The sequence below is a fragment of the Budorcas taxicolor genome, chromosome 16 (assembly GCF_023091745.1).
Source record: "Budorcas taxicolor isolate Tak-1 chromosome 16, Takin1.1, whole genome shotgun sequence".
NCBI classification, from domain to species: Eukaryota; Metazoa; Chordata; class Mammalia; order Artiodactyla; family Bovidae; genus Budorcas; species Budorcas taxicolor.
Genome location: NC_068925.1, coordinates 65448580 through 65666513, shown reverse-complemented (window position 1 = coordinate 65666513; position 217934 = coordinate 65448580). Strand labels below are relative to the sequence as shown.

Below are 217934 nucleotides of genomic sequence, written 5' to 3'. Positions count from 1 at the left end.
CATGGGATTTTCCAGGCAAGAGTACTGGAGTGGGTTGCCATTGCCTTCTCCCTTCCAATGTGAGACACTTCTAATAAGAAAACAGGGATTACCAAAGGACTGTTAAAACTGGTCTCAATGGTAATTCTTGCTAAACTGTAAATTAATGTGTTGGTAAAGTAAAACAAGAATCAAATGAATACTCTTACAAATGCTAAGGTCTTAAAACATAATTATTCAGGAAATATAAAAGATCCCTAACATTCACCTATTATAAACATAATAATGAACAAGTACTTTCTTCTAACTGAACCCATTAGTATTTGTTAACTATTGGAAAGTATTTTTTAAAGTAGCAGACAAAATTACTGTACTACCATACAATAATTATGGAGGAACAAGATTATTTTCTGATTATATTCCTGCCATGCTTTTGCTTACTTATCTGCTTACCCTATTTATGTTATAGATTTTTTTCAACTTAACCTATAATCCATGGTTTTATTAGAACACCTTAGAGAGCTGCTATACAGAAAAGATTTCATATATTATGTACAAAATTATAACTGCTAGGTTTAGCTATACACCCAGAGAAAAACATAATTCAGAAAGATACATGCACCCCAATGCTTACTGCAGCACTATTTACAACAGCCAGGACATGGAAGCAACCTAAATGTCCATCAACAAAGGAACAGAAAAAGAAGATGCGATACATATATATAATGGTGTATTACTTAACCATAGAAAGGAACAAAACTCTGCCATTCGCAGAGATGTGGATGGACCTAGAGATTGTCATACATAGTGAAGTAAGTCAGAAATAGAAAAACAAATGCTGTATAATATCACTTGTTTGTGAAATATAGAAAAATTACACTGATGAAGTTATTTGCTAAACAGGAAAAGAGACACAAACATAGAAAAGAAACATACAGATACCAAGGGGGAGGAGAAGCTGGAATGAATTGAGAGATTGGGACCGACATATATACACTGCTGCTGCTGCTGCTGCTAAGTCGCTTCAGTCGTATCCGACTCTGTGCGACCCCATAGAGGGCAGCCCACCAGGCTCCCCGGTCCCTGGGATTCTAAGTATAAAATGGATAACTAATGAGAATCTATTATATAGCACAGGGAACTCGATTCAATACTCTGCGGTAACCTAAATGAGAAAGAAATCCAAAAAAAAGAGGGATATATGTATACGTACAGCTGATTAACTTTGCTGTACAGCAGAATCTAACACAACATTGTAATTAACTATACTCCAATAAAAATTAATTTTAAAAATTCAGTAAAAGAAAAAAATCAATTTTAAAGTCACTTTTGTTTCTATTATTCAGTCGCTCAATCATGTCTGAGTGTAATGTCACTTTAAGTTTTTAAAAATTCAGCACTAAGGGGGCCTTAAAGAAAACTGTAGTCTGTGCTAGTCTGAATTCAAAGGAATACCTCTTCTAATGAGATAAGCCTAAAGTCTTAGCAAGGTGAGAAATTTTCACATTCTATGTCCATCACTGAACATAGAGCAGAATTTCTTGGTCTCCCATGTCTCTTGCTGGCACTTCTGACTGTAATTCAAGGTAGTAAGCACTAGATGGCACTGCTGATTCATAACCAGGCCATTGATTTTCCAGGTTTTATGCTTCCCTGGTAGCTCAGAGGTTAAAGTGTCTGCCTCCAATGTGGAAGACCTGGGTTCGATCCCTGGGTCAGGAAGATCCCCTGGAGAAGGAAATGGCTACCCACTCCAGTATTCTTGCCTGGAGAATCCGATGGACAGAGGAGCCTGGCAGGCTACAGTCCAGGAGGTCATAAAGAGTCGGACACGACTGAGCGACTTCATTTCACTTCACTTAAGAATCTTATTAACAACATTCAAGTTCTGGACTAATTAAAGAAATGTTAAATGTATCAAAGAGAAAAAAAAACCCTTTAGCCAATTTAGGATGTTCTCTACTCTAAACCTTTCCCAAATTGCTATTACTCTAAATCAAGTTCTCCAGATGAGGTTTTAAATATAAAACTTCATATAAATAACTATAAATGTAAATATTTAAATCAAATATTGGTGTACTTTCAGATGATAATTATAGTTTAAGTGCAAAGAAATAAAGCTCTCCAAAGGAAAGACTCAAGTTTTCAGCTTTGCTAAAACAACTTGCCACTAACATCCTAAGAGCAGGAGGGACAGGGAGCAAATTATGGGTTTAGCCTTTCACCTCTATGCTGTTCTCAGGATCTTTGTATGAAGGCTCTTCTGTCCACCTTGGGACTGAAGTCTCCTGGTCTTTCCACTTAAAAACCAGAAGTGTCAATATGGCCAGGGTCCCACTCCTGCAGCGTCGGTGCCTATTCTGGGCATGAAAGGGAGGGCTGATGGTGACAGTGCCAGGGCCCTTACCTCACCCCTGCAAAAGCTCCCAACTCTTTCTGTTGTTCAGATAAACAGCCAGGGCCAGGACTAGATCTTTTTATCAATATAACAAAACTTTTCAAAAATCAAGTCTTAGGAAGTAATCTTGACCTTTGAAACATCACAACTTTTCTTTTTTTAAGAAAGTGACTCTTTTACGAAGAGATACAAAGTAGCTTCTGAATTTACCAACAAAAGTAATACAAATGATACTCAAGATCTCTTAAAGGTGACATGCAGACTATACCACTTACCAGTTCATTCATGTGGGTCATAAGCCACGAAGAGTGCTCAGAGGTAATAATGTGTCAGTGCACAGAAGAGATGTGGGTCCCAATCTATACAGGCCTACTATTTAGTATAGAAACTGTCAGTAACAGGGCTTCCCTGGTGGCTCAGAGGTAAAGAGTCTGCCTGCCAATGCAGGAGATGCAGGTTAGATCCTTGGGTCAGAAGATCCCCTGGAGAAGGAAATGGCAACCCACTCCAATATTCTTGCCTGGGGAATCCCATGGACAGAGGAGCCTGGTGGGCTACAGTCCATATGGTCACAAAGAGTCAGACACGACTTAGTATCTAAACAATGTCAGTAATACAGAAAATTAAATCTGTATTTTTAATACCGCTAATATGTCAACAGAGCCTGATATCACCTTAAATCCTTTCTGGAATTAAGTCTGATATAAACCAATGAAAATTTAACTCACTGATCATGGTATCATGGCAGAAAAGAGCATGAATCTATAGAGAGTAAACAAATAATTTAAAAGAAAGCACTTTGGTCTTTGGTGCCCCAATCTGATCCACAGAAAGCAAACTACGTTTCACTGCCTAGATGGCCATGTGACAGCTACGCATACTCTTCACTTCATTTTTATGAAGAAAACCAGATACTGTGTATGCTTTATAAGAAAATAAATTGGATGATCTTCCTCAAATTATTACTCCAAAGTTCCACCTCAACTACATCTGCTTTAATAGCTTCATCTCTATGCAAGCAAAATAATATTCTAAATAAGTACTATGAATCAACAACAAAATGATAAATTATAGACAATTTTATCACATTAGAATAAAGGCTTCTGCCTTATTTTTAATTAATTTTTATTGAAGTACAGCTACTTACAATGTTGTGTTGGTTTCTGCCGTACGGTAAAGTGAATCAGTTATACATATACACATATCCACTCTTTTTTAGATTCTATTCCCATATAGGCCATTATAGAGTAGAGCACCCTGTGCTACGCAGTAAAGTTCTTATTTGTTATTTGTTTTATATATATTAGTGTATATATAAAGTTTCCATCTTAGGAAAGCTATTTTATCAAGAACCTCTGTCCAAATTTTAGCCCTAAGAGTACCCGATTCTTCAATCACCTTGACATGACAGACTGGGTTCAAGCTTCTGCTCTATACCTCACTCCCTATGTGGCCCTGTATTTCTCATCTCTCAAATGGAGATAATCCCTATGTCATGGTAATACAATATGACTAAGGGAGATAGGTATGTAAAATGCTTGCAATAGTGCCTTACACATAATGAGGGCTTTATAAACAGCAACTGGCACAGTGTCTAAATTTCAGTGAAGAATTTCGTTAATGTATTCACAGCAAGAAAAGAAACCAATGATAAGTAAGATTTTAAGAGAAAAGAGCATCGAGCTTCTGTAAAGAAGTTTAAGTCTCCTGGCCTGGTCATATTATATTCTAGGATATGGAAAAAACTTGGCACATGAGATCACTATGTCAACAGCAAGCATCTTTAAGGAATCTTAGCAAAGAGAAGAAACTAGCAGAAAGAAGGGGAGTCCCAATTTTCAAAATGACAGAGAATGCAAGTTATGCAGACACAACAGGACTCTAAACAGACTATTAAAATATGTGGTTACTTAAAGAATACCATGGGGCCACCACTAAGATTGAGTTAGTCCAAACAACACCATTTCCTTCTTTCACAGCAGACTAATACATCTAGGAAATATGACAGGTATTACATAGTAAGAAAAAGCCTTTGACAGTAGGTTTATATTGTCCTTTGGATAAGAAGAAAAAATTCAAATTGGGTGGTAATACAAACAGACTCATTATCTACTAAATGACTGCCAAATGCTATTTTTGCTGGATACATAATTTTAATACAGAAGGAAGTGTCTCGTGACTAGTCTCTAGACTGGTCAGTCCTATTCTGGTAATCCCAGTTCACTTGGATTGGGCCACAAAGCAGCCTTTAAGGTATGTCACTTCCGCAGAAGAAGGGACTTGTCAGCTGGCCCCTTGCTCTGTCCCTGGCTCCTAGAACAGGGCCTGGCACCCTGTGGGAGTTCATTAAATACTTCTGTGAATGAATTAAAAGTGTGTGACTAATATGAAGTTAAGGGGATAATAAATATTTGGAATGACTTAATCAGAAACCAAAAGGTCTTCAAGGAACAGAACAATGGCCCAAATTAGACCTAGGTAACTGCACCCAGAAGGAAAAGCATAGTCCTTGTAGGTAGGTGCACTGTGGTTCCAATCTTTGTTCTGCCACTTGTCAGAAAGGGAAAGAAGGGTAGTGGGCAGAGAATTGAGGTGCAGTTTCAATAGAAAAAAGGAGTAAGATCTTCGACATAAATCCAAAATTAATCAAGTACTTAGAGAAGATGATAGAGTGGCATGTAACTGGGGAAAATATTAATTCATACTACAAAAATAGATAGTTTAGAATAATCAGACATGAGATTCTATCTACGCCACTTTTAAGAGCAAAAGGGTCACTGTTATCTATGCACTAAGACAACAGGTGCAAATTGACTGCCCTCAGCTAACCGGGACATACAATCACACTATCAGTTCAGTTCAGTCGCTCAGTCATGTCCAACTCTTTGCGACCCCATGAATCGCAGCACGCCAGACCTCCCTGTCCATCACCATCTCCCAGAGTTCACTCAGACTCACGTCCATCAAGTCCGTGATGCCAGCCAGCCAGCTCATACTCAGTCGTCCCCTTCTCCTCCTGCCCCTAATCCCTCCCAGCATCAGAGTCTTTTCCAATGAGTCAACTCTTCGCATGAGGTGGCCAAAGTACTGGAGTTTCAGCTTTAGCATCATTCCTTCCAAAGAAATCCCAGGGCTGATCTCCTTCAGAATGGACTGGTTGGATCTCCTTGCAGTCCAAGGGACTCTCAAGAGTCTTCTCCAACACCACAGTTCAAAAGCATCAATTCTTCGGCACTCAGCCTTCTTCACAGTCCAACTCTCACATCCATACATGACCACAGGAAAAACCATAGCTTTGACTAGATGGACCTTAGTCGGCAAAGTAATGTCTCTGCTTTTGAATATACTATCTAGGTTGGTCATAACTTTTCTTCCAAGGAGTAAGCGTCTTTTCATTTCATGGCTGCAGTCACCATCTGCAGTGATCTTGGAGCCCAAAAAAATAAAGTCTGACACTGTTTCCACTGTTTCCCCATCTGTTTCCCATGAAGTGATGGGACCAGATGCCATGATCTTTGTTTTCTGAATGTTGAGCTTTAAGCCAACTTTTTCACTCTCCTCTTTCACTTTCATCAAGAGGCTTTTGAGTTCCTCTTCACTTTCTGCCATAAGGGTGGTGTCATCTGCATATCTGAGGTTATTGATATTTCTCCCGGCAATCTTGATTCCAGCTTGTGTTTCTTCCGGTCCAGCGTTTCTCATGATGTACTCTGCATAGAAGTTAAATAAGCAGGGTGACAATATACAGCCTTGACGTACTCCTTTTCCTATTTGGAACCAGTCTGTTGTTCCATGTCCAGTTCTAACTGTTCCTTCCTGACCTGCATACAGATTTCTCAAGAGGCAGGTCAGGTGGCCTGGTATTCCCATCTCTTTCAAAATTTTCCACAGTTTATTGTGATCCACACAGTCAAAGGCTTTGGCATAGTCAATAAAGCAGAAATAGATGTTTTTCTGGAACTCTCTTGCTTTTTCCATGATCCAGCAGATGTTGGCAATTTGATCTCTGATTCCTCTGCTTTTTCTAAAACCAGCTTGAACATCAGGGAGTTCACGGTTCACGTATTCCTGAAGCCTGGTTTGAAGAATTTTGAGCATTACTTTACTAGCATGTGAGATGAGTGCAATTCTGCGGTAGTTTGAGCATTCTTTGGCATTGCCTTTCTTTGGGATTGGAATGAAAACTGAACTTTTCCAGTCCTGTGGCCACTGCTGAGTTTTCCAAATTTGCTGGCATATTGAGTGCAGCACTTTCACAGCATCATCTTTCAGGATTTGAAACAGCTCAACTGGAATTTCATCACCTCCACTAGCTTTGTTCGTAGTGATGCTTTCTAAGGCCCACTTGACTTCACATTCCAGGATGTCTGGCTCTAGATTAGTGATCACATCATCATGATTATCTGGGTCATGAAGATCTTTTTTGTACAGTTCTTCTGTGTAGTCTTGCCACCTCTTCTTAATATCTTCTGCTTCTGTTAGGTCCAGACCATTTCTGTCCTTTATCGAGTCCTTTAACATTTCTTTGCATGAAATGTTCCCTTGATATCTCTAATTTTCTTAAAGAGATCTCTAGTCTTTCCCATTCTGTTGTTTTCCTCTATTTCTTTGCATTGATCGCTGAAGAAGGCTTTCTTATCTCTTCTTGCTTTTCTTTGGAACTCTGCATTCAGATGCTTATATCTTTCCTTTTCTCCTTTGCTTTTCACCTCTCTTCTTTTCACAGCTCTTTGTAAGGCCTCCCCAGAGAGCCATTTTGCTTTTTTTGCATTTCTCTTCCATGGGGATGGTCTTTATCCCTGTCTCCTGTACAATGTCACGAACCTCATTCCATAGTTCATCAGGCACTCTGTCTATCAGATCTAGGCCCTTAAATCTATTTCTCACTTCCACTGTATAATCATAAGGGATTTGATTTAGGTCATACCTGAATGGTCTAGCGGTTTTCCCTACTTTCTTCAATTTGAGTCTGAATCTAGTAATAAGGAGTTCATGATCTGAGCCACAGTCAGCTCCTGGTCTGGTTTTTGTTGACTGTACAGAGCTTCTCCATCTTTGGCTGCAAAGAATATAATCAGTCTGATTTCGGTGTTGACCATCTTGTGATGTCCATGTGTAGAGTCTTCTCTTGTGTTGTTGGAACACTATAGCACACACCAAAAGCTCTGGACATCTGAGTTGAGGAAAAGTTAAAAGATCAACAATTTGCTGTAACTGGTTTTAAAATGTTAGTTCACTAAGTGCTTACTATATGCCTGGCTTAAGTCCTTCACATATACTGACTCCTTTAAGACTCACAGAAATACTATGAAGTATCATTATCCTGCTTCATAGAATAGATAATGAGGATGCAGGTGAAGAAACTGAGTCACATATTCTTAAAATATTAATCTCACCCCCTCAAATTTCTGTGGATTGAGTGAAGAAGTGAAGTCGCTCAGTCGTGTCCGAATCTTTGCGACCCCATGGACTGTATGTAGCCTGCCAGGCTCCTCAGTCCACAGAATTTTCCAGGCAAGAGTCCTGGAGTGGGTTGCCATTTCCTTCTCTAGGGGATCTTCCCAACCCAGGGATCGAACCTGGGTCTCTCGCACTGCAGGCAGACGCTTTACCATCTGAGCCACCAGGGAAGTAAGTTCCCACAACTTTTTTATAGACAATAATCAGTTGATTCTCAAATGTATGTAGAAATTCAAAGGACCTAGAATAGCCAAAGTAAACTTGAAAAAGCAGAAAATTCAGAGAACTTCTACTTCCTGATGTTAAGGCTTACAATACACCTGCAGTGTGATACTTGGTGAATGACAGCAGCTGAATAGAGTATGAAGTGCAGAAACAGAGCCATACATATGTGGCCACCGATTTCTAACAAAGGCGCCAAGGTTCAGTGCAGGAAGGAAGGGCCTTAAGGGTGCTGGATCAACATGAATGCATATATTAAAAAAAAAAAAAACCTTGAACTTTACCTCACATCTTTTATAGGAATTTACTTGAAACACACCATAGATATAAACATAAGAGCCAAAACTGTAACATTTCTAGATGAAAACTTTATTTTCATAAAATCTCTGTGGTGTTGGGTTAGGCAACAGTTTCTTAGGTAGGAAGAAAAAGAAACTGAGTCACAGAGCGGTTAAATATCTTGCTCAAGGTTACTATTTAGCTTACCCTAAGATTTACACTGGAGAAGGCAATGGCAACCCACTCCAGTACTCTTGCCTGGAAAATCCCATGGGTGGAGGAGCCTGGTAGGCTGCAGTCCTTCGGGTCACGAAGAATCGGACACAACTGAGCGACTTCACTTTCACTTTTCACTCTCGTGTTTTGGAGAAGGAAATGGCAACCCACTCCAGTGTTCTTGCCTGGAGAATCCCAAGGACGGGGGAGGTTGGTGGGCTGCTGTCTATGGGGTCGCACAGAGTCGGACACGACTGAAGCGACTTAGCAGCAGCAGCAGCAGCAGCAAGATTTACACTAACTGAAAGGATGGACACCAAAGCCGGTGGCCTCTGGGTTTGTGCTGCACTCAGATAACCTTGGACTGCGCTGAAATGCACTGAACCAGGCAATGGATAGTCCTGCTTGCTCCTGTTTCAGTCAGAACACGTCTAAGGACATTGTTGTGATTCCAGGTGCATGTTTTTTATACAAACTAGGTATATTCGGGCATATTAAAGATGGCAAAGAGACATGGGATGATGATACACATGGATGCGTAAAAAGAAATTCTTAGCTAAGAAAGGTTTCGTAGGCCATGAGAATGGCTCAGCCATACGATGATCATAGGGAAGAAAGGTTAAACACATTCCATTTTTTTTTACACACATTCTGTTCATCAGCTTTCAAACTTTTTTAGCCATTGAGATTAGTTCAGATATGTAGTTAATTATATAATTAAAAAATTATGCAATCAAGACAAAAGTTTCATGAAAACTTTACTACTTGTGATACACTCTGACACTTTCTATTCTATTCCATTTCTTCTCCTCCTCCCCCTTCTCCTTCTCCTTCTCCTTGTTCTTCTTTCCCTGAGGGAGACAGTAAGGGAGGAAGGCAAAGGGAAGAAAGAATTAAGAGAGAGAGAGAGAGAACAGAAAGAGGGAGCAGAAAAATAAAACTAAATAGAATGTAAGTGTTTCCTAAGTAAATTAAAGAATTTTACCACCCCCCCCCCCCACCAAAAAAAAGTCTAAAACCCAACTTTCCCAATCCAAACAAACAATCTTGCACCAAGAGTGCAAGATTCCTAAATGCTTGGCATTAAGAAAAAAAGAAGAAAAAAAAAGAAAAATTACACCTGAAAATTACTCTGGACTCTATAATGAGCTCTCCTGGTTTTCTTTCAGATCATTCTGGATGATCAGATCTGAAGAGCAGAGCAGAGACTGCCTCAGGACTTGATGTATAAAATAGCTCTCAGCAGGGTTTGGTCAATCCTTTCTGACAGGTATACACACTGCAACAACCTTCAAAGGTCACTTCTGGGAGACCTTCCTAACTCCTTTTGAAGATGCTGCCAAGAGAGGAAAGAGAAAAAGTTAAGAAAAGAAATCTAAATAAGAACAAAACAATGGAAAGGAAGACACTCACGTGAACCCCAAAGGTGCAACTGGTGAAGATTAACAATTCTATTAGACTTCACTGACCATACAACCCACTATTCCATGGGGTTATTACTAGCACAGAGTGCTCTCTCATCACCAGATACTTTGTTTAAACCTTAGAGCCACATTCATAATGGAATGCTAACACCATTGGTACAGGGCTTGGGGTTGTTCTCTGAGTAAGACTGAGGTTTCCACAGGACTTCCTAAAAGAAATAAGAAAATCCAAACTGGGGTAAATGATCTATCCAATACTACCAAGAGCTCAGTGGATGCTTTTCACCAAATTCGATTTCCTCAGAAGGTCTCAGAGGAAAAGGGCGCAGGGACCACAACAGTCACAATCCAGCCACAGCTAGTTGCATTTGGTAATACAGGGATATGGCTACTTGTGAATTAAGCAAACAAAAGTAAACAAAAGGATATCCTCAACTGTAAACTCCTCTTTCTGACAAAACGAGTAATTCAGTATTTATTCTCAATTAATTCTATAGGTATGCATATTACCAACATGTAATAGAAAGTCTTTGAAATTTACACACTCAGGTTAAGTGGTTTTGAAATGAAGTACAAAGTTAGAGGCTTTCTGCTAAGCCCATCTGGGCATCCTAAAAACCCAAATCCTGAGTTGGACCCATTCCCACATTGCTGTAAACCACACTACAAACTCTCAAATCAGGGACAGAGTCCTTTGTGGAAAGACAAATCCAGGAAATAAACTGAAACCAGACTTAAATTTGACAAGTCAATGAAGACAGAGACTTGGAGACAGAAGAAAAAGAATAAAGGTTGACATAATTCAGGTAGGCTGGAATTCAAAGCACAACGGGATCTTGGCAACACAGACCAACTGGATCAAGACGAAGCCAAGACTAGGCCAGGCACAGTCTAGAGAAATGCATACACATTCCAGCAGTTTGGCTGCCAAGTAGATGCTTGCAAACCCAATGAACGATGCTCAAAGACAAAGCAAATTCACACTTGGTTCAGGCAGACCTGGTAACAGGAGAATGAATTCAAGGTTAGGGAGGGCATGACGCTGAAGAACAGACTCACAGAGCAAGACTTCTATTTCCAGCAATGTTGTGGTCTAAGTACACACACTCACACGCAAAATCCAGAACTGTTGAATAAAATATGAGTCACAGGGAAGTGAGGAAATTCTAGAAATTTCCCCAGACCCGGGAAGAACATAAATATAGATATGTTATATTGGCACTGACATTTAGGCTATCAAGAAAGTACTTGTTGATATGAATAAGTAGGAAGCTTGGGTTTTCACAGTCATATGGAAGTAGACGATGAAGCCTCTGCTTTGTTCAATATGAAAAAGTGCATCAGAGTCCCTGCTTATCTCTATAAGCCCTCAAACGGCTTCTTTCTCAGTAAAAAGAGATGACAAGGAATCTATCTCAGCATAGATGCCTAGGGCAGGGAGAGTCTCCCCAAACACAAGGGTCAACTTTATACTACCTAATTGAAAGGAAGGAACACTTCCAAACTCATTTTAGGAGGTTGGCATTACCCTGATACTAAAGCCAGGTGAAGATGCTACAAGAAAAGGAAGTTACAGGCCAAGGTCCCTGATGAACGTAGATGTGAATATTCTCAACAGAATAGTAGCAACTGAATTCAAGGACACAGTAAAAGGGTCATATATATCATGATCAAGTGGAATTTATACCTGGGATGCTAGGATGGTTCAGCATATGCAGATCAATAAATGTGCTACACCGTATTAACAGAATTAAGAGACTATTTTTTTGGTCTCCAATATCACTGCAGAGAGTGACTGCAGCCATGAAATTAAAAGACGCTTGCTCCTTGGAAGAAAAGCTGTGACAAACCTAGACAGTGTATTAAACTTTGCCAACAAAGGACCATCTAGTCAAAGCTATGGTTTTTCCAGTAGTCATGTATGGATGTAAGAGTTGGACTGTAAAGAAAGCTGAGTGCCAAAGAATTGATGCTTTTGAACTATGGTGCTGGAGAAGACTCCTGAGAGTCCCTTGGACGGCAAGAAGATCCAACCAGTCAATCCTAAAGGAAATCAGTCCTGAATATTCATTGGAAGAACTGATGCTGAAGCTGAAACTCCAATACTTTGGCCACCTGATGAGAAGAAAAGACCCACTAGAAAAGATCCTGATGTTGGGAAAGATTGAAGGCAGGAGGAGAAAGAGATACCAGAGGATGAGACGGTTGGATGGCATTACTGACTCGATGGACATGAGTTTGAGCAAGCTCCAGGAGTTGGTGATGGACAGGGAAGCCTGGTGTGCTGCAGTCCATGGGGTCACAAAGAGTCGGACATGACTGAGTGGCTGAATTGAACTGACTGAAGGATAAAAATCCTATGCTCATTTCAATAGATGCAGGAAAAGTATTTGATAAAATTCACATCCTTTCATGATAAAACTCTTAACAAATTAGTTATAAAAGGAATATACCCCAATATAATAAAAGCCATATATGACAAGCCCACAGGTAACTTCCTACTCAATGGTGAAAAGTTAAAAGCCTTTTCTCTAAGGTCAAGAAAAAATAAATAAATAAATAAAGTATGCCCACTCTCACTACTTCTTTTTCAATACACTGTCATGGCCACAATTAGACAAGAAAAACAACCAAAAGGCAACCAAATTAGAAGTTAAGAAGTAAAATTATCCCTGTTTGCAGAGGAGATGATCTTATATATTAAAAATACTAAATCCACCCAAAAAACCTGTTTCAACTAAGAAATGAAATCAACAAAGTAGCAGGATTAAAAACCAACATAGAAAAATCATTTGTGCTTCTACACATAAAAAATGAGCTATCTGAAGGAAATTTAAAAAGCAATCCCATTTACAATAACATCAAAAATAACAAAATACTTATAAATAACTTTAATCAAGGAGGCAAAACATCTGTACACTGAAAACCACAAGACACTGACGAAAGAAATTGAAAACACACATGAATACTGGAAACCCAGTGTTCTTGGATCAGAAGAATTAATATTGTTAAAATGTCTATACCATCAAAAGTGATCTACAAATTCAATGCAATCCATATCAAAATTCTACTGGCATTTTTCACAGAAATAGAAAAACTATACTAAAATTTGTATGGAATCACAAAAGACCTTGAGTAGCTGAAGCAAACTTTTGAACAAATAAAGCTGGAGACATCACACATTCTGATTTCAAACTATACTACAAAGTTACAGTAACCAAAAGAGTATGGCATTGGCACATAGTAGAAAGCCCAGAAGTAAACCAAGAACACATAACAGTAAGGGCATGAAGGGCGGCATTCTCTTCAACAAATAGTGCTAAGAAAACTGGATATTCACATGCAAAAGAATGACTGGACCCCTCTCATCTTACACCATTCATAGTTAGTGTGAAATATCAGAGACTTAAATGTAAAGCCTGAAACGATAAAACTCCTAGAAGGAAACATAGAGGCAAAGCTCCTTGACATTGATCTTTGCAATGACTTTTGGGGGGTTAAGAAACCAAGAGCACAAAAGCCAAAAATAAACAAGTTGGACTACATCAAACAAAAAAGCTTCTGAACAGCAAAAGCAACAATCAATAAATTGAAACAGCAACCTACAGAAAGACAAAAAATGTTTGCAAACCATATATCTGATAAAGGGTTAATATCTAAAAACTATAAAGATCTCACACATTTAATGACAGAAAAAAGCAAATAATACAACTAAAAATGGGTAAAGGACTGAATAGACATTTTTCCAAATGGCCAAAAGGCACATGGAAAGGTGTTCAACATCACTAGTCATTAGGGAAATGGGAATTAAAACCACAGTGAGATATCATCTCACATCTGTTATGATAGCAATTACCAGACAAAAGTTAACCAGCATTAATGAGAATGTGGAGAACAGTGAACACACTATTGGTGGTACAACCACTATCAAAACAGGGGAGTGGTTCCTCAAAAAATAAAAAATAGAACTACCATCTGATCCAACAATACTACTTCTAGGTATATAGCCAAGGGAAATGAAATCAGTGACTAGAAGAGATATATGCATCCCTGTGATCGCTGTAGCACTATTCACAACAGCCAAGATATGGAAACCACCTAAACGTCCACCAACAGATGAATGGATAAAGAAAATATGGAATATCTACACAATGGAATATTAATTCAGAGATAAAAAAGGAAATCCTGCCATCTGCAACAACATGGATGAATTTGGAAGGCATTATGCTAGATGAAATAATCTAGACAACAGAGAAAGACAAATACTGTATGGTATTACTTATAAGTGGGACCTAAACAAAACAAACCTGATTTCATAGAAACAGAATAAAATGGCAATTACTGTTAGTGAATCGCAAATCCATGTGCCTGATGCACAGTGAGGCCAATCAATACTAAAACATTAGAGTTTGGGACAGAGAGATTTATTACAGGTTCACACAAGATGGGTGGCTCATGCCCCAATAATCCCAAGTTATTGAAAGTTGTCAGCAAACCCCTTTAAAAGCAAAAGGTGAGGGAGCAAGTGTGGTTAGTTGTTGCAAACTTGTTGGCGTCAGATCCTTTGTTCTTGAGCTCAGGTCATGGTCAGGTTAACGATGTTCCTGTAAGTCTCTACCAAACGAAAGTTATTCTCTGCCTGACAAGAAAGGGCAAGGTCCCAAGGCACAGCTTCCACCCTCCAAGGTCCCAGTTCCCGGCTAAGAGGAGGCAGAGCTCAGTTGGCAGCTCCCTCAGGGCCAGGCTCCCACACGCTGCCCAGCTGTCATCCCTGAGGGAGCCAGGCATCCAGCCCGACCGGCCCTCCTTCTCCTCAGGCCGCCCAAATGGGGGAGACCAGGTCTCACAGACTGTGACAGACAGACAGCCATTGCTCTTAGGTCGCAGAGACAGACATGAGGGAGAAGTTCCCTGCTCCCTCAAGGCCTGGACCAAGGCTAATGGAGGGCGTCCGTGAGGGCTCTGGAGCCCCACAGGACGTAATCCCCAGTCTGTTCCCTGGGCCCTCCAGCTCAACCGCTGGCCCAAGGCTGGCCCTCCTCCTTCTCTTGGAGGGCCCGCAAGAGAAGTCCTAAATCTGTCTCTTACCTCACTCTCCACCTGACGACCACCACACCACTGACAGCTGGCTGAACTGCTTCTGGACTGGTCCCTCATTGATAGTTACTTGTGGGCAGGACCCGCTGCGGCGATGACCAATAGCTGAGCAGGACAACTAACGGTCGCTCATTGACAACTGGCTGTTTATGGGCAGGGACCACTGAGGCACTGACCAATGGTTGAGCAAGACCCGTTGCCTAGAAACAGGGTGCCTGACTAATGAGGCACCGCAGTGACTGACTGCTAAGAGCTGCGCTGTCCTGCTCTGTTACATTACCAAGTTAGGAGGAGAAGCAAATAAGAAGATGCAGGTCAAAGGGCCAAACTTTCAGTTATTAGATAAGTCTTGAGGATCTAATACTGTATAGCAAGGTGATTATAGTTAATAATATGCTACTGTATACTTGCATGCTTCAAAGGTGCTGAGAGCAGATCTTAAGCATTCTTACCATAAGAAATAAAGAGTTAACTCTAATACAGGAAGCAAGGGATATATTAATTAGCTTGATCTTGTGTAATTGTTCTACAGTGTATACATACATAAAATCATCACCTTTTACACTTCAAATATATACATTTGTCAGTTATTTTTCAATGAAATTAGAAAAAAAACAAAAAGAATCAAATTGGTATGCTGATATTCTTTATTAAAAATGTCTTTCTACTGTTAAAAAAAAATTATTCTACCTATGTGTTCAGGAACCCAGAGCTGAGAAATTAAAGTGATCAAGGTTGGGAAACACATGTATAATTCCTGTAAAAATGGAAGGCAAACACTGTCCAAAGCAGTGGTTCTCAACCTTGACTGTGGAGCTTTAAAAACAATGATGCCTCACATTCAGAGTATCTGCATTCACTGGACTGGAGTTCAATCTGCCATCCTAATTTTAAAGGCTCACTTGGTGATCCCAGTGAGTAGCAAAGATGGAGAACCACTGTCTGGAGAGATATAGCTTCAACATGGGCCACCCAGGATCCCCAGCAAGCATGACTGAGACAACAAAATTTGACAACACCCAAAAGAACAATCCACCAAGAACAGGCAGAAATAACAAAAAACAGAGTTAACTCCCCAAGAACTTTAAAGATAACAGAATTATTTGTTATAGACTATATAATATTAAAATAATTAAAGATGAAAAATCCAAAAATATATAATGGAATAAAATATAAGGAAAAAATAAAATTAGAAAGGATACATTCATTGATTTTAGAAACTCAATAAGGGAGTTAAACAGCAGATTAACAGACCTGTAGAGAAAAGTGGAATGCCTCCCTGGTGGCTAAGTGGGAGAGAATCTGCCTGCAGTGCAGAATCTGTGGGTTGATTCCTGGGTCAGGAAGATCTCCTGAAGAAGGAAATGGCAACCCACTCCAGTATTCTTAAACCTGGGAAAACCCATAGACAGAGGAGCGCGGTGGGCTATAGTCCGTGGGATTAAAATAAGAGTCAGCCATGACTGAGTGACTAAACAATAACAACAAAGAGAAAAGTGGAGATCTAGGTGACTGTTCTGGAGAAAATACCTAAAATGTGGCACTAGAAGATGAATAATTGGAATTACAACAGACAAACCGAATCATGCAGATAAATAAGAAGATCAACATGTTCCTAATTCATGTTCCAAAAGAAGAGACAATGGAAGACAAGAATATTTTAAAAAATAATGAATAAACCAAAATACTTCAAAAAATACAGAGAGAGACAGAGATGGAGAGAGAGAACAAAGCGATATCAAGAGCACAGTGACAAAGCAAATCATGTAAACTTTAACAATATGTGAATCTGGATAAAAGGTCTAGGAGAGTTCCTTGTTCCTATCTTTAGTTAGGCAACCTTTTTCTAAGTTTAAAACTATTTCCAAACAAAGTATGCATTAAATTTTTTATGAAATTATGGCTATTTTCCAGAATTAATGGGAAGCAAAAATTAGCAAATCTGAGTTTCAAGCAGGATAAGTAAAGCTAAATCTATACCTTAAATGCATCACACTGGAAACTATAAAATATGAAAGGCAAAGAAAGTCTTTTAAAAGTTATCAGAGAAAAGATAAATTACCTATAAAGAGCAAATCAAAGCCACAGTGAGACATTGTCTCACACCTGTTAGAATGGTTATTATTGAAAAGACAAAGAATAGCAAGTGTTGGAGAGAATATGAAGAAAAGGGAAGCCTACAGTATTGGTGGGACTATAAATTGGTGGAAAGGCCACTATGGAAAACAGTACGCAGGTCCCTCAAAGAATCAGAACTATCCTATAACTCAGCCATTCCATTCTGGGTATCTAAAGAGCACCAAAAAGTTAATTCAAAAAGGTATATGCACCCCTATGTTTAGTGCAGATTTATATACAATAGCCAGGATATGGGAACAACCTAAATATCTATCAATGAATAAACGGAGAAGAAGATGTAGCATATTAGAATATGACTCAGTCATAAAAAAGAATGAAATTCTGCCACTTGTGACAACATGAACGGACCTTGAAGGTATTATACTAAGTGAAATAAGTCAAATATGATTTCAATTCTATGTGAAACCCAAAAAACCAAAACAAATGAACAAACAAAATAAAATAAAAACAAACTTATAGATACAAGATCAGATTAGTGGTTACCAGAGGGGAAGGAGCTTGGGGGGGAGGGGTGGAAGAAATGGGTGAAAGATGTCAACTGTGAATGGTAATGGATAGTAAATGGACTTGTGATAGTGATCATTTCATAGTGTATATAGATGTCGAGTTACAGTGCTATATACCTGAAACTTATACAGCAATCAAAACAATATTATAAAGACAAAAAAAATCAATAATGAAACAACAATTAGACTCAATAGGCTTCTCAACAGCAACCACTTGGAGCATTTTCAGAGCTCACCTTTTCCTCTACTGAGTCTAAGATCATAATATTTTTTCTCAGCTGCCACATACTCTGTTCTAATTGAGGGAGAAGACTGAACTGAGCTCAGCACTATCAATGACATCATTTGGAAGAGACCGGAACAACAGCAGATGAAAGCAGTGGTAAGTATCAAATTTCTTGCTAATTATGGTGCCCTTGGAAATTCACTGGGCATTAACTATCCAAATGAAGAAACAGAAGTACTACAGAATCTTATCTGCTATTCATTCCCTTCTTGTCAAATGACAAGCTTAAAAGAGACTCATTTTTCTATGGGACTTCCCTGACAGTCCAGTGGTTAAGAATCGTCCTTGCAGTGCAGGGGACTCAGGTTCAGTCCCTGGTTGGGGAACTAAGATCCCACATGCTATGGAGCAGCTAAGCATGTGCACTGCAGCCACTGAGCCCAGGAGCTCTCGAGCTTGTGTGCCTCCACCAGAGAGCCCATGAGCCGCAATAAAAGACTCCACATGATGCAACGAATATCCTGTGTGCCACCACTAAGACCTTTTACAGCCAAATAAACAAATATTTTTTAAAAAAGAAACTTGTCTTTCTAAATTGATATGTTAAACATTTCCTTTCACTGACATTATCTAGTGTTGGCAAGCATGTGGCATAACTGGAATGCTCATATGTTGCCAGTGGGAATATCAGATAACAAACCACTCTGGAAAACAGTTTGGCATTTCTTGGAAACTTGAGATGCATTTGTCATACAACCTAGCAAGTCCACTTTTTAAGTATTTGTCCAAAAGAAGGAAGCACGTGTCCACACGAAGACTTGGACGTGAATGTTCATAGAAACTTTTTTCATAATCATCCAAAACTAGAAACAATACAAATGTTCATCAACAGATAAATGAATTATATAGTATATCTATACAATGGAATATTACTTGGTATTAAAAAGGAACAAACTACTGATATACATAATCATGAGGGTGAATCTCAAAAATATCATGCTAAGGAATAAGCAAAAGGCCCATAGTTCATACTTCATGAGTCCTTTTATGTGAAACTCTGGAAAAAACAAATCTAGTCTATAGTAATGGCAAAGAGATGATACTTCCCTAGAGCCACACGGGAGGGTGGTTGATGGGGAAGGGAGGGACACGGAGGAAATTTGGGACTGATGGAAATGTTCTCCATTTTTAGTGTAATGATGGTAACACGAGTACATACCTTTGTCAAAACTCATAAAACTGTACACTTGAGATGGGTGCATTATATGTAAATTACACCTCAATAAAGCTGATTTTTAAAATTTCTTTTCTCTCGCCAAAAACGTTTTCAGCTGTTTTCCCACACATACTTATCATTTTCTCATGACATGCTCTTCCTACACTTTCTTCTCTTTGTTGACTTTATCATTGTCTCACTTTTGAAATATGACTTTTCCCTATCTTAAGGCTAGGTCATTAAACTGAGATTATTTTCTTTTTTCTCTAAAAAGTAAGATATGATGGAGAGATTGTGGTATAAAGTAGAGAATTTTAGAGTGCTCAAATCCCAGATTTACCAATTATTAGCTATGCTATTTTAAGCATTAGTTAAACAGTCTGAAATAGATTACTAGTGGGAAGCTGCTGTATAACACAGGGAGCCCAGCCTGGCACCCATTAATAATTTAAGTGGATGGGATACGGGTGGGAAGGAGGTTCGAGAGAGAGGGGACATATATATATATATATATAATTATAACTGATTTCGAGCTGATGTATGGCAGAGACCACTGTAGCACTGTAAAGAAATTATCCTCCAGTAAATTTTTTTTTAAATTGCACTGCAAAAAAAAAAAGAAAATCTTACTATGAAAAGTCAACCAAACTCCATAATGTATTTAGTGATATAAAAATTATGAATTACATAAAAACTAATGCATTCCATTTGAGAGTATTCTCTTTATATGATAATATGGAAGCTGATCACAAACAACTGTAATGGTATACTAGGTACACTGGTTATCTAGGAAAAAAGTTCTGTAGAGAATGTCTGCACATTGAAGAAACTCAAGAGTTACCAATAGAAAAGTAACATGTTTGGGCTCAGTTTTGTAAAGATATGTATTAGACAGCCAGACTTGCCTATTTTTCTGAAATATATTTGTCAAGTTAATAATCTTAATATTTTCAAACAAGGAAGAAATACACCATATTTTCCGGTAGTAGATGACTGAAAAGTCAAAATAAACATTAGAAGCATAAAAGGACAGTTTTCACAGATTACGTTATGTTTAATAATTTAACAACTATTATCCACATAGCAGGTAATGATTTTGATATTGCTCATCTACTCAAAATGATTACCAAACACCTGACAGAACTGATAGAATGGTTAAAATTTTTATACTCCATCAAGATCCATGCACAGGAAATTCATGGAACCAGAAACCATTCGTTGAAAGATAGTTTAAATGTAACATTATTTTACAGGGCTTCCCTGGTGGCTCCGACGGTGAAGAACCTGCCTGCAATGCAGGAGACCCAGGTTTGATCCCTGGGTCAGGAAGACCTCCTGGAGGAGGAAATGGCAACCCACCCTACTGGGTTCTTGCCTGGGAAATCCCAGGGAAAGGCTACGTCCATGGGGTCATAAAGAGTCAGACATGACTGAGCAAATAACACTTTCACTTTTCACTTTTACAGGATAAATTGTTGGAACCGGCCACTAATGAAGCATTGACAATGAATTTTTAAAATATTACATCACTTGCTTTGTTTTTAAAAAGCATTAAAAATGAGTATCTTTAGAGCTTCACTGGTGGCTCAGTGGGAAAGAATCCACCTGCCAATGCAAGAGACATGGGTTTAATCCCGGTCCAGGAAGAGAGTATTCTCTCTGTCCACAAGCCACAGAGCAACTAAGCCCATGCATCAAAACTGTTGAGCCTGTGCTCTAAAGCCCAGAGGGCACAACTACTGGCCCATGTGCCACAGCTACTGAAGCCCACATACCCCAGAGCCCATGCTCCACCACAGGAGAAGCCACCACGATGAGAGGCCCACACACTGCAACTAGAGAGCTGCCCCCACTCACCCCAGCTAGAGAGGAGCCCACCCAGCAGGGAAGACCCAGCACAGCCAGAAATAAAATTAATTAATTTCTTTAAAAAATGAGTATCTTCAGGTGGTGAAACTGCTTCAAAACCTCTTCCTCTATTCCTATGAGCATACCTCTAGAAACTGGCTTTCTCTATTACGATGCTATTAAAACAAACATTAAGTTTGAGCAAGCTGTTCAACCTAGATGGGATAAAGTAACAAGCAAGAAGCAAGTTGGTCACAGTAAAAACCTTTTAAATGGATATACATAGTGGAAATAAAATGTACATGTATAGGACGTTGAATATAGAGATTCACTGCTGCTGCTGCTGCTGCTGCTAAGTCGCTTCAGTCGTGTCCAACTCTGTGCGACCCCATAGATGGCACTATATCCTTCATAAATGTTTTAATACAATTGTAGGATATAGTAATAGCAATTCTCTATATTAACCATCTATATACATTAATCACGTATACATATGCTTTCAATAAACAACATATGTAGTTTTGGTAACTCTTTTTTTCTTTTTATTCTGTGTGATGTTTGTTCTGTTTATATTTACATAGACACATAGACCAATGGAAAAGACTAGAAAGCCCAGAAACAAATCATGCAAACACAGTCAAATGATCTTGGGGGCTTCCCTGCTGGTCTAGGCGTTAAGACTTGCACTCCCAGTTCAAGGGGTACAGGTTTGATCCCTGGTCAGGGAACTAAGATTCCACATGCCACATGGCATGGCCAAAAAAAAAAAAAAGTGATCTTTGACAAGGATGCCCAAGATCATACAATGGGGAGGAGATAACCTCAACAAATAATGTTAGGAAAACTGGATATCTACAAGCAAAAGAATGAAACTGGACCCTTAAACCATACACATACACACATACCAAACCTTCAAAATAGATTATAAAGACTTAAATTTAAAGCCTGAAACTATAAAATCTCTGCAAGGAAAAGCTTTATGACATTAGTCTTGGCAATAATTTCTTGGACATGACATCAAAAGCTCAGGCAAAAATAGCAAAAAGAGACAAGTGTTCTGTTTATATTTATTAAAAAATTTTTAATTTGTATTTGTTGATCCAGTTGTATCTGTTGAACTACTTATTTTTAAAATAATCTTCTGATTTCAATGTTTTTTGTTCATTTTTAATACAATATTTTACATCAAATTTTACAAAATTATTAGTGTATGATGATTTAGTAACTTAAGTTGGACCTTCCTCACAGATAGTTTGAAACTTTTTTAGTGCCTCTGTACAGACTCTATAAATAAAGGGGCTTCCCTGATAGCTCAGCTGGTAAAGAATCCACTTGCAATGTGGGAGACCTGGGTTCAGCCTCTGGGTTGGGAAGATCCCCTGGAGAAGGGAAAGGCTACCCACTCCAGTATAATGCTTAAATTTAATCTCTAGAAGGAAAAGCTTATGACATTAGTCTTGACAATAATATCTTGGATATGACATCAAAAGCTTAGGCAAAAATAGCTTACAGATTCCAGGAGTAAAGATAGTGCTTCATCTTGCACTTCTCCTCAGTTTAAGTTTTAGGAGTGACCTTTGATTCTGAACATTTGCTGATGTTTATCTAGGATAATGGGGAAAGCAACATGGAGGAATTCTGAGAAAAAAAAGTGTGGTTTTACAAGGACCTACTGTATAGCATATGGGCTTCCCCAGTGGCTCAGCGATCGAGAATCCTCCTGCAATGCAGGGGGTGCAGATTTGATCCCTGGGTCAGGAAGACCCCTGGAGTAGGAAACGGCAACCCACTGCAGTATTCTTGCCTAGAAAATCCCATAGGCAGTGGATACAGTCCACGGGGTCGCAAAGATTTAGACACAACTAGGCCCGTGCGCACACACCCTATGCTGTACAGCTGAAACTAACACAACACTATTAATCAACTATATGCCAATATAAAATTAGAAGTTTTCAACAAGGCGGGGGCGACACGTGCACACAAAGTGCGGTTTTAGTAAAGTAACGCCGGGTCCAACAGAAAGTTTCCTGCTCTCTAGTCTGCGCTGCCACCCTGTGGCCATTCTTCTCACGACCCCAAACTAGAAGATTCATCCTTTGCTATATACATACATGTGCCAGCGTGCTAAGTCGCTTCAGCGGTGTCCAACTCTTTGCGACTTCGTAGACCACAGCTCAGTCCACCAGGTTCCTCCATCCATGGGATTCTCTGTGCAAGAGTACTGCAGTGGGTTGCTGTGACTTCCTCCAGAGGATTCTCCTGACCCAGGGACCAGACCTGTGTCTCTTCTCTCTCCTGCATTGATTGGCAGGCGGGTTCTTTACAACTAGTGCCACCTGAGAAGCCATATATATATATATTCTCTCATCCCAACTAATTCTATAGTGAACGTCATTAAATCCACTGAATATACCGCTCTTATTTATTTCAAGCTTATTCTTTTTCTTCAGTTTCTTTTTTAAGTAGTTTTAAGTAGTCTGTTACTGGTATATGAATATGGGTATTATTATTCAGTGTCAGCCAGACTGCAATGAAAGCAATGAATTAATTGGGCACAGTACATTCAAATAAAAGTAAAATATTTTAGCAATAAAATAGAGATTACTTTACTTCTTGCCATCCAAAGCTATATATATATATATATATATATATATATATATATATATATAGCTCGGTCAAGTCCAATTCTTTGTGACCCTGTGGACTACAGCCTGCAAGGCTCCTCTGTCCATGGGATTCTCCAGGCAAGAATACTGGAGTGGGTTGCCATTCCCTTCTCCAGGGTATCTTCCCAACCCAGGGACTGAACCACGGTCTCCTGCATTGCAGGTAGGTTCTTTTCCATCTGAGCCACCAGGGAAACCCATATACGTGTATGTATAAATATATACAAACATATATATGGGATATATATATATATCCCTTTCCTCTCAACCCTAACATTTCTCTCATCCCAACTAATTCTATAGTGAACGTCATTAAATCCACCAAATACACCGCTCTTATTTATTTCAAGCTTATTCTTTTTCTTCAGTTTCTTTTTTAAGTAGTTTTAAGTAGTCTGTTACTGGTATATGAATATGGGCATTATTATTCAGTGTCAGTAAAGCAATGAATTAATTGGGCACAGTACATTCAAATAAAAGTAAAATATTTTAGCAATAAAATAGAGATTACTTTACTTCTTGCCATCCAAAGAAAATGTCACCTTATAAGCAGCAGCTAGCAACACATAAGCCATCTTGGATACATCCCAAACTGGGATGCCAGAATACAGATTAGAAACAAATCTTTGTTTACAACTAAACTAAGTAAAAGTGTATTGTTACATATATCAGTGTAGAAGAATTCAGCCTTTGTAAGCGTCTTCATCATAATTTCATATTACTTTATATAGATAACATATAGCATAACTCATCTGACTGAAGATGAAACATGGCAAGTTAACAAAGACAGAAGTCTATCTGGGAATCTAGACGTTTCTACAGCCCTCCTTCCTCCCTGTAAATCTCAACTCAGCAATAATAATTGTGAGCAGAAACCCAGTGATCAAGGATTTTGTTTCTCTGTGATTAAATTCAGTTTTAAAAGTCATTCTGTGCAATCTAAATGAAGTTTTGCAAAGTCAATCTCCTTTAGAGTTTACAAAACAGGTATTTTAAAAACTATAACTTAAAAATGGTGATTCATGCAAAAGAACAAAATTGGATACTTATATCATAGTATTAACAAAAATCAACTCACAATGGATTAAAGGCTTATGTGTGAAAGCTTAGACTGTAAAACTACTAGAAGAAAACACGGAGGAAAGCTTCTTGACATTAATCTTGTCTATAATTTTCTGTCTGTGACACCAAAAGTGCAGGCATCAAAAATAAAAATAGACAAGTGGACCTGTATCAAACAACAGGTGCACAGCAAAAGAAAAAGGGTAAAAAAAACAACCTACAGGACGGCAAGAAATATTTGCAAACAACATATCTGATAAGGGATTAACGTCCAAAATGTATAAGGAACTCATACAACTTGACAGCAAAAACAAAAACAAAACATTCTGACTTAAAAAAGGAGGTGGGGGGGAAGACCTGAAGAGACATTTCTCAAAAGACATACAAATGATCAACACGTATATGAAAAGGTGCTCAAATGTTTTTCATCATCATGGAAATGCAAATCAAAACCACAGTAAGATATCACCTCACACCTGTTAGGATGGCTATTATCAAAACGGCAAAAGATATCAAGTGTTGATGAAAATGGGGAAAAGAGAAACATCATCTGTTGTTGGTGGGAATGTAATCTGATACAGCCATTTTAAGAAGGCAGTACAGTGGTTCCTCAAAAAATTAAAAATAGAACTACCATATGATCCAGGGATGGGGGAGCCTGGTGGGCTGCTGTCTATGGGGTCACACAGAGTCGGACACGACTAGAGTGACTTAGCAGCAGCATGATCCAGCAATCCCACCTCTGGATATTTATCCAAAAGTATCAGAGTCAGGATTTCAAAGCGATATCTGTACTCCCTTCTATTCATTGCAGAATTATCATCACAACAGTGATGATATGGGAATAACCTAAATGTCCCTCGGCAAATGAATGGTTAAAGAACATGGTATATACATGCAATGGAATATTATTCGGCCTTTAAAAAGGAAACCCTGCCATCTCCCACAACATGGATGAATCTGGAGGGCATTATGTTAATGAAATGAACCAAATACAGAAAGACAAACACTGCAGGATCTCTTGCACATGTGAGATGACTGATATGTTAATATGCTTTATTGTTATGATTATTTCACAATGTACAAGAACATCAAAAGATCAAGTTATATATACTAAATATACACAATTTTATTTGTCAGTTACACCTCACTAGACCTGTCTTAAAAACTGACTGCCTAATTGGGATTGCCTATTTCTCAAATTACCCTAAAATGCAATTGGTAAATAAATATAGTGGTAGATAGAGGCTCATTTTTAAGGTAATATTTTTTAATGGAATATCATTTATTGAGGTCAAATAAAAGGTAAACTTAGAGGATCAACTTTTGGTTTTATATTTACCAGTTCATTGAGTTAGGAGGTGAAAATAGAAGCAGGAAGTAGAGACAGAAAGGCAAGACCAACGGCCAATGATGTGGAAGGAATGGGATTCAATAGCGTGAACAAGCATCAACGAAAGAAAATCTCACTGAAAATTAGCTAGCTGAGGAGGTAATGAACATGCTTGAGACCCATAAAAGGCACAAAGATCAACATGAAATATTTAAGCTAAAAGGAGCCCTCAAGAGGAGGAGAAGAGGACTGTTGCTGTTGTGGAGACTGGAAGCTTGACCATGAAAAACAAATTGAGTAGTGATGCTGCTGCAGGAAGCCTTCTGGGTGCTTCCATCATCCCTGACAGTTATTTTTAGCACGGTGTATACACACATATATTTTAGCATAGTATACATGCTTTGGTCACCTCATATGAAGAACTGACTCACAGGGAAAGACTCTGATGTTGGGAAAGACTGAAGGCTGAAGAAGAAGGGAACGACTGAGGGTGAGATGGTTGGACGGCATCACTGACTCAATGGACATGAGTTTGAGCAAACTCCAGGAGTTGCTGATGGACAGGGAAGCCTGGCGTGCTACAGTCCATGGGGTCACAAATAGTCGGACATGACTGAACGACTGAACTGATACATGCTTAAGGACGTTGGGTGGCAACTAATGGAAATACGTAACAGTGATCACCACACGGTCCTTCAAGCGGGCTGAGGAAGAGGAGAGTGGGAATAATGAGGGTGAGCACAATGACTCATGACTGTCAACACGTAAAGTGTCCTAGGAGACGGTGTGGAGATGGAGGGGGTGGAGGGGAAGCAAGGAGAGGGACGAGGTGCTCTTGCAGCTGATTCAGGGGCAAAACTTGTCTTAACACTGGAGGCAACCACAAGCGTATTAATAGCAAGAGTATCCCAGGGAATGTGTAAGAGAAGGGAAACTGCTAGCACGTAGTAACCCAGGTTTGACAAAAAGTATAGAGCTCCTCCCCGCTCCAGGAGCTGCAGGGCTATTAGTAGAAAGCGCCTCCTTTTGGGGAAGTCAAGTCTCTGCTCCCTTCGCAGGGGCCTCCCTCTCACAGAAGGGAGAGCCTCCCAAGGAGGGGCTCTGGCACCACCTCAGGTAAAGAAACCAACAGATCTTGTCCACATCCCAAGCCTGGTTCCTATTTTAGATCAGAACAAAGGCTCTGAGCTCAGAATTTGATTCTCACAGCCAGAGGGAGGAAAAAAACCCAACAAGTTCACTTAAACAGTAAGATATTACGCTTTTATCCAGAATGGAATATGCATTCATGTATATTTTCATCTTCGGAACAGGTGGTTTGAAATGCAAATAAAGTAATAAGTGTCAGAGCCGTATCCTAGCAGTAGCTACTTTGCAAACGTTACCATGGCACCAATTCAACAGTGTTCTTAGACGCAGCCACACCTCGGCAAGGTCTTTCTAACTCGGGACAGCCAAGTTCAAAGAAACTAATGGACGCAAACTGCAAAAAGAGTTCTGAACCGATACAGGAGGCGAATCTTAACAACACAGTTGCCCTCTGAAACAACTGCTTGAAACAGGGCATGAGACTTGAAGGGGGAAAGAGAGGAAATGGACCGACTCCTAGAACACCTGGAATGTGATCCAAGCATGGAGACAAAATGATGGTAATTATAACTGCTAACACTTGTTTTTAGCTGCTAACAGATTGCGCACAGATTGGGAAGGGCAGACTCCATTTTCCAACTACTCCGGTGCAAACTGTGCTTTACCAGTACTCACTAAATCCTGGCTGAGTGAAGAGAAAGCAGACTGTCCTCCTGTATGGATCATTGGTGTTAAACTAAAGAAGGCGGTCCTCCCACGGCCGTAGCCCAGGGGGCCACTCACTAGGGGTGGAGACGGGGAGCTGGGTTCTGCAGCTCTCCACTTCCTACCGCCAGGAGATCTGCTCAGCTGAGGGCGGCATGCATTTATTTCTCAAGTGCGGACAAAGCAGAAGGAAGAGAACTGGGGGATAGGGACACAGGATGATGGGGAAACAAGTCTTAGCCAACTCGGCCTGTGAACCAATCAAGGTTCCTGAGGTAGTCCAGGGGCTAAACAGGGCAGGTCTCAACCTGGTTAGGGGAAAATGAAAGGCCAGATACCAAAGGTTAACACAAGACGGTCTGTCATCAGTGGCAAATTGCTGATACAGACCACAAATTCCGTAAGAGTTCAAAGCGGGTGGGAATTCTTTCCTGCTTCCCCTTCAGATAAGGGTGATTAAAGATCTTCTGAAAAAGTGAAGACGTGCCAATAGGGAGCCACAGTTGGTTGGCACTGAAAGCCATCAGCAAGAATGAGACTCCAAAACTCCCATCATTACCTACAAAAGCCACTAGTCCTCAAGATCCCCTTTAAGACAGTAATGATGCATCGTTAGTGGCTAAGATAGCCTAGCAGAGGGATACAAAGGAAGGATGCTTAGAAAAGCAATCAGGACTTTCCATACCACCTTTATCTTAAAAACCCAAAGATTTCTCCTTACCAGAAGGGTAATTCTGGGACTATTACATACGGAGATCTCCATACCCTCTTCCCCCACAAAAAAAGTAAAGGCAGAAAAGGGCCTCTTAGTACTGCTTTCATAACGTTTTAGCCAAATCAATCTGTAAATTTTCTGTGGGTGAGTTGACATTGTAATTTGAGTTATAATCTGGATATCGGGTGTACCTCCCAATGGCAGACCACACTCAGCGCACAATATTTGAAAGAAAGTGAGACTTTGGGCTTGGTTTTGGCAAGTTTTGATATTCTTAGGTCCAGTCTCATGTGTAAAGCTGAGAGAGGCACAGATCCAAGGAGAAAACAATGCTCAGGATCAAGCAGGAGACGGTGTCAGGTTCTAGGTGATCGGTCCATTGCCAAGGGTTAATCAGGGGAAGAGGCAGGATCCCAAGAAAAACCTTCGCAGGGTGTAAGAAGCCTTGGAGCAGGAAAATACAGCACTAAGGAGCCATCTGAGGCAAACACACCAATCCTGTGAACCAAGTTGATGTGTCAGAGGTCAGGAGAAATCTGGAATTTGATGCATATGTGGTGCCCAGAGTCAGTGCAGAGACATCAGCCGTTAGGCTAATGGTGACATGAGTAAAGTCACATCCCATCAACTGCTGGGCTGACGCTCCTAAAGTATTTTCTGCCCAGGAAAGAATTAGTAAAGGACCTCTGCAAGTTTCGGCCTGGAGATCAGGCTGTACCAAATACAGCAATGACTGAAGGGACCTGGGTTGAGAAGACAGAAGTTGATCAAAGTGCTTCTATAGGAGAGGCTGTAATAAATATTTTTGAAGTGGTAAATTAAATTTCAAAAAGTGAGAAATTAATTTTGTTGCAATGGTCAGTTTGTCCCTTTCAAATTTTCTGCTTTATCCATTTTGCTGCCTGGACAAAGTGGTAAATGCAAAAACCATACATAGTAGAATAAACTATGGGGAATACTTAAACTGCTCTTTGATGCATAGGTCTTTACTTAATACAATAGTAAAAAAAAAATCATAACATTAATTAGATGAAATAAAATGTAAAATTTGGTTCAATTAAAAACACCATCAGCATAATTAAAAGGCTCTATAAAGCAGGTAAAATATTAACAAGAAATATGACAGCTAATGCTCTTGATACATAAGTTACTGCAAATCCATTAGAAAAACCTCAAACAAAAAGTGATAAAGAATCATACATCTTTCACAGAAGAATAAATACTACAGATCAATAAGCATGTAAAAAGGTATTACCTTTTCACCAGGAAAGAAAAGGTACAAAATATAACCATAAAGAAATACTGATGCTCACTTCTTAAACTGACAAAGGGCATATTAATAATAAACAAAACTGGGAGAGTTTCTTTTGTACAAACACATAATAGTTATAAAATCATGTTGATGTATGGCAAAACCAATACAATACTGTAATTAGCCTCCAATTAAAATAAATAAATTTATATTTAAAAAAAACAAAATGTTTCTGTAACTATATTATAATGCCCTTGGTTGCTGCTTGAGAACAATAATACTGAAGGAATATTTTTGTAAAGGAAAAATCATTACTTAAAATTTAAACTTTGAGGGCTTAACATCCAAGACATTACTTATTTGCAATATCTTGAAGGATCATATTTGCTCTCTAGAGCAGGAAAGTTTCCAAAGTGCTCTAACAAGACCCACCTACTGGAAATAAAACTCTCAAATGTCAATGAATGAGAGTCCACAACCCATAGAATACTCAAGCATTCCTTCTCCAAGAAGTCTCTGCTACTAAATAAAATGGATCCCAAGGTCTTAGTCCCTGCCAAAGGATAACCACCTCCTACTTATTGCCAATGATTTGAAGAAATAGCTGATTTTACATGCAAGCACACTCAAAACCTCCATACAGTATATATTTATTAGTTATTTTCATAGTCAGCAAAGAAACAAAGAACAAAATGCAAAACCCTTGCTATGTCTTTGAACTCTAATAAATCAGAATCAGCTAGACAACCTGGGACATTCATACTACTACTACTACTACTGAGCTAAAATGTCAGTTCAGTTCAGTTCAGTCGCTCAGTCGTGTTTAACTCTTCACGACCCCATGGACTGCAGCACACCAGGCCTCCCTGTCCGTCACCAACTCCCGGAGTTTACCCAAACTCGTCCATTGAGTTAGTGATGCAATCCAACCATCTCACCCTCTGTCATCCCCTTCTTCTCCCACTTTCAATCTTTCCCAGCATCAGCGTCTTTTCCAATGAGTCAGCTCTTCACATCCGGTGGCCAAAGGATTGGAGTTTCAGCTTCAACATATGAACACTCAGGACTGATCTCCTTTAGGATGGACTGGTTGGATCTCCTTGCAGTCCAAGGGACTCTCAAGAGTCTTCTCCAACACCACAGTTCAAAAGCATCAATTCTTCGGCACTCAGCTTTCTTTATAGTCCAACTCTCACATCCATACATGAATCATGGAAAACCCATAGCCTTGACTAGATGGACCTTTGTTGACAAAGTAATATGCCTTTCAATATGCTGTCTATGTTGGTCATAACTTTCCTTTCAAGGAGTAAGTGTCTTTTAATTTCATGGCTGCAGTCACCATCTGCAGTGATTTTGGAGCCCAGAAAAATAAAGTCTGACACTGTTTCCACTGTTTCTCCATCTATTTCCCATGAAGTGATAGGACCGGATGCCATGATCTTCGTTTTCTGAATGTTGAGCTTTACGCCAACTTTTTCACTCTCCTCTTTCACTTTCATCAAGAGGCTCTCTAGTTCTTCTTCACTTTCTGCCATAAGGATGGTGTCATCTGCATATCTGAGGTTATTGATATTTCTCCCAGCAATCTTGATTCCAGCTTACGCTTCCTCCAGCCCAGCGTTTCTCATGATGTACTCTCATGATGTAAGTTAAATAAGCAGGTGACAATATACAGCTTTGACGTACTCTTTTCCCAATGTGGAACCAGTCTGTTGTTCCATGTCCAGTTCTAACTGTTGCTTCCTGACCTGCATACAGGTTTCTCAAGAGTCAGGTCAGGTGAGCTGGTATTCCCATCTCTTGAAGAATTTTCCACAGTTTATTGTGATCCACACAGTCAAAGGCTTTGGCATAGTCAATAAAGCAGAAATAGATGTTTTTCTGGAACGCCCTTGCTTTTCTGATGCTCCAGCGGATGTTGGCAATTTGATCTCTGGTTCCTCTGCCTTTACTAAAACCAGCTTGAACATCTGAAGTTCACAATTCACATATTGTTGAAGCCTGGCTTGGAGAATTTTGAGCATTACTTTGCTAGTATGTGAGATGAGTGCAATTGTGCAGTAGTTTGAACATTCTTTGGCATTGCCTTTCTTAGGGACTGAAATGAAAACTGATCTTTTCCAGTCCTGTGGCCACTGCTGAGTTTTCCAAACTTGCTGGCATATTGAGTGCAGCACTTTCACAGCATCATCTTTCAGGATTTGAAACAGCTCAACTGGAATTCCATCACCTCCACTAGTTTTGTTCATAGTGATGCTTCCTAAGGCTCACTTGACTCCACATTCCAGGATGTTTGGCTCTAGGTGAGTGATCACACCATTATGTTATCTGGGTCATGAAGATCTTTTTTGTACAGTTCTTCTGTGTATTCTTGCCACCTCTTCTAAATATCTTCTGCTTCTGTTAGGTCCATACAATTTCTGTCCTTTATTGAGCCCATCTTTGCAAGAAATGTTCCCTTGGTATCTCTAATTTTCTTGAAGAGATCTCTAGTATTTCCCATTCTATTGTTTTCCTCTATTTCTCTGCACTGATCACTGACAAAGGCTATCTTATCTTCCATTGCTATTCTTTGGAACTCTGCATTCAAAGGGGTATATCATTCCTTTTCTCCTTTGCTTTTGCTTCTCTTCTTCTCACAGCTATTTGTAAGGCCTCCCCAGACAGCCACTTTGCTTTTTTGCATTTCTTTTTCTTCAGAATGGTCTTGATCCTTGTCCCCTCTACAATGTCACGAACCTCTGTCCATAGTTCATTAGGCATTCTATCAAATCTGGTTCCTTAAATCTATTTCTCACTTCCAGTGTATAATCATAAGGGATTTGATTTAGGTCATACCTGAATGGTCTAGTGGTTTTCCCTGCTTTCTTCAATTTAAGTCTGAATTTAGCAATAAGGACGTCATGATCTGAGCCACAGTCAGCTCCTGGTCTTGTTTTTTCTGACTGTATAAAGCTTCTCCATCTTTGGCTGCAAAGAATACAATCAATCTGATTTCGGTGTTGACCATCTGGTGAAGTCCGTGTGTAGAGTCTTCTCTTGTGTTGTTGGAAGAGGGTGTTTGCTATGACCAGTGCGTTCTCTTGGCAAAACTCTATTAGCCTTTCTCCTGCTTCATTCTGTACTCCAAGGCCAAATTTGCCTGTTACTTCAGGTGTTTCTTGACTTCCTAACTTTTGCATTCCAGTCCCCTATAATGAAAAGGACATCTTTTTTGGGTGTTAGTTCTAAAGGTCTTGTAGGTCTTCATAGAACTGTTCAACTTCAGCTTCTTCAGCATTACTGGCAGGGGCATAGACTTGGATTACCATGCTATTGAATGGTTTGCCTTGGAAATGAACAGAAATCATTCTGTCATTTTGAGATTGCATCCAAGTACTGCATTTCAGACTCTTTTGTTGACTGTGATGGCTACTCCATTTCTTCTAAGGGATTCTTGCACACAGTAGTAGATATAATGGTCATCTGAGTTAAATTCACCCATTCCAGTCCATTTTAGTTCGCTCATTCCTAAAATGTCAATGTTCGCTCTGGCCATCTCTAGTATGTAGTGAGTCCTTAATATGTATCAGGTACATAATAAAGCATTTTTTATTTATTTCATCATTCAATCCACAAGATAATCTTGTGAGGCAGGTTCTATGCTTATGTTCATTTCACAAAAAAAGAAAAAAAAGAAGCTGTGGCTCCCAGATGTTCTATAACTTGCCAAAAGTAACAAAGCTGGTAATCGGCAGAGCCCAGATTTGAAATAAGGCAATCTGTTTCTAGAACTTGCACTGTTAACCCATTTGTTTTTCTGCCTCAGAATCTATCAAACAAACAAAGGCATTCTTATGTCCTTCCCTTCTGTCTCCTCCCCCAGCATTTGTCTAATTCTCAGGATTAGTATCTTGAACTTTCACTATGGGTACACAGTAAATCACTATCTTCTAGAGTCAAAAGATGTTACCATGGTTATTGTGCTACTTCCTCTAAAGAAAAGTATGACTCAGCAAATTAAAGCGCTGTTTCATTTTTCCTGCATTAGTTTTATATGTCATTTCTCTTCCTTGTTTAGGGTTGCAGCTAGAAGACAATAAAACTAACAATGGAGCCCTTATATGAGGAATACTTGGCCAATCATGGAACGATAGTAAAACCTTATTACTGGCTGAGTTTCTCTCTCGATTGCTCGAATTGTCCTTACCATATTCGGACGGGTGAAGAAGCAAGAGTTCCCTACACAGAATTTTATCAGATTTTTGGATTCCCTTACGGGCCAACATATCTTCCAACGAAACACCTCACGTTCTATGAGCTGAAAACTTCTTCTGGAAGCCTGGTGCAAAAGGGTCATGCTAGCAGCTGCACTGGGAATGATACCCACCCGGAATCCATGTTATTCGAGATGAACGGTTACTTTGACTCGGCCGTACACAGTAAGGACGGCATGAGGCATATTATTCTGTACTCCAGCAGCTCCCCTTGCAATGAAGCTAACCACAGCTGCATCAGCAAAATGTATACCTTCCTGGCAAAGTATCCAGACGTCACTCTTAGTATTTACTTTTCTCAGCTCTATCACACAGAGGCTGAATTTCCTGCCTCTCCGTGGAACCGCGAAGCTCTCCGGAGCCTGGCCAGTTTATGGCCACAGGTCACTTTGAGCCCAATAAGCGGTAGGATGTGGTATTCTCTCCTCAGCAACTTTGTGAGTGGTGTCCAGGGAGCAACTGTTTTCCAGCCCATTTTAACCGGGAGAGCTCTGGTGGACAGGCACAACGCACATGAAATCAATGCCATAACAGGGGTGAAACCATATTTCACCGATGTTCTTCTCCAAGCAAAAGAGAATCCAAACGTAAAAGTTCAGGCAGCTTTGGAGGGCTACCCCTTAAACAATGTCTTTCCCAAGCAGTCTTTTCAAGTGACAAGCGGACAGCTGCAATCCAATCTGACCCTCGACCCCAGGGTTCCTGTCATATTCGTGCTGGTGCCTTATAGAGACCTACCACCAATCCATGTAGGACCAAGTCCACAGAAACCCAGGAATATCATAAGGCATTTAAATATGCCTCAAATATCATTCCAGGAAACCAGCGATCTCAGAAAGTCTCCCATTGGCATGCCAGTGGAGAGAGTAGAAATCACAGGACAGTTTGCAAGTAGCAAAGAAGAGAATGAAAAGAAGAAGAAAGGGAAAAACCAAAATTTGCATTCCAACAACTGGTCAGGAGACCAAACTACTACCAGAGGACTTTGATAGGCAGCAGAAATCTGGAAACTTTCTCTCTTAGGTCTGATTCAAGACAGAGATAAACTGACACACTCAAAGCAAAACATGAATTATTTATTATCTCAACTATTACAAGGCTACACTATTTTTAACATAATCCAAGATGTTTCCATAAGCAACTTGATCTCTCTCCTTTAGTTTGAAAGCGACAGTATCAAAATGGAGCCATTAGTAACTTGCTAATATTCTGATGTGGATAAGAAAATGTCATTATTCTACACTACCCACATCATCTTTCCAATAAAAAAGCCCATGGACTAAATTGCTTCCTAAATTGGTTTTGGTATAAAAAATTTACTGCAAAATTGGAAAACAGCCTGAGTTACTGACATTAAGTGCTGCTTGCAAAAGCAAACCAGTGATTTTCCATTAATTGTTAACCATGGACAGAAGATTTTAGGCAGCTCATTTCCTTTTTTATCTAAAGTGGTTCAAAATAATTTGTGGGGAGAAAAGTTCTTTTGCTAATTGATTAGCTATAGCTACCAAAATTGATTTTTGAAACCAGTCACCTGCTCAGTTTGATCTTTCTTTCCAGAGCAGATGATAAAGGTGGGATAATACATGAGCGTCTCCAAAAGGCCTTCCATCATACACCACATAAAATCCAAGCCACTCTTACTGGCTTTCAAGGTTCCTCCTCTACCTTCCTGCCGCCCTGTCGCATCAGCAAGAGTATCAGTTCCTGCAGGTCATACACTGTCTCTCCTCTTTGGTTTTCCCTTAGGGTTTAGCACAGTATTCAGACAAAAGGTGGAGAGGAAGTCTGTGAATCTGTGAATCTCCGTTTCAGTAACTTAACCAATTACCACTCCCAAACATTCCTTTTCTATTCCAGCCAAGCGCCTGCTTAGCCATACTGCAATGAATATCTTTTTTTTTTTTTGGTTAGGATCCATTCTCCCTTTTTCTAATATAGCTTCCCAAAGCATAATTTGTTTTACTTCCCCTTTTCTGACCCCTTCTCTTAAAATCTTGTTCCAAACACACTTCTAAGAAGTGCTCCTTGACTAATCCTCTGAGCATGTACATTAAAGTGCTTTGTTTATGTTTAACTATATTTGCTGCCTCACTTCCCTCTTAGAAATGCATTACAAGAAAAATGTGCATTCATTTGTAACTTACTACTCAATATGTTCTTAATATGTGTAAAAATTAATTCTAAGCTAGTAAGACAGTTTTGCCATTGGAAGAAATAACTTAAAGCACATAATACCCCATGCAGAAGGAGGAAGGGAAAGTGGAAGTTAAGGGGAGAAAGAAAAGAAAAATGTTTAGAAAAGAAATATCTACTGAGATTAAAATAAACACAAAATTTTAAAAGGAATTTGTTCTGTCAACCTGAAATTTTTAATAGATTTATTAGAATATAATTATATTGGAGGTATATAGTAATTATTATTTAAAGAGGTACTGTTGAAGTTTATTATTAGATCATGAAATCATATGTCTACAGTTTGGGATGTAGAGTTTAAAAAAAAAAAATCCCAGCATATGAGAAATTCAAGAGCTCTGATCATTATAAAAGTAGATAGATCAGATAGGTGACTCAGCTAATAACATCAGCAAATCTGAAGGACCTGGGGACCCAGCTCTGAAACTTCCTGCCTTGTCGGCTCATCCAAAATATATATATATAAATATTCAATTAATTACTATGAAATCTGTCTCCAAAGTGGTCAAGAAGACTACAGCATCAGTCAGGATACAAAGGATCCAGTTAGAAACAGGGTGAAATCTATAACGGATTTGTATTTCAAATGTGAGCCTGGCTATCACAGTACGTAACAAAGGGGGAAATGCTGCCATAGAAAAGAAAGGAGCTCGACAGTTAAATTTTTGTACTGGTTGGATAAGACTGGGGGGTAGAAAGAATGTTACTGACAGATCAATCCAGGCCAGTAGAGTCAAGCTTTAGACAGGGAACTAAGACTGCATAAGGGACTCTTGAGAGTCCCTTGGACAGCAAGGAGATCAAACCAGTCAATCCCAAAGGAAATCAGCTGCCAAATATTCACTGGAAGGACTGGTGCTGAAGCTGAAGCTCCAATACTTTGGCCATCTGATGCAAAGAATCAATTCATTGGAAAAGACCCTGTTGCTGGGAAAGATTGAGGGCAAGAGCAGAAGAGGGTGGCTGAGGATGAGATGGTTGGATGGCATCACTGACTCAATGAACATGAGTTTGAGCAAATTCAGGGAGATGGTGAAGGACAGGAAAGCCTGGCATGGTATAGTCCGTCAGGTCACAAACAGTTGGACACAACTTAGCAACTGAACAACAACAAAGACATAAGGCCCTGGGCAAGTAGTCTCTATTTCCTCATCTGTAAAACAAGAGACGTGAGCTAGCTCATCTTTTAAAGTTCCCCATGAGCTCTTTTTGTTCTATGAGGGCACCTATCAGAGCAATAGCTCCATGCGGTGAACTTTTACAGTGTGATAATCAAGTCTTCCTGCTTACCACACAACGGAGTCTTATTTCTGGAGAGTAGATCGGAATGCTCCACCTTTCCTCAGCAAACTGGCAAAGGTGATAGCAAAGAATTATAACTGCCACCCCATCTATGGTAATCCCAATAAGAAAAACTCAAGCCAATGAATTAAAGGAGCTAGTGGTGTCATGATCTAAAAAAGGCGGGGAGTAGATTCCAAGAAACTGATTAGAGTCAGGCTGCGGGGGTGGGGCGCAGGAAGGGGAGGGGAGCACTTCCTCTGTGAATTGAACATGGTCGAGGGCTTGGGTCTCACCGTTGCAGGCTCAACCATGTACTCAGTCATTATAGAGAAAATGGATTTATAAATTAGGGGCAAACCTAGATTAACAAAAATTCCAAGATTTACAAATAAAAGCAGAAAGCTAGTTGATTTCCAGTGAGATTGACAACTGGATATGCAACCAGCCATCCAAGCTTTGCAGTCTATATAGCCTCTCCATGTATACAAGCTACATGAGAAGCCAAACTGTAATCAGAAGGTGGATTAGAGGAATTCATAATGTGATTCAAATATTTAGTGCTGTCAGACTTTGCTTACCAGGGACAGACAACTGCCACCTGGAATGAAACGATGGGATATGCACAAGGACATCTGCCCCATGGATAGACTTTAGGTGGGTCAAGGCTATGAAAGAAAACATACACCTCTATATTCTTATCAGAACTAGTATTGATGTTCTATAGATATTAATATTTCATCAGGCTACAATCTAATCCTGCTAGCCTGGGAGCAATATTACCTCTTTAAAATGCTATTAGATATCTTTTCTTGATTCATAGTGCATACAGTCCAAAAAGCTTAACTTACAGAATGGAATGTTATTTATCTTATTTCCAAAGGTTTTAAGGAAAGCCACGTGGTAACCTATACTAATTAAAAATAATATTATTACTACTTAACATTTAGTGAGAGCTGTATGTCAGGCACTTTTCTAAATACTTAAATTATTAACTCATTTAATCTTCCCAATAATCCTATGAGGTAGTTATTATAGTACCTATTTTACAGACAAGGAAAGCTTAAGTAATTGCTCCAACAGTAAAGGTTGAGCTGAAAGTCAAACCTAGAAGATCCAGCTCCAGAACCCATGTTCTTAATCACTATGCTTTAATGCCTCTCAAAATAAAAACAATGTGGATGCACCATAAAGGCTGGAAAAATCAGTATCTATTTAGTACCGGTCCTATGGTTTTCCTGTATCCTGCTCAAATTAGTGTACCAATGGGCCTCCTCTAGACTCTGGGAGCTAGGTAGGCTGGGTGGGCTAAGGTGGAGAACTTCAGTAGGTTCTAGACCCCAGAGTTTGGTATTCTCCCCACCCTCATTCCTTGTTATCCAGGACCTCTTAACAAATGTTAAGTCCTGTGATTACCTTACATTGGATGTCCTTGATTCTCAGGAATGTACCAAATCAAAGGCCTTAGGCTGTGGAACATTGCTTTATTACCCTTTTGAATTAAGTAGAACTGCTTGTGTGTGTGTGTGTGTGTGTGTGTGTGTGTGTGTGTGTGTGTGTGTACGATCTAATGATTTCAGTTCTGGGTATAAACCCAAAAGAATTAAAAACTGGGTCTCAAAAAAAATACATGATATGTATTCAAAGTACCATTATTTACATTAGTCAAAAGGTGGAAGTAGGACTTCCCTGGTGGTAAAGTGGATGAGAATCTACCTGTCAATTCAGGGCATACAGGTTGGATCCCTGGTCTAGGAAGATTCCATGTGCCTCAGAACAACTAAGCCCAGATGCCACAGTTACTGAAGCCTGTGTGCCTAGAGCCTGTGCTCTACAAGAGAAGCCACCACCACAAGAAGCCCATGCACCGCGATGAAGGGTAGCTCCTGCTTGCTGCAAAGAAAGAAAGCCTGAGCGCAGCAACGAAGACCTGGTGCAACCAAAAATAAATACATAAATATTTCTTAAAAGGTGGAAGTAACCCAAGTGTCCACCAGCAGATGAATGAATGAAGTGTGGTATATACACATAATGTAATATTATTCAGCCTTAAAAAGGAAGGCTATTCTGACACATACTACAACATAAACACATCTTGAGGACATCAAGCTAAGTGAAATAAGCCAGTCACAAAAAGAAAAATGCTGCATTATTCCAATTATGTGGCATACCTAGGGTCACCAAATTTACCACCTTAAAAAGTAAGAGGATGGTTGCCAGGGGCTAGAGAAAGGGTGGAATGAAGAAATATTGTTTAGAAGAGTCTCAGTTTTGCAAGATAATGGATAGTAGTGATGGTTATATAGCAGTAGGAATGTACTTAATACTACTTTACGGTATACTTGAAAATGGTTAATATGGTAAATTGTATGCTATATGTATTTCACCACAATTTTTAAAAAATTAAGTGGAATTACTAATTGACACGTACTGCTCTCTCCATATACAAAAAAAAAATCATCTTTTGTACTTGCACAGACTAAATATAAGATAATAGTCTCTATGCCTAGTCTCAAAATACTGAGATAAGCTACTGAAGGCTCACAGGAATATCTGAAAACCAAATATCTTTCGAAAAATTCATAATAATAACAGGTTTTTAAAGTTCACAATTTGTAGTAGTTAATTTCAAGCTACTGTGTGGGTTTATTTAGACTCTTGACACTTAACTATATCCTTATTTTTAGCACAAAGGTAAGTAGTAGCATTGAGAATTAAGACTTACTGAAAGTAGATAATTCCCATATCTATCTGCCACTTGCTAGCTGAGCATATAGAGAAGGAAATGGCAACCCACTCCAGTGTTCTTGCCTGGAGAATCCCAGAGACTGAGGAACCTGGTGGGCCGCTGTCTATGGGGTTGCACAGAGTCAGACTGAGCATAACTGGCTGAGTTACAAAACCTCTCTGAGCCTTAAGTTTCCTCATCTATAATATGGGAACACTAACTCCTGGCCCTAGATTAAATAATATAAGTAAAAAGCTTATTGACCAGGTGTCTAAAACACAGTAAACACTCATTAAGTCATTGTTGTTGTTCATAAAATATTAACACAGTAAGAACAGACAGTAGAAAGGGATAGAAATTGTAGAATCTTTCAAATTGTATCAGCCCTCCAAGTGTGAGATAGCGACTTTCTATACAAAGTAAAGATATGTTACTAGAATTTGTGACAATCAGGTTTCAGAAGAAACTAAAACTATGTTGATTGATTTTAATATTTTGCTTAAATAGTTAATAGTAGCAATGAGAAAAGCAGTATGTCTGTGGTCATGGAAGACATTAAAATAATTGTATGAAAATATTTCGTGGAACTTCTTGCCAATAAATTGCCAGTCTAGATGAAATGCATGATTTACTAAGAAAATAAAAACCAAACAAGTCAGTAACCACAGAACATAAAACTGAGCAAGCCCAAATAATTTTGTAAGCACATTCTATAACTTTCAAAGAAAAAAAACAGTATGGTAGTTTTCTATTATTCAAACTATTCCAGAGCATAGAAAAAATGGTGAAATCTTCTCAAATCACCTTACAAAGCTAGACTAATCCTAATAGCAAAAGTGGATAAAGGTAACACAAAGAAATAAAACTGTGGACCAATCTTATACATAGAGACTCTGAAATCATGTTAATTATATATATATATAAACAAACCAAATCTAACAAGTAATTAAAACAGTAATGAAATAGTTTATTCTTGAAATATATTAAGTTGGTGCAAACATAATGGCAGTTTCAGACCATGAATTTTAAATCATTATAACTAGGCTCAAACATATCTTTATCAATAATAGGAACCATTACAATCAATACATTTTTGCCAATGAGAAATAAGTTTGCTTATTCCTGTAGCATAAAATCTGTGCTTTGGGATTTGACGAACTCTTGAAAAGCATTTTCTGCCTCCTGCTGATTGGGGAAGCACTTTCCCTGCAAAGTTGTCAAGATGCTTGAAGAAGTGGTAATCTGTTGGCAAGAGGTCAGGTGACTACGGCGGGTGAGGCAAAACTTCGCAGCCCAACTTTTGAAGCACTGGTTGTGCAACATGCGTTCCGGCATTGTCACACAGAAGAACTGGGCCCTTTCTGTTGACCAGTGCCAGCTGCAGGCACTGCAGTTTTCGGTGCAACTCATCAATTTGCTGAGCATACTTTTCAAATGTAATGGTTTTGCCAGGATTCAGAAAGCTTTGGTGGATCAGACCAGCAGCAGACCACCAAGTAGTGACCATTACATTTTTTGGCTGCAACTTTGGCTCTGGGAAGTGCTTTGGAGCTTCTTCTCAGTCCAACCACTGAGTCATTGCTGATTATCATATAAAATCCACTTTTTGTCGCATGTCACAGTCTGATCAAGAAATGGTTTGCTGTTGTTGCATACAATAAGAGAAGACAACACTTCGAAACGATTTTTTTTTACTTTTTCGGTCAGCTCATGAGGCACCTACTATCAAGCTTTTCCACCTTTCCAATTTGCTTCTAATGCCAAATGACTGTAGAATGATCAAGGTTCAGTTCTTTGGCAGCTTCTCAAGTAGTAGAAAGAGGATCAGCTTCGATATACTCTCAGTTGGTTGCTGTCAACTTCTGATGGCCAGCCACTATGCTCATCTTCAAGGCTCTCATCTCCTTTGCCAAACTTCTTGAACCACCACTGCACTGTGCGTTCATAGCAGTTCATGGGCCAAACGCATTGTTGATGTTGCAAGTTGTCTCTGTTGCTTTACAACCCATTTTGAACTCAAATAAGAAAATGGCTCAAATTTGCTTTTTGTCTAACATCATTTTCATAGTCTAAAATAAATATAAAATAAACAGCAAATAATAAGTCACTAGCAAAAAAACAGAGAGAAATGCACATTAAAATGATGTATAACATAATCACATTTATTTAGAATGTATTCTAATATCAAATGGCAAATTTCAACAATGCAAAAACTGCAATTACTTTTGCACCAACCTAATAGGAATGATTTAGCACAGAAAAAATATAAATACAATTAATCATATTCATAAATTAAAAGAACAAAACCTATAAGATTTTATCATTAGATCCCTTGAAAAAACATTTGATAATTTCAGCTGTGATTCCTAAAAATCATAAAGAAATGGAAAATAAAAACTGGTAAAATACCAAAGATATTTCTATTAAAAATAGAAACAAGCCTACTATTCAGTTTTTCAACACTGATTTTTGAGAGTCTAGCTAGTATAATAAGATAAGAAAAATCAAAGTAATATAAATATTGGAAAATAGGTAAATTATGATTACTTCAAATACTACGATTTATATTTTGACAATAAGTGTAGACTTAAAACAATAGTTAGCACTAATAAGAGACCCCAGTAATGGGAAGGAATATAGAAGAAGTAAATTTTTAAACCCGTGTGCATGCTCAGTCACTTCAGTTGTATCTGATTCTTTGCAACTCCACGGACTGTAGCCTGCCAGGCTCCTCTGTCCATGAGATTCCCCAGGCAAAAAACTGATAGCTTTCCTTTATATTATCATGAAGAGGTAAAAAAAAAAAAAAAGAAAAGTTAACAGAAAGAGTCCCATTCACAAGGATGTTTAACAAACAAGGTTTAATCTTTGATTTAGCACTAAACTTTTTGCCTGAGACAAGAGTACAGATTTTAAAATGTTTTTAATCTTTGAAGAATAAAAATCCTATCATAAAATAGTTCACCCTATCTACTCTACCTCAGTGTGTAAACATAAGGTTATGTAAAGCTAAAATTAATCACAAAAACCTGAAGATTTGAAGGTTGGTATTTCAACACTGAACCAGCTCATTTGGATATTAAGCACAAGTGTTAAAACATAACATAATCTATGGATAACATGCTAAAAATCTTTTTACATTGTAATAATTATGCTGCAGTGGTATTAAACTATCATTACCAGAACTGAAAATTATTTGGTTTCTATTTATAATACTTTCAACATATTTGATTAACTTTGACTTCCCTTCCACTTCAAATAAAAAAATAGTGTACAGGATTCAATGTTTTAGTTTGTAAATTAATAAATATTGACAAATCTGGGGGGAAGAAGCACACAGTAGGCAAAGTACTTGGTTTAAAATATCTGAAAAGAGAGATCTGTTACTACATAGTTTTATCAAAATCCTTTCTAACTGCAAGGAGATCCAACCAGTCCATTCTAAAGATCAGTCCTGGGTGTTCTTTGGAAGGAATGATGCTAAAGCTGAAACTCCAGTACTTTGGCCACCTCATGCGGAGAGCTGACTCATTGGAAAAGACTCTGATGCTGGGAGGGATTGGGGGCAGGAGGAAAAGGGGACGACAGAGGATGAGATGGCTGGATGGCATCACTGACTCGATGGACATGAGTTTCAGTGAACTCCGGGAGTTGGTTATGGACAGGGAGGCCTGGCGTACTGCAATTCATGGGGTCGCAAAGAGTTGGACATGACTGAGCGACTGAACTGAACTGAACTAAACTAAAAACATCCTTCGTCACAGAAAATCAGAAAGAGGTATATACTACCATTGCAGCATTAATCTTGGGGACATTCAGATTCAGTATTACTTTAGCATTGATCCAAACCAGGCTATGTGCACAATATATAAAATGTCTTAAAACCATATGGATCCTTTATTTCAGGAATAAGCACTCACTTGAAAAGTTAAAGTAGGAAAAATAGTATTACTTAAAATAAATTAAATGCCACAATCAACAATAAAAATTTGGAATTTGCAAGAAAGTAGAAGAATATATTTTCCAATTAAAAGATTATGAAGGATTGGTTTCTTCACATACACTCATATACACACAAAGAAATTTCTCTAAAGCTTTATATAGAGTTAACTATTAGCGAATGAAGGTGGGAAGATAATTAAAAATCTCAACCTCTAAATATGATTCCAAAATTAACTTGTCAGATTAATTCATTGGATAGAAAGGTGTTGAGCACCCACTGTGGACTAGGTATTTATTATTGTGAGACAAAAAATATGCACTGGAAAAGGACATTTTAAACATAATTATATCTGAAATGTAATATGCATTATGTGACTGAGAACTAATTAATTATATTTAACACATTTAACACACCGAGCATAATTCAAAACAATTATACCCTTGAACAACTTGAGTTTTAAAATTCCCCTCACTATTCCCTTAAGTTGATTTCCACTCTGGTATTCTTTCCCAGTTCTAAAAACAGAGAATAAAGAAATTTCTTAAATAAGCCCTACTTATTTAGAATAGAAATGGAAGAGAAGGGATGTATTAGTTCTTGAATTCTTGTTTCCATTTACTCTCAAATGTGCTTCTAATGTTCAATTTTCTCTTCAGAGAAAATTGTGATTTACAAAAACAAAAAGTACAACCATCTTTAGCATTTAAACAAACATATTATTCAGTTCTTACTAAAGTCACCAAAGATTGAAACTCAGAAAAAACATTTAAAAAAATCTTTATTCTAGGTTATGTAATGCCATTCACCATAGTAATGATCTGATACTTTGGTATAAGACTTTTTAAAATATATATTGCCAACAGGTAGAAAATTGTCCTTGGCTGTCTTAAGACAGCCCTTGAGGGAGTTTTTAGCAGTGTATTGGCTCATAACTTGAGTGGTGATTTAAATAAATGTCACTTCTATCACTTAATGATAATCTTATTGAGGGTAATTTAACTGGGAAAAGAAAATGCCATGTTGCTTCTTCCTCCCAAGAAAAAGGGGTGCATTTCATTCTGGAAGTATCTACCTACCATCTAACTGTCTACCTATCTATCTCTACATACATATGTATATAGATACAAATTGATACAGATACAGCTATATATACACATATGTATATATGTCCAACAAAGGTTTGACTTTGAGATCTCTCTTCCTCTTCTAATTCATTATTCTGTGTGACCCTCAAACTGTACTGCCTTTCATTTATTCATTCATCAATGAATAATTGAGTGTCTGAATGTACTGAGTACCCTCTGCATGCTCAGTTTTATGTCAGACGTAAAGGAAGATGCAATATGTATGTGCTACTGAATCACTTTGCTGTACACCAGAAACTAACACAACACTAAATCAACTGTACTTCAATTCAAAAAGAAAAGAAAAGAAATAAGACAGTCTCTGCCCTCCAGAATTTTTCTCTCTCTTCCAGGGGCAATATATCACACAATATATCATTAAGCAATTTATAAGACTAGTGCCAAAATCAATGGTACAGATAACATGCAATTTGCATTGAGGCAGACTTCTAGAGTTTCAAACAATTTCTTGCGTTTAACCCTCAGAACAATATTGTTAAGTACACATTATTAGACCCATTTTAGCAATGAGGAACTTGACATTCAGAATTTTAAGTGGCCTGCCTCAATCAGTAGGTTATGACTGGAAGGAAGAATCAAGACTCAAGCCAAGGTTTTCTGATTCTAAGCCTAGTGCTATTTTCAATTACAGTACAGGAAACCAAGGATTGAGGCATTTAACAGGGCAGCAAGCAGCCTTCCGGTAAAGGTGGAATTAAACTAAACCTGATAAATATCCAAATTAATTTCACTTTGCAAATATTTGTGCTTCAGTGTTAGACACAGCACCCAACTACCATTTCCTCAAATTTAGTGCTTTAGTGCTCTTACCTGCTCAGGGAGAGCTTTGCTCGCAGAAACGGGGGTGTCAAATACAATAAAACGCTGGCCTAGGAGGATCATATAAATCTTAAGCCATAAAAATAAATCTTAAAGATCTGGTTTCAACTAATCCTCACACATTTTGTTTCGCCTCAGAGTCAGAGTGTAACTCGCCCCTACCCTTTTCTAGCATTCTTACTCCAAATAACCACTTATTTTAAGATGTCAATGGCTGACCCTACCCCAAATTCCACAGGTTCATCCCAGTCCTGCCACCGGACCCTAAGCCCCTGCCCAGACACCTCCCGCTTCTCCCCAATTTATGATACCTAGGTTCGAGTTCTGCAGGTGCAGTCGCTTGCCATTACACAGCACTGACAGATAAGATGTGACCTTTCGACTCCGTCCTTGGGGACCTCAAGCTGGCCGCGCAGCGTAGTTCCACAGCCGAGGAAGGGGCTTCCCGGCTCGGGAACGAAGCCACGGGGAGTACACGGTCCGAAGCGAGGTCTCTGACAACTCGAACGATGCTGAGCGACTGGGCGTGCATCACTCCGCCCCATACTCCTGCCAACTGCAGGAGACTTGGTCCGGCAACCAATCCATCCCAGCTCACGGGTAAGTCCGTGCCAGCCGGACCTTAAGCGGGACCCCGATGACAGGCTGTTGACGGCGGCGGCGGCAGCAAAGCCAAGGCCACCTGCCCACAGCGCCCATCGCCGCCAACCCAAGACCCCCCCCTAGACTGGACCGCAGAGAAGCGTTTCTATGGAAACCCCCTAGGGATCACGTGACGGACCCGGAGGCCCAATCGCCTCTTACCTCTACCGGCGGCACCGCTTTGGGCCCTCCCTCCTGCCCCGCCCCCTCCCGCCCCCGCCTCTGTCGCCCCGCCCCTCCCCTTTCCTGCAGAGAGTCCGCACATGCGCGCTGCATCCAGCGCGCTACCGCCCCAGCGCGCCCCGCTGTGGGGCGCCTGGGGGCGGCGTAGGAGGGTCGAGGAAGGCGCGAGCCTGAGAAGGAAGGAGCGCGGCCAGCGCGCAGGCCCAGAACCACCCGAGACGCGGCTGCCGGCTACGCCTCTGAGCGGAAGAGGGAAGTGGAGGCGCCAGTCTGCGGCTTCCAGCTGGGGCTGGGCTTGCTAAGGTCGAGGCAGCGTCTAGAGGAGGCCTCGGCCGCCGGTCCGGAGCGAGGATGTCGAAGAACACGGTGTCGTCGGCCCGGTTCCGGAAGGTGGACGTGGATGAGTACGACGAGAACAAGTTCGTGGATGAGGAAGACGGGGGCGACGGGCAGGCCGGGCCCGACGAGGGCGAGGTGGACTCCTGCCTGCGGCAATATCCTTCAGCTCGCTGGCCTTCGCGCCCCACCCGACCCCACCCGAACCGGCCCCTCTTCCGGGACCCAGCTGCGGGCATGGCGTGAGGGCGGGGACCCCCGCTTCCGTGGGCTCCCTGTCGTGAGTGGGCAGGAGGGCTCTTCTATTTCTCCCGAGACCCCCGGGTCCCGCCCTCGGAAACTTACCTTCCCAGCGCGCCGTCCACGCCCCCGATTCCTCAGGTTGCGCCGGGAGGTCTCGCCTCCCGGGGACCGGCGGGGACGGCCGCGCCCTCGCGGCTCTGGTGCTTGTCAGTCGGGGAGCTGCAGGGAGCTTAAGTGGTCCTCTCAGATCTATTTATCGGGTTTTCATTAGAACCCACGTCCGATCGGGAGGAGCGGGCATTTTTCTTCAGTGATTTTCTTTTTATTGTGGTGGTGGTTTTGTTGTGGCAGCGTTATTTCACGCCGGGAGACATGGGGCGGCTTGCAGAATTGAGGCCCTTCTGTCTGTCTTTTTAAGCTTGTGGACGCCTTTTTTTTTTTTTAAGAGGAAGGGATTAGACAAAATACAGGTTGCACAGAGTTGGTTAACCAGGGGAAAGGGAATGAGTACAAAACTGCTCAGAAAGAAGCTGGAAGCGTTTTACCTGCTAGACGGAAAATGCATGTAGAGAATCCCTGGAAATATTTTAAATAAACGCCAAAGAATAACATAGGAAAAAGTGAATCATTTGTACAAAACCGAATCATTTTGTAATGCTGGAATCGTTTCCGTTAAGTTAAAATGTGGCTGTCAGTTCCTGGTTTGGGTTTTGCATATTTGAATATTCATAACTTTGAGGGAGTATTTGCATCAGATCTTTTTTCGGAAAAATGTAAATGTTGCAATAACCAAGGCTGTCGTTTTAGAGATTGTCAATTACTGAATTCACTCATTTCTAATTATTCTTGGGTGTATTCATAAGATTAGGAAGGCTCTTTAGACTTTCCTCATCAGTGGCCTATTAAATTAAATGGGGAAATACATGAGTGAAAATATTTGGTAGCAGCCACAGCTGGTCTTACAGGCACCTAAAATACAGCATTAAACATTTATCAACATACAGATGTTTCTTTGATTTCCGTTACTCACAATCAGCTGTTCCTGTTTTGCATTATTTAACATACTTAAGTGTTTGGGGTGGAGGGGAGCAGCCTCATAAGTGAGCCAATCTGCAAACGGCACGCTTCTCTAGAAGTCCATTAAGCCTTGAAAATCACAGCCTGCCACCAACCATAGTTTTTTTAGTAGGACCTTTTTCTTTAGAACATAAGTGGTGAAGATTATTCTGTGTAAAAACATTCTTCGTGATGCATAAATGATGTTTAGTGAGACTAACTTTTTTTAGGTGACGTGATGACTCTTCAATGGTACTGCTGTATCCCTATAGTGGATCTGCTTTTAAATCAATTCATCTTGAAATACAAAGATACTGTCTCTTCTTGTTTCAACAAGAAGAGACAAGCCCTGATCAGGCACTACAGATGGAGGAACAAGTGAACTCTGTGAGGTTTTCCTTTTAGGGCAATGACTGTACATTCTGACAGTGTGATTGGCCTTCTGTTCCTCATTCTTGCTAACTCACTGGTGCTTTCAAAGCAAGACTAAATTTAATAGGTGTGGCCTAAAGCAGTTTGAATGACCTTTATGAAATATGAGAGAAAATATTAAAAAACAGAAAAATTAAGCTGCCACCTACAGGTCATTATTTTATCTTCTGTAATGCCTCTTAACAATATTGAGAGATTGCTAATGTATATCATTCAGATAGCTAGAGTAATCTGCCAGCACTTTTCTACTAGCATTTCAATTAATATAGAATATAATTCTAATCAAAGGATAGGCAGACAGTCTGTTTCATTTGGGGACCTAAATAATTCTGATATATATTTTAGAATTTTTTTAAATGTCACTCTGGATAATGTTTGCACATGTGTTTTACTGGAAAATGAAAGGTTATTAAGGTGCTCAGTTAATAATTAGAGCCAAGGGTAAAACAGTTTTTGCCTTATTTTTTAAAAATTTAATGCTCTCTGTCATTTTCAGTATTTTATCTTTGATTGACATCCTTGAAACGAACATGTTGAATTTTCCAGTATTGAACGTAGCAACCATAGTAATTTTTCTTTCTATGCATAACACCAAATCTTAAGAACCAGTGGTTCCTGGGAGTTCCAGTGCTTTCCTGAGGGCTGCCCTTTGCTGCTATCCCCTTAACCTCCATCACAGGAAACATGACAGCTGCCCTACAGGCAGCTCTGAAAAACCCCCCCATCAACACCAAGAGTCAGGCAGTGAAGGTGAGTCACAGACAACACGCGATCTGTGCTGGCGTCTCAGCCTTCTTACCAGAACCCTCCAAAGTGTCACACAGTCAACAAATGTCTTAACTGTTTGCCATCTTTGACATAGAAGAGCTTACAATGTAGTTTGATAGGTGGAAAACCTATATAAAAAATTAGTGCTCCAACACTGAGTTGTGATAATGCTGCGTGGTAGGTAGACTTAAGTTCTAATGACCGAGACATCTGTGTGTTTTCAGAGGAGGCCACTCAGGTCGAATTTGAGCAAAGGCTTGAAGAACAAGTGAAACTTTCACAAAATAAACACATGCTACTTGCTTTTGAAAGATTTTTTTAAAATTCTACCATTCTCATAGAATTAAATTCTAATATTTAATTCTGTTAAATATTATTGAAAACTCAGAAATGTGGGGGAATAAAAATAATTATAATCCCATACCGGTAGATAATCATTACTTTTTGTTGTTGCTATATGCTTATAGAGTTTTTCTATGAGTTTTTCTTTTAATTAAAATGGATAAACTTCTTTTCATCTGTATAGCAGCATACATGAACAGCTTTACTTGGTAATAAGTTTATTTCTATAATATCTTTTTTAACATCTGTATTTTGATAATCCTGCAGTTTAGTTATATATAAACTTTCATCATATATTTATTGACTTTTTTTCCTGTCATAAATAGTATTGAAATGAACAATTCTTGGTAAAGTCTGAATTGTTTCCTTTGAATAAATTTCTGGAAGTGAATGGCTGGATTTTAGACTGCACGTTTTTTTAAGGCTACATATGGTATTGCCATACTACCCTTCAGAAAAGTTATAAAATTACATTGCCTCTTAACCATCTTTCAGTAATTCTTAAGAACCTATTTACTTAATTGTTTAAAGCCCAGATTAAATTTTTTTTTCTTTTTTTTTTTTTCAGATTAAATTGTAATGTTTAGTTCTGTTAAGTATTGTAGAAAACTCAAAAATATGGGGGAATAAAAATGTAATCGTCCATAACCCCACACCCAGAGCATTGACCCCCCCCCCCCGCCCCCCCCCCCCCCGTCCATAGCCATTCACACATCCTAGGAGCCCCAAGTATCTCCTTAGTTAAATACTAGTAAATAATAACTTAGGTAAATGCATTATTATCTAGGCAACATAATCTTTTATAAGAGGAAATGCTTCTTTGGTTTTTAAAAGTGAGTAACGTCATTGAAATTTCGTTTTACCACCTTCTGCTTTTTTGTGGGTGTTTTTTTTTAATCAGAGCGTGTGGGTGGGAGGTTATAGCTCTCCATACAAGGATATTTTTCTAAACGGGTAATTGCATAGTCTTTAAACTGAAGACAACAACAGGTGGTAGAAGCATACTGTAAGATCATGACCGGCAGGAATGCAGAAGGTATCACTTTGTGTTGAATAGAAAGAGAAACATTGTTGAGAGGGGAAATTAAGTGTTCTGTGTACTTGGCTTGCTAGGTGAAAAGCAACTGCTGTTGGAGCAGTCATTCATCAAAGAAAAAGATCATTATAAATGAAGACCACTCTAATACCTATAGTCACTTGACTATAGATATGAAATGAAAAATAAGTTTTAGAAACTTAAATTTTTATTAACATTTCTGAAGGATGCTTCAGGGTAGAACTATAATTCAGTTTCCTTCTTTTGGTCTATTTTTTTTTAAATCAAGAAGTGAAATGTATTGATTTAATACATTGATAATTTGTTACATCTATCTGTAAGTAAACCCTTTCAGCTCTACCTTCAAATATGTCGAGACTCTGTCTGCTTCTGGCTGCCTCTGCTGCTGCCATGCCAGCCAAAACCAGCCTGTCTTGGTGCAGGAACTTCCAAGCTGGCCTCCAGGCTTCTGTCTCCTGCTCCCCCCACCCTCCTGCTGCCCCGGGCTTATTTTCAATATGACAGCCAGCTGGTCCTGTTAAAATGTAAGTCAGATGACATCACTCTTCTTAGAAAGAAAGAAAGTGAAAGTGAAGTCGCTCAGTACCATAGCCTACCAGGCTCCTCCCTCCATGGGATTCTCCAGGCAAGAGTACTGGAGTGGGTTGCCATTTCCTTCTCCAGGGGATCTTCCTGACCCAGGGATCCAACCCAGGTCTCCCGCATTCCAGGAAGACACTTTAACCTCTGAGCCACCAGGGAAGCCCAACAGCTTCTCATTTCTGTGACTGGAGGCCAGAGTTCTCATAAGGGCCTGCAGGGTTTACGCATTCTGTCTTCCTACTGCCTCTCTGACTTCCTGCCCTGCACTCCACTCCAGCCCCCTTCATCTTCTTGCTGTCCCTTGAGCACACTGAACACACGCTAGCAGCAGTTACTCTTCTCTCTCTGAAATGTTTGCCTCAGATACACCCAAGGTGTCCTCTTCCTTTCTGCAGGTCTCTACCCAAATGTCACATTCGCAGTGCAGCCTTTCTAAAAACTGGAACTCCCCAACACAAAAATGAGACTGAACGATCTGTTGTTTATTTACCCTCAGGATCGCGCAGGCAGCATTGTCTTGAAGGTGCTCATCTCTTTTAAAGCTAACGATATTGAAAAGGCAGTTCAATCCCTGGACAAGAATGGTGTGGATCTCCTAATGAAGTATATTTATAAAGGCTTTGAGAGCCCCTCTGACAATAGCAGTGCTGTGTTATTGCAGTGGCATGAAAAGGTAAGTCATGAATTATACAATCTGTATGACTGGTTCCTTTGTAATGGAAAAAACATTGACAACCTCTAGCCTAAATACCTGTTTTGACTCTTTGGTTATACATTGGTTGTTACTACAAATAAATGCATGAAAATGAAAGTTTAGATTTATGCTTGCTAGCCTTGGTCTTGAGATGCTGATTTGAATTCTTTAACAATTGCCAAAAGGTGGAAAACCCACGCATCCATGAACAGATGAACGTGCATGCATGCGTGTGCAGTCGCTCTGTTCGTTCATGTCCAACTTCGCAACCCCATGAACTGTAGCCCACCAGGCTCCTCTCCATCAGATCTTTCAGGCAAGAATACTGGAGTGGGTTGCCATTTTCTCCTCCAGGGCATTAGCCCACATCTCCTGCATTGCAAGTGGATTCTTTACCACTGAGCCATCAGGGATGCCCAAACAGATGAACAGAATCTGACACAGACATACAAGGGAATATTACTTGACCAGAAAATGTTTATCTACATGGTACAGCGTGAATGAACCTTGAAAACATTATGCAAAGTGAAATAAACCAGATACAAAAAGACACAAAATACTGTGATTCCACTGGTGGCTCAGATGGTAAGAGCGTTTGCCTACAATGCAGGAAACCTGGGTTCGATCCCTGGGTTGGGAAGATCCCCTGGAGAAGGAAACGGCAACCCACTCCAGTATTCTTGCCTGGAAAATTCCATGGACAGAGGAGCCTGGTAGGCTACAGTCCATGGGGTCGCAAAGAGTCGGACATGACTAAGCGACTTCACTTTACTTCCACTTGCATGAAATATCTAGAATAGGCAGATTCATAGAGACAGAAAATGGATTAGAAATTACCAGTGCCTGGGGAGAAGGGAGACTGGAGAGTTATTGCTTGATGGGTACAGAGTTTCTGTTTGGAGAGATGGGAAAGTATTGTAAATAGATAGTGGTGATGGCTATACAATATTTGGAATGTAATTAATGCCACTGAATTTTATATTTAAAGATGGCTAATGTGGCAAATTTTATGTTACATATTTTATCACAGTTCTAAAAAATGAAATCAGGAGTAGGATCAAGAATTCTTAATTTTTTTTTTTTTCTGTTTTCATGCATTTTGCTTTGCAGTATTAGCAGATGCTGGTACACTATCCATCCCCCCAGCCCCTCCTCTCCCAAAAAAAAGGCTATGGAGGATTTTTAGCTTTAGGTGAAAAATTGGTAAGGTAATTTTTAATGCCCAGCTCTTACATTATATTGATAATATTTGAATAAAACCAACCACAGATAAGTGTATATTCTCTAACATGTTACAGTTACCAAAAACTCAGTTTTTCAGAATCTATTGTCTGGATATCTGAGTGAAAACACACTTACAATGTATGAACAGGTAGCAGAACTTACTGTTTAACCTGGATCAAGTCACTTCATTCTTCATACATTGTCAAATAAAAAGAGCTAACTTTTGTGGATAGGATTATTATAACTCTCACTTTTCCCAAGACAGCCCAAGTTTATGCCTGTTCCAACATAATTATGAATAGTTCCCTTTTACTCTACGGTGTATCAATTTGGAGAGTAATTCATATAGTCATCCTGTTCATGGAGTACTTCCTATTCATCAGCCGCTATATCCTTTTTTTAATTGAGGTCTAATTGCTTTGTACAGCCACTACACTTTTAGTTTCTGTTTCATGTGATCCTTACAGCAACCCTGTGAGATATAGAAACATCTTTATTGTCCTCAGTTTACAGATGAAAGAGCCAGCTTTGAAACCTATCATCCTAGTTTCAGTATAGTTTCAGGATCATACCAAACATTGACTGAGTACTTCTTGTATTCCAAGCACTTCATAAATGTTAACTCAATTAACTAATCCTCATAAAATACTATGGAGGAATGCTAATTACTTCCCTTTTTCACATGGGGAACTGAAGCATGTGTTAAGCCTTCCCTTCTTCCTAACAGTCACCAGTTTTTCCCAGCCTTATCTCCTAAATACTTCTTAGATCTTCCACTCAACCATCTCTAATGCAGCTGTTCTCAGCCTCTCTCACAGTTTATTGCCAGGGTTTCCTAAAATGGTCTCTTGGCTATCAGTTTTTCCTCCCTCAAATCTGTTCTCCACCCAGTTGCCAGAATGACCTCTCTAGTGTCCAGATCTACCCTTGTAAGTCCCCTGCAGAACTGAGTCCAAATTCCCGGGTCCAGCCTCATCTTCCATGTTGTTCTTCCCCACATGCTGTAGCAGTAAGCATAGTAATGTGTTATGGTAGCTGGACATACCATAATATTCCACACCTCTATAGCTTTGCTTATGATTTTCACTCTGCCCCTGAGCCTCCTTATCCTTTTATGTCAGTCTGTCACCTACTTATCCACTTAATGTGTCATTTTCTCGAGGAAGCTGTAAGCTCACCATTCCACTTTCCTCTGCACCCTCAGGGTGTGTATACGCCCCTCCTCTGTGCTTTCCTAGCACCCACAGCATAGCTCTAAATAGCCTATGGATATGTCTGTCTCTTCCCTGTCTCGATGTATTTGTTCACTTCTGTACCCCCAGCCTCTAGCGCAGTACCCAATACACACAGGTATTTCAGTAAGTGTTTTTGAGCACAAGCAAACCAGAGCTTCAGATTCCTAATAATCACAACTTCCAGTTTTTCCAGGTAATGTCAAAGTTCCTAAGTTCTTAGCTATTAAGCAGTATTTTCTTAGCTTGAGAAAAGGAAAATCTGACAAACTCCGAGTGCTTTAAACTGGAGCTTAGTACGGTCGAACCCAGTTGGACTTTCTTCCTGGCACTGCTGAGAATAAGAGCAGCATGAAATATCCTAAATTTAAATTCATGGTGAGAGTTAAATTTATGGGCTTCCCTGGTGGCTCAGAGGTTAAAGCATTTGCCTGCAATGCAGGAGACCTGGGTTTGATCCCTGGGTCGGGAAGATCCCCTGGAAAAGGAAATGGCAACCCACTCCAGTACTCTTGCCTGGAGAATCCCATGGACGGAGGAGCCTGGTGGGCTACAGTCCACAGGGTCGCAAAGAGTCGGACACGACTGAGCGACTTCACTTTCACTTTCACTTTCTATATTTAAATTTATACCTAACCCCAGCCCTAACCTGTTTTTGGCAAGAACATCATGCTGCAGATCTCTAAGAACATACTGTTATTTGAGAACAACACACTAGAATGTCAACTAGCATCTCAGTAGAAGGTGAGTGCCTGAGAGCAGGCACTCAAAAGGATTTTTGGTTGTTGCTGTTTCTGTGTCCCCAGTGCCATGAACAGTGCCTGGCCCATAATAGGTGCTCGAGAAATACTTGTTAAAAAAATTAGCGAATCCAAAATCAGTTGCTGCGCATGCCCTTCCTTGAAGAAAAATGTTTTACTTGGTGTGAGAACTGAGCCTTTACGATTCTGTCCATACTGACATTTTGGTTTGTGTTTAGGCGCTTGCTGCTGGAGGAGTGGGGTCCATCGTTCGAGTCTTGACTGCAAGGAAAACCGTGTAGTCCGGCGGGAACTGGATTTCTCCCATGGGGTGGGAGTTGCTGGCACCAAGACCAAAACAACCAAATGCCACCGCTGCCCCGCGGGTAGCATCTGTTCCTCTCAGCTTTGCCTTCTTGCTTCCTTTTCCTATCTATACAGAAGAAAATTACATACATATCAGTTTTCCCTAAATGAAAATTGGGATACGATAAAAGAAATATTTCAACAAGCGTGTGTCATGATCTCAGAATGATTTCAGTGACGTGGATTCCAGTCTGTACATAGCATAATTTACACTCAACTTTAATTGTGCAATTGTTCCCGTATTGGCTGGGTTTTCCTTTGTTTGTTGTTTGTCTTTTGGGAGGGGTTTTTTGGCTTTGACTAATAGTGAGAAATTTGATCAGAATTGGAGGCCAGTTTCTTAACTCATTGCTAGCCAGGAAATGATCTCTATATATTTAAAAAAATGTTTGAGAGACTGTCAGCTATTAACATTGCAAAACTGGACCAAACTTCCCTTATTTAAACGAACTGTGTCTCTGGAACAGGCGGTGGCTGAACGCCATGGCCAAGTCCAGCTCTGTCTCTGCTTCCCTCCAGATGATGTGCATTCAGGTCTGCTTTCTCCTCTCCGCATCCCGGAATCGTGGCCTCTGAGCTTCTGTGTGGCCACCCAGGGTACAGAGCAGCGAATCTTGTTCTACACAAATGCATCTGTAAAATGCCAGAGCCTGTTTGGCACGAGCATAAACTTTGTTTTCCAATAATATGACCCTATTTGGGGAAACTACTCCAAATCAGAAAAGATGTGGAAACTATGATGTAGTTCAAACTCTGGGCAGCCTCTGAATGAAGAGATGTTTTTAGACTTCTAGTAGCTGCCTTCGACATCATGAGGTATATAACTAGTATTTAATATGTCCTATCAATGTCTTCTTCAGTGTTCTTCAGGGTAATTGGGACCGCAAAGGATTTGGTTTGGATCCAAATACATACACATTCTGTATTTTAGGTCAGTGTTTTTTTAAAAAAAGAAAATACCACACATCGAAAAGTGTTTACTTTGTTGGACAAACCAAATGTATTCTCAGAAAATGACCGGTGCTTATGAAAAATTATAATTATTCAGTAGCTCTAAAGCAAACCACCTGAATGCTTATGACCGAGCGGGAAATCAGAGTGTATCTAGTATTTACATCTGACACCAGTTTCATAATCACTGACCTGTGTGAAAACTGGTGCAGAAATTCTGTAAACTCTTTGCTGTTTTTGATACCTGCTTTTTGTTCTGTTTTGTAAAAATGATAATCTTCAGAAAATAAATTGTCAGTGTTGAATAATTTATTTTTGTCTTGCTTTAATACTTATGAAGGCATAGTTAATGAAGAGGAAAGATTTCCTTTTTTACCACCAGGTTATTATACTCTTTGACAAGAACTAATTTTGCATAAAAGGTTTATATGACTACTTTATTCAAATATAAGATAGTAGAGAAGAGGAAAGAGTCATTAAATGTTAATAATGAAGTGATTATTAAAATCACTCACTCTGGAGTGATTCCATAGCTCTTTAGAAGCCTGGTGAACACCACTCCCAGCTCCCAAGCTCTTTGTTACACCTCTCATCTACTATCCTTATCTACTCAAGGCATTCTCTCTTTTACCGCTACACCTGACAAGATTCCTATGTCAAAGCTTTAGAAATTTACAAGCAGTTCAGAGGGCTATGCGTAAGAGACACTAAACTATAGATAATACAGGTGGTCGAATAGGTATAACAACCACATACAAACTTTAAGTGAAAACAAGTGATATTGCAACAGTGGTGGTTTAGTTACTAAGTCGTGTCCGACTTGTGATCCCGTGGACTTGGAACCTGCCAGGCTCCTCTGTCCATGGGATTCTCCAGGCAAGAATACTGGAGCGGGTTGCCATTTCCTTCTCTAGGGGATCTTCCCAATCTAGGAATCGAACCTAGTTCTTCTGCCTTGCAGGCAGATTCTTTACCGACTGAGCTACGAGGGAAGCCCAAATGGCAATACTTTTTCATAAAATCCTTCTTAATACCTCTTCCATGACTATAGCGTTGGAGGAAATTCCAGAATTCTATATTTTATAGTCATAAGAATGATTGTACTCAAAATTTGCCAACAGCTTTTCTCAGGAGAAACTATATAACAAATAGAACAGCATCAGTATGGAGTCAGAGTGCATGCCAGCTGAAAACAAGTGGCTCGAGTGATGCGTCTCAGCTAAGCATCAGCCCAAGTGATGCTGACCGTGACAGAGCACCATCCTGAAAAGAGTGAGAAGAAGCATGAATTGTGGGAAAAAGATAAATGCTAAGGGGCCCTCTGAGCGCCTATGCCCTTCTACTTCAATCCCGGTGGTTTTATTTGTTTTTAACTATTTTTGTGTGTTTTGTCTTTGCCACTTTTAAGGGGGGGAAATGGCACACAGACCCTTTGTTGGGGCTTCCCTGGTGGCTCAGTGGTAGAGAAGCAGCCTGCCAGTGCAGGAGACACAGGTTCAATCTGTGGGTCGGCAAGACGCCCTGAAGAAGGAAATGGCAACCTACTGCCATATTCTTGCCTGGAAAACTCCATGGACAGAGGAGCCTGGTGGGCTTCAGTCCATGGGGTCACAAGAGAGTCAGACGCAACTTAGTGACTAAACAACAACAAGCCTTTGTTAGTTGTTCAGTAACAGCACTGTTTAGGTAACAGTCACTTGATCGTAAGTATGATGAGGTGTTAGAGAAATCCAGCAACACAAAGGTGAAATCCATCTGGAGATGGGACAAATTAACTGAGTCTTTTTAAAGCATGTACCGTGTTCCCCAGGATCACTAAGTACATAGTGGAAGAGTAACGTCTGGATCTTGCTCACAAGTTGCTTTCAGCCTCATTGGGAAGTAAGATTTAAGCATTCTAAAGTTAATGTCATATAATGTAGTATTATGCCCCTTAACTGTTGATCCCGAGAAGGGCCGGCACCTGTCTTCCTGGGAGAACTAGCTGGGAAAACTGGCTGTCCCACCCCAAACAAAGACAAGACACCAAAGCAGAATGGTCCTTGGGGCCCCTTCCCTCCAGCTCCAGGGGGTTTCCCTGATAGCTCAGTTGGTAAAGAATCCACCTACAATGCAGGAGACCCTGGTTCGACTCCTGGGTTGGGAAGATCCCCTGGAGAAGGGATAGGCTACCCACTCCAGTATTCTTGGGCTTCCCTTGTGGCTCAGCTGGTAGAAAATCAGCCTTCAATGCAGGAGACCTGGGTTTGATTCCTGGGTTGGGAAGATTCCCTGGAGAAGGGAAAGGCTACCCACTGCAGTATTCTGGCCTGGAGAATTCCATGGACTGTACAGTCCATGGGGTCACAAAGGGTCGGACTCTACTGAGCGACTTTCACTTCACTCCCTCCAGCAGGAGATGCTGTTCCCAACTTGTCATCCTTCTATTACTTAATGTCTGAACAAACTCTTTTGGGCCTGCTTCTTCCTCTATAAGTAGGAAGTGTGCTCCTAGGCCAAAGCTTCCCAAAGAGGTGTCTGTTCATCCCTAGGGGTTCTGCAAATGAGTTCTTGGGCACTTGCCAATTCTGAAGATGATTTTACAATGTGTCCCCAGGGACTTCCAGTTGTCCAGTGGCTAAGACAGCATGCTGCCAATGTGGGGGGGCTTGGTTCGATCCCTGGTCAGAAGCTATATCCCACATGACATGACTGAGTTTGCTTGCCCCAACTACAAAGATCCCACATGCAGCACCTACAAGATCCTGTATGCTGCAATGACGACCTAAGACATGGCACAGCCAAATAAAATTTTTTTAAATTTAGACAATTTTTTAAAAATTAGAAACTTTAATTAAAATTAAAAATGTGTCCTCATTTCTTGGTGCTCCAGTTTTCTCACCTTTTAGAAAATGGGGCAATAATAATAGTGTTGTAGGAATTACAGAATGCATTTAGTGGCTCTCACATGTTTGGTTGAACCATATGAAACTGCTGTCTTTGTAAGACAAGACGATGGAATAGTGGCAATTTCATAATTTTCAAGCCAATACTGAGTGTTCAATAAGTGTTACTTTTAAAAATTTATTTAATTTGAATGTATTATTTGGTAATTTTTGTTTTGCTTTTAAATCTATGACAGGGGCTTTAAAGGAGCTTCATCCTAATTTTCTATCTGTGTATATGTGAGTAGCAGTATAATTATTATAACAAGGATTAATTGGTTGACAGTGCGGGTAGGAGAGGTTCTGTCTGTGAGCCTTTTTCTCTTTAAAGGGGAAAGCATTTTTCAAATTTGAGAGATCCTACCCTAGACCTTTCCCAGTCTGCCTCATTTAATTCACCTGCCCTGTGTTTTCATCCTCACATCAGGATGCTGATCTTAGTTTGGAGTCAGAAAATCTGACAAGCAAGCTGGGCTTTTGATTTCTCCTGATAGAACATGACACTGGGAAGACCTTTCACACCTTTGCAGACTGGAGAGCAGACAGTTCTGAACCAGCGTCTTGATCCAAGTGAGTACCCAGGTAGCTTGCTTGCTCACTAGGGGCTGATGGTGAGAATTTTATTGGCCAGCAGGCATATGCCAAGTATGGCTCCAAGCGCTTTATGGGTATTATCTCCTTTAGTCCTCTAAGAGCCCTATGCCATAGGCGGTGTGATTTCCCCCATGTTGCAGATGAGGAAACTGAGGTACAGAGAGGTTAAGAAACCTGCCCATGGTCAATCAGCTATCAGGAATTCTAACCTGGGCTGGCTCCAGAACCTGTGCCCTTGGCGACTGCACCCCAGTCTGTCCAGGCATTATCCGTTTGTCCTCGAAATGATCCTAGGTGATAGGTAGAGGGGCTGGGGTCTTCCTGGCTCTGGAGCAGGCTCCTAACCCTCCTCACCCCACCTGCTCTGCTGCCCAGTGCCCAGTCAGCCCTGTGTGCTGTGTCCACGTGGCTCCCTGTAGACTGGCCTCCTTTCCAGCCCCAGTGCCTCGGCCCCTCCTTGGGGTGACATTGTTCCTCTGACCTTTCTTAAAATAGTTAAAAAGCGTATGTGAATTCTCCTGACTTGAATTGCCCCTTTGCCCTAGGGGTGAGCTAGCATTCTTTCCCCATTGAGTGCTCCTTGGAGAGCTGCCCACAGGCAGTGCTGGAGGACCAACAGAGAAGGATGGAGTTACTTGTTAGTTGATGGTTTTCTTCCGCTCTAATACCACTTGCCCAATTTTGAGAAGGCCTGCCTTCCTGAATGTGCTGGATTTCCTCTTTCTCTTTTTTTTCCTTTCCATGAGTAGAATGACAGCATGTATTTTTGTTTATTAACCTAATCCTCTCAGAGAAAAGGCAAGAACTTTATTAGGAGTAGTAAAAGTGATGGGGGGTTTTTTACATTACTATGGCCAGAGGTGGCTGATCCAGGTTTCTAAGGAAGAGTTCTCCTTAAGAAAAAGAATATATGAATTACAATCCTAAAATTGAAATAGGGTCTGGGCAGGGGCACATGCTGTCGGGGACCCTGAGGCTTCCCTTCACTACATGATAAATTCACCTCTGGCTGTGACACTTGGGAATTTGAACATCTTTTGTTTTCTCCAATTCCTCTTATTTCTAGTGTCCTATTACTGGTACACAGTATTTGTAGATGGATTGAATCCTTGTTGAGGGAGTAGCAAGATCAGGGTGGACTGGAATAAAGGGAGACAGATCAGTCTGAACTTGACCTTGCACGGGCAGAAGGGGCAGGTCCAACTGAAATGGAAGGAGTATAAAGATGAGAAAGTTGAAGTAGGTTTCATTGTTGCTGTTTTATGGGTTTAATGTTTTAACATAATGTTATAGACAGTGAAATTTATTTATTAAGAGGATTAAGTTTTGGTAAAGTATCTTCATGAGGCATTCAAAAAAGTCACAAGCTTTTCAAAAAAATATTTTAGCTGAAATAGACATTGATGGTTACTTAGTCTTACCCTCCCCCCTTTATTTAAATTTAAATTATTTATTTATTCATCTGGGGCTGCGCTGGGTCTTGATTGCTGTGTGCAGGCTTTCTCTAGTTGCAGCAAGTCGGGGCTACTCTCTGGTTGTGGTGGTTGGGCTTCTCATTGTGGTGGTTCCTCTTGTCACAGAGCACTTGCTCTAGAGTGTGGGGTCAGTAGTTGTGGCATGAGGTCTTAGTTGCCCCATGGCGTGTGAAAACCTCCAGGAGCAGGGATCGAACCCGTGTCCCTGGCAGGGATCGAAGCCCGCCTCAATGGCAGGAAGATTCTTAACCACTGGACCACTAGGGAAGTCCCTCACCCCTTTTATAGTAGTAAAAGAATGGGAAATTTTATAAGAAAGACAGCATCTTAAGTTAACAGTAGAGAGCTTCACTTATAAAAATGGAAATGAATAATTTTATCCTTTAAATATTTTTCATCATTTCTTAAAATGTTAAGTTCATTTCAAAGTAGTCTGAAACATTGAAACAACTTTAAAGGTCCTACAAAAGGTCCTTGAGGCCCAGAGTTACCCAAGTTTATGAAATGCATGAAATACAATACAGATATAGCACAAATAGCAGGAAACCAAAGACGAAGTTCTCCTAGCATGTGGTAGTAATGGCTTTTAATTTCCAAAGCAAGGTTCTCAGTGAGAGTAGCTGGTGCTGCCGTGCTGAGCTCAGTCGCTGAGTCATGTCCAGCTCTTTGCATCCCATGGTCTGTGGCCATCCCTGCTTCTCTGTCCATGGAAGTTTCCAGGCAAGAATACTGAAGTGGGTTGCCATTTCCTTCTCCAGGGTCAGAAAGCTGACCCAGGGATGGAATCTGCGTCTTCTGCATTAGCAGGCAGATTCTTTTCCACTGAGCCACCTAGGAAGCCCATGACAGTAGGTAGGCTAAAACACAAAAGCCACCCTTTATTGAGGACTGAGTATGTGTCAGTACCATCATACTTTATTTTCAGAACTGAAGCTTGAGAATAGATAAAAGACACACAGTTTGTAGGAACCGGATTCCTACTCAGATCTGCCCGACTCCCAAGTCATACCCCGCTTCTTACACAGCTCCGGTGCTTGGGGAATGCAGATGTTTCCAGGACAGAGAAACTTTCTCTGGACATCTCAAATCTTAATACTTGAGGGTTACTGTGGAGAGACAAAACCTCCTCAGGAGCCCTTTAAAGATGCGGAAGTTAACAAGCACAGAAATCAGAAGAGAGGTTTGGAGAAGCGCTGCAATGCTGGAGGCATAATCAGCAGCACACAAAGCATGGCATTGCTATTTGTTCATTGTGAGTTTTACTTGCCTTTTGATGATTTCTAAAGTATGAGGCAGAGGCCAATTCCCACAACATATGTAACTCCTCTAGAAAAGAGAAAAGTGACTGAGAGTTGGGGTCCTTAACGTGTATAGTTTCCCTTATGTCTTGCTTTTCACCCAGTATTTTTTTAGTTGGAGTATAGTTGAGAGTTGGACTATAAAGAAAGCTGAGTGCCAAAGAATTGATGCTTTTGAACTGCGGTGTTGGAGAAGACTCCTGAGAGTCCCTTGGTCTGCAAGGTGATCAAACCAATCAATCCTAAAGTAAATCAGTCCTAAATATTCACTGGAAGGACTGATGCTGAAGCTTAAACTCCAATACTTTGGCCGCCTGATGTGAAGAACTGACTCACTGGAGAAGACCCTGATGCTGGAAAAGACTGAGAACAGGAGGAGAAGGGGATGACAGAGGATGAGATGATTGGATGGCATCACTGACTCAATGGACATGAGTCTGAGCAAGCTCTGGGAGTTGGTGATGGACAGGGAAGCCTGGAGTGCTGCAGTCCATGGGGTCGCAAAGAGTCAGACATGGCTGAGCAACTGAACTGAACTGAACTGATAGTCGCTTTACAATATTATGATAGTTTTGCTGTACAAGGAAGTGAATCAGCTATATGAATACATATATCTCCTCCCTCTTGAATCTCCCTCAAACCCCCACCACTCTACTCCTCTGGGTCACCTCAGAGATCAATCTGAGCTCCCTATACTACACAGCAGCTTCCCGCTAGATTCCTGTTTTCCATATTTTCAAAGACGATGTCTTTTTTTTTAATTTGGCTATGTTGGGTCTTAGTTGTGGTGATGTGGGATCTTAGTTTCCCGACCAGGGATTGAACCTAGGTCCCCTGCGTTAGAAGCACAGAGTCTTGGCCACTGGACCACCAGGGAAATCCCTAGATGATGTCTTTTAACTAATGAACTTCTATTTTCATTTGTTTCATCATAATTCCATTTAGCAAGAACCAGAGCTACAATTCTCATTTCATTAGTCAAGTTAAACATTTTCATTAGTCAAAATAAACTAAAAATTATTTATTTGCTTAATTGATCCATGTTGTCCACCTTCAATATAATCATGTAGTGTTCCATTTTGGAAGTACCCTGAATTGCAAGCTTATTTCTGTCCACACTTCTGGGGTGCCCTCACATTCCAGTTTTAAGATTGAAGATTAGAGTTTTTATATGGGAATCCTGGGGAATGGGAATTTCCTGAGATAACTCTGGGCTTGAGGAAGTTGGGATCATAATCACAGACGGCCAGGCACTCAGCCAATAACAAACGTTTGACTGGGCTCCTTGTCCATGGTGCCATCACATGTCTGCTGGCGTCGCACAGCACCGTCTCACGCCAGCTGGGTTTGGACGGGTTTGGGTAAGTTCTGACCCGCTGTGATCTGCCAGCGTCGCACAGCACCATCTCACACCAGCTGGGTTTGGGCAGGTTTGGGTAAGTTCTGACCCGCTGTGATCGGCCTCCACTCTTCCCACTTCTTGTTTGCCTTTGCACTGTGTCCTTTCCTCTCCCTAATTCTTTGCTCTCTATTTTCTTCTTCTCTTTCTCCAGTCCCTGCATCTACCGCCTTCCTCCATTTTCTCCTCTCTCTCTCCTTAGTTTATCTGATGCCCATGCTCTCAGAATCATTTCTAATAATTAAATATGCGGTTCTCAGGCACTTTAAGTAATGCCCTCCCACAATTCCCCAAATGGCTCCGAATACTTGAAATGCTTCTTTCTAAACTGCAAAAATGCTGATTTTTATCTCTATAGATTGCTTTGGCCAACAACTGAGCAAATAACCCAAAATCTAAGACCAAGTTTTAATTATGTTATTTTCTCTTTAGATTTATGAATACCTTCCACTTACAGACAAAAGAAAGTACAAAAGCACACCAAAGTGATTGGGAATGGGAAGGTAAGCCCAATTATAAGACAAACTGAATGGGCTCAGAACATTTTAGAAACGGGGTGCTCTAAACAAGGCTTCTTTCATTCATATTCCTGCCGTGGATCTTTGCCCTACCCCTTCTCTGCCTAGTCGAACGTCATTGGCAGAATACATGAAAGCTGCTATGTTAAAATGTTCTGTGAGCTAAAATGCAGGTGCCTCATATCAGCGAGTCAAGCTACAGAAACCTGGGACACCCAGAACTACAGCATAACATCTGCCTCAAGGTGGCGCTATATCCCTACACTGATGAACCGCAAGCCCCGCAGGACACACAGTTCACTCTTAATTCCACTTTCCTTCACCACTTATGTTACTTGGACGTTTAAAGACAATAAACATCAATTATCTATGCTTGCATCTCTCTTGCTACGAGACAGTAGCCTAAAGGCTGGATACATGAAATACAAATTGAATGGTATATGACTCACCTGAATTTCACAGGCCAGCATTCTAAGACTTGCATATTTCCTAGCCCAGCATTTGGCTAATGTTCTCTGGGACACCCTCCTGACCTTCCTACTAGACTCTATGGCCTTCTTAGAGTCATAGTAGTCACGTCTCCCTCATTCTCTATAATCCCTTGACATATTTGATACTCAGCAGGTGTCTATCAGTTGTATAATGCTGATTGAGCCAAATCATTTCACTAAAATATCTCCAAGTTCTGTGGATGGGTCCTAGGATGCCTGAACAGGAGAACATATTAGAAGAAAAAATTTGAGAGCTACGCAAAGAATAAATTCCTCCTAGGTTCAAATAGCCTCGATCCAATCGAGACAGAATTCCAGCTCACATGTCAGTGGCATCGAGGGAATTCTCATGGAACAGCTGTTATTCTGGCATCACTGTCTAAGGTACGATGAAACCGTATGCATGAACTTATATCACCTTTCCTGACTCTGTTTATATCTAGGATTTTCTTTTTTTTCTCCTGTCTTTTAAAATATATTTATTTTTTAATTGAAGGATAATTGCTTTATAATATTTTGTTGGTTTCTGCCATTTAGCAACATGAATTAGCCATAGGTATACATATGTCTCCTCCCTCTTGAACCTCCCTCCCACCTCCCACCTTACCCCATGCCCTCTAGGTTGTCACAGAACCCCAGTTTGAGATCCCTGAATCATACAACAAATTCCCACGGGCTCTCTATTTTACATATGGTAGTGTATATATTTCCATGCTACTTTCTCCATTCTATACCTAGGATTATCTAGACATGTTAGCTCTTAGGGGTCATGCTGTAAATGGACAATGCTGCTGAATAAAACCATGCCTTCTTTTGTTTATTCAAAAATTGAATCAAGACTCCAGAAGTACCTATTAATAAGATTTTCTTCTATTTGGTGGCTGAGTTAAAAGTCAGTGTATTTTGTCATTTTTTTTCATTTTAACTTTTTACTTATTTATTTTCAAATAAGCAGTTTGTATGATTCGATATCCAAAAGACAAAAAAAAAAAAAAGATGTACTATGGTTATTTTCCCTTCCCACGCTAGTTCCCCTTTTAATAATCAACTAATAGTACTCAATTCTTGGGCATCCTTACAGAGATAGTGTATCTATTTATAAGCAAATACCCATATATTTCTCCCCTTGTTTATATAAATACTAGCATCCTATAAGGCCTTCCCTGATGGTTCCCACGGTAAAGCATCTGCCCGCAATGCGGGAGACCCGGGTTCGATTCCTGGGTCGGGAAAGTCCCCTGGAGAAGGAAATGGCAATCCACTCCAGCACTCTTGCCCGGAAAATCCCATGGACGGAGGAGCCTGATAGGCTACAGTCCATGGGGTCGCAAAGAGTCAGACACGACTGAGTGGCTTCACTTCACTTCACTTCACTTCATCCTATAAACAATGTTCTGCACCTTGATTTTTTGTTAAGTATGTCTGCGTGTGCTTAGTCACTCAGTTGTGTCACTTTGTGACCTCATGGACTGTAGCCCGCCATGCTTCTCTGCCCATGGAGAAACACTCCATGGCTTGACATTCCCTTCTCCAGGGGATCTTCCTGACCCAGGGAGCGAACCTGGGTCTTCTGCACTGCAGGAGGATTCTTTACTGTCTGAGCCACCAGCGAAGCCCTTTTGGCAATAATTTGGGAACTATTTTGGCAATAATTTCCTGTCAATATGGAAAGAACTTCCTTATTCTCTTTTATAACTGACTGCGTTATATTCTATTGTATAAATAAATGTACTGTAGGTGATCTAAACATTTCCTTTCTGATTTAGGTGGTTTCTGGACTTCCCTGGTGGCTCAGACAGTAAAACATCTGCCTACAATGCAGAAGACCTGGGTTCAATCCCTGGGTCGGGAAGATCCTCTGGAGAAGGAAATGACAACACACTCCAGTACTCTTGCCTGGGAAATCCCATGGACAGAGGAGCCTGGTAGGCTGCTACAGTCCATGGGGCTGCAAAGAGTCGGACACGACTGAGTGACTTCACTCACTCACTCACTGATCTTTTGAATTTATAAATGACATTATGATGAATTAATGATGTACAACACTGCATAAACTATTTTATGTATGTTCAACCCTATTTATAAACAATATTTTTAAAGTGAAATTTTAGATCAAAGGGTGTGTATATATAATTTTGATAGAGTGCTTTCCTTAGAACATCAGTTACACTTCCTCTGGTGATGTAGGACAATGCTTATCCCCTCTCTCCCATCTTCCCTGTGTGTCTATAAATCAAACATTTATGTCTTTGCAAATCTGATAGGTTAAAAAATGGTAGTGTATATTTGCATTTCTTTTCATGTGAATAAGGTTGAGCATCTTTTCGTATGTTTAAGAGCCAGTTGTATTTTCTTTTCTGTATTTCTATATCTCCTTTATCCAATTGATGACTTTTTCTTTTCTTGTTGATTTGTATGAGCTTTTTCTCATAGTGATGTAAGCCTTTTATTTGTCGTAGAAATGTCAAATATTTTCTCACAGTGTCTTTTGACTTTATGATGGTTTTTACTATGAATAGAAAAGTTATTTCCTTTTTCTGTAATTGAGTTTATTAATCTTTCATAGCTTTTAGCACTCAAGTCATATTTAGAAAAGTTTTCCTAGCTTCAAAATTAAAAAATTAATTTTCTTAAGATTTCCTCTATTGTTTTTATGATCTTACATTTTAGATTTTTTATTTTGAAACATTGATTTTTTTTTTCCTTCTTCATAATTGCAGATTTAAGAATCCCTGTGACTAGCTTGTCCTCAGGCAGAAGTCCCACAAGGCTCCTAATTGACTAGCTTGCTTGTCTTTTTCATGATTTAAGGGTATTTTTCTTAAGATGGACAGCTAACACTACCCAAAGTATTTCACACATTAAGCTACAATTTCCCTGTCATTTAATCAAATATCTGTATGCCAGGGGCTATTTGGTAGATGTAAGATTCAATACTTTTCAGGTCCTAGATTCTAAAGAATAGACACATCAGCAACAATTACAATTCCGTAGGAAGCAAGCTAGAATAGAGAAAGGAGTAAAGTTACATAGACTATTAGATGAGCAATACCTCTCCAAGACTGAATGTTAGGGGAAAACTGTGAGAATATAACCATTCCACTGGGTCTCGAAGGCTTTAAGAGTTTACCAAGACGTTCCTGGTGGTTCAGTGGTTAAGAATCCACCTGCCAATGCAGGGGAAACAGGTTCCATTTCTGGTCTAGGAAGATCCCACGTGCCACAAGGCCACTAGACCCACGTATTACAGCTACTGAGCCCGAGTTGGGCTGCAACTACAGAAGCCCACCATGCTCAGAGCTTGTGCCCCACAAGAGAAACCACCACAATAGAAGCCCGCACTGTAGCTAGAGAGTAGCCCACACACAGCAAAGAAGACCCAGCACAGACAAAAATGAGTAAATAAATAAAATAAATTCTTTTTAGAACAGAGTTTTCCAGATAGACAAGAGCAGCAAGGGGATACCAGGCTGAGGGAACAACATGGTATCAGAAATCACAGTGTTCCAGAATTCTGTTCATTATCAGTATTAAAACAAGTAAATTAACTGATACCATGATTCCGCTATGGGATTGAACACTGGTTCCAAATTTCCTTAGTCCTCAGATAAAAAGAAGATATCCTTGACTTGAGCTTCCCAGGAGGCATTAGTGGTAAAGAACCCACCTACCAATGCAGGAGACATAGGAGATGTGCGTTCGATCCCTGAGTTGGGAAGATCCCCTGGAGGAAGAAATGGCAACCCACTCCAGTATTCTTCCCTGGTGAATCCCAGGGACAGAGGAGCCTGACAGGCTATAGTCCACGAGGTCACAAAGGGTCAGACATGATTTAACAACTAAACACCACCACCACCACACCACTTGAGGTATTTGGTCCCGGCCTTCATCTACAGCCCCATCTTCAACTAAAAATGGGGATGTCTCATATCACAACTCCAGGCAACTCCATTCATGCCACACAGTCCCGTTCTAATGTGCGCCACTCATGGGAAATTGGTATAAATGGTGCTACCGGATGCTGTGCTAGAAAAAGTTGGCTAAAGTTCTGTTTAACATTATGCGCCTAGCACCTAAACCTGATACTTAGATTTCTCTGCTTGTCTACTCCATTCTTAATTTTATTACCAACCAGTTTCCTCATCTTTACCAGTCACATGACAAAATGTGTCCACCAGAAGGCTGTGAGTTTTCCATCTTGAAGCTCAGGTGCCCAGACCAAAACTGACTTCTCTTCCTCAGTTCAACTTCCAAAGTGCCAGGGAAGGATTCCAACTGGCCCAGTTTGAGTTTAGAACCAACCTCTGGACCAATCCGCTGTGAGGAATAGGCTGGATCACATTTTGCTAAAATGCATACTATCCTTGCAACTCCATGGATGGAGCATAAAGGAAGAAAACTTCTCAGAAACAGGGGATTCTCATTTTAGAAAATAAAAATGTTTCATGAATAGATTATTCTATGACAGAGTCCATGGATTATTTATTTTTGGTCATTTTATAAAACCTGTATATAACTAGGGTCCCTTACATATGTTATTGAAGGACCAGGCACCTTTTGTTAAATGCTAAATGCATGAGTATTGATATTATTGTCTTCATTTTAATGAAGTTAGCTTGGAGAATCATACTGTTTAGAGAAACATATACATTATAGTGATGACCTGGAATCTGGTAGGTGTCTGGTTATAAACAAAACTTTTTCCACTACATGAAGGACTTCAAATGGAAGTGCAGGTAATTTCGTGGAATAAAATAAGCTTTCATTTTGAAATAAACAGACCCCACAAGCTATGTGATCTCTGTCAAGTTGCTCAACCTTTCCAAGCCTGTGTATTCATCTGTAAGGTAAATATAATGTCATCTGCAGCATGAAGTTGTCATGGGGCATAAATCAATAAGGAGTGCCAAATGTCTAAGACATCTATTCGACTTTCAGGAAATGTAGTTATATTTCCTTTCTGTACTAATCAATTAATTGATTGATCTGTCTTCGCTGGAGTTCTTTCTCAATTTTCCAGCTCTCTTACATGTCTGCATGTCATCCCATTTGGTCCTACCATTGCTGATTTTTTTACATGATAGACTCTGAGAAGCCAAAAATTATGTCTATATAATATTATGACATTAAATATTATGTCTGTATATGTTACTCTTTCTAGAGAATATTGAGAAGAAAACTGATTGTGCTTGGGAATTGTAAACATGTTATTTGATGGTAACAGTACCTGGATTTCCTGGTGGCTCAGATGGTGAAGAATCCATCTGCAATTCAGGAGACCTGGGTTTGATCCCTGGGTTGGGAAGACCCCCTGGAGAAAGGAATGGCTTACCCACTCCAGTATTCTTGCCTAGAGAATTCCATGGACAGAGGAGCCTGGTGGGCTATAGTCCATGGTGTTGCAAAGAATCATACACGCCTGAGCAACTAACACATTAAATACCTGGATTACTGAAACAATCTTCTCACTGATGTCATAGATGCCTTTCAATCTGTTCCCTTCACAGTCAGATTTAAATCAAAGATCCTAAAATCAAAATCATATTTTATTTCTCTACTTCTTAAAAGGCTTTCCACTGGTTTTCGTATAAACCCAAACTCCTGTACGTGGCCACAAAACTCTGCGTGGATTGGCCTCTGTCCTTGAGCCTCACTGCTGTCCTCAGTCTCTGAGCTGCAGCCACAGGGCCTTTGCATCTGCTACTTCCTCTGCCTGGGACGCTCTTCTCCTCCCCTTCCCATTGACCTAACTCACTCCTCCTTCAGTTTAGTTCCTCAGGCAAACTTTTCCTAATTCCACCTGGTCTGAATTAGGCTCCCTTCATAGCCTTGCATAGCTATAGCCCTTTTCTTGAGCAGCACTTGGCGCTACTGTAATTTATATTTACATAAGATTATTTGATAATCTTTGTCACTACTAAATGGTCCACTTCATGAAAACAGTCATGTCTGTTTTTGCTCATACTTCTCCCCTGTCTAGCACAGTTACTCAATATATAGCAGAAGTGCAGAAAATGTTGGTTAAATAAATGAATGTTATACAATAAAACAGACGACTCATTGGAAAAGTCCCTGATGCTAGGAAAGACTGAGGGCAGAAGGAGAAGAGGGCGCCAGAGGATGAGATGGCTGGACACCATCACCGACACACTGAATATGAACTTGGCAAACACCAGGAGATGGGGAGGGACAGGGAGGCCTGACACACTGCCGTCCATGGAGCTGCAAAGAGTCGGACACAACTGGGCGACCGAACAACAGCAGCAGCAAACGATAAAAATGACCAAGAATGTATTAGCTACTTACTGCCACATAGCAAGTTAAAACACAGTAGCTTAAAACAATAATCACTAAAAAATTTTTCCAGTATGGTTTATTACAGTATACTGAATATAGTTCCCTGTGTTATACAGTAGAGCCTAATTTTATATATATTTAGTGTGCATATGTTAATCCCAAACTCCTTATTTATCCCACCCCCTTCCCTTTCTCCTTTGGTAACCACAGGTTTGTTTTCTATGTGAGTCTGTTTCTGCTTCATAAATAGGTTCATTTGTATCATATTTTAGATTCTACATAAAAGTAATATCGTATGGTATTTGTTGTTCTCTGTCCAACTTGCTTCACTGAGTACGATCATCTCCAGCTGCACCCATGTTGCTGCAGATGGCATTATTCCATGCTTTTTTAGTACTTCATTGCACACCTGCATATATGTGCCACACCTTCTTTCTCCATTCATCTGTTAATAGACATTTAGGCGGTCTCCATGTCTTGTCTATTGTGAATGTGCTGCCATGAACATAGGGGTGCACATATCGTTTTGAATTAAAGTTCTGTCTGGATATATGCCCAGGAGTGGGGTTGCTGGATCATATGGTAATTCTATTTTTCAGTTTTCTGACGAACCTCCGCACTGTTCCCAGAGTGGCTGCGCAAACCTTCATTCCCACCAACATTGTAGGAAGGTTCCTTTTCTCCACATCCTCTCCAGCATTTGTTATTTGTAACTTTTTAATGTTGATCGTTCTGACTCATTGTCTTTTGATTTACATTTCTCTGATAATTAACAACGTTGCGCATCTTTTCATGAGCCTATTGGCCATCTGTATGTCTTCTTTGGAGAAATATCTATTCGGGTCTTCTAGGCTTGGCCATCTTTTAATATCAGCCCACACAGATCGACCTCATCCTGTACACAGATACCATAATTTATCTAAACATCACTCTATTGGTGGTCGCTTAGCTTTTAAAAAAATCTTATTATACTTACTATGGGGCTTTCCTGGTAGCTCAGTTGGTAAAGAATCTGCCTACAATGTAGGAGACCCCAGTTCAATTCCTGGGTCAGGAAGATCCGCTGGAGAAGGGGTAGGCTAACCACTTCAGTATTCTTGGGCTTCCCTGCTGGCTCAGCTGGTAAAGAATCTACCTGTAATGCAGGAGACCTGGGTTCGATCCCTGGGTTGGGAAGATCCCTTGGAGAAGGGAACGGCTACCCACTCTAGTATTCTGGCCTGGAGAATTCCATGAACTGTATAGTCCATGGGGTCACAAAGAGTCGGACACAACGGAGCAACTTTCACTTTCACATACTTATTATAAACATTGCTGCACTGTCTATATGTGCTGTGGCGGGGCGGGGGGCAGTGTATATTTGCATACGTGCACATTTCAACAGAACCGGTTTCTAGAAGTGGGATGCTGAATCAAACTGTATTACAAGATGTTCAGAAAGTTGGTACCAATTTCAAACTTTCCAAAGCTGGCAGTGGGCATTATTCAGAGTGAAGTCCCTGGACAAACTGGTCTATTGACTTTTGAAGGGACCCAAGACCCTATTAATGGTGGGAACATCTGAGAGCAGAAAGAAAATTTGTCAATGATCATGGTTGAAACAAAAAAAAATAAAACACTTCAGATCTATTCTCAGCTGAGTCTGGTTCTGATTCTGCTTTGTGGCTCCATGCTAGTGCTTGATCAGGAAATGCAGCTCTGTGGCCTGCACCCACAGCTCAGCCCAAACTGCAGCAGGGTGACCCTGAGATACTCCCACAAGATACAGCTCCTCATCTGGGGCAGGACATTCATGTGACGGATGAGTCTACAATAGAGCCACTGATACTCCCATCTGGGACTTTGCAGAGGTCAGATGGTGACAAGTTCCTTCCCCAGCAGGCAGAGGGGACCCTGCAGGGCCTCTGAGTGGGGAAGTTTCCTTGGTGGAGCCTTTCGGCCCCAGCAATCTGAGCTGGGGTGGAAGGAACAAAAGAACAAAGTCAGACCATTTTGTGCACAAATCCATGCTGTATTTGTCCCAGTTGCCAGACTACACTCACCATCTCTTATAAAAAGGGAGCACTCTGGTGATGACACACAGGTAATACCGAGGTGTATACTGAATGCGGGGAAGGCAATGGCACGCCACTCCAGTACTCTTGCCATGGACGGAGGAGCCTGGAAGGCTGCAGTCCTTGGGGTCGCGGAGGGTTGGACACGACTGAGCGACTTCACTTTCACTTTTCACTTTCACGCATCGGAGAAGGAAATGGCAACCCACTCCAGTGTTCTTGCCTGGATAGTTGTGGCTCAGCTCTCGTCCTCTGGAGATTTTCATCCAGAATGTCACCTCAGATACCGAATGGGAAAATAGAAGGCACTAGATTTCCCTTCTAGCTTTGCCAAGGCAGATATGGTTCCCAGGCTCCTGTGCCCAGGCCTGCCAGACCAAATTAGGAAAAGAGAACAGTATGACAAAGAGGCTCATTCCACAGCCGTTTTTACTTCCTCATTTCTCAGTGTGACTCTAGGGACTCCCAGGAACTGGCTGAGGGAGAGAGCATTCAGGTCATTGAGAACTGCCTGTTGGCCGGCTATGGGTCAAGCAAAAAGAAATACTATGAACAAGGGCTTCCACAGCCTGGATCCAGCCCTGGATACCTGGCCCCCTCCCCGCCTCACACCCCTGCCTAACAATGCCCTCCAGTCGAGTGGAAACATCCCCCTGGTTCACCCTTGACATGGGAGCTTTGGTTCTAAGAGCTAAACTGGAGGACCAACCATCAAAGGTAACAGATGGGGTTTTATTCAATTTTACAGGGAGCAAATAAACCTAAGATTCTAGGGTTTCATCTCCCCAGATGGGCGTTCAGTGAACGGAAGCATGGAGTAATCAGCTGAAGTGCAGAAACCCCACCTCTGGTACTTACATGGAAATCGCTTCTGAAGTTAGAGCAATCATGATAATCATCAAACACAGGCTCAAGATTTTGCAAACTGGACCCAGAAGAATCACTTGTAATCTAGACAGGTGTCATTTCTCATGTTCTAAGAAGTAGAGACTGTCTTATTGGAAGCCAGGTGGCTGAAAGCCACCCAGAAGAGAAGAAATCCCTTTGGTCCATGGAAGATGGCACATCGGAACAACCAACAGGCTAAAACACTTGAATTTTGGAGGAAAGCAGAATCCATCTGAATACGTTTGTTTAGAGTCCTAAGACCTTGCGCAGAGGATGTTTTCATCTGGGAATGTGTCCAGTCTATACTACGTAGAGAGTATTTTCAAAGGAACAGGAGTTGTTCCTGTGTTTTGCCCTGGCTCTTTTTATCACTTCCAATCACATGTAGAGTGTTTTATTTTTTAACTGGAGTATAATTACTTTACAATGCTGTGTTAGTTTCTGCTGTACAACGAAGTCAGTTAGCCATCTGTATACATATATCCCCTCCCCCCTGGGCCTCCCTCCACCCCCACTACCCCAGCCCTTGAGGTGATCTCGGAGCCCCAAGCTGAGCTCCCTGAGCTACACAGCAGGCTCCCACTGGCTCTCTGTTTTACACACGGTAGTGGATACATGCCAGTGCTATGCTTGGAGTTCGTCCCACCCTGGGCAAGGATCTTGAGACAACCTTTGCTTAAGAGGGCACTGGAATACGCAAACTGGGGCTTCCTCATTATTTAAGGACTTCCCTAAGCTTGATCTCAACCTTGGATTTCAATTCTCCATTTCTGTTTCTCAGTTAAAGCAGCAAGTATAAAGATAGGTAAGAAAATGATGGCAGTGTAGTTTCAAGCTAAGTCAGGGGTATTAGTATTGTCACATTTTGCCTGAACAAAATGAAAGTGAATTGCTGGACCTTGAAATGCTAAATTTAAAACATGAACATTTGACTTAAAAACATAACCAACAGCCAATTTGTTAATAATTTACCTAGAACTGAGCAAAAGAATCTGATTTTTAAAGCTAACTTCATGGTCAACTGAACACATTTTTTTATATCTGCAGAACAGTATCTTAAAAGAAAAAAAAAAAAAAGGGCCTCTGATAAAGGATCCTTCCTGTTTATCACCTGCTCTCTGCTTTCCCTCAGGGCTGGTAAGCAGGGCCCTGCTGAGTTTCAGGTCCTCCAGCTGGTACCCAGGTTGCTATGGAGATCCTAGAATTCAAAGAGAGAGGTTGTCTGAGGAGTCCCTGCTTGGGGCATGGAAACAGCTCAGTGGGAGCTTCAGCAGATGACACAGATTTTTCCAGAGTTAAAATAAAAGCCCAAGGGAGCAAGGATTCACCTGCTTCTTTTCCAGGCAGAGAAAATCTACTCGTTTAAGAGCTTGTCTCCATTTGACTTTGGCAAATGACCTCAGCTTCCTTTGTGGCTCAGAGTAGAGAATCCACCTGTAATATAGGAGACCCAGGTTTGACCCCTGGGTCGGGAAGATCCCCTGGAGAGGGAAATGGCAACCCAGTCCAGTATTCTTGCCTGGGAAATCCCTTGGACAGAGGAGCCTGGAGGGCTACAGTCCACGAGGTCACAAGAGTCGACTGAAGCGACCGAACAACAGCATCCAGAATAGGTGAGATGCTCTGCGGTGGTCATTTCTCTTTCCCTCCTTTTTCTTTCTTTCCTTGGCTGTGTTGGGTGCTAGCTGCAGCACGTGGGATCTTTGTCGTGGCATAAAGGCTTCACTCTAGCTGTGGCAGGGAGACTCCAGAGCGCACTGGCTCAGTAGTTGTAGTGCCCAGGCTGAGTTGCCTCTGCGACATGTGGAATCTTAGCTCCCTAACCAGGGATCGAACCCAGATCCCCTGCATTGGCAGGTGGATTCTTAACCACTGGACCACCAGGGAAGCCCCTCTCTTCTTTAATGAGCATAAATTGCCTTTGAAGTCAGACAGACCTGGGTTTTAATCCTGGTCATTGATGAGCTCTGTAATCCTGAACAAATTACTGAAGCTAAGACTCAGCTTCTTTTACTACAATGGGTTTTGGTGAGGAGGGAATGAAATGACGCAAGCCAAGGGCTTGAACTTGCTTGGCATACAGTAAGAGCTCAATAGAGAGTGACTGTTAGATTATTACCAGCATTAATTGCCAGAACCCCTCCTACCCCTGAAGGATTTCAGCCTCTGCAACTATAGCAATTAGATGCCTATTTGTCCTCAGGGGGAAGCTGGCAAATACGGATTTGGACTCCTCTTTGGGGACCCGCAGTGGCAAATAGGCAGTCACACTGGGAAGGAGAGGTGGTAGAAGGGACTAGGCGGGTCCTATTCATTTCTGACAAAGATCTGAGAATGGTATACTCTCCATGGGTCACTGGACTCAGCCCTCTCTTTCCTGATTTTCTTGCTGTCATTTCCCCTCCTCCACATCCACACTGCTTGAGAAGCCTGGCTCCTCAGACTCTGTGTCCAGAGGGGAGGAGGTGCATGTGGGAAACGTCTGTCTCAGACCAAGATGCCCCCACCCACCCCCTGGGACAGGTGAGCTCTGGAGAAGTCAGAATCCTGACTGCTTGTCACTAAGCCCTTCTTTGCAACTCTCGGTGTTTTCTTGGCCTGTTTGGTGCAATTGTGGAAATGGGCTGGGGTTTCTTTAGCCTAATTTAGCTGCTCAGTTAAAGGAGGAAGGCAGCTAGAGCTTTTGCAGCAAGGAGAAGAAAAAAAAAACATTTCATCAGAGGAGAGGTGTTACTACAGACTGAGCAGGGTTTCAGAAAGACTCTTGAATCTGGTGGGGCTCACAAACCCTAGGGCAAGGGGGTGTGGGCTGAAGTCCCAGGGCAATGCCACTCCTCCCACATATTCAGAGCATCAAGCCCATGTGTGTAAGGGCTTCCTGGAGATCCAGTGGTTAGGATTCTGCTTCCACGGTAAGGGGCCCGGATTTGATCCTTGGTGGAGGAACTAGGATAAGCCCTGCCTGCTATGAGGCACGACGTTAGCCCCTTGCCTCCCCTCGTCTCCTCAGCCCCTCACAACCTGACTTCTGCCTCCCTGTGCAAAGCCCCAGCTCTGCCAATGCCCTCGCCTCGCCCTCAGCCTCCTTCACCACCTCCTTGAAGGGTTTCACCTCCTGACTGCATCACTCAGACTCTTCCCTGTCTCCCTGAACACTGGCTCACTGGACACTCCATTAATTCCACCTGTCTCACCTAGGAATTCTCTAAAGCTCAGCCCTCATTTTCTTAAGCCGTATCAGCCCATCGCAGATTTATGCTTCGCAGAGACAGTGTGGCCAGAAGCACACTCGCTCTGAGAGTTATTTGCATAAACCTGTGGGAGCGGATGAATTACCTCTCTGTCTCCTCCACTTCCTGTGGCAGCCACCGTGACACCAGCCTCCCAATCAGGCTGGCTGAAAACCCCGGGGACTGCTTGATCTTGGATTCCTCCTCCTCTTTGTCTCCATGTGCAGAACCAAATTGTCTTCGGCATTTATTCCCTCCCTTCCTCTTCTTGCAGCTGCTTTAGCATTGCTCTTTCTTGCCTGAGATATTACAGTAGCCTCTTTTTCTCATTTTTGTTTTACACTGGAATATAGTTGATACACAATGTTGTTAGTTTCAGGTGTACAGCACAAAGTGATTCAGTCACACATAAACATATATCTTTTCTTTTTCAAATACAATAGCTTCTTGATGTTCTGTTGCCCAGAGAAGAACCACTTCTCCAGACTTCAGAACTCCTTATTCCCCCATCTTCCTTCCAGGATTTTGTGTCCCAATAGACAGAGATGGAAGGAGAAAGCAACAGAGGGTCTGGAAGGACAGTGGCTGCAAAAAATAGATGTCTCACCTACAGTTTGTGGGCAGACAGTGGAAAGAGGGAGAGAACGAAGGATGAAAATCTCTGTTCAGTGGAAAATTATAACACATTCTAAAGCAGGAAGTCCGCCGTTCTGTATAAAAGGAGACTTTCTCAGGCTTTGATGACACAGGACAGTGTCATGAATTTTATGCCTTTGATTGTACCTTGGCGTCGTAAAGCGTTCTGCAAAGCTTTCTTGTGCTAGGAGTTTCTAAGGAGGAAACAGCTACAGAGCTGAGAGACGGGGCAAACTAGAAACCGAGAGAAAACCGCTTAGAGTTGGGACAGAGTGAGACTGGGTGTCCAAGGGTCTGGCTAAGGAGGTGGTGCCAGCATGCTGAGAGGCTTTTGTTCACAACAGCCTGGAGTGGGAGGTGGGAATGTCACAACAGGGGATCAGCACCTCACGAAGCAAACAAAGATTGTTTGTTTACTTTTCTGTCATGAATCTGGAAATCTGAAAGCATCCACTGCCTATGAGTAGCTGTGTGCCAATTTTATATGGAATTTCATTTCAGTCTCTAAGCCATTGTTCTTAGAACCATTTTGCAGATGTGGAAACTGAGGCTCTTGAGAATTGGCATGGCTTATGAAGGCTGGCTTAGGTAGTACAAGACAGAGCTGGGATTTGAATCCAGGATTTCTGACCTCACAATGAGTTCTTGGTGAAAACCCAGGATGAGAGAGGGCCAGCTGTGCTTAAGAGCTTCCATAGAACTTAGGGGCATGGATGGGACAGAAGTCACTGAGGCATCTTCAACCCTGGCTCTGACCAGCTCAGGTCCCCTGGGAAACCTAGGGGAACTTAGAGCGGCTCCCAAAGACTCGCCCTGGAGGAATGCTTAGGAATGTGCTGAGAAGTCTGTTACAGACAGTAGACTAAGACAGAAAGCATTACCCAGGCCACAGCGAGCTGCCAGGTTTTATACTCTGTAAAAGCCCCAGTGGGATGGGCTTCCCCCAGTAACTTTCAGGAGCCGCAGAGGCTCATCTGTAAGAGGGAGCAGGCCATGGTTGACTGACAGCATGTACGGAACTGGTTACAGAATTCACAGGGCCTTCTGCAAAGTGAAAATGTGTCCTCTTGTTCACTAAGCACTAAGAGCTCCAAGATGGTGACAGCGGAGAATTGAAGCAAGCGTGGGGACCTTATAAGCCTGGGGCTCTGAGCGACTGCACAGGTCATACATCCTATTATACTTTGTACATGGCTTCACTTCTCACTGCCCTGATCAATGTCTGTGTAGAGGAGTATTCAGAGGGAGACATGCAATGCAGAACAAGGATTCTGCCGTCTCCTTCTTTCCCAAATTCACTCAAAATAGCTGAATTATAACAGCCTCTGTTGATCAAGCAGGCACTGTGGTCCAAGCCCTTGACTGTGCTATCTTTCCTCCCCCACAACACACTTTTCCACCCAAGAAAAGGGAGGCTGTGAGAGGCTGTAAGACCCACAGCCAGCTGGAGGAAAGTCAAGGTTCGAACCCGGGTCTCTGGATTCCAGAGCTCTCCCCACTCCTGTGTGTTGCCTCTGCCTTTGAAGCTAGCAAGAAATGGAGACTTGAGGGGCTTCTGGTCAAGAAAGCTGATAGTTCCACCTGAGGTCAGTGTTTATCAGATTCCAGCTCTTTATATATCACTTCCATAATTGTTAGCCATATTTTCATTTCACCTATGCTGTTATTTATGGCATTTTTCTTTCATTAATTCACTTTTTAAAAAATTGCCTCATTATAAAATGTAACCGTGAAATTGTGGGTTTGGTATGCTAGCTATACTTTTTTCCTAATAGACATTAAAATAAACAAACTCTGTCCCATCTATTCTACTTCTATAAATATGTCCTTATATGTTCACAGATGTGTGCAATGACACACACAGTACACAAGAACATTCGTTGCAACATTGTCATGAGAGGACGTAATTATAAACAACCTGACCATCTGTCCTTCAGTGGGAAACTGGTTTGAAGCTGGACAACTACACAGTCATAAAAGAGGGAGGAAGTGCTCTATGTCCTGATAAGGAAAAATAGCCCTTAATATTAGTTAAGAGAAAAGAGCAAGACGCAGAACTGTGTATCAAATGGTATGTGCATAAAGGGGAGTGGCCGAGAGGTTAATACCCTGGACAAGGGCACGGCAGTCCACTCCAGTATTCTTGCCTGGAGAATCTCATGGACAAAGGAGCCTTGGTGGGCTATGAATGGTCCATAGGGACACAGTGTCAGATATGAATGAAGCGATTTAGTACACATGAACGCATCCAGGGGTTTATATTTGCATATACTTAAAATCTCTTTTGAGAGAATGCTGATAAGTTAGCACAAGTGGTTCCTGGTGTGGGGGAAGTGTTTGGCAGTGATCAGAATAATTTTTCATATTTGTTCATTTTGAACCACGTGAACATGTTACTTGTCCAAAAGTTTTAGTGAATTAAAATAATACAATAATTATGATGATAGAACTGTTGGTCTACATACTGCCTAAAATCCTCTCATGAGCCATGGATGGCATGCATGTGTCTTTACTCAGGAAATATGGCTCTGATGGGTTTGACTCACATGAATGGAGTGGTGGCCTTGGTAGACTTGTGTCAAGCAGGTGAACTCCTGGACAGGTGTGTCAACCTGAATACTGAGAAGGACACAGAAGAAGCCCATCATTAAGCCAGGTTCTTGAGTCATTAGCTGCTGATCAAGTCCCTGTTGCTGACTGCTCTGAAGCCTAGGAAAGAAGCTAAGCCCGGAGAAGAGGGATTGTGTTCCTTGTGAATGAAATATGAGCTGTGTCTGCTGTGGCTGTTGAAATGTGATCAGGTGGGGAAAAGGACTGAATGAAATGGGGGGCATTCTAGACAGTGTCTTCTTATCTGAGCCAAGTGTTCTGGGGAAAGATGTGAACACCAGCCAGGTCAGAATGGGAGCCCTTCTGAAGGAAGACAGGCACTGTGGATAGCAGAGGATGTGTACAAGAATCTTCCGAGTTAGGGAGCTGGCGCCCATCTCCTGCACTGGTCAACAGAGAGATCACGCGGGTTTCTGTGTGGGTGGTTGAGTCAAGAGCCAACTGACACAAGAGTTGGTTGCACTTCTGTTAGTTTAGATTGCATTAGCTGTTTTGGCAACCATGCGATTCTGTTGACTCATGTTGAGTGTGCAGTCAACTCAAATGGTTAGACGTCTTCAAATACATCCTTCTTAAAGAGCAGTTGCCTTCCTATATTGGGGCAATTGAATCTTCAGGTGTAGGAGTAAATCTTTACATGTCTCCTGTTAAATTACAACTTGGAGTTTTGTGATTCAGTATGAGTCAGGCAATATTCGAATTCTGATTCTGTTATTCTACATGTTGCTAGTCTCTCCAAGCTTTTGAGTCACTTGTAAATCTGATCCAAGTTGTTTATTAAAAGGTTAAAAGCACAAATTGACATTGATGCCTCAAGAAGATTCTAGGGACATAATATTAGGCCAACTAAATCATCTAAATTACTGTGTCTAGGGAATATCTTGGCCAAATACCCTTTTATGTTTGCATATGCACCATCCTGGTTCACCTATCAGGAAAACCTTCTCAAAAACAGGGAAAGAGTTTGCTTTGGCCCAACTTGTTCTTAGTAAACTCATTCTAGTTTCTAAAATTCCAATTCCCCTTTGTTTCTAAGTGCCTTTGTTTAATATATTTTAGAATTCTTTCCAGGGATCAACTGGTAAGTCTTCAACATCATTTTAAGAATTTATGACTTTTAGACACCTAGAATCACATTTACCCATCCATCCTGGCTTTCTAGCAACAATCCCAGTCTTCATGGTGTTTCAGCTGACAAGGTTTTAGGGATCATACAAACGAAATCTTTCTGTTCCTAGAATTCAGTGAATCTGGATTAGATGACTGGAGTTTCCTTAGACCAGCTGTCAGCTTCCTCACCATCCTCTGTCTGGGTCTTCATTCCCTGTATGACTCAGGAGCAAAGTCAGAGCTGAGTAGTTCTGCTTTCTTGCCAACATCTGTTGACGTGATGTCATCTTTACCAAGCAGTGACCCTCTATGTTCATCCTCTGACACTAAGGAGCTCTTTGTGTCATCCTTAGTACTTTTTGCAGCTTCAACTCACTCTAGGCTTCAGCTTTCCCTGTACACCTTCTTTGATCTCTGCCAGCATTTGGATTTCTCATCGGTCAGGAACCATGTCATCTATCATTTGTGTGTCTGACTGCTGGAAAGAATTCCCTGTGGGATCCCAATGCCTCTCCACTTCCTTCATCTTTGGTATCTCTGTGTCCCAGGTGGTTGTGTTGATTTCTGAGAATCTTCCATCCCTCTATAGCAATCTGTCATTTTAGAGTCTTGAGCGAGGGGCAAACATCTATTTTTCTTTTTTTTTTAATTAGCCAAGACTCTTTATCATTTTTCAAATTTTTAAAGAAAATTATGGCCTGTTTGTGCGTGCTCAGCTGTGTCTGACTCTTTGCAACCACATGGACTATAACCCGCCAGACTCCTCTGTCCAGAAGATTTCCCAGGCAAGAATAATGGAGTGGGTTGCCATTTCCTTTTCCAGGGGTTCTTCCTAACCCAGGGATCAAACCTCTGCCTACTGTATGGACATGCAGATTCTTTACCACTGAGCCACCAGGGAAGCCCAGGTACCTTGTGTATAAAAGTTCAGAGATGGCAGTGATCCTCATGTCTAGTATGCTTAATATGAGGATGCTTTAAAAGAATAGCCTTATGCATGTCCTCATCTGGATGATAAGATGGATATGTGTAACCAACCAAACTAAATAATTACAGTGACTTTATAAGCATCTTCCACAGCACTGATATTTAGCAGATGTTTTGAGAATCTATTATGTGATAGGCACAAAAGATAACACTGGAAAACTCAGATGTAGGTCCTGTACTCCTGGAGCTTACAGCCTAGCTGGGAAACAGCCACTTAAACAAGTAATTACCATCATGTGTGGTTGAACACTTGGTTGGGGAAGTAGAGAGGCTGCTATGAGAGCATAGGGCAGGAATAATGACCCAGCTGGTGAGTCAGGGAAGGAGAAGACTGGAACTCTATAGTGATGGTAGGCAGAATCCTAAGATGACCCCCAATCCTAAGATGCCTATGTGTAATCCCGTCCCACTGTGTGGGCAGGGACTGAGACTTGCTTCTCACCCACAGACTATGGCAAAGGTGAAGGGACTTTGCAGAAGTAATCAAGGAACCTAAACAGCTGACTTTAATCAAAAGAGAGATTATCCTAGGTGGGCCTAACCTAGTCAAGCAGGCCCTTTAAAAAGGGCTCTAGGCTCAGAGACTCAGTGACGTAGAGACACTCTCTCCGTTGCTGGTCTTGAAGAACTTCAGTTCACTTCAGTTCACTTCATTTACCCAATCATGTCCGACTCTTTGCGACCCCATGAATCGCAGCACACCAGGCCTCCCTGTCCATCACCAACTGCCAGAGTCTACCCAAACCCATGCCCATTGAGTCAGTGATGCCATCTAACCATCTCATCCTCTGTCATCCCCTTCTCCTCCTGCCCTCAATCTTTCCCAGCATCAGGGTCTTTTCAAACGAGTCAGCTCTTCGCATCAGGTGGCCAAAGTATTGGAGTTTCAGCTTCAGCATCAGTCCTTCCAATGAACACCCAGGACTGATCTCCTTTGGGATGGACTGGTTGGATCTCCTTGCAGTCCAAGGGACTCTCAAGAGTCTTCTCCAACACCACAGTTCAAAAGCACCAATTCTTCATCCCTCAGTTTTCTTTATAGTCCAACTCTTACATCCATACATGACCACTGGAAAAACTATAAGATGGACCTTTGTTGGCAAAGTAATGTGTCTGCTTTTGAATATGCTGTCTAGGTTGGTCATAACTTTTCTTCCCAGGAGTAAGCGTCTTTTAATTTCATGGCTGCAGTCACCATCTGCAGTGATTTTGGAGCCCAGAAAAATAAAGTCAGCCACTGTTTCCACTGTTTCCCCATCTATTTCCCATGAAGTGATGGGACCAGATACCATGATCTTAGTTTTCTGAATGTTGAGCTTTAAGCCAACTTTTTTCACTCTCCTCTTTCACTTTCATTAAGAGGCTCTTTAGTTCTTCTTCACTTTCTGCCATAAGGGTTGCTGCTGCTGCTGCTGCTGCTAAGTCACTTCAGTCGTGTCCAACTCTGTGTGACCCCATAGACAGCAGCCCACCAGGCTCTCCCGTCCCTGTGATCCTAAATTTCTACAGCTGCAAGGAAGTGAATTCTGCCAACAATATGAGGGAGCTTAGGAGCAGACTCTTCCCCAGTCAAGATTCCAGGTGAATGCAGCCTGGCCCACACTTTGATCTCAGCCTGGTGGAACCCGAACAGAGGACCAGCCGGGCCTTGCCCGGACACCTGCCCCACGAAAACCGTGAGAGTGAATGTGTATTAATGTAAGTCACTAAGTTTGTGATGACTTTTTATGCAGAAGTAAACTACTAACCTGGTAGGCTAGACAGGACTAACTTATGACATCTTCCTGGAGAAGGAAGGCTTTTAGCATTGAGGGGTTTCAAGCAGCCTTGCTGACTAAGGAGACCCACACTGAGTTTTCTGTGTCCTCCCTGTGAAATTCAGGCCAAGTTCACATGTAATAAACGAGGTCTCCCTGCCAACCTCCGGAGGCTTCCCTGTCTCGAACTCAAGGTCAGTGTCTGCGGATGTTAGATTTAAGGATACAGGATGTACATACTCTCCCTACTATTGTAAATGTACCACATTGTATGCAAATAAGGGTGATAATGACAAATGTCTTAAACTATTTTTTCAAGTAGGGTTCCGGTTTCTTCATTTTGGTGCGTTTAACCAGTCAGTGGTCTACAGAACACCTGCTATGTGCCTAGAGCGTGAAAGAATGAAGGGAAACTGAGACCTGTTTCACCCTTTGGGTAGTTTGAGAGAGAAGCTGCCAAAAGTTAGAAGTTGAAGAATGATGAAACGCTAAGGGTCTAAAAGTGGGCATATATGCACGCTCAGTTGTGTCCAGCTCTTTGCGACCCATGGACTGTAGCCGGGCAGGCTCCTCTGTCCGTGGGGTTTCCAGGCAAGAATACTGGAGTGGGTAGGGAGGAGAAGGTGATTGCTGACTGCCAAGGAATAATGAGAACAATGAGTTTAATTTCAGGGGTCCCTCCCCCCAGAAAAAGTAAACCCTTAGGTATATTCTTAGCTTCCCGTTGAATGAGTGCAACCAACAGGAGTTTATGATCCATGAGCAAAGCAGATGTAAGTCTTGCTTATACAGAACTTTGAAATAATTTTGCAAACATTGAGCTAAAACTGTGAGATTCAACCAGTGTCTTAATTTATTCAATAAGAGTTTTCTGAACACCTACTATATCAAGTGCTGTGCCAAGAATCGAAAATATAGTGGTATGTCTGTCAGCATGTTTTAAATGAAAAAAAACAGAAGATACTATTCAAATAGCTTAAACAATAAACAGACTTATCTCACCAACAAAGAAATTCTGAGAAAATTAGTTCCAAGATGGGTTAACTTAGGAGCTCATCAACATAATTAAGGATCCAGGTTTTAAGTTTTTCATTCACTTTTCCTTAAAACAATGGCTTGTTCTTAGCTGGCTTTCCTCATGGTCACAAGATAGCTGCCACTGTTCCAGGCGCAGCTTCATAAAACTGTCTAGGGGGAAAATAAGGACTGTGTCCTTTTTCTTCCCATGTGTCTTTTTTTTAATCAGCAGGGAAAAACTCTTGCCAGAAATCCTCAGCAGCCTTCTCCTAAGGTCTTATTAACTAGAATTCTATCTCACACTTGTGCCTGAACCGGTCAGAACCCCACTCCTTGGGGGCGGTGTTGAGAGTTTTATCACTCCTGAGGCACTTGGCCTCCAGAGAGCAGAGACTTGAACAGAATGGGGGTTCTACCAAAGGAAAAATGGGGAATGAAGGAAGGGTGGTTGAGAAGGTCATCTACTAACGGTATCGATGACTACTGTAATACAATTACAAATTGTGACAACATCGTGACCCAAGAGAACTGTGTGCTGAGAGAGAGAGAAAGGGTGAATATGGAAGGTCATGGATCCAGAAAGGCCTTACTGAGGGAGTGAAAGATGAGTCGGAACCGAACCAGCTGGGCAGAGGGTTGGGGGAAGAACATTCCAAGCAGAGAAAACCATTTAACAGGAGTGAGGAAGGGATGAATGGGAAATGGTGTGGCAGGGATTGGTGGGGAGGGGACGCAGTGTGTAGAGAGGATCCTTCCTGCACCGTGGGAAGGAGTTTGGTTTGTATCCTAAGAGTAATAACTAAGGCACTGAAGGTTTTAAAGCAGGGGCAAGATGTGATCCAACCTGTATCTTTAAAAGATTAGTCTGTTGACCCTCCCTCCCACCTCCCACCCCACCCCTAGATTGTCCCATTAGCTGTCTATTTTACACATGGTAATGTACATATCCGGTCCCATCACTTCATGGGAAATAGATGGGGAAACAGTGGAAACAGTGCCAGTTCGGTTCAGTTCAGTTCAGTTGCTCAGTCGTGTCCGAATCTTTGTGACCCCATGAATCGTGGCACGCCAGGCCTCCCTGTCCATTACCAACTCCCGGAGTTCACTCAGACTCACGTCCATCGAGTCTGTGATGCCATCCAGCGATCTCATCCTCGGTCGTCCCCTTCTCCTCCTGCCCTCAATCCTTCCCAGCATCAGTCTTTTCCAATGAGTCAACTCTTCACATGAGGTGGCCAAAGTACTGGAGCTTCAGCTTTAGCATCATTCCTTCCAAGAAATCCCAGGGCTGATCTCCTTCAGAATGGACTGGTTGGATCTCCTTGCAGTCCAAGGGACTCTCAAGAGTCTTCTCCAACACCACAGTTCAAAAGCATCAATTCTTTGGCACTCAGCCTTCTTCACAGTCCAACTCTACATCCATACATGGCCACAGGAAAAACCATAGCCTTGACTAGACGGACTAAGTCGGCAAAGTAATGTCTCTGCTTTTGATTATACTATCTAGGTTGGTCATAACTTTTCTTCCAAGGAGTAAGCATCTTTTAATTTCATGGCTGCAGTCACCATCTGCAGTGATTTTGGAGCCCCAAAAAATAAAGTCTGACACTGTTTCCACTGTTTCCCCATCTATTTCCCATGAAGTGATGGGACCAGATGCCATGATAGTCATTTCCTGAATGTTGAGCTTTAAGCCAACTTTTTCACTCTCCTCTTTCACTTTCATCAAGAGGCTTTTTAGTTTCTCTTCACTTTCTGCCATAAGGGTGGTGTCATCTGCATATCTGAGGTTATTGATATTTCTCCCGGCAATCTTGATTCCAGCTTGTGTTTCTTCCAGTCCAGCGTTTCTCATGATGTACTCTGCATAGAAGTTAAATAAGCAGGGTGACAATATACAGCCTTGATGTACTCCTTTTCCTATTTGGAACCAGTCTGTTGTTCCATGTCCAGTTCTCACTGTTGCTTCCTGACCTGCATACAGATTTCTCAAGAGGCAGGTTAGGTGGTCTGGTATTCCCATCTCTTTCAGAATTTTCCACAGTTTGTTGTGATCCACACAGTCAAAGGCTTTGGCATAGTCAGTAAAGCAGAAATACAAGTTTTTCTGGATCTCTTGTTTTTTCCATGATCCAGTGGATGTGGGCAATTTGATCTCTGATTCCTCTGCCTTTTCTAAAACCAGCTTGAACATCAGGGACTTCACGGTTCACATATTGCTTAAGCCTGGCTTGGAGAATTTTGAGCATTACTTTACTAGCATGTGAGATGAGTGCAATTGTGCGGTAGTTGGAGCATTCTTTGGCATTGCCTTTCTTTGGGATTGGAATGAAAACTGACCTTTTCCAGTCCTGTGGCCACTGCTGAGTTTTCCAAATTTGCTGGCATATTGAGTGCAGCACTTTCATAGCATCATCTTTCAGGATTTGAAATAGCTCCACTGGAATTCCATCACCTCCACTAGCTTTGTTCATAGTGATGCTTTCTAAGGCCCACTTGACTTCACATTCCAAGATGTCTGGCTCTAGATTAGTGATCACTTCATCATGATTATCTGGGTCGTGAAGATCTTTTGTGTACAGTTCTTCCGTGTATTCTTGCCACCTCTTCTTAATATCTTCTGCTTCTGTTAGGTCCAGACCATTTCTGTCCTTTATCGAGCCCATCTTTGCAAGAAATGTTCCCTTGGTCTCTCTAATTTTCTTGAAGACATCTCTAGTTCTTCCCATTCTGTTGTTTTCCTCTATTTGTTTGCATTGATCACTGAAGAAGGCTTTCTTATCTCTTCTTGCTATTCTTTGGAACTCTGCATTCAGATGCTTATATCTTTTCTCTTCTCCTTTGCTTTTTGCCTCTCTTCTTTTCACAGCTATTTGTAAGGCCTCCCCAGACAGCCATTTTGCTTTTTTGCATTTCTTTTCCATGGGGATGGTCTTCATTCCTGTCTCCTGTACAACGTCACGAACCTCATTCCATAGTTCATCAGGCACTCTGTCTACCAGATCGAGGCCCTTAAATCTATTTCTCACTTCCACTGTACAATCATAAGGGATTTGATTGAGGTCATACCTGAATGGTCTAGTGGTTTTCCCTACTTTCTTCAATTTGAGTCTCAATTTGGTAATAAGAAGTTCATGATCTGAGCCACAGTCAGCTCCTGGTCTTGTTTTTGTTGGCTGTATAGAGCTTTTCCATCTTTGGCTGCAAAGAATATAATCAATCTGATTTCGGTGTTGACCCGAGAAGTGGTGGCTGCACAGGCACAGGAGGGCCTAGAGGAAGTATCCCACGTTGAAGGTTAGGAACGGCGGTGGTAAGGAGATACCCCTCGTCCAAGGTAAGGAGCAGAGGCTGTGCCTTGCTGGAGCAGCCGTGAAGAGGTACCCCACGCCCAAGGTAAGAGAAACCCAAGTAAGATGGTAGGTGTTGCAAGAGGGCATCAGAGGGCAGACACACTGAAACCATACTCACAGAAAACTAGTAAATCTAATCACACTAGGACTACAGCCTTTTCTAACTCAATGAAACCAACCCATGCCTGTGGGGCAACCCAAGACGGGCAGGTCATGGTGGAGAGGTCTGCCAGAATGTGGTCCACTGGAGAAGGGAATGGCAAACCACTTCAGTATTCTTGTCTTGAGAATCCCATGAACAGTATGAAAAGGCAAAATGATAGGATACCAAAAGAGGAACTCCCCAGGTCATTAGGTGCCCAATATGCTACTGGAGATCAGTGGAAAAATAACTCCAGAAAGGATGAAGGGATGGAGCCAAAGCAAAAACAATACCCAGTTGTGGATGTGACTGGTGATAGAAGCAAGGTCCGATGCTGTAAAGAGCAATATTGCATAGGAACCTGGAATGTCAGGTCCATGAATCAAGGCAAATTGGAAGTGGTCAAATAAGAGACGGCAAGGGAGAACGTTGACATTCTAGGAAGCAGCGAACTAAAATGGATTGGAATGGGTGAATTTAACTCAGATGACCATTATATCTACTACTGCAGGCAGGAATCCCTCAGAAGAAATGGACTAGCCATCATGGTCAACAAAAGAGTCCAAAATGCAGTACTTGGATGCAATCTCAAAAACAACAAAATAATCTCTGTTCGTCTCCAAGGCAAACCATTCAATATCACAGTTATCCAAGTCTATGCCTCAACCAGTAACACTGAAGATGCTGAAGTTGAACGGTTCTAAGAAGACCTACAAGACTGTGTAGAACTAACACCCAAAAAAGATGTCCTTTTCATTATAGGGGACTGGAATGCAAAAGTAGGAAGTCAAGAAACACCTGGAGTAACAGGCAAATTTGGCCTTGGAATGCGGAATGAAGCAGGGCAGAGACTAATAGAGTCTTGCCAAGAAAATGCACTGGTCATAGCAAACACCCTTTTCCAACAACACAAGAGAAGACTCTACACATGGACAACACCAGATGGTCAACACCGAAATCAGATTGATTATATTCTTTGCAGCCAAAGATGGAAACAGTGCCAGACTTTATTTTTTGGGGCTCCAAAATCACTGCAGATGGTGATTGCAGCCATGAAATAAAAAGACGCTTGCTCCTTGGAAGAAAAGTTATGACCAACCTAGATAACACATTCAAAAGCAGAGACATTACTTTGCCGACTACGGTCCGTCTAGTCAAGGCTATGGTTTTTCCGGTGGTCATGTATGGATGTGAGAGTTGGACTGTGAAGAAGGCTGAGTGCCAAAGAATTGATGCTTTTGAACTGTGGTGTTGAAGAAGACTCTTAAGAGTCCCTTGGACTACAAGGAAATCCAACCAGTCCATTTTGAAGGAGATCAGCCCTGGGATTTCTTTGGAAGGAATGATGCTAAAGCTGAAACTCCAGTACTTTGGCCAGCTCATGCGAAGAGTTGACTCATTGGAAAAGACTCTGATGCTGGGAAGGATTGGGGGCAGGAGGAAAAGGGGATGACAGAGGATGAGATGGCTGGATGGCATCACTGACTCGATGGACGTGAGTCTGAGTGAACTTCGGGAGTTGGTGATGGACAGGGAAGCCTGGCGTGCTGCGATTCATGGGGTCACAAAGATTCGGACACGACTGAGCGACTGAACTGAACTGAACTGAACTGAATGTACATATTTCAATGGGAGGAAACGTGTATACCTACGGCTGACTCATGTTGATGTACGGCAGAAACCAACACAACATTGTAGAGCAATCATCCTCCAATTAAAAAATAAATTATAAAGATATAAAGAGTTTATGCTGTAAAAAAGAATTAGTCTGTCTACTCTGTAGCGAATAGGTGAATGCGTGACAAGAGGTTAGATGATATGTTCATCCACTGGCTTATGGTGGCGTGGGGACAGGGGGGTAACTGGACAGAAGTAAGCATGCACGGCATTGCTGGGTCTCTGGGGGAAGCAAGGATGGGGCAGTCTGTTTAAAGAGCTAAGACACACATGCACATACTTTATTCACGTGAGAGTGACTGAGAACCACATGGGAGTTCAGAAGTGAGATCACGGGTCTAGGGGCTTAAGACTGGGCCTGAATTCAGCACAGCTTCTGGAGGAAGGGGATATCTGAGCAGGGCACCCACGTCTGTGCAAGGTGGGTTTGAAGGAGCAGACATTGGGAAGGGCAGCCCAGGCAGAGGAACCAGCAGGAGCCAAGGCAGAGAGGCAGGAAATAAAGACCCAGGGGGGAAGCCAAGCAAGCGGTAGAGATTGTAGGGGCCTGTGAAGGACATTCTGGGAAAATAAGACTGGAAAACTCATAGGCATCAGCTTCCAGAGAGTGTTGTGTGGCAGACTCTGATAATAGTGTGAAAAGAAAGCTTAAAGTCTAGCTTAGTTACAAAACCACTTGGTTTTCCTAGGAATAATCAATGTGCTGATTGAGTTGTATTTCTTTACCAGGTGGAATAGCAGTATCTCTCCCTCCCTGCCATCACTGCTATCGGCTAATCATTTGCCAAGGATCTCTAAGTTCGTTTTGGAATATATCCCTGCATCATGTATTGAGTGTGTTCCCATTCTAGGAGCTGGGAATCCTAGAATTGAAAAGGCATGGGCCCAGCTATTCAGGAGTCTAAAAGCTTGGGCAAATGAAAAGAGAAATGGCAACAAATACAATTGTTTGGGAAGAGGTGGTAAAAGGAGAGGGGAGCCTCTGCTATCTGGAGTGTGGAACTAGATTTCAGGCAGGGGGTGATATTTCACTGGGCCTTCAGGGATGAGTAGGAGTTTGCCAGACAAAGTGAGATGGGAAGACCTTCCAAACACAGGGCATGTTCCCTACAAAAGTGCACACACACCTTCCCAATTCTCTCTTCTTCAATCCTACAAGCCTTATAGAATGGACATTTTTAAGTTTTATTTTTGGGCTCTTAGGGGAAGTTTGGTGATAACTGACAGATACTTTCAGTAAGAACAGAGCGAGTGTTGCCATCTAAGCATTTGACCCTCAGAATTGCATTTTACCTTTATTCTGGAGTGTGATTAACAAGAAGTCAGGATTTTAGTAAATCAAATTCGTTATACCCTCTCCTCCCAAGTATCTTACTGATTTTTCTACTTTCTCAAGGCAGCAGGGAAGGAGTTGTAAATCTGTGTTTTAGGGGACTAGGAAACAGATCAGTCATCAGTGAGAACCCCTGTCTCTTCAGTTTTCCACAGAAGGATAAGAGAAGTCATTCACCGTCATATTTGGCTCCTAGTTTTGCCATTTGCAGCAGATTGGTCCCCACTGAGCTTCCTAAGTGTTCACAAAAGTACCTCAGACCCAGACGGACACCCAAGACCATCCTGCTCGGGAATCTGATTGCCAATTTTAGCCCGAGATAAAAAACCAAATACATGAAGACAGTCTGTGAGGGTGTGAAAGTGTTGGTCGCGCCACCCCATGGACTGCAGCCCGCCAGGCACCTCTGTCCATGGAATTCTTCAGGCAAGAAGACTGGAGTGGGTTGCCATTTCCTTCTCCAACGAGGGTGTGAGGAAGTGAGCAACGAATTCATTCTAGACTGAATAGAACTTTTCTGTCACCCAACACCCTCGCTGGACAGGCAGCCAGAAGCCGCCTTGAACCTGGGGTCAGAGCCCTGGCCAAAAGCTGCCGCCCCGCAGAGGGGGGTGGGAGATGGAGGGGAGGAGCTGGGGGACAGAGCAGAAGCATTTTGGGGAACTGCGGCCTCAGGGGCAGTATCTGATGTACTTCCTCTCTCCCCCACACTCCGCCCCGCTTGCCCTCTCTCCTTCTCTTTCCTTTTCTCTCACAGAACTGACTGCTCTGTGCGTCAGTTGCCAAAAGGTGGGGACACTTCCTGCCGCCTTTGCAACACTGAGAAGTTGTCTTAAGGAGCCTGAGCCCCAAGTCTGAGCTCCAGGCCAGGAAAGTAAAGGCGGGTTGGTCTTGCCCTCTCCCCGGGTCTCCAGGCAGCCCTCCCGGTTTGCACCTGGCCATGTCCCTCGCCGAGGTCATCAGCCTCTGGAATGAAGGAGTGCTGGCAGCTGACAAGAAGGACTGGAAGGGAGCCCTGGACGCCTTCACTGGGGTACAGGACCCCCACTCCAGGATCTGCTTCAATGTGGGCTGCATACACACGATTTTGGGGAACCTGCCAGAGGCGGAGAAGGTGAGTGGAGGTGTCTCTGCCCCCGCCTCCCCCGGGGGCCTTTGTCTTAACTGGTTCTCAGCCCAGGCTGCACTTTAGAACCCTCTCAGGAGCTTCTGAAGAACAAAGGCTGCCCTGGCCCCACCCACCCCCAGAAATTCTGATTTAATTGGCCTGCAGAGCAGCCTGGGCAGCCACCGCTTTGAAAAGCTCCCCAGGTGGTTGGAACAGGCAGCCCCGCTGGAAACTGTTCGCTGTGGGTTTTGTTCTCCTTTATTCTCCATCGATTACATTCAAATCATTCTGGAAACTTTCCTTAACACCTTTTTGAAAGTCCCCCCCAGTTATGTTTTCCTTTATTGACTGTGAGCCACAGAATCTCTGTCTAAATTGCTTAACGTCTGATTTCCAAGAAGCTCTTTTGGCTTTCTAAGACCTTCCTGTGATTGAACTTTTCTTGCCCAAGAGATCAAGAGGAGGCACTTAAGAAAAATAGGTTTCCCCTCAAGTGACAATTGTGATCCATTATGTGGAGCACTCTACAAAGGAGTCTGAGGCTGGTGGAAGGAATGCAGATGGTGATTGATTAATGATGTCTACTGAGGACAGGTGTTGAGTCTGAGGCTGGTGGAAGGAATGCGGATGGTGATTGATTAATGATGTCTACTGAGGACAGGTGTTGTTCAGTCTCTTTGAGACCCCATGGACCACAGCACACCCAGCTTCCCTATCCTTCGCCATCTCCAGGAGCTTGCTTAGATTCATGTCCATTGAGTTGGTGATGCCACCCAACCATCTCATCTCTGTCATCCCCTTCTCCTGCCTTCTATCTTTCCCAGCATCAAGGTCTTTTCCAATGAACTAGCTCTTCGAATCAGGTGGTCCAAGTATTGGAGCTTCAGCTTCAACATCAGTCCTTCCAGTGAATCTTCAGGGTTGATTTCCTTTACGATTGACTAGTTTGATATCCTTGCCGTTCAAGGGACTTTTAAGAGAATTTTCTAGCACCACAGTTCAGAAGCATGGATTCTTCAGTGCTCAGCCTTCTTTATGGTCCAACTCTCACATCCATACATGACTACTGGAAAAACCATAGGTTTAACTATACGGACCTTTGTCGGCAAAGTAGTGTCTCTGCTTTTTAATATGATGTCTAGGTTAGTCATAGCTTTTCTTCCAAGGAGCAAGCGTCTTATAATCTCATGGCAGCAGTCACTATCTGCAGTGATTTTAGGACAGGTGTGGAATGTCCTATTTCTCCACTGTTTTTCTCTCTTTCATATTCGCTACTATGGGGTTGAGCATTCCAAAAAATAACTTTTTCATATTGGTCACGGTAAGCTGGAAAGGGTATGACTTTTGGATCAAACCCCAGATCTTCCTTTCTCTGGGCTTTTTGGTCTTGGGAAGTCATAGACTTTGGGCTTTTAGCTTATGGAGAGGTTAAGCATTTTGTAGATAAGTGAGGCATGAACTTTTTTTTTAAGTTAGTTTTTACTGGAATATAGTTGATTTACAATGTTGTGTTAGTTTCAGGTATACAATGATGTGAATCAGTTATACATGTGTACTTACATATCTATACACATGTATAACTGATTCATATATACATATATATACCCATTCTTTTTTAGGTTCTTTTCCCACATAAATAGTTCAGTCACTAAGTCACGTCTGACTCTTTGTGACCCCATGAATCACAGCACGCCAGGCCTCCCTGTCTATCACCAACTCCCGGAGTTCACTCAGACTCATGTCTATCAAGTCCATGATGCCATCCAGCCATCTCATCCTCTGTCATTCCATGCTCCTCCTGCCCCCAATCCCTCCCAGCATCAGAGTCTTTTCCAATGAGTCAGCTCTTTGCATGAGGTGGCCAAAGTACTGGAGTTTCAGCTTTAGCATCATTCCTTCCAAAGAAATCCCAGGGCTGATCTCCTTCAGAATGGACTGGCTGGATCTCCTTGCAATCCAAGGGACTCTCAAGAGTCTTCTCCAACACCACAGTTCAAAAGCATCAATTCTTCGGTGCTCAGCCTTCTTCACAGTCCAACTCTCACATCCATACATGACCACAGGAAAAACCATGGCCTTGACTAGACGGACTTAGTCGGCAAAGTAATGTCTCTGCTTTTGAATATACTATCTAGGTTGGTCATAACTTTTCTTCCAAGGAGCAAGCGTCTTTTAATTTCATGGCTGCAGTCACCATCTGCAGTGATTTTGGAGCCCAAAAAAATAAAGTCTGACACTGTTTCCACTGTTTCCCCATCTATTTCCCATGAAGTGATGGGACCAGATGCCATGATAGTCATTTCCTGAATGTTGAGCTTTAAGCCAACTTTTTCACTCTCCTTCATTTTCATCAAGAGGCTTTTTAGTTCTTCTTCACTTTCTGCCATAAGGGTGGTGTCATCTGCATATCTGAGGTTATTGATATTTCTCCCGGCAATCTTAATTCCAGCTTGTGTTTCTTCCAGTCCAGCGTTTCTCATGATGTACTCTGCATAGAAGTTAAATAAGCAGGGTGACAATATACAGCCTTGACGTACTCCTTTTCCTATTTGGAACCAGTCTGTTGTTCCATGTCCAGTTCTAACTGTTGCTTCCTGACCTGCATACAGATTTCTCAAGAGGCAGGTTAGGTGGTCTGGTATTCCCATCTCTTTCAGAATTTTCCACAGTTTATTGTGATCCACACAGTCAAAGGCTTTGGCATAGTCAATAAAGCAGAAATACAAGTTTTTCTGGATCTCTTGTTTTTTCCATGATCCAGTGGATGTGGGCAATTTGATCTCTGATTCCTCTGCCTTTTCTAAAACCAGCTTGAACATCAGGGAGTTCACGGTTCACGTATTCCTGAAGCCTGGCTTGGAGAATTTTGAGCATTACTTTACTAGCGTGTGAGATGAGTGCAAATGTGCGGTAGTTTGAGGATTCTTTGGCATTGCCTTTCTTTGGAATTGGAATGAAAGCTGACCTTTTCCAGTCCTGTGGCCACTGCTGAGTTTTCCAAATTTTCTGGCATATTGAGTGCAGCACTTTCACAGCAACATCTTTCAGGATTTGAAATAGCTCCACTGGAATTCCATCACCTCCACTAGCTTTGTTCGTAGTGATGCTTTCTAAGGCCCACTTGACTTCACATTCCAGGATGTCTGGCTCTAGATTAGTGATCACTTCATCATGATTATCTGGGTCATGAAGATCTTTTGTGTACAGTTCTTCCGTGTATTCTTGCCACCTCTTCTTAATATCTTCTGCTTCTGTTAGGTCCAGACCATTTCTGTCCTGTATCGAGCCCATCTTTGCAAGAAATGTTCCCTTGGTATCTCTAATTTTCTTAAAGAGATCTCTAGTCTTTCCCATTCTGTTGTTTTCCTCTATTTCTTTGCATTGATCACTGAGGAAGGCTTTCTTATCTCTTCTTGCTATTCTTTGGAACTCTGCATTCAGATGCTTATATCTTTTCTCTTCTCCTTTGCTTTTTGCCTCTCTTCTTTTCACAGCTATTTGTAAGGCCTCCCCAGACAGCCATTTTGCTTTTTTGCATTTCTTTTCCATGGGGATGGTCTTGATCCCTCCTGTACAATGTCACGAACCTCATTCCACAGTTCATCAGGCACTCTGTCTATCGGATCTAGGCCCTTATATCTATTTCTCACTTCCACTGTATAATCATAAGGGATTTGATTGAGGTCATACCTGAATGGTCTAGCGGTTTTCCCTATTTTCTTCAATTTAAGTCTGTATTTGGTAATAAGGAGTTCATCATCTGAGCCACAGTCAGCTCCGGGTCTTGTTTTTGTTGACTGTATAGAGCTTCTCCATCTTTGGCTGCAAAGAATATAATCAATCTGATTTCGGTGTTGACCATCTTGTGATGTCCATGTGTAGAGTCTTCTCTTGTGTTGTTGGAAGATGGTGTTTGCTATGACCAGTGCATTTTCTTGGCAAAACTCTATTAGTCTTTGCCCTGCTTCATTCTGCATTCAAGGCCAAATCTGTCTATTACTCCAGGTGTTTCTTGACTTCCTACTTTTGCATTCCAGTCCCCTATAATGAAAAGGACAACTTTTGGGGTGTTAGTTCTACACGGTCTTGTAGGTCTTCTTAGAACCGTTCAACTTCAGCTTCTTCAGCATTACTGGTTTGGGCATAGCCTTGGATTACTGTGATATGGAATGGTTTGCCTTGGAAATGAAGAGATCATTCTGTCGTTTTTGAGACTGCATCCAAGTATTGCATTTTGGACACTTTTGTTGACCATGATGGCTAGTCCATTTCTTCTGAGGGATTCCTGCTGGCAGTAGTAGACATAATGGTCATCTGAGTTAAATTCACCCATTCCAGTCCATTTTAGTTCGTTGATTCCTAGAATGTCGATGTTCAGTCTTGTCATCTTTTTTCCCATATAGGAATAGACTATTCAAGTCCTGTGTAACTTCACACCACTGTGTAAATATTAGTACTTATTTTTACCTTTCACTGCAAGTCTTTGCAGGGTGGTGTAGCTAGATGACTGACTCCCCAGCACCTTGAAGGGGGCCCCCAAAGCCATCCTCGCCCTGGCAAAGAGGGGAGAGAGCAGCTTTGTGGAATACCTGCACAGCCTCAGGCTGCAGAGTGGGCAGATAGGAGCATGGGAGGACCCTCTACTTCTCACTGGAGGGAAGACAGCAGCCTCCACCTCCTCTGTGGGTGGGGGGCTGCCCAGGGACTGAGCAAACAGAACCACAGATCCCAGGGGCTGTTGGAAACAGAGCACACACTGTCTGGAGAGGTTGTCAGTCCAGGCAGAGGGCTGAGTGCAGCTCGGCCAGCAGGGGATGGTGACTCCAGCCTCGCCTCTCGGGGCTCCCAGCTGGCCCACTCCCTTGACCCTCCTTCCTCCCCCTGCTCTAGGCTTCGCTTTGCTTTCTTCTGCTCTGGCATCTCATTCTTGCTGCCTTTCTTCGGTTTTATGCTTGAGTCCTCGCTCCTGGCATTTTAAATGCATTATTATTGTTATTATTTTAATCGTATGAGATTTCAAAACAGTGTACAAAATGACAATAGGAACACACAGATCGATAATGATATTGTGTAATATCCCTATAATAAATTTATAAGATAAATGTATGCTGTAGATAACATTTAATTAGGCTATATTCAAACGTGATGACTTTTATTAATCCTGATAGTAATCATGAAAGGGAGATATGCTTATCCCCATTTTACAGAGGAGAAAACTAAAGTTCAAGGAGATTGGGCAACCTGTCTCATGCCATGCCGCTAGGAAGTGACAACACCAAGTACTCTGACCCCTAAGCCTCTTGTCATCTCCAAGACATCAACGGTTTTCCAGACCCTTCCTGCCTGCCTCACCCACTGGCTCATCTCACACCTACTTACCGCCTGACTGTTCCCTCCGCAGGCCTTCACCAAAAGCATTAACCGAGACAAGCACTTGGCAGTGTCCTACTTCCAGCGAGGGATGCTCTATTATCAGATGGAGAAGTAAGTGGTCCAGTGTTGCACAAGCTGGGGAAGTGTGCAGAGAAACCCAGAGCGGGTCTTGGTGCTGCCAGACTTGGTGTTTGAGACGTGTCTCCTCAGCCTCTGTGGGGAAGCATGACTGGGCTTTCTCTGGGTAGTTATGCAATCAGTCAGCACGAGGCAGAAGTCCTCTCTGGGGGGGCAGGAAGGCAGGCCTGCCGCCCAGCTACAGCTCACCATAAGGCGTAACCATCACAGGCTGGGGATAGCTCCCCACTGTTTCCTGAAAGGTCATAGCCTGGGCGGTTCAGGTTGCAAATACTTCAGCCATCAAGGGAGCACCCATGGCTGTCTACTGCTGTGAGGTACTGAGCTCTCACACAACGACAAAGATCAGGAAGCCACATCAGAGCCTTTCTTCCTTGGTGGGCCACCCGTTAGGACTCTGCACTCTCCCCGCTGAGGGCCTGGGTTCAATCCCAGGGCAGAGAACTAAGATCCCACAGACCACATGGGCGTGGCCAATAAATAAATAGATAAAATCTTCCTGGGTGATTGACTTAGATCTGGTTTAACAAAAAAATACATTCCTGCAGAACGTATTTTCCAAAACCCAGTTTAATGCATTCAATGAAGTATGATGCAGTCACTAAAATGAGAACATAAACAATTAATATTGTATGCACCAGAATATATTGATACAGACGAGTAGTGTTTGTCTTACTGTAGAAAAAAGTTCACAATAGATACTAAATTTATAGCAGATTTCAGAATAGTACCGTACGATCCCATTACCGTCTTGCAGAATAGTCTGAAAAGCTATAGACCAAAATGTTTTCAGCAGTCCTCCTCAGCTGCTGAAATTATAGAGATTTCCATCTTCTTCTGTCAGCCTTTCTGTATTTTCAGAGTGTTTACAGTCAACAGGAAATACTTAGTAAACAGACAAATAGAAAATGAAAGTTAATCTCGAGTCCCACACCCCTCCCCCAAATGCCCTAAAAACATACAAATAACAAAGAAAATATATTCTAAGCATTCATTTAAAATGTAGGGGATGACTAACTGACCCTTCGTAGAAATAGTTCCCTGAGTGTGCACAAGTTCCGGAGAAGATGATTCAGCTCAGGCTAAGGAAGAACTGTTCAAACAGTAACATGTTAGCAGGGGCATGGTGTGTGTGTGCACAACAGGTGAGGCAGGGCATTGGCGGGATAGAGGGGAGGCTACAGAGAATGTCCAGGCACTGGGGAAGGGGTAGGCTGGGATCTGATCCTCTGGAACCCTGAAAGGCTTTGATCCTCTGGTTTAGTCATAAACCAAGCCTGCCAGGCCACTGTGCAGAGCCGTTGCCATAGGCAACTACCAGCCGCTCAGAGGACTTCTGGGATGTAGATGTGGTCATTTACCTGTATGAGTTAAGAGCAGGAGTGAAGTCTCCCAAAAGAAGAACCACAGACACAGAGGCAGTCTGGGAAGGGAAAGCCTTGAATGAAGAGAAGATACACAGGCCTTTATGTTCAATGGCGTCATGCACCGTCTCCCTTCTTAACCCTCTTCTCCTTCTCGGTCCCCCTCCCCTCATCCCCACCAGCCTCAGGATGTATAGGACCTGTGAGCAGGTCTGAGCATAAATCCTCTTGTAGATCTCTAGAAGGACAAACTCTCAGGCCAACCTTGAATCAGCTCTAACAGCTTCAAATGAGAAGAGACGGATGGCAAAGACGGGAGGCTCCCAGAAGACATTTCTCCATGAAATGCCCAGAAATCCCAGAACCTGAAAGCCTCGTGTTTTGAGTGAGTCAAAAAGATCTTAGTAAGATCCAGGAATCAGACTCAGGATTCAATTAGTCTGTCACTGGTAATCATTAAATCTAAGAGAGAAATCTATCAAATTTTATCTTTAATTCAACAACTACTTCTTGAGGAAATAACATAAATAAGACACGAGTCTGGGTCCTGAGCTGCCTTTTTTCCCCCTTCTGTTCAATCCATAGGTTTTGGTGTCCTCCCCTCCACAAGACTCAGCTCTGTTTTAAAATTTTTTTAATTATTTTAATTTCTTTCTGACTGTGCTGGGTCTCTGTTGCTGCGTGCAGACCTTCTGTGATTGCGGCGAGCAGGGGCTACTCTTCACTGTGGTGTGTGGGCTTCTCATTGGGGTGGCTTCTCTTGTTGGGGAGCACGGGCTCTAGGGTACGCAGGCTTCAGTAGTTGTGGTTTCTGAGCTTGAGAGCACAGGCTCAGTAGTTGTGATGCATGATCTTCGTTGCCCCTCAGCATGTGGAATCTTCCTGGACCTGGAATCAAACCTGTGTCCCCTACATTGGCCAGTGGGTACTTAACCACTAGACCACCAGGAAAGTCCAAGGTTCAGCTCTTGATGCTTTGTCCTTTTTCACTGGTTGTTAAATAGCAAAATATATGGGCAATTTTCCCAGAAAAATACATGCAAGCACATACCTAATTTTATGTGCAATTTCAGGGGGTTTAGTATCCCCTGAAAATCATACAAGAACCCTCTCCCTCCCTTCCAGCACCACGCTGGTTTAGACCTCATTTTTTTTTTTTACCAGAACTATTGCAGCATGGCTTCCAAACTGATTCCCTAGCCACCACTCTTGCCTGCTCCAATGATATCCTAGACCTTTTTAAAAAAAGAAATGTCATCTGCTGAAGAACCTCCAGTGGATCCCAGGATAAAGAGGCGCTCCCCTTCCCTGTTGCTCTCTGGTTCAGCCGCTGTCCACCCACTCACATCCTCCAATGTCTGCCCCAGGCACACTCACCCAGGTGACCACTCTCTTTTGTGCCTCCTTTAATCACAGCTGTCTCTCCGATGACAGATACTTGCCTGTATATCTGTCTCCTCCACTGCTCGTGAGGGAAGAATCCTTATTCACTCTTGTATTTCAGTATCTGGTACAGTATTAATAGATGCTTATGGGAGTAAATAAACAAGGGGGTGAAATATAGTCTCTGCTTCTAGGAACTTACAGGGTTTCCCTGGTGGCTCAGATGGTAAAGAATCTGCCTGCAATGCAAGAGACCTGGGTTCGATCCCTGGGTCAGGAAGATCCCCTGAAGGAGGGCATGGCAACCTACTCCAGTATTGTGGCCTGGAGAATTTCATGGACTGAGGAGCCTGCCAGGCTACAGTCCATGGGGTTGCAAAGAATCAGACACGACTGGGCAGCTAACACTTCACACTTTCAAGGAACTTATGTATTAAAAAGGGGAAGCAGGTCACAAACACGATCTATTATGCAGGGCAGAATGGGGCAGGTGCTATGGGAGAAGTTTTTAGATAAGAGCCTATCGCTTCTCAGTAATGGGTTAGGATGACCTTCAGATTACTACAGGGTTTGTTTTAAAGGTACTAATATGGGAATTTCTTCTCTCAGTTTTTCCCACTTTCAGATGTTGGGTTGCTCCTCTGTCATTATAAATTTCCACCAGAATAAAGTTAGAGTTGTTCTGCCCAGGCAAGTCAGGTCTGAGGGATGTCTCATCTCTCTAACCCCCACCTTGTCATTCAAAAGGAGATGGGATCTCAAGGTACCTTTCAGATCACAACCTTATAAATCTTGCATGTGTATGCACTCAGTCGTGTCAGATCTTTTGTGACCCTATGGACTGTAGCCCACTGTAAGCTCCTCTCTACATGGGACTGGATTAGATGTGGATTGCCATTTCCTACTCCAGGGGATCTTCCTGACTCAGGGATTGAACCTGCGGCTCCTGCATTGCAGGCAGATTTCTTTACCATCTGAGTCACCTGGCCAGCCCCTTATACATTTTAGAGCCCTGAAAATATGGCCAGACCCTTTAGATGGAGCTGCTCAGAGGCAATGCAGCAAAGTCTTTTCCCTGACTTCTGAAATGGGTAGGGCATGGCCCAGGCCCTGGCATGGAGGTGTGTGATGCTTCAACCCCTTTCAGCCGGCTCAGTCTCTCTCCATTACCTGAGTGGGGACTGCAGGATGCTAGTCTACAGGCTGGCACTGGCAGTGCAGGACTAATCAGGAATTTCAGTGGTTACTAAGGAAAAATACCTTTCCAGGGAGTGTTACAGAATCGAGGATAATAAACCCTCTCCAGCTCAGAGCTGGGGAGAAGCATTAGCCAGTCGGCAGCTGTGCTGGTGAGCTGAGAAGACACCAGGTAGAGTGACTTTCAGGTGTGTGCTCAGGTCCTGCCCAGCAGAACCAGGGAAAGATGCCAGCTCCTTGGCCTCACGGGGGACGCTGCGGGCTCCAAATGGCATGGAGGAAATGTCCTGCGAGAGGGCTGGAAAGAGGCAGGGGCTGTGCTGCCTGCCTCCCAGCGCAGGGGACTAAAGGCTGTTTTGGATTTCTCATACTGAGCCTTTTCAGACCCTGGGCAGCGGGAAACAGAGCTGTGCATCAGAGCACAGGCCCCAGGGGAGCTGCTCTGGGTAAACAAAGCGGCGAAGGAGAGGCCTTCAGGGTGATGCTGTCAAAGACGTTTAAAAACAGACACCTAGCAGGGGTGTTTTAAACACAAAGCAAGCCTTTTGAATAACATCAGTCCTGTCTTTCTCTGTCCTACTGGGCCCGGATCTTTAGCCATCTTGCTGGGCAGAATTAGGAGGAGTTGGGCTCACTCAATCCCAGGTAGACCCAGGCGGTGTTCCTTCACAGCTGAAACTCATCTGCTTAGGGAGGCAGGCACATGGGCAGGTGACTGCAGACAGACTCACGGGCCCTCTGAGGACCTTCTGTGTACTCACAACTAGGCAGGGGAACATGATGGAAATCCCACCTGCCCAGGAAACAGGACACCTGCGTCTCTGCCCCCCGCCCGCCTTCTTGGCTCAGTGAATCAGAGCCAGTCATCAACCATGTTCTAGCTTAGAAGGAACAGGAATGCTTCCTCTCTCCCCCTTCAAGGAAATGCCTAAAAGGGTGTGTACATGACAAGATGCTTAAGGAATGGCCTGAATGCTTGTGAAAAACTTGGTGGCCCAGACAGTAAAGAATCTGCCTGCAATGTGGGAGACCTCAGTTCGATCCCTGGGTTGGAAAGATCCCCTGGAGAAGGAAATGGCTACCCATTGCAGTATTCTAGCCTGGAAAATCCCATGGACCAAGGAGCCTGGCAGGCTACAGTTCATGGGGTCGCAAAGAGTTGGACAGGACTGAGCAACTTCACTTATTAACAAAGATATGTTAGAGGAAGCCATCCTTCTGTTTCCAACCCAGGCGGTCTGCTTCCACCACTCCTGCAGCCCCTGTGGCTGTGGGAGTCACTTCCAACCAAATGATGACAGAATGTCCAGCTTTCCCCGGACACCCTGGGCCCTCTCAGCCAGGCCGCCCTCCTGGTCAGCTCCCAGTTTCCCTGACATGAGCATTCTGGCTTCTACAGCCACATATTTTTTTTAAAAAATGTTTCATTTATTTATTTGCACCAGGTCCCAACTGCAGGACGTGGGATCTTTGATCTTCATTATGGCATGTGGGATTTTTAGTTGTGGCAAGGAGGATCTAGTTCCCTGACCGGGGATCAAACACCAGCCCCCTGCATTGGGAGCATGGAGTCTTAGCCACTGGACCACTAGGGAAGTCCCAACAACTGTATTTTTATCTCCTGATAACAGTTAATACAGTATATAGTATTAAGTAGGCATGTGATAAGGGCTTCCCAGGTGGCACTAGTGGTAAAGAACTCGCCTGCCAATCCAGGAGACATAAGAGGCATGGGTTCCATGCCTGGGTCGGCAAGATCCCCTGGAGGAGGGCACAGCAATCCACTCCAGTACACTTGCCTGGAGAATCCCCATGCACAGAGGAGCCTGGCGGGCTATAGTCTGAGGGGTCACACAGAGTAGGACTCGACTGAAGTGACTTAGCATGCGTACATGCAAGCATGTAATAGAAGACTGGTATGTGAATTTAGCTCCTGGTTTTAGAGCTGGAAATATATATATATATAAGTAATAATAGAAAATTACTGTGTGTGCCAGGCACCGTCCTAAGCACCTGAATGGTTTGTGCTATTACGCTGTAATACTGAAGATGAGGAAAGAGAGGAATGAAGCAACTTGCTTCTTGCAAAGAGTCGACATGACTCAGTGGTTAAGCACACAGCACACCCCTTTGTCATTAGCTATAAGGGGCAGAAGCAGGACTCCAGTCCAGGCGGGTTAGACTTCAGAAATTAGATCCAGGACCACATACTAGCAAGCGCCTGATGTGATATGCTCCCTGAATATAACACATCCCTTGCACACAATGCACTCCTTATAATATCCATGTGGAGTGAGGCCAGGGGGGCAGTTTGCCAGGGTCTCCCAGTTAGTGGCAGGGCTGGTGGACCTGGTCCCAGTCCCTTGGCCGCTGTCCTCAGGCACCTTCATTAGCCACACCACCTCTCGAGGGTCCCCACCAGCCTGTGTTCACATTCCAGGCTTGTCTCCAAGAGAAGCCACAAGTGGCAGCTCTGGGTCAGATGGCGGCCAAGGGACTTTTGATTTAGTTGCCCGGTGGAAGGCACACAGACAGGCAAATTTGTTCCTGCCAGACTGGGGGCTGGGCTGGGGCTGGGGTAGCTTGATTTTTGCTGCTTCTATCCCCTGCTGCCCAGCAATGGCTCCCTCCCACCAGGGCCTCTGTGTTGATCAGAGGCAGGCCAAGCAGGCCTTGCCTTTGGTCCTGCCCACACCCCGATGGGCACTATTGGTGTGGTCAGCCCTATTCTCTGCTACCAATCAAATGGTAGTCCTGATCCACCTCAAGCCAGTCAGCACAATGCCAACCCAATGGAGCTGAAGGCCAGAGCCAGGAGCAAGGTTAGAGATGCTCCCTGGGGACTTCCTTGGTGGCCCAGTGGTTAACAGTCTGCCTTGCCATGCAAGGGATGCTGGTTCAATCCTGAGTCTGAGAAGATCCCACGTGCCATGGGGCAACTAAACCCGTGTGTCACAGCTACTGAGCCCGTGCTCTAGAGCCTGGGAGGTGCAACTACTGAAACCTGCATGCCTATAGCCGCTGCTCCACAACAAGAGAAGCCACGGCAGTGAGGACCCTGGGCACTGCAGCCAGACAGTAGCTCCGACTCGTTGCAACCAGCCTGTGTGCAGCAACAAAGACCCAGCACAGCCAAAAATTAAATACACAAAAATCTAAAACATTTTTATTCTTAACTATTTACCAAGGAAAAAAAAAAAGGCTCTCTGGCTTAAGTGATGGTTTGTCTTTTTTTTAATAGTATGTGGAAGAGGAGGGAGGGGACAGCCACAAACCAAGAGCTAAGAACTCAAAAGAAAAAAAAAGAGAACTCAAAAGAAGCTGAAGGAGAAGGCGCTGGGCAGGAGGGTGACATCAGTGGCCCTGAGGAAGGGTCCCTGGGAGCTGCATCAGGCTGGCCTGGCTGCTTGGTGGGAAATGAATCAGCTCCATGGAGACATGGGGGCCAGCAGGTGCTGCTCTGCTTGGAGCTCTCTGGGGAGATCGAGGCTCTTTCAGAAAGTGACAAGCTGGTTGTCAGAAAGGTGGGGGCTGTGTGCAGTCAGCAAAGACAGAGATCCTTGTGGCGGCCGGAGAGTGGAAGGCCTGCAGTGTTGCTGGGATGCACACGCCAGGGGTGCTGTTGACACCAAGTTCTACAGAATCCTGGCGTCAGCGTTGGTGAAAACTAGAGCAGGTCAAAAAGGATTGAAAAGACTTCCTGTCCCAGTGAAACAGATGGATGAAAGGAAACAGGCACACACTTCTTTCTTTTTTTCCTCCTTTCCCTGAACTGGCTTCTTTCCTGCAGATATGATTACGCCATTAAAGACCTTAAGGAGGCTTTGACTCAGCTTCGAGGGAACCAGCTGATCGACTACAAGATCCTGGGGCTACAGTTCAAGCTGTTTGCCTGTGAGGTGAGGAGCGGAGCGCCCAGCCTGGGGAGTGGTGGGCTGCGGCTGAGGGGAAGCTGACAGCTCAGATGCAGAGCCATCTGTTGACACTTCTAGGAGCCCAAAGAAGGCATTTTGCCTCCCCTCCCCTGGGACTCAGATTCACCCTTAAGAAAAAGCTCAGAACCATTGCTTGGGGCTCCTAATGGAGTCTTCAGTTACCTGAGTGCATGGATTTGGTTAACATGAGGCTCAAAGGGCCACGCAGAAATGAGTTTGCTGGATTTTCTGAAGGGAGGCTTGGCTGGACATGAGTGTGTTGGTCTGTGAAAGTGTTCGTGTGTATATGTGTTAGTTGCTCAGTTGTGTCTGACTCTTTGCAACCCCATGGACTGTAGCTCACCAAGCTTCTCTGTCCATGGGATTCTCTAGGCAAGAACACTGGAGTAGGTTGCCATTCCCTTCTCCAGGGGATCTTCCCAAGCCAGGGATTGAACCCAGGTCTCTCACATTGCAGGCAGAGTGTTACCCATCTAAGCCACCAGGGAAGCCCCAAAATATTCATAATAATTTGCATGATCTAGGTTGACAGGGTGTTTTCTCAGCATTATACTAACAAATCCAAAATCACAGAGGTCTCTGCCCTAGTGAAGCTTCCTTTGCAGCAAAAAACAAAGCAAATCAAAAGACAACAACAAAACAAAGAAACAAAATCACAGGTTCACTCTCCATGCAGAAACTGCTTTACCCTGGCTCGGTTCCAAAGCTCACACACTTTGCGATGAATGGTGTTGCCTCATGTACGTGGTTGATACCCAAAGAAAGAGTGAGGATCATTTAGCACCAACCTGTACCCTCCTGGTCAAAGAACAGTTCAGAGCACACAGTTAGGAAAGGTCTTCACAGAAGGGTAACATGTTCTGTATCACCAAGATGGAGACGCATGATTGGCTTCGACTTTACAGGGTCATGTACTTTTCCAGCCAACCCTCCCTACTCTCATTCTAAACCCCTTATATACACCAGTAACTTTAAAACTAATATCCCTGCAAATATAGATTTTTACTTAGCAGAATCACTGAAAAAAAGCCCCCTTGCGTGAGTTTCTCAGGCAGAAGAAGCCCAGTGTTCCCAGGGTCACTCAAGGCTAATAATAGAGTCCACAGCTGCCTGCGCCCCTGGGGACACGTGTCTCCATCCAGCCCCACCGCAGGATAGCAACTTCAGTTCTCCTTGTCTAGAGAAATGAGGCTTTTTGGTGGGCTGGCGTTTGGCCAGCTTCCAGCGTGCAGTCTCTCAACTGGGGTCCTTTTGATGTGTTGGAGCAGTTCATTCTTTGTTCTGGGGACCGGCCTGTGCCTCGGAGGATGTTGAGCGGCATCCCTGGCTTCTACTCACTAGATGCCCGTAGCAACCCATTCCCAGGGTGACAACTGAAAATATCTCTAGACATTGCAGATCACCCCCGATTGAGACTCACTTACACTGATTAAAGAGTCGAGGGACCGAGAAGCTCTGGAGAAAGCATCCGAGAATAGTGGCATCAAAGCAGAACTCCATGGGAGGAATGTTCCCCCTGTAGCTGGAGTTGAAAAGACCCAGGGGGCAGGAGATACTGGCTGTGCCAGCCTCTCTGCCAGGGAGGCTGGACTTTCCAGGGTCCCATCTGCCACCTGGGACACTTCAGTCACTTCACTAATTATAAGACCACCCCTCTGTTCCCACTAGAATTCTGAGAAATCATACCAGAAAAGAGTCTCAGGCTTTTCCCAGTCATGGAGTCATAAAAACCTGTTGCTAGAGAAGAGTAGGTGTCTGAGAACCAAGCAGGAAGTTTCAAATGGCCTCAAGGTCTCCCTTCTTCCTGCAGGCCCGTCACGCATGTCTGCAGGTGGCAACAGCTCATTGAGGCTCAAAAATAGCCCAGGAAGGGAGTCTAGACCTCCACCTCGGGGCTTGGTCCCTGTCCCCGTCGTTCAGTACCAGCCAACTAACTCTGGGAAAACCAGCCCTGCCACCATCCATGTTGTTGTTCAGTTGCTCAGTCGTGTCCGACTCTTTATGACCCCATGGACTGCAGCATGCCAGGCTTCCTCCTTCACTAGCTCCCAGAGTTTGCTCAAACTCGTGTCCATTGAGTTGGTGATGCCATCCAACCATCTCATCCTCTGTCACCCTCTTCACCTCCTGCCCTTAATCTTTCCCAGAATCAGGGTCTTTTCCAACGATCCAATGAGTCACCTCTTCACATCAGGTGTCAAAGAATTGGAGCTTCAGCTTCCGCATCAATTTTTCCAACCAATCTTCAGGGTTGATTTTCTTTAGGATTGAGTGGTTTGATCTCCTTGCTGTCCAAGGGACTCTCAAGAGACTTTTCTAGCACCACAGTTTGAAAGCATTAATTCTTCGGTGTTCAGCCTTCTTTATGGTCCAACCCTCACATACATACTTGCCTTAATAAACGGTCCTCTTCTATTCTGGATGAGGCCCGGGGCCAATCACAGTGTAGGTGGCAGACTGGTATTGAGAAGTGCCATAGTTCTCCACTGTGTGTTAGTCGCTCAGTCGTGTCCAACTCTCTGAGACCCCATAGACTGTAGTCCACCAGGGATTCTCCAGGCAAGAATACTGGAATGGGTTGCTCTTTCCTTCTCCAGTTTTCCACTGCTGAGTACCAAATTGCTCTAAAACAGAGTGGCTTAAAACAATCTGGGCTTCCCTGGTGGCTCAGCTGGTAAAGAATCTATCTGCAATGCAGGAGACCTGGGTTCTATCCCTGGGTTGGAAAGATCCTCTGGAGAAGGGGATGGCTATTCACTCCAGTATTCTGCCCTGGAGAATTCCATGGACTATTGTCCACAGGGTCACAAAGAGTCAGATGCGATTGAGTGACTTTCACTTAAAACAACTCTCTCATGGTTTCTGGCATCAGGAACCCAAGTTTGGCTGGGTGGTCCTGGCTCAGAGGCCCTCAGGAGGTTGCAGTAGAGATGTTGGTAGGGATGCCATCATCTGAAAGCCTGACCAGGGCTGAAGGATCTACTTCCAAGGTGACTTAGGTACCTGGCGAGTTAGGGTTACTTCTTGGCAGGAGGCCTCAGCTCTTTGCCACTTGAACCTCTCCATAAGGCTGCCTGAGTCCTGTCATGATATGGTAGCTGGCTTTCCCCAGAGGAAATAATGATCCAAGAAGAACTGATACAGAGTGTTGATGTCTTTTATAACTTAACCTCAAATGTCACATTATGGAAACCTCTCATTTCCATAATATTCTATTCACTACACATTCAGCTCCCTTGGATGTGGAAGGGACTACACAGGTGGGTGAGTACCAAGAGGTGAGAATCACTGGTGCTGTCTTGGAAGCTGGTTGCACTAAAGCAAGGACTTTGGGATCAGAGAGAGAGGGATCAGATCCCAGCCCAACACTTCCTAGTCTTACAAACCTTGGTGAATTCAGTGTCATTTCTGAGCTCCGGGCTCCTCCTCATCTGTAAAGAAAGGCTGAGTACTCACCCTATACACATTCGCTAACACTTTCATTCATTTTTGCCTCTATTTATAATGTCTGCTGGGGCTTCCCAGGTGGCTCCATGGTAAGCAATCCACCTGTCAGTGGAGGAAATGCAGGTTTGATCCTCGGGTTGGGAAGATCCCCTGGAGGAGGAAACAGAAGTCCACTCCAGTATTCTTGTCTGGAGAATCCCATGGGCAAAGGCACCTGGAGGGCTATAGTCCATGGGGCCACAAAGATTTAGACACGAATGAGCATCACATAATGCCAGCTAGGGTCAGGCATTAGAGGTCCAAGGGGCCACAAGGTGTCAGCAGCCAAACACTCATGGTCATGTGTAATGTGAGGTGATGGGGTTAGGAGGAGAAAAGTGCTAGGGAAGGATTCTGGAAGCACAGAAGTGAGGCCCCTACCTTGTATGGTGGTTGTGTGGCTTAGAGATAATGCAGATAACGTGCCTGGCCCATAGTGATGGTCAGTGAATCATGTCAATGATCATGATAAAGACGACAGACAGCACTGATTTCCAGGAGCCCTGATTCTTCATAGGTTTAGCTTTCTAACTACAAAGAATCCCCAGATGGTATCAGTCCGCAAACTCAGCCCTGTGGCCTTCCCCCAACCACATGGGCATTGTCACCCTCCCTGAGAAGGCAGGCAAGACCTCTGTGCTCAGCCTCCCAGCAAGTCCCAAGACAGTTCCGCAGATAACAGTGATGATAGTAATGAAGAGCTCTAAAGCACTCGCCACGTGCCAAACAATGAAACTCAGTGCTTTACATGAATTCTTCATTCTACAAAAATCTGGAGGCAGAAAACATTATCATCATCATTTTATAATGAAACTGAGGCCACATAGTAGAAAATAGCCTTGGGGTCCCTCCACTGCACTGCCTCCATGCGTTACTGCTTAGAAGGCCAACAATCAACCAGGCCTCAGGTGACCAGCTGTACCTCCTCTCTGAGGCCCTGGAGAACCACCCCCACCCCAACCCCAGGGCATCAGGCTGTGACTCCTATCACTCTGACCTGTGAGAAGCCTGCAGCAGCTCCTGGTCACTTAGTCATCCTCCATACATGTGAGGAGCCCTAAGAACTGCTACACTGTCATCAAATAGAAGTAAGTTAGGGATTCCCCTGGTGGTCCAGTGGTTGAGACTTTGCCTTCCAATACAGGGGGCGTGGGTTTGAGCCCTGGTCAAGGAACTAAGAGTTCACATGTCTCGGGGCCAAAAACCCCAAAAAACCTAAAACAGAAGCAATGTAGTAACAAATTCGATAGAGGCTTTAAAAACAGTCCATATGAAAAAAAAAAAAAATCTTAAAAAAGGTAAAGTAAACCCTGCCTGTTAGTTGCCATCTTGATTTCCTTCCACTCCAGGTGAATTGTTGCCCTGGGTCTGTGTTGGGTCTCTTTCCAACTCCAGCGAACTCTTGCCCATAGGGTTTCCTCCTGCCCATATGACTACATTACATCTTGTTACTCCTAGGTTCTAGAATGGGTTCCGTGGATGCAGGACGATGCATCTAGAGCCCTCTGTCTCTCCATCCCACATCTGTCCAGTCTTTGAGCCCAGGACCAGTGGCAGGAACTGGTCTGGGAGGCCACAAGCATGTATTTTATCCTGAGCTCTTCAAGGGGCCTTGAACACATCACTGCTGTCCGTACCAAAACCACACAACAGCTCTAGCCCACTCCTGACCTCCTTGGTTGTTGAAGGAATGCACACAGTGCTGGAGTTTTGCATTACATGATGTTTTCTTCATACCATCCTTGTGTTAGATAGAAGTCAGGAGCAATACTGATTGTACTGTATTGTAGATATCTCCAGGAGAGCTGGGGAAGGGAGAAAGGTCACCAGGCAATGTTCCAGGAGCAAAAAGTGCGAGCTCTTCCCTGCCTGGTCCCTAGATTCGGAGGAGCCTTAAGCTTTATGTTGTGGCCTGTACTTTTCTAGGTGTTATATAACATTGCTTTCATGTATGCCAAGAGGGAGGAATGGAAAAAGGCTGAAGAACATTTAGCGTTGGCTGCGAGCATGAAGTCTGAGCCTAGACATTCCAAAATCGACAAAGCCATGGAAAGCATTTGGGTGAGTGCGCTGGCGAAGCAGGTGGCGAGAGGGTCTGCTTGGGTTCGGATTTGTTTCTGTGCACATGTTGATTGGGAAGCAAAAATGTGGTGCTTTTACCTCCTCTGAGCTCCAGGTAATGCTGATCTTGGGGTCTGTTTCCCTGTGGGATCTTGAATGTGGAAGTCTAAGAAGCTGAGGCCTAGAGGAAGAGGCAGCGGAGCCCTCCTTACGCCCCTCCAAGGGGCTCTGGTGGGGGCCCGGGGGCAGCACCCAAGGGCAGAGGCTGTGCCCGCTTGCTCACCCCCTGGGTTCTTGCAGCCTGGCTCCAGGCCAGACATACAGCAGCGCTCAAGAAAAAATGCATGGATTATAGGGACAAACGGTGGGAAGTTGAGTTTGAGCACATGTAGGGATGAAGCTTGTTCTAAATTATATTTTTAAACACCAGGAACAAGGTGGCGTAAGTCAATCTGTACATATCTGTCCATGGCTGCAGACATCAACCCCAAGAGAGCATGGTCATGGGCCTCGCTCAGGTCCTGGGCCACCCACATCAGGAGTGACAGCCCTACTTGAGCCGCACAGAGTGGGAGGGGGCAGCCCCTCTAGGAAAAGAGGGTGCTGGGCAAACAGCACCCACAGACGTCTCAGTACAAGGCGACAATGAAACCAAACGGTCCTCTTCGACACACTAAGAAGTCCAGCCCTGCACGTGGAGAAAAAGCGCTCTTGCGAGCTTCTCTCAATGGATCCGTGCATCTGTTCAGTGAGGGACCAGGGTCATCACCCCCATTTTACAGGTAGGAAAAGACTCTGTTCTCTGTGTTTTAGAAACAGAAGCTGTATGAGCCGGTAGTGATCCCTGCGGGCAGGCTCTTTCGGCCGAACGAGAAGCAAGTGGCTCAGCTGGTCAAGAAGGATTACCTAGGCAAGGCCACGGTGAGTGAGGCCACTCGGTGTCCCGAGTCCCCTCTTGCATGAGCCCTGCAGAGTGAGGGCGAGGGGACCCTGGAGGAAGGGGCGCCTGCCTCTGGTTCTGCCCTGGGGAGGCAGCTTCTAACCTAAGGGTTGACAAGCCCATCCTTAGCCACCGTCCACTTCCGGAACCAAGTCCCTGTGAGAGCAGATCCAGGGTGTGAGGAAGGAAGGGATCTTGGGGAGAGCCAAGGACGGGCACACAGAGCCGGTGCAGCCTCACACCTCCCTGTCTCAATTTCAGGTCGTGGCGTCTGTGGTAGACCAGGACAGCTTCTCAGGGTTTGCCCCCCTGCAGCCACAGGTGAGGTGGTCCTGCCCTTCTCCACGGGTCTCCAGGGCTCTCTGGGAAAGAGCCAGCTTGGGCAGTACACTGTTCTGAGCAACCTCGTTTTCAGGGCTCCTTTAGCTGAGCTCTCAGTCTGCGGAGGGTGTCTGCCTGGCCATGCTTGGTCAGCGATCTCACAGCTGGAAGGGGAACAAGATCATATCCCTGGGTGTCATCTCAAGTCCTCGGGAGCCAGCCCTCCATTTCCCCCTCAAATGCCAGCCTTCACTTCTCTGAAGTTCCAAGAGAGCTCAGCATGCCTTGTCTCTCCCGAAGCCTTGACCATTCTCTCAGAAACCTGAAACACAGCTGTGGAAGCCTTTTGCTCCTTGTCCCTTCTCAGACACAGGACACAGGGGGAGCTCTTCCGGGTGTACCCATCGGCCGCATGCAGCAATCCCCTCAGGCAGGGGTCCCCAGGGTGAACCATCTTTCCCCTCAAGCTAGGCTCAGAGCCCGGTTCCAGATAGACTAGATGCCAGTGGGTCTGGAATGTGAAGGCAGCGCTTCCTTGTGAAGGGAAGCGGGTAGTGCCGGTTGAGGACAGTTCCAGCTCTGTGACAACAGAGCAAGTATCAGCAGGGGCATCAGTCCATGCGAGCACAGGGAGGGGTTTCTGAGAGTGGTGGTCCCATGGTCCAGTGTGCATACACCTGGTCACTCTGAGGGCCGTGCAGACAGCCTCCCAGGGTCAGAGAGTTGACCGCTGGCCCAGAAGGCGACCAAGACTGGGGCACCGGAGGCTAAGAGGGACAGAGGAGGAGAGCAGGAAGGGCAAGATTATTTGGCCTCCCTCTTCATCAGAGAGTTGAAGAAAGCCTTGCAGGACTCCCTTGGGCTTTGGGGCACCCAGGGAACTCCCAGAGGGGAAAAAGCCCAGATAACTGTGCTCCATGGTACTCAGGGTAGAACCGGGAACACACTTTAAAAGGAGATTCTTACCTGACCCGTGGACCTTGAGTTGATTTTTATTTATTTATTTTAAATTTTTTTTTATTGAGTTATAATTTACACACCATACAATTCACTTACTTCACTTGCACAACTGAATGATCTTGGGTATATTTACAGAGTTGTGTAACTATCACCACAGGCATAGAGGTTGTTTTTTTTTTGGCCACACGGCATGTGGGATCTAGTTCCCTGACCAGGGATCAAACCCTTGCCCCCTGCATTAGAAGCACAGAGTCTTAGCCACTGGAATGCCAGGGAAGTCCCTTGAGTTGGTTTTTAACTACCCACAGATGTCGTGTGGTCGAGCAGATGCTAATTATAGAGCAGTGCTTTGAGAAACTGTCCTAGGAGGGGGACAGAGTTCAAGGGCAGAAGCACTCTCATGATGCCATGTTGCTCTGTGACAGCTAAAACTCCAGAAACCAGGTCCGGCTCAAGATAAATTGCTGTGCTGGTGAAATCTGGGCCCAGGGAGCTGGTGGGAGGTGTTCTTTTCCAGTGTTTAGTCAGGGTACACGATTGCCTTCTCCCTCGAGAGTGTTCTAATTGAGCCAGAAATGCCGTCTTCAACGTTCTGGTCTGGAAGGAGGCTTAAATTACCATTAACTGTCTGTTCTCTCTCCCCTCCTTCCCTTGTCGTCCTGGCCTCCTTATTTCTCCTGCATGTCTGATAGGCAGCTGAGCCTCCACCCAGGCCAAAAACCCCAGAGATCTTCAGGTAAGTTAGATTTAGACCAAAATGCAGAATATCCAAACTCCCAAGCCTGAACCGAGGGCAACAAAGGGGTGAAGAACGTGAAGCTGGGGTCAGGGTCCAAACTGTGAGGAATTTAGCCCTAGCACATCAGGCTGCTCCTGCTTGCAAGGCTAGGGCGGAATGATGGTGGGAATGCAGCTCTGACTGCAGTGAGGCTGACGGTGGTGAGCCGCGGGGTGGCCCCGTGTCCCCTCGCCAGCGTGCCCCGAGAGAGCAACGGGTTGTCGCTGAAGGACCGCAGTGTCTGTGGAACACCACCCTCTGAGGGCTGTACACAGACCTCAGGGTGGAGGAGTGGAGGGTGCCCTCCTCTCAGGAGGAGCCCCCTCAGAGGCCAGGCTCCCTGGAGCTGGGAGAGCGGAGTGGGAGGCCGGAACGGCGTGTCCGTTCCTGTGTGGACGTGTGTTCACTCCCTGAGGGCACATGTTTTCTGAAGAAGGAAGAGGAAGGACTCGAGAAAAAGAAGTCATTCTTCTGTAAGAAGAGAAGCCAAGGATGACAAAACCCACAGCTTTCTTCAGAGTTACCTCTAAGTGAAGAAGCAAGCCCAGCTTCCCCCTCCCTACTAGGGAAGGCTGTAACAAGGAGTGGAGAGAGTGCCAAAGCAACTAGAAAAAGGAAGGGGCCTTTGAGCTCACCCCTAAGCTCCCCATGTGCTGGGGGAGGCCGTCTCCACCACAGAGATGAATGCAGGGTCTGGAGACAAAAGGAGGGGCCGAACGGAAGGTAGCAGAGTGGGAGGGAAAGGGAACCAGCCTGGAGAGGCCAGCCCGCCGCAGTCACACATTCTGATGTGGCTCAAATGGGACGCCCCAGAGCAGAGCAGAGCAGGCCTTGAGGAAACGGCAAAGGGGAAATGACATTACGTAACACAGAGGAAGGCAGCCTCACGTCCCCCCACTGCCTCCTGGCCCATCTCCCCTACTCTCTCTCCCTCGCCCGTGGACGGCCCCAGCTGGCTGTAGGGCAGGCATCCCCAGCCGCTGGGCCATGGGCTGGTTCCAGTCTGTGGCCTGCTGAGGAAGAGGGCCACACTGTAGGAGGTGAGTGGCAGGGAGTGAGTGAAGCTTCGTCTGTATTTACAGCTGCTCCCCATCACTCAAATTACCACCTGAGCTCTGCCTCCTGTCAGGCGAGCAGCAGCATTAGGTTCTCATAGGAGCTGGAACCCTTCCCCTAAAGTCAAGGTAGAATATTCTGAAATTGCCACAAAATAGAAACACAGTGCACAAGAAACACAACAATCTCTAAACCATTCCCCTGCCCTGGTTCATGGATAAACTGTCTTCCACAAAACCCACCCCTGGTACCAAAAAGGCTGGGGACTGCTGTTCTAGGGGATTTCTCCCCCACCCCCCTCACCTCCTCACCCAGCGGGTTCTCACCCGCCTTCTCCCTTGCACCTTGGCATCTGGTCGGGCCCCGCCCAGACTCGGCCACTGGCCAAGCACAGCTGGGATCCTTCCTCCTCAGAAGGGAAGGGAGGGCAGGGGTTGCAAGGCGTCATTGAGTGTTGTGTTATGTTGTTGTTTTTTTTTAGCTCTTGTCCCACTGCACGTGTGGTCACGGAGCATGTTCACATGCAGAGTCCTCTCGGGCCGTCAGATGGGCAACTCCCTGCTCAGGGTCGCCTGGGCAGTTAGGGGTGGGAGTGAGGCTCCCAGCTCCAGGTCCATAGTTGCTGACCCACAGCATCATGGGAGCAGATGTGGTCCAGGCTAGATGGTGGGTGAGATCTCATATCTTGTGTCTACCCCTCCTCTTCTCCTCACCCTCATCCCGCAGGGCCCTGGAAGGGGAAGCCCACCGTGTGTTGTTTGGGTTTGTGCCTGAGACCCCAGAGGAGCTGCAGGTCATGCCGGGGAACATCGTCTTTGTCTTGAAGAAGGGCAATGATAACTGGGCTACGGTCATGTTCAACGGGCAGGTATTCAGAGGATGGGGGGTGGGTGGGCTAATGGCACAGGATCCTGGCAGCACATGGCAGAGCTTTTTGAGGAGCCGCATCTGCTGCCTTATATGCAGGCCAGCTGCCCCCTCTTTCACCTGTCCCCCCACCCCTCCCCACGTCTCTGGGTGTCCTGCATTGCTGCTGACGTGTGCATCTTTGTTCCCGCTTTCTGGCTCCACGATGCTGCGCTGCAGAAGGGGCTTGTTCCCTGCAACTACCTTGAACCAGTTGAGCTGCGGATCCATCCTCAGCAGCAGCCCCAGGTAACGTAGTGCCAAGGGCTGACCCGTTCCCTTCCCACCCTTGAACCCCACCACCGACAGACCACGGAGGAGAGCAGAGAGGAAGAGGCCCTGAGGACTCACTAGTCCTGAGCCCACCTTGAGTTGGTACCAGCCACCCTGAGCTGAACCTAGGGATGAAAGAAAAAATCACGTGCTGAGTGGAGGCATCAGCAGGTCCTGTTGGGCCCCCAGCTCTGTGATTCCTGCTGGTCAAGGGTGACTTGACCACAACTACAGCACGTGACAACTTAGGTCTTCCCAGGATGTCGTCTTCACCCGGAAGAAGAGTCAACGTGCTGGCTGGTGAAATCCATTCACCATAGGAAATGTGCTTTGGAGCACTGAATTAGAGCAGACCTTGCCAGCCACTGCTTCCAATGCCGCTGCCACCTCCACCCACCCACCCCATCTCAACGACCTGCCCTTCTGCCAGTCCTGGGGAGTAGTCTTCGTTGGATCTGTGCAGATGCCTGATGGCAATAGATCCTGTCTCTAGACTGTGCAACCAGTTGTCCTCTGTGGGGTTGGCCCTCCCTGGTCAGAGACACGATGTCCAGATGACTGGAAAATTTCTAAATGCCATGTAGATGCGAAGTGTCAAGTTTCTTTTGAAGGGGCAAGGTGTAGAGTGAGAGCAAGCGAGCTTAGACAAAGGTCCTACCCTGCCTCCAGTGGGTTTCCAGTGTGGCAATTGGGGTGATTAGGTAGCAAGGGCTTTGTAGCTGGAGGGTTAAGATTCTTATTTTCTCATTATTATTTCTACTGTGATTGTTTTCACCAGGCCCACTCTGCCTGCCACTGAATCAATACTTTCCTTCAGTTCAGTTCAGTTCATTCGCTCAGTCATGTCTGACTCTTTGCAGCCCTATGGACTGTGGTACGCCAGGCTTCCCTGTCCATCATGAACTCCCAGAGTTTACTCAAACTCATTTGCATTGAGTCGGTGATGCCATCCAACCATCTCATCCTCTGTTGTCTCCTTCTCCTCCTGCCTTCAATCGTTCCCAGCCCTTAGTCTCCACTAAATGTCATCACCCCTCCAACTCTTAGGAAGTCATTTGCATCTGGCTCCCTTCCATGGTGGTCTGCAGGGTCTCCCCGACTCCTACCCCTGCCTAAGAACTGTCTGCATGAAGGTTCTCACCCTCTCTTCCTCTCCCCTCCAGGAAGAAACCTCCCCCAAGTCTGATATCCCAGCTCCCCCGAGTTCCAGTGCTCCTGGAAGACCCCAGTTGTCACCAGGTTAGAGTCTCTGGAGGACCATCCCGGGATTGGGTGCAGGAGTGCTTCAGGCTGCCTCCCCACGGAGGTTTCCTCTCCCAGCCTGACAGAATCTGGTTCCTTGTTCTCCCAGCTTCTGATCACGACGCCCCAGAGCGCCCCCCGCCCCCACTCCTGTGTCACTCACCCACCCCAAACACAGGAAAACAGAAATGCTTCCTCCCTGCCTGCTTCAGATCATGCAGGGATCTTGGGTAAAGGCAGCTGCTTTCTGGCAGGCTGTGAGCATCCCAACTCAATCAGTTATTAAGTAGTGGGACCTTATCCCAGGAGGAAAGGTTCAAGTAATGGCACCTGTTGACCTCAAAGCAGAGTGGAGTGGTTCTTTTCAAAAGACTGAGGAGCTCTATCTAGAAAAGAAACTCTGCACAGCGCTGGAGGTTGGACAAAGAACCAAGGGGCAGACACGAAAGGGAGACTCTCCTGATATGTGGAGACGGCTGCCCTGGGAAGTCATGGACTTTTGGTCACTAGTGCGGGTTAAGCAGATCCTGAGTAAGTGCTTGGTAGAGATGCACTGAATAGGTGGTTTGTCCAGATCCTAAATCAACGACTGTCATGCCCACCTGATCACCAGAATCACTGGGGATGCTCCCCACCCCTATTTTTACTTTGAAAATACCAAACCTACAGAAAGGTTGAAAGTATGGTACAATATGAACACAAGAATATCTGTCACTTAAATTCAGTAATTGTTAACATTTTGCACCATGTACTTGGGCTCCTCCTCTTGTTAACAAAATTTTTTTTCTAGTTGCTGAACCACTTGAAACTAAGTTACAGACTCATGACACTTCATCCTGCACTTCAGCATCTGAATCCTAAGAACAAAGATGCTCTTCTGCATAAGCACACTATAATATCTAGGATAGTGTTGACATATTATATATTATTACATAATATAGATTATATATTTCATATTCAAATTTCTCCTATTATCCTCCAATGTCTTTGACAGCTTTCTTGAATTTATATTTTCTGTCTAGGGGCCCATCAAGGATCACATATTAACCTAGGAAGATTTTAAGAACGTAGAATTAAAGGCCTTTGATTCTGTTTTTTAAGGACTGGAATCAGGCTTAGAAACCTGTTTTTCTAGATAAAAATCCCAAGTGATTCTAATGATCAATTGGGTTTGAGATCAGTGGTCTTTTTTGAGCATGCACTGCTGTTTCCATGGTGAATATCATTATACATACTTTTCTTATATAAATCATATGTGTTTAGTCACTCAGTCATGTTTGACTCTTTGCAATCCCAAGGATTGTAGCCCACCATGCTCCTCTGTTCATGGGATTCTCCAGGCAAGAATACTCGAGTGGGTAGCCATTCCTTTCTTGGGTTGGGAAGATGAGATCTTCCTAACCAATCCGAACCATAGGATTGAACCTAGGTCTCCTGCACTGCAGGCAGATTCTTTACCATCTGAACCACTGGGGAAACCCCATAAATTATATATGTACTGCTATATTAATACATTTTATACATTAGAAAACATACAAAAGATAAAGGACAAAGTAAAAATAAGCAGTTATTTCTTGTGGCTCCTGGCTCATCTCACACTCACTGATTTTGTTTCGATGGAGCCCACTGCTTTAACTGACCTTTGGGCATCTTGCATGATACCACTACACCAGCAGCACTATTATTAACTGTCCTTTGGGATCCCTCCCTAACTGCATGGGCTGGTGAGGATGTGATGGCCCTTTGCTAATTACCTATATGCTGCCTAGAAGCAGAGACTGGGTTCATTTGTGTGTTCATGGCTTTGCCCTTCACATCTACCCAATGATTTCCACCCAAGTTTATTAAGGTTAATAATCACCCCACAGGTTAAAGCATATAAAGTTGGGTGCCTGGTTCTAAGTGGTTTCGTCTTGTGTATGGCAGGGGCTAGCCAAGAGTGTTCATTCACCATCTCCCTTTGTTTTACTCTCACCTTCTCCATTTAGGTCAGAAAGGAAAAGAAGAGCCCCAGGTAATTTTTTTTCCCTTGTACTATTTCGAGTGGTAGAGAAAGGAAGAGCTTAGGTTGCCCACCTAACCATCTCTACGGGCAGTCTCCTTGGATTGTAGAAAGAGCCCCAAAGGAAGGGGTAGACCAGTTGTTACCATATATTCAGGGACCAGGGACCCACCTCCCCACCCCCGCATTTGACAATCTCCCCCTCTTCCATGCACACACTGCCTGCTGGCCCATGGCTGGTGGGCCAGGTATCACCCATAGGAATTTTTATCCAAGCATGAGTTGAGCTGGAGGACAGGACTCTGCAGGCCCTCTCATGTTAGTGTGAAACCAGGCACTTCTGGGCTTTTCCCCGGCATGGGGTACTTACTCCCTGGGATTCAGTATGTTGCTCGGAGGAAGCCTCAGGCACTCACAGATTCCCTCTGCTGGCTCTCCCAGCAGGAAGTCAAGCTCAGTGTCCCCGCGTCCTACACACTCAAGGTGCATTACAAGTACACGGTGGTCATGGAGACTCAGTTCAGGCTCCCCTACAGCCAGGTCCGGGACATGGTGGCTAAGAAGCTGGATCTCCTGCCGGAACACACGAAGCTGAGGTGAGCTGCACACAGGGAGACACGAGGGTCCAGCCGGGAGCCCGCTGCAGGCCAGAGGATGGGCCTGCCCTGCTGCTCTCTGACTCGTTTCTTCCTCATTACCTCTACCCAGCTACCGTCCTCGGGACAGCAACGAGCTGGTGCCTCTTTCAGAATTCAGCATGAAGGATGCTTGGGCCCAAGTGAAAAACTACTGCCTGACGCTGTGGTGTGAGAACACCGTGGTGAGTGCCCAAGGGCCTGTGAGGCTGAATGTCTAACAGGCCACTTCCTCCACAACAGTCGAGCATTCACCCAGTGCGTGCTGGGCGCCTAGACCTAGGCATAGTGTTGGGAACATGGCAGGTAACAGCCTGGAGCTCTGGCATCCTCACCTGGGGTGCAGCCAGGGGAGGTTTTCCCACAAGAGCAGAGCAGGCCCAGGAGCCCACAGAAAGCTTCAGGTCCCTTCCATCTGCAGCCACACCTAAGGTTTGGGCTCAATCAAGCAAGGTTAGAATGAAGTCCCAGCTTGAGGCTGAGTTCACAGCCTTTCTTCACCTTAAGTTTCCATGGGGAAGGACATTTAGGAGTGGAAAAAAAAAAAAATAGTGAGCGTGTATTTCATGAAGACGACTTGGATAACAACCTTCTACTAACAGCAAACACCTACTGAGAACTTTCTGTGTGCCAGACACTGTGCTAAGGGCACTCTGTGTATTAATTCTTACAACCTCCATAACTCTGTGAGGCATGTATTGTTATCCTGTTTTATAATGTAGGTAACAAGGCAAAGTGAGGTCCACCTGACCAACAGTACTCACAGCCTGCCTGTACTCGTGAACAGGGCTCCCATCCCGTTAGGAGTCAGGCTGCACAGCAGGAGGTGAGAGGCCCACTACCAAGTGAGGCTTCATCTATGTTTTCAGATGTTCCCCATCACTTGCATCACTGCTTGAGCTCTGAAAGTGACAGTGAAAGTCGCTCAGTCACATCCAACTCTGTGACCCCATGGACGCTGCAGTCCATGGAATTCTTCAGGCCAGAATGCTGGAGTGGGATCTCCTCCAGGGGATCTTCCCAACTCAGGGATCAAACCCCGGTCTCCCACATTGCAGGCAGATTCTTTACCAGCTGAGCCACCAGGGAAGCCCAAGAATACTGGAGTGAGTAGCCTATCCCTTCTCCAGTGGATCTTCCTGACCCAGGAATCAAACCGGGGTCTCCTGAATTGCAGGCAGATTCTTTACCAATTGAGCTATCAGAGAAGCCCACCAGAGCTCTACCTCCTGTCAGATGAGCAGTGGCATTAGATTCTCATAGGCGCTCAAACCCTACAGTGAACTCTGCCTGTGAAGGAACTAGGTTGTGTGCTCCTTACGATGATCATCCCAAAACCATGGCCACCTTACACAGCTCCAGGTCGTGTGAAAACTGTCACTTCCATGAAACCGGTCCCTGGTGCCCAGAAAGGCTGGGGACTGCTGCTCTTGAACACCTCAGTGTACTGACAGTAAAAGGGCAGGTTATCTATAGGCCCTGGGGTCTAGAAGAGTTAAACTGACTTTCCAGTAAGAATGAGGGAGTCAGGAGCAAAGTTCGAGGCTGGAAGCAGCAGCTACACATTAGTTCTCTTGGGCTTTGTCCCTTAGTCTCCCTAGGAAAGGTTGCCATTTCTTTTTGCTGTAGATGTTAATTTTCCCTCCCAACAATGGTCCTTGAAAATCATCCATCTGCTTTCTGTCAACAAAGTGGTCCGTTATGTCATTTCAAATAAGTGGATCGTACAGTATACATATTCTTTTAATAGTCCGTTTCTTTTGAATGCTAAATGGTATTCCATTGTATGGTTACAACTGGCTTATTCATTCAGTTGTTGGTGTACATTTGGGTGGCTTCCAGCATTTATATAGTGACATTAATTCTTCAACAAACATTTTCTGGGCACTAACATCTCCAGATAGGTACTGGAGATAAAAAAACTAGTAAGACACAGGCCTTTTCTCATGAGGGGAAGAGCAAGCAGATGACTACAAAGTTTGTGGGCAGTAAACTGAGGGAGACACACAAATGCTTTACTCTGTCATGTAAGCGTTTACCTAACATCAGGAGGGTATCTCACCCAAAAATGCTGGAGGGAAGTGGGACAAGTCTTCCTAGAGGCTGAAATGGTCTTGAAGCTTAGCCTGAAAATGCTGCATAGTAATTAGCAAGGTGGAGGAGGTTATGATGGATGTACGATATAGATGGAGAGAACAGGAGGGCAGACCACAAGAATCAGCACAGTGCGAACGGGACTCAGTGTTGTTGGGCAGGGACAGTGGTGGGAACAGTGTTGGAAAGACCACAGGGCCAGATAGGGGTAGCCTTGGACACTGCTGTGCTAGGTTGGTAGTGTGAGCAGGGAAGAAGATAAGTGAGGTCTTGTTTTGGATTGGTAATTTAAAGGGCATATGAGGAAGGCAGAGAAATCAGATAGGCTGGCTGGTTACCGGGGTCCAGCCCCAGTTGGATCCAGGGTATCTGAAGCGTGGACGGCGAGGTGAGAGAGATATATAGATATAGAGAGAGATAAGGAAAGAATTTGCAGTTAAGAGAATAGAGGAGAGAAAAGAGGCTGATATTCCTTGCTTTACTCAGAAAGCTAATAAAGCCTCAGACAAGAGACTTGCTCTGTTCACGCAGGCCACAGGCGCCCTCTTGAATAGCGGAAGGTGCCAGCCTTGGGCTCCCTCTCACGTGGGTCTTAGAAGCCCAGGCAGGAAAGTGAACGCAGAGAGCCTCTGTGCTCCAAGGAACTAGCCTGAAAAAGAGATAGAGAAAGAAAGTACCACGTGGGGAAGCCAAGCTTGTGCAAGACCCGTAACTTTATTTTCAAAAGGAGCTTATATACCCTAAGTTTTACATAATGGAAGATGCAGAGTCATGCAGGGGCAGCAGTCCTGACCCTTATTGATACCAGGCTTTCTTTCTGCATACCTTTCTGTATACAAAAGGTCTCAGGTAATTTACATTATCTTCTGGACAGGAGACCTGTTAACATTTCATGGCTCTTTTCCTTGATAAATGTTAATCAACCAGAAAACTCATTTTCCCTTGAAGTGTTTTTTCTTTAATCTGCATCACCCTCAAAGTACTAAATAAAGTTACATTCCTACAGAACAAAGGTGCAGTGGGTTACAACAAAGAAAGTACTTAACTCAAAGATCTAATGTTGCTAATGCCAAGGCCACTACCTGTTTTCTCTATATACCAACTATCTCAACAAATAAAAGATACGAAAACTTGGCAGCAAGTATTGGCTCAACAATGAAACCCTTAATCAGTTCTATTCTAATGATTTTTAACTCCTCGAAAGGCTCTACATTCCTAGAATGTTTTAAGCTTCCTGCGCCTCTCACGATTGGGAGGCCGTAAACAATGACATGCGTAGTTGAAAAAGTCCAGATAAACCTGTCAGGCAAGTTAGAAAGCTATCAGAGGGGTTTGAATTGAAATACTCTTATTATGCCCAGGAGACTTATTAACCAAAGCTCTACATTGATTTTTCTTCAGAGAAAGGTGGTCAGGGATAGCCCCCTGTTAACGTCAGAGGAGTTGGTGAAAGTCATAAAATAGTAAGACAGACAGACTCTGGTTTTTGGGGTAGATGCTCGAGCAGTTCCAGGGGATCCCTCGAGTCCTGATCCGCCTTGCCCGTCAGGTCTCTCCGCATGACCTTGTCATGGGTGGGATCTCCCGTGCTGGCTCCCGGCAGCTGGTGGGCTTCCCCTGAGTAAACAGCTCCCAACCCACAATCAGGCGGCTGGGGAGTCCTGACACAGAGACCATGAACCTCCAGTCCCCACCGCCCAAAGCTGTCAAGTGGGGTCCCGTTGGCACTTCAGTTCCTCTTCTCACCTGTTTCCTGCTTTGGCCTTTGTCAACAGTGGCATCTGCAGTTTTATCTGCCTAGGGGGTATAAAACTGAATAGCTCCTAAGGGAATCCTTGGTCAGCTACTAGTTTTCAGCCACAAGTGGACTTTTGAGACCATAGAAATGACCACAGCAGGAAAGCTATTCCAGACATGTAGGCCGTGGGCCCAGCGAGTCCTTCCTCCAAACCCTCATCCCCACAGCTGGCTAGGGGTTACTGCTCAGTTAGGGAAGGGTCTCCTTTGCACTCAAATCAAAGACAAATGTTTGATGGGGAAGAACTAAAGAGGATAGGTCTGGAGGAAGGCCCTGTAGTAAACCCCACAAAGTAAACTTAGGGGTTCGAGTTCAGAAAATTGTTTCAGGAAGTGGAGCCCCTGGACCTGAGACTTCCAGGTGCCTCTGGCACCAACAAAGGTCCGTCTAGTCAAGGCTATGGTTTTTCCAGTGGTCGTGTATGGATGTGAGAGTTGGACTATAAAGAAAGCTGAGCACAGAAGAATTGATGCTTTTGAACTGTGGTGTTGGAGAAGACTCTTGAAAGTCCCTTGGACTGCAAGGAGATCCAACTAGTCCATCCTAAAAGAGATCAGTGCTGGGTGTTCATCGGAGGGACTGATGTTGAAGCTGAAACTCCAGTATTTTGGCCACCTGATGTGGAGAGCTGACTCATTTGAAAAGACCCTGATGCTGGGAAAGATTGTGGGCAGGAGAAGGGCACAACAGAGGATGAGATGGCTGGATGGCATCACCGACTTGATGGACATGGGTTTGGGTGGACTCCGGGGGTTGGTGATGGCCAGGGAGGCCTGGCATGCGTGGCCCATGGGATCGCAGAGTCGGCCACAGCTGAGCGGCTGCGCTGGCCTGGCTAGAAGGCCCAGGACCCAGGGGCGAGTGAGTGTCCCTGCAAGGTGTCCCCTGGAAGTGTGAAAGGTCACTCTAGCTTTTCCAATAATCCGTTTTTGGACTAATCCCTTCAGTTCTGTCTTGAAAGGATTCCTATTAGTTCAGCTCTAACTGTGAATTTGTTGTTCAGTTGTGTTCGACTCTGTGACCCCATGGACTGCAGCATGCCAGGCTTCCCTGTCCTTTCCCATCTCCTGGATTTTGCTCAGATTCATGTCCATTGAATTGGCACTGCTATCTAACTATCTCATCCTCTGCTGCCCCCTTCTCCTGTTGCCTTCAATCTTTCCCAGCATCAGGGTCTTTCCCAGTGAGTCAGCTGTTCACATCAGGTGGCCCAAGTATTGGAGCTTCAGCTTCAGTATTACTTCACTGCAAATGTTGATTTTGTTTTAAATTATTATTTTTTGTTTTGTTAATGATTGTTAACTCCCACAGGGAGTTCTTGATTAATAGATTTGGGATAGCGCAGACAAGTTTGCCTTTCTATAACAAGGTGCCCAGTGTTATGGGTGCTGGGGAAAAGGTGTTGATTTGGGAGTTGACTTTGGGTTCTTTTACTTACTTCTGATTCAACCTGTTTCTCCATCTGAGAAAAATTAACAATTGTACCTACCCTTTTCGGAATTAACATAAGGTTTCAGTAGGATTTTAAGATGATCTACAGTCCTGTCGACCTTTTGGTTCCACTTACCCAAAAGGCAACCCACTCCAGTACTCTTGTCTAGAAAATCCCATGGACAGAGGAGCCTAGTGTCCATGGGGTTGCAAAGAGTTGGACATGACTGAGCGACTTCACTTTCACCCAACTATCCAGTGTTCATAAAGTACACACCAGGTCTATGCCTGGCACGGATCACAAACTTGGCTTTGAGTTTATATCCCAGGTACTACATTGACATTTTGCTGATTTGATTCCTTCAGTGATGTTCAATGTTCATGGCAGGAAGTTAGGAAAACTAATAAATAGGCCCTTTACTATTTCAGGGTGACCAGGGCTTTCCAGATGAACCCGAAGAAAGCAAAAAATCTGATGCTAATAACCAGACAACAGAACTTGAGCTTAAGGAAGGGAGCAAAGTGGTAGCTCTCTTCAGTTATGAGGCTACCCAGCCAGAAGACCTGGAGTTCCTGGAAGGGGACATAATCCTGGTGATATCAATGGGTAAGTGCTACTCCCAGAGTGCAGAAACTAATGTACATGTTAGCAGCAATAAATACAAGGGCAGAGAGAAGAAAACATCAATCAGCTACAAACTTTAGCCAATGGTTTCAATTTCCTTCCCAGTTCTTAGTGGGAGGGAGCAAAACTGAGTGTGTTCACCTTTTCATCTGTTGCTCTCTTGGGCAGGGAAGCAACCAATGGCAGACTTCGGTCACATATTAAAGATGGTTTCAGAAGCCATGGGTTCTCACACTGGAGTTAACGAACTGGAAGGGGGCTTCAACCACTTTGTGTTTGCACTGAGCTGTGTGATAGTGATGTTTTGCAAACTACAGGTCTTTGAATTGATGTACTTTTTGAAGATGAGGGAAGAAAGGCATACATTTTGCCTTAAAAAACAACTATTCAGAACTGCTCTCTCTGGTGACTTCCCAGGTTGTTATAAATCAAACACAGTAAAAATTAAATTAAGTGGAGGGTTCTAATTTACTGCTTCTCAAATATAAGTATGCTCATGCATCTTTTGTAATTTGTTAAATTCCTTTGACTCAGCGCCAGAGAGTCTGATTCACGTCTGGGGTGGGGCCCACTGATTTCCATTTTTAACAAGCTTCCAGGTGATGCTGGTCTACTGACCATACTGAGAAGCAGCATTCTATTAATAACTCATGATTTGACACTCTTCATTTCTTTACCTGGTAACAAGTCATATCAAAAGTTTCATTCACATGGCTGAAATCTTGTACATCAGCAATGCAAAACAGTGAAAACAGAACACCATTATCAATTATAACAGAAAATTAACAGATTAAGAAATGAGAGGGAGAAATGTCGGAGAGGGCAATGGCACCCCACTCCAGTACTCTTGCCTGGAAAACCCCATGGATGGAGGAGCCTGGTGGGCTGCAGTCCATGGGGTCGCGAAGAGTCAGACACGACTAAGCAACTTCACTTTCCCTTTTCACTTTCATGCATTGGAGAAGGAAATGGCAACCCACTTCAGTGTTCTCACCTGGAGAATCCCAGGGATGGGGGAGCCTGGTAGGCTGCCGTCTATGGGGTCGCACAGAGTCGGACACAACTGAAGCGACTTAGCAGCAGCAGCAGCAACGTAAGAAATGAAAAACAAACAGGGTGCATGGTCGGTGCGCATATTCTAAAGGGAGAATGGAAACTCAGTTATAAGAGTTGGATTAAACTCTCCACACCATTTTTAAAGTGTCAGAACCAAGCAGCTGGCTAAATTTGTTTTTCAGGGGTGGGGATGAGATAAAGATGAACAAATGCTCTGAAAAGTCTTCTGGGTAGATATGGAGAGAAAGTGGTATACTCTTTACTGGGATTTGTATAGAAGTCTAAGTTGGTTTAATTCACAAGTACCTATGTTAGACTTTGAAACTTTTATAACACATAGGGAAATAGAATTCAGCATAAATATTGTGTAGGGCTGAGGGGCTGAGTTCTGTTACATTCAACAGTTATGAAATGGTTTCATTCCAAAAGATTCTCACATTTTAAATGTGAACCATCTGGGTAACTTGTTAAAATGGATTCCAAATCAAGTTTGGGGTGGGACCTGAGATTTGGCATTTCTAACAAGCTCCCAGGATCCAGCACAACAAATGCTGATACTTGTTATCATAGAAGGAAGAATCAAGACAACAGTTTGCAATTAGAATTCCCTTGGGTGAACTCGGATGCCCAGCCACACTCCACACTAATGGACAGTTTCTGGGGACAGGATCCAAGTACCACACGGTGCTGCTGTAATGTCTGATGGAGACACATTACATCCAAAGATCAGCCTCTGATCTGAACAGCTTCTACGGTCTGTTGGATAGGCTCTAGAATAGGTCGCAGCTACCCGAGGTGTCTGGTATTTATTGGCAGAATGACCCCAAACAAGCTATTAATCTCTTGTGTCTTCCCAGAACCCAGACTGAGTTACGTTTCCCTGGAATGTAGCTTTTGACCACAGAAAATTAAAATGGGGTTACCTATAACTGAGTTATGAAGTCTATGCACATACTTTATTAAAGTCTCAAAATAGGTGCTATGAAAATTCTTGTATTTTACAAGCATGGACTGAACCCATCATTAGCTCCAACTCTCAATTCTTTGATCATTCACTAGTGAACAATCATTATTTATCTACTTAACCAATGGCATATCCTTGTCCTGTAATCAAAGGTTCCCAACAAAGCTAAAATTCTGTTAAAAAAAAAAAAACCCACCTCACACATAAGGATTCATTGTTCAATTTCTTTCGCTTTGGTTAACTTTTTGAAGACTAAATTTTTCTGCATTTTACTCCTGTGTCTAAAACAAACCAATAATGAGATAGCTCCTACATTCGCTCTTACCAGTCACTTTTCCAACGTTGACTTTTCCCTGTCAGCACAACTGGGGGTGAAGAAAGACCAACCCAAGTTCTATGTGGACTACTCGGGTGAGGGAATTCTCCTCTACTCATTTTAGAAGTCAACATGTACTTTTCCTTTTATCAGTGAATGAAGAATGGCTGGAAGGGGAGTGCAAAGGGAAGGTTGGCATTTTCCCCAAAGCTTTTGTTGAACAACATGCAGCTACAGACTTGGAAAGCACACCCAGAAGAGTCTAGGATGTTTCACAACCTACAACGTTGAAGAAAAGGAAGTACTATCACTTACAAGATTTGGCACGCCTCTGCTGTACATTCGAGAGACATCTCTGGAGTATTAATTAATCTACTCTTCCATTAAAACTTAACCTATTAGACGATGATGTGAGAACTTACAATGATTACGTTCAAGACGGGTGGGGGGGTGGTGGTCGGAAATGTCTAGAGGAGGGGGGTCTTCTAGGGTGCAGAAAATCTGTTTCTTGCTTGGAGTGCTGGCTACCCATGTTCGGTTTGTGAAAATTCACCAAGTTGTGTACTTACTATTGGTACACTTCTCTCTATATGTGACGCCTCAATAAAAAACTTACAAAAACAAGATACCCAGAGTGCAGGCCCAAGACCTAAGTATAAATATCCCCACTCCTAGACCATTACTATCACAAACTCCCGGGGACTGAGGTAACTTTATAGGTAACTCAGAAGATGTGAGCATGCACGCCTACACACAGGAAACTGACATTTTGGGGATTAGAAGTCTCGCTGCTTAAACAGAGCTTAGACTGAGTTATGTTCCCCTGGAATATAGCTTTTAATTTCACAGAAAATTAAAATACTGGAACTACGTCCCTTGATTTCTTCTCATAGAGGACATCTGTTAAGAGTTCAACAGTGAGTATATGCCACTAATACTTGAGATGAAAAGGGACCATGCTCAGGAGGCCAGGTGGTTAGTACCATCCTACTAGGTTACATTTGTTTATCAGGATTAACTTGGGTGAGTTTCCATAAATTCAAAACGCCTGGCCTTAATTCCCCTTCCTCTTGTGGAATATTCTGTTAACAATTTTTCAAGTGTGTAGGTGCTTATGAAAAGCACATTTAGGAGACAAACTAGACTGAATCAACATCAGTGTGAAAACGCAGCTGGTGGGTGTGCGCACACACACACAGGTGAGGTGCGGTGTTGGCTTCTGCACACAGCGAAGGCTGGCAGGTTACCACTGGAAATCAGGGGACACAACTTGAGGAAATACAACCCCAGAGCAAAGAACACCAAATACCGTTGCTGCTCATCACACTGAGTTGAGTTTACTGGGCCAATAGGATACACGGTCTCTGAGCTGCCTTATTAAGGGCGATAGTAAGGATAAAAATGCTGAGTTGTTAACTCCTTTGCTTAAGCCATTCTTTATTAGAACCCATCCCTTTTTGTAATCCTGCACATCGGTTTGAAATATTATTAAAAACAAAAATAACCGTGAAGCATTTTCGATTTTTGACCTTTCATTCCCCTAGATGACTTGTGAGTAGTTTACATTTGTTAAGTTGGATTTTCTTTCAGGGCAGGAAAGAAACAATCTCTACACAGATCTGGTTGGAGAGAACATGGTTTAATTAAAGGCAAAGCTGATTTCAGCAGCTGCAGGTCTTGCACAGACAGACCAAAACAAATAAACAAAAACAAAAAGAAACACAAAAGAAAGTTTGCTACACAGAACCAGTTTCTGATGAAGATTCTCCTTTCCCTCCTCATTACTCCACACTGAGGATGATAAGGCGAGGGACCCCGCCCCAAGAGTCAAAAACATTCCAAACACCAAATTCTCATGCAGAAATGGGGCTGCAGACGGGACGTGGGCACTGCGGGAGCGAGACGGCGAACCTGGTGGGCGTGTCGAGGGTGCAAGAGTTGGTGACAGTTCAAACACTGGAATGTTGCAGCTGCCTGAATGCAGAGCTCAAACACACAAAGTGGGTAAAGGCAGCAGGGAAGGAGGCTCGGGAGGGAGGGGATGGGAGGACGGTGGTCACAGAGGAGGGGCTGGAGAGAAGCACAAAGGGTTTCATATTGCCATTGGGTGGGGGACTTCAGCCTTTCAGACCTTTCAAAAAAAAAAAAAACACACAACATCGAAAACAAAAAAACCCCAAACACCATGTCAAACTAAAAGAGCAGTAATGTAAGCATTCGGGACTCCAACCACTCTCTCGGAAGAGCAATGAGCATGAATCTCTCACCCCCTTTCATTGCTGGGGCTGCCCAGACTCCAGTGACGACCAGGGCTCCTGGATGTGCTTTGCTCTGTAGCTGTTTTCCAGCTCTTGAGTCCCACGCTAGCTCCACACACTCACACGCACCACCCCTCCCCTCCAGGGAGCAGACGGGCCAGCGTGCACACACATGAACACACACACACGCGCACGCGAAGGAGAGCCCTCCCAGAAAACAAACCCTACCACTAGCACAGCAATTGGACATTTAGATTGTTTCCATAATTTCCCCTTAAAATATTACTTTTCCAGGAAATGACTATCAGAAATGCTGTCCTTCTGTTTCTACACAAGAAAACTCTTCAGTCCTCTTTCCTTCTAATAAATATCAGATAAAAAGTTTCTTTTCCTTTCTTCCGCCTTCTCCAGAGTGGACTCCGCTGTGTTTTCCTTCTGTGCCTGATGCACAGGCGTCCGTGTTGCCTTGGATTTCCTCTGAAAGTGGAGGCTGGGAGACCACAGCCGGGCAGGGCCTGGCCGCTCAGTGGGCCGTGCGTACCCCGCCACTTCCTTCTGTTTCAGACTGTCTTTTGGGCCCCAACTGCTGGCCCCCATGCTGTTGCTTCTTGGCGAGATGTTGTACACATTAGGAATAAAAACGATTACAGCACACAGCACAGGGTAGAAAGGGGGTGGAGGTAGGGACAGGAGGAGGTGGGTGGTAAGTAGGATGGGGGCACAAAAACCAACCAAACAAAAAGTAACCACACTGAAAGCTTCTACCTATTAAACTGTGTCAGGCCATGAATGGACTAGCCTGCCTGCTGCGGGACTGCCTGCGACACTACCGTAAAATGGACAGGAGTCACAAACGTTCCTTTAGAGCCCTACGGCAGTCCTCGGCTAGTCCAGCCCAGCACCAGCAGCCATGCGGCATCCTCAGCTGGGGCTCGAGCACCTACAGAGCGAAGGGCATTTCCGGCTGGAGTCTCCAGGCTAGAGGAGGGCCCACCAGAACCTTCTGAGTCCAAGCGGAGGCCGCGTCCTCGCCCTCATGGACCGTTTCCATGGGCTGAAGAGGTCGGTTTCCCCATCCTGTCACCACCAACCTCTCACAGGAGCAGTGCACGGGGTTTTTCCTTGCTACACACTGACTAGAAGAAGCACATCTGTGTATGGAAGAATTCAGTGTGATATCTTACTACTGAGAGTAATAACAATAATAAAAGATGTTCAGGAGTAATTTCAACTACATTCTCAGTCAGCAAAGCAATCATTAATGGATTCCTATTTTATTCCCCAAAGAGGAAAAAAAAAAGGACTGAGAAGTTCCCATTGGCTTCTCCCATCTGCCTTCCCTTCTCAGCTTTCACTTCCCATGTGGCTGGGGACATGCACGATGGAGAAAGTGAGAGGCGGTGATACCAGGTGACTGAGTGAGACAAACAGCAGTTCCTCTCCCCCTCCGGAAGGCCCCGGGGGGACGGAGAGTTCCTGATGGTTTTTTCTTTTTGTTGCACTGCGGACATTTCGTGCACACTCAGCGGGCTGGTGGAATACTTACACCCTCTCAACAGCGAGACACAGAAAAGAGGGCTGCCACCTGCAGGGGACTGTGTGGGTCAGTCCTGCAAACCCAACATGCCATGGTTTATGGAGCCTTCATTCCCAGGGTGCCGCTCTGGCCTCAGTGTGGAGGATTCATGGCGCCTTGTCCCCGCTGCTGTTTCTGCTTCTGCTGCATTAACAGCTGCTCCAAAGCGGAAGGTCCAGGATGCATCATGGAACTGGACCAGATAGACTGAAAAACAGTCCAGAGCTTGTCAGCAGAGGTCACATGCCTGGTTGTCTGAAAGGGATTTGATTTTCAATCCCAGCCAAACATAAAGGCGTGTATGTCCCAAGATCCCCAAACACTGAAAAAAATCCAGCTATTACAAGGAGTTGCTGTAAGACCAGGTCCTTCAAGACTGGTTAGTTAGTTCTCATTAAGATCATTTTAAACCAGAAAAGGTGAAAGTATGTTTTCTATAAAGTCTTTTTACTAAAATTCAGCTCCATGTGAGAACAGACACTGACTATAAAGGTTTTAGGCAGGCAAAACATTTATGAAATTAGATATCCTTCTTTTACTTGTTCAGAAAAGGAGTAAAGAAAATATTTCAAGATGAGTCAGAATTTTCTTAATCTTAGAATCCAACTAAAACCTTCATGTCTGTCCCCCGGAGGATACTGGTTTATCACTAGTGAATCCAAAAATTAAAAAAAAAAAAAAAAATCCTTTTAAAGAATCTTATAATGCAGATCATGCTTTGAAGACTTTGCCAGATATATAGTATGAATCAAACAATCCTAAGGGCCTTAGGAATAAGACTAGCTATTTATGTGAATGAATGCTGAGACATCTCATATGGTTCTTGTTCCTGATCCACTCACCTTTAGGCTCTCCATGAGGACAGCAGAGGAATCCTCCATGGATGGGCCATGGCCTGTCCAGGAGCCACTTGGAGTGCTGGCCTGATGCCAACTGCTCTCAGAGGATGATGCTGCTGAGAGATAATCGATGCCAAACCCACCCATGGCTAGGAATGAAGAGAAAAGAATAATTCAAGAAGATGTTCTTTCACTGCCAAAGGTCCAGGAAGGACACAAAGTAAGTTAGTTCACTTCTGCTAAGCAATGAAGACTGGCTCTCACCTGGCTTATCAGTTTTCCACCGGTCTGCAGTTCTCCTATCCCTGTTATCTGGAGTCCCAATGGGTCCAAAATTGGAGAATGGGACAGAATTGTGGTTGTGTGTTGGAGGGGAGCTTGGCAGGCTGCTTGGGTTGGAGGAATGAGGAGACTGGCTGGCTGGTGTTGAATGATCTATTGAATAACAGCAACGCAAGACATTAAATAGAAATGTTTCACAAACATACCAAGAATGAAAGTTTCCGGTAGATTTGATCACTTAAATTCTCTTAAAAATAACCACAGGGTTTCGGGAGAAAGGCAAAATTAAGGCCCCCAGAGGGACCCTGCCGGATGTACTAGTCTGTATTACTGTACATGTCTAAGGCACGTTCCTTACCTTAAAAATAAAAACGTAGACAGTTCTGTCAAACGTATGCATTGTTTTGGTGTGCCTGTTTCAGATAAGTATATACTGGTCTTCTCTATCAGGGCAGAATTGCCTAACCTTAAGAATTTTCCTGCAAAGAATGAATATCTACCCAAATAAAACTAAAAAACAGCTGCAAACCTTAAGATAAAACTCGTATTTTTCTCCCTTACAACTGTGCTCATTACTGAGAATGTAAAACAGCTTTTTTTAATGGCATTTATTATGTGAACCAGCTCACCAGGCTTTTTTACACCCCATTTTCCTTCAGAAGTTACTTTAAAAACAAATACAAACGACAACAACAAAAGTCATAGACAAAAACCACCAAATACATAAAATTACCAAACCACACTATCTTTCAAGTGTATGGGTAATAATGCAAAGTCTATAATTTAAAGACTAGTCAATACCTGAACTGGCAGGAAGAGATGGAGACCATGGAGTCCCTTCAAAAAGGGAGTACAATGATGTTTCCTGGGGAGCCATTGAGGGATTAAGTTCTGCTTTGGAGCTGGGTGTCAGGTTTTTCCCGTATACCTCATTGAACACACTGTTATTTGGGTATCGTTCCTGAAAGACAGCGACCACCAAGTTAACAGACTCACTCCAATGAAAGAAAATGTAGTGTTCATGCACGTGGATGCTTGACAGATCTTAAGACTTTCTTTGCAAGACAAACTTTTGAAGGCTTTTACTTCTGTTTCTTTCAGTTTTCCTGTTTTTATTCATTTGCTTTTTACTTTCCCCCACCCTTTATTCTGTTCTATGTAAACTGCTCAGGTTAAACAGTATGAATAATTTACTTGGCTGAACAAGAGAGCCCCATTTCAAACTTACAGAAGTCTCCAGTATACCCTAATCAAAGCGGGGGAGGGGGCAAGGGGGTAAAATCAGATACCTGGAAAATACCAATATATGGAAGAGAAAGGAAAGAGAAAAACAGATGTATTGAGACAGACTGGGAAAGAAAATGCTAGCCCACAGCAGGATGCCTCACTGTTTACGCACCTGATTGAGGGAGAATCCGGTGAGAGACAGGAAAGAAGATGAATGTGACATGAGCTCTGAGGGCTTCTCCAATAAGGATTTCTTCATAGTCCCAGAGGGAAAAAAAAAGATAGTTAAATTATGCTTTCCATTTTCTTAGTACTAATTTTAAGATACCAGACAAGCAAAATAAAGGATCACAATTTAAGAATACCTGTATTCATCTCTCTTGTACAAATTAAAGCTTAGAAAGTATCAATTCAACTCGGATTACTTTTTATTAATACCATGGTCCTGCTAAGGGCCAGTCATCACAGGTGAGTCAGACAGAACCCTCCTGATCAGTACTTCTAACTTAAGCACAGAGATCCTGGCAGGGACCCTGGAAACTGGCAGTACGGAGTATTCACTAGGTAAGAACCTCAGGAATCCCTTTGTCACTAGCTGCATTTAAAATGCTCTCAAAACAAGATGCTGAACTGATCAAACACTGTTTTCTTCCTAATTTCTTCCCCCCTAGCTAGAATCTTAAAACACAGGCATTAATGACTTTAAAAAAGCCTTTAGATTCATCTGACAACTGGCTTTGTTAGTATGGTTCCTAAGCAACTCTATTTGTGGTATGTATTCAAACACTTGCTAAAGTCAAGTTTACATTTATTGGTCCTTAAGAAACTCATTGGTTAAAAAAAAAAAGCTGAATCTCTGATGCTCACTATCACTGAACTGTTGGTCAACAAAGCATTTATTAAACACTTGCTACATGCACGGCACTGTCACACACGACATCAGTAATGATGTTAAATGTAGGAAGGGTTATAGTTAAGGTGTGTTTTTTTTTTAACATGACAAAACCCCACTAAAAGCAATCCCCCGCCCCCCACCCCTCTTGTTTCACCATTAGGTTCATTTCCAACGGAGAAGGTAAAAAAGCACAAAGTGAGAATTAAGGGATTAGGAAACAAGTGAACAGAAAGGCACTCTGCCCCTAGGCCCTTAAGCCACCCAGCCAAAACAAAAACAAAACAGCAAGAAAGGCAAACAGGTAGAATCAACAGTTTAGCAGCTGGGCTGGCCCCGACCTCTAGGCGCTGTTACTGCACTACCACTATCGGGCGTCTAGGGGATCTTTTATTTCTGCTAATTTGGGGAGGGTGGGGAGTGGGAGGTCTGTGTGGCCACTTACTCAGAAAAATTCTTAAGGGAACTTCAAGTGCTAGAGATGGCAGTTTCTGTCAGGAGAGCCATTAAGCTTTTTTTCTAACACTAAAATCAGTGCACTTTAGTCTTGTGAACGTTTTCTTACCCTGTGTTTATGGGAAAGAATCAGCAAGAAAGTGGAACTCAAAAATGTTTTACGCTTTATTAAGAAGCAGGGAAAGGGAAAAAAACCTCATAGCATACATCTTTCTTGCAGTTCCCGACCTCAGTAAAACATGTAAATAATGGCATCCTTTGAAATGCAGACTGGGATATAGAAGATTATTTTTAAAAGATACTACTAATCAATTCTTAGACCTTATCTCTGTGCTCACTCATTGATGGTACTCCAATCATGTTTTAAAATTGAGTCCTCTTCATATTACAAATCTGGCTCTGAATTTAGATCAGGGCTTTTAGTTAACCAAACAAAAGAACCACTTACTGTTTAGTAAAATCAATCTAGAATCTTTTTATTCAGTAAAACATCTGGAACATTATTTCATTTCATATTTTGAATACATGAGGAAAAATCTCACTGTTCCTAAGCCAGATTAAATGACACCTAAAATTCCCGGGTCCAGGTGGAAATGACACCTGAAAAGGAAGTTAATTTCCCAGCATTACATCTTGTGTGTGCCCAGCCCTGCAGGATGCTTTCTGGATAACATATATTACAAAGCTACAAGATTTGGGGAAACTATGGGACGAAGTTTTGCCACATTTTACTGTCATGTGAATGTTAGTTTGGGCAATCAGGAAATAAGCTTTAAAATTCTGTTAAAAAAACGAAAGCCCTAGAAAGAAGAAACTACCTATTCTACTACAAAATCTCAGAAGAAAAGGTAGGGGTTACAGCAAGAAAAAGAATTACATCAAATACATACAAAGAGGCTTCGTCCAGGAAGAGAGGCGAGAGGCCCCAGCAGAGCTGGGTAAAGATCAGGAGGGTTAGAAAAAATCAGCTCTTCCTCTTCCTCCAAGGCAGCCAGACTCTTTAACAGGTCCGGAGGAAGCAGAGGGGAGCCTTTGGGGTCCTAGTGACAGAAAGGATCACAGTGAGATGCAATAAGGGATGACAAAAGCACAGCGGAGTAGTAGCATCATTAGGGAGATGAAGGCAGCTGAAGTCAAGGAGGAAGCTGTAAGGAACAGTAAGACAGCATTATGCAAACAGGAAAAGGCTTCGAAACACCAAAGCAAAGTGACACAAGGACAATGAGAAGAAAAGATCAAGACACCAGAAAGAAGTAAAGACAGTGACAAACAGAGCAGAACACGAAAGGCTAAGGTGGACAGCCAGTGAAACAGCGCAAGGGAGCAGAGAGGTCAGTGTTATCTGGGGCTAACAGAGAGACAGCTTTTTTAAAAAAGTTCCCAACACACACCTGTTTCTCATGAGTAAAAAGCGCAAAGACAGGGAACTCCACCGTCAAAGATGACAGGCTAAATTTGTTCCTCAGAAAGCCACTTGCTTAAATATGCAGTAACCCTACTTTTAAACTTAGATGACCCAGCCCAACTGAGGAGCTTTGTCTCAGAATTCTCTAATGTGCTGCCTTAGAGATTTCTGCACATGGTCCTCTCTGCCAGACCGTCAAGTTCAACGTCAGGAATGGCGTTCTTCAGCTTCCCCAAATCTATGTGGTGTGAAGAGGGTGCCAAGAGCTGCACCCACTTACTCAGTGGCGTTCTGTCGCACTAACAAGATCAGAGGGACCTTTAAACATTTAGCTGAGACCTCTGAAGTGCCTGGAGACAGGGAAGGACACGCACCTCAAATGGCATCCTGGGCGCAGGGTCCTGCTCTGGACGGAAGACTCCCGGGGACCGTTTGCCCCTGCGGTCCACACTGGCTTGCTGCGCCATCACAGCTCTGTTATCAGCAGCGCTGTAGGAAGAATCCCAGTAGAACTCCGGGATCTTGACTTCTGAGGGGTTGTGGTTATATGGCTCCATGGGGAAAGGCTTCATCGTTTTCTCAAGAGGCTGCTGCTGCCTTACAGGAGGTTGCAACGACGGCTCAAACAGTTTTATGGGGTCTTGGGTTTGAAGGTAGTAGGGCTGTTTCACAGGCATGATTTTCCCTAATGGGCCTTGAACCTGAGGAGGATTCCACAGCTGTTTGGAGGCATCTGCCTGTTGATACTAAAAAAAGAGATGCCTGGTTCACCAAGATGAGGATAAAATGCAATGTAACTTCACTCAGGACTCACAGAGAGAACTTGAGAGATTTTATCACCAACAAAACTCTGGGTCACGCAGGCTTGTTTTTTCTTTAGGGTTTTCAAAACACAGAGCTTTTTGGGAACAAATTAAGGGCACTGAGTTCATGTTCTCTTTCACTTCCGATATTAAGAGGTTTAATTGATGAGGTGTGAGCGTGGGTGGGTGGGCACCCATTTCCCCTTCTGCTCCACGTGCTGCAGGATGGTGAGACTGGAGACTGGCGCCACAGTTCTCTTACCATCTCATCACGAGCACGAGTCTGTTTCCCTTCTGTAGTTCAGCTTTAAATATGGAAAATAATTTTCAGAAAATCCCTTTCTATAAAGCTGACAAGCAGTAGCAGCAAAGTATGGTAGGTACTATCTATTCTCCTTTACAAAAGTAAAAAGAACAACTGAACCTTCCTAAACAGCAAAGACTGCTGTGTTCCCATAATCATGATAAGTCTAAGCAAAAAGTAGCTGAATGCTTACTTTCTTTTTTTAAATTGGAGGATAACTGCATTACAATGTTGTATTGCTTTCTGCCATACAACAACGTGAATCAGCCCAGCCGCAGGTATACATACATCCCCTCCCTCCCACATCCCACCCTTGCCCCACCCCATTCCACCCTCCCCACGTTGAGCTCCTTGTGTCATAAAGCAACTTCCCATTAGCTCTCTATTTTACCGAGGGAGGTGGTTTAACTAGTATTTTTAATTAACGTGACACTGAATGATTTCAGGTGCTCCTCTCCTCACCTCAGCTGGAAGTACACACAACTGTAACTCACCTGCTGGAATCCAGAGTGGTGAGGAGGACTTTTCCCCAAAGCCGGCACAGCTTTTGTAGGGGACTGCTGCTGCTGAGCTAGAGCTTGAACCTGCAGCTGGCTTGCAGTCTGTGCTGCTGGCGGAGCGGGGAGAGGTGGGAGGGGCTGCTGGGACGGCGGCTGAGGCTGCTGGGGTCCCTGGGTCACGGGCCCTGGTCCGGAGGGCCGCTGCTGGCTGTAAGGGATGTGGGACTGTTTCCCAGCTTGCACCTGGTTTCCTGCTGGAGAGTGAGCTGCAGGCTGAAGGAAGGTTCCTGGGACAGAAACACCAGCTGGGAAGGTGTAACCTGAGCCCATAGAAAATGCCACAGGAGGGGGGATAACATATGTTGGGGGCGGGAACCCTTCAAAATAGAAGAACATCGTTTTAGTTCTAAGGAAACTTAGCAAACGAAAGACAAAAATTAGTCATTTGGGGCTGGGGTGGAGAAGAGGTTTTCTAATAAATCATGAAAGACAGGGATCAACCATCAAGTAAGACTCAACTGTCAACCTTTAACCTGATTTCAAGAATTAAATACAGATTACTGCCTGCTACTTCTATCCATTGAGGCAACTGGAATGTCCTAAAGGTTTCTCAGATGCCATGTTTAGTGACAGGCATTCCTTCATAATAACAAGCATGCACTTGCACAGAAACTACAGGTAAATGGCTCAAAAATAACTGAAACATTAGGGAAAAGAGAACTTCCTTATACCTTCTAATATTAAGGGTTTAGTAATGTCCTTCAGAGTCTAGAATTTCTCAACAGGTGAATAGAAACTCCTACACAGACGGAATTCAGCAGAAGACATTACAAAACATGTATTTACCTGGCCGGCTGGGAAGAGGAGGGAAGGCTCCAGGGTGATGAATGGGGATGAACTGGGAGTTACTTGCTTGACTTGGGGTTTGAGTTACAGGTGTTTTCCTGGCTTCAGACACTGGAGTCTTTCTTAACTCTGTCTGAGATTTTACCTATGACCAACCAGAAGCAAGACTATCTATAATAATCTGAAACTCAAATGAGACAGAAAGCAGCACCTACTCTAACAAAGGATTTAAAACCCTATGTTAAAAAAAAAGTAAAGTACATGCTTGGTTCACTGGAGAAGGGAATGGCAAACCACTTCAGTATTCTTGCCTTGAGAACCCCATGAACAGTATGAAAAGGCAAAATAATAGGATACTGAATGAGGAACTCCCCAGGTCAGTAGGTGTCCAATATGCTACTGGAGATCAGTGGAGATATAACTCCAGGAAGAAAGAAGGGATAGAGCCAAAGCAAAAACAATAGCCAGCTGTGGATGTGACTGGTGATAGAAACAAAGTCCAATGCTGTAAAGAGCAATACTGCATAGGAACCTGGAATGTGAGGTCCATGAATCAAGGCAAATTAGAAGTGGTCAAACAAGAGATGGCAAGAGTGAACATCGACATTCTAGGAATCAACGAACTAAAATGGACTGGAATGGGTGAATTTAACTCAGATGACCATTATATCTACTACTTGCAGGCAGGAATCCCTCAGAAGAAATGGACTAGCCATCATGGTCAGCAAAAGAGTCCGAAATGCAGTACCTGGATGCAATCTCAAAAATGACAGAATGATCTCTTCATTTCCAAGGCAAACCATCCAATATCACCGTAATCCAAGTCTATGCCCCAACCAGTAATGCTGAAGAAGCTGAAGTTGAACAGCTCTATGAAGACCTACAAGACCTTGTAGAACTAATACCCAAAAAAGATGTCCTTTTCATTATAGGGGACTGGAATGCAAAAGTAGGAAGTCAAGAAACACCTGGAGTAACAGGCAAATTTGGCCTTGGAATATGGAATGAAGCAGAGCAAGGACTAATAAGAGTTTTGCCAAGAAAATGCACTGGTCATAGCAAACACCCTCTTCCAACACCACAAGAGAAGACTCTACACATGGACATCACCAGATGGTCAACACCGAAATCAGATTGATTATATTCTATGCAGCCAAAGATGGAGAAGCTCTATACAGTCAGCAAAAACAAGACCAGGAGCTGACTGTGGCTCAGATCATGAACTCCTTATTACCAAATTCAGACTTAAATTGAAGAAAGTAGGGAAAACCGCTAGACCATTCAGGTATGACCTCAATCAAATCCCTTATGATTATACAGTGGAAGTGAGAAATAGATTTAAGGGCCTAGATCTGATAGATAGAGTGCCTGATGAACTATGGAATGAGGTTCGTGACACTGTACAGGAGACAGGGATCAAGACCATCCCCATGGAAAAGAAATGCAAAAAAGCAAAATGGCTGTCTGAGGATGCCTTACAAATAGCTGTGAAAAGAAGAGAAGCGAAAAGCAAAGGAGAAAAGGGAAGATATAAGCATCTGAATTGCAGAGTTCCAAAGAATAGCAAGAAGAGATAAGAAAGTCTTCTTCAGCGATCAATGCAAAGAAATAGAGGAAAACAACAGAATGGGGAAGACTAGAGATCTCTTCAAGAAAATTAGAGATACCAAGGGAACATTTCATGCAAAGATGGGCTCGATAAAGGACAGAAATGGTCTGGACCTAACAGAAGCAGAAGATATTAAGAAGAGGTGGCAAGAATACACGGAAGAACTGTACAAAAAGGATCTTCATGACCCAGATAATCACGATGGTGTGATCACTCATCTAGAGCCAGACATCCTGGAATGTGAAGTCAAGTGGGCCTTAGAAAGCATCACTATGAACAAAGCTAGTGGAGGTGATGAAATTCCAGTGGAGCTATTTCAGATCCTGAAACATGATGCTGTGAAAGTGCTGCACTCAATATGCCAGCAAATTTGGAAAACTCAGCAGTGGCCACAGGACTGGAAAGGGTCAGTTTTCATTCCAATCCCAAAGAAAGGCAATGCCAAAGAATGCTCAAACTACCACACAATTGCACTCATCTCACATGCTAGTAAAGTAATGCTCAAAATTCTCCAAGCCAAGCTTTAACAATATGTGAACCGTGAACTTCCTGATGTTCAAGCTGGTTTTAGAAAAGGCAGAGGAACCAGAGAAAATTGCCAACATCTGCTGGATCATGGAAAAAGCAAGAGAGTTCCAGAAAAACATGTATTTCTGCTTTATTGACTATGCCAAAGCCTTTGACTGTGTGAATCACAATAAACTGTGGAAAATTCTTAGAGAGATGGGAATACCAGACCATCTCACCTGCCTCTTGAGAAATCTGTATGCAGGTCAAGAAGCAACAGTTAGAACTGGACATGGAACAACAGACTGGTTCCAAATAGGAAAAGGAGTGCATCAAGGCTGTATGTTGTCACCCTGCTTATTTAACTTCTATGCAGAGTACATCACTAGACACGCTGGACTGGAAGAAACACAAGCTGGAATCAAGATTGCTGGGAGAAATATCAATAACCTCAGATATGCAGATGACACCACCCTTATGGCAGAAAGTGAAGAGGAGCTAAAAAGCCTCTTGATGAAAGTAAATGAGGAGAGTGAAAAAGTTGGCTTAAAGCTCAACATTCAGAAAACGAAGATCATGGCATCTGGTCCCGTCACTTCATGGGAAATAGATGGGGAAACAGTGGAAACAGTGTCAGACTTTGTTTTTGGGCTCCAAAATCATTGCAGATGGTGACTGCAGCCAAGAAATTAAAAGATGCTTACTCCTTGGAAGAAAAGTTATGACCAACCTAGACAGCATATTCAAAAGCAGAGACGTTACTTTGCCAACTAAGGTCCGTCTAGTCAAGGCTATGGTTTTTCCTGTGGTCATGTATGGATGTGAGAGTTGGACTGTGAAGAAGGCTGAGCACCGAACAATTGATGCTTTTGAACTGTGGTGTTGGAGAAGACTCTTGAGAGTTCCTTGGACTGCAAGGAGATCCAACCAGTCCATTCTGAAGGAGATCAGCCCTAGGATTTCTTTGGAAGGAATGATGCTAAAGCTTAAACTCCAGTACTTTGGCCACCTCATGCAAAGAGTTGACTCATTGGAAAAGACTCTGATGCTGGGAGGGATTGGGGGCAGGAGGAGAAGGGGACGACAGAGGATGACATGGCTGGATGGCATCATGGACTCGATGCATGTGAGTCTGAGTGAACTCCGGGAGTCGGTGATGGATAGAGAGGCCTGGTGTGCTGCGATTCATGGGTTTGCAAAGAGTCGGACACGACTGAGCGAGTGAACTGAACTGAACTGAACTGACATGCTTATTCACTTCACCTAAATTAAAAATGGGAAAATCAAATTACTTAAATACCTCAAAAAGCTGTGAGGGCTTAGTTTTACTCGTATAGTTATTTTGCTTTCACAAAATCACAGAAGTACGAAATATGGAAGAGGACTGAGAACTCATTCCTTTTATAAATGAGACACCCAATGCCAAAAGGGTGAAGCAGTTGCCTATTTTCTTAAGCCAATGCTGTCAGCCCCAGGGCCATGTATTCTCTAACTCATTAAGAACATACATGGATTGATAATGAGCGCTAGCTCACAGATGAGACACTTTGGCCCTCAGTGTAACTTCATCCGGGAGGCTTTAAAGGTATCAGTCAAGCACCCACCCTCCACCCTGCAACGCTACCACCCCCAGAATAAATGAGGATACTTTCAGTAGCAAAAAATCAGGCCTGAGATCCTACACGCAGCACTAGAGAAGCAGATGCCATATGCACTGCTCAAGCAATATAAAGATGAGTAAAATGAGGAAAACCGGCAGCATTTAATAGAAAACTTAGGATGAGGTACAGAGGGTGGTGATACACTGATTATTGTCAGGCTTTCTTTAATCACAGATACTCAGATTTCAAAGAGATGTGAGACTGGAAGAGATTTCATTTTCCTGGACCTTTCTGGGAGGCAGCTTCAGAGAATGAAGGCAGAGCAGGCAGGAAACAGCTGAACTCTTTTCCCCTAAAACACTGATTTCTGGCTTTATAGTTCTTTTGGCATTTGTCCCTTGCCTTTCCCCAACACCTCTCACTGTCTCTGTGCCTTTCCTCAATTTCTACCATGTTTTTCTCTGTTTCTCCCCCTACTATTAATATTAAAATGGAACTATTATGTCCTTTCCCAAAAAAAAGCTTGTAAGGAAAATACACTGTAGATATATTTTATCTGAAGGCAGCTTTCAAAAATGTAAGATTCCTCATGCCTACTGTAAATAAATACATTTGCCAAAATGTGTTAATGAATCAAATGGCTACAAACATTGGTGGTATTAATAAGACCAGCACAGAGTAAAGACCTTTTTCTGTTTATATGAAATCATCTGTATCTCTTTGGAAAGATACATACACACACACATATATATATATAAACACAAGTCACAAATAACTGAGTAGTGTTTATCTTTCCCCAGCAGGAGACTTGGATTCTTGCTTTACAAATCCCCATGAGTCAGGGTAACACTAAGGTTATACAATGCTACTGGCTGGGGCAGATAGAAATGTCAAGGAAAATCTTTTTCCAAAAATGTATTTCATTTTGTAGAGTGAATCTGGGGGGGGCGGGGGGGGACGAAACACCACTGTGTAAGCCTTAACATACTGAGCTATGTGGGATCTATAAATATCTCAAATTTTTAAAAAATGGCAGTTATAGCTCCCGAAGAAAATGTAATTATTTGTGAAATTGAGAGCTCCGCAACTGGTCTCATTTCCTACCACTTAAACTGGAGAGAACTGACAAAGATGTCCAATCAGGTTAGGAGTTTTTCATTCACATTACAATTTCTGTGAACTGACAAGAGTATCGATCTACCACAGTTCTTCCTATTACCTTGCTGTGCAGCCTTCTTATGCACTGAAGCTTCCGGAACAGCCACTTCGCAAGGGTTTAGGAACGGAACGGAACTCTCGCCTTTTGGGAGCCTCCTCTACCTGCTTTCTAGCTCAAGCACAGCTCACCTGCAGTGCCGCACTCTGCCTTCCTGTTTCCTGCGCCTTTTCTAGGGTGCCTCTCCTGGTCTCTGTTTCCCTCTCGTCGTCTCTAGGGTGCCTCTCCTGGTCTCTGTTTCCCTCTCGTCGTCCTTTCCGTCATTCTTAGTCACAGCTACTCCTTTGCTACCGTCCTTCTCACCTCTTTGGGAGGAAAACTTCTTCCTTGGTCTCTGTTCGCTTCTCGTGGCTTAATGTTCTCTTTGAAGGTGACCACTGGTTTCTCTCCTGTGTCACAGCTGTTGCTTAGATTCCGGCCCGTAGACAGCACTGATTTCAGTCCTGGGTTCCCGTCAGCTGCCAGGGACTCTATGATGGTTGTGTCTTGCAGAATGAGGTTCTCTTTGGCTTCACTGGGGTCTTCCAGTATTAACTCTGGGATTTCTGTGATAAACAACAATTTCCCTACCTCATTTTCACACTGAATCAGCCTAAAAAAAGTAAAAATAAATCCATATATGAAAAACATAAATCTAAAAACCAGTAACAGCTGAACTTTGTACGGGTCCCACAGCCTTAAAATGTGGGAAACAGCAGGATGCAATAGTGTGGATTTGGGGAACATAAACAGTTTCTACAGAAACTCACATTCTCATTATGCCACCACACATCACCACAACACACGCCGAGGCCCTTTTAACGTTTTTCTAGTAAGTATAGTTACATTTGCTCAGCATGTTTCAGCACAAGACAGTAGACTAGGCCCTTGAAGTTCCTGTTTTCTAGGTGTGAAAACTGAAGCTCAGAGATGCCACAAGCGTCATCCTGGTCTGTCTTGACTGAAACTGACCACCATGCATGCCCTTATCAACACAAATCACCATAACTGTGAACATACAATTTAGTTAAGATTTATACAGACGTTTATAAATTGGAGAAGCATCTCATAATAAATAAGGGAGACAAGGCCAATTCCTCTAAAAGAGGCAGTGTAATGAGAGGACAGAGATTAAAGAAATTCTAAAGATCACTAGGGTCATAATCTGATGCTGTGTTCCCAACCTTTTGATTTAAGAGTTTATAATCAATAGCTTTATACCCAAGTGTAAAACTCATATGGGGTATGTGTATGTATCTGATGAGGAATACCTTGGCTGATTATCTGCAATCCATTTGCCTATAGAGATCAAACGCTGCTGTCGTATTTGTCGTTGCTGACCCTCTTTGTCGCCTGTAATACCCTGATGACCTTTGGAAAAATCCAAGTTCCTAAAATTGACATAAGCAAATTATAGAAAATTAAACCTAATGAACTGCAATGGCTTCAGATTTTCCCATACAGGTTAGCTATTTGTTGGAATTAGCTGCATTTGCTTGAACTTATTTATACTCTTAAAGACTGTAAATACCACGAAACAAAGCAATATTAATGTGATATTTTTATTTATATTTCACTTTCTCATGGAGGAGTTGAAATAAATCACAAAGTTTTATTAGGAATGACTTTTTTAAAAAGAAGAATAAAGTTTTTATTTAACAGTAAGCTCACATTGTAAGTAACTCACTTCAAACAACCATGGCAATGCTAGAGTCTCTGAGATAGCTATTCTAATAGATAGTATTATCTATTCACTTCAAGGTGGTCCAACCTAAATCAGAAAAAGATTAACACATACCATAAAGTGTACAGAGCAAAAAACTCATTGACATTAGAAAAGTAAGTCAACCTAAAAAATAAGGGTTTTTCAAATTTCTCTTTAAGCTATCTTAAAAAAAAAAAAAGCAGCAGCATCTAAGAACTTCCAGGCAGTAGGCCAGAAACTGAGGATACAAAGATAAATAGTCTCCTGACCTTAAGGAACAAATAATTATGATTTAATCCGAAGAGATAAAAGCTAAGCAAAGAATAAGAGAAGCATTATAAAAGAAACATTACTGTCTTCTGATGAGCTTTGAAAAGGTTCACAAAATAAGAGATACTTGACCTGGACCCTGGACAGGTATGGTTAAGAGCTTACAGATTAGTAAGGGAAGGATGAAAAAGGAATGTGAACGTTTCAGGCACAGCATGAACAAAGTTTTGGAGGAATAAAAATACAGAGTTATTCAAGTACAGGTCACAGTTTATGTATAACATGTGTAACTACTGGAGGGGGAAGGGGGTGAAAGTTGCAGGAAATATGGCTGAAAAACTAAGCTTTTGGACATCGAGATAAAAAAGATATTTTAACAACTGGGGATGCATAAATTGAAGTTTTCTGTACTAGTAATGGGACATCATCAAATCTATACTTTATAATTGCAGAAGCAGAGTAAAAATGGACTAAGTAAGGAGAGAGCTTTTAAGTAGAGAAGTACATTAGGAAGCTTTTTTATACTCTAGGTAGACAGTGACAAAGGCCACCTACCTGAAAGAAGGTCTCAAAGCCAAGAATCCTTGTAACTCAAACTCCTCTGGAAGTGGTGTTGCTAGAGAAGGGCAGAAATCAAGACTTGTAAACATTTAAATTAAAATATTATTGTTCAGCAGGATATTGGTTCCTATATTAAAAGAATATTTTCTAGACAGAAAGAAAGATTAATGCTCATGGTTCTCTGTTCCTCTTTATAGTTACTGTGATAAAATAACTTACCTGTCAAGCCCCTACCTGTGGCCTCTGAGCCCGTGACATTGCCCTCATACTCACCTACGACTCAAGGCTGAGGAGGATGTCTGCGATGGACTATTTTTTCCCCCAGCAGCCTTAAAAATTCACAGCGTGATCCATTAATCACAATGTTTAGATTATCTCCTTGTTAACTCAAAGCACTGAATATCAACACTACATCACCCAGGAGCTTGTAAGAAATACAGAATCTTGGGCATTATCCCAAACCTACGGAATCATAAACTGCATTTTAACAAGATCCCCAGTGATTCATTTGCAAATATGATGCTTGAGGGGCACTGATCTAATGGAAGAAAAATAATCAGAAAGGAGTCAATCAACTACAGTTTGTTCAGTGCAGTGCTATTTATAATGGGGCAAAGTTTTAAGCAAATGGATAATGATTAAATAAATTATGGCATAGCCATAGGATGGAATATTAAGCAGCCTTTAAAAAATCATGTTCCAAAATGTTTAAATGACAAAGAAAAATTCTAACAGTATCTTGTTAAATTTCCCGCCAGGCTCCTCTGTCCATGGAATTCTCCAGGCAAGAATATTGTGGTGGATTGCCATTTCCTTCTCCAGGGGATCTTCCAGACCCAGGGTTCAAACCTGGGTCTCCTGTATTACAGGCAGATTCTTAAACCTCTGAGCTATAGGGAAGTCCAAGTTGTAACTATATCACATAACTTTAACGATGTGATATCAATCACATGCAGATATGTGTATGTACAAAGAAGTAAAAGCCTCAAAGAAAATAGAGTATCATGAATAGTACAGAGAGTATTTCTGTATGAGAGAACTAAGGGGGACTTGTGTTATATATATGTCCCAAATGTCCTGATAAGCAAGTATTATTTTGACAGAGTACTGTTGTTCACATTAGTTCCCAAAAAAGTAACTAGTAAGAATGAGGAAGAAGGGAAGATGGAAAGAATCTGAAAACACTACTCTCTGGACTCCTATTTAAATGAAGCAGAACAGGAGAATAAGCTGAGAGAACTACAAGAGAATTATTACCTCTATTTCCACCCATTTAACCAATGCAAAGCACAAAGTCTCCTCTGAGATACTGAATTTAAAGTTAAACACTTAAGAACAAAACCTTGTTTTTCTCTGGCCTTAAGCCCACTATTTACTTCCTTTGTGGCTTAGCTGGTAAAGAATCCGCCTGCAATGTGGGAGACCTAGGTTCAATCTCTGGGTTGGAAAGATTCCCTGGAGAAGGGGAAAGGCTACCCACTCCAATACTCTGGCCTGGAGAATTCCATGGACTGCATAGTCCACAGGGTCGCAAACAGTCAGACACACTGAGCGACTTTCACTTTCACTAAGCCCACTGTTAGTGATGGAGAACAATGTCAGCAACACAAGGTTGAGGGAGCCCTTACCATTAGTACTTGAAAGATCTTCTTCATGGGGATGGAAACTGTTCAGAAGAGAAATTAGCCACGGCCAAATGCTGTAAATTAAACAGATAGTTCAGACTTTATTTTTGCATGAGAAACCAGAACGCTAATAAGCCATAAAAATGTTACCAACAGGACCTAGGCTATGTATTTTTCTCTTGGTTTAGCATTTTAAATGCTGTATGATTTCCTAAAATGTAAGTACAAATGTGTCTAGATAAGATACACCAGAAGGGCCAAACTTCCGTAACAGAGACCTACTACTGCAGATCGGTCCCCAGGTTCCTAATTTAACAATCAGAAAAACAGGCTTGTCAGTTTTATTCATTGAAAATGGATATTTACTGAGAAACCTTTGACCAGAGAAACAGCACATTATGTTTTTATATTTTTCACATACATTATCAGTTATGGAATCCATTACTAGTTCTTAATCTGTGACATGGGATGTGGTTATATCATAGTCAAATCACACTGAAAGTGATGAATATGCCTTTTTCTTTATGATATAAAAAAATTCACACATTGTTACAATGTCCTTACCCTCTGTCTCCTAACACCAAACCTTTGCCAAAGTTTGCAAAATATTAAAAACATATTAATACTTAGTTAAAATATTAAAAATAATTACAATCTACTTAAGATAATATTAAGATTTTCTAGAAATATGTAACCACAAATGTTGGTAAAAAAGTGTGGCTTTAAAAAAATTTTTAAAGCCCAGGGTGAGTTGCCCAGGATAGAGAGATTGGATGCACATCATCACATCAGAGAAAAAACCTGGACGCTGACAGCTGTACACTTTAAAATATAGGAATATGCTACTTTAAAATATATATAAATGAATAATATAGGGAAAATATATAAAGAAACAACATTGAAGAATGAATCTCTGCTACAAGCTTTTGAGGATATAATGAATTAAGAGACAGTTGAAAAGGAAGAATGCTAGACTAGAACAATGTCTCTACGCAACAAATAAGAGATCTCGAGAAACAGACAAAAAAAAGAGTATAAGAAATGACTTAACGATATACTGCTTTACCCCACTGTGGGTTACTTAAGTCTAACTCTGCTTTCTACAAAGAAAAAAAAATACATCACTATTTCATGTACTTATCTGTTTAAGAGAACATGTTCTCAAAAAAGTATAGAAGAAAACAAGTTCTAGAAATTTTAACGGTCAAAAGCAAGAAACTGAAGGTTACTTGAAGTTCAGAAAATTGTTTTTTCCCTCATTTAAAAGATATGAGGATTATTACACCTTGATGTATCAGACACATTAGGAAAATCTTCAGTCTTAGAGAAATACCCCAAACTAGCTGAAAATGAGTAACAACATACTTTAAGATAAAATAAAATACCTGCAAGGATATAATTCTAAAGATCCCAATAAATCTGACAAAAGGAAGGGAGAAGAGTAAATCATATGGAAGAAAAAAGGAAAGAAGTTTGAAAATAAAGCTGTTTCTTCTGGTTGAATATCCTTTGCAACGGTAAGAATGCACAGGGAGCTCCCTGGCAGCCTAGTGGTTAGGACTTGGGGCTGTTGCTGCTGCGACCCAGCTTCAATCACTGGTGGGGGAACTAAGATCCTGCAACTTACGTGGCACAGAGAAGATAAAATTAAAAAAAAGAAAGAAAGAAATGGGAACGCACAGAATGCACCTAAAAGCTCACTCACTGTACAGGAACAAAAAAAAACTAAATAAAAATATTAATGCTTTTTCCATAACATTACTAATACAACTTAGTGAACCAAACACAAATTCTAAAGTACACATGAGAAGGAAAAAGGTACAGCTTCTGGTTAAGAAATGAAAACTCTGTGCAAGAAAACACTCTCTAAAATATAACTTACTAATAGCTACCTTGGCATGAAAAAGAGAAGTGTAGTATGCTGTGCTTATGTTGCTAAACTCCATTCATGACAATATCAAAAATGAAGGCGCTTAAAGTTAGATTTGACGGGAGAAGAGGTAAGACAAGCACAAAGTACGAGGGATCATGGGGTCCTGAATGTGGCTAGGACATTTTTCAGGTTGTGACTTTGGTCAATATGCAGATGCTGAGCCACAAATTAGAAATTTCAGAGACTCTCCCAATATCCATCATCAAAGTATGCAGGAGAGAAGCTTCTCACTCACTGCAAAGCCTTACTGGAAGTATTTATTCTATTGTTGTTTAGGGGCTAAGTCATGTCTGACTCTTTAGTGAACCCATGGACTATAACCTGCCAGGCTCCTCTGACAATGGGGTTTTTCCAGGCAAGAATACTGGAGTGGGTTGTCATTTCCTTCTCTAGGGGATCTTTCTGACCAGGGATTGAAACTGTGGCTCCTGAATTGTCAGATGAATTCTTTACTGATGAGCCACCAGGGAAGCCCATTTATTCCTATGGCCAAAGGTAAACTGAAAGCTTTCATTTGTCACTGTCTAATGAATAATTCCTAAGAACTGTCAGGAATATTCTGAGTAGAGATTACACAGAAAATCATGAAAGCCCAAATAATATCCAATCCTCTATGCTTAGAACAAATATAACTCAAACTCGGTGTTACTGAAAGTCAACATCAAACAGCTTAGCTAAAAAAAAGAATGGAAGAAGTAAAAAATCTCTTCCCTTCAATTCCTAAACAGAAAATTGGGGTGTACTGTAATGAATAAGAAACAAACAAACTATTTCATTTTGCAATGTGAAAAATGCCTTTTCCCCAGGATGGCAACCAGGAATGCAGGAACACACAGCAAGTCTGAAATCCTTAAGATTGTGCCCCCCATGAAGAATTCAAACAAGTAAGTGAAAAGCATACAAAGAAGTCTTCAGTTCAATTTCTAGAGAGTAGGTGGAAAATACAAGTCCTCCACTGTTCCAATATTGTGTTAGACGGCAGTTTCTACATATCTATGGATATCAAACAAACAAAGCACACAGCTAATGTGAAATTCCGAGATACTTACTACTGTCTTTCATCCACCACTGCCTCCTGAAACACCCTGGGTCTGAGTCTCAGCCAGTCCATGGACACCTTGACGGCAGGTAGGGGATAGGCATTGTAGGATTCCTCCTGAGACTTGTTCTGGAGAGGACACTTGCACAGGATGCCAAGAAAAGAGACTTGAAGAAAAAACGTGTGCACAAAGAATAAGATATTTGAAATTGTGTACCAGTCCAAATTAAAATATTACTGCAAGCCTTGGGCTGTATGGTACTTAACACTTAAATATCTTACAGCCGCGTTCTAAAAAGACATTTTCTTTTCTACATTAGAAATGTCACAGATACAGCTGATAAGGGGGATGTCAGCAGCTAAAAGGGAAGAACTTAGGGTTTAGGCCTCTTGATTCAGTATGACAAAATAAACACTTTTTCATGTTACTAATGGTTTGTTGCAATGATGGAAATGTCAAAGTTCATGCTTCCCAAAAAAGATGGCACAGGAAGTTAAATGGTTTAATACTCACTAAAGAGGGCCAGCAACTGTGTCCAACACAGCTGCTCATCTTGGCTATAACTATGCTGCTCTGTTTCGTTGCTAAAGTCACGAAGGTGATGAAGTTGAAACAGGTTAATGACAGTGACGTGAACTAACTGCTGAGAGTTGAAAGCTTTCTGGAATAGCAGCCTCTGTAAAAGAAGATAGGAATACTGAATATATTATCAAGAACTGAAGCTGTCTTTAGCACAAGAATTAAACTGGCAGTCTGCATTTAAACCACAAGGGTAACATTTATAGATGAGTATTTTAATTGAATATGATGTAGTCTGATGTTTCTCATGTTGACTTTCTGCCTTGAAAAGATTTAACCCAGTCACCACAGAGCTGTTTGTTTTTTTTTAACAATACTTTTTACCGCAAGAAACTATGTAATCTTTTAATATGATCTGAGAAAAGCTTTTTAGAGGACTCAATAAATTTATACATTTTAATTCATTAGAAGCTGTTTTATAATAGATGGAAACATACTAAAATATGAAACCAGGACCAATGACGACAAAATAGGTGCACATAGTGAAAATCAAAATTTCAAGTAAAAAGAGGCAAAACACATGTTTTTGAACTCTTGGCATATAACAAACGTCTTCCAAACTTGGTCATAAAGTTTACTCTTTCAAAGGCTTGATACATTTAAAGAAATTTATTTATAAATGAGATATATAGCAAAAGCATATCTGAAACATAGGGTAAATGACAAACCAAAGCAGTCATTAACAAGTATTATAGGCCACCTGATGTGAAGAGCTGACTCATTTGAAAAGACCCTGATGTTGGGAAAGATTGAGGGCAGGAGAAGGGGACGACAGAGGATGAGATGGCTGGATGGCATCACCGACTCAATGGACATGAATTTCGGTGGACTCCAGGGGCTGGTGATGGACAGGGAGGCCTGGCATGCTGCGGTTCATGGGGTTGCAAAGAGTCAGACACGACTGAGCGACTGAACTGAACTGAACTGAACTGGCATTTGTACAAATAATTATACTGACACGTTCCTCTATCAGAAAAGCAACAGCCTTCACGACCACATTTCTTTTACTTAAGAACTGTGTGTTCACAGCGACCTGCTGAGCATCCCTGTGAGGAAAGCTTCACCTGCACGCTCTCAGCTGCCTTAACTTCATCATCCTTCTACCTCAATATCTGCAGTAGTTTAGAGTACTCCCATAGAAAACAGTTTTCCAACACAAGTTCCTAACAAACTTGACAGCTACTAGAGATGGCATCCTGGTTTCACCTTACACTTCAGCCACAGCCAAATATCCTCCCTCCCCAGGCAAAACTTTTGGAGAAAGTGGGGTTCACTGTCACTAGCCTTATGATGGGAAACGGATTATGTCACTTACACTTCTACCAGCAGTGATAAGAGACCCTACCATCCCAGAAACTTATAGCTGCCGGTGTCCAGCCTATTCTGAGATTTTATTTTTTACATAAAGAATGTGAAACATCCAGAGTAAGCTCCGTAATTCTACTAACAAGATCTTTCACATTATCACTGGAAAAAACACAGTTCTCTTTCTCTTTAACTCTGTTCTCCCTATCATCGGGCCATCTGTCTTGCCAGTATATACATCAAGAGTGCTTACTCCTGTTTGAATGGCATCGACCATTTTTCTCTCCTTTACTCTGAATGTCCTGAAATGCTATTTCTCTTCCAAGTGCTCCCATAAAACTCTTCTTTCACTCTCTACATCCAACTTTACAGATCAGCTGACTATTTTACACAAACACATAAGACTGGCATGAGAATACTGTTTTTTTCAAGAAGTGTGCTTTTCTATGAGTATAATTTATAGTAATGTATCCCTTGTATCTATAAATCCAGTGGCATTTATTTTAGAAGGCAATGTTCTACTCAACAAAATTTAAAAAAATTTTTTCTAGTTTATGTACAGAAACATAGCATATGAGAGCAGCCAAGGACTAGCAAATGATAATGAAAGTTCATGAAGGTACAGACTGTGTCTTGTTCTCCCCTACATCTCTAAGAGCTTAGAGAAGTGAGAGAAGTGCAGAGTATACAATATGAACTCAAACACTTAGTGAAGGAATAACCCATACTTTTAGGAATATATAACTATTAAGTTGTAATTTCATAACATGTGGATTGCATTTTAGTAACAGATTAAACCGAGACTGACGTTTTGTTACTCAAAGACACTTTCAACAGCAGTTAAGGATTATACTGAACTAAACAGTGTTAGGAAACAGCACACATTTAACAGATATAAAAGCATTGTATCTCAATTCCTAAACCCAGATCTTAAGTCCTCCAATGAGGACTTAAGGACCTCAAGTTGGTACATGTTTCTGCTTAGTAGATAAAGACTTGCTGGTAAGACAGATACACTGAGGTTTACATGTGGATAATACTAATTATCTGTAAAAGCTTTAGAAACACTTACTCAACTATGCTAAAATTTCACTCCAACAATGTTCTTCTGACATTTCAATACTGGCTAAGGTTTAAAATAGATCTGCCTCATACTATGTTTAACTTTAGAGTGTTGGAATAATACTTTAAAATGTTATTTTAGCAATTGCCCATATACACCCACCAGAACTTCACATGCAAAAATAAATATCTGCAGACAATATTAGTGTCTAAGGTTGAACCAAATACAAAATTGACTAGATTCTATACGAGAATGACTTAGAGAAGATCTTATGAAGGTAGGTCCCCCCTCCCTCCCCATTTAGGGAGTATATCTTGAATAGAACCAGAGCTGGAAGCAATCTCAAAAGATCATTTGGTCCAACTCCCTGCTATTCAATGAGACTGCACCTAAACCATTCAAGAAAAATGGCTATCAATTTGACTTTTAAGCTCTCAAAAGAGAGACCTCTTAGTAACCCCCTACAGGTCTCTATTTAAATTTTAAGATTTTATTTCTGACCTCAGGAAGACAAAGATGTGTTCTTTTAAAATAATCCTTCATGTATCTGAAAACTTACAATGAATAATATTTAGACTCATTTTTTCTAGGGTGAACAGCCTAGGGCTTTAAAAAGTTGGTTCTTTCATGTACCCAACCCCATAAATCATGAGCTAAGTTTAAATAGGTCACTAACAGAAGCAGAGAACAGCAGGGGACTCTAGAAGCTTATTTTAAAAACAAGCTATTTCTATTATAGTTACTTGGTATAATCTCTTACACATAAAAAGTATCAACTAAAAAATGATCATCTATAAAAACCTTTTCTGATTATATCTGGCTAATTTACTGTCTCTTAACTAGTTCTACAATCTCTGGAATGTGAAACCTGTATAATACTTCATAGACAATTTCCCAGTTACAGACAATTCCCCAAGTGCATAGACATTCAAAAGTAACCTAGAAATATGTTATTTGAGACTGTCTTGTTCACTGTTGATTTCAGTGACTAAAACAGTGATTGATACATACTAATCAAATGTTTGTTGAATAAATGAACTAAAAATAAGTTAATTTTAACTCCTCCAATATTATACATATTTTACTACATCATTTAAACAAAGTTAATATACTAATAAAAATTATTTTCATACATATAACTAGAAAAAAGGTTCCTTAATTTTATCTCCTTGTACAAATGAGTGAAATATATGCCTGCTGAATGAAATTCTCATTACTTTCCTTCAGTTAATCACAAATCCTGAGGGATCAAAGCACAGTAAGAACAATGAGCTCAGTTTGCAGAATGGAATTACTATCAATAAAGTAGGCAACCAAATCACATCTAAATACAGAAAACATCAAATGCTGGACTTCCAAAACTGAGAAAGGAAAGGTGCTTGATCTGAGAGGGAAGGAGGAAAATTTGTCTTTTCCCACTATGATATTTTCTGCCAAACGGCAGCTACTTAGTGAAAACATGTCTGCTGTGTTTCTTTATATAGACAGCACCTCAGTTTAAACTGAAGGAATGTGGTTTGCCAGAATTTCACATGCTTTAAATTTCGGTTTTATCAACGTTTCATAATTAAGTAATGACATAAAACTGGGAGTGAGTCTCCTCTAAAATCATATGCTTCGTCATTTAGACCAGAAAAAATTCTGTTTAAAAAAATCTAACCTTAAACTGTTCTTCCAACTTCTCTCGAAGAGGGCTCAACTTTTCCAAGCTCTTACTCAGGTACACATGACCATGGAATTTAATAAAGGCCTTGATGAAGTCAGAAACACCCCATTTGGTTTTCACCTCATCCCGGCTGAAATGAAAGAAAAACTTTCATGAATCTTAAGCAGCAAAATGGCTAAAATGTCTCACAGGAGACTTTGATTTGCAAAAACACATTATTTGAGCACCTGTGACTCAGGGAGCAGATTGTGCTCTCAGGGACTTTTCAACTGTAACATGCTCAGATGAGTTAGTACTCAGCAGCCTGTACTACTCCACTGGGAACAACTCAGAGACTGACCAGTTGAAATTCATGCAAAACTGTTGTAATACATATGTTTAGATTTTAGGCAAATAGGAGAGACAGGAAGCATGAGCAACTGGCCATTATTTCTTGTATGCCCAAATTTGAGTCCATTTGGAAAAGTCAACCCTACCTTTCCAGTGCTTTAGAAAGTGCTTTTTGTAGATTAGTAGAGGCAGCTGGGAAAGGGAACTTCACAGCAATGCTTCTGCAGTAGTAGAAAATTGTAGTCAGATGGTCTCCTTTGGAAGAAGCTAAGATAGCCAACTGATTGTAAGGCTGACCTAGAGGAGGAAGGTAAGATTCTAAAGTAATCCAAGATGCGTGAAGTCTTGCTATCACAGAATGCAGAAGGTCAGTTTTTAAGTCTCTGTATTAACAATGGGGAGCATTTTATAAAGTAAATCTCATGACTAGCTCATTAAAAATGGCCTAGCAGCACACTTTGGTGATGGCGTATAGGTTAAAAAGTCCTATGATTAGGGTGGAGGACACTCTAAGTTCAAGTAAGACTTTGGAAAGTGCTAGACAGTAAGTATTTTTTGCTTTGTGGGCCAGTCTCTATCACAGCTACTCACCTCTGCCACCGTAGTGGGAAAGTAGCCACAGACAGCATGAAAAGGACTTTCAATGTGGCTTAACAAGAATGCATATCGCCAAACACCTAAAGTAATTTAATTCAAGAATCACTCCTAACGCCCACTTAGGGAGCCATCAAAAGACAAAAGCATTATCTTTTTGTAGTAAAAGAGAATTTTTCTAGGAGGGAAATTATGGTATTAAAAAGAAAATTATTATTAGGGAAGCCAGTTGTTGAAGCAATTTTAGATCACATTAGAGGATATTCGATTCAGAGTGCTTTACTGACAACAGTAATAATATTTTTATTTCCAATTACACAGAATGTACAGTTAAAGGAAAAATACAATAATCAATACCAAAACAGAAAATATCTTTTGGCTTCTTAAAGGAGCCCTGAACTATCTATTTTCCATTTTTCTACTGAGAGTAAAGTGTCATAAGCAACTCACCATTGGAGGGGACAAGCTGAGCCGCATGCCTATAGTAGGACTCCGCCTGGCTGGTCTGGTTTCTGTATCGAGCTAAGAGTGGGGAAAGAAAAAGCTCAGTTTAAAAACAAACACACAGATAAAAACAACCATTAGGGTAATTCCAAAACAGCTACAGTTTAAAGATTTAAAGTTAATAAATACATTAAAATTAAATTGAGGTGATTAAAGACAAAACATTTTAAAACAAATTAACTATAGGATTACGTGTGAAGTGTCCATCCAGCCTTCCCTACCTGGGACATTCAGCATGTGACCAACTTTAAAGCTTACCTAGGCCCCATTTTCAGGTCCTCCAGTGTCATGCCATCACCAGCTCCCACTACGGACTATGCTGGTGACCTGGGGCCGGCCCACAAGAAGGGGTGAGTTATATGGCACTTAAAAACAAAACAAAACAAAAAACACTATACAATATGATCTGATTTATATGTATTTCTTTAATAGCTTTATAAAGTGATTTTGAAAAAAGCCTCAGACCTATTGAAATATTATTTATGTGTGTGCAAAGAATACACCGAAAGCAAAAGCAATCTAGATATACTATTACTCGCTGAATCTCCCTGTAGAAATTGGTGCTTACTTTGATGTGACCTCTCCTGGAATGAATGACATCAAGAGATCTAAAAATCTCTGAATGTAAATCCACTCCTTGTTATTTGAGGACAGTCAAAACATAATCCTATAGTTAATTTGTTTCACAACCCTTTTTAGGTCACCTTAAAGGAATGAACAAGAATATATATATTATATAACATTCCCAGATAAAATATATAAAATGGAAATACAAATTGAACTGTCAAAAGCAAACAATTAAAAATGAACTTTTAATGCACTGGTACGAAGAAAAGAAGGCAACCCAGCTTCAGGAGGAGTAATTTTTATAAACTCCACAATTCCAAAGGAGTACAGTCTTTCAGAAAATATTATGGCATCACTTTGAAAAATTAAGCTTTGATTACATTTTTGCTGGTTTATTATTTGCCTATATCTGCATAAAATCTGAATATGAAAGTTACTTCCTTCAAGATCCTTTGCCAACCTCAAAGCATTCAGAAAATCAAAGTTTCTTAAAATACATTTTATAGTTTTCTCTCATGACAATCTAAGTTGTACGTGTATGCTTGTTTAAAAGAAAATAATCTTTCTATCACTACTCCAAAGAAAAGCATGAATGTATTATCAATTCCTTCACACCAAGGGCTCACCAATGTCTCCAAGGTGAACGAGGCAGTGCTGGCAGATATAGGAACAGGAGCTAGACTGTGGCTTCACTATGGCGCTGGTATGCGTCTGTTTATTGCTGATAATTCCCAACTGGGAAGACTTCACACGGCATGGTAAATCTACATTAAACACTGTACACAGTTCTTGTAATAACTGAAAGGAAAACATGAGCAAGGATTAGTATTAAGTCAGAGTGCTCTAACAGTAATGTTGGTATACTTTAACATGTGTAACTAATATTACATACTGCTAAGATAGGACAACCTTTCATAGGATAACTAGTAACATTCATTACAAATCATATCATTTGACTTGCCAAGTATCAGAGCAATCCAAGATGTACATCTAAAAAGAACAGCAGCAATTTAGGGGGAAAAAAAAGATTTTACCTGAGTAGGCTATTCAGATTCATTCAGCAAGCAACTCCATGAAATTACCTATCTCTCTCTCTATTTTGTTTTCCTCTTAGAAACACACAAAACTCATTAAAGACTAGTTGGTTACAAATTTGACTTAAATACAAACCAACATATTTGGCAGACTTCAGGAGTTTCCTGAGATTTATTTTCTTAAGCTCGAGGTCAAACTTGGGTCTCTGCATACACAGATCTATACATCTGTAGAGATTTGGAACGAACTTTTGACATTATGTAGACATCCACTCTTTCTTCCTTTCTTCTCTAGTTTCATGGTTTGAGAGGGTTCCTTCTCTCACTGAGAAATAACTTCTCTGTCTGAGCATGCTGTTTCATTCTTTTCTGCCTCCTGCCTGTCATCCTCTCATTTTTAAAATCTACTTTCAACTTATCAAGCTTCTTTGCTATGGCCTATGAAATGTAGCCCACAAAAAATAAACAATAATTATTACTATAAAACAAAACACACAGAACGGAAGCACTTTCCCTTGACTCTAGATTTCTCCTTTAGCAAGCTTCTAATGTCTCTTCTTCTTCTCAATAGAAGTCCTTCAAAGGAGTCCATAAGTATCATATCTGCTTTCTCAATTCCTAGTCGCTCCTTGGTCCATTACGATCTGACTTTCACACAACCTCTCCGCTCCCCATCCCACCATCCACAACCACTCTACTGAAACCGCTGTCAAAGAATTCTTGTTAAAAATAAGCAAATACAATGGATGTTTCCTAGTCATCATCCTATTGGATCTGTCACATTGAAAACAGCTGATTTTATGACTGATCACTAAGCTTTTCTAGTTCTTTCTTTCTTGCCAATCATTTCTTTTCAGTGCCCTTCATTCAAAGACTTTTCTCCCTCCAAATTAACAGCCTCAAGCACTTAATTCTTGGCCCTCCACACAGCTCTTCATATTCTACTCTCAGTCATTCAAATATTTACTTACAAGCAGATGACACCACACTTATGGCAGAAAGTGAAGAAGAACTAAAGAGCCTGTTGATGAAAGTGAAAGAGAAGAGTGAAAAAAGTTGGCTTAAAGCTCAACATTCAGAAAACTAAGATCATGGTATCCGGTCCCATCACTTCATGGCAAACAGATGGGGAAACAGTGGCTGACTTCATTCTTCTGGACTCCAAAATCACTGCAGATGGTGATTACAGCCATGAAATTAAGACGCTTACTCCTTGGAAGGAAAGTTATGACCAACCTAGACAGCAGATTCAAAAGCAGAGACATTACTTTGCCAACAAAGGTCCATCTAGTCAAGGCTATGGTTTTTCCAGTGGTATGTATGGATGTGAGAGTTGGACTATAAAGAAAGCTGAGCACCAAAGAATTCATGCCTTTGAACTGTGGTGTTGGAGAAGACTCTTGAGAGTCCCTTGGACTGCAAGGAGATCCAACCAGTCCATCCTAAAGGAGATCAGTCCTGGGTATTCACTGGAGGGACTGATGTTGAAGCTGAAACTCCAATACTTTGGCCACCTCATGTGAAGAGCTGACTCATTTGAAAAGACCCTGATGCTGGGAAAGATTGAGGGCAGGAGAAGGGGACGACAGAGGATGAGATGGTTTGATGGCATCACCGACTCGATGGACATGGGTTTGGGTGGACTCTGGGAGTTGGTGATGGACAGGGAGGCCTGGTATGCTACAGTTCATGGAGTTGCAGAATCGGACACGACTGAGTGACTGAACTGAACTGATAATCATTCAAATACTTGGTTATTGTATCACACACCCATGGAAAATAGGGACACAGAGATAAATAAAAAAATCTGTGTGCTTAAGGAGCTCACAGCTAAATGAGCAAGACAGGTACATAAAGTAGGGAAAGGAGAGTAGGAGAGACAAGGAAGAGAGAGAAAGATATCAAACACGACAGCATAAACCAACAGAATATTCTATGCCTATAATAAGTTTCAATCCCTGGGCTATGTGTTTGTCTCACTTAATCTTTGTGATAAACTAGTAGCAATGCAATATGTTGCTTCAACACAGGTATGAAGCTCCATTTTTTTCATCAGAGGGTATGAAAGCAACAAAAATACTGAGTTGAGTAATATTACAGAATTAGAAATATCTTGATTCAAATACCACTTTCTCTAATAAGTACAGATTTCACGAAACAAAATAAGATACCTTGGGGGACCCAACTCAGAATGATATATAATATCTCACCCTTTTCCTAAGATAAAAAGCACCTCTAAAACCAAATATAAAATCCTATATTCCCTTCTCACGAAACACAGGGGTTATCTACAACTGTACTTGTACCTGTATATTTGCAATGTGCAAGAAATTTACTGACATAAAACTGAGCAAACAAAACTAGTGCCCAGAATGAAGAGAGTCTGAAAATAGAAAAAAAGCAACAAAAAATGGGAAAAAACCCTAAAACAGATTCTGTGGAAGATAGCAAGAAGAAACATGACCGAGGATAAGCAAACAGCTGAAAGAACAGGCTGGAAAATCAGGCACAGCTGAGTATCTATAGAAGGAAAAAGGGTGTTTAAGAAAAGTTAATCAAATATGGTCGAAACTTCATGTGGCTGTCTCATAATAAACTTTTTGCCTGAACCCAGGAGTTGTAGGTAGACATACTGGAAAAACTCCTGCTGGTTCAAAGGATTCCAGGTGAGAAAGCATGAGTTGAGGCAGAAACAAGGTGAGACTAAAGAGAAACAGATGTTTAATAAGCTGAACAAAACTATATTTGCCAATTATTCTGTGAAAGCTCTATTATACTATTCCACTGCTCCTTAGCTCTTCAATCTACACTAAGAATTTAGAACTAAATATGAATACACAGGGATTCCCTCATAGCTCAGTTGGTAAAGAATCCGCCTGCAATGCAGGAGATCCCAGTTTGATTCCTGAGTTGGGAAGATCTGCTGCAGAAGGGATAGGCTACCCACTCCAGTATTCTTGGGCTTCCCTTGTGGCTCAGCTGGTAAAGAATCCACCTGCAATGTGGGAGACCTGGGTTTGATCCCTAGGTTGGGAAGATCCCCTGGAGAAGGGAAAGGCTACCACACTCCAGTATTCTGGCCTGGAGAATTCTATGGACTGTATAGTCCATGGGGTCACAAAGAGTTGGACACGACTGAGCGACTTTCACTTTTCACTTTCACTATGAATACACAGAATATCTTTTAACTACTACGGACACTTAATGCTTTCTTTTTGGCTCCTATTTCTTAAGAGTAAGGACTACTTTACTGTTCTGTTTTTTCATGTTTAAAAAACCCATACAGCATAATGTTACATCTTTACTTCATTTGGCAATTTGGTTCTGGTTTTGAAGCACCAGGCTTTAATACCAATAGTTAACAAAACAATATCTAAGTCAAAATCATCTTCAGAGAAAACAGAAATGAGGATAATCATGTATCAGTCTCTTTTCAATCCATTCTAATCAGATTTCTATCTCAACCACTCAACTTAAGTCAAATTTCATCAAATCCAAGATACCATAAACTATAAGATGAACTATTATTTATGCAACAGAATAAAAAACTGCCAATTAAATGGTGAACTGACCATCTTTTGTAAATGTATCCCTATCTCAGAGGTGTTAAAATATGAAAAATGTTTTAGAAATGAGGAAATATGGTATCCATTAATTTCACTAATGACTTCTGTGTGTCAAATCCAACTGATCCTTTTTAATCACCTTACTTGATTTCTTTGTAGCACTCAACTGAGTTGGTCACTCCCTCCTCATAGCGAAATGCTTTTCTCTTTGTCTTCTAAGATACCACTCTGATTTACTCCTACTGAAATGTGGCTCCTCCTGTGCCAAATCTGTTCCCACCTAGTTCTATGGTTTTAAATGCAAAAACCCTAATGTCTAAGTCAGGGTACTTTATTCTAATAAATTTTACTCTGGCTCCGACCTTTTCACTGAGCTCCTAGCTTAGCTTATCAAATTACCTATTTGACCTCTCCACTTCTATGTCAAACTGGCATCTATCTCCCTAGCGTAGCCTGAATAGAGTTGTCTTTTCCTCAGCGTTCCCTATCTCGGTAAATGGTACAACCAGTCAACTAGCCACTCAATCTGATAACTTAAGTTATCTCTGACTCTTCCCCTATCCTGATTCCATACACCTGATCCAATCCATTAGGAAGTCCTGGCCATACTTTAAAAATCCATCAATATCTTCCCATTACCACAGCAGCACACTATCTACCTTCCATTCTTGACCCCTGCTAAATCAATCTCCAAGCAACATCCAAAGTAATCTTTTAAAAATACAAATTTTATCATGCTATTCCCCTGTCTACCTCCTAATGACTTGCAACTATACTTCAGATGAAAATTCAAAACTCATCTTAGTCTGTAAAGCTGTACAATGATTTGGACCTGGTGTACTTCCCCAGTCTAGTAGCTTAATCTGTACCACACGTCATCAAAAAAGGTGTACAGAACATTATTGTTTACAACACCATTTAACTGTTTCAATTATCAAGTCAAGATAACCAAAAAAAATGTTACTAACAAGTTCTATTAATGTTGAGATCTGAAGAGAGTTTACTGCTGCTCATTCTATGACTGGTGTAATTACTCAACCAGGGCCTGAGGAATGCAGTGGGGGAAAGAGCAATACTTACTACAAAAATTTCAAAAAACAAATTTCAAAATTAGATTATTTATACATTTTCCTTTATAAAATAATATTTTCCTTTATAAAACAATATTTTGAGACATTTAATGATTTTATTATTGACTTGCTTATAAAATGTTTTTGCAAATAACCTGCTACCTCAACAAAAATGATTCCTGCTACACTTCCTTGCAGACTCGTCTGGATTTATCAGTGTCCAACCGAACCCTTGGAAATGTGCTACGTGTGTGCCACATCATAAAAAAAGGTTAAGAATCACTTTTCAAGACAGTCTATGTAATAATGGCTAATATAAAAATGTACTGCAGAAGGTGGACACTCTATTGGGTTGGCCAAAGGGTTCAGTCTGGTCTTTCCATAAGATCTTTTGGCCAATCCAATACCTCCACCAAGTCTCTACTGCTCCTCCCGACTTCAGTTGTGTTCAGATAAGATTTCCACTACATGGAGGAGATGTAGGTTTGCAGGAGATTTAGGCTGGAGATGAGACTGGAGTTTTAAAACTAGACTGTTTATTATAAAAACCTAAGAGCAATGAGAATGGTACGAAATCTGTCCAAAAGGTTATGATGGGAATCTGGAATTCAAAGTAGTATAGTTGAAAGTAGTAATTGGGGGGTGTGTGTATGCTAGGAATAGGGAGACATACCATTTGTGTTAATACCCCATTGAGCTGAGACTATTCAACTAACGTTTAGAGTCCAACTGTATACCTAATTTTATATCATGATTTTACATTTAACACAATTTCCTGATCATAAAAAAAAATCTTCATAAACAGGACCTGCTGCTGCTGCTGCTAAGTCGCTTCAGTCATGTCCGACTCTGTGCGACCCCACAGACAGCAGCCCACCAGGCTCCCCCGTCCCTGGGATTCTCCAGGCAAGAACACTGGAGTGGGTTGCCATTTCCTTCTCCAATAAACAGGAACTAATTAAACCTAAAAGCTTTTGCAGAGCAAAGAAAACTGTCAAACAAAATGAAAACACCACCTACCAAATGAGAGAAAACTGATAAAGGGTTAATATCCAAAATACATAAACTGCTTATGTAACTTAAGATCAAAAACACAAATAACTGGATTAAAAAATGCCAGAAGATCTGAATAAACACTTTTTCAGTGAAGACATACCGATGGCCAATAGGCAATGAAAAAAGGCTCAACATTGCTAGTCATCAGAAAAATGCAAATTAAAACCACAGTGAGTTATTACCTCACAAATGTCATGGCTATCATCAAAAAGATCACCAATAACAAATGCTGATGAAGACATGGAGAAAAGGGAGCCCCCATACACTGCTGGTGGAAATGTAAGTTGGTACAGTCAGTGCAGAAAACAGTATGGAGGTTTCTCAGAAAAATAAAAACAGAACTACCCTATTACCTAGCAATTCCACTCCTATTCCTGGGCATATAGCCGAATAAAACAAAAACAAAACATACATGCACGTCAATGTTCACAGCAGCATTATATACAACTGACAACATATGGAGACAACCCAACTGTCCATCAACAGATGAATGGATAAAAAAGATGTGGGGTATGTGTGTATCCCCACAAACATACACGTACAATAGGATACTACTAAGCCATAAAAAAGAATGAAAATTTGCCACCTGCAACAACATGGACTTGGAAGAGATTATATTAAATGCAATGTCAGATACAGAAAGGTAAGTGCCTGTATGCTATCATGTACATGTGGAATCTAAGAAACCCAACAAAGTAGTAAATATAACAAAAAAATGAAACAGACACACAGATAAAGAAAACAAACTAGTGGTTACCAGCTAGGAAAGGCAAAGGAGAGAGGAGAAGTAGAGGTAGGGGACGAAGAGGCATAAGCTGTTATGCGCCAAATAAATAAGCTGTAAGGACACATTATACAGCACAGGGACTATAACCAATATTCTTAATTACTATAAACAAGTAAGTGTTTCCCAGATGTCACTAGTGGTAAAGAACCTGCTTGCTAATGCATAAGACATCAGATAGGCAGGCAGGTTTGATCCTTAGGTCGGGAAGATCCCCTGGAGGAGGGCACGGCAACCCACTCCAGTATTCTTGCCTGGAACATCCCATGGACAGAGGAGACTGGTGGGCTACAGTCCATAGGGTGAAAGAGAGTCAGACATGACTGCAGTGACTTAGCAAGCACACAGGCATAAACAGAGTACAACCTTTAAAAATTGTGACTCACTATGCTGTATACCTGAAACTTATATAATATTGTACACCAGCTAAACCTCAATTAAAAAAACCTTCATAAATACCATTTATAATAGTTTCATAATTCCATTTTACAGATGGTTTGTAATTTATTTAACCATTACTCTACTGTAGGATATTGGTGTTGCTTCCAAATTTTAGTATTTGAATATAAAATCTATTTGTTCCTTTAAATTGTAATTATTAAGTATCTGTTGACCTATGGACAAATGCACAAAGAAAACCTGTGCGGTAAGAACGAAAACTGCTGTATTTCAAAAACCTCAAACAAAATGAAAGGGCAAGAAGAATTGGAGAAAAGGATGTCTGTCAAAAAAAAAAAAAATAGGAAGAAAAACTAATATCCCTATGCAGAAAGAGCTCAGATAAATTACTGAGGAAAAAATTAGAGTTTGAACAATGGATGGGGAAAATAAATTATTAAACTGATTGTATAAAATACAAATATCTAATAAAGAATGAAAGAAGTTCAACATCAGTAGTAACTAGACATTAAATTATTCTCCATCTATGAAGTATGTTATCAATTAATCATTCATTTGCCTTTACTGAAATACTTAATGCTGTTGAGTGTATGTCAAGATAGACACTTGGATACACTGTTGATGGAAATTTAAAAACATAAATGATAACTTTCTGGGAAAACAAAAGTGATTATCAATAGTGTTAAAAACTCTACTCATCAGTAATTTATCCTGAATGAGAGGGTAAGGAAAAATGCTTTGACTTTTTATAATTTTCAAATCTCTTGGCATTGGTATGAATTTTTTATAATGGAAAAGCCAAAAAAAAGCATCTATTAATATATCCATCTCCTCATTTAGACTGGATAGTCCTTTGAAAGTTAAAAGATGGTCTCTCTTCCCTCTAATCCTCGGTGTCTAGTATTGTGTCTTACAAAGAACAGTTTTAAACAGTTACTTGCAGAATGAATTAACCTTTAACATCTGCCCTAAGGATTAGTCAAGTCAAACCACAACCCCTCTCTCCAGAAATACCAACTTTTGCTAAAAGCTGGAAGCAATTAAAAAATGAAGTGTGAGAACAAGAACCATACTTGAGTTCTTTCAATGATGAACAGTGATGAATTTTTTAGTCTAAGTAAATCTATAAGATGGCAGCTATTTGATATCTTTCAACAGTCTTTTCTAAACAGCAAAACCAAAATAGACAGAATATAGGTAGCAGTGGTCAAGCAGCAGCGGAGAGAAGGTTCTGTGAATTTCTTTGGTACAAGCTCTTCAAAATCTTGCCTTGTCATTTTAAGATGAGAATTTATACACATTTTATTAAATTATGAATGCTATTATAAGTGAATGGGATGAAGTTTTCAAAGGAATTCTACTTAAATACAATTCATTGTCCAAAAAGAATTATTTGTCTGTCCAAAAAAGAATCATTCTACCTCACGTGATTTAGAAGTCATATCGAGATATAACTAAGGGCAGGGAAAGTTTCTGAGAACAATAAATAACAGCTTATTATTCAAACTGAGGAAAGGCTACTCTATCTCTTAGGTAGCTTAACAGCATTTGAAGCTCCAGATATATTCTACTATATACTTAATACTAGAGAAACTCATTTGAGATCCCAGAGTTTGACTTTCTTACCTGGTACAACATGGCTGTTAAACTTTCTTAGTGACCATACCCATACATTCACATTTGCTCTAATGAAGCAAAGTCAGTTCACTTGTAACTGTACTTCTGCAGCTTCACTAAGGCATTGCTCTCATACCCTTTTCCTATTCATACAATTATACCTCCAACCTTTAAGGTGAACCATCACCTTTTAAAGAGCAGAGTCTTTACTGTTTTAAAAGTCTTATGGTAAATAATTCTGGACATTTTTTAAATTTGAGATTACAGATGATCCACCCCTAGATGCACCATACTATGGGTATGTAAAGTACCTATACAAATAAGATGTGCACAAAGGGAATGTTCACCACTGATTTTTAGGAAAACTGGTATGCAGTGCCAAACTCACCTGAGTATAGAAGCCACTAGCTGCCTCTAGGAACAGAGAAAGGTTTGCCTGAACTTCACTCCGATTCGGGTTTGCTCGATTCTTTGCCTGGCCTTGTAGTGTTGTGATCTGATTCTTAAAGGCATGATTCCAGCTGAAAACAAAATGTAATTCTATTTGGTATAGCAGTGACTCACTGGGCAGACACTGGTCCCCCTGAGAACAAGAAAGAACTGTTTGTTATAATTATAACACACTAGACAGTAAACCTGCATTAAAGTTATTCACTTAAATAACTTCATGCTCCCCTTTGAACAAGACTAGACAAGCAGTAGAATGCAACTGACCTTAGTAAACACTTACCAAATGTTCGAATAATCAGTGGCTTCAGTTATTAATCTTTTAGGGTTACTAGAGTTAGAACCTACTTAGGAATCCTGGTACAAACTTAGAACTACAGTGGTAAGACCAAAGTAAAAGTAAGCTATTAACAAGTTTTCATACATTTTATCATTGCACCAAAAAATGTCTTCTATCAAGTGGCATGCCTGGGGGGATGGGGGATGGTGGTGGTGGTTTCCTTATAAATATTAAGCCATATTTCTTATTTCTCTAAAACTTATTTCCCACAACACTTGGTTCTATTTCTATTTAATAGTTTTGTTTCTCTTGGGGTTAATATTTTTGCGAGAGCTTGAAATATAAACTTATTTTTGACATTTCAGTTTTGGCTATTCAAACTAAGAAACAACACAGTGCTGAAATATGGCATACCAAAATCCTGTTATAAAATGCCTTTCATTCATTAATTAAGTTGTACAGAGAGTCATTTTAAATTTAGTTATGGTGAAGTACAGTTGCTCCCTAATTTGGAAATCACAGGGGGAAAAGAAAGAAACGAACAAAAAAAACAAACTAAGAAGGAAGGAAGATATACTGGCTTCATTAAAGGATGCAAATATATATAAAGGGTTTACAACCTACCTGGAAAGTACCTAATTCTTTATCAACGGCAGCTTTTGAGACTCTTTTGAAGCACTGGGGTTTTTAATGATTTCTGAGGGCAATCACTCCCTCAGCAATTTTGATGCCATCTTATCCATGACTCTAATATCAAAAATACGTGTTTGAGTGGTTGTGATTAAATTCTATTACTAGGTCTTCTAACAATATAAAGGTCAGGTGTGTAAAAATCAGGAAAATTAGATTAGGAAAAACTAATTTTCACCACAACTTAGGTAAACAGAATATTCTTGATTTTTAATTTTCCACCAGGCTAATGTCCTTGTTTCAATTTATAAAGCAAGGCCTTCCATGAAAGGAATTTATTTACTCACTTGGGAATCTGGTTATCTGCCATTTCACAGCTCATAGAAAGAATGAGTGGAATAGCCCAAATACGTAAAATTTTTCTTAGTCTTATTGGGGAGTGGAGGAAGGAAATATCTACTTATTTGATTAAAAGGAAGAACTTTCCTTACAATGTATTTTCCTTTGGGAGAGATTTATAGAATTGCCTTTATCAAAGAAAGTCTGCTCTGAACACTTCCTTTTCTAAATCATAGCTTAAATACAGGACTGAATACAATAGAGAGAATTCAAACACTATTTCTTAGCACTTGAAATATATACAGACTTGTTTTTATGATATGCCCTAAACACCTTAATAAAACTCAACTCTGAACATTTCTCCTCTTTACACCAAAAGTCAGTTTGTTCAAAACATCACAAATATTAGAATTTCTTTTTTTTTCCCATTGAGATAGCTTACTCTGAAATAGGTTAAAAAGAAACAACTAAATTGTTCTCTTCTAAAGTCTCGGTGAGATTCTTGATCTTACAGGGACATCCCAAATGGTAATACTTACAGATCCTGTTCTACTTTCTTGTCTAAAGCGTATTCCAAATCAGTAACAAGCATTTTCTGGTACAGGTCCTGCAGAGCCTGCCTGGATGTCCAGACTTCGGCTGGACCCAGCTTAGAATCTGAGTAACAAAAACAAAAACAGCAGATAGATAAACAGATAGTTAAGGCCATTACGCCACACCAACAACTCCTTCACTCTCTATTCACCAAAGCAAAAACCCGCTTTAAATACATATCACAGACTGCTCCAAAAGTTTTATACTACTACATTTCAGATGAAACTTTCACCTTTTGGCTAATGATTGACTCTTTCAAAATACTTCTGTATTTGTCTTTTAGTTTTGAAATAACACCATGAAATGAAAAAGGCTTAAAAATAAGCGAGAGAATGATTCACCCTTTGATTTTGGTATGGATATCTATGTATTTATACCATAGGAAGTCATATGCCTCATAAGAGTCACCCCATTTGAAACGGTGGACTGCCAAGTTGATCTGTTTACTCTTACAGTAATAACTGTATCTCTTTGTTCAAAGAAGCTTTTCTTCTTTTGAATCATTCTCACAATTGCCCTTACAGAAGCCTCCTGTCAGCTCACAATCCAGCAGTTGTTTGAGCATTCTGCTATTACTCCTACTTTCCTATAAATGTCAAGCCAATAAAGTCTTGACAGTGAGTGTTATTTTACCAATCGGTAGGCTGCTTGTCAAGACACTTTTGTGAGCAATGCATACTTGCTATTTAATGTAAACGAGCAGACAAGTGATTAAACTGCTCAAGAGGCCAAATGAGAGACTGGGTGCAAGATGAAATCAGGAAGTCAGGCTATGACTATATGTAATACCAAACTGGGGCTGTATTGTCTGCCAGAGTCCTACAAGGCACATTAGCCTTTCCTATTACTAGGCTTATAAGTGCAACAACTGATAGTGAGCTGCCTCAATAGAAGAACTTAATAATGGACTTTTCAATTATATATTTCTGACTGCTAGTTAGCCTGTCTGGTTGCATTTCAAGGGTTTCCAACGGCATAGTCTTGACTCCTCTTTAGGATTGCTATTAGTATCTACAGGCACCATAATCTTATTCTGCACACAGAATCTCCCAGATATTAGAGTTAATCCTCACGAGAGTCTGCTAGAAACTAAAATATAGGGTCTATTTTTTGGTATCAGGTTCTTGGCCCCTTATTAAGCTTTTAATGACTAAATAAATAGATTTACAGATTTATTCAACCCTGCTTCAACTCATCGGCTGCAGAATGAGCAGACTTAATATCTTAGGGACAAGTCACCTTCTGGGAACAACAGATGTACCCTACAAAAGTCAAACCCTAAGGCCTTCTTACTGAGAGTGTTCCAAGAGTTAAGAAAATGTAAAAGGTATATAGACTGCCTGAGATTGCTCCATATACAACTTTTATCACACAATGCAGATTACAATGCCAACACAAAGAGGCATAACAGAGCAGAGCAGGGTGCAGAGCTGACCCCGGTAGCCATAGTATGGAGGATAATGACAGCTATGTTAATAACAGGAAGAACTGTAAACTAAGAAAAAGTGATTTGGGCTTTTTTTCCCCTTGAACAAGGTGACAGTGAGATTACTCAAAATTCTTAGAATATTAGCCTGCAACTCTAGAAATTGAGAAAAACACATCCAAATAGCCCATTTCCTCTTGGTTGTAAATTTTAGCAGGTATTCGGTTTACAACAAGTTTAACTGTCTTTGTGAGTGTCACTGCAGAACTAAAATCTTCAAAAATGAGAAAGAGATCCACTAGCACCTACATTTTTTAAAACATTTCAGCATAGTTACACAGAAAGCATGTTGCTATCATGCTGTAAAGAGAACATTTTGACCACTACATAGCTGCTGCCATGTACTTCCTAATTTTGAGTTCAAGTCATCTGCTCCTTTTACTGGCTAAGTCTAATTATTGTTTCAAAAACACCTTGGCTATTATTGAAAACAAAAAGGTAAGAGAGAAAAGAAAAGTGGCAAGGTAGCTCAACTTCAAGGACTTTCAATTTGCAAGAGTTTTCCTGAAAATATTTTTCTCTGAAGGCTTATTTACTATTTAGGTCTGGGGAATTATAAACAGGAAGACATAAACCTAATGTTGGTACTTGTGTTTATATGGTAGATGAATTATTTTTTCTGTATCTCTTAAATCGCTAATATAGTATGTCAAAGTTAAATTATTATATGCATTAAACTAGGCAATATTCAAGTCAATGTAGCACAGATTATAAAAAATTTTGATGAGCCATCTAAGTAAAAATTCAAACTATAAAAACAATAAATACTGAAAAAAACCTTTTGTCAACCAGGATGATACTACAAGTAGTATAATAAGATGACACACTTCTCTTAATTTAATGGTATAAAATAAGGTGTGAAAAACAAATGAGTCAGACAGTACCTGTCATGTCAGCCTTCAGGACTTCTGCCTGCCTGGAAAAGGGAAAAAGAATATCAATTAGAAACAAACTAGGCCTACCCAACGTAAGTAACACTAAAAGTTAAGTAAAATCATATGACAATAAGAATGCAAATTAAAAAAAAGAATGTATAGCAGCTCTATTTGTGGCACTGCAAACAGTGACCCTGCTTTAACATCCAGAATAGTAAGATCTTAGCAAACTGATGTCACTGCTTAGACGTTCACAGGGTCATCATGAACTCTTCTACCAGGTAGGGTTCACTTTCTTACTGTTACTCCCAAATCGGATACATTTAAAGATAACATTTAAGTGACATTTATTAAATTAAAATTTTTCTGTCAATGAGGCCAGAAAATTCTGTGTTTCTCAATTCACTAGCCACTATAACTATTTTAAATCCCCATCCTCCTCAAGCTGATTTCTGCCCTCTTCCTCAGTCTCAACTCTTTTCAGCAAAGGACAGTTCCATTCCTCAGGAAAACAACGCCCTTACTAAAAAGGCTTACTACATTCACAGAACCCTCTTCTTTCTTACTCTTGTTAAAACACTAGAGGAAGTGTATATCTTGTTTAAGACCAGTAATTCCACTTAGGTATGCTCTTTCTAGCCTTTGTAAAAACTTCTGATCCTTTAATTACCACCTCCCCTCTTTCAATAATTTAAAAACTTCCCTCTCTATTGGATGCTTCTCACAGAGTATTTAAACACGCCCTACACTTTCACAGACTTTAAAATCTTCTATCTTCTATTCTCGTCTAACTGCTGCTTCTTTTCTCTCTTTCCAAATTCTTCAAGAATTGACTGTATTCAAGAAATGAACTCATGATCAACCTCCACCCTCATCTCTGGTTTTTCTTTCTAGAGTTTTGTACATTACTAAATGTATCATGGCTTCCCAGCTGTGAAAAGCAGACACCGGGAAGTCATCCATGACAACATTCTCTCAAATCCCTGATAATCTATCAATGCCAAAGAACTTTACCTACTAAATACATCTTGAACCTGTAATTCTCCCTTTAGTTCTTTTTCAGTCACTATCATTCAAGTTATAACCATCCATTGCCTGGACTATTGCAAAGCCACCAAACCTTTTTCTCCACTTCACTCCTGTCTCCTTTCATTCTGCTTGCTCTACTGCTATCAGAGGGATCTTTAAAACATGCAAATCTGACCTCATCAACTGCCCTCTTAAAACCTTTTAATGACATCCCACTGCTTTTAGGGTGAAAATCAAGATCTTTAGTAAAGTGGACTTCAAAGCCCTCTGCACTCTGAAGAGAGCCTCTGTACTCTACTTCTATCATCATTCTGTTCTCCCCTTGACCCTTTTGCTCCAGTCCCTGGACTTCTTTCTAGATTCTCCAATGTGTTTGGCTCCCTTCACACTCAAAGCCTTTGTAAAGAAGAGTCCCTTTGCTAGAAATACCTCTTCCCCACTTTGTCTACTTAATGACTCATCCTTTGTCTCAACAGACATTACTTCCCGAGGAAGCTTTACTAAAACCCTACGTGTGTGTGTGTGTGTGTGTGTTAGTCACTCAGTCGTGTCCGACTCTTTGTGACCTCATAGATTGTAGTCTGCCAGGCTCCTCTGTCCAAGGAATTCCCCAGGCAAGAATATTGGAGTGGGTTGTCATTCCCTTCTCCAGAGGATCTTACCAAACTAGGGATTGAACCCAGGCCTCCTGCATTGCAGGCAGATTCTTTATCACCTGAGCCACCAGGGAAGCCCTTGAACCCTACATACATGAAACATATTCTTGTTTTATATTCTCAAAGCACTTGTATTTTTTCTTCATAGTACATATCACAGATTTTAATGCTCACCATCACAACTCCTATGCCTACACAGTTGGCATTCAACAAATATTTTTTAAGTGAAGAAAGGAAAAAGGCTAAATTACCGTCATATAATACAAAAAGGTAAGAATATAAAGTTAAGAGATCTCCATTTTTAAAAACAAAATCTGACATAAAAGTTAGAGAACAGAGACTCTAAAATTTTTACTGTAAATGTTTATTATTTAATATCAATTTGTGAATTTTCATCAAAATATAACATGAATCTTTTTTCCTAGCTTTAAAAATTTTTTTAATATATTTTAAAAATTAAGCTTTCAAATATAACAGAAGCATAATAGGATGTTATAAAAACCACAAGCCATATGAGAACTATCACTATAAATGAACAATATCAAATACACAGCTATGAAGTGAACTGAAGTCGCTCAGTTGTGTCTGACTCTTGTGATTCATGGGATTCTCCAGGCAAGAATACTGGAGTGGGTTGCCGTTTCCTTCTCCAGGGAATCTTCCCGACCCAGGGATAGAGCCCAGGCCTCCCGCATTGCAGGCAGATGCTTTAACCTCTGAGCCACCAGGGAATCCCAATACACAGCTATACTTAATCCTAAAAAATAACATCACATCAAATTCCATTATCCATTCAACCTAGTTTTACTGTTTGCTTTGAGTGCTAAACTTTTGCCATTAAAAAAAAAAAAACAACCAAAACTTCAAAAAGTAGTTGATTTATGTCCTTAAAACCTAAGATCATATTTAGAAATGCCTCACCTCTTAACCTACCAGTGTCACAACCTCCTCTCCTGCCCTCACCCGAACCTAACTAGAGTACTAACTCACGAACTTTATACTTAGACAACCAGCCATACTTATGCATCTTCACTGGATTCAGTAACCTTTCATTCTGAGTAGCCAAGTTACTAAGGGTATATTTTACAATGTAGCCATATCTTGGAGATCCAACCAGTCCATCCTAAAGGAGATCAGTCCTGGGTGTTCATTGGTAGGACTGATTTTTGAAGCTGAAACTCCAATACTTTGGCCACCTGATGAGAAGAGCTGACTCATTTGAAAAGGCCCTGATGCTGGGAAAGATTGAGGGCAGAAGGAGAAGGGGACAACAGAGGATGAGGTTGGATGGCATCACCAACTCAATGGACATGGGTTTGGGTGGCCTCTGGGAGTTGGTGATAGACAGGGAGGCCTGGCGTGCTGTGGTTCATGGGGTCACAAAGAGTCGGACACGACTGAGCAACTAAACTGAACTGAATCCATATCTTACCTAAAAACACATACTCTAGTATATACAAGATACACTGAGAATCATGTATTTATAGATTGTTTTCTCACTCCAAACAAGATTTGCTCGTAAAGATGAACAAATACCATTTCGGTGATGCTAAAGCAGAGACATTCTTTGCCGACTAAGGTCCGTCTAGTCAAGGCTATGGTTTTTCCTGTGGTCATGTATGGATGGGAGAGTTGGACTGTGAAGAAGGCTGAGCGCCTAAGAATTGATGCTTTTGAACTGAGGTGTTGGAGAACTCTTGAGAGTCCCTTGGACTGCAAGGAGATCCAACCAATCCATTCTGAAGGAGATCAGCCCTGAGATTTCTTTGGAAGGAATGATGCTAAAGCTGTAACTCCAGTACTCTGGCCACCTCATACAAAGAGTTGACTCATTGGAAAAGACTCTGATGCTGGGAGGGATTGGGGGCAGGAGGAGAAGGGGACGACAGAGGATGAGATGGCTGGATGGCATCACTGACTCGATGGACGTGAATCTGGGTGAACTCCGGGAGTTGGTGATGGACAGGGAGGCCTGGCGTGCTGCGATTCATGGGGTCGCAAAGAGTCGGACACAACTGAGCGACTGAACTGAACTGAAAATTTGCCTAAAGTGAAGTGAAGTGAAGTGAAGTCGCTCAGTCGTGTCCGACTCTTTGCGACCCCATGGACTGTAGCCTATCAGGCTCCTCCATTCATGGGATTTTCCAGGCAAGAGTACTGGAGTGGGTTGCCATTTCCTTCTCCAGAGGATCTTCCCGACCCAGGGATCAAACCCGGGTCTCCTCGCACTGTAGCAGACGCTTTACTGTCTGAGCCATAAGGGAAGTCCCAAGATCTGCCTAATGAGGATACCAATTTCCAGTCAAATGAAGATCTGCCTAATGAGCATACCAATTTCCAGTCAAATGAAGATTATATTGAGCATATAACAGGAACTATTTCCAAACAATCTGCTTCTCTGATAGGCCATCAGTAAAAGAAAAACTATAATTCTATTTTTATATACCATTTTTATATAACCTGTCCAAGAAATATAAAACTAAAAATCTAAACACAAACAAAACTGCAAAAATGTCATAAAAACTATCTGACATGAATGTTCAAGCATTTTGAAATTTCAAGAGTTTTGATGCCTCAAGAACGACTAGGGAAGAGATGCTCACCTCTGAGCACAGTTCTCTCCTAGGTTCTGAAAGAGACACGCGTTAATGACTAAAATAACTCTGCTAAACTGAAATGGTAAAGAGAGTTAAACAGAAAATAAAACCGTGGGAGATAGCCACTATCATTCCTATCCCATAAACAAGGAAATTGAAACTGTGAAATGTGGAAATAGTCTGTCCATTATCACAAAGCAACTAGGTACAATTAAGTACAAACTTAGTTCTTTCTGACTCTGAAGTTCAAATTATTTTTATTTCCAGTTGGAATTAAAAATTCTATGACATAAAAAGCTAACACAGACTTACCTAGGTTCAGTTTCGTGCTCTGTTGATTAAATCTTAACATTTAAGTCAACTAGTCTAAACTGAAGATCAGTTCACAAAAAAATAAAACACAAACCAAAAAAAAGATCAGTTCATATTAGGAAATAAATACCTGAGATTTCTACCAGAAAGACCACAAGAAGTAAAATTCATATTCTCATGCAGTGGTCAGACTGTGGGTAAGCTTTCCTCCTTCACAATGGATCAATGTTTGTAAATACATTTTATTGGAACAGGCTTGCCAATTCATTTACGTATCATGTATGGCTGCTTTCTGCTACAAGAGCAGAGGTGAGAGGTTAAGATAAAGACTACATGTCTCATCAGGCCTAAAACAGTTACTATCGGCCCCTTCACAGAAAAGGTTTGGCTCTCCTGCTCCAGGGAGTATTTGATCAAAAACAAGAAGTCGATATGTATAAACCCCCAAACAAACAGTTTTCCCATATGAGGAGTCATCAATAATAGTCTCCTCAGAATAAAGATTTTTATTTGTTGACATCATAATGTCACAGAGAAAACTGTTTAAAAATAAGTTTTTTTAGATGGTGTACAATATATAAGAAATCAACAGATATGTGATCTTAAACCAACTGCTTTCACAAACATTAGCACAAAATTGTCTACTTATTTTACTTTTTTTATAAACAGAAAATACTATACCTCAACGACTTATTGGTTTTGTTAAAGATCAATATTATTAAAGATTAATACTACAATGCTTATATAAAGAGATACTAATTTTCAAAAGTTTCCTCTTGGCTTCTAGAAGGTGTGGCCACGTGAATTCTTTTTTATTCTTACTTTAAGCTGAAGGAATTAATAAAAAGAATGAAGAATCCGAGAATTAAAATCATCATGCCTTAAGTAATAAAACAGCACTATTTAAAATATAAAGCTTTCAAAATACTAAATATATTGTCTGTTTGTAAATAATAAAAATTAAGCACTTCTATCAAACAAGAAAAAAGAAAAAGCCATTTAAAGGCTAAACAAAATCTGAAACATTCAGTGATAACCAAATATGTTTAAAGCCAACCATCTGAAACAATATTCTTGGAGACCATGGGTGAGAATCAATATCTATAAATACATTTAACACATTCTAATGCACTGCTGCTGCTGCTAAGTCACTTCAGTCGTGTCTGACTCTGTGCGACCTCATAGACGGCAGCCCACCTGGCTCTGTTGTCCCTAGATTCTCCAGGCAAGAACACTGGAGTGGGTTGCCATTTCCTTCTCCAATGCGTGAAAGCAGAAAGTGAAAGTGAAGTCGCTCAGTCGTGTCTGACTCTTCGCGACCCCATGGACTGAAGCCTACCAGGCTCCTCCGTCCATGGGATTCTCCAGGCAAGAGTACTGGAGTGGGGTGCCATTGCCTTCTCCTCTAATGCACTAGGTACACTAAAATAGCTAACACTGTATTTAGCACTTATTACTGCCACATTGTTCTAAAGTAAGGGTTTGCCATAAAGTAATCATTTAACCCTCACTATGTACTATTACTGTTCCCACTTTATAGCTGAAGAAACCTAAGGATATAGAGGTTAAGTAACATGCCCAAGGTCATCAAGTTAGCAAGTAGTAGAGGCAGCAATTCAACACACTGATTCCAGAGACTAACTCCTAACCACTGCATCACAGTTCTTCTCTTACACAAGATTGTAAGGGGGGCGGGGGGTGGGGAAGGGGGGAAAGGAATGTTTGATAATAAAAGCCCAGAGAACTGGGGCTTTCAAAAATTAAACATTTTACAGTAATTTTTTTTATAATGTCACTAGAGGAAAAAACTAGTTAATGGTAATTTTCTTTAACAAATAGCTTGATTATACATACCACTGATGCAACAATGCAAGGTAACGAATACAGAATAATCTCTCAAGATCACACATTATATTCATGGCTTAAAAATATACAAGATATTTCCAAGTTAGGGGCAAATACAGTGGAAGATTCCTTTCACCTGGATGAACCCCCTTCCATCTCTGAGAAGAACATAGGAATATATAAGCCAATGTCCTCTAAACTCACAGTTGAGGAGAGGTGAATTAGTCTCTTATTTTGGGAAGCAACACTAATTTTTTTTTTTTTTGAAATTCAATAAAAGCCATAGCACGTCTTTTTTCAAGATAATTTACTTATTTCCATAAAGTACTAAGGAGTATTCAGGATACGAGTAGCCATCAGTTATGACCATAAACATAATAACCTGATGATAATTATTTGTGTTAAATAACAGGTCAGAGAGTAGACACTAGAAGGCAAGTATGTGCTTACAAACGCAGATGCACATACACACACACACACATTCCTGAGACCTTTAAGGTAACATCAAATCTCACGGACATTCCTGAGATCTTTAAGGTAACACCAAGTCTCACGGTATTCAGTTCAGTTTAAGTTGCACAGTCGTGTCTGACTCTTTGCGACCCCATGAATTGCAGCACACCAGGCCTCCCTGTCCATTAGCAACTCCTGGAGTTCACTCAAACTCACGTCCATCGAGTTGGTGATGCCATCCAGCCATCTCATCCTCTGTCGTCCCCTTCTCCTCCTGCCCCCAATCCCTCCCAGCATCAGGGTCTTTTCCAATGAGTCAACCCTTCGCATGAGGTGGCCAAAGTACTGGAGTTTCAGCTTCAGCATCAGAAAAAAATAAATCGTGCTGCTCTACTGTTGGATCTCACATAGAAAAATAACACCTAAGGAAATGCTGTTCCTAAAGGAGCTTCTCAGTAAGAGAGAATAAAACTACGAGCTTGCTTTCTCTCTCTGTGGCACTTCCCAGTCTGGCACAAGCTTTCGAATCTCCCGACACTCCACTGCTCTGTATTACAACATTCACTCAATAATCTGCACTATTTGAACATGTGTACCTAGTTTTACAAAGGCTCAATTCTGGTCTAGGAATCTCAAAGCATGAGAAGGAATTACTCTTCCAGGCAGAGAAAATATCACAAAAGAAAAACAAAGCTAAGCCAGTGAAGGAGGCAGACTGACGCATCAAATGCAGGGTAGGAAGCTACAGATGAGCCGGAGAATCACAGCAGACTGCAGACTGTGAGGCCGTGGATGACATGTTAAGGAGCTCAGGTTCTGTCTTTTAACTACTAGGAAATCTATGCTGGGTTTTAAGCAGGGATACAGCATTGTCAGAATTGCCTTTTTAAATGATTACAACAAGATGCATGGAAGACGGGTTTAAAAGGGCAAGACTGGAGGTAAGGAAGTGAAGGAAATGAATGGATGGAAATGAAGTGGAAGCATGAACGGATGGAAATGCCTAGATTCAAAAATATTTGGAAGTAAAATCAGCAGAAAGTAAAGCAGAGGAAACCATCTAAAATCAATCCCAAATTCTTGCCTTGCACATCTGGGTATCTGACTAAGAGGCGGTGAGCAAGCAGACACTTAAGCAGAGATGAGTGTCAAGCACAGGGGAGACATCAAGACTACGGACACAATGCTGGAGTGATCAGCACACAGATGGCAGCTAAAACCATGGGAGTAGCTGTAATTGCCCAGAAAGGCAGAAGGGTGGTGCGAGTTCCCTATCTTCATTCTTAACAGGCAGATAAAAGAATGAAGAACACCAAGAAGAAACTCACAGGCACAGGAGGGCAAAAGAAGAGGATAAACAGAAGGGTAGTCAACAACATCACAGGCAGTAGATAAGTACTCTAAGGACTGGAGGGTGTGCTGGATTTAGTGCAGTAAGGGTTAATGACTGCCTTGTCAGAGAAAGAAACAATGTCAAACTGTAGGGAGAATGAGGAACAAGTAAGAGGGAGAAGTTTCAGTCAACTCTTAAGACACTGGGCTGTGAAGAGAAATAAAAGGGGGCCACGGGTAAAAAGTTTCTTTTTTTCCAATGGGAAAGACTTGAGCATGTTTAGAATGAAGAAAAGAAGCTAGCAGAAATGAATAGGTTGAAGATATAGGAAAGAACAAGAGTGATACAGCATGCTTCTGGAAAAGATGGAAAGACATGAGAATATGAAAAGACAGGACGCAAGACTAGCTTTCAAAGAGGATGAAATTGAAGGAAAGTAGCATTAGAAAGAATTGTGCTAGGAAAATTTGGGAGTGGGGCAGGGTGGAAAGATGTCCAGAGAATTCACTGCTACACCACCTCAAGTTCGGAGATAACCAGTGTCTAAAATTAAGAGGCAGATTAACTGAGGAGAATGGTGAACCTATGGGATAATAACAAAATGAACAGGCAAAAGAGCTGAGAAAAAGTGATGAGTACAGTACAGATCACACACAACGAAAAAACGTGAAAAGACAGTGTTCAGGACTATATCCCCAGCACTCCGAATAATGCCTGGTATGTCACAGCTGTTCACTACAATTTTGTTGAATTAATGAATGGTAAAATGCGTATCATACTAAGGCAATTTTATGTAACACAAAATGATACAGAAGAAAAAAGACTTAGGTCTGAATCTGGGTTTATATTAATAGTGCTACCTTGGAGTTTCAAGAAACCTCATCTTCCTCATCTATAAAACAGGGATACAAGCTCCCTTTCAGAGTTGCTACCAGGAATAAACAAAACAGGTAAGTTTCATACAGGAACATAGGTGATAACTCCAAGTTGTTGTTGTTGAGTCACTAAGTCATGTCTGACTCTTTGGCCATGGACTGCAGCACGCCAGGCTTCCCTGTCCTTCACTATCGCCTGGAGTTTGCTCAAATTCATGTCTACTGAGATAACTCCAAGAGAGAGGGTTAACCTGTGACATGAATACTTCAGTGACCACCAAATTACTTTTGAGTTACTGACACAGGATCCTTTCTGAAGCAACATACTAGGTTGAAGACGGCAACGTTCCAAGGTGGAGGTAAAAAATCCTGGGTCATCTATCACCACGTAACGCTAAGTAACAAGAGAACCTGAATGTTGTAATGACCACATTCTAGTATGCACAGAAAATAAAAACAAGAGATTAATATGCAAAAACTGCAAAGGACTTACATTATTGTATTTTTTGTTTCTCCTCAAACATCAGTTTTGATTATATAAAACTTAAAGAAAAACAGTTTAAAGTTGGATCCGCAAACACACTTTTCTCCTCTCTAAACATTAGGCTTTGATCATACAGCTTAGGCAAACAGTTAAAAGCCTGACACGACAGCACATGGAGCAAAGCAAAATTACAGAACGCCATCGAAGCTCATCTCCTAAGAAGTAAGCAGTGGCTTACATAATAGTACAGGTGACCATTTACTATTTGCCAGGTGCAGTTTATGTGCGACAATATACTATTAAACCTTTAATTCTCACAAGAAATCTACCAGGTAAGTAACAGTACTATTCCCATTTTTCTGATGAGGAAAAAGTTAAATAACCTGCCCCAAATCACACAACTGGGAAGTGGCAGTTTGGGTTCCACCCTGCAGTCTGGTTCCAGAGCTCATAAGCATTATACAACAAAGCAAGGCTTCTGGAATGGCCTGGCTCTAGGTGCCTCTGTCATGGTTTCAACTTGTAGGGACAATCAGTACTTCACATTTAAAAGTCTCATCTCTGACCCCAAGCACCTTCACACTATCATTTAAACTGATACAAGCCACTGTGAGAGGAGTTACCAGCTCACTGTGTGGTTGGAGAGGGCTTCTCTTGCACACCACCATATACCTATTTCTACAGGCATCTAGAAGGCCTGACTGTATGCAGGCTAACATAACAGAAGCAAGAACTGAGGCTCCTTGTATTCAAATGAACTGCTATATACGTAATCCAAAACAGGAATTTTTATTCTAAAGGATAGTCCACCACAAGATAAATCCCCTTTGCTTGCCATAAACATTCAGAGACCACGTACACAAACATAAAATTTACATTTACGTTACTAAATGTGTAAAATTTTTCTTTGGACTGTAAGATATAAATGCTCATGACAAAGTAAAGACACAAGGTTCTTATGAGGCTGCATAAGTTAAAACAAAAAAATCATTAGTACTCCCTCCCCCATTCCGGCCAATATCAAATGCTTCCAAAAGCTTCTAATTCTTCTACTAGTGTTCACAGTATGTGAGTACTTTAACATATCTCTAAAAGGAATACAAACATGTAGAAATCCCTTGTAATTTTTATCCTACCTAATATTACTTGATTTCAGATGCTCCTCTGATTTCAAGTTTCCGGTCCTCATCTGGGACTTAAATGAAACGTTTTCTCCCACAATGACTATCTGCAAGAACATCCAATTTCTCATAAGGTAGAATGGTTTAAGACATTCTAGATAGAGGAGAGGAGGAAAATATGAGTTAACCCACAATAACAGAGAACCCTCTTAAAGAAAGTTAAATTATTTTCTCTTTAAAATGATCAATGTCAAAGGCAAAAGGAAAGATATCATGGCTTTTTTCCTTTTTATATTTAGTTTCTGAGAGTACACATTTTAAAATTCTGTTTTGTATATATCTAAAATTCTAGTTTGGTATCCAACTGTTATTCTAATCTCTCTGCCTGAAAGCTGAGTGGTCTCTAAAGGACAAACAGGTATCAGTTACCCAGAAAGGTTCTTGTGGTACCAAGGTTCAGGAGCAGATGGCTGGTCCAAACTGGACTACGTATGGAAGGAAAACCATGTAAAGCAATTAAACCACAATTATAGAAGGTACAAAAAAAGCTTACATTCTGAGACCAGCTAAAAGGTAGGTATTTAGATATTCAGTCACTCAATGAACAATGTATGCATGCTAAGTTGCTTTAGTCATGTCCGACTTTTTGCGACCCTATGGACTTGTGGCCCACCAAGCTCCTCTGTCCATGGGATTCTCCAGGCAAGAATATTGGTTGCCATGCCCTTCTTCAAGGGATCTTCCCAACCCAGGGATTGAACCTGCGTCTCTTAGGTCTCCTGCATTGGCAGATGGGTTCTTTACCACTAGCACCACCTATGAACCCCTAATGAATAATAATTTGGTTATTTCTCTGTACTACACAGTGTTAAGGACTAGGTAGACAATGATGAAAAAAACATTATAGCTCCTACCAGATTTAAATTCTAATGTGGAGACAGCCCAACAGGAAAGAGGAAGCAGTAGAAGGTAGTGGTTAAAGGCATGGGCTTGGATATCACACTGTACTCAATGGCATGCTGGGAATAACTCAAGCCACTTGCGCAATTTCTTTCAGACACCAATTTAACTTAAAGATTTGGGCAAAATAAATTGAGTAATTATTATTAAATACTGATAACTGCTTACATTTAAAATTATTATGTGGCAGATTCTATACTAAATGCTTTACACATTGATCTCACAGAATGGGAAAATAAAATGTCATAGTTAAGTATCATATTCAGACTGCCTGGGTTCAAACCTCACTCTGCTATTTACTAGCTGTGTAACTTTAGGAAAATTACTTCTCTATGCCTTAATTTTATCAGCAGTAAGAAGGAGATAATAAAAGTACCCACTTCAGTGAGATGTTCTGAGGATTAAATGAGGTAACAGAAATAAAACCTCTAGGATTGTTCCTTGTTATATAAGCCCTCAAAAACTGTTATTATTGTCATTATTATCATTATAGGTATTATTAATCTTCCCAACAATCCTAAGATGTAATTGCTATTATTATCTTCATTTTAAAATTAGGAAATTGAAGCTAAGAATGCACATTAGTTGATTCTAGAATAGAAAACAAAGTTATTCATAATTTTAAACAATAAAACATCAATTATTAAGAGAAATCTCAAACATGCAGGAGGCTATACAGACTCTGGCTTCATACTTCCAACACATATATTTAATCACCTGTTACTTTAGTTGTACTTTAGTGGAAAAGACTAGGAGAAAACACTTCATGACAAAACCTAAGTTCACTGGTACAGCATGTTAAGTCTCATAGCTTCCAACTATATATGTTAGGACCCAATAAAACCAAATTACTTTTAGTTCCCTGCTATTTTGCCCCACTGCATCTTGATTCATGCTTTCACTCAACCTGAAATGCCTTTCCCCTTCCTTCTTTGTCTGGTTAACCCCTTTTTGTATTTTAAGACTCAGCAACTCGTGTTAAGAGGGACTTGGCTTGGCCAAGCATTCCCAGTGAATCTTAATGCCCACTTCTATAACAGCACTCACAGCACTATGATGAAGTTATTCATTCACACATTTCCTGCACTAGAGATTATTTATTCTATTAGATGATGTAGGCCAGGAACATGGTTTTCAACACTATTGGATTCAACACTTAAAAAAAAAAGACATTCTTTGCAACAATGCTTTTATCTTCCTGAAATAAAATACAAGATGATATAAACTATTTATTTAACACATTAAAATGAATAACTAAATGCCTTCTACAAGGAAAAATAGAAAGAAATTTTTAATAATACCAGTATCACAATAAACAAATGGTCAGGTAAGACTATTCTTTAAGAAATAATGAAGTTATCAATGCTTGTACATAACATGTGGCTTGTGGTATCTCAGTCTCCCAGACCAGAGACTGAAGCCAGGTCGATGGCAGTGAAAGTGCCAAATCTTAATCACTGGACCACTAGGACTTCCTATATATACTTTTAAGAGAAGGTTAACAGAATTCCAAAGACAGGGAAATGAAAGTAAAAATCTGAGTAGACATTAGAATTAAAATGAGTTTCAATGTAAGTAACAGCCAATCAAATTTACTGGAAATGCAAAGAGAAAAATAACCTGACATGGGGACAGCATGACAAGACAAAGTATAAAGAGCTGACCTGAAGAAAATAAGGGTGTGACTATATCCCTTAATAGGTAAGCAGGAAACTAATACAATGTTGGAAAAAGAAACAGTAACAGTTCTTTATGTAAAACACCATATAAATTTAGGTTAGGGAAAAGTAAAGTACAACTTCCCAATCTGGAATATAACATGGGATATGGACAACTTAATTAACCCAGCCAGCAACAGTAGTAAGATACTGTCTGATTTAACTGAATAAAATAATCTGTACATTATTATGGTATATCTAGAAATTTCTACTTCTGTGGTGTCCGAAATTTAAGAGATATATAAAAAAGTCAAATCTGACTTTTCCACCCAAGAACCATTATTTAACCTGTACTTCCAGACATCAGTTTATCTAGTCAGGTTCCTTTTTTCTTTATTATTTACCTATTTGTCTAAAGAAAGGGGTGATGCATTATAATCAAATAATCTAACAAATCTGATACAAATCATAGAGGGCCTACAGCAGACATGAACCATACCCCTCCTGGCATCTGCACCATTGTGAACTCTCTTCACACAGTGACCTTGGGGTTGGCCGTGTGACTTACTCTGGCCAATACTTCAGAAGTGAGACACAAACGAAAGCTTGACAAGCCCCTGTGCATCTGGGCTTGCCCTTCTGTAACGCCTTCACAATGTTATGAAGCAGAGGAGACAGACGACTTGGAAAGAGGAGACCCCATTTTCCCAGCTATCACAGGCATCCCAGTTGACAGTTCTGACATTTGAGTGAGGCCATCTTGGACTATTCAGGACACTGAGCCACTGGATGACCAGTCATCCAACTTCACCTAGATAGTCTGAGAGAGGGGACACCTTTGGACATTCTGAGCAAAGAACCTCCATGACCTAACCTCGATTTTAACATGTTCCACTGAGCCACTATGTCAAGAATTTACTGGCTTGAACCAGTAGGCAGCAATGGAGAGAATAAAATGTGACTGGACTTTGACCAACAGGGTTTGCTCAGAGAAATTTTAAAGAGAGAGAGAGAGGCAGGAATCAAAAATGATTCATGAGGATTTGTCATTTACTAGCTAAAGATAAAAATAGGGTAAAGAGTTCATTTTGGACAACAATGCTTGGCACATGGTGTTATATAAACCACCGCTATTATTTTTTACGATGACGATAACTTTAAGACATTATACATCCATGTGAATGTATACTAGCAGTTATTAAATAATCTGACATTTAAAGGAAAGATATGTAACCACAGAAATCCATCTTGGGAGTCATCAGCACAAGGCAAGAAATGACAAGGGAATAATAAAAAGACAATTAATGACCATAGAGAAAGGAGGGAAACTTGAAGTTCTGTGGTGTAGTGGAAGCCAAATGAAGAAAGAGCTTCAAGAAAACAAGGTAGAATCAGTAAGTGCTGCTCAAGCAGCAAGTAAAATGAGGCCTGAGAACTGACTACTGGATTCAGTATGTGGAAGTCACTGCCGATCTCGTTAGGAACAATGTGGGCAGTAAAGTGGGAGCATCAGCCCATGGACTGACATTAATGGAAAATAGGAGGAAAGGAACAGAGACTAAAATTGAGTTTAGATGCCTTTTTCTAGGCAGGAGAGGCAACAGAGTGAGGGTCACAAGTTTTTAAGATGGAATATATGTTCTTTTACGGGATGGAATAGGATAAATAACAAGAGGAGGAGTCAATGGAGAAAAAAAAAAAACAAAAACGGCTGAAAACAAAGTCTCAGGAATGCCACAGGGGGTTATACGAGTTTGTTTAAATATAATCCAAAAAAAAAAAAAAAAGGCAAAAAGACCCCTGAATGAAAGAATAAAACTTGAAGTGAATTATATACAGAAAGACAACTAATAATCAGTGACTAGGGTGAATGGCAAGTGGATTACATAAAGTCAAAGTGAAGTCGCTAAGTCATGCCCGACTCTTAGCGACCCCACGGACCACAGCCTACCAGGCTTCTCCGTCCATGGGGTTTTCCAGGCAAGAGTACTGGAGTGGGTTGTCATTGCCTTCTCCGGAGGGGCCTCTAGGAGGCCTGAGTAACTTCAGAACAGGGACTGGATTACATAAACCATTCTCAATTTAACTTTCATAGCAACCTGAAGTAACTACTATTTTCTCAGTTTTACAAAGAAACAAAGACTCAGAGATTTTAGGAAACTTCCCCAAGATCACAAAGGTAGTAAATGCTAGGACTGAGGTTCAAATCCAAGTGTATCAGAATTCCAGAACCTTGCTGTTGCTATTCAGTCGCTAAGTCGTGTCCAACTCTTTGTGACCCCATGGACTGCAGCATGCCAGTCTCCTCTGTCTTCCACAGAGTTTGCTCAAATTCATATCCATTTGAGTTGGTGATGCTATCTAACCATTTCATCCTTTGCTTTCAATATTTCCCAGTATCAGGGTCTTTTCCAAAGAGTCAGCTCTTCACATCAGGTGGCCAAAGTATTGGAGCTTCAGCTTGAGTCCTTCCAATGAATATCCAAGGTTGACTTACTTTAGGATTCAGTTCAGTTCACTGCTCAGTCATGTCCAACTCTTTGAGACCCCATGGACTGCGGCACGCCAGGCTTTCCTGTCCATCACCAATTCCCAGAGCTTGCTGAAACTCATGTTCATCAAGTCACTGATGCCATCCAACCATCTCATCCTCTGTCATCCCCTTCTCCTTCTTCCTTCAATCTTTTCCAGCATCAGGGTCTTTTCTAACGAGTCCATTCTTCACAGCAGGTGGCCAAAGTATTGGAGTTTCAGCTTCAGCATCAGTCCTTCCAATGAATATTCAGGACTGATTTCCTTTAGGATGGACTGGTTTGACCTCCTTGCAGTCCAAGGGGCTCTCAAAAGGTCTTCTCCAACACCACAGTTCAAAAGCATCAGTTCTTCAGCACACAGCTTTCTTTATAGTTCACCTCTCACATCCATATATAACTACTAGAAAAACCATAGCTTTGACTAGATGGATCTCTGTCAGCAAAGTAACATCTCTGCTTTCTAATATGCTGTCTAGGTTGGTCATAGCTTTTCTTCCAAGGAGCAAGCATATTTTAATTTCATGGCTGCAGTCACCATCTGCAGTGATTTTGGAGCCCCTTAAAATAAAGTTTGCCACTGTTCCCACTGTTTCCCCATCTATTTGCCATGAAATGATGGGACCAGATGCCAAGTTTTTTGAATGTTGAATTTTAAGCCAACTTTTTCACTCTCCTCTTTCACTTTCATCAAGAGACTTGCTGCCATAAGGGTGGTGTAATCTGCGTATCTGAGGTTATTGATATTTCTTCCAGCAAATGTGATTCCAGCTTGTGCTTCATCCAGCCCGGCATTCTGCATGATGTATTCTGCAAGCAAGTTAAATAAGTAGGGTGACAATATACAGCCTTGAGATACTCCTTTCCTGATTTGGAACCAGTCTGTTGTTCATGTCCGGTTCTAACTGTTGCTTCTTGACCTGCATACAGATTTTTTAGGAGGCAGGTAAGGTGGTCTGGTATTCCCATCTCTTGAAGAACTTTCCACAGTTTGTTGCGATCCACACAGTCAAAGGCTTTGGCATAGTCAATAAAGCAGTAGTAGATATTTTTCTGGAACTCATCTTGCTTTTCTTGATGATCCAATGGATGTTGGCAAAATGCTTTAGGATTTACTTGTTTAACCTCCTTGCAGTCCAAGGAACTCTTAAGCACTAGAGTCTTCTCCAGCACCACACTCTGAAAGCATCAATTCTTCAGCATTCAGACTTCTTTATGGTTCAACTCTCACATCCACGTATGACTACTGGAAAAACTATAGCTTTGACTATACATACCTTTGTTGGCAAAGCTTTTTAATACACTGTCTAGGTTTGACACAGGTTTCCTTCCTAGGAACAAGCATCTTTTAATTTCATGGCTTCAGTAACTGCCCACAGTGGTTTTGGAGCCCAAGAAAATAAAATCTGTCACTACTTCCACATTTTGCCCTTCTATTTGCCATGAAGTGATGAGACCAGATGCCATGACCTTAGTCTTTTTTAATGTTAAGTTTCAAGCCAGTTTTTTCCCTCTCCTCTTTCACCCTCATCAGGAGGCTCTTTAGTTCCTCTTTCTGCCATTAAGAGTGGTATCATCTGCCTATCTGATAACCTAAACTTCACTTATTCATCATTCCATAATACAATACAGACCTCAATTTTCAAAAATTCACATATTCAGAGTTACATTGTGAATATATTATTGCTTATGATTTTATTCAGAGTTTGCCTTTTCAAAAGCTTTAATTTTTAAAGCTTCTATTCAACATAGACCATTAAAAAAAAGTGAGAAAGCAAGCTAATGTGTATGTGTATACATAAACACATACAAAGGCTTTACACTCAAAACATATTAAAGAGAACTCAGTAATAAGACTGGAGAAGGAAATGGCAACCCACTCCAGTGTTCTTGCCTGGAGAATCCCAGGGACGGGGGAGCCTGCTGGGCTGCGGTCTATGGGATCGCACAGAGTCGGACACGACTAAAGTGACTTAGCAGCAGCAGCAGCAGCAGTAATAAGACAATCCAATTTGAAAAATGGGCTAATGATTTAGATACTACAAAAGAAGATACGCAAATGGCCAATAATCACATGAAAAGGTGCTCAAAATCTTCAGTCATCTGAAAATGCAAGTCTACAAGATACCAATGCATGTGCATTAGAATGGTGAATATCAAAGAGATTATCAATACCAAATATTGAAGGAAAGGATATGGAATAATTAGAACCCTTATAATACTACTACTGCTGCTGCTGCTAAGTCGCTTCAGTCGTGTCCGACTCTGTGTGACCCCATAGGTGGCAGCCCACCAGGCTCTGCCATCCCTGGGATTCCCCAGGCAAGAACACTGGAGTGGGTTATAACACTGCTACTAAAGAATGTTATAATCATGTTGGGAAACAGTTTGGTAATTTTCATAAAGTGGTACATGTACTTACTATATGACCTAGCAATTCCACTCCTAGGTGTTTACCAAAGGAAGTGAAAACATGTCCATGAAAAGACTTTTATATTACATTCCTAAAGCTTCATTCACAGTAGCAGAAAAGTAGACACAACCCAAAGGCTCATTAAAAGGTGAATGGATAAACCGTGGCAGTCATATGATGAAATAGTTGTTGTTCAGTCACTCAGTCACGTCTGCCTCTTTGCAACCCCATTGACTATAGCACATCAGGCTTCTCTATCCATCACCATCTCTGGGAGCTTGCTCAAACTCAAGTCCATTGAGTCAGTGGTGCCATCCAACCATCTCATCTCTGTCTTCCCCTTTTCCTCCTGCCTTCAATCTTTCCCAGCATCAGGGTCTTTTCAAATGAGTCAGTTCTTCACAGCAAGTGGCCCAAGTATTGGAGTTTCAGCTTCAGCATCAGTCCCTTCAATGAATATTCAGGACTGACTTCCTTTAGGAAGGACTGGTTAGACCTCCTTCCTGTCCAAGGGACTCTCAAGAATCCTCTCCAACACCACAGTTCAAAAGCATCAGTTCTTCAACGCTCAGCTTTCCTTATGGTCCAACTCCCACATCCATACATGACTACTGGAGAAACCACAGCTTTGACTAGATGGACCTTTGTCGGCAAAGTAATGCCTCTGCTCTTTAACATGCTGTCTAGGTTGCTCACAGATTTTCTTCCAAGGAGCAAGCATAGGCTGCAGTCACCATCTGCAGTGATTTTGGAGGCCCCAAAATAAAGTTTGTCACTGTTTTCACTGTTTCCCCATCTATTTGCCATGAAGTGTGCCATGATCTTAGTTTTTTAAGCCAGCTTTTTCACACTCTTCTTTCACCTTCACCAAGAGGCTTTTTTAGTTCCTCTTTGCTTTCTGCTGTAAGGGTGGTATCATCTGCATATCTGAGGTTATTGATATTTCTCCCAGCAATCTTGATTCCAGCTTGTGCTTCTCAACAATAAATAGGAACAAACTATTGATTCATGCAACAAAGAGGATTATTCTCAAAAATATTATGTCAAAAGAATTTGGACACAAGAATATGTACTGTTACTATTTCATTTATGAAGTTCTGGAACAAGCGAAAGTAATCTTTTGTGATAAAGGTTAAAATAATGATTGCCTGAGACACAAAGAAACAAGTAGGGGTAGGGGTAGGACTGACTACAAAGGGGCCTGGGTGAACTTATTTGAGGATTTGGAAATGTTCTATACCTTAGCTAGGGCAGTGGTTAGAGGTATATGTTCATCAAAATTCATGACTGTGCACTTGAAGTGAGTGTATTTTCATTATATATAATGAGTACCTCAATTAATGTGATTTAAAACAGTATACACATGATCATAATCTGATTAAATTCATTACCTGTATATGCATAAAATGCATATCATATATTCATAAAAAAAGATTGGACAGTGTGAACAGTGCTGGTGGCAATTTAATATTACAGGTTTTTATTGTAACATTTTAATTTTGCTCAATGTATAATACCTTTACAACAATAAATGACTACTAAATATATCAATGTCCTAATAAGCCAATTATTAAATATTTTAAGGTTAGAATGCTTTCTGCATAGAAAGCTTTCACTAGTCAGACTAAAATAATTTCTAATAAATAAATATCCTTTCCCGTTAAGTTTAAAAGTACTTCATTTCTTCCAATCTAAATTTCCTTTGATCCTGCTATTCCCCTCAAGCACCCACCCTAATCCTTGCCTCTAAACTTTGTTAAAAGACAATATGTAAGTACTGAGTTCACTTTCCCATTATCCCATCACTTTTAAACTTTCAATTAGGTGTCCATCTGTACCACTGTAACACATTTCTCAAGAGTTAACAATGACTTTGCCCAATCTAAGGGCCTTTTCTCAGTCCTCATGTTTCCTGAACTCTGCAGTATTTCTCAATACTATATTGTATCAGCGTTCTTTCAAACTTTAGCCCACATCAAAATCACTAAGAGATTTATATAATGATTGCTGGACCTTATGCTCAAAGTTTCTGATTCAGCGAGTCTGAGACAGGACACAAGAATTTGTATTTCTAATAAGTTCCCAGGTAATGATGAGTGCTCCTAGTCTGGAGACCACTTTTTGAGAACTACTCTATTAGCGTAAGCCTTCATTAAAGCTTTCTGCACACTTAGCTGACCATTCTTCTTCACAGTTTCCTGATCCTTCCTACCTTTTGGATAGATCATTTCGTGCCTCTTTCTGCTTCCACCCATCTAGATTAACAAAATCATTAAGAATGAAAGTTAAGCTTTATTATCACTTGGCACCTGTTCCCTAAGTGTCTAACCCTAATACCCTTATACTTCTATAATTCCTTCCCATATCTAACATGACACACAATGAAAACCTAAAAGCACTACTTTTATTCAACCCAGTATTGAAAGTCCCAGCTGCAGCAATCAGACAAGAAAAAGAAATGAAAGGAATCCAAACTGGAAAGGAAGAAGTAAACCTGTGCAGGTAACAAGCATGATATTATACATAAAAACCATCAAGGAAACCAACAAAAAAAACCACTGGAGCCCATCAATGAATTCCATAAAGTTGCAGGACACAAAATTAATATACAAAAATCTGTTGCACTTCTAGACACTAACAATGAATTATAAGAAAGTGAAATTAAGGAAACAATTTCATTTACAACTGCATCAAGAGAATAAAATACCTAGGAATAAGCCTACCCAAGAAGGAAAAGGACTTGTACTTGGAAAACTGAAAAACTAAAGAAACTGAAGACAACATAAACAGATGGAAAGAATTAGTATTGTTAAAATGACCACACAATTCAAGGCAAGCTACAGATATAATGCAATCCCTATCAAAATACCAATGGCATTTTTCACAAAACTAGAACAAATAACTTAAAAATTTGTACAGAAACATGTAACACCCTGAAAAGCCAAAGCAATCTTGAGAAAGAACAGAGCTGGAGGTATCATGCACCCTGACTTCAACTATATGACAAAGCCACAGAAATCAAAACAGTATGGAATTGGCATAAAAATAGTCACACAGGTCAATGGAACAGAATAGAGAGCCCAATAACAAGCTCACACACTTATGGTCAATTAACCAACAAGAAAAACTGGACAGCTGGAAAAATTGTGCTGGAAAAATTGGACAGCTACATGTAGAAGAATAGAAGTAGAACATTTCCTCATGCCACACACAAAAATAAACTCAAAATGGACTAAAGACCTAAATGTTAAGACTGGAAATCAGAAAATGCTTAGAAGAAAACATAGGCAGAACACTTTGACACAAATTATGGCAATATTTTGTTAGATGTGCCTCCTAAGGTAAAGGAAACAAAAATAAATAAAATGGAATCTAATTAAACTTAACACATTACTGACCAGAGACATAATACATTTTTTGTTACCCAAATATCACTTATTGGAGCGTTTCAATATTCACCAGCTACAGGCGTTAGCTTCTGCAAAAATCCCCTGGTCAACAATGTGTTAAAAGCTTTTGCACAGCAAGGGAAACCATCAACAAAATGAAAAGGCAACAGACAAATTGGGAGAAAATATTTGCAAATGATGTGACTCACAAGAAGTTAATTTTCAAAGTATACAAACAGCTCATACAACTCAATATCAAAAACAAAAACAAAAACAAAAACCTAAAAAACGGACATAAAACTTGAATAGACATTTTTGCAAAGAAGAGATATGGCTAGCCAACAGTCACATGAAAAGAGGCTCGAACAACACTGCTAATCATCAAAGAAATGCAAATCAAAACCACAATGAGAAATCACCTAATATCTGTCAGAATGGCTCTCATTAGAAAGACCTCGAATAATAAAGGCTGGTGAGGATGTGGGAATTTATATCCCCATTTCTGGTGGGAATGTAAACTGGTACAGCCACTGTGGAAAACAACGCGGAAGTTCTTCAAAAAGTTAAAAATAGAGCTACCACAGGATCCAGCAATCCCACTCCTGGGTAAATTTCCCAACAGAGCAAAAACTCTAGTTTGAAAAGATAAATACATTACTTTGCCGACTAAGGTCCGTCTAGTCAAGGCTATGGTTTTTCTAGTGGTCATGTATGGATGTGAGAGTTGGACTGTGAAGAAGGCTGAGCGCCGAAGAATTGATGATTTTGAATTGTGGTGTTGGAGAAGACTCTTGAGAGTCCCTTGGACTGCAAGGAGATCCAACCAGTCCATTCTGAAGATCAACCCTGGGATTTCTTTGGAAGGAATGATGCTAAAGCTGAAACTCCAGTACTTTGGCCACCTCATGCAAAGAGTTGACTCATTGGAAAAGACTCTGATGCTGGGAGGGATTGGGGGCAGGAGGGGAAGGGGATGACAGAGGATGAGATGGCTAGATGGCATTACTGACTTGATGGACATGAGTTTGAGTGAACCCCGGGAGTTGGTGATGGACAGGGAGGCCTGGTGTGCTGCGATTCATGGGGTCGCAGAGAGTCGGACACGACTAAGCAACTGAACTGAACTGAACACCTCAATAAAAAAATTAAATGTTGGTAATAAGCAGGATCTCATATGTTACTAGTTAACATTTACTGAGTGTTGGTATTGCTCTAAAGTTGTACCAGGACAATTAAGAGAAAGCCCTTCCCTCAAATGATATCAGGGAATAGTGAACAAACATAAAGTAATCTGATCAATGAAAGAGACTGAGAATAAAAAGAAACATCTTGTCATTTATCTGACAAAATTCTATGATGACTCAAAGATTTTCTGCGAGGGACTTTTCAAAGACAATGTGAAGTAACATGAAAGAAAAAGTTCAGACTGTGAGTTAATAGAGGAAGATTGCCCTTTATCTTGAGTAAACTAGTCTTACTCACTTTCAGGTGACTATGTGTTTAAGAAGAAGAAAAATAGTTAATTCAAAGATGTCAGGCCACATATGAAACCTTCAGTAATCTGTTACTGTTTTAAAAAGCCACACTGAATTTTCCTTTTAAAGTAACTTATCCACGGTTTGAATTTTGTACATGTAAAACTATGTTCCTTAGTATCAGAAGCTAACATCTGAATATGTCTATGTAACAACAATATAAAGTCAATAAGGAAAAGGCAACTCCAGTTTTCTTTACTTAAGCTGCCAAAACTGGCAAGTCATTTTCCACTTGTCTGATTAGCTCAGGTGGGTTAGAACTATTTTTACTGATAACAGCTGGTTCTCAGTATCCCCAAAGTCCTGGGAAATACTGTATTTAAGCAGCAATACTGAAGAGGAAAACTGAAGAAAGAACAGCTATAACTGAGAGAAGAGTGGCAGACCAACTAGTCAGTCCTGGTTCATTAGTTTATTAATAAATTAATTTCAAATACAGAAGAAAAACAATCTTCCCTAGTTCCCCTTAGTAAGCACTCTGAGAAATTAACCTGCCCTCTTTCTTATATTTCACACACAAAAAATGCATTAGGAAGCTTGAGACTGATGAGATCAGTTTGTTCAGACTATATATTCATATTTAAAATACACATATTTTATGTAAGCATATAATAATAAACACAAATAAAACAAAAAAGCAAAATCCTACAATCTCAGGCAAATAGGAAAATAAAACTATAGAAGTAGAGTCTATATGATACAGAGTTAAAAACGTGGATTCTAAAGCCTGATTCCTGGGTTCAAATCATGGTTCTGCTACTCTATATATGACCTTGGACTTAACTATTCTGCCTCTTTCTTTGATTTGCTATAAAATGAAGCTACTAATATATACCTCATAGGGTTGCTGTGAGGATTCACAACTGAAGAATGTTTGGAATAGTAAATAACAAAAATAAAACTGTTGGCTTATTAATCAGGTCAAAAGCACAAATCAAGAGCCTCTCTCTTTAAAGTTATCACACCTTACTGCTACTCTATGAAAGCTTCAATATTAAAGGTGAAGAAACAAAAAGTACATTAGCATTGCCAGATTACAGGTGACTGGAAGTCAGTCCAGAACCCATAAGGCAGAGTGTCTAGGGCATAATCATTAACCTCTGACACTAAGTCGTGTCCAACTCTTTGTGACCCCATTGACTGTAGCCCACCAGGCTCCTCTCTCCATAGGATTTTCTGGAGACGGTTGCCATTTCCTTCTCCAGGGGATCATCCTGGCCCAGGGACTAAACACCTGTCTCCTGAACTGTAGGCAGATTCTTTATCCACTGAGCCATCAGGAAGCCTGCATAATCATTAAGATGCCCTTCAAAAACAACAAACAGATCAAAATGATTCCTAAAAACTTTTTATAAAATCACAAACAAAAACAATAAAGGGTATATGTATATAGCCACAAAAATCAGGATAGACTGTACGTATTTCCTAAATATTAGTACAACACAAACACAAGTAAATCCTCCCACAAAAGAAAGCAATTCCCTGTTATCATTTAAAGTGAGAGAAATATTTATGGTAATAAACTTCTGAGCACTTTCATCACTTGTAGCATCACAGCAGCTGCCAAAAATAGTGGAGAGGAAAGAAGGCCATCTTAGGTATGAAAGAGCAGTGGAGTAACAGGTAAAGGAAAGCAGGGAACTGGCAGGTTTTATTAGCTTGGTTTTGCATTATAACATTTTCAAACTCCTTTCATAGTACATGGCTGTCATTCGCAGATTCTAAATGTTCCTCTCATTTCGTTTTACCTCACTTGGGAATCTGGATATCTGAAATAACTAACATAAAGGAAGCAATTACGGGACTTCCCTGATGGCCCAGTGGTTAAGAATCCACCTGCCAATGCAGGGGACTACAGGTCGATCCCTGGTCTGGGGAGACCCCACAAGCCTCAGAGCAACTAAGCCCGTGAGCTCAACTACTGAAGCCTGTGTGCCCCAGCGCCTGTGCTCCGCAGCAACAGAAGCCACCGTAATGAGAAACCCCTGCACTGCAACTAGAGAGTAGCCCCTGCTCGGCACGAGACGGACCAGGTGCAGCAAACGAGGACCCAGTGCAGCCTTAAATAAAGAAATAAAAATCTCTTGAAAGAAATTATGTCCACACTCAGGTCTAAAATTTTTTAAAAGTAACTCATAATTATCTTCCATCTGACCACCTCTCTAGCCTATGTCCTGCCATTCCTCCACATACACCCCTCACATTAGTGTGTAGGTCACAATACCTTTGCAAAAATGTACCTTTCATTGGAAATGATCCTATGAATAGTCTTCAAGGCTCTTGGAATTTTCCCCACATAACAGTTTATAACACCCATCATAGTATCCTCAGTAACCCTATTTCCTTAAAATCAATTATCTAAATAAACTGCTACAATTAAGTTCTGTTTCTAGTTCTCTGAGAAGATTAAAATGGCCAGAATTCCCTGGTGATCCAAGTGAGGACTCAGAGCTTTTACTGCCAAGAGCAGTGGGTTCAATCCCTCGTCCGAGACTAGGTGTAAGCCTCATGGCACAGACAAAAAAAAAAAGTAAACAAATAAATAGATTAAATAATAAAATTATAAAATGGCCATAAGTCCAATGCACTTGTATTCACAGAACTGTCCCTGATCCAGTGATCTATTATAGCTCCAGAACTTAGTATGTGCTGTGCTTAGTTGCTCTGCCATGTCTGACTCTTTGTGATCCATGGACTATACCCCACCAGGCTCCTCTGCCCATGGGGATCCTCCAGGCAAGAATACTGGAGTGAGTATCCCTTCTCCAAGGGAACTTCCCAACCCAGGAATCAAACCGGGGTATCCTGCATTGCAGGTGGATTTTTCACCAGCTGAGTTACCAGGGAAGCCCACAACTTGGTATAGGTAAGTTCAAATAAAGGGGAAAAAAAAAAAACTAATGAAATTCATTAAAAATAATTTAGGACAACTCCATAAGAATGTGAGGTTTTTATATAACAAATAATGCACTGCTACTACTAATAATAGGTCAATTTACCGCTTCTTTTCTTAACCCAGGTATAAGGCACCATGCTAAGAACTATTACTGCGTTATCTAATTTATTTCTTTTCAAACCCTAGGAAACATATTATATCCACTCCACCACTGAGGAAACTGGAATCAAAACAATAGATAACTTACCCAAGATCATACAACCAGTTTTCAAACCCAGGGCTGCCAGAAAGTAAAGGCCTTGCTCTTAAATCACCATACCGTTAAGTGCTATACTTGGCTAATGCTCATATTTGGAGTATCAGGCTAAACTTTTTGATAATACAGCTCCATTTTAAAAGTAAAGTAACACACTGATAGGATACAATTTTTCAATATAAGAATCAGTCTTTACTTAACAAGAAAAAGCAGAAAAAAACCAAATCCAAACAGAGTTAAAAAACAAAACAAAGCCGCGGAAACACAGAGACAGAAACAAGGCCAGAGCAAAGAGTCATAACAGACGGGAGTAAACTGAAGTGCATTCATGCATTCATCCAATGAACATTCATCAAACATGCAAAGATCCCACTATGTGTCAGGGACCGTGGAGGCCTTAGGGATACAATTACTAGTCAAACAGTCCCTGAGCTCAATTTAAAAAATAAGTAAATGAGAGTCTACGGAGTTAAAAGCAGAGAAGCCTTTGGTGACCTGACCAAGCACAGTTTCAGTGGAAAGGCAGAGGCAGAGGCCAGAGAGCGCTGGGTTGAGAAGTCAGCACAGACCGTGGTTTCAGATGATGAACGGGGAAGGTGGATGGCAGAGCGAACGCTAGGGAAGGACAGGGTGAGGGAAGCCTGCGCAGATGCTTACAGCAAAACAGAGTCCCAGTAAAGAGGGAAAGGGCTGGACATAAAAACAAGGATGAGACCCAAAGCACACACACAAAAAAGCCCACCTTAATAATGAGGATGAGAACCTTTCCCTTTCTAAGAGGGACAGAAGCAAGAACTAGCAGAAGGAATAGGAAGCAGATCCATCCCACCAGAAGGCTTTTGTTGTTATGTCCACATAGAGGCCATCTGCTAAAAGTTGAAAAACTTCAAGAAAAAAAAACTAAAAGTTTAAATTAAAAGTACTGGGAAGAAACTAGCAAAACAGAGGGAAAAAACAATAGATATTAAAGTGGTAGTCTATGCATTTCAACAATTGGCCAGTCTGTAATTTTGTTTTCCCCAGCAACGCTATCAATTATACCCAAAGAAGTTTATTTTCAGAATCATTCAGAGTGAATTTTCCTAGACTGGGAGAACGAGGAGACTGAGGACACTGGTAAGACAGTTAAAGTAGTATCTATAAAAGGGCAGAAGAGAAAAACAGGAGGAGAAAGGAAAGAAAAAACCAGGAAGTGACTAACAGCGAGTAAGTTTGGAATCTACACTGGAAGTCCTGAACAGAAGCAGCTGGATTAGAGCAGGTCAGGATGTGGTCAAAGTGAAATGGGCGAATGTAGGACTTTAGAAGTACAAGAGTCCTGAAGAATAACAAAGTCTGAGGTACAATATGGGCATATGTGAAGGTTACCATGTTAAAGAGAAATAAGAGATCAAAGAACAGGAAAAGGACTGCTGCGTCTTAAATGAGTGTTCCAAGAAAACGCCAGTCCTACGAGACGTGACATAGCTTTGGAAACACAAATCTCTATCTCCCTCTTGAAGGTTCATAATACATATTAGCATATTATAAGCTATGAGAAGTCCTAAATAAAGAATCCAGTTTAATTCTGTATTCTTATTTTGCCTTGGAAATACTGAGACTCCTAACACACATGAATTGGCCACATTCAGCAGAACACAGTTTGGGAAATGCTGGAGTACCGGATAGGCTTGTCTATGTGTGTGCTTAGTTACTCAGTCATGTCTGACTCTTTGCCACCCCATGGACTGTAGCCCGCCAGGTTCCTTTGTCCCTGGGGATTTTCCAGGCAAGAATACTAGAGTGGATTGCCATGCCCTCATCTAGGGGATCTTCCCAACCCAGGGATTGAACCCAGATCTCCTACACTGCAAGCAGATTCTTCACTGTCTGAGCCACCAGGGAAGCCCTTTCTATGTATAAAGACATCAAAGAATCTGCTTCCAAAAAAGGTGAAACATCAACACGTGAAATCTTCAATACTGGTGAGCACGTACAGAAAAAGTTACCTGGGGCCAGAATAAACTGTACCGCTTCCCAGGGGGCACAGTGGTAAAGAAGCCACCTACCAACGCAGGCTATGCAAGAGACTATGGCTCGATCTCTGGGTCCGCAAGATCCCCTGGAGAAGGAAATGGCAACCTGCTCCAGTCTTCTTGCCTAGAGACTTGCACGGACAGAGGAGCCTGGTGGGCTACAGTCCACGGGGTTGCAAAGAGCGGGGCATGACCGAGCACAGAGACACAAACTGTACAAACCTTTCTGGTACTATCCACCATGTATTGTCTCCCTACCACTGCTGTAATGTATTAGCACAAAATTAGTGGCTCAAAACAACACAAATTTTATTCTCTTATATAACATCCGAAAGTTAGAAGCCTAAGTGAGTCTCAGTAAAGCAAAATCAAGGTATAACCATGGCTATGCGGCTTTTTGGAGGTTCTAGGGAAGAACCTGAGTTTGGGCTTCTTCCTGGTTCTTGAGACCACCTGCAATCTTTGGTGTACGACCTGCTTCATTCCAACAGGATGCTCTCTCTCTCTGGTTCTGACTCTTCTGCATCTTTCTTCCACAGTTAAAGGGTTCTTGTGATTATACTGGGCCCACCAAATAATCCATGATAATCTCCTTATTTTAGAATTAGCTGATTAGCAATCTCAATCCTGCCCCCGCCCCCATAACATTCTACAGGTTTGGGGGATCAGGATGCAGATGTCTTTTGGGAGGCTCATTATTCTGCCTACCACACTTAAAATATTTTAAACATGCACACCCTGTCATTTGTATGTGTGTACCAGGATGCTCATTACAGTATTTTTTTTAAATAATAATAAAGTACTGGAAACAACATACATTTTCATTGTTAGGAAATCAGCTTAGAAAATTATGGCACTCCTATAATTTTCAGCATGCTGAGGTTTTCAATGATGTTATAGACATATAATTATGAACACGTCTTTGATACAATGTTCAGTGAAAAAAAATTATAAAACTATATGGTTTAGCCCAATCTCTGTTGTTAAAACTATATACATACATACATATGTACAAGTATATGAAGGTTAATATACAAATAAACTGAAAGGCTATACAACCCTGCATGGTAGGGTGACTGTATGCCTACAACACAAGAACTCAAACTGTGTATGCGTGTGGAAGTGCGAAACTTACACCCTAAGAAACGTTTTATACCAAAATTCATCTTATGGTGGTTCTCTTAACACTACGCTTTTTATCTTTTTCCACCACCAACAAATAAGTCTTCAAGTAAGCATACCTCTAACTCACTTTTCCTTTGAAGCATACCTCTAACTCATTTTTTCTTGGAATATCATCTTCCAATTGCACTTTACTGATTATCTTACATTTCATCACCACAAAGTATCTCAAAGAAAATCTGGTTAAGTTGTTGCCTGATGAAAAATGAAATAATTAAGAGGCAGTAGTAGCAAAACACATTCTAATATACTGTATTCCAACTAAGCACTGAAATACTAGGCCTTTGGGAAGAGAAGAGATGGGAAAAGGACTCAGTGCAGTCAGTGAGCCCATGGAGTTTTTGGAAACAGACTGAGAATATTAATGCAATACAGCAATTCTTTAAATGCAATGGATTTTAGAATGATGCTTCTCACTTAAGACAGACACTACAGAAAGGAAATGCCATCAAGAACAGTGAGAACAAGGTGTTAATCATGAAAAAGGGTCTACCTTATTTTTCTAAAGACAGACTTGAAAAAGTTAAATCCAAAGATACTGTACTTAATATTCCGATCTCTACCCGCACCCCCCTCCTGCCAACGCTGCAGAACTCTTTCCCTCTCCTTCACTTCCACTCCATGTCTGATCTCAACAGGTGAGCAGTCTACAATGTAAGTCCTATCCACCCAAAGTTATTTTCAGAATTACACGTATTCACTAAAACTTCCCCCTACATAGTAATTTTATTATGTTCCACATAACTAATTTTTGCCTAAGATGAGACTACTTTCAAAAATATGGAAAGGAAATTTAAATTTTTATGTATATCAAAGGAAGTACTAGAAGCATAACAAAAATTTCTCTTTTGTCTTCATATTATGGTAGAAACATATACAACAAACACCAGCCACCTAAATATAAATTACTCCTGCAAGACTAATGACCAAGTTTATTGAACGAGAACGGCAAACTCCCAAAGGAAACGCAGAATGAGATTTCGAGTTCCTACGACACACTGTTCCCAAGCATGTACTCATTCTGCCCCTCTGCCTGCTGCACTCTACCATTCTTTCTTCACCTGACTAGCCCTACTCAACCTTTAAGACTGAGCTCAAGGGCTCAACTCCAGAAGCTTTCTCTGAACTCCCAGGTTGTAAAAGTTCCACCTCCCTTAGCATGGCAACCCACTCCAGTATTCTTGCCTGGAAAATCCCATGGACGGAGCAACCTCATAGGCTACAGTCCATGGGGTCGCAAGGAGTCAGACACAACTGAGCAACTTCACTTTCACTTTCAGTATACTCACGGCATCCCCTGAAAACATTTATCTTGGTATTTACCACATGTAAATACCCCTCAGTATCAGAGGGGAATGATCCCCAAATGCTCAAGTCACTTATATATTAATAAAATGGTATAGTGTTTGCATGCAGCTTTTGCACATCATCCTCATCCTCTTGTATATTTCAAATCATCTTTAGATTACTTAGAATACTTAATCCAACATAAATGCTATGTTGTCTAGTCGCTAAATCATGTCTGACTCTTTGTGACCCCATGAACTGTAGCCCACCAGGCTCCCGTGTCCATGGGATTTGCCAGCCAAGAATTCTCGAGTGGGTTGCCATTTCCTTCCCCAAGGGATCTTTCCGACCCAGGGACTGAAGCTGTGTCTCCTGCTCGGCAGGCAGGCGGACTCTTTACCACTGAGCCACCAGGGAAGTCCAAATGCTATGTAAATAGCTATTAATACAATGTAAATACTATGTACACAGTTGCTTGTGCTTGGCAAATTCACATTTTGCTTTCTGAACTTTCTGAAATTCCGCCCCCCCATATTTTCCATCCACAGTGGGCTGTATCTGCCAGTGGGGAACCCACAGGTACAGAGGACCAACTGTAAACTGAAATACCTGTGCAACATCCTCTCCCAGGAGACCACTAGCCTCAAGATCAAAATTCAGTTTATTTGCTTTTATATTCTTAGAGCCTAGCACTGGCATTCATAAGTATTCCATAAATGTTTTGCAAAAATGAAACAGAAGCATAAAAACTCTATTAAAAATCTGTTATGTACAATGCGCATTCAAAAACTGCTAAGACACGATCCCTATCCATGTCTAACCACAGAGACAATTCACTTATATTAAAAAAAAAAAGTCTTTACATATTTAAGAAATTGTATGTACCAGATGACTGAAAGACATGAAATGCTACAAAAAGTCAATGACTGCAGAAATCACCAGGGTGGACAAGAAATTTTCACAGAGGTGAAACTTGAGAGTGGAGGATAGTACCTCCTACAAGTGAAATGGCTTTGAAGACAGACTAAAGCAGGAGTGGATAAATGATGTTTAGAAGACAATGAGTAGATTACTCTGGCTTGGGGTGGCTGATTCTTTTCAAAAAGTAAGGAGATACCATGTGGCAGAATTAGACGAGAGTCACTTTATGGAAGGCCAAGAATGCTGAACTAGGAGCTGCAGCAAGGGAAAGCCACATACAAATGCTTTTCAGGAATAACAACACAGAAGCAATGCAAAAGATTAACTGGCAAGGGGACAGGTGGTAGGGCCTGAAGGAGAACCATAATTTAGTAAACATACATAAATCTGCTTTTTAAAAACACTGACCACAATTTTACGAGATCAATGTCCAGTTTAAAGGCAAAGAAATCAACACCCAAGAGATGCTGTTAGTTCAAAAACGGAAAGTAGTGGGCACTGCTTAAAAACCCGAAGTCAGCGCTTTCTTCTTGCTACTTGCGAGAACTGCAGGCCTAGGTATCAAATGAAGACTGTTTCAAGAGTATGCATATAAACTGACAGTGCTGGAAATGAAGAAAGAAAGAAAAGACAACAGGAAGGCAACATTTTCCAAAGTGGTTTATGTGGGGAAGAAAGAAAGAAAAGACAACAGGAAGGCAACATTTTCCAAAGTGGTTTATGTGGGGAAGAAAGAGGGTGAGGAAAACTGGGAGAACTCAAAGATGACTGCCAGGTTTTAAACGTGAATGGGAAGATGGGGAGTAGCAGCATAAATGGCGAAGAATGAGAAAGCATGGGGGGTGGGGGGAGGAAGGGTAAGGAGCAAGAGTTTACCTTTAAGAGTGTTCAGTTTGCTATGACAGAAAGACTTCTGAAATGAGGAATGGCCAGAAGGCAGCGGCGAAAAATTATCAGATTAGTCAGTGCCGGGGGCTAATTTTCAGGCATCATAGATAGCTAAAACTTATATGCTTACTGTATGCCAGAACTATCCCAAGCACTTTACACGTGAACTCATTTGACCTTTATAATTCCAAGGGATAGATGCTGTTAACCATCCTCACTTTTTAGATGTGGAAACTGAGATACAGAAAACTTCAGCAGGTTGCCCAAGGCAGCACAGCTGTAAGTGGTAGACCCGTGCTCCAAAAACAGGCAGTTGTGTCCCAGAGCCCACACTCAACCACTGTACCCAACTGCTCTTTGTTCTGTATTATTTTGCATTTATGCCTGTTGCATTAGTTTATAAGCTCTCTGAACGGCAGGTGTGGTCTCTTTCACCAATCTATCTCCACAGGACATAGGAGTATACTAAGTAAGTGCTTGATAGGTTTTAAACAATGATGATGGAAGACGCAAAAGTACTGCGATTTCTGAGGGGGAAAAGAACGTTGAAAAGAAACAGAGGAGTAGGGCTATGCCTTTCGTTTTGTCCCAGGTGGGGTGAGGCGGACCAGGAAAGTAAAATAAGAGGTAGGATAATCATAATCTCAGCACTAAAACCCACAGAGCTCACCAAGTTCCCGTAAGGCCCCAGACTATGCATCATAGTAGCTATGAACTATGTGGAGTTATGTACTTACCTGTGGGTCTGGTGCGTGCGTGTGCTAAGTCGCTTCAGTCGCGTCCGGCTCTTTGCAGCCTTATGCAGGAGCCCACCAGGCTCCTGAACCCATGGGACTCTCCCGGAAGGAGTATTGCAGTGGGTTGCCATGCCTCCTTCAGGCGTCCTTCTCGATGCAGGGACTGAACCCACGCCTCTGGTGTCTCCTGCCCTGGCAGGTGGGTCCTTTACCACTAGCGCTACCCAGGAAGCCCCTATGCGGCCTGATAAAACTACTTAGGAGTATATTCTCATTTCATCCTCCAGAGATCTGGGATATATCTTGGTCCAAACTGAATGTTTACTGATGGGATGGATGGACGGATATGAGAAGAACACAGAAAGACTGAGGAAAAGGAAAGCAAAAGTCTGAGTGAGAGAGAACAACCAATGGATGAATCTGGCCATTAGGTCTCTGGCACCTTTGGAAAGGTCAAATCCAACAAAGTGCTAAGGAAAAATAGCGGTATTACAGGGATTATGGTAAAGAAGGTGGTAAATAAAAGGGAAAACATAGTATAGGGCAAACTTGAAATTGTTAGATTAAAGAAAAGCAAGGACGGACAGAGCTTAAAGGGAAAATGGGAACAGGCAAGAACTTTTAAGAGAAAGCTGAGTTTGGTCCACAAAACAGAAAACTAGTAAAGGCAGTGATTAAAAGGATTAAAAGAAGGAACACAGCACATCTGAAATAAGGTTCTAGAGGGAGTAACAGTCAAGGAAGGAATTCTGCAGGACCCCACTGCCAAATGGCTTTTCCCTTTTCAAGACCTCTACCAGCCACCAAGTCTTCAGAACTAACACTTCACATATGTCTAATTCTCTGTCCATAACAGAAAATTAGAAAGGCCTGGCTAGAATTCTGATGTTATACATTGAATGAGTTAATAAAATTTTTAAAAAAGTATTTGGAATAAAGGAGACATAAGATGTTCTTCTTGCCTGAAACGTCAATTTAACCAACATCTACTTTTAAAAGTCCCAACCATATTTAAAAACCCAGACCAAATCTCACCTTCTTCAAGATACCTTCCTCATCCCAACTCTATTAGAATAAAGTTCCTTTCCCTTAAACTTGCACAGTACGTGTTTATCAATTCACTCACTAATAACCTTTCTCTAGTGTCTTTGAATTTCCCAGAGGCAAAGCCCGTATAATTGTGATCTGCACATTAGTATTCAGTAATTGCCAGTAAAATAAAACACAATTTTTTAATAAATACATTTAAAACTTGTACAGGTTTATATAGGTAAACTCTAAACATGGTAACTAGCCTATTACTACTGAAAACCAAACTGCTAAGAGAAGCCTTAGCCTTATTTGTAACCTGCAGTTTGAAGGAGGTGGGAAAAAATAAACCTAAGTCAATCTGCACCCACAGGGAACTTTGGCAATGTGCTGAAACATTTCCGGTTGTCACGAACGGGGTTGAATGATACTGGCATCTAGTGCGGAGAGGCCAAGGATGCTGTTAAACATCCCATGATGCACAGAATTGCTGCCCACAACAAGGAATTACCTACAGCACAAACCCTGAGCAAAACTGTTACCTAGTCTACCGGAGAATCATGTTTTTCTTAACATAGTCACCTACACTTAAAAACTGGGCCTCAGGGAAGGTGAAAACAACCTGTCGCTCTGCTTACTTGTTAACAAGAAAAGAGCTGGTTACTTCTCCCTTACCGTGTGACATGTTGGCGAAAATGCCACCACAGTATTTTTCTGTAACCGTTGATTAAGTCCTTCTAAGTTGTAACTTCTCAGGCCATTGACAGGTCTATTCACAACAATTCAAATACAGCTCCTTTACAAAATTTAAATGGCAATGTGTGATAACCACCTGCCAAAATACCCACATACAGATGAACAAGCCACTGTCCAGAAGACATTTGCTTAACAGTCTATTCTCTGAAAAAGATCAGTTAAACAAACCCACCTAAACTTTCAGGTACTTATTCATGCTACCAGTAACAAAAGTCTGAAAGGCTAGCCAGGGTTAGAGATGTAGTTGTGGGCTGCAAATGGTACTTCTCCACCATACAACAAAACAGCCCTTTTTAAGTCTAAACTCTCATGCATCACAAAATTGCCTCATGACAAACTTGCTACACTAGAGGGTCCAGATCTTAATGTAACATATCTTAAAATACAAAACAAAAACTCGGCAAGTGCTTCATGGACCATGGAGGTAAACCGAGCAGCTGTTAGAAAGCAATGGAACACAGGATGGAACAGGAAGTATACATTTTGAGTCCAACTGAAACCACAAGTGAAGCAGAAATTAACTGCTAAAATAATTTAGCCAGTTAATACCCAAGTAGGTAAAATGCTGTTAACACTACTCCAACAAAAAATAGACTTATAAGCCGCAAGAGAGGGTAATTTTTTTCAAACAATTTCACCACATTTGGTAAATCAGCCACATTTGGCTGTATTTCTGGGACCAATGCTATTTTAAATCTTCAGCATGAGAGTGGGGAGGTGGGTGAATGGGTAAGGGGAAGACTTCTTGACCATGTGAATTAGCATCAGTACATGCTAGAGGACTTCTTGAGCCTTCCAAAACAGTGAATATCCAGTCCTGCATTACCAGATTCTTCCAGAATCTGGAGCCCACCCTATTTAGTGTTCGTATTTCCCCCAAACGATCCCATGACCTAGTTCTCCTCTCCAGGCTAGAAAAAGACTCTGCTTGCTACATGATCCAGTCTCATCCCTTCCCTTTATCTCTCTCTGTCTCAAGGTTTAAAGTGACAAAGTTGATCTTACAACATACTGGATGTTTAATTAGTATTTAAATGACACTAATTTTTCTGCTATCTCAGGAAAAAACTTGTGGCTGCTGTAGATCTCTCCTTCTGGAAACAAAGTTTCTGACAAAGAATATGCTACTGGAATGCACCTCTCCACCCACAGAAGTATTATTCAGAAAACTTCTACAACACAGGTAAGTTGTAGTTCTTTCCTGTGAAGTGGTCTAACACCAGGGATCAACTTCAAGTGGATCCCACTGGAAAACCTTCAGCATAAAAAGAAATTAAAGACAAAAAAATAAAAAAGGAGACTACTGAAGGAAAGACGGAGGGGAGTATGAACAGCTGCCTCCCACAACCACAGTAGGTGTCATTCAGAAGCATCAGCGGCCACCTTTTACAACCAGATTTGACCTGATATTCCCTATGGCTATGATTATTCTATGTACTCATCTTCCAAAACAACTTCAAAGATGTCCTTCCTGTCTGGTACTTTAATACTTACCCAGCTCCATTTTTCCAACCTTGACATGTTAATTTCCATATTTCTATTCTTTCAAAGCATGATATTATACCTCACCTACTGTCTCCTCTATGGCCTATTCCCACCCTTGCCTACCCTTCTCAAATGAACTATATTCAATACACCTTTTTCTTTTATTCAACAAAGATGGCAAAGTCTTTAAAAATCTTTCCATTTTGTCATAAATCAAAAAAGAAAGCACTGAATTCTTTGAGTATTAAATTTCCAGTGTTTTCAGTCTAAAAGCCCCATATTTAAGACCATTTATTTTTATAAAATATAAAAATGTATTCTCAACTTAATCATTTAGATAGGACTCTAATTGGTCTATTTTAAAAAGTGATACTCCCTTCCCCTTTTAACAATAAGAGTCATCATTCTGTCTTGCCCAGAACATCACCCATACAGAGGATAGGCTTACCTTTCCTTTCATCTGCACACTATTTCTACAACTCAAGAGTAATTCAGTCCCTGTGATGCTGACTTCCCTCTCTTTGTCATACTGAAGCTTCTTACCTCATATCCTCACTTCTCACTCCTTCGAAACTGCCACCTTATCCCCTGATTTGCCACTACCCCACCATTTCAACACCAGCTCATTTACTCTGACAAATTAACTCAGCTGAGACAGAACTAATTTTCATCTACATGAGGAAGATCTGTAGCTGTATAGTCTAAAGACTGCCCAGTCATGGTCTTACACCACTGACAAAGGTAGACAACACTCTCCCTAAAATGAAAGTCACAAAGAATAACTGCTATACCCACAACCACACTCATTCAGCATCCTCCCCAAGTTGTCTATAAAAACCAATGGTTCCATATTCATCAAAGGAAAGAAAGTGAACATAATGCTTCCCTGAAGACATTCTCTAGACTCTCACAGCAGATTTTATTTTTAATTTTTAATACAATGTTTAAAGGTTACTGCCCATTTACAGTAATTATAAAATACTGGCCACATTTCCCGTGTTGTGCAATACATCTTTGAGTCTCTCTTACACCCAATAGTTCATACCTCCCACTCTTCCACCCCTATACTGCATCCCACTCCGTCCCCACTGGTAACCACTAGTTACCAGCACACTTCAAATGGAGTGAGTATCTAAAGAAGAGAAAGAAGTAAATTCTGGCTGGTGCACGTCTTATTTTATCACCTCTTCCCATTTCTGTCGACTACTGGCCCTAAGATTTGCTTTTATTTACTTAAGACAAATGAGCAAGACTGAGAAAAGATTGGCTTTCAGGAATCTTTATGTGATTTCAGGTCCTACGCCTATTCAATTTTGCCTGTTCAACTTTAGCTGGGAAATTTAGGCTATTTAAACATGTGTTCACTCTTATTTTCTCCCTTCTTTAAAAAACTAAATTCATTGCCAGGTGTCTACTATTGATTCCACAACCCAAGGATAAGTCTTCCTTACCATGCTAACTTTAAAAACACAAGATACATTAACATAGAAGCCTCTCAAAGCCAACTGATCTTCCCATTAAAAATACCACCATGGAACTTCCTTGGTGGTCCAGCGGCTAAGACTCCAAGCTCCCACTGCAGGGAGCCTGGATTAGAAGGCTGGTCAGGGAACAAGATCGCAACAAAGACCAAGTGCAGCCAAATAAATAAATATTTTTAAAAACTGGGCTTTTCAATCATCATTCATCATCATTTAAAAAATATACCACCACTCTCCCGATCTGCTTTTCACCATACCTTTCTAGTCTCACTGACACCACCTTATTTCTGGTCCTTAACTGCCCACCACACAGATACACCTTCCTAATACAAAGCTATGAACATGTGATTTCCCTTCTAAACAAACCGTCTCAGTCTCCATTGTCCACTCATTTTTAACAATACACTACAGGTCAAAGTATTCAAGATTTTTTCTCTGTGGACACTTAATCAAATAGACTTTCCCTTACCACCCTGTCTATATAAAACAGCACATCCCTGTCTTACTTTATTTTTCTTGCTAGTACTTATCACCATGTGATGAACATATTTATCTGTTCCTATGTTTATTTGCTGCATCCTTCCATTAGAAAATACTTTCCCATGTTCACTGTTAATCATTCACCACTGAATCCTCAGTGCCTAGAATATAGCAACCTCTCAAGACATATCTGTGGAAAGAATGGGTGAATTCAGACATGCTGCACACAGCATAGCTGGTCTGGAGTCAGAAGACCTATATTTGAGTTTTAGCTTCCACAAACCAATTATATGAGCCTCAATAATTTTAACTTTTGGGGGCTATGCTCTCTTCATCTGTAAAAAGAAGGGGTCAAACTTAATCTATGAAACTGTTAAGTTTTTCCTGCTGCATCACCTTATACTTGTGTTTAACTGGACTGAATACTTCCCCCAGAGCCCAATCCTCCTTTCTATGTATCTCTGCTCAGTTTCCTTCATATGGATTCCTCCTGCGCAATCCACACTTCTCAGAATACTGTTTATCCTTAAGGTCCAATTTAAGTGCTGTTTTCTCCTTGAATCCTAGCAAACTGCAAACTCTCTAAGAGGAGGGTGGAGTTTTATACTCTTAGTAGTTAGTACAATGCCTCCCATATAGGTTATCACCAAAATGACTGATGAATCATGTGTATGAATGAGGAAATAAACAAAGGAAGCTTTTCCTGATTCACCCCAATTGCTCGCATACTCTGCCTTTGGACTCATGACACTTGGTATCTTTTATGATCCTTACCATAGTTTACTTGCCTAATATATACTAACCTGCAAATTCCTTAAAATTAAGGACTGTCCTGACAGTTTCCATATCTCTACAGCACTTTTCATACATCTTCACCACGGTTGGATTTATTAAGCTTATCTGATATGTTAAACAACAAAGGGATAATAAAGGAGAAAAAGGACCTTGAAATACCCCTATAATTCCACCTACCTTCCATGCAAGTCATTGGGCATACATGCTGTCAGTTAAACTCAGGCATTCCACCATACTTGAAAGATCTCATCCTTCTCTACACACTCTACTTAATAAAACGATTACTACTTTCAAAAGCAGAATAGCTACCCTCATGTAGCACTTAACTACAAACCTTTTCTTGCAGGGATCCACTCACACACCAATACTTTCACTTCACTAAATGGCTAAAATGACTTTTCTGCTCATTTCAGACTACTACCCTATCCAATTCCCTCCTCCACAAGGTATGAAACCACTTTTTAAATCATTTTACCATAAGCTTGCCATTCTTAGTTTTGCTACTAAAAGACAAAAAGACCTGTTTCAGGATCTCCCTTCCCCTTTTCTAAGCAGTGGCAACTCCCCACTTAAGTCTTAGGATCTTAACAATCTCATTTTCCTGTGCCATCAGGATCTTGACCCCCGTTTATCTCTACCTTCAAGCTCTTATTCTGCTTCCATGGAACCTTCCAAGCTGCACAATAGCTGGTGCAATACGCTCTCGCCACCATGTACTTGGTTCCAATCTGCATCTTCCTTCTCCAGTGTGTATTAACCGCCCCCTTAACCTCCCCTGATACACATCACACTCTCTCACACTCTGCACCCATGCGTCACTCTACCTCGACATACAAGTTCTTTACACCACTCTTAATGGATCTACACGACTCTCCGAATGGTATCTTCCGACGGATTCTAACCCAGTTTCTTCTGGGGGATCCAACCCCGGCTGAAGTACCTCCCTTTTTCTTCACTTCCTCATCCATTCCCTTCTTCATGCCCCCTACCCTCACCCCACCAACTAACTACAGATGACATTATTTCTCAGTACTTCCAACCCCAGAACGATGAACAAACTCCAGTTTCCGGCGGCGTCCCCCTCCTCTAGGCCTCCCCCCACACCCCAGGTGTGCAGACTTCCACCTGGCCTTCTCCCCAGCCATCGCTCCAGCCCCACAACCACACCACGTTTCCCCACCGCAGGGATCAGACTCCTCCACAGCCACCTCTATTCGGGGTCGCCGCCGCCGCCCCGGGCGCCTCCCCGCCCCGACTCGCCAGCGAGCCCCGGGCGCGCGCGCACACACACACGTTCTCACGCTTCCCTAACCTCCTTCCCCGCACCAGACCAGCCAGCTCCGCGGGAACTCAGCCCTGCCCGCGGAGGGGGATAGGTACCCAAGTGTGTGCCCGCTCCGCCCCCTCCCGCCGAGCCTCTCGCAGCCCCCGCCTCCCAACCGGGAAAAGAGAACACAGCAACTCCCCCGCCACCCCGGACGTACCACCTCTGTGTCTGTTGCTCCGTGCCCCCAACCTTCGGCCCGCTCCCCCGCTCCGTACTGGGCCGGCCCCCACACTCACCGGAGATACTGCGCGCTCTGCAGGCTCATCCTCCGCCGCCGCGTCTTCCCGCGAAGCCTCTGCGCGTCTCTCAGGCTCCTCGGAGCGGCCCCGCGGCACCACGGGTGCTGGCGGCCGCCGCCATCTTCCTCTCCTCCGGCTCCTCCTCGCTCGGCGGGGGGGTGGGGGTGAGTGAGGCGAGGGGGGAGGGAGCGGGGAAAGCTGCTCTCGCTGCTGCTCCGGCCCTTGGGGCGCAGGGACACTCCGACCCGGGAAGGGGGGAGGGAAAGGGAGAAGGGATGGGGGCGGGGGAAAGAGGGACAGCAGAGGAAGGAAGTGGGGGGGGGGGGTGTCTCGCGAGATTTCAGCGGCGCCGGTCCCTCCGGGCGATTTCCGCCTCTCTGTAGCGCTCCCTCTTGGGATCAGTTAGCGGTGCGGCGCTTGTGCGGCTGCTGAGTGGCCCAGTGGAGGCGCTTGGCGGCTTCCGGCCAACCCACCCCTCTCCTCCCGCGCGAGGGGGCAACCCCAGCCTCAGCGGGAACATCGAGCCCAAATCAATCGGGAGTTACACTCAAAGTCTTCCCCCGTCTTTCCACTCCGTCCGATTTCGCTCTTCCTTTTTTCCTTTCCTCCACTCTTCCCGACCGGAAACGCCGCCTCTTCCTCTTACAGTTCCGGCCCCCAGTCCCTCGTCTCCGGTCCGGCCTCGCGCCCTAAAGTGACGCTAAGGACCCCCTCCTCTTTTCTGGGGCCCCTCCCTCTGCACGCAGGGACACAGTTGGAGGGGTTAGGGTGGAGCCCAGGGATGGAGAGAAAAGAAACCAATCGGATTGGATAAGCAGCTGCCAAGGCAACTGGAGGCTGTAGCTGTATTGTCATAGTAACCAATGTGTGCAGGCTGAATGACCCTCCCTTGACTTAGTGGATTCCCCGAAAAGTGCCTAGGGTTTCCCCTCGGCTTCCCTTCCATCTTAAAGGCCTCCCCCAGGTTGGGAATCGGGTAGTTCTCCAGAGCAGTGAGGTTCATGTTCTCCTCCCTTTCCCTTTCCCGCAGCGATGGGGGAGATCCCGAGGCATTCACCATGGGCTTTTCCACCCGCCTGCGGGCGGGAACCGCCTCCATAGTTTTCCTCTCCATGACGGACGCGGGGAGGGCCGGGCCTACGAAAAAGATGCCGGGCCTGAAGGCTGGTGGGCGGTGGGCTGGAGCCGACTGGGCGAGGCGGCGGCGCTAGGCTGCGAGGCGGGCCAGGGGTTTCCCCATCACAGGGAGAGTTCTGGGAGGCGGGGTCCCGCCAGGACGGGGTCCCTGAGGGAGGAGAACGGCACACGACCGCCGAGATCCCTTTTCTGCCTACTGGGACATCCGACTTTCCCCAGCGGTCGGCCCCTCACAGAAATCCCCCAGACCCCACCCCACAATCGCACTCGGCCACGGAGCCTCCTCGGGAGTTCCCCGCGCGGCCTTCACGAGCCATCTCCTGCCACGAGGAGGCCGGAGTGGGGGTGGGAACTCATCTTGGAAGGCTGACAAGTGGTTTTTCCAGCACTTAGGGCAGGGGACACGGTGCGAAGTTCAGGGCCGCCATCCCTCGGAGAGGCACCCCTCCCGCCAGTGGGAGTCCCCCTTGCTTATCAAAAGCAGACGTCCCATTTCCTTTCTCCTCTTCAAATTTCCTTCTGTCGCGTGTCTGCAGTTTTAGAACTCGTCACTATGTATCTTTTGGGTTGCAGAGGAACGCATTGGGTAAGATTGTGTCAAAAAAACAGATACTTGCGTGAAGTTCCAATGAAAGGTTTCTAGGAAATGAATTTTCATTCTTAGACCCAATCTTTTTGAATGGTTATTATGTGTATTTTATCTCAGGTTTGAGGCAAAAAAGAAAAAAAAACACAGCAACGAATGGGTTCTTCATAATATGGAGTGTGGAAGTACCTGGAGAAGTTGTTATCCTAGTGATTTGAAAGAATTATTTAGCATTTTACAAATTATATTTTCCATTGGTATTATGGAGCTGTCCCAAAGTACTTTAGGATGTGTAACGGGTAAACCCCTCTAGGAATGCCGGCCTCATTTCATGGTTAAAATCAGAATTTTAAGGGGCTATTTTCTTTAGACTTGGGATACCTGATCCTTTCATGCTGGGTGAAGAGCCACTGTCAAAATCCTATGAAAAGACTGGACCAATGTCTATGTGTACGTTTGGAGGAAATGAAAGTGTAAGCTGCTTGAAGTTAAATCCCAAGGAGAGACTATCATTAACGAAATAGAAACTGAACTATGCCCCCTTGTGCTGCAAGCGTCTACTGTGATGTGGTGCCACACGCGGTTTGATTGCAGCTGTACAATGCCCCCTATCGTCCCTCCCCCCCCCCCCCCACCCCCCGAGAGGCCGCCCACTCATGGGAAAGAGAGACACCTAGCGAAAGATTGGTCTCATCTCTGGTTTAGAATCCGACTTTTCTTCAACCTGCGAGCCCAAGGATGGAG

At 41.9% G+C, this 217934-nt stretch overlaps 4 protein-coding genes and 1 non-coding gene across 6 annotated transcripts; 3 read left to right on the top strand and 2 right to left on the bottom strand.

Annotated features, from left to right (window-relative positions):
* Positions 1–33919: 33919 nt before the first annotated feature.
* APOBEC4 (apolipoprotein B mRNA editing enzyme catalytic polypeptide like 4) lies at positions 33920–35080 on the top strand. The gene has a single exon (XM_052653582.1). It carries the CDS (start codon positions 33926–33928, stop codon positions 35078–35080), a length of 1155 nt encoding a protein of 384 aa, XP_052509542.1. The 5' UTR covers positions 33920–33925.
* A 12161-nt stretch (positions 35081–47241) lies between these two features.
* Positions 47242–57348, top strand: ARPC5 (actin related protein 2/3 complex subunit 5). Its single transcript, XM_052653869.1, has 4 exons — positions 47242–47522; positions 49764–49845; positions 52341–52517; positions 55974–57348. Exons 1-4 carry the CDS (start codon positions 47380–47382, stop codon positions 56034–56036), a joined length of 465 nt encoding a protein of 154 aa, XP_052509829.1. The 5' UTR covers positions 47242–47379; the 3' UTR covers positions 56037–57348.
* Positions 57349–64146: 6798 nt separating this feature from the next.
* On the bottom strand, positions 64147–64219 carry TRNAR-UCU (transfer RNA arginine (anticodon UCU)). Its single transcript has one exon. It is a non-coding gene; the product is annotated as a tRNA-Arg (tRNA).
* A 29562-nt stretch (positions 64220–93781) lies between these two features.
* On the top strand, positions 93782–130558 carry NCF2 (neutrophil cytosolic factor 2). The gene is made up of 15 exons (XM_052654152.1): positions 93782–93955; positions 99351–99433; positions 107195–107303; positions 112752–112886; positions 113700–113807; positions 114088–114147; positions 115800–115843; positions 117668–117809; positions 118028–118096; positions 119284–119359; positions 121351–121376; positions 121809–121960; positions 122073–122184; positions 127752–127929; positions 130437–130558. Exons 1-15 carry the CDS (start codon positions 93782–93784, stop codon positions 130547–130549), a joined length of 1581 nt encoding a protein of 526 aa, XP_052510112.1. The 3' UTR covers positions 130550–130558.
* A 1289-nt stretch (positions 130559–131847) lies between these two features.
* Positions 131848–215705, bottom strand: SMG7 (SMG7 nonsense mediated mRNA decay factor). 2 transcript variants are annotated; one of them, XM_052654150.1, is made up of 24 exons: positions 215465–215705; positions 185223–185361; positions 174512–174543; positions 172087–172204; positions 170240–170372; positions 160952–161123; positions 159705–159776; positions 158807–158957; positions 158325–158460; positions 154231–154393; positions 153727–153883; positions 150748–150818; positions 149114–149174; positions 147855–147974; positions 146908–147196; positions 141672–141816; positions 140820–141202; positions 139593–139964; positions 138704–138853; positions 136638–136718; positions 136040–136199; positions 135221–135391; positions 134960–135105; positions 131848–134324 (listed from the first exon to the last, which is right to left on the bottom strand). In XM_052654150.1, exons 2-24 carry the CDS (start codon positions 185336–185338, stop codon positions 134211–134213), a joined length of 3513 nt encoding a protein of 1170 aa, XP_052510110.1. In that variant the 5' UTR covers positions 185339–185361; positions 215465–215705; the 3' UTR covers positions 131848–134210. The 2 variants fall into 2 exon arrangements, with proteins under 2 accessions (XP_052510110.1, XP_052510111.1); XM_052654151.1 differs by lacking the exon at positions 138704–138853.
* Positions 215706–217934: the final 2229 nt, after the last annotated feature.

Excerpts from the sequence above, each read along its gene's own strand:
- APOBEC4 (XM_052653582.1), top strand. The coding sequence starts at position 33,926 with ATGGAGCCCTTATATGAGGAATACTTGGCCAATCATGGAACGATAGTA.
- ARPC5 (XM_052653869.1), top strand. The coding sequence starts at position 47,380 with ATGTCGAAGAACACGGTGTCGTCGGCCCGGTTCCGGAAGGTGGACGTG. Across the intron at positions 47,523-49,763 it reads GTGGACTCCTGCCTGCGGCA|CTCCATCACAGGAAACATGA; the intron begins ATATCCTTCAGC and ends TATCCCCTTAAC. Across the intron at positions 52,518-55,973 it reads TATTGCAGTGGCATGAAAAG|GCGCTTGCTGCTGGAGGAGT; the intron begins GTAAGTCATGAA and ends GTTTGTGTTTAG.
- NCF2 (XM_052654152.1), top strand. The coding sequence starts at position 93,782 with ATGTCCCTCGCCGAGGTCATCAGCCTCTGGAATGAAGGAGTGCTGGCA. Across the intron at positions 115,844-117,667 it reads AAAACCCCAGAGATCTTCAG|GGCCCTGGAAGGGGAAGCCC; the intron begins GTAAGTTAGATT and ends CTCATCCCGCAG. Across the intron at positions 117,810-118,027 it reads CGGTCATGTTCAACGGGCAG|AAGGGGCTTGTTCCCTGCAA; the intron begins GTATTCAGAGGA and ends GCTGCGCTGCAG.
- SMG7 (XM_052654150.1), bottom strand. The coding sequence starts at position 185,338 with ATGAGAAATTGGATGTTCTTGCAGATAGTCATTGTGGGAGAAAACGTT. Across the intron at positions 161,124-170,239 it reads CTAGTGGCTTCTATACTCAG|TTATTACAAGAACTGTGTAC; the intron begins GTGAGTTTGGCA and ends TTTTCCTTTCAG. Across the intron at positions 136,719-138,703 it reads TTCCTGGACGAAGCCTCTTT|AAATCCTTATTGGAGAAGCC; the intron begins GTATGTATTTGA and ends GGGACTATGAAG.